The following is a 257,319-nucleotide window of genomic DNA, read 5'->3' on the forward strand; positions in this document are numbered from 1 at the left end:
GAAGAAAAATTCCAGGAAAGGAAAGAGCATGGCTAAAGATCATGAGGCTTGAGTGGAGAGGATGCATTAATCAGTCACATTTGAGGCTATCACAATAGCATACTGTACTGGCCTTCTCTAAAAATTCTGTATTATTGATGTTTAATAATTTCTATTGGTTATCACTATAGACAAATCAGAGTAATTGAAAGATATGCCATTAATACAAATGTATACAGTCAAGCAGTTTAAAGATGTCAATCTGTTTTATGATACGGTGTTGGAATCACAGACCTCTTGATGAAGCTTTGAGGTAATGCATGCCAAGGCATTTTCCTCATTATACACTGAATAATTGATAGTTGACAATATGTGACATTTATTGAACATCTGCAATTCACTAGCTAGTTTACAGAGCACAGAATCATCAAGGGACCCTGCCCAATCAGCTCACTATCAAAACTCAGTCTGTCACTTGCAAAGTCTTCCATGCTTCACTAAACTAAAAGCAAAGAAAGCATTTCTAGGGACTCACCGCAGAAGTGAGTGGGGCCGTATTTTCTCTACAGGTAGGTCTGTGGGCATTATTATTAGTTCCACAGGGAAGCAGTCTTTTCCCATGGTTCTGGTAATCTCAAAAGATAAATTTGATGACCTAGTATAGATTTGAAGTAGCCTGTTCTATCATGATCATGATGCTTTCATGATGCTTTTTCTGCTATAACCTACAGTTGAGCTCTCAGCAGTGTGACTTTCTCAGGCTCAAAATCTAAGTGCATGTGTTTTAGTCTGGTACATATAAAAACAACATTGGTGTAGCATTAAGAGATTTAAAGTATTGCTCGAAATTCTTGCTTCCTTGGGGAAAAAGGAGGGGACTTAAGATAAAGGAGAGGAATATGGAAAATAAAAATGAAATACCATGGGTATGTAGGGGGACTAGGGAGAGTAAACTGAGAATTTTGTGTTCTGGGTTGGATGGGGCAAGAGAGTCAAAAGAGGCTGGATAAGAATGGCAGAAATGGCATCCCATTGATTGTTTTTGGGTTGCTGTGTTAGTTTGCTAGGGCCGCCGGAGCAAATACCACAGGTTGGGTGGCTTAAACAATAAAAATTTCCCACTGTCCTGGAGACTAGAAATCCAAGATGAGGGTGTTGGCAGTTTTGGTTTCCCGAGGCCTCTCTTTTGGGTTGTTTACTGCTGCCCTTCTGCTGCCTCTTCACAAGGACATCCCTCTGTGCATGCATACATTCCCCATATCTCTGTATGTCCTAATTCCTCTTCTTATAAATACAGTAGTCAGCTCAGATGAGAGCACTAACAGCCACATTTGAACTTAATTATCCCTTCAAAGACCATATCTTCAAATTCAGTCGCATTCTGAAGTATGGGTGTGTGTGTGTGAGGGGGAGGGCTGTTAAAGATTCAACATATGAATTTGGGAGGGACACAATTCAGCCACTAACAAGTAGCAAAGAGAAAAACCCTTCAAATGTGTGTAGTTCTGCTTCTTCTAATCCTTGTTTCTGCTTAAGGAATAGGAGTGTTTGGAAGGGCAGTAGAAGATATCCGAGGGAGGAAAAGAGGCTCCATGAGGATTTATCAGCTGGTGATGTCTTTCCTTGGGGAGACTGCCTTTCTCTCTTGGATGGAGGAAAGTTCTGAGCAAGATAAGGACCGCTCCTCTATATTCCCTCTCTCCATCTCCACTGAGCCAGTTTCCATCCTGGGAAATTCCAATATTGTTAAATGATTTGCATCTCTGGCTCATGTGTTGAGGCCAATGTAAAATGTTAGTTCTCCTTCCTACCGACAGTGACCAACAAATTGATGGATTCATTTTTTTTTTTTTTCCTCATGGAAGGAAGATCTATCAGGGCAGGTATGTATGGGCAAGAGTGACTTGGCAGAAGGGAGCTTGACAGGAGGACTTCTATACTGCAGCAACATTGGTTTCATTTTTAGGAGTCTATTCAGACAGAATTCACAAATTTCTCATGAGCCCCAAAACTAGATTATTTGGTTTATTCCAGGTTACATAGTAGACATTAAATGTATTATTATGGTCTTTTTTTCTTTGTTATCCATTTTCTCAAGGAAACCTGAGACTATTATCCTTTGAAACTAGAAAATCAAGCTTAGTGCATGTTTTCAAGGCTCTTGAAATTCTGATTATCCTCATACAGAGGGTTCTTATGAGGAATAGACATTTAACTTTAAAAGAAAAATTTTTTTAACATTTATTTATTTTTGAGACAGAGAGAGACAGAGCATGAATGGGGGAGGGTCAGAGAGACGGAGACACAGAATCCGAAACAGGTTCCAGGCTCCGAGCTGTCAGCACAGAGCCTGACGCGGGGCTCGAACTCACGGACTGCGAGATCATGACCTGAGCCGGAGTCGGCCGCTCAACCGACTGAGCCACCCAGGCGCCCCTACATTTAACTTTTAATAGAGGTGTAATGGTTCCTGAATCTCAGCCTCTTTTGATGCCCCCGTCCTCTTTATGTTAGAGAAATGCTATATTCTCCACAATCACCATCAGACTTTCTGCTCAGGATGGATACTCTTTGGGTTATTCTAGATGAGCATGCATTTATTTATTTATTTATTTATTTATATTTTTATTTTAATGTTTATTTATTTTTGAGAGAGGGACAGAGTGTAAGTGGGGGAGCGGCAGGACAGAGGAAGACACAGAATCCGAAGCAGGCTCCAGGCTCTGAGCTGTCAGCATAGAGCCCAACGCGGGACTTGAACTCGTGAACTGTGAGATCATGACCTGAGCCGAAGTCAGACACCCAACCAACTGAGCCACCCAGCGCCCCTCTAGATGAGAATTTAATGCTAGAAAGAAGAGAACTTTAGGTGGGGGCAAGAATGGAGGGGTAGTCCTAAAAAAGGAAGATGAGAAAAAGAAGAGACTACAAACCCAGAAACAATAAGCAGCATTAGGATTCAGCCCAAGATAATTAAACAAAGATATTTCATGTTCTGATTGAGATATAGTTACAAAGATGAGACCATGATAGAGATTGGGGGTACGTTTCTGTACCAGGAGAAGGTGAAACACAAAAGAAACAGTAGATATATGACCAACTATATAGTATTCTATCATGCACCCAGTTCTCTTGAAAAATAGTTCTGAACTCCTAAATTGATAAAATAATGGGAAGAAAATTAGTAAATCCAGTCAGGTCTAATGAGCCTGGTTGCCTGAACTCCTTAGCATATGATCACATGCCCCTTTCTAGGGAAAAGTCCTGCTAGTGGGACGTTGATAATAATAATTATGAATATTAGTTATTCATCCCCTCTGGTATTTATGGGGAATTTTATTTAGAAGAGTTAGATACAGGAGGAAAGGAGACATCACTATGGAGTGGTGATATCTACTCTAAATACCACTGTTCAGTGGTGAGAGGCTACGTAGTTATGGGGGTCCCTTAAAAGATGGAGTGATTAGCTTTGTCAGGAAATGATGTTCTGAATAAGGCAACAACCAAATTTACCAATTCAGTGGCTACTGGTCACAGGGTAGAGAGTGCTTCTTCTAGGAATGGAGAGGGACAAGTGGGAGAATGAAGGAGGAAGAGATTGCCCTCAAAAGAAAGACTGAGAGAAATGTGTTACAGAAACTAATACAAAGTCAGGAGGCTACTGTGGAAAAGACTCAGGCTCTAAAGGAACAATTCACCTCCAACCTCCCTGTGCCACACCAAAACTGAATGATTTGGTTGAAAAAGGTATGGAATTTGGAAGCCTGAATGATGTGGATTCTCAATCCCCATATGCACATTTTACATCAAAGCCTGTTGGCATTTTTTGTTGATTAGTTGTTTTCCAACAACATTATACATTATCACTCACCAGACCCAGGAGGATACTCCATCATTTACCACACCACCAGGATAAGGTCTAAGAGCAAGCCGTCTACTCTGGACACTGTTCAGTCCCCATCCAAGGTAGAAACATATGCCTCTGAGCCAGAAGAGCAGGATAGCATCAGTGTTTCAACATGGAACCTTGCAAGTAGTTTCTTCTCCCTTCAGCTCACAGTAATTTTCCACCACACCCTATTATTTCTTCCAGCAGGATTCATGAAATGAAAGTCTTTATGCCTCATTGAAGAAATTTCAGGCTACGAATAAAAAGAAGGTGGAGCGTTGAGCCGATGGTGGAAGATCCCTGACATCACATCACAGGCTCATTTCTTCTACATGTTGGATTTTTTTATTCCTTTATTGTTATATTGCATTTATCGTGCAATGAAGATAATTCACACTCAGCAATAAAATGAAACCAAAAACTATTTTAAAACTGTTGTGTGGCTTTGGTTATAGACAAAACCATGCTTGCTCTAAAAAAATTTTTTTACAAGATTCTTGGAGCTTACCTCAATAATAGACTTGTGGCAATTTGATATAGGAGGGGTATGGTAATAGTAAAAAAAAAAGAATATATATATATATATATATATATATATATATATATATATAGGGAACCTGGGTGGCTCAGTGTGTTGAGTGTCCAACTTTGGCTCAGATCATGATCTCCTGGTTGGTGAGTTTGAGCCTCATATTGGGCTTGCTGATGTCAGCCTGTCAGCGCAGAGCCCTCTTCAAATCCTCTGTTCCCCTCCTTCTGCTCCTCCCCTGCTTGCGTTCTCCATATCTATCTATCTATCTATCTCCCAATATATATACATATATATGTAGTCAGCAAATTTTACATTAGAAACAAAAGTTTATTTGAGTGTCTAAAACATATCAGGCATCCTCTGGATGTTGTTGTGTTATGATATAAGGGAAAGACAATGCAATTATGTGCAAGAAAGATCCCTAGACTGAAAATTGAAAATTGTCGGAGAGTATCTAGGACAATCTGTTCCATTTCAAAGGTCTGCAGTTTGAGTTAGCTAAGTAATTTTAAGAGGTTGTTTTTTTCCCCCAGAGGAGGAAAAATGTGCTTACCTCTTTCTTTGAATTGCCAGTTATTCATTGCACGTCTGTAAGTACTATGAGCAAAGGTCAAGGTACGAGCCTTCCTTACATGTGTGAGGTTTTTTCCACCTTTGAACTTTTAAAAAGGCTTTTATTACGGAGTGCCCCAAAGATCAAAGTGTCTTGTTTCATTACTTTGCATTCTAATAACGTGCTAAACTGGGCTATTTGCAATGGTTTTTAAAGGGGTCTTGTTGAAAGAAAATGGAACCAGCATGAGAGGAATCTGGATGCATTATCTTCCTTTCATTTTCTATGAATGAATCGCAGAAAACACAAATACAGAAAACGCTGTCTGGTCTTCTCAGGTCAAGGCTGGCGTATAATAATTTTCGGCAGCCTATTGAGTGGATATATAGCCTCAAATCAGAAATTAGATATTAGTCTCTAAATGGAATTTTTGTACAGAAAGTTTTCTTTGCAGATTTTTGTTTTCTGGTCAGTCTTGACAATATTAACTTATATCCACAAAATGTACACTTCCCATTACGGTTACCTATGTGTGTATCTTTCTTTCCTGGTTCCTCTAACTGGCTTCTTCTGTTCCCATGGGTTCCTCAGCCTCTGATTTCAGAGGCATGCAATACTCAATAAGTTCACTAATATTTTCCATAACACAAAACTATATTTTATTGGAAAATGACAACCTGTTGGTAGCTAACTCCACTGAAGACAGAAAAACCGTGTGTGTGTGTGTGTGTGTGTGTGTGTGTTTATTTTTTTTAGGGAAACCACATATTTATTTAAAGCATATTAACAGTTCTCTGCTAGGATATGCTAAATCTTTTTATTTTATTTTATTAAAAGTTTTTTTTTAATGTTTATTTATTTTTGAGAGAGAGAGACAGAGAGAGACAGAGAGCAAGCAGGGGAGGGGCAGAGAGAGAGAGAAGGTGAGAGAGGATCCTAAGCAGGTTCTGTGCTGTCAGCCTGATGACCATGAGATCATGACCTGAGCTAAAATCATGAGGTGGAGGCTTAACCCACTGAGCCACTAAGGGCCCCTAATTCTACATCTTAACGTGACAACAATGAACTCACTGTCTTCTGCCTTCCAGACTGGTCATTTTTTGTGACTTGCCCATACTATTAATGGCAATGTCATTTCTCCAGGACTTCAAGCTTAAACACATGGAGCAACTTTTGCTCTCTCTTTCTTTTCTACCTCCCTCAGACCCTTGAAGAACTAAATGAAGCCACCCACACTTGTATTTCCCCCCTGCTTTTACTATTACCTGTTGATTCCATTTAGAAATACCTACTCCCAAGTTTTCCTAATCAAGACTTTTTATGTGCACCTTTCTCTCCATTGGCACCACTCCAGTCCTCATCTCCATTGTCTCCTCTCCACTTTACTGCAAGTCTTCTGAAGATGACCTTTCCTGCCAAATAAGCCAGCAGATCATCCAGTGTATCTCTTTCCCCTTAACAGCAAGACTCCCCTGCTCAAGAATCCATTCCTCACTTTCTATTGCAATGCTATTCCAACTGCACTCCCTGCTTCTGGTCTTGAACCCCCCTAGTCTAGTATTCACATGCATCCAGAGTGATCTTTATGAAGCATGAATTTATTCATGGGATTCCATTTAAGACCTAACCCTGGCTTCCCACTCCTTATGGGATACATTCCAAATTCTTCAGCATAGCATTCAGGGATTTGCCTGCCTAAACTTGCACCCCCACCCCTCTGCCCCACTTTGCTTGCCACACTCTAGACACGATGAGCTACTTACTGAATGTCCACGCAGGTTCAACTCAGCACTCCACCTAGAATGTCAGTCCTGACTCTGTCCACCTGGCAAATGTAGCCTCATCTTTCAAGTGCCATCGCTTCTTTGGGATCTTTCCTAACCCACCTCTCTGGAGCCTGACTTCTCTCAAAGCACTGTAGCACCTTAATGCACTGATTGGTGCTTTAAAGTCCATTAAGGTGGTAGAAACTGTATATTGTCTCTCGTCGTCTCCATGTGCCTTCTCTCCTCACTCTCTAGTTAGAGACGTTGGAAAACTAGACACCACACTGAGACACCTTAGCAGCCCAGGCTCTGGGTATGAAAAACGTTGCTTTCCTTTGCTTTGCTGCTACTGTGCAGGCCATGGGGTGTGAGTGCACAGAGGCGGTGGCCAACTCAGCATTCCTGCACATGGAAGCCGTCCTTGTGGTGATTGGGGGCGGTTGTGGTGGCAGTGCTGTCATCAGACTGATGCCCTCTCCTCCGCAGCTTCAGGGTGGGAGCCGGAATTCAATTGTCGGTGGCAGGCCCCTGATTTTGGCCCTTCTGTCTCTTCCAGAGGTTTTATACCTACTCATTTTCCCATGTTATATTCCTCTGGGTCTGACATACCTGGAATGGTCTCTGTTTCCTGCATTGAAACCTGATACTGTTGGCCTGTATTAAACTGTAACCCCTTGAAGGCAGAATATGCTTACATTCTTGGAACCCACCGCAGAGCTGGCTCTCACCAAACAGATGTCTGATGCACTGGATGAGCTAATAATGTCCTGAAATCATGTGTCACACCAAGCATTTAAACCTCAGCTGACACTCTTCTTTGGTGCTCTCCTTCCTTATCTGGCCAACCTTGTCGCTTCCTGAACTGTAGCCTGATGATTTCAGTTATTATATTCTGTACACCTACGTATGTCTTACCCCTTTCCCGTCTCTGTGTTCTGATGGCTGTGTCTGTCTAGAGTGTCTTCCTTCCTATCAGCTCACGTTTACCATCCCCGGCAGGAAAAGACATATAAATCACAGCGCACAATGAACAATTCTCTGCTGATGCTCAATGATGGAAAGAAAGTATGTTTCTGGGGCTTTCTGGTATTACTTTTTGTCTCTTGGTTAAGAACAGTTTTGGCTACTAAGTAAAAGGAAAACCAATTACAATTACTTAAATTAATAAAGATTAATGTTAAGTTTCGTTTCACCAGGAAGTCTGAAGATGAATGACTGCTGGCTTTGGGACAGCTTTATGTATTCTCTTAACTTTTCCCTCAAGGAAGCAAATGACACCCCACATCCAGGCATTGTGCTTGTATTTAAGACAGAGATGAGGAAGACAGGAAACGGAGCCAGCCCTGCCTCTGCCTTTTATCAGGAGAGCAAAAGCCTTCCTAGAGCCACTAAGCCGACTTCTGCTTCTGTCTCAGTTATGAGGACTTGGTCAAATGGCCACCCCTTGCTACAGAAGAGTCTGGGAAAGCAAGTTTTCAGTTTTAAAAGTGGAAAGAGGTAGGGCGCCTGGGTGGCTCAGTCGGTTAAACATCCGACTTCAGCTCAAGTCACGATCGCATGGGTTGTGAGTTCGAGCTTGGTGTCGGGCTGTGTGCTGACGGCTCAGACCCTGGAGCCTGCTTCGGATTCCATGTCTCCCTTCCTCTGACCCTCCCCCACTCATGCTCTGTGTCTCTCTGTCTCTCAAAGATGAATAAACATTAAAAATAATTTTAGAATAAGGTGGGAAGAGGAAAGTTGGGGAAATGGCTAATGAGTTAGCCAACCCAAGATGACTGCTTTATTTTCTAACTCATATGTAACCATCATTATTTTGGGGGCAAGTTGTTGGTCTCATACCTTCAACAGTTTCCAGAGATGCTTACCACAGTGTCGCGCACATGGAGTATAAAGACTGTCAGTTAGACGGGTAACTGAAAATCAATGTAATGAAAACCCTACCATTGTCTAACATGGAGTTGACTGAGATGAAAATATACCAGCCAGGTTCAGAATTGCACAAAAGCAAGAAAATAAGTAAGTAGGGTGTGAGTTCCTTTCAGAGATATTTCACTATTATCCATAGAGGGTCACTGGCATCTTTCAACATTATTACCTCAATAGTATTTGCCTTCTGTATTTATTATAATATGTCAATGTCACTTCTTAATTATAATTCTCAGGAAATTGCATACCATTGTGCATGGTTGGTAGGTATAAGCATCTTATTTTTATGTTTATAAATTGTCACGTTTGTGAAGAGTAATAAGATGTTGATTCATACAAAGTTATTTAAATGAAAGGGGGAGAGTGTAGTTTGAAAGATTTGAGCTGTTGTTTGTGACTAGCAAATGAATGTTGTAATGCTGAAATGTCTACTTAGGAAGAGCTGAAGAGTCTCTTATCCCAAATTGACTCTTCTTAAATGAATTCTTTTTTAAAGTTTTTTTTTTTTTTTGAGAGGGAGAGAGAGAGAGAGAGAGAGAGCGCGCAAGGGAGAGGCAGAGAGAGGGAGAGAAAATTTCCAGCGGGCTCCACACTGTCAGTGCAGAGCCCGATGTGGGGTTTGAACTCATGAACTCTGAGATTATGACCTGAGCCAAAACCAAGAGTCAGATGCTCAACCAACTGAGCAACCCAGGAGCCCCATTTAAAAAAAAAAAAATTTAATCTTTATTTTTGAGAGAGAGGGAGACAGAGCATGAGCACGGGAGAAACAGAAGGAGACACAGAATCCGAAGCAGGCTCCAGGCTGTGAGCTGTCAGCACAGAGCCCGACGCGGGGCTCCAACCCACAAACTGTGAGATCATGACCTGAGCCGAAGTCGGACGCTTAACCACTGAGCCACCCAGGTGCTCCACCCCATTTTTAAAAAAAATGTGTTTTGACTCTCCTTAAAATCAGGATCAATCATAAGATGAGTAGATGATGTTCTCATTTTTAAATGTCCCCTCCCTATTATTTCTCCAGTGTTTTTGTATCATAAACTACCGTAACGTGAAAATGAATCTTGAGGTAGGGTCCAGGGAGGTGGCTAAGACAAAGAATCCTGAAGGTATACTTTGAAAAGGAACAAGATTTACCTTTCGGACCAGAGCGTGGCTAAGTGGGGTTGACATGGGGAAGGGGAAAGACTTTTGGGGGTTGTGTGCGATGACTCTTGGGCCTCTGTTTTAGCGTAGCTGATGGAGCCTCCTGAGCGCCTGTTATCCAGGCCAACCAGTACCATCTGGTGCTTTGAGGCTGGCCACTTAATGCAGGAGGGCTCCGCTCAGATTATTAGAAGACCTGCTTCTATGATAATCACGCTCTTCCCCCCTGTAGAAATTAGATATTACAGCGTTTACTAATTACAGGCGAGTGGCCCTGGTGCCCCCCCAATGGTAGATTGCTTTGAGATGGCAGCCGGAAATTGAGGTAGTAAAATAAATCCAGAAGAGGCTTGTCAAGCTTTTCTTGCCCATAAAATCAAAATAAATATCATATTTCTGAAGTTCTATGGAAGGAAAAATTGGAAAGATAGCTCAAGTTGCTTAGTAAAGAGAATTTTGCGATCAAAACACCACCACATCAGCCACTGTTAAAACAAAAATGCAATCAGGAAAATTACTTGAAATGTTTATGTTTACTTCCAGTTTTCAAATTAAAGTAGAGCATCATGTTCCTTTGGGTTGTCATTCAACTTCTCTCTTCCTCTCCTGATTCCTATAAATGTAGTAGCGGATAAACTACTTTTTTTTAGAAGTAAAATGACTATCTCAAAACTGACAATTTTTTTTTTCTGAGAGCCTCATTGCTTGCATGATGCCCAGAAATCACAAACACATCTAGTTCAAGTTTTTTATTCAGTAGACACTCATTTTTAATTTAATTTTTTTTTAAGTTTATTTGTTTACTTTGAGAGAGACAGAGACAATGTGAGTTGGGGAGGGGCAGAGAGAGAGAGAGAGAATCCCAAGCTGGCCCCACACTGTCAGTGCAGAGCCTGATGCAGGGCTCTCACTCATGATCTGTGAGATCATGACCTGAGCTGAAACCCAGAGTTGGACACTCAACTGACTGAGCCACCCAAGCACCCCTCATTTTTTATTAAACAATTTTTAATGTTTTTATTTTTATTTTTGAGAGACAGAGCATGAGCAAGAGGGAAGGGGCAGAGAGAGAGGGAGAACACAATCTGAAGCAGCCTCCAGGCTCCAAGCTGTCAGCACAGACCCTGACAAGGGGTTTGAACCCCCGAAACATGAGATGATGACCTGAGCCGAAGTTGGATGTGTAACTGACTGAGCCACCCAGGTGCCCTTTGGTGTCCTCATTTTTTTTTTTTTTAATGCTTATTTATTTTTGAGAGAGAGAGACAGAGCATGAACAGGGGAGGGGCAGAGAGAGAGGGAGACACAGAATACCAAGCAGGCTCCAGGCTCTGAGCTGTCAGCACAGAGCCCAATGTGGGGCTTGAACTCACAAACTGTGAGATCATGACCTGAGCTGAAGTCAGATTCTTAACAGACTGAGCCTGGGTGACCTCATTTCTGATTTTAAAACTATCATGTAAAATCTTTGCTGAGTGTTATTGAACTACCTTAGTCTGTAAGTCCTATAGCCCTAGGTTGAATGAGTTTGAACACTTTTTAGAGGTAACTAGGTCAACTAATTTCTCATCACCACCAGGACCTTTCCATACAGCCTCTTGGACAACTCCTGTTTCACCTTACGTTTTAGTGACTTGGCATTCAGTGCTTTGTGAGCGACAGCAGTTGCAAAGCTGGTGTTCACGGTCCTTCCTTACATTTACCCTCAACCTCCCTTTCCCCTGAACCTGTACCTGCCCAGTTCTGTCTTTTGGAACAGAACAGAATGTGTATTTCTTGAGCTGGGCCAGCACAGCAAATAGTTGACTGATGGCTGGCAGGTGAAAAAGTTTCTCCTGGAACACAAGCCTAACATTACAGTGAAGTCCAAATTCTGTTCTGACTGCCTTTAGTTCCTCCCTCCTTTTTCTTTCTGGCTGATCTCTTTTCTTCTTTCTCCTCTTCAATCGGAGAAAACATTATCAACCCAAGAAACACAGGAAGTCAGTGCTGGGCTTAGAACACAAAATGCCTTCATCTCTGGTGCTGTGTAATAAACTATGCAAGTGAAGGAAAACTACCTACTTTCCTTCCCTGTACTCCCGACCTCCTGACTCAGATTCTTCATGTTCTTTGTGTGTGTGTGTGTGTGCGTGTGTGTGCATGCAATCATTTCTGATCAAATTCTGATCCGAACCTTGGGCTCCATTTACCATATGGGGAATGATAGGAACAACTGTGCAAGAAGGTTAAATAAATCTCAGCGTGGAAAGAGGAGCCTAGCAAAGATGCCTCATGCTTAAAGTGTGGATCCAAGACCAGGAACAAAGACTTTTCTTGCCTGACAGCGCAGGATGAGCTTCGCCCTCCGACCAGCAGGGGGAGCGCGTGCTTGCAGAACTGGTGCTTGTCCGTGGCCTTGAGCGTGGGCGTTGGCGTGGACGAAGGCGTGGAGGAGGGCTTGAGCCAACAGCTGAGGGTCTGGGGTCCCTGTCTCCAAGGGCCGCGCGGGACGCGTTGGAGGACATGGGCGACAAGTATGCCACTCTCCAGCGGGCCCAGCTGCATCTGGATTTCATCCACGCCAACTCGTGAGTGCGCAGTGGAGCCTGAACAAGGGAGGGTCCCCATATAGTGAAGAAGAATTTGGTCCTTGTAGCGAAATACCCAATTTGGAAAAAAAAAAAAAAAATGAACTTGGGTATCTGCTTTATGGAGATATTATTTATTTAAACTTGTTTGCATAAAAAATAAAAAGGTGGTAACGGTACATATTCTGAGCTGGCCTAAAACTTTTTTTAATTTTTTAATTATTTTTTTATTTTGAGAGACAGCGAGTGCGTGCATGCACAGGGGAGGGGCAGAAAGAGAAAGAATACCAAGCAAGCTCCGTGCTGTCAGCACAGAGACCTGAGGCTGTATGTCACCAACTGTGAGATCATGACCTGAGTCGAAATCAGGAGTCCGGGGCTTAACCCACTGAGCCACCCAGGACCCCCTAGATTATAAATCTTTTTGTTGTTCTAAAATAACACCAAGTGGTAAGAAGGCCCAGCATTTAACCAAGTATTTAATTGTGGGTTAGCAGAACCACAGTCCTACCAACCTGGCCTATCTCTTGTGAATTCTCTGCCCAGCACACTGACATTTTAAAGATTAAAGTTGCTCTCCAGAGAGGAATTTGTATTTATTGATTCCAGCCTCTGTGGCCTGAGTCCTTCCAAAAATGTAACCTCTCCCAGGATGGAATCCTCACATTCTAGTTATTGCTTCTCTAGTTACTGCTTCTCTGTCGGGCCCAGATGCCTTTCTGGTACTCATCGGGTGTTATTTCACATACTCAGATTGCAGAGGCAGATGACAGAGGTTTTCTGTTCCATCCATCATTTCTAACCCAGCACAGCGTAGCAGTGACTGCTGTGTGATTCATAGTGGTAGGTCAGTTTTGGGGAATCTTATAGTAATTTTGGATTTACCAAAAGTACCATCTGTTGCAAGTGATGTACCAGGTTTGAAACCACAGAAATGCAAGTGTAAAGAATGCCAGGCAAGGATAGCCTAGCTGCTTGGGACAAACATGTAATTAAAAAAAAAAAAAAAAAAAAAGTAAAACAGGAAAATTTTTGGCAGGTGTTTAGTTTTGTGTGTGTGTGTGTGTGTGTGTGTGTGTGTTCAAATCTCCCTGGAGAAGAATTGCAAGTTGGAAAGGATGGAACACCTAGTTAAAAGTTAACTGAAGCAGAAGACGAATGACAAAATAGCAATTTTTAGTTTAAGAAAAATGCTGGAAGGACTGTGAATTTTATCTTGAGAAATTTCCTCAGCTTTAGTTTTGTGTACTTACCCCAGCTGTTCCCCAGCCCCCTCGTCCCACAGTGGTTTCCCCTGGCCTGTATCCCATTATCAGCTGGTGGTCAGATAACTTAATAACAAAAGTGACAGCAGCAGGAAGCAACAATAACAAAATTAGATACAAACTGGCATCTCCTCAGCTTCTCCAGGTAGATTTTCCTTTGAGAATTCTCTCAGTAAAAACAGGATTGATTTTTAAAAAATTCTCTTTTGCTTCTCTCCCGTGGCCCATTCAACTTGAAGTCCTCTTCTCGCTATCACTAATTATGTCTCAGATTCATTCCTTCCTCTGGACTGCCATTCCTTTAGTTCCAAACAGCCACCATCTCCCCTGTGAGTTACTCCACATAGCCTCTAAATTGGGTTCTCTGCTTCCCATTCTTGCTCCCTGATGGTCCATTTACCTGAGAGCTCCCAGAGTGAGATTTTTTTTTTTAAGTTTATTTATTTATTTTAGAGAGAGAGAATCCCAAGCAGGCTCCATGCTCAATGGGGAACCCAACATGGGGCTCAAACCCATGAACTGTGATATCATGACCTGAGCTGAAACCCAGAGTCAGATGCTTAACCAACTGAGCCACCCAGGCACCCCCACCCCCCAAAAGTGATATTTTTAAAAAGTAAACCAGCTATGTCATGTCACTCTTCTTAAAACATGACAGTGGTTTCCAGTTACATGTAGGCTAAGTACAAGCTCCTGACCATGGAGTAGGTAGCACGGCATGACCCCGCTGTCTTGTATCTCAGCATGGTCTCCCTTTTTTACCATAGCCAGAGCATACTGGCCTTGGCTCCTTTCTGCTTCAGTGTCTTTTTGCAACTGCTCCTCTTGCTGGAGTGTTTCTTTCCACTCTGTGTCTGCAAGGGACTGGGTTCTCCTCATCCTTCAGGGCTCAATTTAAATGTCTTCTACAAAGAGAGGCTCTCCTTGATCACCATGTCCTCTTCCCCATCACCCTTCCTTTATAACATCTAACCAAGATTTGCCATATCATCTTTGTGTGTTTGTTTACTTGTGTATTTTCTATATCCTCCCACTAGTTTGAGCCCCATGAGGGTGAAGACCATGTCTGTCCACATTGGCATATGGCAGGCAGTCTGTAAAAATCTCTTCAGTGAAATAGTCCAGAAACTTCTACGGAATTTCTTTGTCAGAATGACTGCAGTTACTTTCCTTACGTATTATTTATATGTTGCATTTTTGTGTATTGAACCCTGTGTTTTAAATTCACTAGAAAGGTTTGTGGTTCCAAATGCTGCTTTTGGAAAGCATATAACCTATACTTCTCATTTGCTCTGCTTTAGATTTTTATACACTGAATTTCTTTTGAGTGAAGGACATCTTTTTGCAGCAATAGTATTTAGTAGTTTTTTTTTTTAATTATAAACTTGAAAGCTGACTCAAGTCAAGAGACCCCATATCAGCATGTATTTAAAGTTTAAAATTTCCAAAAAAGGGATATGTGCATGTGTGGGTGTGTGTATTTTAAGTTTATTTATTTATTTAAAGAGGGAGAGAGAGAGGGAAGGGCAGCGAGAAGAGAAAGAGAATCCTAAGCAGGCCTCGCACTGTCAGCACAGAGCCTGACTTGGGGCTTGAACTCATGAACCTAAGATCATGACCTGAGCTGAAGTCAAGAGTAGGATGCTTAACTGACTGAGCCACCCAGGCACCCCTATAGATATATTTTAAAATAAATTTTCAGCTAATGTCTTATGGCCTGAGGTATTTGGAATCACTGAGACACTGTAGATGATTTTTCTTCCTGTACAAATGAGCAGATGTGTTTTGATAAATGGGTCTCTCTTGTTTCTGCTACCTGTTTACTAAACATAAAAAGAAAATTGCAGACTGGATCTTCCCTTAATGCTGTGATAAAGTTGCTGATTGAAATATCCACATCAGGAAATGAAAAGCAAGTGTGGGACCCTGAAGGCAGCCTGATTTCACCCACAGATGAACATTCAGCCTTCAAAGCATAAATAGAGACACCTGTCTAATGTGTTTTGTTACCCAGGACTTGGCAGGAGGGGATATAGCAGAGTGACCACAGGTAATTCAGAGGAGAAAAGGGCCTACTGAAAAAATATACATAGATTATATATATCTATCTATTTATGTGTCTATCTATCTATCTATCTATCTATCGACTAATGGGACAAACAGGGGTCCCCTGCCAGTCTCTGTACATGCTGATGGAGTCTTAAGGCCTTTCAGTGTGCCAGGATTTTGATCAGGATTTTTCAGAAATAATTTTATCTTAAATAATACAATTTTAACGACAAGTTCTCAAAAAAACAAACAAACCACACTTGAATATTGTTTATAAGTAATTTTAAAACATGTAAATTTGCCATAAGTACAGAAAGCTGCTTGAAGTCTTTGTTTTATTAGGAACAGATGGGCTACTTTGGCAATTGTGTTCTTAGGCTCAGCTTTGTAATGGACCACATCTACTTCAGAATCTTGACCATGCTAAGAAAGTTGTCTCTGAAATAACTCCTTAATAGATTATCTGTCCTGAACTGGAGGACATTTGTCTGCAAGTACCTCGAAGCTTTTAACACTGATTACAGAGTTGGTTTAACTTTTGGTTTTCCCTCTTTCTTCTTCAGCACCACGCACAGTTTCCTTTTTGGAGCGCTGGCTGAATTGCTGGACAATGCAAGGTAAGGCTCGTCCGTGAACTACCCCTATGTAGTAGGAGGTTATTGGCAAGGAAAAATTGACTTCAGACCCAAGGGAGTGAGAGAAATGTGATCAATAAGGCAATTCTCAGAGCAGCGTCTATAAACTTGCAGCCCTCTTAGCAAGTCTAGCCTGTCTTGTGTTTGTTTGCCTCATAGTGGGAGTTTGCACAGTAGTTCTAAGGAAAATGAGGAAAAGAAGGGATTGTTTGTAAAGTTTAAGAAACAGGAGGTGCCACATAAAAAATATGGATCCCATGCCTACCCACCCCCCCTTTTTTTTAAGTAGCAGCCTCGAGGTTGCTCAGGGGTCTAAGGGGCTTGGCATGTGCTCTCTTGGGACCAGCCTGTGCCTTCATCCTTGCCATTCTCAGTGGTCCCCATGGCCAACCTGAAGTCCTTCTGCAGCAGACACTTGACTTTGCCAGGGCTGCTCAGATGCTAGAAATTAATATCAAATGAAGCTGTTTACTGGACTTAGTCAAGATGTTTAGTTTTCTCATGAAGAGGGTCTTTATAAAGTCCCTGTGTTATTCTAAGAAATTATTCTGTATCATTTAAGAGTTTGGTGGTTTCCTGTGATTGTCAAAATGAAAACTAGAAGATATCAAAACAGTGTTGTGGACAGCAAGAAAAAATGTGAAGAGACGGTTTGGGGCCTCTTCCTTTTTTTTTTTCCCAGCAGTAAAAAATGGATCAAATATGTATTAATGTAGATACACATGTACACGTATGTTGAGACATATGTGTATGCTTTGACATGAATAATTCTTTTTTGTTTGTTTAACTTTTAAATTTTATTGAAATCTAAATTATTGAAATTTAGATACCATTTCTTCCTGATACAACAGCTGATCAGAGAGAAAGTACCTGGGCTAAAGTACAAAGCTTATTATGAAATATCTTAATATGCTGTAGAGGTAAATGATTTTTCTGTGCCTTACCCCATGGCATTTCGCTGTGAAGAAACTGTTTCTTGGGGCGCCTGGGTGGCTCAGTTGGTGAGCATCTGACTCTTGATTTTGGCTCACGTCACAATCCCAGGTTTGTGGGATCCGGCCCCGCATAGGGCAGAGCCCTACTTTCTGCTGTGAGCGTGGAGCCTACTTGAGACCCTCTCTCCCTCTGCCCTTCCTCACCCTTTCAAGTTAAAAAAAAATGAAAAAAAAAAGTGTTTCTTTGAAAACTTCCATTTCAGTGCAGTGGCATTTATGGAGGACCTATTGTGTATATGGTATTTTGTATAATGTACAGTTATGGAATGGAGATAATAATACTTTTGTGTCATGTGGCTGTGGTAAGGATTAGGTGAGAAGGCTTAAAAGTACTCCATTCAGTGCTTATTTGACACACAGAAAATGCTCAAGAAATGGCAGTGATAGTTCCAGAATTTCTATAAAGGAGGAGCTTAAAAGCAGCAGTTGGCTAGAGGAAGGAGCTAAGGGCCCAACTTTGAAGGCTTTGAACAAGTCAGCCTAGCAATTCAGATGTATTTGGCGTAGTTTTGGGTTGGGACTGATGGAAGTGTTGGGAGAGACTCAGATTTTCCGATTAGAATCCCAGTGGCTGTTATTATTCTGAGCTTCCCTTCCCTCAACACATCCACTGCTGCATCAGCTAAGGCCACTTTCCTCATTGTCTTTCTCCTTTCTCTCACACCCCTCACAGTAAAACCAGGATCTTTTGGCTCTTGCTCTTTTTCTTTTACAATTTCCACTTAAAAAATAATTTTAAAAAATACACAAATAATATCTGTGAGTTGTAGAAAACTGGAAGAACAAGAAAAGAAAAAAAGGGAGTCAGTAATCTTGTCACATGGTGGGGCAGGGGGCGTCAGCATCCTTCTTCAGACCATAAATATTTTCCCCTTTGCAGGCCATATGTTCTCTGTTGAAACTACTCAACTCCGCCATTGTGGTGTGAAGGCAGCTATAAGCAATATATAAATGAATGGGCATGATAGTGTTCCAATAAAACTTTATTTATAAAAACAGTTGGTGGGCCACATTTGGCTGTTGGACCATAATTTGCCAACCTCAGATCTAGAGAAAACCACCGTTGATTTTTTCCTTACAAATATGGATGTGTTTATCATATATGTTCTTTAAAAACATGTGATCATCAGCTCAGGTCTCGATCTCTGACTGAGTTCAAACCCCGCATTGGGGTTCATACTGAGCATGAAGCCTACTTAAAAAAACAAAAAACATATGATCATACAGTACATATTACTTAGTATTTTGCTTTTTTCTTTTCATTTTTTGGGCACTAAAATATATCATGAAAATCTTTCTGCAATTTATGGATTATTTTCCAACTAATTTTTTTAAAATAATATCCATTTTTGTTGAGCGTTTTGTGTAGTTACACCACTAAATTCCATCTCTTCTTTTAAAATTTCTGAGTTTCAGGTTTTGTAATATTCTCAAATTATGAGTGATCATAGGTCTTGGTATATAAAGGTAGAGCAAAACATTTTAGTAATTGTTTTGAAGCAATTTAAGTGGATTTCTCTATTGTTTGGTACCTGACAATAGGTTATACCTCACATGAGGTGTAATTTTTTTAAAACATAATTTCATATTGAGGCAATGATATTTTTATATTGTTTCCAGAGATGCAGGGGCTGCAAGACTTGATGTGTTTTCAGGTAAGCATATTTGTTTTCTCCTCTCCCCCTTTTTTAATTCTAATGGAAAAGCCTGTAGTGATTTTGCTTTTATTTCATGAAATCAAAGCACATTTTATAGATTTTTAATGTAACTTAAGTGCTTTCTGAGTGCAGTGACCCTATGGGGAGCCAGGTTGAGAGCAGTATGCTCTGTGAGTAGAACTGTTCACTTGTTAGGGGACCCATTTACAAAATTAGATCTTCTAGGGTTTTGTGAAAGCTTCAGAGTGATTTGGAGCCGTCAGTTTGTCTGCTGCAAGAAAACAGTTTTATTCTAAAAAGCACATTAACTTAATGGCTATTCGTAATTAAGTATACCTCATTCTCGACTTATCACAGTTTTAAAATGTGTAAGTGAATGCGAAGTATGAATGTTTGAGGGCTGTGAAATTCAAACCAGGTGTGTTTTCTTCACTGACTTCATTTTTAGTCACCAAATGTTGATTGTCCTTGCTAGTTCATTTCATTAGAATACGATGCAAATGAGATCCTGTTCTGTATTTGATACTACCTAGATAAATGTCTGTAGTGTTAAAACTGGTCTCCAACCCCGATTCTACCAGCTCTCCTAAAAATGTTGGCTCTTGGTCACAGACGAGAGGATATGATCTGTGATGTCAATCTGTATCCATACTTAAAAAAACAACTCAGGGTGCCTGGGTGGCTCAGTTGTTAAGCATCTGACTTTGGCTCAGGTCATGGTCTCATGGTTCGTGAGTTCAAGCCCCACATTGGGTGAGTATATACAAGCCCCGCTTCGGGTAAAGCCCTGCTTCTGGCGAGTCCCACTTCTCTAACTCTCTCACTGCCCCTGGTGGGATTCTCTCTGTCTCTCTCTGGCCCTTGCTTACTTGTGCCTTCTCTCTGAAACAAACAAAACAAAACAAAACAAACAAAAAACCAACTCAGTTCATTCAGTTTTCTGAGTGTTTAAGATCCTGTGCCTGATGGGTGCTTCTGGTTCATGAAGGAGAGAGACACGGACACCTCGAGAGATCTGAGAAAACAGAATAAATGATTTTCTTCTTCCCTTTTACCCTCTAGGTTCTGAAAAGTTTGAGAAAGAAAACAAGAGAGTCGGTATCTGTTATTGATAAATGCTAGGTTCGCATATGGAGCTTAGTATGAGAAATCCAGCAGATTTGCTGATCAAACCCCAGAATCAGACACTTGACCAACCTGTGGAGTCAGGCTTCCCCTCAAAACTGGTCTGCCTGGGGCAAGCGGGACAGAGCTCATGCACTCTGCCAGCAGCTCACTCACAAGAGGGAACAGGAGAGATCTGAACTGAGCCTCCCTAAGTGATTCTTCCTTAGATTACCAATCAAGAGAGTGAGCTTGCTGCCCCAGGGAAGAAGTGAGTGGAGGGACAAAGAAGAGTCCCTTTACTAATATTAATGGCACTCCGTTCCACATAGAAGGAAACACCACTAGTAGAGAAAAAGTGGTCTTCCCTTTCATATCCAATTATATTGTGTACCATAGAGTAAGTGTTTCTTGCCCAGGAGAGACTCAAAGTAGGGAGGGAATGCAGAGAAAATACCTCATATTTAAGAGCTAGGGCTAAAGTTTGAATGGTTTTTTGTCAAGTAGTATAAAAAGAAAAGAATATTCTTGTCTGAGGAATTACTGTGAGAAAAAGAATGGAGGTGGATCAGTTTAGAAATTCATTCATCTATTCAGCAATAGTTTATTGAGCGTCTGTTATGGATGAATGAAATGAACAGTTATTCCACGTGCTAAGGATAGAGCATTGAGCAAAATGTTTGATTAAATATGTGTTCTAAGGAACATGCCTTCTGATGGGGGAGGGATAGACACGAATGAACAAATAATATACCAGGCAATGAAAAGTGCTAAAAGGGGGGAAAAAAAGTGGGATAAGAGAACAGAGAGTGATAGACAGATTGTACTATTTTTCATGAGGCGAATAGGGATAGTTTCTCTGACCAGGTGCTATACCATCAAAGATCTGAATGAGGTGAGGGGCCAAGCTGTATAGATACTTGGAGGAAAAGCAGTCAGGGAACAACGAGTAGGCTAGGTTGACTGAAGCTAATTGTTAAAACCAAATAGATGAGTACCTTCAATACCATGCTAAGGTTATTTTCTGTAGACAATGACCATTGAAAAATTTTGAACAATAACATTTGGCAGATTAGTCCTGTGCTCTTTTCTCTTCAAAGAAAGCTACTCGAGCCATAGCATACAGGATGGTCTGTAGAAGTGTGAAAGGAGGGATAGCAGGGGTGTGGGGCTACACAAGGACCTACACAAGATTTCATGAGAATTTGAACAAGAGGAGAAGAGGACAAGATTTAAGCTGCATTTCATTCAGAGCACAGATATTACTGATGAAGGGTCAAAGGGTTGAGAAGAATTATCCAGAACCACAAAGTACAACAGATATAATTGGAATTCACATGTTATGTTCTTTTGGGTTTGTGGCAGGACACCAGTGGGGCACGACAGTTCTCATTTCTCCTACTGTCTCCAGCACTTGGCATTCTCTCTCTCTCTGTATCTCCCTCTCTCTCTCTCTCTCTCTCTCTCTCTCTCTCTCACACACACACACACACACACACACACACACACACACACAATCTTTGCCATTTGCATTGAAAATGGCACTTCTTTCTTTAGTTTGTATGTGTTTTGTGAAGAGCTGAACTTAGGATTTTTGGTTTTAAGTTATGTATTCATAAAAAAAGCATCTATTCATGTTTTAAAATTTTTTATTGCAGCAAGTTGCAATATGGTTATCAACTTACCAAACTTTATTTTTCTTACAAAAATAATAAACCAGGGTCAGGGCTTATGTAGCGATAGATAGAATTGATATGGGATAAAGAATTCATCTAAGCATTGGGCTAGGTCTCAGAGTATTTACTGAGGCTCTAAGTTACTTTCCAATCTTAAGTTTTCTTCAGGTAACTTGAGGGAGGGCTATAAAATTCAAACTAACATGTTTAGACATTGATATTTTATCTGTTCATGCGTATTGGTTCTAGTAAACTTGGCTTTGCATTCAATATGTGTGTGTAGGGGCGCCTGGGTGGCGCAGTCGGTTAAGCATCCGACTTCAGCCAGGTCACGATCTCGCGGTCCGTGAGTTCGAGCCCCGCGTCAGGCTCTGGGCTGATGGCTCGGAGCCTGGAGCCTGTTTCCGATTCTGTGTCTCCCTCTCTCTCTGCCCCTCCCCCGTTCATGCTCTGTCTCTCTCTGTCCCAAAAATAAAAATAAACGTTGAAAAAAAAAATATGTGTGTGTATGCATATATATGTATATATACATATATGTATACATATACATATGTGTGTGTGTATGTATATATATATATATATATATATATATATATTTGTATTTGTATTTATATATTTAGTGCTGACCAAGTGTCAGGCACTGGGTTAAGTGCTGAGTATACACAGTGCCTGCTTTTAAGGAACTGGCATCCTAATGTGGGGGTCTGTGGAAAATATGGTGTATATCTTCACTTTTATGGGTGGAGTGCCCTTAACTTTCACCATATCTCTGAGGCAACTGTGTTCCAAAAAAAGCTACTAATCTGAAAGAGAAATAGATACATAAGCAGGTATTTGTCTGTCCTTTGAATGGTAGGAAGCACACATTACAAACTAAATGTTCTTTATGGGCACCTGATGATGTGGGAGAATTAGGAAGGTGTCCTAGAAGGAACCTTATGTGAACGAAAGACCTAAAGGGGAAATAGGCCTTGGCCTGGTGAATCAGAGACTGAAAGGGACAAAGGGGCAGTACGTGCAGGGGCGTGAATATGGAGAGAACATAGAACACTGATGGAGTTGCAAAAATGTTTGAGATGCTCAAGATTAGTTAAAGAGAATATTTGTGTGGAAGTGGAAGGCTGCAGTATGGGTGAGGGGAGGGAGTGACAAGAGATGAACTCGGAGAGTGTATTAGTCAGGGTTCTTCAGAGAAACAGAACCGGTAGGAGATAGCTAAGTAGACAGACACTGTAAAGAGACAGATGGACAGATATGATCTGCCTCCCTTCCCCCCTCTAGATATGTATGTGTATTTATATATAATTTTCTATATATCTGTAATCTACGTCTATACATATAGATAGAGAGTTTGCTGGGGGGGAGGGTGAGAGGGTGGGGTTTTAAGGAATTGGCTCACATGATTGTGGGGGCTAGCACGTCTGAAATCTGTAGGGCAACTGGCAGGTTGGAAAGTCAGGTAGGGCTGATATTGCAGTCTCAAGTTCCAAATCTTCCAGGTAGGCCAGCAGCCTGGAGACTCAAGTGCAATTTCTATGTTGCAGTCTTGACACAGAAAATCGCTTCTTTGGGAAACCTCTGTCTTTGCCTGAAGGCCTTCAGCTGATTGGATTAGGCTCACCCACACTGTGGAAGTTATTTGCTTTACTTGAAGTCAACAGATTGTAAATGTTAAGTCTATCCACAAATGTTTTCATAGCAACATCTAGACTAATGTTTGACCAAACAGCCGGGTACCAGGGCTTAACCAAGTTGACACATAAAATTAATTGTGAAATGCATGCTGGTCCACACTCTGCTTTCAGCGGGAGCAAGGAATTAGGCAGCTGTTGCTGTAATCCAGAAGAGAGATGATGGTTTCCTGAGCTAAGGCAGTGTTGTAGGGATAGAGAAAGTGGTCAAACTTGAGAGCTTGAGAGATGTTGAGAGGAGGTGGAATTGAGAAGACATTTGGAGATCCTGAGGTTTTGACTCGGGCAGCTGAAGCCTAATGCAGAGTGATGCCATTTATTGAACAGAAACATCAGAAGGAGAAGTAAATCTGGCGGAGAACGTGTTGTGGTTTGTTTTGGAGATGCATATTTAACAGATAATAGAAATTAATCTGGAATCCTTAGTTTTAAGGATTGGAAATAAATGAGGCCAAGCTTCAGGGTGGAATGTAGGGGAATATTAAATTTTGAGGCTATGATGGTCTGCAGCATCTCATTGGGGTTTATAGAAAAAGTAAGCACTGCATATGTCTCTTGGGAATTTCAAGTCTTTCCCACCTATTCACCAGAGAATGCCCTTCTTTCTGCAAGCTCCTTACATGAGACCTTTATCCCAAGAGCTGCAAAATCAGTTGTTGCATCTATGCAGAGCCTCTTGAGGCTTGGATCAGGGGGTTCCCAGTGCTGATAAACACTAGAATAATCAGGAGAATTTTTATTCCTGTGCCTCATCCAAGACCAGTTAATCCGGAGTATCTCTACATGATTAAAATGTTCAGCCACGTTGAGAACAACTACATTGTGCAAAGAATTTAACAAGAGTGGGTTTCCCCTTGTTGAATTGTGGAGAATGTCATCCTCAGTCAGGAAGGGTTGAACAGAGCAAATACCTAAAGTGGAGGAGGAATATTCTGATACAGAAGTTGAGGTCAGCACTCCCAATAGACCAGGCTGAGAGAGGAACTGGGAAAATGAGATGGGAGGGAAGATCCAGAGGGTTTATTGGAAGTGAATTAGCAGGATTGGGGGAGAGATTAGAAGTGGGTATGTGAGCCTAAAATTATGAACCTGGAAAGCTTAGGTATGTGTTTTAGATAGTTATTTATAGATTACCTTGAACATTATTTAATTTTTAAAATGTAGATTGAGGGTGACCATTGAACACAAAGTTAACAGATGTGCTAAAACTGAATCATAGGTATAGAGTTAGCAAATCAGTGGGTGCCTGAGGTTGGGGTAGGCGTGATGGGCATGGAAGGGAGCAAGAAGGGAAGGACTACAGAGTGACCTGAGGAAACATTTGAGGTGATAGGTATATTCCCTACCTTGATTGTGATGATGGTTTCATGGGTATGTACATATGCCAAAATACATCAATTTTACACTTTAAACATATGCAGTTTTTTTGTGTGTAAGCTATTTCTCAACAGAGTTATTAGAGAGAGACAGAGAGAGATGTGGTAGAACTTATATATCCAAATGTTGAAATTATTTTCAGAGCCAGATTATAAATTGAGCATTAAAATTAGTCTCATTAGTTTTAGTTACCTTTATATTTCTTAAGGGAGATTATTTTGTTATCTTAATGATATCTCTTAATCATCAAAATTGATTCCAAATAATTTAGCTATTTTCAAAAATCAAATGCATTTTCAAGAGGCAAATATTTGCTGCCACTAAGAAGCACACACAAATGGTTCTTATGGGAATTAACTACTTAGAAGAGAGCCTGAGGAATTTAATAAAAATGGCCTAGATTGACTTTAGAATTAGTGCTTTGGTGGAAGGGCAAAAAGGTTGATCAATTTGATAGAAGGATCCTGGGGTCACATCACCATCTACTTTTATTCCCTCCCGCAGGGAGGAAATGTCTGAAGTTTAAAGGGCCAGATTCCAAAGCAGGGCACGCCATGCTGTATACATAATTTATTAATGTGTAGGTGTTTTATGTTAGTTTAAAGCCTTTTTGTTGCATGATTATTTTCCCCTGCAGTTTCTTGTGAAACTCTAGCCAAGACACCTTTCTGAGTGCCACTATTGTGCCATAACTCTGTCACCCAGTGGCTGCATTTGAGGAGGACAAACAATTATATAAGCAGCATGACTTTCTTATGAACAAATTAAGGCCAATATTTATTAGTAATAACTGCTTTCTCTTACAGTGGATAATGAAAAACTGCAGGGTGGATTCATGTTGTGCTTCCTGGATGATGGATGTGGTATGAGCCCTGGTAAGTTAATTATCTAGATACCTAACTGGCTGTTAGAGGAAACCATCTGAAAGCCCATAAAATAAATAAAAATAAATTGAGCTATCTATGCAAAAACAGGTATGGCGCTATTAGGAAAATAAATCTCAGACTTAACATATTGTTGAACTTTTTATTTCATTTATGTATTTATTTATCTAACAATTTTAATCTTTATTTTTGAGAGAGAGAGAGAGAGAGACAGAACACAAGCAGGGGTGGAACAGAAAGAGAGAGAGATACAGAATCTGAAGCAGGCTCCAGGCTCCGAGCTGTCAGCACAGAGCCCTATGCGGGGCTTGAACCCACGAACTGTGAGATCATGACTGAGCGGAAGTCAGACGCTTAACCGAATGAGCCACCCAGGCGCCCCTATTGTTGAACTTTTTAGATTTAATTATTCCAGCTGACAGAGTAAATTGTAATCAATGTAATCATCTAAACCAAGACAAAAAGTGAATGTGGATAAATATTGCAAGAAAAATAAAAAAGAGAAGATACCGATTACTTAGAAAAAAAAATTCTAGGAACAAATGGAAAAGAAAGGTAACTGGATGGGTTCTGAGATTGCTTTAGCCTGCCTTTCAGGTAGTTCTTGCAAGAGTCCTGAGGCAGTTTCCAATGCCTTTAGGCTGTTTTTAATTTTCTGCTTAACCTTGAGGTGGAGGTTACCTCCCCTTGTTTTTCGTGGTTTATTTTTTGCCTGCAGTTCAAGGATTTAATAGCTTCAGTCTATTCTTATCATAATGAATACATTTATAATTCATTGCATGATTTTTTTCTTTTGTATCTTTGAGGCATTCAAAATGCAACACATAGTAGGTACACAATACCCGTTTGCTGTGGAATTGATACCCTCTGATAAGGGCTTTAAGTCATTTGGGATAGCTTGTCTGGGATTTCTTGTTTAACACTTTTCCATGTCCCATAAGGCAGGGTTTTTGACCACTAGGTTAAAAAAAATAGGGAGTTCAAACACTACGGAACAGTTCTGGTCAGTTCTACACCAGAGAAGAGGATGTGTATCAGTGCTGCTAGTAGGAAACTGAGAATACAAAGTTATTTTCTTGGGGCATCTGGGTGGCTCAGTCGGTTAAGTGTCTGACTTTGGCTCAGGTCACTATCTTGCAGCCCAGGAGTTCGAGCCTCACATTGGGCTCTCAGAGCCTGGAACCTGCTTTGGATTCTGCGTCTCCCTCTCTCTCTGCTCCTTCCCTGCTCCCGCTCCATCTCTCCCTCTCAAACATAAATAAGCATTAAAAAAAAAAAAAAGTTGTTTTCTTGTTAGTCTCTGAAGTTCTCCCTTGGCACGAATAGTCAAAGATTATTAGCAAGTTCAGAAAATGCTCAAATATCTCACTCAGTTCTTGTTCTGACTTTGGATAACTTTGATTTTTCCAGGTGATTTTGATTAAAAGTATTGTTGTTTCCTTAGTGTTTAAATAAGAGAAAGATTTTGTGAGAAAATCATAATGAAAAAACAGTTTTGCTTTTCGCTTCTAGGCTGACTGTTACGTTCATTTACCTGAGTTCTTAAATAACAATATATGATCTAGTCTAAGAGTTACAGGATTTTTTTTTTACCTCAATACCCAGGGTTTGTTGTCTCACTGCTTCAAAGAATGAAAGGTAGATACAAAATGAGCAGGAGGCATAAGATCAGAAAGTAAGAATAGTAGGAAAGCTCTGTTTACAGAGAGGGGACATTTGAAAGTGAATACCCGCGACAATAGGCAACGGTCTTTATTTTATAAGGTTCTAGTCACCTCCCCTCTTCCCTTCCCCCTTGTTCCTTCTCAAGTCCTACCCTATTGGACTGATAACTCTAGGTGCTGGTTGTCCATTACTGATTGGCTCATTTCCATTGTATGAGGGCTGGTCTGTGGCCAAACCGTTCCTTGTGGGTCATAGTTTATGATCTACTTATTTTTAGTCAGATCTTTTGTCAAATTCCTGAGAAAACCAAGGGGGAGTAGGTGGTGTTTATGACATTCTTGAGAGGGACCTTACTCCTGAGAGGGTTTGCTGTGGTCAGACACTCCCAGCATTGTTCCAAAATGTGTGTTTTTCCCCACCCAGGGACCTCAGTCCCTCTTTGTGTATTTTATCCTACTTTCCCTATTATATAAGGCCCTTCATTAAAAAAAAAAGAAGCAGCTCCTTTTATATATGGCTGTGAGCAAAATGATCAAAACACAGGGAAGTGGCAAATACTGATTTTTAGAAGGAACTCAAACTTCAGTTGACGTATGCAGTAGTATTTTTAAAAGCCCACTAGTGTTGAGAGACCAATTCTTTGTTAACATTGATTGGAAATCAAGTAGTAAGTTAGAAGGAAGAATTTATCTGATGACTGAAAATAGACTCTGTGGCCCAAACTGATCTGGATCAACCGTGATCCATGGAAGTAACTGCAGTAGCTTCCACCCCTTCACTTCTGGTCCTGCCCCATTAAGTCCATTCCTCACATAGCAATCCTGAGGGTATTTGTTATCTTTTAATATAAATCACATCATATCATTCCCTTGCTTAAAACCCATAGTGCTTTTTCGTTACTTTGGGGTAAAATTTATACTCCCCAATAATGCTTCTAGTTTCTTGAATTATTTGACCTTTGTCTACCTCTTTGATCAATTCTCACGTCTCTGTCTCACTTGTTTATAGCATTCCAACTACACCTGCTAGCCCTTCACTTGAATCTCATCTCAGATGTCACCTTAGGAAAGAGGCCTTCCCTGATCATTCCTTCTGAGGGCCACATTCCTTTTAATTCTCTATCACATTAACCTGGTTTTATTTTCTTTACCTAATACTCTCATAAATGGTCTTATTTATTTGCTTCTTTTAATCTGTTTCTCCTGCCATGACATAAAGTTATTGTGGACAGGGGTCATGTCACTGTTCTATACCTGTGCCCAGAACTCTGGCCCCACCATACATGGGAGTCTGTGAAGTGTGCTTTGAAAACCACAGAATATGGTCTCTGGTAACTCTGTACTATTACCCTTACAGTAACATTTATCAGCTGTTTAACCTTGAGCAGGTTACATAAACTCCTTGAAGTTCAGAGGATTCTTCTCTAGAATTCCAGAATGCCCTGGAGAGATCTGGAGAATAACTATGAGAGTCTGAAACAAGTAGCCCTTTTTCCTCAGGTAGTATCAGACCAGAAGCCATTCTGCCCTTCTCAGTCTTACCTGGGGCCAGGTAAGAGTCAAATTCGTGGAAAATTAGTAGTGGTACAAATAATTATAACTCTTTTATTAGCACTTAACAGGTAGTGTGCATTGTATTCAGGGTTTCACATGTAGATAATCTCATTTAATATATTTATCTTCATCAACAGCTCTAACATAGGTATTAACAGTTCCCTTTTAGAGACGAGGAAATTAAGACTCAGAGTTTAAGCTCTGTGTGCCCAAAGTCATATGGCTAGGTCTGTCTGACCGTCAACATATTGCACTTGAGATCCTGGGCAGGGATCATGGAGCCTGACAAGGATCCTTGTCTCTGGACTGACCCAAGAGATGTGGATTTGTTCTCATGTCTTGAGATATGTGTGACATCCTGACAACTGGACCTCTGGCCAGTGTCAATGATTCATAATTCCTAACCACTTAAATGTCTTTCTCAATTACAGAGGAGGCTTCAGATATCATTTACTTTGGAACATCTAAGAAACGGTCATCAACCTTGAAGTTTATTGGACAATATGGTAATGGTCTTAAAAGGTGAGAAATTGTTTTCCTTTTTTAAAAAAAAATATTTATTTATTTTTGAGAGAGAGAGAGAGAAACAGCAAGGCAGGGAGGGGTAGAGAGAGGGAGACAGAGGATCCAAAGCAGGCTCTGTGCAGAGATCCCAATGCGGGGCTAGAACTCATGAACCATGAGATCATGACCTGAGCCAAAGTTGGACACTTAACTGACTGAACCACCCAGGTGCCCCAGAAATTGTTTTCCTTTAGGGCATGTATTATTGATATTGGGAACAAGCTTTAAAAAATATATATGTATGTATGTGTGTGTATATATATATATTTATATTTTATATTTATATAAATGTTATATATAAATAAAAATTAAAAAATACATATATAAACTTGAGAATGCTACCTTGTTTTGGGATTTCCATACCTATAACTGACTTGGATCTTTACAAGATTTTTATTTTTATTTTTAAAGTTTATTTATATATTTTGAGAGAAGGGGGTAGCAGAGAGAGGGAGAGACAGAATCTCAGGCAGGCTTCATGCTGTCAGCGCAGAGCCTGATGCAGGGCTCGAACTTACAAACCATGAGATCATGACCTGAACCGAGATCAAGGCTTGGACCCTTAATGACTGAGCCACCCAGGCACCCCTATAACATTTTTAAATTTAATTCTCAGATAGGTGATGAATCGTCTTTTAGGTATTATTGAAGGACCAGCTCTGTACTTCAGAGTTTCACTTAATTTCTGTGTTCTTTTGTTCTCAGAGCATGTGTTAGTGTAGGTGAATATGTGTCCACAGCTTATTTTATTAACCGGTCTCAATGCAAGATGAGGACAAGAGAATATGAGGACAAGAAAATATGCCACCTGTGTGGCACCTGCCAGGGACAGATGAGTCTTCTTTTCTTGAGTCCTGAACAGTATCTTATTTCTAGCAGTCATGTTTCAAGCAAGGGTGTAGGGCTAGATTAGTTCAAATGCATCTGCTCTACTTTGAGAAAAAAGCATTTGTTCCCATTTGGTGATGGGTTAACAAAACAGTGGAGTTACTTCTATGAAAGAACAATTCATTACACTGCATAGTTTCATGCCCACCTATTTCTTCTTTTTCGTATATGAGATGTAAACCAGTATATTCTTGATTTTTTTATATAGTGGATCCATGAGGATTGGAAAAGACTTTATTCTTTTTACAAAGAAGGAAGAAACGATGACCTGTGTGTTTTTTTCTCAGACATTTTGTGAAAGAGAAGGTCTTAGTGAGGTAAGAATTTAGATTTTCTTTTGGTTCCCACGGTAACGGTGTTGTTTTCATTTGCCATCTCAGGAGGTGAAGGCTACAATGGTTCTTTTCTGATTATGATTTAGAAGTTTAGGGACGTATTTGGGAAATGGATAGAGGGTGGCTCAACAATCTGGGGTCATCGGAAACCTGTCCTATGGACTTTTCTTGAGTGGGTTTTTAACTCCTAGGCAGTTTTCAGAACTTAATTTTCATTATCCATGTACCTGAATCTCCCAGAGTAAGAGGCTCCTTTTGGCACAGTGAGATTTTGGGAGCCTGCAAAACATTTCCACCACTTGTGCCATAAATGATCATTTTAAAATGAGTATTGGATTAAAAGACTTGGAATACAAAATCTAAAGAAATTGGGTGAAAAATAGACTTGAAACTGTAACTCTAGTGACTATAATTTCAACTCCATTTGATGACCTAGATATGCCTTATTAATTTGCAATGTCTGGGTTTTACTGTTCAGAATGTCAGTTGTAATTCCATACAGCAAATACAGGTTAAGGAACTGCCTGGCACAGATACCTTCCCTGTGGAAGGTAGGACACCAGCAGAAGATCATCTGATCATCAAAGTGATCACAAAATAAGATAGCCTTGTCACAAAATGTAGGCAGACACATGTGAATTGGATACATGACACAATGAGAATGTTTAAAAAGAAAGCTGGGGGCGCCTGGGTGGCTCAGTCGGTTAGGCGGCCGACTTCAGCTCAGGTCATGATCTCGCGGTCCGTGAGTTCAAGCCCCGCATCAGGCTCTGTGCTGACAGCTCAGAGCCCGGAGCCTGTTTCAGATTCTGTGTCTCCCTCTCTCTGACCCTCCCCCGTTCATGCTCTGTCTCTCTCTGTCTCAAAAATAAAAAAATAAAAAAAAGTTAAAAAAAAAAAAAAGAAAGCTGTTCAGTGAGTATGCATTTCTGCCATTAACAAAATTGTCAGAAACAATGGTATAGATAGAGAGCCTTGATTGGTCAGTGAGGGTTTTGTGGAGAGACTTCCACTTGCAGCTGGAAGGGCTGATCCGTGGAGAGAAATGGGAGCAACTCTCAGACCTGGAGATGAGTACTGGGGTTTTGAAGGGCAGTGTGGAGATATGAGGAGCACGGCATGCCCACTGGCAGTGGTGGAGTGGGGCTGGATAAGGAACAGTCTATAGGCAATAGGGAGTAGTTGAGTGAGAGACTGGTAATGAGGAAAAGCAATGCTTTAAGCATTTATGTTGTACTTGATGTATGTAAAGGCATGGAAAATTGACCAAAGCTGAGGTTACAGCTTTCCTAAGATGGCCCATTTCCTTTTTTTAAAAACTAAAACCAGCAACCCTTTCCCATTTCCAGTACTACAGAGGCTGTCTCTTTCAAGAGTATGAGCAGAGTTTTTCAATATTTTCCTTAATATCTCTATATAAGAGATACTTGTATTACTTGTATTACTCGTATTGTATTTGTATTACTTGTATTACTTGTACTTGTATTACTTGTATTACTACTTGTATTACTTGTATTACTACTTGTATTACTTGTATTACTACTTCTTGGTTTGATGTAGGTATTATCTATTAACTGCTCATTACAAAAGGATTTATATATATTTTTTCCTCTGTTTATATCACACATACATACCATCCCAATTCTCCACCCTCAACGTAGCTCCATTGTAATTTTACTTATGCTAATGTTTGATATTTACGTTTTAAGACCAGAACCACTTTTCACAACTATAACCATGTCATGAACTATTTTTTCCTTTACCTGCATGATTTTTCATTTTTCCTGGAATTAATAATTGTCTGCTTAATGTTCTATGTTGTTAACACTGTCACTGAATATTTTCTTGGTTTTCTGTCTTTATCACTATCTTAACCCCAGTCTCCTGTACTCTTCTTACTCCCACCTACTGAAGACTCTGTTCTGGAGTCTTCTGATGCACTCCCCCTCACTCCTGCTCTCCACAGCTGGTGCTCTGCTCGCTCCCATCATCTGTCCTTGAGACCATATCCTCCATGAGTTTTCTTTTCTTTTTTTTTTCTATTTATTTATTTTTGAGAGAGAGAGAGAGAGAAAGAGAGAGAGCGGGGTAGGGGCAGAGAGAGAGGAAGACACAGGATCTGAAGCAGACTCCAGGCTCTGAGCTGTCAGCACAGAGCCCGACATGGAACTTGAACCCACAAACTGTGAAATCATGACCTGAGCCGAAGTCTGACACTTAACCAACGAGCCACCCAGGTGCCCTCCATGAGTTTTCTTAACAAGGGTACATGAAAGGTCAAGTATTTTGAGACCTTACATGCATGAAAATATTTTTATTCTATCTGAACATTCAGTGGTAATTTGGCTTGGTGTTATTTGTAGGTTGGAGTGAATTTTCCCTCAGGAATTTGAAAGCCTTGCTCCAATATCTTATTTCCAGCGTTATTATTGAGAAGTCCGAAGCCATTTAAATTTCTGAATCTTGTTTCTGACTCTTATCTCCCCTTGTACATTTTGAAGTCAGTAGAATCTTGTTTGTCTCCAATGTTCTGATTTAAGTATTTTGCTCTTTGGGCCAGTCTATTTGCATCCATTGTGCTGGTTGCTTGTTGGGCATTTTCAATCTAGAAACACGTGTTGTTCAATTTGGGGATGTTTTTCTGTAAAGTTAATGATTTTTCTTCCATTCGTATTCCCTTTCCTCTCCTTCTGCAACTTCTGTTGCATCTGAACTGGTTCTTTAATTTTCTTATCTTTTCTCTCCTGTTTTCTGTTGTTTATATTTTTGTTTTGTTTCCTGGGAGATTTCCTAACATTTATCTTCTAACCTTGTCATAGAAATTTTTTTCTGTAATCATATTCTTCATTTCCAACAAGTGTTTTAAATTCTCTTAATATTCCTTTTTAAAGATCTATAGTTTTGCTTCATGGATACAGTATTTTTCCTTTTAGCATTGTGAAGATATTAACAATGATTTATTTATTTTTTCCTCTGAAATGTTCATCTTCCTCATACAGTTTTTGTTTCCATTGAGTTGCTTTATTTGTGCTTATTTGGTCTGTATTTATCATATTGGAGTAGTACTCCATATTGGAGTACTACTTTAAAGAGTAGTCCAATAAAATGTGGATTGAAAGCTCTGTGAGAGTGGTGTTCTAGCTGAGCTGTATGATTGCGAAACCCTCAATGTAATTTTCTAGATGTTTTTCCTTCTGGGCTAGTCCGATTTCTCCAGGAAAACTCCTACAGTCTTCTGCCTGAAGGCCTACCTGACATCTTTGGGGGACCCAAATGAGAGAGGAGGCCTGGGTTCTCAGCACTCAGTATGTGTACTTCGACCCCTCTGATCTCAGTAAGGTCCCCCGATCATTGTGCCTGACATATCCTCTAATCCAGAAATAGCTTGTTCTACTCTTTCTAGAGAATAAGCATCCAGTCTCTGTGGAATTGGGAGAGCTAGTGGCAGATGGGGTTCGGGATGCTACTTCTGGCTCTTCCCTCTGTATCTCACCTCCACAGTTAACTCATGCCATCAGTCTCTGAGCCTTTTACGGTGTTCTGAATTGTAAACAGGCTGTTTTTCTCTTCTGGCATGGGCCTCCGATCGGCTTTCCTGGATATCTGTCATGTACTTTTCAACTTCTGAAGTGTCAGTACCGTTGTTCCCTCTGCCATCCTACCCATATTTCATTAGTGGGCCGAAGCAGACTCCATCTGTCCCCACATTCTACAATGGAGCATTTTAGAACACAACTCTGAGTGTACATAATTGTTATGTGTCTCTTCTTTATAAAACTAGAATACAAGGGGGAAATAAACTTTCAATTTCATGTTTTCCAATTTGGCTAGATGAGGAATGGACTGAATTAGGAACAGACGGAAGGATGATGGTTTGTATTTGTATATTTCATAGTAAACTGATGTGTGTGTGTTTTTTACAGGTTGTGGTTCCAATACCTTCATGGTTAACAAGAACCAGAGAATCTGTTACAGATGATCCTCAAAAATTCTCAACAGAGTTGTCTATAATTTTTAAGTACTCTCCATTTAGAAATGAAGCTGAATTGATGCAGCAGTTTGATATGATCTACGGGAAATGTGGTAAGATCACCAAAATTCTGAAATCTTGATAGAAGTATTTGCTTTTACTGCCTTTGGAAAGATACTTTACATGTACTTTTGTATTTTTTCTATTTATAATATCATGCAGGATCTCTCATGGGCACAGTCATTCATTTTATCCATATGAATTTTGTCTTAAGTGAATCCAGACATGAATAGCTCTAAATGCCTGACGCTGGGAGAAAGATTTGTACTTGCCTGAGCTTGGGGAACTCTGGATGTGAAGAGGATGACATAGTGTGTGACCACAGGGAATACATAGTCCCTGCACCAGATAGCAGAGTTAGGAGATGCTTACCGCAGCGTCTAAGGTTAGAGGAGAGTTTTGTAAGAGAGTTAGCAACTTAGAAACCAATGAGTCTAGGTTTCTGTGGCAGAGAGTTAGTAAAAGCTTCATGTTCCAGATGAACAGAGCTTTCTGTATTTCTGTATTTATGTGTCTACTAACATTTTCCAGTGCCACTCATTCTCCAAACTTCTACCTTTACTATCTAGAAACAAGAAGAATCTACTCTAGAGAAAGCTGTGTGCATTTTCCTTTCTGCAACTCCTTGATTTATGTAATGTATATAGTGAAATTCTGAGAAATTTGTTTCTGAGTTGGCTTGTATTGCCCTCAAAATTTCTTCTCGAATTTGTGGCATTTTGTTTAAAAATGGTATTTTTTGTCACTCTCTCCCTTTTCTCTTAGAGGAAAACTAGTGGCAACTTAATAAAGATTAATGTTATTAATGTATACATGATATACTTTAAGGGGAGCTAATGTGATTTGTTGGTTGACTTTAAAAAAATTATTTCAAGTTCATTAGCATACCTTGTAGTATTAGTTTCAGGAATAGAACCCAGTGTTGGTCGACTTTTAATTGTGAAATACTCATGTAAATACTAATGAAAGGTATACTATTTCTTGAATATTTTTCTAAACACCTTATAAATATTAATGCATTTAATTCTCAAAACAACTCTATGCTTTAGGTGCCTCATGAACTCCATTGTGTAGATTGGGAAAATTAGATTCAAAGAGGTTAGGAAATTTATCTGAGGTCATTGCATTGGTAAATAAATGATTGATCCAGAATTTAGACACAGGCAATTTTCGTCACCGTGCTGTTTGTTCTCTCTTGTGTCTTAGTACTACCAGGAAAAGTGTAATTGGCTGTTTTTTTAATTTCTCTGACAGTCTTGTTTGTCTTTATATCACAATCAAGTTTGTAAAGAATTGGGATTTTTTTTTGTTAACTATGCTTTAGAGCAGGGGTCAGAAAACTGTGGCCTGCAGGTCAAATCCAGCCCCATATGTGTTTTTATAAATAAAGTTTTATTGGAACACAGCTAAATTCATTCATTTATGTATTCTCTATGGCAGTGTTCATGCCGCAGTGGTGGACTTGAATTGTGAGTAGTTGTCACAGAGACCGTACAGCCTGCAGAGCCTGAAATGTTATTTATCTGGCCCTTTGCAGAAAAAGTTTGCCAATGCCTATTATAGGGTCTAAAAGTAATTCTTCATATTTGTACAAATTTTAAAAACTCATCTTTGTTTTTATGTGCATTGGTTTCAGTTCCACCAACAAGAGCTTTACCTACAATACAAATTTAGCTCAGACTCCTCCAACTATTTTCATAATGCAAATTATGAAAAAAGTGCCAAAGTTTAAGAATCCAAGTTGAGAGACTTACAATGAATTAACTAGGAATAAACACTTTCCTGTAGAAACTCAACACTCTGGAAGAAAGTGGAATGTGCTGTAAGACGTACATCTTGGAACTTATCCAAGCATATTATTTACTGAAGTATTGAAGGAAATTTGGTCTAAAGTAGGCTTAATTCCATAGATGAGATAATAGCACTATGACTAATATTTGGTGTTGTTACAATACTGACAAGGCAAACATCCTTTTTTCTACTAGGTACTTTGCTGGTTATTTATAACTTGAAGCTTTTGCTTAGCGGAGAGCCAGAGTTGGATGTTAAGACTGACAAGGAAGATATGCTGATGGCTGGGGCTCTTGAGGAGTGAGTAGTATGTGTGTTTGACAGAATGTCTCTCAATAATGGCAGTATCCTCGTCCTATGTCTGAGGCCACTGGGCCTTAGCACTGAGATAATTCATTTTACCCCAGTTACAGATGAAGAGAGTTAGGCTGGACCATTGATTCCCAAACCTGGCTGACCCTCTGAGTGACCCAGACAGCTTCTTAAGTATAGGATCTTGTCTCATCCCAGACATTGCTGAGTCAGAATCTCCAGATATCAGGCGTAGGAGTCAATATTTTTCACATGTTGCCCAGGTGATTTCGAGGTGGCAGCACATTTTGGAACCACTGGAATAACACCTTTAAGCTTCTCTAATTCTGAAACTCTTATTTTATGAATATTAAAACTGAAGAAAACAGAGTTCATTATTCATTACATATCATTAAAAATGGGCATCAGTATGGTGTGGAGCAAAAAGAAATATGACCAACCGATAATTAAGAATGGCCTTATGAACTTCACGCTTGCAGCTTGTAAGTAAATAAATTGACACATTCATTTTTCTTGGCTATTAGGAATCTATATGAAATAGAATAAGGAAGGATTTGGGAGCATGAATGAAAATTGTGGAGAAATAATGCAACAGTGACCAAACCTAAGTTTCTCCAAAGTAACTTTGTATTTGAAACTTATCAGCTTGAACGTGCAGTTTCTTAGTGTCAGAATGATTCATTTTAAATACTGATGTTTGGTGCAAATATAATGAGAGCAGCAAATATGAAGTATATATGAAATCTTAAATTTTCTAGTAGCCACGTTAGGAAAGGTAAAAAGAAAGAGGTCAAGTTAATTTTAATAATGTTTTATTTAATCTGGTATATGTAAATTATAATTTTAATATGAAAAATATTAATGAGACATTTTATACTTTTTTTCCTGCTAAATCCTTGAAATCTAGTGTGTGTTTTGTACACATAGCATGTATCAATTTGGAGCAGTTTTCTAGCATGGCCAATAGCTACCATATTGGGCAGTGCAATTTTAGACTAAGATATTGAGACCCAAGGAAATACATAAACTTAACAAAGAACCTATTTTTGTTTTGTCTTTGAGGTGAAATTTGAAAACTCCTTTCCCAGTTAGAAAATTCAATGTTTGATAATGCTTTTAGATGATCTTTTCTACTTAAAGTTTTTTTTATAATTTATATTTTTCTTATTTCATTCTAAAATGTGTAATTCTTAATTTACACAGAAATGAAGGGTTTTTGTCTTGGAAAAAAAAATCCAGCCTCTTTATTGTTATACAAATGCTGGGAACCCTTTTGGCAGTATTAATACGCCAAGATCAGAAAGGAGGCCCAGAACTGTTACTGGCACATCCATTACCATCTCCCCCTTTCCTGCTGACCCTACCTTTCTGCTTAACAGTTGGTTCCAGAACCAATATCTCATGCTACTTAAAAGCTTTGGGACTAAATTTTCAAGCAGTTATCTGTCAGAGTGCCTTGGCATTTCAACACTAGCGTCAGGAAACAAATAAAATTATTAGAGGAATAATTTGACAGCTAATTCTTTGGGAAAAAAGTTCTTACTGTTTCCAGATGGTTTAATGAAGTCAGAAGCTTCTTAAGTCATTTAAGCAATTAATCACAAAATGAAAATGCGTCAGACCCAGGGTACGTACAGTTTAATTTAGGAACATTGACCACATTGGATTTGTTTGTTTGGTTGGTTTTTCAACATTTTTTGTAGTTTAATCACAAGAAAAGCTTTTTAAAGATGGGTGGGGGCATTTTGATGAGGCTGGATTGTTGTAAAGAGGAGATGTCATTTCTGTGCCAGGGGCGCTCTCTATTTCATGGTTTCTGATATGAGTTTCATGATAGTGCCAAGGAGGGACAGCAGTATTACCTCCTGGGGGGGGGGGGTAATTATGTATAGGTTTCCCCTCTGAAAAGCCAGTGGGCTCTGACATTAACCATTAACCCAGATCCTCTTTACTAAGGGACTAGGAAAACATGGACTCTTGTGGCTGAAAGAATACTCTGGTCAAAGATGGATCTTTTTCTGACTCTTCTTGCACTTACGACTTCTGTTATTTGAACTTCTAAACAAGTGCAGTTTACATAATCTTGGTTTTCAGAACAGGTGGTTTGTAATATAATAACTCCTTTGCCATTTTTCTTGTGGTTATTGTGTCCCCTTAAACCACTGAGCATGATTCTTCCTCTGTTCAAAACAAGTCTCAAACCCTGGAACTATGCAATTTCCACCTTTGGTCTTAGATGGTATGGTCCTGCTGATTCTGAAAATAATTTAATTTTCTACATAGAAATAGGAAAATTCAAGCTTTCAGCCTTTTTTTTTTTTTTTTTTTGGTCTCGGAGAAGAGGTTTTTCTGATACTTTTTTTTTTTAAATTTTTTTTTTCAACGTTTTTTATTTATTTTTTTGGTACAGAGAGAGACAGAGCATGAACGGGGGAGGGGCAGAGAGAGAGGGAGACACAGAATCGGAAACAGGCTCCAGGCTCTGAGCCATCAGCCCAGAGCCTGACGCGGGGCTCGAACCCACGGACCGCGAGATCGTGACCTGGCTGAAGTCGGACGCTTAACCGACTGCGCCACCCAGGCGCCCCTCTGATACTATTTTTTGTTCCAATTTTATTTATTGTAAAAATATATATAATATATAATATACACACACACATGAGGGAAGGAGGGGCCGATAGAGAGGGAAGACAGAGGATCCAGAGCAGATTGTGTGATGACAGCAGAGAGCCCAGTGTGAAGCTCAAATTCACGAATTGTGAGATTGTGACCTGAGCCAAAGTTGGGGGCTTACCCGACTGAGCTACCCAGGTGCCTTGGGTGTCTGTCCTTCCTTCCTTCCTTCCTTCCTTCCTTCCTTCCTTCCTCCTTCCTTCCTTCCTTCCTTTCTTCTTTCTTTCTTTCTTTCTTTCGTGCGTTCTTCCTTTCTTTCTTTCCTTCTTTTTAATGTTTATTTATTTTTGAGAGAGAGAGACAGAGAATGAGCAGGGGAGACACAGAGAGAGGAGACACAGAATCTATAACAGGCTCTGGGCTCTGAGCTGTCAGCAGAGAGCCCGATGTGAGGCTCGAATTCGTGAATTGTGAGATCGTGAGCTGAGCCAAAGTTGGAGGCTTACCCAACTGAGCCACCCAGGCTGCCCAAAAGTGAAATGATATTTTAAAAAATTGTAAAGAAAATAATTTGTATATCATAATTTTTATTCAATTCTAGTGTTTTTAAGTGTAATTTCTCATTTTTCTTTTTCATTTATGATTTGCTTCTCAACCTACGTTATTATGTAGTCTGGGTAAGTCTCATAATAATTTCTGGATAAGTGGTTTTACGATAGTCCATTAAATTGATTCATCATAATTTACATAACAATTTCTGTATTTTTGGATAGTAACATTGGTCCCAGTGTTTCACATTATTTATGGATAATATTGAGGTAAACATTTTCATGCAGATGGATTTTTTTTTTATTCTTTTGAATTGTTTTTTTAAGACAAACTCCCAGGAATGGAACTACTGAGTCAAAGTGTCTGAACTTTCATATAGTTCTTGTGAGTATTTGATATCAGGGTTTTTTTAAAATTTTTTAATGTTTATTTATTTTTGAGAGACAGAGACAGAGTGCAGTTGGAGGAGGGGCAGAGAGAGAGGAAAACACAGAATCTCAAACAGGCTCCAGGCTCTGAGCTGTCAGCACAGAGTCCGACAGGAGGCTCGAACTCGGGAACGGCAAGATCATGACCTAGGCCGAAATCGGACACTTAATCGACTGAGCCAGCCAGGCGCCCTATTTGATATTCGTCTTAAACTTTGCAATCAGTACCCTTTATTGGCTTTGCACTGAGGCTCTACAGAAGTATATCCGACCTTTAGCAGGGCCCTGTTTTAAGATGACAGTAATCTCATGAAAATTTCATTAGGAGTGATATTCAAGCACATGGGCAGTGGCATGTGCTTTGGCAACATGAGTCTAAAGACAGCCTGTTTTTACTTACATTAAAAGAGAATATGTAGACAGAAAAGTCATCTCAGAATTTCAGAATCAGATGAGGCAGAAGTTTGCATTTAATGTGTGATATATTAAATCGGAATTTGAATCTGTGAATGTGACATGTGGGGAGTGCCAGGGAATCACAGAGTTCCATACATAACGATATACAGAAAGTAGGTTATATCTGCAGGGAAAGAATCTGCCATGTTAAACTTAGGCAAAGTGCCCTAAAAGGGTAGAAGACAACATGAAAAATAGCTTTGTAAGAAATCAAAAGGAAGTTAAGAGTTTGCAACAAAGAGGCAGGGGAAGGGCTGAGAATACTGAATACTAATGAAAAGAGTAGTGAAGTAATAACAGAAAACAAGATGTTTCTTTAGGGCCAGCCTAGACAATGTTTGTTTGTTAATTCATGTTTTATGTTGTAATTTTGGGAACTCTGGACCAAGTCCTGCATCTCAAACTCTTGCAGATTTTTCCCCACTAAGTTTTTTTTTTCTTCCCCCTTTGAGGTAGTCAAGACAAAATCAAGTCAATTTGTTCTCTCCTTCTGACTGGTGGCTGTTAGTAACCTTTAGCCACAATCACACAGATGATTAAAATCAGAGTGATTTCCAGAGGTCCTCTATTAAATGTTTATTTATTTATTAAAAACATTTTTTTTTTTACATTTTTATTTATTTTTGAGAGACAGGGAGAAACAGAGCACAAGTGGGGGAGGGTCAGAGATAGAAGGAGACACAGAATCCGAGGCAGGCTCCAGGCTTCGAGCTGTCAGCATAGAGCCCGATGTGGGGCTTGAATTCACGAACCGTGAGATCATGACCTGAGCCAAAGTCAGATGCCTAAACGACTGAGCCGCCCAGGTGCCCCTATTTATTTTGAGAGAGAGAGAGAGAGAGAGAGAGAGAGAGCGAGCGAGCTTGTGCAAGCAGGGGAGGAGCAGAGAGAGAGAGGGAGAGAGAGAATCCCAAGCAGGCTCCACGCCGTCAGCACAGACCCTAACACAGGGCTTGATCTTACGAACTGTGAGTTCATGACCCGAGCCAAAATCAGGAGTTGAACACTCAACTCACTGAGCCACCCAGGTGCCAGAGAACCTCTATTGACTGAATGCAGTAGGACTGACCAAATGGAAGATGGCAGGTGGTAGATGGCTCTGAGATGTCAGTGCCTGTAATGCCTCACAGGTGGTTACTGTAAACTGGAATGTACAAGATCCATAGGGTTGGGATTCTCCTTCGGCATTCCTTATCCAGAGAGTCTATCTTTGGCAGGTGTGGAATTACTCTCTAATCTAGATGTTTTAAATTTCACTCATAGGACATAGAATTCTTTATGTGGACACCAGTATGGAATTACAGTTTCAGAACTGAGGTTTTGAAATTTCATATAAGACATGCCACCAAAAAATCCTGGATCCAGGTGTTAGTTTTCTTTACTCTCTCCCCTGTCTCATTCTTCCACCTGGTGGTCCAGCACCTGGTCCAGGAACAGTAATCTTTGGGGCAGAGGTTGGGGTGAGCCTCCAGTGGTACATAAATATGAGTTTCTTGAAAACCTCTCAAAAGTGCATAGATACCTAAATCAGTGTAACAGTGCTTTCTCATTCTCTACCCCTGCCCCTCCAGTCTCTCTTCTACTATAGAAATAACTCTGCAACTTGGGCTTATTGAAGTGTGTCGTCTAGACTTTTCAGTACTTGTCAGTTTATATTGAAGTCATACTTTTTTCTTCTTAGCTTTTTCTTTTGAAATAATTTAGACTTTTCAACAGGGTTGCAAAGATATTACAAAGAATTATAGTATACCTTTCCCTCAGACTCCCTAGATGTTGATAATTTACCATACTTTATCATTCATCCTGCCCCTCTTCTTTTTACACGCAGTAGGGACCCATGCATTCCTTTTAAGAGTAATAATCTATCACTATTAGTATTAACGTTGTGGCTAAAGTTGTCCTAGATTTGGCTAGTGGGAGCCTATTCAGGCTGACTCTTATGTTCTTTTGATGTATCACCATCAGTGTTGAATATTTTTGTACTTTTTGGCATCATAAGATATTCTAGGTTCATAATATACTTCTGCTGCTGTAGTAATGCGACAATAAGCCATTTTTCCAAGGAATCCTTTTTTCTTTTATTGGATACTCCTATACCTCACTTTTAAGCAACTTTTAAAAAAGTGACTGTAAAGTAATAAATAACTGTACATTGGTATAAAACAATATTTGCATGATATTATAGATTGGTGTACATCATACTTAGATCGACGTCACTTTTTCACTATTTTAACTAATGCTAATCTTTATACTTCTATTTTTGGGCACTTGCATGAGTATTTCTTTAGTATTGATTCTCAGAGATAACATTGCCAGATTAAGTGGTAGTAATTTTAAATTTAAATAGAGAGGGGCGCCTGGGTGGCGCAGTCGGTTAAGCGTCCGACTTCAGCCAGGTCACGATCTCGCAGTCCGTGAGTTCGAGCCCCGCGTCAGGCTCTGGGCTGATGGCTCAGAGCCTGGAGCCTGTTTCCGATTCTGTGTCTCCCTCTCTCTCTGACCCCCCCCCCCACCCCCCCGTTCATGCTCTGTCTCTGTCTGGCCCAAAAATAAATAAACGTTGAAAAAAAAAAATTTTAAATTTAAATAGAGAGTGGTAAATTGCTGTGCAAAAAGCTTAAACTATCTATTCACCCAGCCAATGATCTGAATTTTGTCAATGGCCCCATTTTCATCAAGATTTGATATAAACTAACTTTAAAAATTTTGCCAGGTAGATTAAATATTTCTCTGAACTTTGTTTTCTCCTGATTATTGACAGTATGGGGTATATTTTAATGTTTTTTGGATGCTTACTTTGCTTCCATGATTTGCTTGTATCTTTTGTTTATATTTGTATATTTCTATTATGTAGTTTTAATGGTTTTTAGGAACTTTTATTTAGTTATTATTACTTTGGATGTTAAATATGAGGAACATTTTTTCTTCAATCTGGCACTTGTCTTTTTTTAAATTAAAATTTGTATTTAGGTAATTGTAGACTCATAAGCAGTTATAAGAAATAATATAGAGAAAGCCTGTGTGCCCTTAACTCAGCTTCCCCTATGCTGGCATTTTGCTAAACTGTAGAACAATATCACAACCAGGATGCTGACACTGATGTAATCCATCTGGTCAAATCTCCAGTGTATCAGTACAAGGTTCCTTCCAATTGCCTTTTATAGCCACACATAACTCCTTCTCTCTCCCCACTTGACTTTTAACATTGTTAGTACTGTCCTTTGTCTTAGAGAAATTTTTGATATTTTGGGGTCAAATCTGTCAGTATTTTTCTTTATGAGTTTCTATCTTTATGAGTTTCTTTATGAGTATCTAACCTCAGATAGGTTTTCCTTAACCAAGTATATCTTCTTATCATTTTAAAAATACTTATGGTTTATTTCTATAGCTTTTGAATCTATCTGGAATTTGTTTTTGCACATGATGTGAAGTGTGTGTGCAGAGGGGAGGATGGATTAATACTTTCTAATGTATGTAGCATTTTTAAAATCATTCAGCCTTTCCTACTTACTTGAAATGCATCATGAATATAAACTAAATTCTCATCATTTGTGGATCTCTTTCTAGATGACCTATTTCTTTTCATATATTTTTTCTCTTCTTGCTTCATTAGAACTTTTTAATTGCTATAGCCTTTATAATGTGTTTTGATATTTGGTAGGGCAAGTAGTCTTTCACTGTCCTTTTTGAAAGTGTTATGATTGTTCTTGCACATGTTCTCCTCCATATGAATTTCAAAGTCAGCTTTTCAAGTTTTATTATAAAAAAATCTCTTGGGACTTTGATTAGTAGTCTATTGAATTTATAGCTTGACGGAGGGAGAACTGACATATTTATGTTTTGGTTCTTATTTCAGTCTTCTTTTATATAGTTGAGTGTAATTTTACATCATCATATATGCCACAGTAGTTAAGAATTTTGGTGGTTAGATTGTATGATTGTAGTTATATTTTTAAGTTTTTGAGGAACCACCATGCTGTTTTCCAGAGTGGCTGCACCAGTTTGCATTCCCACCAGCAGTGGAAAGTGTTCCCCCTTTTCCACATCCTTCCCAATATTTGTTGTTTCCTGAGTCATTCATTTTAGCCATTCTGACAGGTGTGAGGTGGTATCTCATTGTAGGTATGATTTGTATTTCCCTGATGATGCGCGATGTTGAACATCTTTTTGTGTGTCTGTTAGCCATCTGAATTACTTCTTTGGAAAAATGTCTGTTCATGTTTTCTGGCCATTTCTTCACTGGATTATTTGTTTTTTGGGTGTTGAGTTTGATAAATTCCTTATAGTATGATTTTGCTTATTAACCCTTTATCTGATCTGTCATTTTCAAATATCTTCCTCCATTCCGTTGGTCGCCTTTTAGTTTTGTTGATTGTTTCTTTCACTGTGCAGAAGCTTTTTATCTTGATGAGGTCCCAATAGTTCATTTTTTTTTTGTCTTAATGGAATTCTTTTATCTTTGATCATTAAGTGTGATATTTGTTCTAGTTGTTTTTCCTTTTCATCAGTGCCTTTTGTCAAGCTTAGTAAGTCATTTTATTTCTAGTTTATTGAGTGATTTTTATTTATTTTTCACATTAGAAAATTGCTGTTAAGTTTCAGTCAATGGTTTTTTGACATCTGTTGAGATGAGTTAGTTTTGTTTTTCTCTTCTAATCTGTTAAAGTAGTATACTATGAAAGTTTGTGATATTCAACTATCATTCTTCCATTCCTACAATAAACCCAGCTAGTTTATGATGTCTGTGGTCTTATCACTGTGTGTTTTTATTACTACTTTTATTACTTTTGAATTGTGCTATAACTGTTAATCTATTCAGATTTTTAAGTTCTTGGATCAAATTTGTCATTTATAATGTCTTATAAAAACATTCATTTTATTTAGATTTTCAGATTTGTTGATAAGGAATTTTACATAAAATATTCCTATAAAACTTCTGTTTCCCCCAACCTTGTGGTTGTGTCCACTTTAACTACTTTTGTTGCATGGTATGTCATCTCTTTTTCTTGGCCAGAGAGGCTTAGTTGTTTCAACTGTCTTTAAAAATAAAATAATTTCAGATTCTTATTTATTTTGTATTTCTCTATTTTCTCCTACTTTCTGTAACGTTGTTTTATTTTACTTGTCCTGCTTCCTTGAGGTGTATCTTTTATTTGTTTACTTTCAATCTCGTTTTCTAATCTAAACAACTAAGGCTTTTATGCATCCTCCCAGCACCACCCCTGCATCGTGGCTCTATTCTACAGGTTTCAAAAGTAGAACTCTCATTATTGCTTATTTCTAAATAGTTTACAGATTCCATTTTGATTTCCTCTTTAGCTCAGGAATTACTTTCAAAAAGTATTTTAAAAATCTACAAGTACCTAAATTTTGTGTGTGTGTGTGTTGGGGGGGGTGAAATATCCTTTTATTACTGTTGTAATTTTATTATACAGTGATCGGAGAATGTAGTTTGCATCATATCGGCTCTTTGAAATTTGTTGAGATTTCTTGTGGCCTAATAATGTTTTAAACATTGGAAAAATTGTGACTCTCTGAAAAAGATTTTGTAACATCAAGCTTTTAATTAAATTATTTAAATCTTCCATTCTGCCTTGCCCCCTCCCCGCCCCCCAGCTTGATCCCCCAATTTCTGAGAGCAGTATGAATCTTACAGTGCCTATGGTTTTGTCTGTGTTTCTTGTATTTCTTCTAATTTTTGCTATATATGTTTCTGAGTCATTAGATTTATGGCATACACACATTTTGTTTAAGTGAACCTTTATTAATGTAAAATATCCCTCTGTGTTCCGGTGATACTTTCTAATAACTTTGTTTCTGTTTTTGTCTAACATTAACCTATGTTTGCTTTATTTTGGTTAACTTTTCTTACCACATAGTTTTTCACTGCTTTATTCTCAGCAGTGTTATTTAATTTTCAATTTGTCTCTTATAAATGGCATGTAACTAGATTTGTTAGCATTCACTCTGAGTGCTTCTATCTTTTAATAGGAAATTTATCTAGTTTACACTTATTAGGGCATCTGCTAGAGCTGGACTTACTCTGCCTTCTCATTTTATGTTTTATATTTACTTCTTTGGTTGTCATTTGTTTGTGGTAGGTTTGTTTGTTTAATTTGTTGCCATTTGCTTGTGCTTGGGTTTAATTTTGTTCTGCCTTATTTTTTTTTCTCCCCCTTTGTGAGATTGGTTGAGTTGTTATTTTTTTGTCAAGAAGGAAGATTCATGTTTTCCCATTCAGATAGTCTGAAAATTATTTGTTCCATGCTATTCTTTCAGAGTGGACTGCCTTTATATTTTAAATAAATATATCAAACTTCGTTTTCTTATCAAAGTGTAGAGTTAAAAGTGTTATCTATCTTAACTCACAAGTAAGTCAAGGCTTTGGTATGCTTTATTTCTCTTCATTACCAGTTCCACCTTTTTCTGATTATTTTATTTGGATTTATTTATAAAATTTTATAATATTATGTCATACCCTGCATAAGTAATCATTTAGACTAAATTATAGGATTTATTATTTCTCTTTGCTTACCACACCATCTTCCATCCTGAATCTTAATTTACCCATTAGTTCATTTGCTGGATTATTATTGCTCAAGTAATTGCTCAGATAATTATTTCAAAGTCCATTGGATGTAAACTTTTGGAAGCTTTGTATCCTTAAAAGTATCTTTATTTTTCTTTTCTTCCTCAATGTTTGTCTAAATGAATAAAGAAACATTGATTCAAAAGTAGTTTCCCTCAGAAATTATTGCTTATTCGATGTTTTGAATCCATGTTGTTTATGAGAAGCCTAATGCAGATGTGATTACTAAATTTTTATAAATTGCTCATTTTCCCCACCTTGAATAGCTTTTAGGAATTCTTGTAACTTTAAATAAAATTCCACAATGTGTCTAGCTATGGGTTTTGACTTTTTAAAATTCTTCATACTCAGGACTCTTGCACTGAGAATTCTTCGACGACATTTCTAACTTGCTTATTGTTGGTTCTGCCTTCAAGTAGATTCAGACCCAACCATTTATTACCTCCTCTACTGCTGTGATCCTGGTCAAAGCCATCATTGTGTTTCGCCATAGTTATTATGGAGGGTTTCCCACCAAGCCACAGGTCTCTCTTGGTTCAGTAAAAACTGTGCCACCCTCACTGTTCTGTAGCAGCCAGAGCAGTCTTTTAAAAACTCTCTGTGTAAAATTCCCCAATGACTTCCCATTACACTCAGAGGAAAAGCGAAGGTCTTTATAATGTTCTGCAGCATCCTGCATGATAAGTCCTCTGTGACTCTCTAACCTCCTTTCCTCTCCCATCTTCTCTAGGTACACAGGCCTCCTTACTGTTCTTCCTTGGGCTTCCTTAGATTCATTTTACATTCCCTCATTCAGTAGATATTTACTGAGTGTCAGGACCTGTTTTATTTATTTATTTATTTATTTAAATTTTTTTTTCAACGTTTATTTATTTTCTTTGGGACAGAGAGAGACAGAGCATGAACGGGGGAGGGGCAGAGAGAGAGGGAGACACAGAATCGGAAACAGGCTCCAGGCTCCGAGCCATCTGCCCAGAGCCCGACGCGGGGCTCGAACTCACGGACCGCGAGATCGTGACCTGGCTGAAGTCGGACGCTTAACCGACTGCGCCACCCAGGCGCCCCTGGACCTGTTTTAGAAGCTGGGTATATATCAAGGGAAAAAACTACAAATATCTTTGCCCCAAATGGCTTGAATTCTGTTGAGAGAGCTTTCATTCTAGTGATAAGTTATCTATGGTCTCTGAAATTTAGTCTTGTCATGTATAAAATGGTGCTACATGGAACATGATCTGCTTAATATGAATGCTGTAGAAATAGAATAGTCACAGTACCTAGCACACAGAGGTTCTGAGTACATCTTAGTTCCCTCCATTCTGCTTTTCCCTACAATACTTCTTTCTAGCACCTACTATTGTAATGCAGTGGAAACTGACCTAGGGTCTGATAGGTAGCTAGCACTGAATTGAATGCCAGTGTCTAGGTAATTTTCTCAGAATACATAGATACTTTTATTGGAAGGTACCAGCACTCTTCTTAGTGGGTTCCACTGTCCTCCATCCTTGAAGATCGTTGCGGATCTTTATTAGGGAAAGAGGGAGTTTTAGTTTTAGGAAATTTTGTAAAGTGCTTTTGTTGAAATCTCTTTCGGGTTCCAAATGGTGAAGACTTGGTCACTCCTGTAACTCATGTAAGCATTGTACCTGTTCTGTTATGCATGTGATTTCCCTGGGCCATGTTGCTTTTGTGACTTGTCTTCTTAGCATTATAAATATGTTACATATTCAACTTTAAGAGAACTTGCAAGAAAGGACAGATTCTAGTTTAAAAAAAAAAAGCATGTTGTAGAATTGGCTGTCATCATAGTGTCCTGTCATACCCCTGGAATCATGGCTTAGGATCTCAGGCAGTTAGGAGAACCCATATGACAAAACAGCTCTGAGAGTGATGATATAATATGGAATAATGGAGTTGAAATTTTGTGCTAAGTAATATTTTGAAATTAGATGCCACGTTGCCAGTGTCTTCCTAAATTGACAGTCATTGGGCAGCATTTCATAATGTCTATAGTTTATGTCTTAACTGAGCTGGCTGGGAACATATCAAAAGTTACAGCTTCACATTGTAATGTATTGCTTGCCATACTGTGGTTATGACAGAAACATTTTCATTACATTGCATCACTTATAACTTTTATTTTAAATTACCTCTTTCAGTTGACATTTCTCTTAGGTATAATCTACCCTAAGATTAAATTTGGCTAACCCCTTCATAGTTCAGAATTTAAGCTAGTTAAAAATCTTTATGCACTTCTTTGTATTCAAGATAATATAGACCTTGTTAATTTCAACTTTAGGAACTCCTCAGAGATTTTAGCAATAAATTTAGAAAACAGTTTTTGTTATAATATGCGGTATTTTCATGAATAAAAATATGGCACTTCTGAGATATTCCAAAAGGGATCTAATTTAGTCTAGAGTCATTTTTCTCAACTGTGGACCTTACAAGGGCAGTTCAGTGGGAGTCTGTTGGTGCATAGCCAATGTGAATAAATGTAGAGGGTGTCCTGTGAGAGAGTGTTCTGCTCTTCTCTTTCAAGCAACCTTTCCTACATACTACCCTGTCCATTAGGTCTACCATGCAGAGGTTCTCAAAACTTGCAGGGTTAAAGAAATCACCTGGGTGGCTTTAAAAAATTTATATTCTGAGACTCCAGCCACAGAGAATCTGTATTGGTAGATAAGGAGATATGATGCTGACCATGGGACCCCTATTTCTGGCCCTTCTCCTGTCCTTAACAGTTTGGTGACTACACCAATCCACCCATGATATGTCGTGTACAGAACAACACTTAAAGCAGAACAATGTGGGTAGATTGGGAGAAGAAAGAGGCCACACCGAGGCCAGCTGGAGGCTGAATTAGAGACTTTTTAAGAATGCCAAACACTGAGCAGGGGGCAAACACATAGACTACTCCATCTGCTGTTATATTCCACAGACTTTGAAGCCAGTTACTGCCTTAAAACACTGTCTTCTTTCCACATAGCTGTCATGTGGCACTGTGTGTGTGTGTGTGTGTGTGTGTGTGTGTGTGTGTGTGTGTATTGGGGAGCATTCTCTCTTCCTCTCTCTAGTTTATTATAGCCAGTTAAATAGAAATGAGAGAGAAAGAGAGATACAAAGATAGAGATATGGGCACTTCTGCCAGAGTTTCAGATGGAAAAGAAAGACATTTAGGAGTACACAAGAGAAGAGCACTTCTTGGAAAAAATATGTGAAGTAGTTCCTGATGGGGGGAGAATAACACTGTTTTTTTTTTCCTTAGATCTTTTGAAGATAACTTTATTACTTAGTACATTTGGATTTCAGTTTCCCAATGGCCTTATTTATAAAGATTGAGAGCATCGTCATTGAAGATGATCAGTCATTAAAGAGTCTTTCTTTTTTTTAATTTTTTTTTTAACGTTTATTTATTTTTGAGACAGAGAGAGACAGAGCATGAACAGGGGAGGGTCAGAGAGAGGGAGACACAGAATCTGAAACAGGCTCCGGGCTCTGAGCTGTCAGCACAGGGGCCCGATGCGGGGCTCGAACTCACGGACCGCGAGATCGTGACCTGAGCTGAAGTCGGCGCTCAACCGACTGAGCCACCCAGGTGCCCCTAAAGAGTCTTTCTTGTAAAGGGAACCCCGTTGTTCATTCTACATTAAGCCAACAAAGTCCTGAATAATTATTATTTATTCAGCAAATATTAATGGGTGAGGGTGCTGCCTTCATGGGGTTTGTAGCCTGATGGGGATGCAGATAAAGACAGAGACACTTCTAAGTGGGAAGTGCTGTGATGGGGAGGCACAGAAGAAGGAGGGGAGCCCCAGAAGTACATGATTCACCCAATCTTGGGGAGTGAGGGAAAGCTTCAAGAGGCCGTGAGATCTCAAGTTGCATCCTGAAGGGGGAAAAGGAGCTAACCAAAAATTGCCAGGGAATTGAATGTGCTAAGGCATAGGGATAAGAAAGCATGACCCATATCTATAGAACCAAGAGCATTCCTAAATGCCTAGACTAAAGCTGGCAAGAGACGGGGCTGGAGGTCATCAGATCATGAAGGACCTCATACCGCATATAAAGTTCACAAGTTATACTGAGTAGCCCATTTCATATGTAGATTTTATATTTAGCCTTCTTCATCTTCTTTCTATCACAGACATCACAATAGCATAAGAAGTATTGCCATTCTGTTTGTTACAAATAAATAGGAACTTTCCAAAGTGGCATGTGTGTAGAAAAGGGTTAACATGGAAGTCTTTGTCCTTAGAAAGTCTAGCTGTCAAGGTTGGGCCTTGGGAACTTGGCTGGTAAAGTTCTGGGAACTTGGCTGGTAAAGGCCCCTACACTGATAGAAAACTTTTCCTAACAATTAAGGTTGGTTTACTATATCTAGTCTATGCAAATAATATGGTTATGCTGGAATTTTGATACATGCTGGCAGAGGGTGCTTATGTGACCACCCCCCATAAAACCCTTCAGTGCTGTCTCTGATGGCTTCCTTAGGCAGAAACATCACACATGTGTTGCTGCATTTTCATAGGTGGGGGAAGAATGCCCTCTGTTTGACCCTGAGAGGGAGAAAACACAAGAAAGCTGCAGTTGGATTCCTCCAGACCCCACCTATCTTTCCCCATTATGATCCGCTGTATACCCTTACTGCATCGCTGTGATAAAACTTAGCCATAAGTGCAATTCTCTGCTAAGTCCCATGAGCCCTTCTAGTGAATTTCCTAACAGAAAGGAGGTCTTAAGCATCACCAACACACCTGCTATGACTATTTACTTATAGATATTGATTGGATGAGTACAAAAAGTGAGTTATAAAATGCTGGAAGTACTAGTTTCCTTATTTTGTTTTTGTGTGCGTGTGTGTGTGTGCATATATATGTATGTGTGTGTGTGTGTGTGTGTGTGTGTGTGTATTAGACCCATATATACCCATATATATCGTATATCTATATTTTTTAGAAATTCTTTTTTTTTTAACGTTTCTTTATTTTTGAGTGAGACAGAGACAGAGTGTAAGTGGGGGAGGGGCAGAGAGAAAGGGAGACAGAATCCGAAGCAGGCTCCAGGCTCTGAGCAGGCTGTCAGCACAGATCCCGATGCGGGGCTTGAACTCACAAACTGCAAGATCATGACCTGAGCCGAAGTTGGACGCTCAACCAACTGAGCCACCTGGGTACCCCTGTATATATACATATTTTTTTAAACCCAAATTTGTCTAACCCAGTTTGATCTTTCATCATTATTTCTCAAATTATCAAACTTGGCTTTAAATTACTTCTGACTTTTACTTTCAAATGACAGAGATGTGTTAGCTTTTAGGAGAGTCAAAGAAAGCTACTGGCTTTAAGGGCAATATTTATTTTATTTTTTTATTAAAAAATATTTTTTTAATGTTTATTTTTTGAGGGAGAGAGACAGAGCATGAGCAGGGGAGGGGCAGAGACAGAGAGGGAGACGCAGAATCCAAAACAGGCTCCAGGCTCCAGGCTCCGCGCTGTCAGCACAGAGCCCGGTGCGGGGCTTGAACTCAGGAATGGTGAGATCATTATCTGAGCCAAAGTTGGACACTCAACCAACTGAGCCACCCAGGTGCCTCAAGGGCAATTTTTAATCAACAGATCCAGAAAGGATTTGAGTAAATGGCAGAAGTCCTTGGAAGACTTATAGTGTCTCCAGGTGACTTTTTTTTCCTTTTCCTTTTAACAGGTGAGGATTTACTTGATTGTGCAGCATCTGATTATTGTGCTGCACCATAATGCAGACAGCCTCCCTGGTCGTACTAAAGATGCATTAGTATTTATTGAGTAATAGCCATGGACTAGGTACTTTTTATATAATTTATATTGGGAAATCTTACTCAAGTCTTACTTGAAAAGAATTTCCTTTTAAACAAAAGAAATCCTAAAAGAACTTATAACCAACCAGAAAATCCTTGGCTTTCTTTCGGGCTTCATGTTCATTTTGGTAAATTCCTTGGAGCTCTCTCTTTTCTTACTGAATAACTGGCAGTGGTCTGTGACTCTGTTGAGCACTTCCCCTCAGACAGGATTTATGTTTCCTTTCCATCATCTTTGTCTCCCTCTAGGCATGATGGGCATAGGGCTCCCTGCTTTCTACTTGACGTAGTAGCCTTTTCTGGGACCCAGTAGGTAAAGAATGCTGCTTCCTAAGCATAGCTGGGTTTGTTTTTGATCTTTATTTCTTGTCTAATTGGAGAAGATTTACAGTTCGTAAATGGACTTTAATATAGAAGGTCCCTGGAGTTAGGATATAGCAACAGAGTGATTTCCCAGCAACGTGCAGTTTTACAAGGTTAGCTTTCTTCGTAAGCCTGTTTACATTGTGTCTGCTCCCATTTTACTGCCTTTCCGTCCTTTATTTTTCTTTCTCCTCTCTTCCTTACCACATCAGACTTCTCCCCTCAGCTGGCCATAAATACTTAATGCTTACTGCATTTGCAGAATGAAGTTTTATATTTCTTGTTTATAATTTTCAATGCAAATGAAGCATTTTTATTGTTTTTCTCCACTTATATTAACTTCATGGAAATGTTTCGTATTCCTGTGGGCCTAGATTCTTCTTGTTACATTTGAGCAGGGGGATTGTTTTGTTTGTTTGACTTGGTTTTGTCCTTCCGATCCAACAGCTTTAATGGAAAGTGTATTTTCTATTGCTGATGTAAGTCTACTTAGAATCAGTTGCCAACAAAAAACTGGTTCTAATCGAAGGATAGGTTATTTATGTAGCCCTTTATATTTAGAGGCCTGCCTAATGAGGTTATGTGAGTGTTTCAAGATTCGCTGGAGTGTGTTGTCATTAGGTTTAGAGGAAAAGTTCCTGAAGCTGCTGGTGGTAACTTCTTCTGATTTTTTTTCTTCTGAAAGACATGACATTTTTGCATCCTTTATAGTGTGGTCTTTGATATTTTCTATTCTAGTTTTCCAGAGAGATGGTCATTCAGAGCCTACACATCTGTTCTGTATTTTGAACCTTGGATGAGAATATTCATTCAGGCCAAAAGAGTTCAAACAAAACACCTATGTTATTGCCTCTACAGACCCAGGTAACTCACCTTCTTTAAATTATCTTCATAGTTTTTATTTTCTAAAATCAATAGGCTCCTCCCCCAAATTGTTTAAGTGATTTGATAGTAAGAATTTTATAATTTGATAGTAAGATTTTACAATTTGATGGTAAGATTTTTACTGTGGTAAATAAAATTCAGACTGCTTCTGAAAGGTTTACGGAGCAGTAATCACATGTAACAAATATTTGTCCATAATAGCCACAAATTGCAGGGAACCCTCTTAAGTTAGATAACCACTCCAAGTAGGAATTTGTTTTTGACTTATTGAATCTTAGGTGCTTTGATTGTGATTGGTTCCATTATAAAAATCACAGTTCACTTATATTTCTGTTTACACAATTTGAACTACTAAATCATACACATATGTGTATGTATATTTTATGTATGGAATGAACGCATTTATAAACACTGTGTAGTTCAGTTATATTTTAGTTGTTTTTTACATTTTAGCATGAACTTTTTTTATTATACCACAATAAGTCTTGTTAATGTGCATAAGCATACATAGTTATACATTTTTCTTAATGATAAAAACTTTTAAGATCTACTCTCTTAGCGACTTTCAACTATGCATTACAGTATTGTTAACTATGTGGTACATACCACATCACCATGACTTAGTTATTTTGTAACCAGAAGTCTGTACCAGCATAAACTTTTTTGAAGCTGATATTTGCATATTTTAAATTTATCTTACCCAACTGTATATGCAGTCAGAAGAGTGTATGTGTGTGTGTTGTTTCTGGGTGGTCATTCATTTACTCACCAAACATTTATCAGAGTCTCCTGTGAGTCCTGAGATTGTGTTAGGTACAAAATATAGAAAGATAAGATTTGTTCTGATTTTGAGGAGCTTAATATCTACTGGGAGAAACGTTTAATGTTTGAACACTGTCTCTCTCTATATATGCCTTTTTATATGCATTGTTTTTTTTAATTTTCACAGTGACCCTGTGGGTCATGTTTAATTATCACCATTTCAGAGATAAGGAAATGTCACAACTGAACAAGAGCTCAAATATTCTGGCTCCAAAGTCTTTACCAATTCAAATTCTGTGCTTTTTTCCCCTATACTACACTAACTCTTTATAGTAGACCTACATTTGTTATGTTGTCTTATTTTCATGGAAAAGCAGTGGCTGTCCTGGGGCCTTGCAGTCACTCATATCAATATGCCCTAAGTCTAGTTACCATCTGTCACCATACAAACTTATTACAATGACCATATTCCTTGTGGTATACACTACATGTTCATGACTTATTTATTTTATAACTGGAAGTTTGTACCTCTTAATACCCTTCACCTGTTTTGCCTGCCCCAGCCTGTCCCCTCTCTGGTAACCAAGGTTTTGTTTCCTGTATCAGTGAGTCTGTTTCTGTTTTGTTCTGTTTGTTCATTCATGTTTTTAGATTTCACATGTAAGTGAAATTTTATAGCATTTGTCTTTCTTTGTCTGACTTATTTCATAAAAGCATAATACCCTATAGGTCCATCCATGGTTTTACAAATGTCAAGATTTCATTCATTTTTATGACTAATATTCCATTTGTGTGTGTGTGTGTGTGTGTGTGTGTGTGTCCACGCACACATGCGCGTAGGTTGCTTCCATATTGTGGCTATATTGTAGTAAATATTGCTACAATGAACACAGAATTGCATACATCTCTTTGAATTGGTGTTTTTGTTATCTTCGGATAAATACCCAGAAGTGGAATTTCTGGGCTGTATGGTAGTTCTTCTTTTAATTTTTTGAGGAACCCCCATACCATTTTCCACAGTGGCTGTACCAGTTTACATTCCCACCAATAGTGTACAGGGGTTCCTTTTTCTCCACATCTTTGCCAACACTTGTTATTTTTTGTCTTTTTGATGATAGCCAGTCTGACAGGTGTGAGGTGATATCTCATTGTGGGTTTTATTTTTGCATTTCGCTAATGAGTAGTGATATTGAGCATCTTTTCATGTGTTTCTTGGTCATCTGTATGTCTTCTTTGGAAAATTGTCTGTGGAAGTCCTTCACACATTTTTTTTTAAATTAGGTTGTTTGGGTTTTTTTGTCACTAAGTTGTGTAAGTTCTTTGTGTTTTGATATTACCTCCTTATTGATTGTTTGATTTGCAGATAGATTCTCCCATTCAGTAGGTGGCGTTTTCTTTTTTGGTGGTGTCTTTGTCTGTTTTTGGTATCAGAGTAATGCTGGCCTCACAAAACGGGTTTGGAAGCATTCCTTCCTTTCTAATTTTTTGGAATAATTTGAGAAGGATAAGTACTAACTGAATGTTTGTTAGAATTCACCCATGAAACCATCTGGTCTTGGACTTCTGTTTTGTAGAGTTTTGAAATTATTGATTTAATTTCATTACTTGTAATCTCACATTTTCTCTTCTTCATGATTCAGTCTGGAAGGTTGTGGGTTTCTAGGAATTTAATTTTCCCAGGTTTTCCATTTTACTGGCATATAATTATTTGTTGTAGTCTCTTCTATTTCTTATGTATTTCTGTGATGTCAATTATAACTTTACAATTTTCATTTCTGATTTTATATATTTGGGCCCTCTCTCTTTTTTTGATGTCTGGCTAGAGGTTTATTGATTTTGTTTATCTTTTTTTTTTTTTAGTGTTTTAATTTTTTTATTTTTTTTTAATTTTTTTTTTTTTAAATTTTTTTTTTTTCAACGTTTATTTATTTTTGGGACAGAGAGAGAGACAGAGAGAGAGGGAGACACAGAATCGGAAACAGGCTCCAGGCTCCAAGCCATCAGCCCAGAGCCTGACGCGGGGCTCGAACTCACGGACCGCGAGATCGTGACCTGGCTGAAGTCGGACGCTTAACCGACTGCGCCACCCAGGCGCCCCAATTTTTTTTTAATTTTTGAAACAGAGAGAGACAGATCATGAGCAGGGGAGAGGCAGAGAGAAAGGGAGACACAGATGCAGGCTCCAGGCTCTGAGCTGTCAGCACAGAGCCTGACACGGGGCTCAAACTCATGGGCTGTGAGATCATGACCTGAGCCAAAGTCGGATGCTTAACTGACTGAGCCACCCAGGTGCCCCTTGTTTATCTTTTCAAAGAAACTTTCCAGTTTAATCTTTTCTATTTAAAATCTCCATTTCAATCATTTCCTCTCTGATCTTCATTATTTCCTTCCTTCTACTAACTTAGGTTTCATTTGTTCTTCATTTTCTAGTCACTTTAGATATATAGTTGGATTATCTATTTGTGATACTTTTCTTTCTAGAGGTAAGCCTGTATTGCTGTGAAATTCCCTCTTAGATCTGCTTATGCTGCATTCCATAGATTTTGTTAAGTTGTCTTTTCATTTTTATTTGTCCTAAGGTATTTTAAAATTTCATCTTTGAGGGGCACCTGGGTGGCTCAGTTGGTTAAGCATCCAACTTCAGCTCAGGTCATGATCTCATGGTTTGTGGGCTCAAGCCCCTCATTGGGCTCTGTGCAGATAGCTCAGAGCCTGGAGCCTACTTCGGATTCTATGTCTCCCTCTCTCTCTGCCCCTCCCCTGCTCACATTCTGTCTCTCTCTCTCTCTCTCTCTCTCTCTCTCTCTCTAAAAAATAAATAAACCTTAAAAAAGTTGTCTTTGATATTTTTCTTCATTGACCCATGTTGTTTAGTCTCCATTTGTTTGTGTTTTTCTAGTTTTCTTTTTGTAATTAATTTCTGGTTGTATACCCTTGTGATCATAAAAGATGCTTGATATAATTTCAGTCTTCTTGAATTTATTGAGACCTGTTTTGTGGCCTAACATGTGATGGAGAATGTTCTACGTGCAGTTGAAAAGAATGTGTATTCTCCTGTTTGGGGATGAAATGTTATATATACATTAAGTCTATCTGCTCTAATATATCATTTAAGGCCAGTGTTTACTTACTGATTTTCTGTATGAATGATCTATCCATTGATGTAAGTAGGGTATTAAAGTCTTCTACTATTATTGTATTACTGTCTATTTCTCCTTTTATCCATTAATATTTGCTTTTATGTATTTAGGTACAGGTATGTTGGCTGCATAAATATTTATGAATGTTATATCCTCTTGTTGGATTGATCCCTTTATTATAATGTAATGCCTTTTCTTGTCTTGTGTTACAGTCTTTGTTTCAAAATTTAGTTTTCTGACATGAGTACTGCTAGTTCAGCTTTCTTTTTGTTTCCATTTGCATGGTATATCTTTTACCATCCCTTCACTCAGTCTGTTTCTGTCTTTTGGTCTTAAGTGAGCCTTTGTAGGCAGCATTTAGATGGTTTCTTGTTTGTTGTTTTGTTTCTTTTTTTATCTCTTCAGTTACCCTGTGTCTTTTGGTTGGAGCATTTAGTCTATTTGCATTTAAAGTGATTGTTTTTTTTTTTTTCAACGTTTTTTATTTATTTTGGGACAGAGAGAGACAGAGCATAAACGGGGGAGGGGCAGAGAGAGAGGGAGACACAGAATCGGAAACAGGCTCCAGGCTCCGAGCCGTCAGCCCAGAGCCTGACGCGGGGCTCGAACTCACGGACCGCGAGATCGTGACCTGGCTGAAGTCGGACGCTTAACCGACTGCGCCACCCAGGCGCCCCAAAAGTGATTGTTAATAGGCATGTACTTATTGTTATTTTATTGTTTTCTGTTGTTTTTTTCTTTTTTTTTTTAAATTTGAAGTCAAGTTAACATAGAGTATAGTATTGGTTTCAGGAGTACAATTCGCAATTCATCATACGTATTCATACATATAACACCCAGTGCTCATCCCAACGAGTGCCCTCCTTAATGCTCATTCCCTTACCCATCTCCCCTCCAACAGCCCTCAGTTCTCTGTAGTTAAGAGTCTCTTATGGTTTGCCTGCCTCTGTTTTTATCATATTTTTCCCTCCCTTTCCCTCTGTTTATCTGTTTTGTCTCTTAAATTCTACATATGAGTGAAATCACTTGATACTTGTCTTTCTCTGCCTGATTTATTTTGCTTAGCATAAAGCACTCTAGTTTCATCCACATTGTTGCAAATGGCAAGATTTCATTCTATTTGATTGCCAAGTAATATTCCATTGTATGTATATATACCACATCTTCTTTATCTACTCATCAGTTGATGGACATTCGGGCTCTTTCCTTAATGTGGCTATTGTTGATAGTGCTGCTATAAACAGGGGTGCATGTGCCCCTTCAAATCAGCATTTTTGTGTCCTTTGGGTAAGTATCAAGTAGTGCAATTGCTGAGTTGTAGGATAGTTCTATTTTTAATTTTTTGAGGAACCTCCATTCTGTTTTCCAGACTGGCTGCACCAGTTTGCATTCCCACCAGCAGTGGAAAGTGTTCCCCCTTTTCCACATCCTTCCCAATATTTGTTGTTTCCTGAGTTGTTAATTTTAGCCATTCTGACAGGTGTGAGGTGGTATCTCATTGTAGGTATGATTTGTATTTCCCTGATGATGAGTGATATTGAGTATCTTTTCATGTGTCTGTTAGCCTTCTGGATGCCGTCTTTGGAAAAATGTCTGTTCATATCCTCTGCCCATTTCTTCATTGGATTATTTATTTTTTGGATGTTGAGTTTGGTAAGTTCTTTATAAATTTTGGATACTAACCTTTTATCCAGTATGTCATTTGTAAATATCTTCTCCCATTCCGTCAGTTGCCTTTTAGTTTTGTTGATTGTTTCCTTCACTGTGCAGAAGCTTTTTATCTTGATGAAGTCCCAATAGTTCATTTTTGCTTTTGCTTCCTTTGTCTCTGGAGACATCTCTAGTAAGAAGTTGCTGCAGTTCTGGTTGCTTTTGTAATTCTTCTCTGTTTTTTCCTTCTTCTCTCACTCTTTTCCCCTGTGGTTTGATGGTTTAGTGTTACGGTTCTTTTCTCTTTCTTCTCTTTGTATCTATGGTAGGTTTTGTTTTATGGTTACCTTAAGGCTCATATATCTTGGCTTATATATGTAGCAGTCTATTTCAAGCTAATGGTCACTTAAGTTTGGATGTATTCTAAAAGCGCTACATTTCTACACCCCTCCCCTCCATGTTTTGTTTAGTGGTTGATGCACTGCTTTTACTATATATTTGCATTTACCAATGAGATTTTTTTCTTTCTTTCTTTTTTTTCCCCAAAGAGATTTTTTTCTTATTGTATTTTCTTATGTCAAGTTATGGTCTTTACTTTTTTCACTTAACATTTCTTGTAGGCCAGTTTAGTGGTGATGAACTTTTTAAATTTTGCTTGCCTAAGAAACTCTTTATCTCTCCTTCAAGTCAGAATTATAACCTTGCCAGGTATAGTATTCTTGGTTGTAGGTTTTTTCCTTTCAGCACTTTAAATATATCCTGCCATCCCCTTCTGGCCTGCAAAGTTTCTGCTGAAAAATCACCTGATAGCCTTATGGGGTGTCCCTTGTATGTAGATAATTGTTTTTCTCTTGTGGCCTTTAATATTCTTTCTTTATCTTTAAATTTTTCCATTTTAGTTATATGTCTTATTATGACTCTCTTTGGGTTCATCTTGTTTGGGACTCTCTGTAATTTATGGACCCTGGATAAAGGCTTTCTTCCCCAGGTTAGGGATGTTTTCAGCCATTATTTATTCAAATAATATTCTGTCCCTTTCTCTTTTCCTTCTGGGACCCCAGTAATGTCAGTGTTAGTACGCTTGATATTGTCCCAGAGGTTTCTTAAATTGTCATAATTTTTTAAAACTCTTTTATTGTTGTTGTTCTGATTGGGTAATTTCCACTATTTTTTCTCTCAGTTTGTTGATGCATTCTTCTATATCACCTAATCAGCTGTTGACTTCCCTTAAGTATATTTTTTCATTTCAGTTATTATACTTTTCAGCTCTGATTGGTTCTTTGTTATATTTTCTAACTTTCTGTTGAAATTCTCGCTGGGTTCCTCTAGTCTTCGAAGTTCAGTGAGCATCTATCTTTGTGATCATTACTTCGAACTCTTGATCAGGTAAGTTACTTATCTCTGTTTCATTAGAGTTTTTTCCCTGGGGTTTTATCTTGTTCTTTCACTTGGAATTTACTCCTTTGTCTCCTCATTTGTTTGACTTTCCATGCTCATTTCTATGAATTACGTGGAACAGGTCTTGAAGTAGTGACCTTGTGTAGGGGTGTGTCCTTTGAGTAGACTGCATGTGCCTGGTAGCTTTGGAAGGCCAGATGGATGGCATATGGGCTGGGGTGTGCCATACCAGGGCTGCTTTGGCAGTGTGGTTGGATTAAGCACAGGCTGGGAAGGTCCTAGAGCATGCTATGTTGGGGCCACCTTCTGAAGATGGTGTGGGACAGGGACCCAGGACACACTGGTGAGGCTCTAGTAGGCTGGCTAGAGTGCCTGGACCCTGTTCTCATTTGTGCTATCAAGGTGGTGGGGGAAGAATTGTGCTCACTGGTATATTTGACCCTGGAGAGGGTTCTGGCAGTTTCCCACCCATTTAGCAGATTCTCTAGGTTAGTGAATGGATTTCCTTCACTTCAAATCTTGTTGCCCTTTAAACAGTTCTTTTTGCACTCTGCCCCATGGTGGGTGAGTCTGTGAATAGCCCTCCCCCCCACCCCTGCCAGTGATATCCCTCTCTACTGTAGGTTACAGTTACCATTGTTACTGTTTCTCCCTTTCTCCTACCCTTCTCTATTCTATTGTGCAGAAGCTGTTCAGTCAGTGTCAGTTCTTCAGGAGGAATTGCTTTATATGTAGGTATACATTCAGTGCATCATGGGAGAAGATGGTCAGGTTCTTCCTACACTGTCATCTTAGACTGCCTTCCTGCTTTACTTTTGATTTCTGATTCTACTGAAGATCATATTTGAAAAGTGAAATATAACATGCCTGAGACTTTCTTTATAAATCTTCTGTTCATTTCCCAATTTGTATCAAAGTGATGCTTCCTTTTCATCAGTCTCATTCTTCTGGGAAGTACCAAGGGTCTCCTGGATCAATCAATATAGCTGATCTTTTCAAATTAAATTGCTTCCATCTTAGTGAGTTTGGGCAAAAAATGTTTTAAGCCAAAGGAAAATGTGGATTTGTCTCTATTTTCTCAGGGAATTCTAGTAAATGGAATTTCATCTATCTAAATTACTGGTATTAAGTGATGACTGTTTCCCATTCTAGCACGTTTTTATTCACCTTTCAAAGTGATATTCTTAGATATATGTTACCAGGAAGTAGATATAATGTAAATGCTTATTTTGTTCCCTAAAAGGTAGTTAAGGAGGCTTGTACCTTTGCCAAGTTTCATATGAGGTTCTGATAAACTGTCAAATCTGATACTTGGTATTTACGGTATGGACTGATTTAATCCTTCATAGCTTTATCCTTTAGGATTACCCCTCTCTCTGTTTGCCATATTTACTTGCATATGATTTCCCTTAAAGGTTCTCTGGAGGCAAAATTTTTGTGTAAGAAAGTGTACAGTTCCTTCTATGTTATGTCATCCTTAGTGGGTTAGCCCTTTCTTTCTTTCTTTCTTTCTTTCTTTCTTTCTTTCTTTCTTTCTTTCTTTCAAGGCATTATAGCTCTCATGGCTGCATCAGAACAAATTAAACGCTTGGAATGTCCCTATTTGACCAAAGTAGGGGCATGTAACAGGTATTAAACAGTGATTAAATGCTTTGGCCTCTTGGTCACCCAGAGGTGACCTAAACTTCTAGAAATGAACACTGAAGTATTATTTATAAGAATACATGACTGTACTTTGTGGTTAGTCATTTTCTGTATTTTTGTAGCAAACAGAAAAAAGAATACTGTGGGTAAAATTATAGTTGCTTTAGCTAATTTTATCCCAAGGTCTCTAACAGGTTCAGAAGAGGACTAGATAGGAATTTTTGGTGTCATGTCATTGGTTTCCTTCCTTGGTCATATTCTGTTCATTACTTTTTATCAGTAACTTGTATATCAAACAAACATGTTTGAATTCATGTTTGACCCTGAATTAGGAGGAATCTCTCCCAGTAGGCATAACAGAAACAATATATGAAAGAGTTAAAGTCCAAAAGATAAATGTGGTGTAACTAATGTAACTAAACCTGAGTTTAGGTTTTAAAAATCTATCATGTAAGTATAGACTGGAAAGTGATTTACATGAAAAAAAAAAAGCATAGATGTCTTAATTGATCACAAGCTTAGTATAAGCTGAGAGTGTGACAGAGTTGCTAAAATATTTATGGAACTTAACAAGATGGTGATGGTACTGATAAACCATACCCTGCTTACACCGTGTCTGGAGAGTGATGTTTAGATGGGGATGCTTTGGGAGGGACATGGATTTACCAGGTTACAGAAAATGACCTGGTAGGGGGTCATTGATAGAATTGAGCATCATTTTATGTAGGAGAGAAAGGCCTTAATGAAAATGTGATAGCCTTGTCATGTGATAGCTGGGAATTCAGAGAGCAGAACTTGGATGGCTGAATAGAAGTAGAAGACAGAGCTAGCGCAGCATGGGAGTGTTAGGCTGTTTTTGCAAGGAAGAGGCACACAGATTACCTTTTTCCTTTGGTGTTTGGTATAAGGATATTCAGAGAAGTCATGTAATTCACTGCTGACAGCTCAGAGCCTGGAGCCTGTTTCAGATTCTATGCTTCCCTCTCTCTCTGACCCTCCCCCCCATTCATGCTCTGTCTCTCTCTGTCTCAAAAATAAATAAACGTTTAAAAAAAATTTAAAGATCTTCATTCATCATTAAAACTTCTTTGCCATAGACCCCTAACACTGAAAGGAGCCCAAATGGTGTGGAATTGGAGTCAACCTGCTTTCTCATTGGAGCAGCAGGTTCTTTGTAAGTTATTCAGGGACACTAAGTTTATGGTTTGCTATTGAATACTCTGCAATACTCTGCTTGTGGGACAGTCTTTTAATTTTCTAGGAATGCTTTGTACCCTCTCATATCCCACCCACTTAAATAGACTAATAACACTTTAAAAGTATTTCTTTTGTAAACTGTACATCTTATGTGTCCCTTCATGAATTTGTATAATCTGAATTATTTAATCTTTGTTATACACTGGTAGTCGAAAACAAAATTTGGATCAGCCAAACCTGGATCTGAGTTTTGATTTTGTCATTTACTAGCTGTGGACCTTCGGCAGTACCTTAAGCCTGACACTTCACCACTGTGCATTGAGAATTCCTCTGCCATTTAGGATTGTTGTGAGGATTAAAATAAAAATATGTTTTTTAATAGGGTTTTTAACGTTTTTATTTTATTTTTGAGAGAGAAAACAAGCACGGGAGGGGCAGAGAGAGAGGGAGACAGAGGATCTGAAGCAGGCTCTATGCTGACAGCAGAGAGCCCATGGTGGGACTCGAACTCACAAACTGTGAGATCATGACCTGAGCCAAAGGCAGACGATTAATGACTGAGTCACCCAGATGCCCCCATAATATGTTTTGTTTTAAACATGAAAATACTCAGCACACTTCTCGACATATTCGCAAATAAACATTATTTACATTATGTACATGTTACTGTACAACTGGATCATGTCAAGTGGACGGAATGACCACCCTATGCAAGGCAGTCTTGTAGGCATTTGGGATTCAGCGCAGCAACAACAGAAGGGTCCTTCCCTCATAAAGCTTATGTTCTAAGTGGCTTCCTAATAAAAGTAACCATCTGTTATTTCTCAGTTCCTATAGGTCAGAAATTGGAGAGTGGTTCTGTGGGGTGCTTTTATCTTGGGATCCCTCATGAAGTTGCCAAGAGATTTTGCCTGGGGTTGCTAGAGGCTTGGTGGGAGCTGGAGGCTACACTTCCAAGGTGGCTGACTTCACATGGCTGGCAGCTTGGTTCCTCTTTATAGGGACCACTGCACTGGGCATCTTGAGTGCTTTCATGGCACAGGAAATGGCTTCTACCAGAGGGAGCAATTCAGGAAAACAAAGTAGAAACTGCAGTCTTTTAGAACCTGGTCTCAAAAGTCACATGCCGTCATTTCTACCATGCTTTTTTGGTCACACGGGTCAGCCTGGATTCAGTGTGGGAGGGCACTGCACAAAGGCACAGATACCAGGGGGGAGTAACTCTGTCAGAGGACATCTTGGAGGGTGGGCATCACAGTAAGTCATGAAAGAATTTTATGGGAAGACATTTCCAGGAAGAGAGGAGAGTAAGTGTAAAGACAGGCTAAAAGGGCGAGCATGGCTCGAGCACAGTGATTAGGAAGAGGTGAGGTAGATGTGGGCAGATGCTGTAGGGTCTTGAGCAACGTGACAAGAAGTGGCTGTATTGAGAATATAAAGAGTTTTGAGAAAAGAGCATTACTTGATTTATGCTTTTAAAAGATTATTCTGGCTGCTGAGTGGAGAATTGATTTTATATGGGGCAAGAAAAGAGGAAGGGAGATGAGTTAGGATACCATTACTGTATTCCAGGTGAGAAATTACTGTGGCCTGGGCTGGAGTGGTGAGTATCATTCAGTTTATAGATCTAATATAAAGACAGAGCCACCAAGACTTCCTGATGGCTTGGATGTGGAGTGGAGAGGAACTTAGGAGCCATGAATGCCTTCTAAGTCTTTTGCCTGAGCAAAATCTTAAGAATGATAGGGAAGATACAGGGTAGAGGTTAGGAGTGATGGTCAATGGAGCTATTTCTACTCATTCTGGTTGTACTAAGTGTGAGTGGTCTACCTGACATCCAGGTCTAGCTATTGACATTATACTGGCCAGAAAATTTTTGATCATGCCTCATTACATGTTTTGATGAATAATTAAGGACTATAACTATTTTATAGTATGAATAAACCAGGTAAAGTCTCATAATTTAAAAAGAATAATTATGTTTGTGGATACTGCAACATGGTTATAGTTCATAATTGGGGGCTAATTTTATCTGCATAAGTAAGTTTGGAACTGTAGTTTTCTTTACTTGTAGTCTGTTTTTTTTCCAAATTTTAAATTTAAAATACTATATATTAGCCAAAATGTTTTGTACAATTGTACATGTCAGTATTAAATGCCAATGAAAGTTTAAATTTCTGAAGGTGGTTATGATCGAAATAGTCACTCAGAATGCTTTATAGCAATGCTCTATAGTTCTGCAACATAAAACGTTAAAATTTACTCTTTTTTCATATTTTTATTTCTCTTGAGGGTGAGGAGTTCTATTTTGCTCTTAAAAATGTAAAACTAGGGGCGCCTGGGTGGCTCAGTTGGTTAAGCGGCCGACTTCGGCTCAGGTCATGATCTCGCGGTCCATGAGTTTGAGCCCCGCGTCGGGCTCTGTGCTGACAGCTCAGAGCCTGGAGCTTGTTTCAGATTCTGTGTCTCCCTCTCTCTGATCCTCCTCTGTTCATGCTCTGTCTCTCTCTGTCTCAAAAATAAATAAAAACGTTAAAAAAAGTTTAAAAAAAATGTAAAACTAATAAAAATTCAAATAATACAGAGTTAGATATTGGAAAAAATCAAGTAACTAAAACCCCCCTTTACCACATGTCATTCACTGTGTGCTCTAGCAAAACATAATATCCCTAAATAGGAAACTCTGCTAGAAGTTCAATAAATATTCTTCCAGATTGTCTTATGCACAGTGCATTCACATACATACATGTGTGCTCACATACACATTTATACTTTTTTAAAACATAAAATTTAGGGGTGCCTGGGTGGCTCAGTTGGTTACATTTCCAACTCTTGATTTCTGCTCAGGTCATGATCTCACAGTTTGTGAGTTCAAGCCCTGTGTCTGGCTCTGCGTTGACAGCATGGAGCCTGCTTGGGATTCTATCTCTCTCTCTGCCCCTCCCCCACTGGCACTGTCTGTCTCTATCAAAATAAATAAATAAACTTTAAAGAAAAAACATAAAATTTATACACAACTTGCTCTTTTCACTTACAAATTATCTCTTGAAGATCTTTCTCTGTCATCATTAAATATTCTATACAGTACTTCATTTAACTGTTTATTGATATATATTCAAGATTTTTAGAGTTTTTATTGTTACAGTGCTAAAGTTTTATTGTTACAGGACATGTTTGGTCATCATTTGACAGATGTATATTTATGCTAATATGCCATTATTTCTGTAGAACAGACACAGAAGTAAATTTCTGAGTCAGAAGATAGGAACACAACTAATTTTGATGGGCACACCATTAATTTACCCCCCGAGAAGTAGACCCAATTTATTTTCACGCCCTTTTGTCTGGTTCCATATCTACACTTGTTATTAATAGTATTTTCTGTTTTCATTTTTGCCATTCTAAGGAGCAAAACTTTTATACTGTTTTAGTTTTCATTTTCCTCAATAGTTTTCTTTTTTCTTTTAGAAAGCTTTTATTTTTAAGTAATTTCTACACCCAGCATGGGGCTCGAACTTACAACCCCAAGACCAAGAGTTGCATGCTCTACCGACTGAGCCAGCCGGGCACCTCTCAATGCTTTTCATTGACTTTATGTTTTCTCAGCTCCTTTAGAAGAAAATATTCAATAAACTGTTTTATGTAGAAAGTGAACATAAAATATTTGAATGCAGTCATTGGAAAAAACCAGAGAGGTAGAAAGTGAAATGTGTGAGGAAGAGTGAAGGCCTAAAATGTGGCAAAACAAGGTGGTATAGAGAGAAGGCAGAAACAGTGTGGAGGTGAAGGCTGTGGGCTAGGGTTGTGGACAGAAGTGTAAAATAAAAGTAAAGTTTGGGAGATGGGTTTGGAAAAAATTCTAACCACTGTGAAACTGAAGGCCCAGTCCTGGAGGGAACACCATGCCCCTGCCATCAGTTGCAAGGAAGGAGGAGCTGACAGCCAGAGGGGCTCTCTTCCTTATCCTCCGAGGCATACATTACTCTGGGTTTTAAAGGAATTTTTTTTTAAGTTTATTTGTTTATTTTGAGAGAGAGACAGCATGAGTGGGGGAGGGACAGAGAGAGAGAGAGAGAGACAGACAGAGAATCCCAAGCAGGCACCTTGCTGCCAGCACAGAGCCTGACGCAGGGGCTTGAACTCATGAAATCATGAGATCATGACCTTAGCCCAAACCAAGAGTTGGATGCTTGACCAACTGAGCCACCCAGGTGCCCCTTAAAGGCATTTTTATCTGCAAGAGTCTACCAGTAGGAAAAATTAGAAGTGTCTGGCTGAGGTAGACTTCCAGTTAAGGATGAGGATTTGACTGAAAATTGTTTCCTTTATAGGAATGGGCAGATTCATCACACTGAACTTGCACAAGAATATATGTGTCATTGTTAGCTTTTTGTAATTGTTATGTACAATTGTAAAATTTAAATTATGAAAGTATGCAGGTCATCTGAGATGTTTCAGATCATCTGGGACCAGGTTGTCTCAGTGACACAAACTGCAAACAGAGCACATGTTGTTTTGGTCTTTGTTGTTTAAAATTGAGCACTAATGCATAGTTGGCATTCTTTTGTGCCACTTTTACTTTCGAGGGTATAAGCATGAAGCATGGAGTCTGTGAAATGCTATAAAATATGACCTATAAAATAGTTTAATTCATATCATCTTTAAAGGATCACTTCATTGTTCAGCTTCTCCTTAATTTCACTTTAGTTTAAAAAAAGTGACTTCAAATGAATGATTCAAACCAGATTAAGTATGTGATTAATATGTGATTTTTAAAAAACAAATGGCAATTCCAGTATATAGAGACCCAATAATTTTTTTGCTTTAAAACTTAGGTTTTGCTGTTGTCTAAATGTCTTAGAGACCGATTTGAAATACACCTAGGTTATGACTTAATAATGTTCATTGTGAAAGAAAATCAAGGGAAAAAACTGAGAATTACCTTACTTTAGATTTTATGGGTGTTCCTTTCTTGCGACTAACTATAATTTCATTGGAAAATGAACATTAAAGTTAGCAATAAAGAGACAAAGTTATTATAACGAACTATTCGTGAAACCATAGAAGTAGATGAACATAGGATGACATTTATTTTTAAATAATTTTTTAATTATTAAGTTTTAAATAATTTTTAGTTATTTTGAATATTTTAAAAATAATTTTAAATAATTTTAAAGTTTATTTATTTTGAGAGAGAGCACGAGCAGGGAAGGGGCAGAGAGAGAGGGAGAGAGAGAAGAACCCCAAGCAAGCTCCGCACTGTCAGCACAGAGCCCGATGTGGGGCTCCATCTCACAACAGTAAGATCATGACCTGAGCTGAAATCAAGAGTCAGGCACTTAACTAACTAAGCCACCCAGATGGTTATAACAGTAAGTCTTTTCAGGGAAATAACTGGACAAGCTTGTATAAATCCTTCAGAGTCTTAACAAAAAATTATCTAGTTACTTATTTCTTCATTCCCAATGTATTTTCCCTCTAGAGCCTACATTGAGGGAGCAAGCACTTAATATAATATTAATAGATAATATTAGACAATAATAGTGTAGTAAACATTTATCCCAAACTAGCATTGACTAAATTCTTTAGCTCTATCGATACCTTTAGTTCTCATGACAACCGTGTGAGATAGATACCCCTGTTACCATCCCCACTTATAGACAGGAAATAGAATCACAGAAAATGAAATAATGTGCCCAGTGCTACACTACTAAGGGACACAGATAGGACTTTAACTCAGACAGGATGGGATCCGGGTAGTCCAATTCTTTTTTTTTTTTTCTTTTTAATGTTTATTTAGAGAGAGAGAGAGAGATCTAGCAGGGGAGGGCAGAGAGAGAGGGAGACAGAATCCCAAGGAGGCTCAGTGTGGAGCCCGATGTGGGGCTTGAACCCATGAACCATGAGATCATGACCTGAACCGAAATCAAGAGCCGGATGCTTAACTAACTGAGTCACCCAGACGCCCCCAGGTAGTCCAATTCTTAATGCTTAATCATGGTGTTCTGTCTTGAGTGTATTTGTACTGCATTTGTGGAGATAATGGAAGAGAGTCTTAAAATATAAACAGACTTCAGCTAACAGACATTTAAACTATGTGTGACCTGTTTGTATAGTGATGAATTTGCATTACCGTACACATTATTTGAAAGTCAGAAGATATAAATGCAATTCTAGATCAAGTTATCATTCAAAAGCCATTGCTTATTAGCATAGATTCCAGGGATTGGTAAACATTTTCTATAAAGGGCCTGATAGTAAATATGTGATCACATTCCATCTCTTTTGTATATTCTTATTTTTCCTTTAAAAATAGAAAAATCATTCTTAGGTCTCAGGCTGTGCCAAAAGCAAGCTGCTGGCTCACTTTGGCCTATGGGCCATATTTTGCTTATCCCTGGTATCAACTCAGGGGCATATAGGTTTAGACTCTCCCTCTGCTTGAGAAAATGCCTGCCTGAGGATATTTTGGCTTTCAGGGATACCTGTAGTTCTCTACCCACCTCTTGCTGAACATTTGATGCCTTTCTAAACACAGAAGGTATCAGAGAATGGTGACTGCCTGAGTCCACAGGGGTATAAGGCAAAAGTTACAGAATGAGATGTACAGAGCTTTGAGCATTCTGAAATCCAACATTCTGGAATTTTTTCTCAGGATGATGATTTAAGCTACTATGAAAAATCCTGACTTTAAGGAATCCTCTGTAACAGATATACATAGTTTCATCTGCATTCAGTGAACCTCTATTCCAGAGGGCTTTCCTCACCTCTACTTTGCTCTGACTGAGTTTATGGAGATAAATATATATTTATCTATCTATTTATTTGTTTATTCCTTTTCCTTGATTGTTCTAGAGCTCTCACTAAACAACAGGTTTTGAAAACAAGCTTCTTGAGCAATAAAGTGGAAAATATGTTTTGGTAGTTTGAAATGGTAATGTATGTTTCTGAGCATTTTAGTTAGAGATAGTTGTTTTGAGACTAGGAGAACTGGTTTATCCAGTGTCAGTGACCTGAGTAAGAGGGTTATGTATATTAGCTCAAAATTTTGGTCATGGAGCAGTTGCATAGAAATTTTTCTTTTTAAGAAAATGATCCCATTTTATATGTATAAATGAACATTTGTATGGGCAGAAATTTTGTTATCTCTCTCCTGAAGTTCCCTTCCAAAAGCAAAATTGCCAAGTATTGAAAGGCAAGGAATTTCTTCCTAGGTATACAGTTTGCTGATTTACTAGTTGGATGCAACTCACTGTGTGAAGCTTTCTTCATAATTATGTATACCTGGAGTGTATATTCTTTCTAAAGAATATTCTTTAAGTATTATGTACCTTAAAATGATAACCTGACTTGATCAGTTCTTTTTTTCTTTTCAGAAAGTATCTGTATGTCACGTCTTCTTTTAAAGGAGCATTTAAAAATGAAGTTGAAAAGGCAGAAGAAGCAGTAAAGATTGGTATGTAATTATCTATGTCCTACATCTCATTGTTGTTCATTCACTCAGCCAACATTAATTGTACTTTTATTCTGAGATATATACTGTTATAGCATTGTAGGAATGACCACAATTAATCGAACTCCTGCCTCTAAGGAGCTTCATAACACATTTTTCTGTCTCTGGCTTTGTTGAATTATGACATATTAATTAAAGGTATGTTATTATATTTTTACTTATTATTACTTAATTTCTATTAGTCCAAATACACACTTGGAACTAGATTGATATATATTAGAAACTCTGGTTGGCATGATGCCGAGTTAGATCATTTTCAAGACTAGCCTTATACCCACTTTAAGAAGGAATGTTCTACACATTCATTCCGCCCACCCCCCCCCCCAAAGAGGACAAAGCCATATTTTTCCAGCAATCCAAAAGCAAGGAGTAACTTTAATCTATATTTCACAGATTGTAGAGAGTTTTTAGTCAGCCGAACATTCAGTCATAACCCTTTAATTTGTAGGTATATAGTTATGCCCTGTCAATTATAATGTCTAAGAGGAAGCCCATTGTGGCTACCTGCACCTAGAATATGTGAAAGCTGTGGAAAGAACATAGGATTTTCTGAGATGATTATTTGGAAGCCATCCCCACTGGTCCTGGTCATAATGTATATACACACTGCTCACTTAAAATTGATTAAAAGAACTTTCTGATGTTGTAATTATCTTGCTTCTGCTTCCAGCTGAACGTGTATTGAAACAAGCACAAATCACAGTAAACCAGCCTGACAGAACTTCTTTGTCTTCTGCCAAGGTATGACATATAGTCTTCCTAAATGGCCAAGTGTCATTTGCTTTTTCCTGTACACAGTTGTCTCTTATCATTTACTTCCTAAACTGATAAACACAGACAAGCTCCGAAGCTTAAGTTGATTTTAACCCAGGTAAACAGAGCAGAGGCATGCAGAGAAAGGAGAGGGTACTCAGCAGTGAGAGAAGGCTGAGTCTGAGCAAAGATGAGCAACGTGGGGTGAATTTGGAACAGTGGGGAAGAGCACTGCAGCTCATTTCTTTAAAATGAAAAGAAAAGTAATATGAGAAAGAGAGAAAATAATGAAAAACTAGCAGAAAAAAGCAGCCTATCAAGTTTCCTTGAAAATATCTTTTCAAATTATTGCTCCCTATGCACCTGAATAAATGGGAAACGCAAGGAGAAGACTAATAAGCCATCCTTTTTTCTGGTGCTAGGAATTATGTGCTATAATTATGAATATTAATAACTACTTCCAGCTTACAAAGCTTTTTTCTTATGAGTTGCTCCACATAGTTCATAAACATTTTCTATAATCCTTGCAATGCACCCATGAGTAAGATAGGTTATAAAGAACTATTATTATTAATTATAATGCATGGCAACCAAGAAGAAGAATATTGCTTCAGGACATGTAGGTTTGTTTTTACCAAAAATGCGGTGCAAAGCTTTCTACCAGGGTAAATTATGAAGCAGCATTTTATTTACTTGCATATAAAAGGATAAATAGGTATATGGAGAAAAAAAATGCTTTGCTTCACTTTTCCTTCATTCTCTTCTTCAGACTCAGTGTAGGAATCCTTTCCGTGATTCGCCCTTAAACTTTCAAGGACCAGGGCTGAGTTTGATAAAGAGCTCTCTCATATCAACTGATCATGAATAGGGAATGAAATCAAAGAGTAGCACGTGATAATGTCCCAAAGCTACCTATGGCCTTCCCAAAATTCTCTTACTTTTTTCTTTTCACTTATTATTTTAAAGTAAATGTAGACCTATCTTACTGTTATTGATTTTTAAAGAAAGGTTTAAGCTTTTTTTTTATTTTGTCTCAAAGAAATCAATTTCCTTGGCTTTATGTATTTGAGAAACAAGAGAAGCAGATGCCTTTTAATGGGTCAGGACCTTTCTTTCTTCTTGCCTTAGGCTTACCTCTCATTGCCTCTTTGTGCTCTGAGTGCATTGACAGGAGGGGGGGGAGGGGGGTGTCTTTGACCATCTTGCTTTGTTGCTGGGCAAAGAGAGCAAAGCAGAATGACCTTGGCTTTTGACCTCTTAAATTCCTCTAGGCAGTTGAGTGGTTGAATTTGAAGTGAAATACTTACAAATCAGTTACCATTTGCTTTTACTTTAAAGTCAGTGAAAATAATGTTCAGTCAGTGGTATATTCACCAAATGAGATGCCATCTTTTACATCAGGTAGATGGAGCACATTAAAAATCTGTTATTATTTGTGAAATTATAATAATGCATTATTTCTTTTCTGCCTGGTTAGAGTTAGTGTACTAGAGATAGGGCAGTGAATGAGCCAGTATATCAAATTAAGAGAAGACAAGAAAGACAGGTGGGCATTGGTATTCAGGTACTCTGAAAGGGAGAAAGCCTAGGGATGGGATATCCTATAAAGGGAAAAGCTTGGGGAGTATCAAGGGTATCTGGAACTTGATAATAAAGAAGATGTTTTCTTATGGTGACTGACAAAAATTTTTAATAACTTTTTTTTTTCTGAAAGATGCCACAGTACTTGATTTAGCATTTTGTTGTTGTTGTTGTTGTTGTTCTCACAAGCAAAAGTCAGAGTCTAGGTACATGGAATGACTTTTCCAAGCTTTTGTGTAGTTTGTGTGAAAGCCAGTGTGACATTACAGGGAGAAATAGCTCTTTAAAAGACAGAGAACATTGGATTATGTGCAAAAAGGGAACCATGGGCCAGGAGTTGGTGTGTCCCCCTAGCTATTAGAATGGAATCATTTATCAAGTATTTATTGTCTACCATTATACAATTGCATTAGGCAATGTGACCTATCACTGTTACCCTTGTGAAACATTTGGGTAATGGGATAATAAATATCAGCTCAGCTTTCATTAATTTAATAGAATTATGTTCTCTCCTAACCAAATGTACTTCTCCAGGATGTATTACAGAAAGCTTTGGAAGATGTTGAAGCAAAGCATACGATTCTTAAAGTGAAACAGAGGTAAGATGTAAGATTTTCTGTTTGCCAGAATCCTCTGCACTTTGATAAAGCAAATTCTGATTTCTGAGGAGGCAGATTTGGTGGTTAATGTGATAACTTCTCTTTCTCAGCCTATGACATCTTATATTAAGCGTAATATGGTCAAAATCCCCCAACCGCAAAATCAATGAAGGTATTTATAAAATATATATTTGCATGCATACATATGTTTACATAATATTAAAACTTCTGAATACAGGGTGAAAAATTAGCTCAGTGTCCTGTTGAAGAAGTGAACTTTGCCCAGAGGATCAGCTGACAACTTTACTTTTTTTTTGTCCTTTGGCAGACACAGCCCTCTGGAGGGTTGGTTCTGGTTTCTTCTCTCTTCTAGTTCTTGCATAAAATTTAAAATGTTTAGAAAATGTTTCAAATACATGTACCACATATGTAGTTCAGATACAAATAGCAACCCTAAATTACAAAACCATTATTTACATTTGGAAGGTTGACTTGGTCTCCAGCTTGGGTGTTAAACAAGTTAAACTGAGGATAATCAGAGTTGTCTGGGTAAGGTCAGTCTTTGAAAACTGGGATAACTTTGAGAAACCAATTTTTAGGGAAGTATTACTAGTTTCCAGAATTATTGTTTGTGAACTATGAAGTGCTATATAACCATAACTTTCCTCAAACCTAAATTTGAAGTGTTAACTATGCATTTATCAAAATAAGTACTAAATAAATCCATAGAAATCGATATTAAAAAACAAGGTCCTCTGGGGCGCCTGGGTGGCTCAGTCGGTTGAGCGGCCGACTTCAGCTCAGGTCATGATCTCACAGCTGGTGAGTTCGAGCCCCGCATCGGGCTCTGTGTTGACAGCTCAGAGCCTGGAGCCTGCTTTCGATTCTGTGCCTCACTCTCTGTCTCTCTGCTCCTCTCCCACTCATGCTCTCTCTCTCTCTCTCTCTCTCTCTCTCTCTCTCAAAAATAAATAAACATTAAAAAAAAAATTTAAAAAAAACAAGGTCCTCTATTTTTTTTAAGTTTTTATTTAAATTCTAGTTAGTTAACCTACAGTGTAACATGAGTTTCAGGTGTACAATAGAGTGATTCAACAGCTCCATTCAACACCTGGTGCTCATCACAACAGGTGCACTCCTGAATCTATTTTACACATTCCCTCACCCTCTTCACCCCTGGTAACCCTTAATTTGTTCTCTGTAGTTAAGAGTCTGTTTCTTCTTGGATGGTCTCTTTCTTTCTTTTTTTCATTGCTCATTTGTTTTGTTTCTTAAATGCCACATACGAATCAAAGAATATGCTATTTGTCTTTCTCTGAGTGACTTATTTCACTTAACATTATACTCTTGCTTCATCCATGTCATTGTAAATGGCAATATTTCATTATATATATATAAGGAATATATATATATATATATATATATATATATATATATATATATATGGATACTTCTTTCTCCACTCATCAGTCCATTTGACTTAGGCTATTTCTATAGCAGAGCCTTCTTTAAAGTCTTAAGAAAGAAAACTCTGGTTGATGAATTGTTTGTAGTTACATTTGTATGTATGAAAGGTGATCGACCTATATTTTATTAAAAATAATGCCAGCTAGTTGGTATGAACTTTTTTTAGAGCAAAATGCTTTTATTACAAATTTGAAGACAATCAGCATGCCATTTACTGTTGCAGAGTGATGCTGTCATATTCTGCAACATCCTGTTTTGGGGTCCCTTACATAGTCAGTATTCTTTTTTGTTGAAGAGTAAGGATTTAATATTGAGTACACATTTTTGAGAAAAAATGTGATTTGTATGTATGGAACCCAGCAAGTATGTGCTTTTAAAATGTATATGTTAATCCCAGTTGGTAATTCCCTCATAAAGTCTAATGTGCCCTATATTATGTCCATGTAGAAGGGCTAATTAGGACTTTTTCTTTGTCCTTTAATGATAGATGTATTTAGCCCGTCCAGTAAGCATATTATGTCAGTTATAGTGGCACGTAGTTATAATTTGAAAAGAAAAAGCTGTGTTTGTGGAATGAGACCTACAAGATGGGTGGAGGGGAAGAATTATATTTGGTACCATTCTTGGTAGGAAAGGAAAATAACATTGGTGAGGCACCTAATCTGTTCCAGCTTTATTTCTTCTAGTCCTCCTGACATCCCAAATGGCTAGGTAGGTATTCTTCCCATTTTTCAGATGGGACAGGAAGTTGAAGTGACTCATCCATAGTCACACGGCTGTTACAGAGATGAGTTTGTTTTTGAAGCCAAGCCTGTCTTTCCAGTTCTTATATTCAGGTGTTTTTCATAGCTCCAAGCAGCTTCCTGTTACTATGGTTGTTTCTATCATATCCTGCTATGTCTCAATTTCTGCTTTAACACTTTTAATAGAAAAGTCACATAAAACATAATATTGCAAGACAGAGTAAGAAAAACAGGAGCTCATGTCTGTTGCCCTTGTAAACTTGGCTTTATTAACTTTGATTTTGGAGAAAGAGAAAGCTAAAGAGTATTTTTTGGCATAGTCCACTCTATATAGGATATTTAGAGGCTTGAGGACATGTTGAAAGTTAGAAATCACATCCAGGGTAAAACATACTGAAATTTTAAAATAGTCAAATCATCATTTTTTAAAAATGTTGCGTGTTCCTATTAGTCCACTTAACATTTCACAAATCTTTTGTATTTTGTATTTAATCTAGGAATGCTTGTGTTTGACTGGTATGGCCATCATGTTTATGCAAAATACTTGGCTACACAAAGATATTGAGTGTACCCACTAGGTTTTGCAAAATACCTGGGTATTTTACATTTAGTTCCTTTGGTGTTTACCTTCTCAGTTTAATTATTAGCAGTTTGTAAACTATATATTTCTATTTAATAAAAACCTTTTTTTAAACTTTTCTAAATATAATGCTAGAGAATTAAAAAAAGCAAGGACTCTCTGCCTGTTCTTTGGAGTGAACATAGAAAATCGAAGCCAAGCTGGGATGTTCATTTACAGTAATAACCGCCTGATCAAAATGCATGAGAAAGTGGGCCCACAGTTGAAACTGAAGTCCTTGTAAGTATATTTTTGTTTTCAGAGGCATAGGCAGGATGAGGGAGGTTGCGGTAAGATTCTGTCTTTGGAGTTAGAGGAGTGATTAATCATAATGGGAGCAGGTGTCCTGTCCTCCGTTCACCCTTCCCATCAATGTGCAGGCATTAATATGCCTAATTTATAATATTGGCACAACTATATGCCTGCTTGAAGGAAAAGCACACTTGGGAAATTTTTCTAATACATTTCCTGAGAAACTTGATGTTTTACCATTTCTTGAACCATCTCCTCAGGTTAGGATTTTAATATTTTACCGATGTAAAAATAATACAAGCATAATAAGGAAATTTTAGGAAAGAAAAATCCATAGTCTTATAAAGCAACCCTGTTAACATTTTGTGCAACCTTTATGTATATGAGTTCTTGGCAGTTACCTGCTTGAGCGTGTATTACTAACCCTCTCTAACCTGTTTGGATTCCAGAGTAATACATTCTGGTGCTTTCCTGATGGTCCAAAACTCCATGTGCTGCTTTCATGAATTATGTAGACAGTCAGACAGGGTAATTGTGACCAGGAAAATGGATCAGGGGTCAAACAAAATTCTTGTGATTAATAGAATGGCTCAGGGGACCATTTTTCATCTTATTTCTCACTCTCTAGGAATTAGCAGTTCATTCATTTGTTCATTCAACAAACACTTGAACTGCAGTGTCATGTGCCAGGCACTGTACTAAGCTCTGCACACAAGATGGTGAAGACCTGCTACCCTTTGGCAAAGAACTTATAGTCCAGTGAAAGGAACAAGTATATAAATACATATTTTTCATATTATGTGGCAACAGTAAGAATGATCTTTAAAAAAATTAGTTTATTCTCTTGCTTAAAACACCAATGGATATAGAATAGAACTGGTTACTATGGTCTTCCAGTGATCTGGCCTCTGCCTGGCCCTGTGATGGCCCACCTGTACCCACCCTTTCACTGCATTCTCCTCGCACCAGCCAGCTTCCAGTATATCACATATCCTAAGCTCACTCCTGTCTTACAGCCTTGGTTCTTGAACCTTCTGTCCTCAGATCTCCTTACTGCCGGTCTGAGTGTGTTACTTAGGCACTTAACTAAAGTCCCCTCCACAGGAAGGTCTTCCTGCACTGTCTAATAAAGTCAGCCGCTGCCATTGGCCCCTCCCCCTTGTTACTCTGCACAAGTTATAGTACCTGCTTTGTTTTCCTCCTACCACTTATCACCATCTGAAATGATCTGGTCACCCTTACTGCCTGTTACCCCTCAATAGAAGAGAAACTTTATAGACAGGGGCCTTATTTTTCTTATTCAGTACTGTATTCCCAGTTTCTGGAATAGGATGCATCCATCCTGAACCGGGATGGATGGATGGATGGATGGATGGACAGATAGATGGATGAATATGTGCTACAGGCAAGCATGAGGTGCAAAAAGAGCACTTGGGAAGAGTAGTAAACCAAACTGGGGGAAGTTGAGTCAGACTTCCTGGAAGAAATGATGCCCAAATTTAGGCTTAGAGAATGAATAGTTAAGGGAGGGCAGGATGGCAGGGGAAAGTAGTGAAACACATGGTAAGGTAGCAGCACTACATTAGGAAGGCTTGATTTGTGTGCCTTGCTAAGGGCAGTTGGGAGCCTTGGAAGAACTAGACAACTGGATGTTCTTTCCCAAAACAGGGAAACCAAGCAGAATATTCTGTCACTAAGCAGAAATATCCTGGTTATATATATCGTAAGTTGCTAAAAATCTGAAAAACACTGAATTTATTCATCAGACCAACAGGCAGATACCTGTCACTTTCTAGGATAATCTGGCCCTTATGTTCCCTTAGTAGAATTCATTGAACACCCCATGGACCTCTGCAATGACAGGGAAGAACCCAACCTGCCATGAAATGAGGATGGAGAAATTGACTCTGGCCAGATCATGAAGAGGGTTATGTCAGTTTATTTCAGCAAAGCATTGTTAGTGGTGTCTCATGCTAAAACGCCTCCTCTTGTACCTTTAGGTTTGGAAAAAAAAGTCATGTTAATTTAGTAACAGTGCATTAGATTTTTTCTTTACTATGAGACCAAACACACCTATGATTACTACAGATTTATGTAACAAAATACAATTATATCATAAGTTGTTAAACTTTGACATGGTCCAGACCCAGTGAATAAATTTATGTGGAAAAAATTTTGGTTTCAAAAGACCATGGCATATTTGCATTTTCTTTTTCCTTAGCTAAATTTTTCAGAATTTTTTAATGTATTTATTCTTCTAGACTTGGTGCAGGCGTGGTTGGAATTGTTAATATACCCTTGGAGATCATGGAGCCATCCCATAATAAGCAGGAATTTCTCAATGTCCAAGAGTATAATCATCTGCTGAGAGTCATGGGGCAATACTTGGTGCAGTACTGTAAGGACACCGGGATCAGTGAGTATTCAGTAGTCATAATAAGAGATGGTCAGTGGGGAATCAACTTGTGTAATTTCTTTAATTTGGAATGATTGCAGTGACCTAGACAACCAGTAGCCCAAAGCCCTGTAAAAGAGCTCTTTTTATTTATTAAAATAATAATAATAAAATAGGGCTCCTGGGTGGCTCAGTCGGTTAAGCGTCTGACTCATGGTTTTGGCTCATGTCTTGATCTCACTGTTCATGGGTTCAAACCCCTCATCAGGCTCTGAGCTGAGGGCACAGGGCCTACTTGGGTTTGTCTCTCCCTCTCTCTCTGCTCCTCTCCTGCTTGTGTGTGTGCGCACTCCCTCTCTCTCAAAATAAATAAAGAAGCTTTAAAAAATATAATAATAATAATAATATAATAATAAAAAAATATGGGAAATGAGAAGGAAGCTGGTCTCAGAATCTTTCCCAGAATATTATGTGAAAAATAAAGCAGCAGATCAAAAACTTGTAAGAGGAGGGCAATGAGCATTATTAGAGCTGATCGTGGAGGAAGGAAGCAGAAGTTTGCTTTGGGTAGGCCTCAGAGGCCATCCTAAGACTCTACTGTACAGGGGCACATTGTTCCTTACAGACCTGAGTAGCTCCTATAGCGCTGTTATTTCCTGCCATAGCATAATCACTGTTTACCCTGGATAATTGTGCATGTGTGTTAAACCTTGTTTTGTATAGCTAACAAGTCTTGAATATGTGAATTCAAAAAGAGTTCGATTAAACATCATTTAAATAAATACAATTGGATACTTAAGATAAACTTTGGTTGTCTGGGAAATTTGGCTTATTCAGACCACTTCAGTCTCCAGAGATACCTGAAAAATGAGATGGTATGCTGTGCATTAATGAAATAAACTTCCTTTAAGTTATGCAGACATAGGGCTTCGTTTATGGAAAAAAATAGACAGGCTACTGTGTATTTGTTCCATGATTTGCATGAAGTATGTATAATTCATGCATATCACAAATTATGTCTCTACCCTTGAGACAACTTAAAATCTTACTGCTCTCCTTGAGGTTATGATTTTAGAATATTTTCTTTTCTTTTGTACTCACTTCGCTTTGCCCTAAAATTTTCTTACAGCAGTGAAATAGAAAAGACTACAGGAAGTCAGGGGAGAAACATAGGAGTGTGAATAAAGGTGTGGGCACAGATTTCCTGCCAAAGCTGGATTTTCTTGTCATGGTCTAAAACCTTCTCTGAGTGTGCAGCATCAGCGTCATCTGAGAGCTTGTGAGAAATGCAGCATCTCAGACCTACTGGATGAAAATTCATGTGTTAGCAGTCATGGCCATGATTTGTAGGCACGTTAGAGTTGGAGAGGCACTGCTCTGAAGAGTGCAGGAACTACATGTCAGCACAGACGTACGTTGTCCACGTGTCTTTTTTTCTCAGAGCCATGTCTGAAGTTCTATTAAATGTAGGAATGAGTACCTTATTTGGTGGGTTATGTAGAAAACAGAAGGATATTCAGAGTGAGGTATAAATCCAGGATCTACTGTCTGGTCCTCAAATGCTATCTTGGAATAGAAAAAAATGTTAAGCATTTGAAAAGTGTGTAACTTCTCCAATTCTCCTCATATGCTCTCTGTAATCTCCCTTGCTCATCCTTGGACTAAGGAACGAAGCCCTCAGAAAGAGGCATGGAAATTCAAGGTGATAGGCATCATCTCCATCCAGCCCACACTTCCTCAGGACTGTCGTACTGAGTCCTGTTTCGGGGAGGGCTCTCTTGAAGCCCCTTTTCCTGCTGTGGAGGTGTCCTCCTAACAACTGTAATCTCAACTTCTGGGTGTCACTTGCCTGCTTCCCCCACCCCTTGTATAACTCCCTATCTTTATCTCAACCTCATTTTTCAGAAATGTCTCAGTGGATGTACTGAGATTCAAAATAAGTTATGTTTCTATTTTAATTATTATTAGTGAATACCAGGTTGTTTTCCCGATTCCATGGCTGTCTACAAATTGATTTAGGGCTGGGGGCACTTTTACAAAAGACGTTCCTCTAGAAGGAAGTCAGGGAGTAGAGAAAGGATAGTGAGCATGTGTATTTATTCACTTATCTGACAATCTCATCCCCAAATTTCCTTATTGAACTGAACCAAGTAATCAAGGTCAGAATTGGTAGTCTCAGGAACTGTGCTGAGGAGATCGACCTTGTGTATTCATTCCCACAGGAATAACCAAAGTCATCTAATGCTTGACTAATACTCTAAAAGCCAGTATTAGAGGGCACACAAATTTGATGAAAAGTACTTGGGTAGATTTTTGCCCTATAAATAAAAGATACAGTCTTTGTGTTTGCTATAAATCTGGTCTGTTTCTATAGAAAATTGGGGCCTTGTAAAAATCAAATCAGCAGAAAGGGAAATGACTTTGTGTCATTTATCAAATCTGCATTTATGTTTGGCACAGATGGTGCTGAGAACCTCGGAAATATTTTTCTGAGTCTGACCTCACCTCATTGTCTGCTACTGTGTTTTCTGAAGCGTTATGCATCCTTACAGTGAAATGGAAACGTTAACCATCAGCTGTTTGGAGTAGGGAAATAAAAAGAAGGAAAAGTTAGAAACAGCAAATGAAATTTGGGTTTGAACAGAAGCAATTACGTCAAAATTTATTACAAAACTTTGCCAGAATGGATCAGAATAGAGCTGATGTGCTAAGTGAAACCTGTGACATAATAAGCATCACCTTTCCTAGAAGAATTCAGACCATGAGGCCTCAGGTTGGCAAGGAGGCTAAAAATCATATAAGCCAGTCACCTCCCTGATGCTTTAATCCCTTCTACCCCACCCAGCCCTGCCCCAGGCAAGTGGACTGCCATTTTAAGCCTGAGTAGGGGTTTCCTCTGAAAGAAAAATGACTACTTCTTGAAGCAGCCCGTGAATCTCTGCACAGCAGAGCCAAATCTCTTTCTCACGTGTTGTTTCATTCACTCATCTGTGGTAGACATGGAGTGTTCTAGGACTGACAAGCCAGACATGTTCCAGCCTTTCTGGGAATTTGCATTCTAGCAAGGCTACCATGATTTGACACTTAGAAGAAGGATTGGTGCCCAACAGAGAAGAACAGGTGCTGCAGACACCATTGCTCGAGAGCCAGAGAAGGCCTGGAGGAAGTGATATTTCCCCAAGGATGAGAAGGAGTTAGCCAGGCTGACATCATTTTTCCCTCTTGGGGCCATGAAGGATAGGCCTAAAACCTTTCTAAATGACAGCCTTCTGAAGACAAGCTTTCTGTCTCTCTTCAGTCTTGTTTTATCCTAACATTTCCAAGTTCTGTTGCTGTTCTTGACTTGATACGGTGTTAAATATATTTACCATTTTCATGTTATACTCTATAAAGTGTGCTTGCCACCTAGACACAAAAATTTCAGATGAAACCCAGCCTTGAATAAAATGAGATCATCATCCCTTTCTTTTAAGTCATAATTCTGTTGATGAACCTAATATGTTAACTCTCAGTAAGCACATTATTGACCCTCACTGTCTTTATTGCCAATTAGAATTCCCAATAAAATTTTTAATATGTATTCTTATTAAGCCATACATACATCTCTTATATTTTTTCCCCAGTGTTTTTGGACCTCAGAGTAGAATCATACATTTAGTCCTATTACATGCTGTCACCTTATTAAGCCCATCCTTTCAGGTTATCACTACCTTTTTTGGAATCTAATGTTGACTTCTAATTAATATGCTATTTTTCCAGATAAGTTTGGCCAGTATTTTCTCTATGATTTCCTTTAAATCCTGTTGCACAGGAAGGAGAGGAAAATCAAACACTTGGCCTTCTACTGATGACCTCCCCTGAGGTAGAAATGAGATACTGGATAAAGGCAATTAATCAATTAAAATTCTTCCTAATTAGGCTATCACCTAGGTCATATCAATTTCTTGGTTTGTGTATAATTCTGAAAATGAGAGATAATATTTGTTAGGTGAATAGTTTCTTTAGAAAATAATGCTTACACCTTAGTTTGGGTTGCTATAGCAAAAATACTATAAACTGGTGGCTTATGAACAGCATAAATGTATTTCTCACAGTTCAGGAGGCTGGAAATCCCAAGATCAGGGTCCCAGGATGGTTGGATTCTGGCAAGAGTCCTCTTCCAATTTGCAGACTGCTGACTTCCCCTGGTATTCTCACATGGTGGAAAGAGAGTGAGCTAGCTCTCTGGCCTCCCGTAAGGACACTATTCCCATCACGAGGGATCCACTCACATGACCTAATCACCTCCCAAAGACCCCACTGCCAAGTACTATCACACTGGGATTAAATTTCAGCATATGAATTTAGTGGGGATGCAAACATTCAGTCCATAACACTTTAGTAGGTAGATCTAGCTAGCTGCTCACGACAAATATTGTTTCTCTTATGCTGTACTTCAGTCTGTAAGATCTCAGAAAGGCAGTACAAGAAAAATGAAATGCAACATTTCTGCTAGGGATACATGTTGAGTGAGGTCTATAAAAATATTGAAAGGTGAGACTATGAGAGAAGTTTGTTTGGAGATATAGATCCAGAAATAATTCATACCTCTTTTTTTATTCAGTTTTTGAAGTTACAGATTTTATGTATTCTATTTCATTTAAAAATATAATATTCTTAGTATCATATGTTATATTTTTAAATTTCTCATTTTGGTATTACAGACTGAATTGTTTCCTCAGAATTCATATGTTTTAGCCCTAACCCCCAGTATCTCAGAATGTGACTATATTTGGCGACAGAGCCTTTGAAGAGGTGATTAAGTTAAAAAAGAGGCCATTAGAGAGGACCCTAAACCAGTCTGACTGGTGTTCTTATAAGAAGAGGGAATTTGGACAGAGGGACTCTGGGGGTGGGTGTGTGCAGAGAAAAGATGATGTGAGGACACAGCAAGAAGGTGACCGTCTGCAAGCCAAGGAGAGAAGACTCACAAGAAACCAAACTTTCCCACGTCTTGAAGTTGGACTTCTAGCCTTTACAACTATGAGAAAATAAGTTTCCATTGTTTAAGCCACCCAGTATGTTTTTGTTGTTGTTGTTGTTGCTGTGGCAGTCCTAGCAAACTAATACATACGGGAGATTATGAAATTGGACAGAATTAAAGAGAATATTATAATGAAACCCATAAATGCATCATCCACTCTCAACAGTTGTCAATTCCTGGGCAGACAAGTTTCATTTATATTCCCACCTGCTCTCAACGACTAGATTATGAAGAAAATTCCAGACATTACATAATTATATTAAATGGATTTAGCATGTATTTTTGAAAGAACTCTATTTAAAAACATAACAATACAAAAACACTTAAAATTATCAATACTTCCTTAATAGCCTAAAATATCCAGTCTGTTGTCACATTTCTAAGTATCTGCTGTCATAATATAACTCATAGTCCCTCTTAACCATCCTCATATTTCTTTTTCTCTCTTGTTTTTCCTTGAAATTTATTTGTAAGAAAAACTGGGCTGGTTGTTTTGTAGTTTTCACATATAAATTTTGCTCGCTGCATTACTGGGTGTGGTTTAACAGCTTCTTTCATTCTGTGAATTTTTTTGCAAATTGGTAGAATCTAGCAGCTTGGCCAAATTTAGATGTGGTGTTTTTTGGTTTGGTTGGTTTTTGTCAAGATGCTTCATAGGTAGTAGCGTGTTCTACCATCAGGTTGCCCGGGTCTCTCTCTTTTTAAATGACATTAGCAGTTAATAATCAATGCTCAGATCCATTAGGAGTTCCAGAATCTTCTGTTCTATCATATTTTTATCACTTATTAGCTCTCATACTTCTGATACTTCTAAAACTTTTTTCATCTTCCACTTGGTCACCTAAGTTAGTTTGTAATTTTACTATTTGACAGGAACAACAGAAATCCATACTTGATGAGAGATAAAATTAAAACAATAAAAAATGATATAGACATTTGCCTGACTTGTATGGCATGAATATGTACTCTGTTTAAAATCCTTACTTCATGCCAGCTCTCAGCAAATAACAGGATGGTTCAGGAGTTCATTGGATTGATTTCTGTTTAAAAAAAATCACATTCTTAGATTTAATCCATTTACACTGCTTTCACCTGGTAATTGAAATTATCACCATTGACAGTACTTATGCGTCCTTTTCTTTCTGACTGCACTTATATTATTATCATGATAATGACATTTTTTGCATCTACAATGAATTTTCATGCTAAAATATCTCAGAGGATCTCACCTATATTGCAAATAAAATACTAAAAAGTCTAGTATGCTTCTTTTTCTGGAATTAAATACACTCTTATTCTTACAGTCTGATTTCCCCTGCCATACCAGAAGCAAGACCTCAGTCTGCTTATGTGTGCCTAGTAAAGAAGAGTAGGTTGCATCTTAATGACTGAATTTAAAACAATCCAGTAAGAACTAAACATAAGTTGTATTGGGGCGCCTGGGTGGCTCAGTCGGTTGAGCGTCCGACTTCAGCTCAGGTCACGATCTCGCGGTCCGTGAGTTCGAGCCCCGCATCAGGCTCTGGGCTGATGGCTCAGAGCCTGGAGCCTGCTTCCGATTCTGTGTCTCCCTCTCTCTCTGCCCCTCCCCCGTTCATGCTCTGTCTCTCTCTGTCTCAAAATAACTAAATGTTAAAAAAAAAATTAAAAACAAACAAACAAAAAACATAAGTTGTATTAACAAAAAAAAGTAGATTGAATGGCCAGGGTCAGAGTATGTGGAGGGAATCATCGAATTCCTCATGCTGAAGCTAAATGGTCAGACCGTGGAGATTGACCAGGTCCAGCCCGTGGTCCATCCACAGTTTACTCCCTTCTGTACAGAGAGCTCCCAGGGATTATTCGAGCCATAGTGGGTGGTCAGCCCAGCCTGCAACAAGTGCTGGAGAGGGTCGGTGAGTGGATGGAGAAAGAAGGCCTCTTAGATCCAAACATCAAATCAGTTTTGTCACCCGTGGAGGATGGGACTTGAAAGTCACGCTTCTGGGCCGGTGCCAGTACTCGAGCTTGCCAATGGGAGATTACTTCCAGCAGCGGGTTAATCTGAAAAAGGCTTACACCTTCACCATAGGCTGCTGGCCCAACGATGGACTTCTAGACATAAACAGACATAGACATACAGGCAGGGCCCATGGCAGCATTGATGACTGCAAGAACATTGCCAACATCATGGAGACACTTGCATATCAAGGGGTCATTGTCAATAGATATCAAACCCATTCTGTTTGGCTAAGGACAGGATGGGGCAGGACAGGGTAGATGCTTGGCCCAGCCCCCAATCCTTCTTTCCCTCACCAGAGAGGAAAAGGGAGAATGGCGTAGCTCTATGTCCAGAGTGGCCCCAGCCTGCCCTGTGGGCTTGTGCCTTGGGTAAGGGCTTGGTCACTTGGCCCCTCTGGAGCAGACACTTTGTGTCCCCTAACCTTTCCCCTCAACCTCAGTCCAGTATTAGCCCTTCCCATTGTGGGCATGGGCTTGAGGGACCCAGGTACTTACTGCCTCCTCCCTGGTACACAGGCTTCTACTGGGGCCACCAAGGCCCCCCCGCTGTGCCTCCTCCCATCTGTAGTGCATGGTGTGTGGTGCCCCTGGGCTCCAGGACAGATCAGGCCCTACCTTGTGTCTACCCCCATCCCCACTGTGAACGTGCCACTAAATAAAGTTGGGGAAACGAGAAAAAAGAAAAGTAAGTTTGAATCTTTAGATTTTTGAGAACATTAAGTCAGTGGGCTTTGTATATGTCTGACTACAGTGAGTCCTGGTAGAAAGATAAACTTACTAACCCAGATATTGAGGAGAGTGAGCTGTCTGACTGGGCTATATTGCCCATAATGACACATAACTCTAGGAATATACTTTAGGTTAGATTACTATGTCTAATGTTAATTTCCCCATCATAGAGGGGATTAAAAAAGCTGAGTATATCCAAAGAAAATCATTGAAAATAGTTAAATAAAAATATAACTTAAAAAGAGAAAGTAAAAGTTATTTCTTCTTGAGGGAAGAAACAGAAGAAACCTAACTTTTCTGTTTTGTTTTTGAAGGCTTGTTGTCATAAGGCTTCTGATCCTCTTTCTTCTAGTACCCAGTGCACAGAATGGTATGTTTCTAAACTAGGAGCCAGAGAGTCCTAGGGGATTTTAGAGTGTTATTTGGAATGTTTGAATTCCTGTCTACCAATAATTGTCTAAAATGGCATTATACCTCACACATCCATATGCTACAGGTTGGTTTTTTTTTTTATAAATTTTTAAAATATTAATTTATTTTGAGAGAGAGGGAGAGAGCATGAGCAGGGAGGGGCAGAGAGAGGGAGACACAGAATCTGAAGCAGGCTCTAGGCTCTGAGCTGTCAGCACAGAGCATGACGCAGGGCTCGAACCCATGAACCATGAGATCATGATTTGAGCCCAATTTTGGATGCTTAACCAACTGAGCCACACAGGCACCCCTACGGTTTTTCAAACATGTATAGATGAAGTTGTGTGTAGTAAAATACAGAATCACACAGAAGTGTTATTGAATTCAGTTTTCTTTTTCATCGTGTATTTTCTCAGTTTGGGGGGTAGTGTTCTGAAATTATTTTGCAGCTTGAGGAGATCCTCATGGGAAAGCACTGACATGGAACGAGAGGAAATGATGCTGTGTTGCCAGGTGAAGGTAGTGAAGTTGACACTTCCAGGGAGTTGGACCAATTCCTCAGATTCCTGGAGCTTTGCCCTGGAACCTACTGTGCTCACAGTAGAGTGAAGTGGAAACATTCTGGCTGTAGCTGCCACTTACTTCTGCCACTGACTGTCCCTGTGAAGTAAGACTTGCCCAACCCACTTCACACCAGCCAGAAGACCTGAGAGAGAATGGGGCTGTAAGCACCTTCGCCACCACTGAAGACATCTTGCTTTGCTGTCCTTCAATTCAAATAGAGTACTTGGAAAACTGGATACGTAGCAGCTCTCATACGTGCCCCACAGATTCTCTAAGCCGTAATGGCAGTTCTTCCTTCTAAGTGGCCATTGGCTTCATGACCCTTCACAAGAGCGTACAGGTATCACTTCCAGCTGATTGGAGTTGGCCTTTTCGTTGAAACCAGTTTGCCATCCCTGAGAGATTCCATCAAGAATATAAATGATCAGCAGTTACACATGGATCAGCTTACAAAAGGTCTGATATCTAACTTAGCTACGAATGAGGGGTAATGATGAACAGGACAGTTTCAACAGAGCTGGAGGCATGATTTACAATATCCAGAGAATAGATATGTAATTTCTGTCTGAGGAGATCTTTAAAAATAGAATATAATCATCTGTTTAGTTGCAGAACTACCTGAAGTCAGAGACTTGATAAGCACCTTCATCTCATGATTTTCCTGGTGCTTTGATTTCATAACTGTTTTAGCCTTCCTTATTTTGATTGAAACCATCAAAGCTTTGCTTTGGTAGCTTATTACTGAATTTTATTACTTCTCCTCTTGGCTAATTGATTCCCTGGATGTCTTTGTGCATTCTATGAATAGATATGAAACTGACATCTAGGAGGGTGTTACATTTCTTTTTAAGAGGCACAGTCTTTGTGAAACTGCTCTTTTAGTTACTGGTGTTTGGCAGATGTTTAGTAAGTTATTGCGGCAGTTCCCATTATTTTTCCTGAGTTTTAAAAGTCTCCTGAAAAATTAACCAGATTAATTTAAGCATTAGAAATCTTCTGAATAAAGGACCCCATACATAACTAGCAGTAAATTAAATTTTCAGTTTTTCTCAGATACTTGTTCTAGAAATTAGGACTTTAATTCTGTGTGCATTAATTCCTAATTATTTTACCAATTTCATAAGCTTGTTGATTATTCAAACAAAAATCTCAAGATTCGTATTGTTTTATAATTTTGAATATCACCTGTATGCTTGCAGCCATTTCCTGTTTACAAAGTAAACTGAATTTTTTGATCGGAATACCTTGAGGATGTTCAAATGATATAATTTTGGAATTAATAAATTTTTAGTTTTCTTCATAGTACTCTTTATAGGTGGATAGAAATATTTAAGCTACATTTTTAAAAATCAAGTAATTTCCAAATTTTGAAATTCCAGCTCTTTTAATTGACTTCTGGATGAAAGGGCAATTAAATCCTCATTAAGATACATTAACAATAACATCAGTTATTAAAACCACATATGTAACCAAATGCCCATAATTATATATACCATACCACTAGTCAAGACTAACCTGATTTACTGAATTATTATTATTATTAATTTTATTATTTCTTGCCAGACTAGATAGATAAGGATTTTTTTCCAGCTTTATTGGGGTATAATTGACCAAAAAATTGTGGATACTTAAAATGTACCATATGATGATTTGATATACATATACATTATGAAATATTTACCATAATCACGTTAATTAATGCATCATTCACCTCACACAGTTGTCTTTTTTGTATGTGTGGAGTTAGATTGCTTAAGATCTACTCTCCTCACGAATTTCAAGTATACCCTTCAGTACTAACCACAGGCACCATGCCATACCTTGGATCCTCAGAACTTATTGATCTTATTAGTGAAAGCTTGTGCCGTTTGACCAGCATCTCCCTATTTCCCCTACCCTACAGCCACTGACAACTACCATTCTACTTTCTGTTTCTATGAATTCAACTTTCTTTTTTTAGATTTCTATATATGAAAGATACCATATACTGTTTGTTTTTCTCTGGCTTGTTTCACTTAGCATAATGACCTTCATGTTGCAAATGGCAGTATGTCCAACTGTTTATGGCTGGATAATATTCTATCTATCTATATAATCATATTTTCATCTATCAATGGACATACAGGTTTCCATATTTCTTTAAAAAAATTTTTTTTAACGTTTATTTATTTTTGAGACAGAGAGAGACAGAGCATGAACAGGGGAGGAGCAGAGAGAGAGGGAGACACAGAATCTGAAACAGGCTCCAGGCTCTGAGCTGTCAACACAGAGCCTGACGCGGGGCTCGAACTCACAGACCGTGAGATCATGACCTGAGCCGAAGTTGACGCTTAACCGACCAAGCCACCCAGGCGCCCCTAGGTTTCCATATTTCTGTATCTTGGCTATGCTGCAGTGAACGTGATATTGAAGATCTCTTTAAGACACTGATTTCATTTCCTTCAGATATATGTCCAAAAGTGGGATTTCTGGGTTGGATAGTAGTTCTATTTTTAATATTTTGAGAAACCTCCATACTGTTTCCCATAATGGTTGTACCAATTTGCATTCCCACCAGCAGTGCATGAGAGTTCCCTTTTCTCCACCTTCTCATCAACACTTGTATCTCTTCTTTTTTTTTTTTTAAAGTTAAGCTTTCCTTTTTTTAATATGAAATTTACTGTCAGATTGGTTTCCATACAACACCCAGTGCTCATCCCAACAGGTGCCCTCTTCAATTCCTATCACCCACTTTCCCTTCCCTCCCACCCCCCATCAACCTTCAGTTTATTCTCAGTTTTTAAGAGTCTCTTATGGTTGGGCTCCCTCCCTCTCTAACTTTTTGATAATAGCCATCCTACAAGGTATGAGATTATATATTGTGCTTTTGATTTGCATTTCCCTGATGATAAACACCTTTTCAAGTACCTTTGGCCATTTGTATATCTTTGTTGTAAAAGTGTATATTCAGGTCTTTTGCCCATTTTATTATCAGAGTGTGGGTATGTATGTATGTGTTTATTGCTGTTGGATTGTATGAGTTCCTTGCATATTTTAGATATTAACCCTTTATTAGATATATGGTTTGCAAATATTTTCCCCTTTCTGTATGTTGCCTTTCGTTTTGTTGATTGTTTTCTTTGCTGTATAGAAGCTTTTCTGTTTGATGTAGTCCCATTTGTTTTTTGTTTGATTTTTGTTTTCTTGTTATTTGTTTGCTTTTGTTACCTTTGCTTTTGGTGTTGTATCCAAAACAGACTAATCTCAAGAAGCTTTTTCCCTATGTTTTCTTTTAGGATTTTATGGTTTCAGGACTTCAAGTTAAGTCTTTAATCCATTTTGAGTTAATTTTTATATCTAGTGTCAGGCCCAGTTTCGTTTTTTTGCATGTGGATATCTAGTTTTTCCACTGCTTTATATGGAAGAGACTCTCCTTTCCCCATTGTGTGTTCTCAGTGCACTTGTGAAATATTAGTTGATCATATATGGGTGGGATTTATTTCTGGGCTTTCTGTTCTGTTCCATTGGTCTATGTGTCTGCCTCTATGCCATTACCATACTGTTTTAAATACACAGCTTTGTAATATGTTTTGAAATCAGGAAGGCTGAGGCATCCAGCTTTGTTCTTCTTTTTCAAGATAGTCTTGGTTATTTGAGGTCTTCTGGGGTTCCATACAGATTTGGAGATTGTTTCTTGTACTTCTTTTGTATTGATTCTGTAGATTGCTTTCAGTAGTGTGAACATTTAAAAAATATGAATTCATCCAACCCAGCAACATGGGTTATTCTTCCTTTATTTGGTATCTTTTCAATTTCTTTCATCAGTGTCTTACAGTTGTCAGTGTATTGGACATTTACCTCCTTGGTTAAATTTAATCTTAAGTATTATTTTTTTAAAAATATAATTTATTGTCAAGTTGGTTAACATACGGCGTATACAGTGTGCTCTTGGTTTTGGGGTAGATTCCTGTGATTCATCGCTTACCTACAGCACCCAGTGCTCATCCCAACAAGTGCTCTCCTCAATGCCTATCACCTCTCAGATTGTTCTCTGTATTTAAGAGTCTCTTATGGTTTGCTTCCCTCTCTGAAGCTATTTTTTCTCCTTCCTTTCCCCCATGGTCTTCTGTTAAGTTTCTCAAGTTCCACATATGAGTGAAAACATATGATATCTGTCTTTCTCTGACTAACTTATTTCACTTAGCCTAAGTTCCATCCACATTGTTGCAAATGGCAGGATTTCATTCTTTCTCATTGCCAAGTAGTATTCCATTGTGTATATAAACCACATCTTCTTTATCCATTCATCAGTTGATAGACATTTGGGCTCTTTCCATAATTTGGCTATTGTTGAAAGCACTGCTATAAACATTGGGGTACATGTGCCCCTATGAATCAGCATTCCTGTATGCTTTGAATAAATTCCTAGTTGTGCTATTGCTGGGTCATAGTGTGGTTCTAATTTTAATTTTTTGAGGAACCTTCACACTGTTTTCCAGAGCAGCTGCACCAGTTTGCATTCCTACCAACAGTGCAAGAGGGTTCACATTTCTCCACATCCTTGCCAACATCTGTTGTTTCCTGAGCTGTTAATTTTAGACACTCTAACTGGTGTGAGGTGGTATCTCACTGTGGTTTTTATTTGTATTTCCCTGATGATGAGTGACGTTGAGCATCTTTTTATGTGTCTCTTGGCCATCTCGATGTCTTCTTTGGAAAAGTGTCTATTCATGTCTTCTGCCCATTTCATCACTGTGTTATTTGTTTTTTGGGTGTTGAGTTTGGTAAGTTGTTTATAGATTTTGGATACTAACCCTTTATCCAATATGTCATTTGCAAATATCTTTTCCCATTCCATTAGTTGCCTTTTAGTTTTGTTGATTGTTTCCTTTGTAGTGCAGATGCTTTTTATCTTGATGAGGTCCCAATAGTTCATTTTTGCTTTTATTTCCCTTGCCTTCAGAGATGTGTTGAACAAGAAATTGCTGTGGCTGAGGTCAAAGAGGTTGTTGCCTGCTTTCTCCTCTAGGGTTTTTATGATTTTGTGTCTCACATTTAGGTCTTTCATCCACTTTGATTTTATTTTTGTGTATGGTGTAAGAAAGTGGTCCAGTTTCATTCTTCTGCATGTTGCTGTCCAGTTCTCCCAGTACCATTTGCTAAAGAGACTGTCTTTTTTCCATTAGATACTCTTTCCTGCTTTGTCAAAGGTTAGTTTGTCATACGCTTTTGGGTCCAATTCTGGGTCTATGTGTCTGTTTTTTGTGCCAATACCATACTGTCTTGATGATGATAGCTTTGTAGTAGAGGGTAAAGTCCAGGATTGTGATGTCTCCCACTTTGGTTTTCTTTTTCAACATTCCTTTGCAAATGAGAAAGTTTTCTTAATTTCTCTTTCTTACCTCTTTCAGTTCATTGTTAGTGGCAGAAAAGCAACCAATTTTAGTATGTTGGTTTTGTATCCTTTGATTTACTGAATTTTTGTTTTGATGAGTTCTAACACTTTTTTGGGGGGAGTATTTAGATTTTCCATTTATACTATCATGTCATCTGCAAACCAGATTTTTTTTTTTTTTTTTTACTTATTCACTTCTGATTTGAATGCTGTTTATTTTTTTCATATCTAATTGCTCTGGCTAGGACTTCTAGTACAATGTTGATTAGAAGTGGTGAGGGTAATTATCCTTGTCTTTTTCCTGATTGTGAGGAAAAGATTTTAACTTTTTGCTATTGAGTATGATATTATATTAGCTGTTGGCTTGACATAATGGTCTTCGTTGTGTTGAGGTACATTCCTTCTAAACCTAATTTGTTGAGAGTTTTTATCATGAATGGATATTGAATTCTGTCAATGTTCTTTTTTTTTAATTGAAGTGTAGTAGACAACTTAACTTCGATTGCATACAAAAGCTCTACCCTGTTACTCCCTTTCCCCCCAAACATTATTTGCTTTTTATTTCACAGTTCACATGTTTTAAATATTGTGTATCCATTAAGAAATTATAGCTATAGTTATTTTTAATACTTTTGTCTAACTCTTATAATAGAGTTAAATGATTTATACACCACCATCATAGTATTAGAGCATTCTGAATCTATATACATATTTTACCAGTGAGTTTTATATTTTCATGTTTTCAAGTTACTAAAATAGTGTCCTTTCATTTTAGCTTGAAGAATTCCCTGTAGCATTTCTTGTTACAGCAGGTCTACTGGTAATGAAATCCCTCAGCTTGTGTTTCGGAAATTCTAGGCATCTCCTTAATTTCTGAAGGACAGCTTTGCTGGGTAAATTATTCTTGGTTGGTAGGTCGTGGTGTTCTTGTCATTTTTTTCAGCACTTTGATTATATCATCCCACACTCTCTTGGGTTGCAGAGTTTCTCCTGAAAAATTCACTGATAGCCTGGTGGAAGTTCCCTTTTATGGGAGCAATTTTTTTCAGGGATATCTGTATAAATCTCTACAGACTGAATAATACATAAAAGAAAATAGAAACTGACATGATAAGGGGCACCTGGGTGGCTCAGCCAGTTAAGCGTCTGGTTTCGGCTCAGGTCATGATCTTGCTATTCGTGAGTTTGAGCCCACATTGGGCTCCGTGCTGACAGCTCAGAGCCTGGGGCCTGCTTGGGATTCTGTGTCTCCTTCTTTCTCTCTCTCTCTCCTGCTCATGCTCTGTCTCTCTCTTTCTCAAAAAAAAAAAAAAAAAATTAATAAACATTAAAAAAATTAAAAAAAAAAGAAACTGACGTGATAGGTTTCCTCATACTGCCAATCTCTGGCTTACTTAATCCCATTGATGAAGCATCTGCCTAGTCTTCAGTGTCCAGTCCTTGGAAACTGGTTTTAATAACATGTTGGAAGTTGTACATGTTTGAGTAGTTTCTATCTGAAGAAAAGTTGAAGTTCTGTTGAGAGTTAGAAAAAGCCATTTCTGACCCTGAGTGAATAACTCTAGTTGTTTTCTTTGTCCTGATATCTACTCTACTAGTGTGTCTTCTATCAGGCCTGGTCATGATGTTTGGGCTACTGAATGTTCTATGTTTTGCTTCGATCGCCAGTTATTCTTCAGTATTATTTAGTCTTATAAGTAAACATTAAGCTCTGTGTGTCTGCCTTTGAAAACAAGATCCTAACATAGCCACTGTCTTTAAGGATTTCACTCTCTAGAGGGAAAAATAGGCATAGAGTAAACTAAAATGTAATACATAGGTGTTAAAGAGTGGTATGATCACATAAACAAATAAACATCAATTTTTTTTTTTTAAAGGGGCACCTGGACGGCTCAGTCAGTTAAGTGTCCGACTCTTGATTGTGGCTCAGGCTGTGATCTCATGGTTTGTGGGGTCAAGCCCTACATCGAGCTCCATGCTGAAGGTGCAGAACCTGCTTGGGATTTTGTTTCCCTCTCTCTCTGCCCCTCCCCTACTTGCTCGCTCTCTAAAAATAAATACGTAAACATTTTTAAAAATTAAAAAAAAAAAAAGAGTGGTGTATCACAGAGTATCATCCTACCCTTGAGAGGTGTGTGCCGGTGTTTCTAACATCCTAGTAGCTTCACAAACCTTAGAATATTTATGTTGGGGTTTGTGGTTGATACTGGTTATAGAAGTGAGTTGGGCTGTGTTAACTGTGTTCAGTTAATGTTTCAGGGAGAGACATTATTTCACCTTCATTTTAAACCATAACAGGATATCAATAACATATTTTGTCAAGATTAGAAGCAACATTTTTTGAGGGCTTGTTACGTGCAGGATGCTGACCTCTGTGTTGAAGGCATGCAAAGTTATAAAGCACAACTTCTCCTTTCAAAAGGTACAGCCTCCTTGGGGAAGCAATATTTAAAGAGAGGACAAGTATAATGCAGCAGCAGCTTAAACTTCTGCAGAGTGCTGTAGGTTTAAAAAAAATTTTTTTTAATGTTTATTTATTTATTTTTTTTTTGAGAGAGAGACAGAGTGTGAGCAGGGGAGGAGCAGAGAGAGAGGAAGACACAGAATCCGAAGCAAGGTCCAGGCTCTGAGCTGTCAGCACAGAGCCTGACGCGGGGCTTGAACTCACGAATGGTGAGATCATGACCTGAGCCAAAGTCGGACGCTCAACTGACTGAGCCACTCAGGTGCCCAAGAGTGCTGTAGTTTTTAACACACCTTCATGTTTATTCCTTATGATAACCCTGTAAAGCAAGTTATTGTAAACACTCACTTTATGATCAGAAAATTCAGTAGCTTCCCACAATTATACAACTAATGTGTGGCAGAGACAACACTTGAAGCCTCCTGACTTTAATCTAAACAGCAGCTCTTGCCTTGACATAGTAAGAACTGAGTAGTTCATGTGGAAATCAGAGAACAAGGTCTTACAAGCCCTGTGCAGACACCAAAGAACATTTCAGAATCTGGTGTGCAGTGAACAAGTGGAGTCTGGGGGCTGGGGCAAGACTACCTGCTGAACAGTTAGCAGAAAGCCAAGAGTTTGAGTTGAGAAAAGCCTAAGAACCACAGTCCAAAGGAAATTTGACATGAGAGCTGTTAGCGGTTCCATGAAGAGACAAGGGAGGAGACCTGGGAATTTGTGAGGACAGCTTTCAGCCTGGCCCAATTTCGTAGTTCCTTTGGAAGTCTGCATTCTTTCCTTGCTGCTCTTAATGGCACACAGCATTCTGGACCTAAATTTTAAGAGGAACAGTAAGGGGTAAGGATGTTTATTTGTATTCTGCATAGATTATACAGTCCTGTGTTCAGGTTGTTGCATATATTTATTTCCAAGGTATGTATGTTAGACCCTCACTGTTTTGACCTTGTACATTGATGAAATGTTTTATATCTGCCACTTTTCAAGTGTTTAGTAGCCATGTGTGGTTACTGGTTACCATATTGGACAGAATGGTAAGCACAGGTTCTTTTTTTTAAAAAGCATTTTTAAAGTAATATATGCCATGTAAAAATATACAAAGTGTTCAGGGGGCGCCTGGGTGGCTCAGTCCAAATCTCGGTTTCGACTCAGGGCATGATCTCACTGTTTCATGGGTTTGAGCCCGGCATCAGGCTCTGTGCTGGTGGTGTGGAACCTGTCTGGGATTCTCTCTCTCCCTCTCTCTCTCTGCCTCTCCCCACTCACGCTTTCTCCGTCTCTCTCAAAATATAAATAAACTTTTAAAAAATTAAAAAAACAACAAAGCATGCAGAAAGTTAAAAATGGAAAGTGAAAGTGTCTTCCTTGGCCTCAACCTCTCTCCGGTAGCATCTACTATTAAAACTTCCTGTTGTTTTTTTTAGGAATAGAAAGCTATGCCCATCAAAATTATATATGTATAAGCTTTTAATAAATGACAAAAATTGATTATACTAGGTATTCTATTTTATGTCTTTTTTAAAAAAAATATCATTAACGTTTTATCCAAAAGGTCTCGAAACAGCTGTGCATTTAGCTCTAACTACCTGTTTTAAAGGTCGCCTTGTATCCCCTTGTTTGGAAATAGCATTTACCATTTCCTCTTTAGGCTTTTATGTTGTTTCCACTTTTTGTTGTTGTTCTTGCTATTCCAAACAGTGTTGTAATACATATCGTATGTTTATTTATTTTGTGTGTTTGTAGGGAAGAGTCCTACCAGTGCAGTTGCTGGATCAAAAGATAAGAACACAACCTCTTAAGAAGGGCTCCTAATGGTCCTCCTTGACAAGTGTTGTTTCTAAGCAAGGAGGGAGTATAGAATCTGGGCCAAGGCTAGGGCATAAAAGACTGTAAGGAAAAAGAACCAGAGCTAAAATAAAGATGAAGAAACTGTGGCTATGAGGCCAGATGATAAATATCTATACCAATGGTCTTTTTTTTTTTTTTATGTTTATTCAGTTTTGAGAGAGTATAAGCAAAGGAGGGGCAGAGAAAGTGGGGGACAGAAGATCCAAAGCAGGCTCTGTGCTGACAGCCGAGAGGCCAAAACAGGGCTTGAACTCATGAACTATGAGACTGTGACCTGAGCCGAAGTCGGATACTCAACCGACTAAGCCACCCAGGCACCGCACTAAACCAATAGTCTTCAGGGTGGCCTTTAAGTTTAACAAGTACAGTTGCTTCTGGGAGTATTTAAGAAAAGAGTCTTAAATATCAATGTATTTTATTGCAATAGTAGAGGTATGTATATGCTTTTATAACTGCTATTGTTTTTAATTTTGTTATAAAAATATTGTGCCATTATAACAAATATAATAATATGTTGATTGTATTTAGGTTGGGAAATGTGAGAAAGTATAAAGAAGACAAATTTCACTCATACTCAGAGAAAACTAATGTTAATACTTTTATTTCTTATTTCTGTCTATGTACTAGTTTTTACATAGTTGAGATCATACTGTATATACACGTGTTTGTATTCAACTTTGCTTATCAATCCTGATCTTGTTGATTTATTTTCTTTCATTAATTTTTGCCTTTTTTTTTTTAGGTAATAGAAATCTAACACGGTTTTGGAATGAATTTGGATACCAGAATAACAAGGATGTAGAGAAATCTTTAGATTCTATTCAGTATCAAAGAAGACAAGCCATGGCCATACCATTCATCATTCAGTGTGGTGAGTGTTGAATTCCATTCCAATCAGCAAACACTTAGTGAGTCAGTATGCAAGTCATTGTGTTAAAAATGGGGTGTGAGAAAGACAAACGTGGGTAGGATAGGGTTCTTGCTTTCAAAGGGATTAGGGTCTAGGAGAGAGGTTAAGATACACATGAAACGAATTGTAATAAAAATGAAAATTAGGTAAGTGACGTCAAAGAGGCATAAAATTATTTGAGGAGTCCAAAAGGGAGGTGGAGGAAGTTGAGGCCAGGCTTTGTGATAGAGGCAGCTTGTGATATGGTCTTTAAAGTAGAATTTTTTTTACCTTCTTCGATGTGGCCTCCTCTCTCCCTTTGGTTGTGGAGTTTGTTCTGCCAGTCATCAGGTCCGTCAGGTCTATTCCTGGGGCATTCAGGATGATTTGATAGTTACCTGGTTGTGTTCATGGGACAAGGTCAGCCTAGGCTCCTTCCGCTCCCCCACTGTCTTCCTCTACCTCTGTCTAAGGTAGAATTTTGACAGGCAGAGATGTAGTGGGACATGTGTGTTAATATCAAGTGGATACTTCAACTAAAATTTTTGTCATAGAATAATAGATACAGTCGTTCAAAAAATTTCAATACGTAGCACTGTGTTAACTAGTACTTAGAAGTTAGCGACCGAATGAATGATGAATTAATAATAAAAGCTAAGAGTAGGTTGAGTAAACTTTAATTAGAGTGACTTAAAGGCCAGAGTAAGGAGTGTTTACTCTGATAAGTAATGAAGAGTCTTTGGAAGTGTTTCAGTATAAGAACAACAGACATCACTGAAGCATTCAGCACTTAGTGCATGTCTCTGATACATCTTCCATCCACTATACAGAGGGTTAGAGAACTAAAGACACTCTCTTCTATCTGCAAGGAGTCTGCCATCCAGTGGAGAAGGCAGCCAGGCAAACAAAGAAAGTGCACGCCGTGTGCACAATTTCGTAGTTGTTTACACAGTGTCGAGGGAACCCTTCTCCGACCTCATCCCTGGGATGACCCAAAGAGGACCTGACTGTCGTTTGTAACTTGTAGGAAGCTTGCTCTGGCAGCTCAGTGCAGGATGATTTGGAGGAGAGCTAGAGCAAAGGTTGAGGTCAGGTTGTGCCATGGGCATAATCCAGGATCCAGGGGAGAAATTGTACATGTTTGAAGAAGGGCACAGCCGTGGGATTTGAGAGGAACATACGTGGCATGTATTTAGAAGGTATAATTGAGGAAATTGATGACTATATGCAACAGTCTATCGGATGGTATTAATAATAGCTGAAAATTTCTGTGTGTTTTTGATGTTTGCGGGGTACTGTCAGAATCCAGCCTCTAGTACCCAAGAGCTGTATGAAATTGGGCAAATTCCTTACCTTCTTTAAGCCTCAGTGTTTAGACTCTTAAAATGGGGTTAGCATTTGTAGCTAAATCATACAGTTTGATGAAAATAATATGAATTAACACATGCAAAATTTACTAAGTGCTTAAGATGGCATATTAGGGTCCTCCAGAGAACCAGAACCGAAAGGAGAGGTGAATAGATGGATAGATATTAATTATAGGGAATTGGTTCACATGATTAAGGAGACTAAAGAGTCCCGAGACCTGCAGTCAGCAAGCTGGAGACCCAAGAGAGCCATTGATTTAACTCCAGTTTGAGGCTGAAGGCCTGAGGGCCAGGAGACCCAGTAATATGGTTCGAGTCTGAATGTTGACAGCCTTGTTACCCAGGACGAGCCGATGTTTTAGTTTGAGTCGGAAGTCAGGAAAAAATTGATGATGTCTCAGCTCAATGTGAGGACAGTCAAGAAGAAAAAGTTCCTTCTTTCTTAGAAGACAGTAACCCTTTTTGAGTTCTATTCAGGCCTTCAGGCCCACATTAGGAAGGGTAATCTTTTTAACTCAGTCTACCAATGCAAGAGTTGTTCTCATCCCAAACACCCTCACAGACACACTCGGAATAATGTTTGACCAAATATCTGGGTATGCCACGGCCCAGTCAAATTGACACATAAAATTTAGCATCATAAATAGTGCCTCACAATGTTGGCTCTTAAAATTGTTATGTCATTTAATCCTTAACAATTCTTTTAGGTAAGTGCTAATATTAATATCTTGTTACAGACAATGATACTGAAGCACAGAGAAGTAGTTCATCCAGAATCATGGAGGTAGCAAGTGGTAGAACTATTCCAGTTCTCTTTAAAAAAAAGCTTTTTTAATGTTTTTATTTATTTTTGAGAGAGAGACACAGAAACAGAGTGCAAGCTGTGGAGGGGCAGAGAGAGAGGGGCACAGAATCCAAAGCAGGCTCCAGGCTTCGAGTTGTCATCAGAAAGCCCAACACAGACCTCAAACCCACGAACCGTGAGATCGTGACCTGAGCCGAAGTTGGAAGCTTAACCGACTGAGCCAGCCAGGCTCCTGAGCTATTCCAGTTCTTAACCATTGTGACTTGAACACTGTGTGACTTCAACCAGTGTGCAAACTGTTTCCATCATAGGTGAACAGGAACAATGTTTACCTAAGCGCCATTAGCTGTGTGTGTGGATAGAATTCAGGATTAACGTTAATCCTGGAAAGAGTGGAGTCCCTTGGTCCTAAAGGCATGAAGGAGTGAAAGGAAGAAATAGACAAATGAGGTCAGAAACCAAACTGTAGGCTGGAGAGTGGAGTAAGAGCAGGAGACAAACACAGGAAAAGAAACTGTGAACTGTTCAGAGAACTTGATTTTCCTTGTTATGTTAGTCATGTGGTTGGAGATGGAAAGTGGTGTTGGCAGCAGAGAAATACTGAATCAGAGAAAATGGAAGAGTCAAGTCACTAGAAATGTTCCCCTGTTCAAGAAAAGGTGGAGAGGAATCTATTAGTTAAGATTCTTTTGGCTGAAAGTAGCAGAAACCAACTGGAAAGAACTTAAGCAATAACAACAATGACAAAACAATAATAATAACAATAATTTATTGGTGGTGGTGCCCCAGTGTAGCTCATAGAATCCCAGACTAGTTGTGCTATCAAATATAAAAGGTATGTGATGATAGATTAACTTGCTTTGTTTCAAAAGATACCTCATACTTTTGGTATGTGCAATCAGCCATGTAACTGTGCTAGGTTCACTTCTGATTGTGGTCTTTCTTGTGTGTGATTTTGTTTTCATTCTCAGATCTTTGCCTTAAATGGAGAGTCTTGCCTTCTTCTATCAATTATCAGGAAAAAGAATTTTTTGATCTCTGGATTTGTGCAAATAATCCTAACATCTTGGAAAACAGGTAGTTTTTGATAGTTTTCTAAAATTCTTTATCCATTTTTAATTCCTAACATAATTATGTATGAGACTAGGAAATTTCAGCTATAGATGTCTTAGCTTAATATCTATCATCCCTGTGAACTGTTTCTATCTCTTTGCCACCTATGGAGAGACACTTTGTTAATGTACTTTTCCATCAAGATAAGAGCCCTGGATGTAACTATTTGCAAACTTTGGGGACGTGCAGCTGTGTGCAACGTGTGCAGCAGGAGACCATGACCCAGTGTTTGAGTTCTGCCTTCCAGTTCATTTTCACACAATGTATGGCTTTATCATAAAGGAGTCTTATCCAGAGGGTGTCTCCAGGGGCACTAGCCTGTTAGACCATGTGCTTTTTTCTGTTTAAGTCACATATTGATTTCATTGCTTTGTGCTCCTGGAGGAAGAAGTTCAGACTAAAACAGGAAAAAGACTGATTAAGTATTGATGAATGTCACTGTTATTACTGGCCTGTTAGACTTCTGTGACTTTCCTTGGGGAGAAAAGAGTGAGTACCCCCTTTTAATGAAGGCACCCCTAATTCAAACATTGCTTCTCCATAGAGTTTGTCCTAAGTTTTTGGCCTGCATAAGTGGATCAATATTGCAAATATACACATTAGTGTAATAATTCCTGTTTGGTTATTTTTATCTAGCCTTAAAACAAACAAACAAACAAACAAAAAACCAAGAGAGAGAAAATTTAAAAAAAATTGTAGAAACTGCTGCTAAAACCCCTTCCACCTGGAGTCCTCAGGTTAGCCATATTTAGAGACTAAGGAGAATGCTATTTGGATGTAAATTTTAAAAAATAAAAAAATGAAATTGAAGAAAAAAGAGGGAAAAAAAAAGGAAAATGCCAGAAGTGGTAAGGACTCTTAGATGGCCTGGGGGTTTTCAGTCTTATTTCTTGTTTTACAGGAGAACTTGCTTGTTTGTTTGTTTGTTTTCCAAATAACATTTATCTCAGACCCCAAATCTATAAGATAAGTGCAGAACTTTCCTGATTGAAATGGAAGCTGGAAATCTGGGGGCCAAAGACATCCACTTATCATTTCTGTTCTATACTCTCTGTACAAAGCTCTGGGGAGCTTAGAGCTTTGAGCTTTAGAGCTGCAGCGAGCATGATTAGACACTACTGATCTGGTCTCATTCCTTCATTTTACAGAAGTGAAAGCTGAAACCCAGATGGGGGCTGAGAAACATGTTGCTAAAGCTACTGGCCAGGGTCTTCTGACTTGTCACCAGTTTCTAGCCCTAACTTGAAACTTAAATATTTCCCACATAGGAACCATGAGTTGGCTCAATTTCAGTATTTAGAATAGTTAATAGTATTGATCCCTTCCTGTGAGGTAAAAACTTTTCATGCAACATTAGGATAGTGTTTAGAGTTCTGACTCTGAGGCCAGGCTGCCTGGGATTGACGCCTGGCTCCATTAGCTGTGAAACCTTGAACAGGTAACAGAACCTCTCTACCTCTCTTGAAATTGACTTTCTATCATTTAGGATGGGGTGTAACCATAGTACCTTTTGTATCTTCTCTGGGTCCAGCTGAGTCCCTTAGAAAGACAATTTACTAAGTTTCTGGTTACTGGGGGCTTCTTAGTTATAAGAATTGAGGTCCCTCCCCACACGTCTAACATATATCTATGACTTCTTAGCCCAGCCTTGGGCATTCTTGGACTCACAGAACTGGAATCTGTCCTCTACAGCTTTCTTTACCTCCAGCTTACCATTGTCCCTGGATTGGCACACTCTCACCCTCTTCTTGAAATGTGGTGATGCCATCAGAGAACATAGCAAAATTAGTTTCAAAGCTGCATTACAGTGCCCCTTGTGATGACAGGCAAGATAAATTTAGCCACATTGACAGAAAACTGATGGTCTCTCAAAGCCTAAAATGCAGAGAGTCATCTTATATTTATAATTTATGTCCTTGATTCTTGAAATATGCTGACATAATTTTGACCATGTGTATTTCATTTGCACTGAAAAGATTAGGACAAAAAATATGCTTAATGTGCCAGCAAGAGATTTAGGAGATATATAAAGAAAAACTCCTGATTATGAGGGCAATTACTAGAGAGTTGACACTTTATTGAAAGTCATTAATAGTTCCAATTCAATATGGTAGGACGGACCTATGTACTTTGAGAATACACCATGAAATAGCAACACCCTGTGCCATTGGATTTGGATAGAATCACATGAAATTGGTGTATTAAAGTGATGAGAAATGCAGTATAGTTTTTAGACAACATTTGATGAATGGAAGGCCAGAGTAATGGCAAAAAGTGGCATCATCTGTATTTATAGAAAATATAGTGTTATGGTCAGCAGTTAATTGCCAATTGTCAGTAGGGTTAATAGCAATGAACAGCATTTGAATGAACAATCTGTGTAACCAGAATTTAGGCAGGAAATATAATAACAGCTTTTTCTTACAAAGCAATTACATATATTATCTCATTTCCCGTTTACAATAACTGTATGAACTTTCACCATTTCTCAGAGGAGGAAACAGACTAAGAGAGGCCCCGTGACTTGTCCAGGATTCCTCTCCAGAGCTAAAATTTGAAGCTAAAGCTGTAGGTGTCAACTTGTACTCTTTCTGCCTTATCACATCCAGTCTCCAAAGGCATCCTCTTTGTGTGTGTTTCAATTTTTTTTTATTTGAGTAACATTACACACAATGTTACGTTAGTTTCAAAGTGTGCAACACAGTGATTCAACATCTATATACCTTGCTCTATGTTCACCACAGGTGTAGCTACCATCCCTCACCACACAACACTGTTACAGTATCGTTGACTATATTCCCTACGCTGTACCTTTTATGCCTGAGACTTATTCATTCCATCACTGGAAGCCTGTATCTCCCACTGCCCTTCACCCATTTTGTCCATGCCCCACCCGTTTCCCTCTGGCAACCGCCGGTTTGTTCTCTGTATCTATAGGTCTGATTCTGCTTTTTATGTATTCGTTTGTCTTGTTTTTTTAGATTCTGAAGGCATCCTTTTATATTTCAGGAAGCCTAATGCCAGTTATATACTCTATAGTGACAAAACATACCATTTTATAAATGGTAGTATTCAGAGTTGACCCAGCAGGTAAAATGAAACCATTCTTCTTTGGACCACCAGAGCCTGTTTTTCGTTTCCACTTTATTTTTATTTTTATTTTTAATATGAAATTTATTGTCAAATTGGTTTCCATACAACACCCAGTGCTCATCCCAAAAAGTGCCCTCCTCAATACCCATCACCCACCCTCCCCTCCCTCCCACCCCCCATCAACCCTCAGTTTGTTCTCAGTTTTTAAGAGTCTCTTATGCTTTGGCTCTCTCCTTCTCTAACCTCTTTTTTTTTCTCTCTTTTCTTTTTCTTTTCTTCTTCCGAGGGAGGCTAGACATTTTTTATCACAGTAGCTGAGAAATAGGTATCAGTATACTTCCATTCCATTCATGCTCTGTGTTTATCTGCATTTATAAATGGGGATCACCAACAGGGTAAGAATGATGCTTATCATTTGACTGAACCAAAGAAGTCTGCATTGTGAGAACGATATTTAAAAATATTCATGGGTCGTGTTGCAAGTTAAAATTTAATTTGCTTCCCAAAATCTTTAAAGATAATTGACAGGATTGTGTTTTATTAAAATACTTGAGGTTATTCTTTTCTGAATAAAAACTGCATGTTGCCACAGGGTTTTTGCTCAAAATAGAAACCTCTATAGGTACCACCCCACAGATGTCTTCAAATCAGCACTGCAGGTAGCTGTACATATAGTAGATACTTCCTGATTTGTTTAGTTGCCTCCTCTGTTTGAAACTCACAATAACAGCGAATACCATATGTGGGTGGAATTAAGTGCTTTTTCACAGTCCTGCTTGAATTTGACCACAGTTCCTCATTCCCTTCTCCTAAGGGGCAAGAAAAATATACGCTGAAGCCCTGAAAACCACAAATCATGGGTTTGATCTGCTCTGCTTCTCCAGCACTGTTTCAGCTGGGAGAAGGCCCTCCTAATCTTGGCCCCCTCCTCCCTGTCCCAGCTTCACCACAAATTTATTTCATACAAACTTTGTCCCTTCCCCCTTATTTTTGGTTCGTATAAATAAGAGAAAAACCCTTGTGTAAAACAGGCTCTCAGAATTCACCTTGACATTTTGCCCCACTTCTGAACATGCCCAATCATGCCCTGACTAAAAGCCATGCCCGGTGGGAGTTGAACTTCTTATCCTTGACAAGCCTGGCTATCAAGAGAAACAATATCATATATCAGTTTTTTGATAGTTTGGCTAACTCAAGTCTACAGAACATAGCCATGTGACCAAGAGTAGGAAAATCAAAACAAAACAAAACAAAACAAAATGCCCCAAACCTCCCAAGCCATATGTTTCAAAGGTGGTTAGTATTTTATGGAACCATAACGAGGGAGGCTCTTGTCCACAGTCTGCCTACTGTTCATTTACATACAGTTCTACTTGATTATATACTACGTGTGTTAACCAACTAGTGATTGGAAACAGCATAGCAGTAAGACTGGGCAGCACAGAGGCCCCTGCAAGTGTGTTTACCACAACAGCAGGGAGAGAAGGGTGGGAGCTGGGAGCACGCTGCAGCCAGGGTGTGGGGCTGATCGGTGATGAAGGGCTGTGCACGGCTCTGTAAGCCCCCAAGGCTGTGACTGAGTGCCTGTATGGCACCACAGTGGTCACAGTGCTTCACAGCCCTCCTGAGTTCTCGAACAAGGGATCCATGTGTTCCAGAGCAGAATTATTTGGTGTCATTAAGAGAGACATGGAGATTTCTCTCCAAAGTTTCTTGGGGAAAAAATGTTTGGCAATAATGAGATAAGCTTCAATTATCTGAGGACATCTTTGCAAAAGGCCTCATTTCATGATAATGCAGGATAAATGAAGCATTGGTAAAATAATGAAGGTTCTCCCATTCTTGTAAATATACCACCCTTCACATTTTCCCTTAAGCTCTTTTCCATGCAGGCTGGACACGTAATGTCATGTATTACCAAAAGGCATCAATACAGTGGTCTTCCTTTGTAGTCACGTTTTGGATATAAGGTGTAAGGAGTATCTGTTCATAGAAGTAAGTCATCTTTCACAGACAATAAACAGTTTGATATTTCCTCCTGATGTTGTTTCTTGTTGATCGTGAAGTTGTCATCAGGCAGAAAGCCTACCTTCCATCCCCCTGGGCACCATGAGCAGAACGTCACCATCAAAAAATGAGAAAGAGAAACAACTTCGAGAGGCAGTCCAAAGGTACCACAATCGACTGGCAGAACAGCAGCCACAGGTGAGCTGTTGTTAATTCTTTCCAAAATCTACCCAAACTCTTTGAGCTGTTGGTTTTATGTGTGCACATGAACTAAAGTGGTTGTTTCCTTCTTTTTTTGTCACCTGCTTTTCATTTTGGGGCTAAGGACTGTTTGGGAGGGAGCACAGTGCCCCAGGGGCTCAGAAAGGGAGGTGAGTTGTTAAAAAAAATACTACCTGTGACATTTAAGCCCATCTACACAGCAGTGCACGTGAGGAATAGGAAGATTTATTTCCACCTACAAATTCACATAGAGTCTGGTATAGGCGACATGGTCAAGACTGGGGCATAAGTCTGTATGTTTCCCAAGATTGTGCTCTTCCCTGAGAGTCGATTTTTGAGGTGAAGAATTGGTCTTTTAAAAAATATTAGCCTATTAATATAGAAACTCAATGTCACTTAATTGTTAAGAAAATTCAATAAATAAGACATTACTATCAGTAAATGTAAGTAACCATGACAATTTCAAGTGAAAGAAAAAGTGGCATGCAGAAATATTATTTTAATCTCTTAACTAATAAAGGAATTAGATCTCTGTTTACTTTATAGATTTAACACCCAAATTCAGCATTTTTAAATATAGCCTGTCAACTTCCTCAAATAGAACCTGAGGAGGTCAGCAGCATATGTCCAAATGTGTTGACCTCTCTGTAAATGTCAGGAAATAAAATACTTGAATAGCAAATTCTCTTATGGAGCAGGAAGAATGATCCTCAGGCTTATTATTACCTTATTTATAATAATAATAATAATAATAATAATAATAATACCTTATTATTATGGGCTCAGGCTTAATACCTTATTATTATGTGTCTCCCTGTGCTTTTTTTTTTTTTTTTTTTTTTTTTTTTTTATATGAAGTTTATTGACAAATTGGTTTCCATACAACACCCAGTGCTCATCCCAAAAGGTGCCCTCCTCAATACCCATCACCCACCCGCCCCTCCCTCCCACCCCCCATCAACCCTCAGTTTGTTCTCAGTTTTTAACAGTCTCTTATGCTTTGGCTCTCTCCCACTCTAACGTCCTTTTTTTTTTTTTTTTTTTTTTTCCTTCCCCTCCCCCATGGGTTCCTGTTAAGTTTCTCAGGATCCACATAAGAGTGAAACCATATGGTATCTGTCTTTCTCTGTATGGCTTATTTCACTTAGCATCACACTCTCCAGTTCCATCCACGTTGCTACAAAAGGCCATATTTCATTTTTTCTCATTGCCACGTAGTATTCCATTGTGTATATAAACCACAATTTCTTTATCCATTCATCAGTTGATGGACATTTAGGCTCTTTCCATAATTTGGCTATTGTTGAGAGTGCTGCTATGAACATTGGGGTACAAGTGCCCCTATGCATCAGTACTCCTGTATCCCTTGGGTAGATTCCTAGCAGTGCTATTGCTGGGTCATAGGGTAGGTCTATTTTTAATTTTCTGAGGAACCTCCACACTGCTTTCCAGAGCGGCTGCACCAATTTGCATTCCCACCAACAGTGCAAGAGGGTTCCCGTTTCTCCACATCCTCTCCAGCATCTATAGTCTCCTGATTTGTTCATTTGGGCCACTCTGACTGGCGTGAGGTGATACCTGAGTGTGGTTTTGATTTGTATTTCCCTGATAAGGAGCGACGCTGAACATCTTTTCATGTGCCTGTTGGCCATCTGGATGTCTTCTTTAGAGAAGTGTCTATTCATGTTTTCTGCCCATTTCTTCACTGGGTTATTTGTTTTTCGGGTGTGGAGTTTGGTGAGCTCTTTATAGATTTTAGATACTAGCCCTTTGTCCGATATGTCATTTGCAAATATCTTTTCCCATTCCGTTGGTTGCCTTTTAGTTTTGTTGGTTGTTTCCTTTGCTGTGCAGAAGCTTTTTATCTTCATAAGGTCCCAGTAATTCACTTTTGCTTTTAATTCCCTTGCCTTTGGGGATGTGTCGAGTAAGAGATTGCTACGGCTGAGGTCAGAGAGGTCTTTTCCTGCTTTCTCCTCTAAGGTTCTGATGGTTTCCTGTCTCACATTTAGGTCCTTTATCCATTTTGAGTTTATTTTTGTAAATGGTGTGAGAAAGTGGTCTAGTTTCAACCTTCTGCATGTTGCTGTCCAGTTCTCCCAGCACCATTTGTTAAAGAGGCTGTCTTTTTTCCATTGGATGTTCTTTCCTGCTTTGTCAAAGATGAGTTGGCCATATGTTTGTGGGTCTAGTTCTGGGGTTTCTATTCTATTCCATTGGTCTGTGTGTCTGTTTTTGTGCCAATACCATGCTGTCTTGATGATGACAGCTTTGTAGTAGAGGCTAAAGTCTGGGATTGTGATGCCTCCTGCTTTGGTCTTCTTCTTCAAAATTCCTTTGGCTATTCGGGGCCTTTTGTGGTTCCATATGAATTTTAGGATTGCTTGTTCTAATTTCGAGAAGAATGCTGGTGCAATTTTGATTGGGATTGCATTGAATGTGTAGATAGCTTTGGGTAGTATTGACATTTTGACAATATTTATTTTTCCAATCCATGAGCAGGGAATGTCTTTCCATTTCTTTAAATCTTCTTCAATTGCCTTCATAAGCTTTCTATAGTTTTCAGCATACAGATCCTTTACATCTTTGGTTAGATTTATTCCTAGGTATTTTATGCTTCTTGGTGCAATTGTAAATGGGATCAGTTTCTTTATTTGTCTTTCTGTTGCTTCATTGTTAGTGTATAAGAATGCAACTGATTTCTGGACATTGATTTTGTATCCTGCAACTTTGCTGAATTCATGTATCAGTTCTAGCAGACTTTTGGTGGAGTCTATCGGATTTTCCATGTATAATATCATGTCATCTGCAAAAAGCGAAAGCTTGACTTCATCTTTGCCAATTTTGATGCCTTTAATTTCCTTTTGTTGTCTGATTGCTGATGCTAGAACTTCCAGCACTATGTTAAACAACAACGGTGAGAGTGGGCATCCCTGTCGTGTTCCTGATCTCAGGGAAAAAGCTCTCAGTTTTTCCCCGTTGAGGATGATGTTAGCTGTGGGCTTTTCATAAATGGCTTTTATGATCTTTAAGTATGTTCCTTCTATCCCGACTTTCTCAAGGGTTTTTATTAAGAAAGGGTGCTGGATTTTGTCAAAGGCCTTTTCTGCATCGATTGACAGGATCATATGGTTCTTCTCTTTTTTTTTGTTAATGTGATGTATCACGTTGATTGATTTGCGAATGTTGAACCAGCCCTGCATCCCAGGAATGAATCCCACTTGATCATGGTGAATAATTCTTTTTATATGCTGTTGAATTCGATTTGCTAGTATCTTATTGAGAATTTTTGCATCCATATTCATCAGGGATATTGGCCTGTAGTTCTCTTTTTTTACTGGGTCTCTGTCTGGTTTAGGAATCAAAGTAATACTGGCTTCATAGAATGAGTCTGGAAGTTTTCCTTCCCTTTCTATTTCTTGGAATAGCTTGAGAAGGATAGGTATTATCTCTGCTTTAAACGTCTGGTAGAACTCCCCTGGGAAGCCATCTGGTCCTGGACTCTTATTTGTTGGGAGATTTTTGATAACCGATTCAATTTCTTCGCTGGTTATGGGTCTGTTCAAGCTTTCTCTTTCCTCCTGATTGAGTTTTGGAAGAGTGTGGGTGTTTAGGAATTTGTCCATTTCTTCCAGGTTGTCCAATTTGTTGGCATATAATTTTTCATAGTATTCCCTGATAATTGTTTGTATCTCTGAGGGATTGGTTGTAATAATTCCATTTTCATTCATGATTTTATCTATTTGGGTCATCTCCCTTTTCTTTTTGAGAAGCCTGGCTAGAGGTTTGTCAATTTTGTTTATTTTTTCAAAAAACCAACTCTTGGTTTCGTTGATCTGCTCTACAGTTTTTTTAGATTCTATATTGTTTATTTCTGCTCTGATCTTTATTATTTCTCTTCTTCTGCTGGGTTTAGGCTGCCTTTGCTGTTCTGCTTCTATTTCCTTTAGGTGTGCTGTTAGATTTTGTATTTGGGATTTTTCTTGCTTCTTGAGATAGGCCTGGATTGCAATGTATTTTCCTCTCAGGACTGCCTTCGCTGCGTCCCAAAGCGTTTGGATTGTTGTATTTTCATTTTCGTTTGTTTCCATATATTTTTTGATTTCTTCTCTAATTGCCTGGTTGACCCACTCATTCGTTAGTAGGGTGTTCTTTAACCTCCATGCTTTTGGAGGTTTTCCAGACTTTTTCCTGTGGTTGATTTCAAGCTTCATAGCGTTGTGGTCTGAAAGTATGCATGGTATAATTTCAATTCTTGTAAACTTATGGAGGGCTGTTTTGTGACCCAGTATATGATCTATCTTGGAGAATGTTCCATGTGCACTCGAGAAGAAAGTATATTCTGTTGCTTTGGGATGCAGAGTTCTAAATATATCTGTCAAGTCCATCTGATCCAGTGTCTCATTCAGGGCCCTTGTTTCTTTATTGACTGTGTGTCTAGATGATCTATCCATTTCTGTAAGTGGGGTGTTAAAGTCCCCTGCAATTACCACATTCTTATCAATAAGGTTGCTTCTGTTTATGAGTAATTGTTTTATATATTTGGGGGCTCCGGTATTCGGCGCATAGACATTTATAATTGTTAGCTCTTCCTGATGGATAGACCCTGTAACTATTATATAATGTCCTTCTTCATCTCTTGTTACAGCCTTTAATTTAAAGTCTAGTTTGTCTGATATAAGTATGGCTACTCCAGCTTTCTTCTGGCTTCCAGTAGCATGATAAATAGTTCTCCATCCCCTCACTCTGAATCTAAAGGTGTCCTCAGGTCTAAAATGAGTCTCTTGTAGACAGCAAATAGATGGGTCTTGTTTTTGTATCCATTCTGATACCCTATGTCTTTTGGTTGGCGCATTTAATCCGTTTACATTCAGTGTTATTATAGAAAGATACGGGTTTAGAGTCATTGTGATGTCTGTATGTTTTATGCTTGTAGTGATGTCTCTGGTACTTTGTCTCACAGGGTCCCCCTTAGGATCTCTTGTAGGGCTGGTTTAGTGGTGACAAATTCCTTCAGTTTTTGTTTGTTTGGGAAGACCTTTATCTCTCCTTCTATTCTAAATGACAGACTTGCTGGATAAAGGATTCTCGGCTGCATATTTTTGCTATCTAGCACCCTGAAAATCTCGTGCCAATTCTTTCTGGCCTGCCAAGTTTCAAAAGAGAGATCAGTCACGAGTCTTATAGGTCTCCCTTTATATGTGAGGGCACGTTTACCCCTTGCTGCTTTCAGAATTTTCTCTTTATCCTTGTATTTTGCCAGTTTCACTATGATATGTCGTGCAGAAGATCGATTCAAGTTACGTCTGAAGGGAGTTCTCTGTGCCTCTTGGATTTCAATGCCTTTTTCCTTCCCCAGTTCAGGGAAGTTCTCAGCTATTATTTCTTCAAGTACCCCTTCAGCACCTTTCCCTCTCTCTTCCTCCTCTGGGATACCAATTATGCGTATATTATTTCTTTTTAGTGTATCACTTAGTTCTCTAATTTTCCCCTCATACTCCTGGATTTTTTTATCTCTCTTTTTCTCAGCTTCCTCTTTTTCCATAACTTTATCTTCTAGTTCACCTATTCTCTCCTCTGCCTCTTCCATCCGAGCCGTGGTGGTTTGCATTTTGTTTTCCATTTCCTTTAAAGCGTTTTTCAGCTCCTCGTGACTGTTCCTTAGTCCCCTGATGTCTGTAGCAAGAGATTCTCTGCTGTCCTGTATGCTGTTTTCCAGCCCAGCGATTAATTTTATGACTATTATTCTAAATTCACTTTCTGTTATATTATTTAAATCCTTTTTGATCAGCTCATTAGCTGTTGTTATTTCCTGGAGATTCTTCTGAGGGGAATTCTTCCGCTTGGTCATTTTGGATAGTCCCTGGTGTGGTGAGGGCCTGCAGGGCACTTCCCCTGTGCTGTGGTGTATAACTGGAGTTGGTGGGCGGGGCCGCAGTCCGACCTGATGTCTGCCCCCAGCCCACCGCTGGGGCCACAGTCAGACTGGTGTGTGCCTTCTCTTCCCCTCTCCTAGGGGCGGGATTCACTGTGGGGTGGCGTGGCCCGTCTGGGCTACTTGCACACTGCCAGGCTTGTGATGCTGGGGATCTGGCGTATTAGCTGGGGTGGGAAGGCAAGGTGCACGGCGGGAGGGGGGGCAGGCTTAGCTCGCTTCTCCTTAGGTGATCCACTTCAGGAGGGGCCCTGTGGCAGCCGGAGGGAGTCAAATCGCTGCCGGAGGTTTGGCTCCGCAGAAGCACAGAGTTGGGTGTTCGCGCGGAGCGAGCAATTTCCCTGGCCGGAGCCGGTTCCCTTTGGGATTTTGGCTGGGGGATGGGCGGGGGAGATGGCGCTGGCTAGCGCCTTTGTTCCCCGCCAAACTGAGCTCTGTCGTCCGGGGGCTCCGCAGCTCACCCTCCCTTTGTCCTCCAGCCTTCCCGCTTTCCGAGCAGAGCTGTTAACTTATGACCTCCCAGACGCTAAGTCGCGCTTGCTAAGTCGCGCTTGCTGTCTGAACACAGTCCGTCAGGCCCCTCCGCTTTTGCAAGCCGGACTCAGGGGCTCTGCTTGGCCGGCGAGCCGCCCCTCCGCCCCGGCTCCCTCCCGCCAGTCCGTGGAGCGCGCACCGCCTCGCCGCCCTTCCTACCCTCTTCCGTGGGCCTCTCGTCTGCACTTGGGTCCGGTGACTCTGTTCTGCTAATCCTCTGGCGGTTTTCTGGGTTGTTTAGGCAGGTGTAGGTGGAATCTAAGTGATCAGCAGGACGCGCGGTGAGCCCAGCGTCCTCCTACGCCGCCATCTTCCCAGAATCCTCCCTGTGCTTTTTAGAAGATAATCTTTCTTCTCCACCTCATTTCATCTTCTTACCTCTCCCACTTTGCTAGGGATCTGCTGTGCAGATCAGCCCAGCCACCACTTGGGATCACAACCAAAGAAACCTGACCCTTCCTGTTAGTCTGGAGTCTCTGGGTCTCTCAGGAAGACCTGACTGAGAGTCGCTTTGCAAACATATTCTCTTAAGCATTCCCTGTCCCCTGAAACTGGTGAAAATTTCTACAGTTCTTAGAGCCTCTAGTCGTGGGTTTGATAACACAGGTCGGAAGTAAAGGTATCATAGCCTGCAGTTATTTTGATCAACAAGTAGGTACAGTCAGATCTTTCCAATGTGGAATGTCTTCATTTGGTTTTCATTTCTTGTTTACCACTCCTGTAGATTTGTGAAGACAGACAGCATATCCTGAATTGATTCTATCTTTATTGCAGTCTCTGGATCCTTTTTTCTTTCCAGTGGAGGTCAGAGCGGACCCTTGGATAGTAATAGTTGCCAGTTGCAAAGACTTAAATTACCCTTTTGTTTGTTTAGTATTGGCTGTTTTACTCATTACTAAGGTAGAGATTTTGATGGTAGCTGTTGGGGTAACATTTGGGCCATCCGTTCTGCTTATTCTTTCTTTCTTGGTAGTTGAGTTTTTCATAACGAATTTGATCCAGGTTTATAGATTCAGTCTGTTTTAAATTTAAACAAAGAAGTTTAGCAGTACTTGCATAGAGACTTGCTGCCATCAGTTCAAAGGATGTAAGAATCCTCACCCTCCTCGTCCCCTTTTGTGAAAATAATCTTAACATATTCAACTCATTTTCAACACTCAGTGCCCTTAGCTGACCCTGTTTTGGAGCTAATCAAGGAAAGCTTTGTTTAAGGTTCACCAGCCGTAGGCAACCAGTTAATTTTGAGGTGATCATTGAGCACACACTTGCCTTTGGGTCTGTCCCATGCTGGGCATTGTGGGAAATGCAGAGTAACTCTAATACCACAGCGTGAGCTCTGTGAGCTCAGGGATAACCTTGGTTTTGTTTACTGTAAATCTCTTACCAAAAACTGTTCCTGGCAAGTAGTAAGTACTCAATAAATAGTTGTTGAATCAATAATAGAACACACGTTCAGATAATAAACAGTTCTTTTGCAGACCGAGTCTAACAGCTGTTTGAAAATTAGTGACCAGGGGTGCCTGAGTGGCTCAGTTGGTTAAGTATCCAACTCTTAGTTTCAGCTTAGGTCTTGATCTCAAAAGTTCATTAGTTCAAGTCCCACAATGCGCTCTGTGCTGGTAGCACAGAGCCTGCTTGGGGTTCTCTCTCTCTCTCTCTCCCTCTCTCTCTCTCTCTCTCTCTCAAAATAAACAGACTTAAAAAAAAAAAAAGAAAATTAGTAACCATTGTAACATAATACTAGTTCAGTACTTGTCTGATCATAACTGAAACTATGATAGAGGTTTATTACAGGGAGAGAGTGGGGGCAGCTTCAGTCAAAAAAAGGTTCGAAGAAGGAATGGCAGGGACACCTGGGTGGCTCAGTTGGTTGAGCGTCTGACTTTGGCTCAGGCCATGATCTCAAGGTTCGTGAGTTCAAGCCCCGCGTCGGGCTCTGTGCGGGCAGCTTGGAGCCTGGAGCCTGCTTCAGATTCTGTGTCTCCCTCTCTCTCTCTGCCCCTCCCCAGCTTGCACTCTGTCTCTTCCTCTCTCAAAAATAAATAAACATTAAAAAAAAATTAAAAAAAAAAAAGAAAAAAAGAAGGAATGGCAATGAACTTGTGTCTTGAAGTTTATTTAGGGTGAAGAGAGGGAAATGACCGGGCAGGCATTCTAGGTGAGAAAAACATTATAAACGAAGACTTGAAGATTAGCACTGACTTGTTCCTTCATGGTGCCAATCCTCTAAATTACATGCTAAACTTATGTATTTTAAAAAATAGACTCAGCATCTGTGTGACATGTCTCTCTTTTAAAAACTGTGTAACTCATTATAAAATATGGTAATTGCTGAATAGAAGACCTCTGGAAGGTGACCTCAATTCCCCTTTCACAAAAATAACCCATGAAAGTATTCAAAAAACTCTATTTTGGTGATAGCTTCCAGATGCCAGAAACAAGACTCAAAACTGCCCAATAGTCATTGTGAATTACTCTCTTCCTGACCACCTTTCAGATGAAGTTCTGTTAGAATATAACATGGGCAAGGGTGCCCAGAAAAATAGGGCCTTAGTGCCATTCAGGTGAAGTGCAGACATGATTCAGGTGTGGGGTAGATATCACTGGAAAATCAGGAATTGGTTAGTGTATGACTATGATTCACTATGTCTACTGGTGGTGCCCATTCATTCAACATCAGGAAGTAATAAGATACATGCCGTGTAATTATGGTTTGCCCGCCTCTTGTTCTCCCTCCCTACCTCCCATTACTAGTGCCTATTTATGCGCTGACCAGACTGGGAAGCAAATATAAAAATGACCTAAATCTGCACATCCCATTTCGTGTTCTCTTGTATTTCATCTTTCATGGCTGAAGGCATCCTGATCTGGAAAATGAAAAGTTCACTAGGTAAATCAAAGACCTTTCTGGATCTTAGATTCTGTGGTTCTGGGTTTTGTATCACTGACAACCAGAAGTGGTAAAATAATTGTAGGAGAGAGAGTATGATGGTACTGGAGCTACAGGCTCATGTCCACCTCTCACACACCCTACCAGTATGATGAGTGACTAACCTCTAGGAGTACCGCCTACCTGAGCTAGAGGATACTCACAGTGGGTCAGAAAACTGTTCTGGTAAAAGAGGTGTCTCAATGGTTAGATCTTGTCCTCTAGGAGAAAATGAACTAGCTAAGTCCAAAGATATCGTTTCCACAGATGGTATGTTATGTAATCCCTGCAACATAGCAGTCATATCAGTTACAGCAAAAGAGGGAAGTAAAGTTCAAAGACATTCAATAATTTGAATCAATTGCACATTTTTAAGTGATGAAGTTGGAGTTTGTTTCCTTTTTGTCTAATTTCAGCACGGATCTGCTCACACTCTCATAAGGTTGAATACCGACAGAAAGGATATAAGAACATTTACAAAGGCAACAGATCGCTACTTTGCAAAATATCTGTTTAGGAAAATACCTAATGAACTATGTGTACACAGTTCATAAGCTGCGTCAGTACCCCAAAACCCTCTTTATAAATTGTGCTTCTGAAACAGCCCATTCCACTCTTTCTCCTTTCTGAATAGATGAATGAATAATCTGTTCCTAACTCCATGTTTCAACTTCATTCCACATTACCCGCTGTTTCTATACCAAGTGACAAGTGCCACCTGCTGGCCAAATGATAAAGCATTTTCATTTTCATTGTGTCACTTGATGGCTCTGCTACTATGTGGTGTGTCATCTGGATAATTATTATTCTGTTTGTCAGTAAACCTAGACAATAATTGTTAAAGCCGTAGAGTAGAGTTACAAAATCAGTTTCTCTGCATTTGAGAAACTTTCCAGTCCTCAAGTGTGCCCCTTTATGAGCTTTAAGTCACAGGTTAGATTTTCATCTACCTCCCGTTGTATCATAAGGACGATTGCATCATAATCATGCATGTGGAATATAGCTTTCGGTACATCTCGTTCAGGGTTTTTTGGTACCACCTTAAATCCACTTAATGCCTTCAGTTATTAGAACACAGATCATAACTTGATTCCCTGAGTAAAGCCTACTCTACATTTACCCCTTTGTACACAAATAATGTTAATGAGTCTGTATTTATATCATACGTGTTTTTGTGGTGTGTGCTGTATCACTTGTGCATCCTGTCTTTCTGCCTGAGTATTTTCTGACTAATATTAATTTCTTATCCTACACTCTAGGCTCTCTCTAATCTGACTCTCTTTGCCTTCCTGGCAGTACAGTTGACCCTTGAGCAACATGGATTTGAACTGCGCGGGTCCACTTGTGCAGATTTTTTTTTTTTTTTTTGATAAATACAGTAGAGCACAGTAAGTGTATTTTCTCTTCCTTATTTAATTAATAACATTTTCTTTTCTTTAGTATACTTATTGTAAGAGTACAGTATTTAATACATCTAACCTACAAAGCATGTGTTAATTTGACTGTTGTCAGTAAGGCTTCCAGTCAACAATATGCTATTACTGGTTAAGTTTTAGGGGAGTCAGAAGTTAGTTGAAGATTCTCAGCTCTGTAGGGGTTGGCGGCCCAACCCCTGTGTTGTTCAGAGATCATCTGTAGTTTCTTCCCCTCTATGGGAATTGCCCTGAGCTGGCCTTAGTCCTTAGGTGTATTCTCCATTTCCATGCTGCTCTGAGTGCCTATGATCCTTCCATTTGGTCTGGAGTGGCCTTTGTCTCTTTTTTAGCTCTTCAAGATCTAAAAATATCATTCTCTGTATGAAGTCTTTTCTCATTCTCTCCCTATAAAAATGTCTTCTTTCCAGTTCTCTTTGTCCTTAATGGGTCTTTCTTAGAACATGTTTTACTTTCTACTTGGTACAATAGTTATTTGTGTATCTGTTCTGTCTCCTATATTAGACTATAAACTTTTAGAAAGAAGGGACCATTTTTATTCATCCTTGCGTTCCCCAAAATACCTAGGCCTGGACCTTTCACGTAATAAATATTTACCAAACAATGAATGAAAGATTAAAGGAATAATCTGATTTATGCATAACTCTTCACAAATAGGTACAAAAATAATTAGTTTTCATTTGGTTGAGTTGGTCCACTCTACAAAAGTTAGACTTAACACTTTCTGTGTACATTTTGGAGACCAAAATGTTCTTACACTTGGTCAAAATAAGGTGTGGCATTTGGATGGGAATACAGAGACTGTATTTGGATTTAATTTGTCATGTTCATGGTCTTTGCATCAAGTGAAAAGCCTGTGTAAAATGTCATGCCTGTTAAAAAGGAATTCCAGCAACAGCATTCTGTTCTTTTTTAAAAATTTTTTTTTCAACGTTTATTTATTTTTGGGACAGAGAGAGACAGAGCACGAATGGGGGAGGGGCAGAGAGAGAGAGGGAGACACAGAACCGGAAACAGGCTCCAGGCTCTGACCCATCAGCCCAGAGCCCGACGCGGGGCTCGAACTCACGGACCGCGAGATCGTGACCTGGCTGAAGTCGGACGCTTAACCGACTGCGCCACCCAGGCGCCCCAACAGCATTCTGTTCTTTTGTGGTGCTCACGTGGACACAAAAAAATGAAATAGTTTAATCTGACAGTTCCCACATTGGTTGTTTTGGCAGTAAATGTGGAGCAAGAAAGGCTTCCTGAACTTTTAGCTGTGTTTTTCAAATTGAAATGGCATATCTGAACACAACTTTGTAATGAAGAGTATGAATGCATTTTCCCATTTAGAATTTAATCTTTTAAATGTGTCATTATTGTGTAGGATGCTGAGATTTCAAATCTCTATAACCATGGAGACAGATGCCTTAGAAAATACATTTATTCATCAAGAGCACTTTTCAGTCTTCTTACATAAACTGCCATGATCTAAAATTTATGATACCTAAAGACCCTTGTCTAACAAGAAGCTATTATATTCACTGTAGTTGAAATATTTTACTTTATTACTCTTGCTACAAAGATCTCATTTCTCTGTGGTGATGTGTTGTTTTTCCGAAAGGGATAATGCATAATATATTCACACTTGTGGGCCCTGTGTTCACAGCATAGCAAACGAGACGTTAAGTGAATTGTTTATGTTGAACTAGTTTAGAAGTTCCTTGAGGGTAGATATCACATGTTCTTTCTCTTGTATACCTCCCACCACCACACCTGACTCAGTATTGGGTAAAATAGATGTCCAACAGAAGATGTTCACCTTCTTAACTTGAATTGCTTGTCCAAATTATATTTCATTTCATTTCATTTCATTTCATTTCATTTCATTTCATTTCATTTCATTTCATTTCATCTTTATTTTATTATTTTATATTGTATTTTATTTTATTTTATAGAGAAAGAACACAAGCAGAGGAGAGGGGCAGAGGGAGAGAGAGAATCTTAAGCTTCACTGAGCATTGAGCCCGACACGGTGCTCGATCCCATGACCCTGGGATCATGACCTGAGCCGAAATCAAGAGTCTGACACTCAACTGACTGAGCCACCCGGACACCCTGTCCAAATTATTTTCTAACTCGTCTTTTCCTGAGGAGCTGATGTCACACTACATGACAGAACAACACTGTGGTTTACTAAGCAATCTGGTACAGCGCCAGTAGTTAGATGCACATCAGAACAGCCAGAGCAGAACCCCTTCAGGGAGCAGTGTCGTCTGAGGGGCCCAGGACAGTCCCTCTTCCTGACTTCATAAATCACCCTATTATGCCCTGAAGATTGGGACCGAGAAATACCATCTATTGTCTGCTCCTGGGTTTCACAAACATGACCCAGTGAAGCTGCTGAGGACCAATAGGAATGTGAGTCCAAAGGGAACTTCTTGCTCTGAGAAGGACAGAAGTAGCTTTGACTACTGACGAGGGCAGGCAGTCTTGCCACATTACATCCCACACTCTGCATGTCAGTCATTCCTGTTCACATCTGCAGAGATGGAGAGAGTAGACGTTCAGGTGTGTCGTGTGAAATGATTTTCACTGGAGGGAATATTAATTTGGATTTTAGTGCAGGTATACCTATTAGATCTCTGCCCTATAAAAATTTCTCGGGCACCTGAACTGCATGTACAACCAGTTCTCAATTAGTGTGCGTGCTCTTTAGGGATAATCAGAGGCTGCCTGGCACCCTGGAAGCACTGCGGAGGCTGTTTCCTCACTGCTCAGAGTGAGGTACAGATATTTGGCTTCCTTCCAAAGCAGGCTACTCACTGGTCCCTTCTAAAGGAACCCGGTATCTCTAAGTCTGTACCCCTGAGCACCAACACTCCTGAATCCACTCCTGAATCTTTCCCTCTCAGCTTGAATCCCATTTCTCATCTTGTTAGTCCTAATCTCCCCTCTTATTCAGGACCCAGCTTCACATTTTCAGTTCAGTTTAAGGAACTGTATTCCACAATTGTCCTGATTTTGAAGTCTGACCCCACATCTTATGCCCCTTGATTTATCGTTGTTAAGCCTTTTCTACGTGATCGTATTCTTGGTTTGAGTCTGGTTCCTTCCTCCGGCCTAACTCCTGTAGGCTTGAGTGAAGTTCAGATGTAATCTCTATTTTCTACCTTGTCCTTAACCAGCAAGTGCTTTAACCCTGACCTTCTTCAGTCAGTCTTGCTTGCCCAGACCCAGTCTTCTTTTTTCTTTTTTTTTTAACTTTTTTTTAACGTTTATTTATTTTTTGAGACAGAGACAGGGCATGAACGGGGGAGGGTCAGAGAGAGAGAGGGACACAGAATCCGAAACAGGCTCCAGGCTCTGAGCAGTCAGCACAGAGCCTGACGCGGGACTCGAACTCAAGGACCTGCGAGATCATGACCCGAGCCGAAGTCAGACGCTTAACCGACTGAGCCACCCAGGTGCCCCAGACCCAGCCTTCTTACACAGGGTGGTGTCTTGACACACCTGGGGGCTCTAATCCAGATCCAGAGAATTAATTGTTATTTGCTATGACCTTTCCTTTCTGATGGTCTAGAATCATCCTTCCTCTACTCAGAGAATCCTCAAGGAGGTCTTCTAGCCAAGACCATTGGTAATTATTCCTGGCATTTGAAAATAACTATTACTTAAAATGTTTCTGAACACAGGCAGATCTAGTTTTTTTGGACCTTGAGGTTTGTATAGTTTTGTGCCCCCCCCCCAGTCAAATAAATCACAAAATTTATAAATATGAAGTTGGGGGCAGAGCCTTGGAAGGGGTCTGTATTGAAGAGGGGTCCTGAAGCCAAAGCTTCATTTGCTTCATGGTTTATCTGCCACTTGTTTCTGCATATACTGTGCCATTTGATTGCCACAGGGTTTTTGTAGTAAAAGATAATTGCATATTTTTTGGGTTTCCAATTCCCTTCTCCTCTTCAATTTCTTCCCCAAGATTTCTGTAATCATATATATTTTGGTGAATTCTAAAACTACTCTGAATGATTAACTGCGCACGTTAAATAGATGAGGAGTTTAAGGGAGAAGGATGAATGGAAGGATTGAATGACAATAGTGCTTATAATGTGCCACTGTTAGAGGTGCTGTAAGTGTACTGACTCACTTAAACCCTATGACACTCCTATGCTTTTATAATTCCTCATTCATAGAAGAGAAAACTGAGGTGCAGAGAAGGAACTTGCCAAGTGGAGTTAGGAAACCAGAGAATCTGACACAGTCAAGCTCCAGACCCCTTACTGTTAATCAGGCATGTGCCTTTCTTGGCTTAAGTCACATAAACAAGACAGGAATACAGATACACTTAGAATAGGAGATTGATTCTTATTTCAAAGCTGTTTGAACCACTCTGATATCTTGCTTTCAGTTTGGATTGATAGCTCTTCAGCGTGGGAGAAATTGAGAAATTAATAGCTAACAGCAATCATAATTTTTCTTTTTGAGGAACTCTGTCTCTATTAGGCAGATTTGGAGGGCAGTGATCTCTCTGGAAGACGGTATAGAGGGAAGATGTTTAGGGGCTCTTTATTTTATTTTATTTTTAAAATTTTTTTTAATGTTTTATTTATTTTTGAGATAGAGACAGAGCATGAACAGGGGAGGGTCAGAGAGAGAGGGAGACACAGAATCTGAAGCAGGCTCCAGGCTCTGAGCTGTCAGCACAGAGCCTGACGCGGGGCTCAAACTCACAGACTGTGAGATCATGACCTGAGCCGAAGTCAGACGCTTAACCGAGTGAGCCACCCAGGCGCCCCTTTAGGGGCTCTTTAAAGATGGTGGAGGCAGCTGAATGTGATAGGCAGCACTGGCCTGGTGTCAGGATCTTTAACTGCAGGTCCCAGCTTTTTTTTTTTTTTTTTTTTTTTTTTTTTTTTAATTTTTCAACGTTTATTTATTTTTGGGACAGAGAGAGACAGAGCATGAACAGGGGAGGGGCAGAGAGAGAGGGAGACACAGAATCGGAAACAGGCTCCAGGCTCCGAGCCATCAGCCCAGAGCCCGACGCGGGGCTCGAACTCACGGACCGCGAGATCGTGACCTGGCTGAAGTCGGGCGCTTAACCGACTGCGCCACCCAGGCGCCCCCCCAGCTCTTTTTTATAAGCAGCAGACCTCAGGCCTGCCTGAAGTCTCTAGTCCTTGATCTTAGTATCCCCTAGCTCAGTAAAAAGAAGGGGATTAAGCTGCATGTTCACAAAGACCCATCCAATTTTAGAGCGTGTGAATATTGCCATCTTTGTTTGCAAGCTGTTAAGTTTTAAATATCTATATTTATTAATTTTATTCTGAATGCAAACATGAGGTTTCTGGAGCAAAGAAAATTATTATTTAATTATAGCAAATAATTGTGCTGATTCCCATTTGCCCTAATTTGTATCCCTGAGGCAATGGATGAGATGAGTCAGATGACATGTTGTCCTACATATACCAGAATTTGTACTACTGGTAAAGAACTCTGAAAGGGGGTTTGGGGGAGGGGGGAGAATCTGGAAGTTTATATAGGAGAGAAACAGCCATCTGTCTATTCCCCTCCATACGCATGTAACCCTTTGCTCTTTGGGAGGGATCCTGAATTCTTACTCTTCCCTTTGAAATATAAATAAGTCTTTCTAGGGCAAGATAAGACTAGCTTCTCCAGCCTTTACAACCCAGGCAATGTCCACACCGTCTCAAATTCCAGTCCTCCCTCAAAATGTAAACACATACCTCCAAGGAGGTAAATCTCTTTGGAGATGCTCTCTCACTAATAATTAGCATAAATTAATTTCCTAGGTTTGTTCTTCTATCCCAGGTCTCAAGTTTTAGTAAAATTCTATCAGAAAGCCCTGATGGTATGGATACATAAAAGTATTTTCTCTGTAGCATCACAAAGCACAGATACCATTATAAGGGAGATTCCTCAGCCTTCCAGGTCTGTGAGTCTGTGATGACTGGGCCATCTGAATGACAATGTCACATGTTTGAAAAATATGGATTCCCTGGGATCTGCCAGACTGACTGAACAAGATTCTTGGGGACTTAAGCCTTGGAATCTGCATTTCTACTTAGCTCCCCAGATGATTCTTAGATACCACAGACATTCCTGGGTTGAGGATCCCTCAGCTTTTCCGCTTTTCTGACACTTCATCTTATGCAGCTTTTGCTGATTCAGTCTATGATTTTCAGGGCTTTCCAAACATGTAAAGAAATTTAAGAGTCTTTCTGGGAGAGTTTATAAGTGTCATATAAAAATAAATAACTGATATTAGCAAGATTTCTAGGCTGATCATGATTCTTTGAAGTCTGGAGATGATGGTGATGATTTAAAAAAATGCTATTGTTAGTAAACAGCTACTCCTTAAGTAAATGAGACAGAATTTAAAGCACATTACCAGTTATATAGATTTCCGTTCTATGAAATATGCAATTAAAGATGTAAAAATGGGTTTTTAAAATAAAAAAGCATATAAATGATTTTAAAAACTATATTTAAAGAATTATAGGTCAATTCCATAAGTAATCTTCATCCATCTATTAGTAGAAATGCATCTATCAGTAGAAGTACCTGTCGCTAATTAAGGAGGGAAAACTTTTGGAGGAACTAGTAACATTTTTCATTAAGGTCAATTTCATTTAACATACTTAACATGTGCCAATTTATTTTAGTTCGCTAATTATATGTTATCCCTGTCTCCACAGAAGATATTTTGATAGATAAAACTGAAATACCCTACTTTTTGTCTTAATGCTTTAGAAAACTTTTTTCTAATCTTACTTTTTAGTGTTTTGTTTTGGTCTTTTGCCTTTAATTCTGCTGAATTATTAAATTAAGTGTGCAAGTATTATCTCTGTATTTATTATGATCCGGGAACTGCACTAAATCCACATTTTAAAAAATATTTTCTTTGTTTTTCAGTGTAGTTTTAGGTTTACTATAAAGTTGAGAGGGAGATACAGAGATTTCCCATACACCTCATGCCCCCACACGTTATTCATAGCCTTCCCCATTATTCATATCCCCCACCAGAGTGGTACATTTGTTATAATTGGTGAACCTACTTTGACATGTCATAATTACCCAAAGTCCATAGATCCTTAAGGTTCACTATTGGTGTACAATCTATGGGTTTGAACAAATGGATGATGACATATACCTGTCATTATAGTATCATGCAGAATATATTTATTGCCCTAAAAATACTTACTCTGTGCTTTGTTTATCTCTTTCCACTCAACCCCTGGCAACCTGTGATCTCTTTACTGTCTCCATAGTTTTGTGTTTTCCAGGATGTTGTGTAGGAGGAGTCATAAATCGTATGTAGACTTTTTAGATTGGCTTCTTTCACGTCGTAATATGCACTTAAGTTTCCTTATATCTTTTCATGGCTTTATAGCTCATTTCTTCCTATCACTGAATGATATTTCATTGCTGGATACACCAGTTTATCCGTTCACCTACCAAAGTAGATCCTAGTTGCTTCCAAGGTTGGGCAATTTTAAATAAAGCCGCTATAAACATCCATGTGGAAGTTTTGTTTGGATGTAGATTTTCAACTCTTTTGGGCAGACACCAAGAAGCGCTATTGCTGGATCGTCTATTTAGCTTTCTAAGAAACTGCCAAGCTGTCTTCCAGAGTGGCTGTGCCATTTTGCTTTCCTACCAACAGTGAACGATGGCTCCTATTGCTCCACATCTTCACCAGCATTTGGTGTTCAATGTTTTAGATTTTGGCCACTCTAATAGATGCGCAGCGGTGTCGTTTTGATTTACATTTCCCTGATGTCCTGTGATGTGGAGCATATTTTAATATACTTAGTTTCCATCTGTGTGTCTTTGGTGAACTCTCAAGATTTTTGGCTTATGTTTAAATTGGATTGTTTTCTTATTGACTGAATTTTAAGAGATTTGCTTTTTGCATATATTTTGGATAACCATTGTTTATGAGATGTTTCTTGTGTAAATATTTTCTCCAAGTCTGTGGCGTATCTTCTCATTGTCTTGATCCATTGTTTTTATTTAAAGGCCACTGCTCAGATAAATGAGGTAAGTTTCAGAGAGGAAGCCAGGTAGGTTGAGGGGTCAGAAAGGAAAGAAGTGGGAGCCTTGAGTAATAAGCTACTCTTAAAAGAAACTTTGTATTGAAGGGGCAGAGAAAGGGTTGTAGCTAGAGGGTTGGGGGGGGGTAGGGTTGAGGTAAATTTGTAGTTAGGAGAAGTTTGACAATGTTTCTGGACTAAGAAGGGGGCCAGTGAGACTCATAGCACACATGAGGCCTGACTGATACAGAAAGATTTCAGCAAAGACAGGAAGGATTACTTGGACGCAGTTAGAGAGTTTAAGTTAGGGTAAGAGGAGAGACATTTTTTCCCTCTGAGATTGTGAGAGAGAATGTCAGGGGGTTCATACACACCTAATACCTAGTTTTGTTTTTTTCTAAAGAAGAGTCAGGGCCATCTGCTGATGGTGAAAGAGGCAAGCTTTGTGTACAGAACATGATGAAGATTTGAAACAACCTTTGCAAAGGGGCACAGAAGCTAACCAAGGATGAATAAAACAATAAGTCCAGAGAGGATGAGAACCAGGCCTTTTTTTTTATGGTGTGTTTTCAGCAGTAATGCAAACTTTACAGCCTGAAATTGCTGAGCACACGGGGAAAATGATCAATGATCTGATTGATTTAAGGCTGGGGTTTATTGTGTTGGGTGTGGCCAAGCATAGCTGAAGTGATGAACTGTTTTTCTCAGGCAGAATGGGGAATGGAAAGGAAGCCAAGAGGGGGTGTGGCAGATTGAGAGAAAAGAGAAGAACTGAAGGAATAAAAGTTTCAGTAGCTATGAAGAACATTAATAATCCTGAGAGAAATAGGAGAACTGTAAATTATAAGGAAGCAAAAGGATTTCAGAGCTGGATAGCGTGTAAGGGACAGAAAGATCGGTGTAAGTTCACTTAATTTGAGCAGTTCCTGGAATTCCACGGTGAAGTATGTGATGAAATTAAGGAGAAAGATAAAACAGGACTCGTAAGAGAATTGGATCCAATGTATTAAAGATATGGTGTACCTTTACTGTAGATACAGTGAAATGACTCATTGACTGTAGTGAAACTTTCTGGGTATAGAGCCATGCAGGGAAAGGAAGATCTTCAGTGTGGCTGTCTTTGAATGCCTCTTCCCCTAACTACTACTGTGTTCTTCCAATTATGAGTGAATTTTGCCTTCATCTGGAGGCATTACTACTGGCATCTGGAGGTCATTTCAGTGTCTGGTATTGGCTTCTGTATCGCCTTAAAATATTTTATTTGACTAGCATTATTGATGTGTTTCTGTTCAAAGTGTAGTTGAGACATTTTAATTTTTGCTGTGTTTTTCTGTAATGTCTAAAGTTCTGTGGAAACACAACTCTGAAATTAATATAGAAGAGGAAAGTTTATGGAATTTGTAAAAGTTTTTGTTTACTCACAATTTTAGTTTAGTGATGTGATTAGTAGAGGTTGAAAGTCATTACAATAAAATTATATAGCAAAAAGTGATGATCTTTAAGCCAGTACCCAAAATGATACAAACCTAAATAATTGAACTGTATCATATATATAGTGTCACTAGGCTAGGCTCGATCCATTTTGCGGTATCAGGAACAAAACTCATCCTAGGGTGATGCAAGCATTGGAAGAGAGTGTATACGGGCATTTAATGCAAAGCATCTCAAAGAGGCGATAATATCCAACAAGAGTGAGAAGTAGTCGTATTATGCATGTAGAATAAGCTTGTGGCAGTGTTTCAACTGTGTGGAATAGATGAGCTATGGGCTCCGGGGGCATCTCTTTATCTTTTCAATCATCAACATTTTATTGAGTACCTGTAAAGTGCTAAACATTGTTAGGTATTGCACACAAAACATGTGTTTGGAAGTTTCCAATCTATCGAGAGAGACATGCATGTTAGCATACAACTAAGTGTGATCCATACCATGATAAAGGGAGGTAGAAGTGTTATAATCGGAGACTTCTGCTATAAATGTGGCTATACAGACTTAGCATTTTCCGATTCTACTTCTGGAAGCCTTCTAAGAGCAACAAGGAAAACAGAAAACAAAAATGTGAACTCAAATTTCAGTCATACTAGAAGACATATATACTAAAGTATTGCTCGGGGCTGCTCGAAGCTGCCAAGATACTACAGGAAATCCACAGGAGGCAGGGGAAAGAAGTGGAAGAAACAGCCTAGCAGTAGCACATCTAAAGAATTAATACAAATACTCTTAGTGAAAAAGGGTACTTCTGGAGATGGAAAAGCTCTAGCCATCATCTACTTTAGCCAGGAGGCAACAAGAACCCTACTGGACTTACTCTGATTCATAGAAGTAGATGTGAAATGCACATGAAAGTACTCAAAAGCTGTATTTGCAGAAGCGGTGTGTATGTGTATGTGTGGAGATGAGAAGAAAAGAAGTTTGGCTTGGGGTGGAGGGCAAACTTGCCTAGAATCTTGTCCTCCCTTTCTATAGAAAACTCGGGGAAAGACCTAGTCCTGGAAATCCTAACTCTTAAGAAATGAGCTAGTATAGCAGCTAAACAAGATGTCATACAAAAAGAAAAAAAAAAAGATTCCAGTAAAATATGAACAAGACAAAATATAAATATATAACATAAAAATAAGAATCCATAAGAAAAAAAGGAAAACCCAGTAAAATATAAATTATATGACAAAAAAGAAGCAACTACATCCACTTCTGATAAAAACTCACATCAAATCAGGAGCAGAAGAAAACTGTCTCAATGTGATAAAGGGAAATCTACAAAAAAAACCTGACAGGTAGAATTGTGCTTAGTAGTGAAAAACTAAATTGTCTTCTCCTATGATCAGGAATTAAGCAAGGAGGTTTGCTCTCACCACAGTTCAGCATTAGATAGGAAGTTCTAGGCAGTGCAAGAAAGTAAGAAAAAGATGCAACAATGTGGTTGGAACTAGAGTATATTATGCTAAGCGAAATAAGTCAGTCAGAGAAAAACAGATGTCATATAATTTCACTCATGTGTGGAATTTGAGAAACTTAACAGATGAACACAGAGGAAGAGAAGGAAAAATAAGACAGAAACAGAGAGGGAGGCAAACCATAAGAGGCTCCTAAATACAGAGAACAAGCTGAGGGTTGATGGGGGTGGTGGTTGGGAGAGAGGGGTAAATGGTAACAGGTGGGCATCAAGGAGGGCACTTATTGGGATGAACACTGGGTGTCATATGTAAGAGATGAATCACTGGGTTCTACTCCTGAAGGTAAGACTATACTGTATGTTAACTAACTTGAGATAATAATTAAAAAACCTAAGAAAAAAGAAAGTAAGAAAAAGAAACAAAAGGCATTCAGATTGCAGATGAAGAGGCAAACTGTTTTTCTTTTTAGTTGTGACAGTTTATGTACGAAGTCAGATGGTATCTATAAAAAAAGTTACTAAAACTAGTGAAGGGAGCTTTGCAAGGTTGCAGGGCACAAAATTAGTATATAAAAATCAACTATTTCTACATACTAGCAGCAAGAAATTGAAAATTAAAATAAAAAACAATACTATGTACAGTAACATTAAAATATATGAACTACTATAGGAAGGAGAGTCAATAAAAAATTAAAAAAATATGTGAAATACTTAGGGAGAGATTTAACAAAAAAATATGCAAGGCCTGTACACTGGAAACTACAAAACATTGCTGAAAAAATTACATGAGACAAATAAATGGAGAGATAACCTATGTTCATGGGTTTGTAGATCCAATATTGTTAAGATGTCAGTTCTCCCCAACTGGTCTATAGACTTAACCCAACTTCAGTCAAAATTTATGCAAGATTTGTTTTTGGTAGAAATTGCAAATGTTCCCAAATCATGTGGAATGACAACAGTAATCAAAATAGCATTGAAATAGAACAGTTGGTGGACTGACATTACCTAATTTCAAGACTTATAAACCTGCAGTAATCATGACAGTGTGGTATTGATGTGAAAGGAGACAAATAGAGCAGTAGAATGAGAATCCAAAAATAGACTCACACATATATGTTCAGTTGTTTTTCAATAAAGGGACTAATACGTTTCAGTGGGAGAAAGAGCAACCTTTCAACAAATGATACCAAAACACTTGGATAGCCCTATGTCCCCCAAATAATGGACCTTGACTCTTACCTCAGTACTAAAATTATCTTGAAATGGGCCATAAGCTTAAATGTAAAAGCTTACATTTAAAACCACCCAAAAGACAAATTATGGTCTGTCCAATCAGTGGAATACTACTCATCAGTAGAAAGGAATGAACCACTCATCCACACAACAACACATAGTAATTTCAAAATAGTTCTTCCCAGTGAAAGAACCAGAAAAAAATGCATAATTTATGATTCCACTTAATCATTCTAGAAAATGAAGGTAATCTATATTGAGAGAAAGCAGATCAGTGGTTGCCCATGGATTGGATGGGGGTAGGAAGGGGTGTAGAGAGGGCCAAAAGGAGCACAAGGAAACTTTTGGGCATGATAAGTATGTTCATTTTCTTGATGATTATGATGACTTTATACATATGTCAGATCTTATCACATTGTACACTTGAGTTATGTGCAATGAATTATATGTCAAATTATATCTCAATATAGCTGGAAATGTAAAAAAAGTTGACACAGATCAGAAGGAAATTTTACACACACATTTAGAAACAAGTTTTTACTTAGTAAAAAAAATTTTTTTAAAAAGTTATTTTTATGAAGGAAGACCTCAAAGAAGAAATATAAGTATTTAGGAAGAGATGTTGAAATACGAAGAAACAGTACAATTAAAAAATGATTTGGTAGAACTCAAGGAAGAAATAGGAAAAATAAATCATACAATTGGAAAGAATTACAAAGGCAGATTATCACTCTGATAAACACAGTGGGAATATAAAATTTTTAATGTTTATTTTTGAGAGAGAGAGAGAGAGAGAGAGAGAGAGAGTGCACAAGTGGGGGAGGGGCAGAGAGAGAGGGAGACAGAATCCAAATCAGGCTCCGGGCTCTGAGCTGATAGCACAGAGCTTGATGCAGGGCCTGAACCCATGAACCGTGAGATCATGACCTGACCCGAAGTTGGATGCTTAACCGATTGAGCCACCCAGGTGCCCCAACACAGTGGAAATATAGAGTGGGGGTCAGCACACTATTACCCACTAACCAGATCTAGCCCACTACCTATTCATGTATGGCCCTTAGACTGAAAATAATTTTTATGTTATCGGATGATTGAAAAAAGAAGAACATGCAAGAGAGACTGTAGTGGTCTACTAAGTCTAAAATATTTACTATCTAGCCCTTTACAGAAAAAGTTTGCTATCCCCTGGTATAGAGGATAAATGTGAAAAAGCAAATAAAATGAATAGACATTAGGAAGGGCTTACTTATAGTTACAAAGAAAATGATAATAGAAGTAGAAAAAGGAGATTCAGTATTAGCATAATTGGAATACCCAGGGAAAAAGTAAGGGAAGGACACACCTTTAAAGATATAAGTCAGGAAAACTTTTAATTCAAACAAAACCAAAAACCTTGAAACTACATATCTGAAACAGTACACTGCATGGTAGGGTAAACTATCCCAGAATAGTCAACAATAAGACATATCCTAGAAAAGTTACTCAACTGTACAGTAAAAGATAATATGTTTTGATGAATAGGCATAAAGATCAAATCACTTATAGAGACAAAAAAGTTCAGATTGGCTTCAAATTTTCTACAAAAATAAAAACTCAGCTCAAGTGATAGGAAGTAAAAACTGTAAGATTCTCAAGGAAAGGAGGTGTAAACCAAGAATTTTATATTCAGCACACCATTCTTCAAATAAAAAGCCTACAAACAAAAAGTTTTGAAAAAAAGAATCCCTTTTTGAGAAAAACAAGTAAAGATCAAATTTCAACCAGCCAAGAGACATCTGAAAATTCTATACCAAAAAACCTGAATATAATCATTTACTGTATTTAATTATAGGCTATAGGCTATAAATATAGTTAAACTGTAGTCTCAAACATATGTGACATTAGGTATCAAACTGAATGTAAATGCCCTGGCAATGTAGAAATTCAACTAACAAAACAAAAGAAGCCAAGGATGAAAGGTGAATGGTGATTTGTTCACCATAGAAGATTTGTCTGTCATAGAAGACCAAGAAGTATCACTGAAATTTAAGCATACTTTTCCATACTGATGTAAATACTGAGAAAGAGAATGTCAGTAAATATCAGACAGCAGAAGAAAAGAGAGGAGACGAAATAAACAAATTTTATCTTCGTCCAGAGTAGGAAACTTATAGATACTGTCTCAAGATGGAAAGAACTAAGAATAAGAGTTTTATAAAATTATCATTGTTCAGACATCAGACAACACAAAGAAATAAAAGGCATCCAAATCGACCAGGAGGAGGTCAAACTCTCACTCTTCTCAGATGACATGATACTCTATATGGAGAACCCAAAAGATTCCACCAAAAAAACCTGCCAGAACTGATTCATGAATTCGGCAAAGTTGCAGGATATAAAACCAATGCACAGAAATCATTTGCATTCCTATACACCAACAATGAAGCAACAGAGAAATCAAGAAATCGATCCCATTTACAATTGCATAAAAACCCATAAAATACCTAGGAATAAATCTAACCAAAGAGGTGAAAAATGTATACACTGAAAACTTAGAAAGCTTATGAAAGAAATTGAAGAAGACAAAAAAAAAAAAAAAAAAAAAAGGAAAAAAAATTCCATGCTCCTGGATAGGAAAAACAAATATTGTTAAAATGTCTGTACTACCCAAAGCAATCTACATAGTCAATGCAATCCCTATCAAAATAACACCAGCATTCTTCACAGAGCTAGAACAATCCTAAAATTTGTATAGAACCAGAAAAGACCCCAAATAGCCAAAGCAATCTTGAAAAAGAAAACCAAAGCAGGAGGCATCACAATCCCGGACTTCAAGCTGTATTACAAAGTTGTAATCATCAAGATAGTATGGTACTGGCACAAAAACAGACAGATCAATGGAACCGAATAGAGAACCCAGAAATGGACCCACAAATGTATGGCCAACTAATCTTTGACAAAGCAGGAAAGAATATCCAGTGGAATAAAGACAGTCTCTTCAGCAAGTGGTGCTGGGAAAACTGGACAGTGACAAGCAGATAAATGAACCTGGACCATTTTCTTATGCCATACACAAAAATAAACTCAAAATGGATGAAAGACCTAAATGTAAGACAGGAAGCCATCAAAATCCTCAAGGAGAAAGTAGGCAAAAACCTCTTTGATCTTGGCTACAGCAACTTCTTACTCAACACATCTCTGGAGGCAAGGGAAACAAAAGCAAAAATGAACTATTGGGACTTCATCAAAATAAAAAGCTTCTGCACAGTGAAGGAAACAATCAGCAAAACTAAAAGGCAACCAATGGAATGGGAGAAGATATGCAAACGACATAACAGATAAAGGGTTAGTATCCAAAATCTATAAAGAACTTATCAAAGTCAACATCCAAAAAACAAATAATCTATTGAAGGAATGGGCAAAAGACATGAATAGACACTTCTCCAAAGAAGACATCCAGATGGCCAACCAACCCATGAAAAAATGGCCAACATCACTCATCATCAGGGAAATACAAATCAAAGCCACAATGAGATACCACCTCACACCTATCAGAATAACTAACATTAACAACTCAGGCAACAATAGATGTTGGAGAGGCTGAGGAGAAAGAGGATCTCTTTTGCACTGCTGGTGGGAATGCAAACTGGGGGTGCAGCCACTCTGGAAAACAGTATGGAGGTTCCTCAAAAAATTAAAAATAAAACTACCCTACAACCCAGCAATTACACTACCAGGTGTTTATCCAAGGGATACAGGTATGCTGTTTCAAAGGGACACATGCACCCCATGTTTATAGGAGCACTATGTACAGTAGCCAAAGTATGGAAAGAGCCAAAATGTCCATCAATGGATGAATGGATAAGGAAGATGTGGTGTGTGTGTGTGTGTGTGTGTGTGTGTATGTATATGTATACACACATACATATATACACACACACACACACAATGGATATATGTATACACACACACACACACACACACACACACTGGAGTATTACTCAGCAATCAGAAAGAATGAAATCTTGCCATTTGCAACTACGTGGATGGAACTAGAGGGAATTGTACTACCTCTAGTGAAATCAGCCAGAGAAAGACAAATGTCATATGACTTCACTCATATGAGGACTTTAAGAGACAAAACAGATGAACACAAGGGAAGGGAAGCAAAAAGAATAAAAAAACAGGGAGGGAGACAAAACATAAGATACTCTTAAATATGGAGAACAAACAAAGGGTTACTGGAGGGGTTGTGGGAGGGGGAATGGGCTAAATGGGGAAGGGGCATTAAAGAATCTACTCCTGAAATCACTGTTGCACTATATGCTAACTAACTTGGATGTAAATTGAAAAAATAAAATAAAATAAAAATTAAAAAAAATTATCATTGTTGGTAGCCACTAGGCAAAAAACAAAAACAAAAACAAAAACAAACAAACAAAAACCCCACAACCTGCATTATATCAGGTAAAACAAAGAAAATGGACTGTATCATTAAAAACTTAAGACAAATTATAAAAACAAAATAAAATAATATGACGACTAATACCAACCACATATATGGTATCAACAAATATGAATGGCCTAAACCTTATGTTAATAAAGGGCAAGGAACTTTAGGTTACATCACAAAGCAAAGTTCAATCCTGTGCTATACACAAGACATGCATCTAAAATGACAATTCAGAAAAATTGAAAACGTTATTTCAAACAAATGTACAAGTATAGTGGCCCAGCTTAATATCAGTTTGGAAATCAAGGGGAAAAAACATTAAATGTCCAAGGAAGGGCATTTAATTAAACTAAAGTCTTCAATATGCAATAAAGATGTATCAATTACAAATCTCTCACATCAGCTAATGTAGTGTTTAGTTCCATAAAGCAAAAACCTACAAATGGTACATGGAAAAAGAGTCAATCGTGCTAGTAATAGGAAACTTTAATTTTCTCTCAGCCTAGAAATACAAAACAATCCAACATCTATAATAATAAGGTATATATAATTGATATATACTCTGTACTCTCAAAATAGAGACTGTACTTTTTATCAGTGCTCTTGAAATAGTCACAAGGATGACTGTATGCTGAGCCACCAAAAAGCCTTGTGGAGACAATGTAACGGTGTTTATCAAAGTTACAAATGCATGTACCTTTTGATCCAGAAATTGGACTTTTAGAAACTGATTACATATACATACACAAATATGAATTAACTATTTACAAAATTACCTATTTTACACATCATTACAACATACTTTGTAGAGTACAATATTAAGAAGACTTAAATGTTTATTAACAGGTCTGGTTAAATAATTTTTTATATAATTTATTGGGATACAATACATCTGTAATAGGAAATGAAGAAGCTTTTTAAGTACTATTGGAGAAAGATCTCTAGGATGTATCCTTAAGTGAAAAAGCAAGATGCAGACTGTATGTATAATATACTACCATTTTTGCATACCTCAAATCTGTGGGGAAAACTTATGTATGCTTCCGTATGAGGTATAAACAGATGTCTGGAAAGATAAACAGAAAAGTAACAGCAGTGGAATGTGAACTGGACAAATGAAGAATGGAGTAATCAGGAGATTTTTAAAAAATACGTACTTTTAAAAATGTATATTGCTTCATGTGAATATATTTTCTACATAAACATCTAAAAAGAAATAATGCCATGGGGGCATAGAAAATAAAGCAATTAATTCTCCCTTGGTGGATGAGGGGGAAGTGAACTAGAAGCAAGAAAAACAAGATTATAGAAAATTGTTCAATCAAGAGATGATAAAAAGCTTTAAACAATATGGTGACTTGAGGCTAGTGTAAAATTAAAAAAAAAAAAAGATTTAAGGGAAGAAATCCACAAGACTTTATCACTGATTAGGTGGAGAGGGTTGAGGGTGATGATTAACCAAGGATAACCTAGCTTGGGTAACTGGGTGTTTGGTGATGTCACTGGTGAAAAGAGGGAATGTATTAGGAAGTACTGGTTGAAAGTGGGTGCAGGTATAAAAGGAAATAATGAATTCAGCTTTGGAAGAGTTGTCTTGAAGGGTACCAGCAGTTTATAGAATGTTCCAAGAGGCATCCGGATCTCAAGACAGAGGAAAAGGCACCATTTCAAACTCTAAACCACCCACATCAGAAAATTTTTCAGCAGAGAGCAGAGCCAACCCTTAATCATCCAGGACTCCCAATTTCAGGGGAAATTGGAAGAGGAAAGTAAATTTTATGTCCTAGAGAATCTGGCCACTGAGCTGGTTATCACATTGGTGTTTGTGGCTCAGTAAACATTAATGGCTGTACTACACAAAGGAGGTCCAGACAGACCCCCTAACCAGGATCTATTCCGAAGGGGAGTGAACCTGAGCATGGGGTACAGGGCCTGTATTACTCTTTATCTTTTCTCTGTGTATTTAGTCAACATCTCATCCTTTTAACGTGCCCATCATGACATCAAAATACTAGCTTAAAAGGTACTTATTTTTCAGGGAGAGCAGATGCTTCCTCTCTCTCTAGCTGTGCCTATGAGTACAATGCAGCATCCAGTTATTAGGGACACAGTTAAGGCCGGTCTACCCTCAGAAGTCCCTTCAGGCTCAGGCCTCGAGCTCTGAACTAAACAGAGCTATTGCTGAGGGTCAGGATTTAGTCCAGATGCTGGGACCTGCAAACAGGGAATAAAGAGTCTCCAGAGAAAGGGGACAGGGGCTGTGGAGACATGTTTGATACAGTGGTACCCTGAAATTGCTCATGAGACATCTGATCTGTAATGCTTTGACAAGTCATTGCCTTCTCTTATGTTATCCAGTCATCCCTAATCAGAACATTGCTGCAGTAGATCTACTCTGAAAGGGACCCCTTAGTAATTATCAGTGAGGGTATGCAATCTTTTTGTTTTAATTTTTATTTTTTAATGTTTATTTATTTTTGAGAGAGAGAGAGACAGAGCATGAGTGGGAGAGGGGCAGAGAGACAGAGAGACATAGAATCTGAAGCAGGATCCAGGCTCTGAGCTGTCAGCACAGAGCCTGATGCGGGACTCGAACTTACAAACTGTGAGATCATGACCTGAGCCAAAGTCACTTAACCGACTGAGCCACCCAGTCACGCTGAGGGTATACAATCTTGAAATGTCTTTAAGAAATGAAGAATATTTAATTATTATAATATTCATATTGAAAGTTGCTTTTACTTACATTCATCTAATGATTTTTTTCATAAAAGCCTCAGTTTATACCAACAAGAAGAATCATGGAGTTCACTACTACCTGCCGAACTTCAGCATCTAAGGTGAGTAATTAAAGTAGGATTTAGCCATTTGTGTCATGTTTCCCATTTGAAGGGTAAGACTTCATCAAGGGCTAAATGTCATCATGGTTCAGTTAGTGAAGCACTAATACATATTTTTAATTGCCATTTTTTTTCTTATTAGAGTATACACGTTTATTAGGAAGAACTTAGAAGATAAAGTATAAATAAGAAAATTTAAATATCCATTGTCCTACTGTATGGAAATGATGACCATTTTAAATGTTTTAATATATTTCCCATATTTTCTATGGTTTTATATATATATATATGTATATATGTAATCATATACATAGATTGCTTTAATTTATGGCTATATATCAGCCTAAAAATATGTTATTAATTCCTACATTGTTCCTTGTGTTTCCTAAATGTCATATTATATTATATCCTTCAAACGTCTGTTATTATCTAAAATTTAGAGTTTAGAGGGAATATTTTTTAAACTTTAGGGCTTTCCGGTTATACCAATTACACACAAGCACGCACATGCATGCACACATGCAAAACTCTACGCTTTTATTTATTCATTTTTTATTTTTTATTTATTTTTTTTAAGTAGGTTCCATGACCTTGAGATCAAAGAGTCAGATGCTTTATCAACTGAGCCAGCCAGGTGCCCCAGAAGTACATTATTTTAGACCAGGTTTAGGGCTGACATTTTAATTTTAATTTTAATTTTAATTTTATTTTATTTTTTGAATTTTCCAATCTTTTTTTTAATATAATTTATTGTCAAGTTAGCTAACATAGAGCGTATACAGTGTGCTCTTGGCTTTGGGGGTAGATTCCCGTGGTTCATTGCTTATATATAACACCCAGTGCTCATCCCAACAAGTGCCCTCCTCAATGCCCGTCACCCATTTTCCCCTCCTCCCTACCTGCCCCCCTGCCCAATCAACCCTCAGTTCTCTGTGTTTAAGAGTCTCTTATGGCTTGCCTCCCTCTCTGTTTGAAACTATTTTTCCCCCTTCCCTTCCCCATGGTCTTCTGTTAAGTTTCTCAAATTCCACATATGAGTGAAAACATATGATATCTGCCTTTCTCTGACTGACTTATTTCACTTAGCATAATACCCTCCAGTTCCAACCACATTGCTACAAATGGCAGGATTTCATTATTTCTCACTGCCAAGTAGTATTCCATTATATATATAAACCATATCTTCTTTATTCATCAGTTGATAGACATTTGGGCTCTTTCCATAATTTGGCTATTGTTGAAAGCACTGCTTGCTATAAACATTGTGGTACACGTGCCCCTATGTAGTTATCCATATTTCTTAACAGGCAGGTAAGATGAATATAGGATTGATAAACCCCATCCAGCCTTTAAGATAAATAGATTATTGATGTATATGCACCAGGGAACCAAAGGCAAGTAAGTCGCTGTGGGGAGGAAGTCAGGAAGCATACCACATTCTCAGTTTGTACTTTTCTGCCATCTTTAGAATCAAAAGATTTCTGGACTCAGCCCAGCTCTGCTGAATCAAATTCTGAATGAGCTAAAACAGTGCTAAAGTCTGTTTTCTACATTTCTGCTTTTTAAAGTGTTTATTAGTAATAAGTATCACCTCATTTCATAAGGTTTTGAGGGAGATGACAATTAATTATAAATAAGAGGGCTACCAAACAATGAAAACATGTTCTTTGTTATTCAAGGAAAATACAAAAACGGAGAAAGTCAGGCCTTGGGGCCAGGACTTGAAGCAGGAGTCTCTTGCATCCTTTGAGCTTTCTGTCAGCCACAGAGGCCAGAAAAAAAACACAGAAGGGACAGACTCTGAGGTGGAGTACATTGCAGAAGCTAACATTATGAAGAAGTCTATGCAGAAGAAAGCAAAACCTCAACAGCAGAGACATCCAGCAGCCCTGCCAGAAAACGTCAGACTAGCCAAGAGATCCCAGGTGTTTGTTTTTCTTTTCTTAGTCACAAAATGTATAGTAATTCACTTATTCTGGAAATAGCATTGGGTAAAAGTTTTGCTTCATTTTCACATGTTTAAAGCTCTCTAATTATAGCATATACATTGTCATCTGACTTTCCAGGACAGGGTCCCAATTTCTATTTTTTCTTCTCTATTCTCTTTTGGAGGAAAAGTCAGGTGGCAAATATCAGCACATCAGCACAGTGTGTGGAGAGTTCAACCAACTGAAGGACCCCAGAAACTGCCTGGATGGGAAAAGGATTTAAAATCTGTATTTAAGAGAGACTATGCATATAGGATAAGCCTGTAACCTTGAGGATTTTGCATTCAGTGCCTTTATAGCAAAAATGCTTAGCTTTATTTCATAATCGGTAGTTACCCCTCTAGTTGAGATTCTGAAAAATAGGATGTAATGTCAATAATACAATTAAGTGTTGAGACTGATTTTAACAAATGAACCACCACGTAATTCCCAAGTGAGTTTGCTTCTTTTAAAAGACTCACTACACTTTTATTCTTAGAACGTTACTCTAGCTTAATTCCATTTTGAGAACTTGCTCTTAGATTCGGCTTATAATAATAAGAATACCTCCAACTGAGTGGGCATTTACCTGTGCCAGATTCAGTGCTAAGCGGTTACAGGCAATATCTCACTACCGGTTAAAATCTTTTGTTAGCCGAAATTCATTGCCTAGGTTATCTGCCTTCTTCATCAAATTTGATTTCTAATGCCTTTTTAGTCTTCCCTAAAATTAAATTTACCCTTAAAGAGTAGAGATGGGCCACCAGAGAAAATATTCAAATAAGTTGCCATAGACACTGGAAGCAATAAACTGATTTGATCAGCAAATATCCACCGAACTTCACCCTGTGTAAAGATACTGTGTTAAGCACTGTAGGAGACAAGATATTTTCAGCATGGTTCTTCCAAAAGGAATTATTCTGAATAATTGTTGTGCTGCAAAAATATCTCACACATTCTTTTGTAAAATCTTTGGCAAATGGTGTATAGACTCTTAGAAAATCTTTAGTGACAGAAACTTACTACCTCCCAAGGTAGCCTTTCTCATTCCATTTTTGGGTAGCTCATTCTCTTAAAATATTTGAAATCTAGATTAAGAATTGAAGAAGATAGATGAGGAGACTGTGGAATTCTCTATAAACATTTGAAAAATGAATTTAACCGAATTTTAAAGTGCAGTTGAAACAACTTTCAATCAGTTGAGGGTTATTTCCAATAAACTTCTAACATCCTGTCCAGTAAATACACTGAGCATTACCACTACCAGAGGAAGTGCAGGGAGTGTAATTAATTTTAACATTAGCCTAACTAAATGGAATTAGGAAGGCAGATATGCTCCATGTAAATCTTGTAATGTTTCCCAAAAGTTTGATAACAATGGCTCTCGCATTAGCTAATGTTTTAGCTTAAATGTACCACAGTTCAGCTTTATTAACAGAGGTAATTAATTGTTCTTCCTAGAGAATTGTTTTTATCACAGTCTTGTATTTCTCAGAAGTTTCCCCTTCCTTTATGCTAAACAACTTTGTCCCCCATTTCCTGAAAGCAAGGGTCCCAATAAAAATAATACTCTTATTGTTTCCTACATCTGCATCTTTTAATTCCTTTTAATTTTCTCTCAATGTCCTTTGTTAATTCACTGAGCAAACATATACTAAGCATTTATGCTGGGCCAGGTGCTTAGGACTCAGAGACTGACACAGTTCTTGCTCTCGAGAAGCTGAGAGTCTACCTTTAGCCATGCCAATCAAAGGAGACCTTTCCCTGTATCATAAATGTTTCATATCAGCTGTTTTCCCACCTTTTTAAGTATGAGGATATCTTTTCAAGAAATTACCGCAGACATCTCACATAATACTAGACATGCCTAGGATCTGTTGGTTAAGAACTATATAAAGGGGCACCTGGGTGGTTCAGTTGATGGAGTGTGTAACTTTGGCTCAGGTCATGATCTTGTAGTTCGTGAGTCTGAGCCCTGCATAGGGCTTGCTGCTGTCAGTGAGGAGCCTGCTTCACATCCTCTGTCCCCCTTTCTCTATGCTCTTCCCCTGCTCTCTCACTTGCCCTCCCTCTGTCTCTCTCACTCTCAAATAAAATAAAATAAAATAAAATAAAATAAGAACTACATAAGAGAAAGCCATCATAGATATTTTGAAATGAATGATATCTTATGTCCCCCCAGCAACATCTACATAAATTTTAAGAACAATGTGTCTATCCATATGAGACATTATTTATTCAGTGTATGGGCAATAATTCAGGGAGATTGTTCGCAAACTACTACAAGCCCTTTGATTCACTGTTGATCCCCATAGTCCACAGCACTCATTTCATGCTTAATCTGCCTGATGATAGTTTTACTTTATTGTATATTGTCATTTAACTTTTGTAAGTACTTACTTACATCATATACTTCTTGAGGGCAAATATCAGATATTGAATGTCCTATTTATCCTACAGAAGTTTGCTTCTGTGCAGAAGTTAACAGAAGCTGAATAAAGGTGATTTAATGTGTACCAGTGATTGCTGCTAAGTCTCATGTATTTTTTGTTGATATCCTGCCATAGGTCTCTTCTAGGGAGATGAGTAGGAAGCAGAGCGAAAATCTTGTGCCAGAACGTAAGGCTTTGACCGAAGTTGAAACCAGCGACAGCGATCCAGATGTAATCCTGGTGAGATAAATTTTACGGACTAAGTGACACCTTGATATTTATTCCCATTCATGAAGGTTAGAGGAATCCAAGAAGCATGTTATATTAGTACCTCAAAGTAGCTGGAACATTTATTCGAATAACCTAGTTTTTAGGTGAAGAAACAAGACTCAGAAAAGTTAGTTACAAACCCAAGGCTACCTGAACTTGTGAAAATGTAACTGGGATCGTACCTCCAGACCATTAGTCCATGATGATTTTCGTTTTAGTCGTCAAGGTGAAAAAGCTTTAGTAGTGTATAAATTCATATAAATTATATACATAACTTGAAGGTCATCCTGAAACCTGCATGCCCAAATCCAAAGCATATGACCCTTTCTGTAATTCATATTATAGATCCTCGCCAGAAAGTATAATTCTAAACTGACTTACACTAGGCCACTGGGAAAAGCCCTAGAAAAGTCTGTTCAAGAAATGCAGATATATTTCTGTTTATTCCCCTAGATTATGTATCCCTGATTCTAACTTCAGTCATCATTATCAAAGAGCTATGGATCTGACTATACTGTAGATCCCAGCAGAGTTGCTTTGCCTTACTGAGCCAAGAATGAAAGAAAGCCTTTGGTATTTAGGAAGAATTGACCCAAGGACTGGCCTTTTGAGGAATACTTCATCTGTGAAGCTATGTTAAAGACATCCCTTTTGTTACCTAGTGTTCTTTGTACTATAATTTAAAAGTTCATTTAGACATTAGAATTTAACGTCAGGAAGAAATCCATTCAGTGCTTCCTTTTATCAGAATATGAATTTTATTACTCACTATAGTTCTCTTTTTACCTTGATCACCAAGAAGCTTATAGCTAAACTTTAAGAATAACTGTAGTCACCTAGATATTTGCTATTTGTTGACATGATAATATAAGAGAGAGTATTTAGAAAGGGGCCTGGCCTCATCGTATCTGTCTTTAGGTAAGATATCCCAAAATGCTATTTGGAATTGTGGATTAAGTTTTATTTGCCAGTGAGCCAGTAAGGAACATGGGTTTTCGGACTTCAGCCTAATTTCTGTGCCCATCAGCAGAAAATCATTGTCAGAAAGTACATGGTATAACAATAATGGAGGTTTTATTTAAAAAAATTTTCATTACAGAAAATTTCAGACATACTACAGTCAGCTCCTGTGTGCCCATTTCCCAGCTCTGCAGTGACCCACTCATGGCCAGTCTTGTCTCATCCACATCCCTTACCTACCCCCTTACTCTCAGGCATCACATCACTTCATCAATAAACTATCATTGTTTGAAGAAGCCATCTGAAGGATGTGATTTGTGAAAGGGTGCAGGAAAAACCTTTATATCGACAAAAAGGAACAACTAAATCCAGGTTCTGAAGAAAGGGAACACCAAAGTACAGTAGAACCTTGGTTTGTGAACATAATTTGTTCGGGAAACATTCTTGTAATCCAAAACACCTGCATATCAAAACATATTTCCCCATAAGAAATAATGGAAACTCAGTTGATTCATTCCACACTTCAAAAAAACTCATATAAAAATGATTACAATATTGTAATATAATACAAAATAATAAAGAAAATACAAACTATAAAGAAAAGTAAACAAATTAACCTGCACTTACCTTTGAAAATTTTTGTGGCTGGTGTGAGGGAGACGAGAGAGGAGGGTTATTGTGTAGGACAGCTTTCACTATCACTGACGGAATCACTGCTGTCTATTGGCTCAATGGAATCTTTTTCTTTTCCTGCAACTTTAACAAGGAACTTATCCAATGACACTTGCTTTTGCCTCCTTTTGATGATTTTGTGGAAATGTGACATTGCATTGTCATTAAATAGATTCATCACTTGCACTGCTACAGCCTTTTTCAGGCAGTGCTTTTCTATAAAATTTTGCACTGTTTCCCACATTTTACACATTTCCCTAACCTCACTGGAAAAGATGCAGACATAGACTTCTTATAAAATCTTTCAATTTCAGCCACTTGCACCTCATTTGTACTTCTCAGTGATTTCCTTCTTAACTTCCACTGTAATCATCTCCTTCTTACCGCCTTTCTTTTCAACCTATTGATGCATGGGGGGCCATTGTATACCCTTGCACGATGCTGACTACAATACAGTATAATAAACTCGTGTCATATACTGTATTTAATGTAACTGGCAATAAGGCAGCAGAGGAAAGGGTCTATATCTGCAGGCAGCCTGACCTAGATTGAAAGCATTCCTAAGCTTACTCTTGTATGGAAAAGCAAAGGACTGTCCATAGGTGCTTTGAAGTGACAAAAAAAATACATTAGTGCCTGTTGCAGCCACCTTCCAACGTTCTGAAAAATCACTGATTTCTGCCAAACACTGTGGCCTGAGACTGAGATTCTGAGCATGGGAGATGATCACCCATAATCCTACGAGAGAGAGAGAAAGAGAGAGAAAAGAACCATTGGCTCAGTTGTGATCATGTGATGTTCAGTGTCACGTGCTACTCATGTTGCAAGACATTGCTCATTTATCAAGTTAAAATTAATTACAAATGTTTGCTCATCTTGCAGAACCCTTTCAGACCAAGTTACTAGAAATCCAAGGTTTTACTCTGTTTTCAAAAGGAAAAGGGTCAAAATTTAATCAGCAGCCAGAAAGGAAGAGAAAGCTCAACTAGTGTTGTAAATAACACCGCCTCTTTGAAGCAAACCATGATGTAGCTGCACCTGTGAGCAGTACTAGTCAAAGCCTGCTTTCCAGAATCTGGTTGGCATGTTTTCCACATGGCCATTGCTTTGTCACCTCCCTAGGCTTTGCATATAGCTTTTAGCAAGTACTTTTTCATAAATTAGGTCTGACATTTATATTAAAATTGTTGTTGTCTTTTCGTGTAATATTTCTCAAGTTTTGTGTTACTTGTGTGTGTGTGTGTGTGTGTGTGTGTGTGTGTGTGTGTGTTAGGATTTGTTTGTGCCCCATTGATTTTAGCAGGAAGTCTGTTCCCAAACTCAGTGTGTCTAATTAATTTGGATAAATATGCATTATCCACAGATGCACATTAATTTCTCTGTTTGGCTGTAGTTGCAGAAATTTCAGTAGGACATAATTACTTCTGAATATTTGTCTGTCTGTACTTTCTTAAACTCAGAAATTAAAAAAAAATGGTTCTTCTTCACCCCTGGGCTTATACCCAGTTATCTTCTACTTGTAGTGTTATATGTGTATGTGTATATGTGCACGTGCTTTAATTCTGACTCTGTACCTGTCTCATTTAAAGAAGGAAGGCACTGAGGGCTAACAGTGCTGCAAAAGGTTATCACTTAGAGAAGAACAATTCGATACCATACACGATACTTCGCACCCCCTCACAATCAGGTGGTTTTATTATTTTGGTGAAGTTACTGGGGCCCTGGGCCTTATTTTCAAGTGTAATAGGCTCAGAAATATATGCTCTGTACATCAAATAGGGTCCATCTCACAGGGATGATTCTTCATTATCCAAACTCATGAGACTGTTGTATAAGAGCATAATGGCAGTTGGGTCATTTGTAAGATAAACACAGCCTCTGTCCACTTGGAAGGCACATGCTGACTTACACCATGCATTCTCACCCTTTATGCCAATCTGCATGGGCTGGCCAATTACAGGCTGACAGTTACTGGTGAGTTATGTGCCTGAATATTTAAAAGGCTTCCAGCTAAGACAGGCTGCCATATCCACCTCCCTTAAAATGCATGACAGGGCCGATGTTACCAATGTGACTAACGCTAAAAGGGCGCTAGCCCAGCACCCAGGCCCTGTGTCTACCTGTGCTCCTAGGAATGTATCTTCACAATGTATGGAGAACAGGTCCATGCTGATAAGCACATTCTTTCTTTTGTTGTGTCTGTCTGCCTTTTGAATGGATTTTTTTTTCATATTAACGTACTTCCTTTTTCTCTCTTCCAAATTTTGGGCTCACCTCACTCTGGCTGTCCTCCTGACAGTTGTGCAACTTTGAAATGGCGAGAATGTTGATGGCTTTTCAGATCTCTGTCAAATCTGACATTGCTGGTTACTGCAGCCATGGTATCCCTCGTCTTCCCAAGACCTCTCATCTGTGGCACTCAGCCTTGCCACTGTTTCACCCTTTTACCTAACTTCTTCCTCCACTCCCTCTGCCTCATTCTTGATGGAATGCTCCTCATATTCCTTTCTCTTCAAGGCCTATGGTCTATTGAAGCTGTTTTTTAGGAAAACATAGTCTTTTGTTTTCTTTTCTCACTGAGATAATCCTCATTTTCTAGTCATTTTTAATGTTTGTCTCTGTGTTCCACACTGTGTCTCACATTTAACATGCTCCCAAATCATTCGTGTGGCACTTTGGGTTTTGTTTTCCTTATCTCCAGTTACTTTTCTGATCATGTAGTTCATTGGTGTTGCCTCTGTAGCCTTTTTTTTTTCCACGTTGATATTAATTTATACTTGGCCTGTTAGCCAGTGCAGTCCATGCATTTTCAAAGTCCATGCAATGAGAGTGTTCTTGGTAAGACCTTGCACGTCATCTGGCACTGTGGAAGTCTCCAACTGGGATTCAGTTAAAACTCTAGGCATTTTCTAGAGATTAAAAAAGTGTCATGAAAATAACGAGGAGTTTTTTAAGAACATTTCAGACCTCTCCAAAACGCCCTAGGTAGCCTCCCCATTGGACCTTTGGGGATGATATGTGTTGGGCTATCTGTTTGCACCGCAGCAAATTTCTTTTGTTATTTTTCATGAGCTCGTCAGCTCAGCTGCAGTTCCCTCCACCACTTCAGGGTAGCAAATGTGATCCAGATTTATTATCTCTGACCCTGTAAGACTGTATTCTTCTGAAATTATGCTGTGTGTGTGCCTGGATATGTTAGTTTTAGTGGGATTAGCCTTTCCTCTTTCTCTGTGGCCATGATGAAATTGAGGCCCCGTGCTTCACATATATCATCTCATCCAATTCTCTTTTTAACCTGAGGGGTAAGTTCTCTTTTCATCCCCATCTTAGAGGTGGGAAAAATAAACTTGCTCAGAGTTACACTGCTGGGAAGTGATCACCTTGAGCCCCAGCTGTTCAGCTTGAACTCTCAGTTTCTTCACTGCATGTCCTTATGACTTCTCCACTTGTCATCCATATACTGTCCCCCATGTCCGTTCACCCAGCCCATTCCACACAGGTTGGTTGGAGTACACAAATACACTTTACTCAGGGGTGAGGATTTCTAGGTACAAATAAATACTGCATTGATTAATATTCAGTATTTGGGCTTATACAGGTTTCCTAAGTTCCATAGATGGGCCTTCTCCAGCCACAAGTCTTGAATTCATTTCAAAAAATCAATCCATCCTCCTTGCCCACATTAAGCTAACTTCCCTTTAGCACATTTCCCCCCCCTTATATACCCTAAATCTGACCTATCCAGTAAAGATCTTTTCTGCTTAAGACCTGACTCTAATCTTTCCTGTCAACCCGGAGTCACATAGTAATCATCAGGATCATCATCACAGGGATGATTCCTGGAAAGGAGAATCTTCTCCTTGTCCAGGGCTATCACTTGTAGTAATGTGGTTGTGGTCCTAACTTGGCCATCAACCCCTTCCATGAGCTGGCATTGCCTGATCTTTGGCCTCCAGAGAATTCTATTATTTTTCATCTTCCATGCTCAAAATACATCCCTGCCCTCTCTTTTGATGAATACTGGATATTCTGAACTCCTTCTGTCTCAGGCATTTTGAATCCTACGTGTAAAGTTCAAAATACCTCCCAGTTAACCCCAGATGGGAGGAAGAAGAAATTCTTTTAGGTCACCTCTTATAATGCACTAGCCTCTGTCAGGGGAATCAATGTCTGAGTGAAGGTTACCACAGTTTTGCTTTACCAGAACATTGCCCTGCGGTACTATTGTAATTAAAAGTTTGTCTAAGTTCAATTAAAAACTCTGGTGCCTTGCTATGTGATATATTGGCAGTTCAGCTTTACTCCAGGCAAAATTTTGGCATCTGAACTCCATACCATCCCAGTGCCCTTCAAAATGAAGCCATCTGATCAGCTGTCACTACCCTATGCTTAGCAGAAGCAGTAAAAATAAAAGCAAAGCAGTGGGACTAGATTACCAAGCATCCTAGCAAGGAGGTTACCGTCTCAAGTTATCATACCAGATGAGATGTAAGAAGGGACAGTACAGACTAGGTGTCCTATGGTGTCTGTTCTGAAAGGTGACTGGGAAAATTAGGCTGCCAGACTCCAGCAGACTGTCAGGAAAGGAAATGATCAGTTTGAAGAAAGTTTCAAAATTCAGTAACACCAGGGGAATAAAATTACAAATGCCAACAGTAAGTTAGAGAAGTTGAGTGGGAATAATTTTCTGACACTCAAGTCAGAGTGATAAAAGTACCAACTTTTTTTTTTTATTTTATTTTTTTTAACGTTTATTTATTTTTGAGACAGAGAGAGACAGAGCATGAACGGGGGAGGGTCAGAGAGAGAGGAAGACACAGAATCGGAAACAGGCTCCAGGCTCTGAGCAGTCAGCACAGAGCCCGACGCGGGGCTCGAACTCACGGACCGTGAGATCATGACCTGAGCTGAAGTCGGACGCTCAACCGACTGAGCCACCCAGGCGCCCCAAAAGTACCAACTTTTTGTTGCACGTGTCTATGCTTTTATTCATCTTGGTGGGGTATGTGTTCCAAATTGACATTATGCATATTTTCTGACTCTAATATGAAGCAGCATTTACTGCCTTCCTGAATACTGGTATTTGCTGTTTTTCCAAATTTTATAATAATCATTTTTTTGTGTGTCTGCTCTGAATATCAGTAGCAAAGCTAGGTTGCTCAGACAGTGAAAGAACATTTGTTGTGGTTATTTCAGGTTAGGTTAGACCTGCCTATTTTTATTTTATTTTATTTTATTTTATTTTATTTTATTTTATAAGTTTATTTTGAAAGAGGAGAGGGGGTGCCAGCGGGGGAGGAGCAGAGAGAGAGACGGAGAGAGAGAATCCCAAGCAGGCTCCACACTGTCAGCACAGAGCCTGACACGGGGCTCTATCCCATAAAATGTGAGATCATGACCTGAGCTACAATCAAGAGTTCGACACTTAACCAACTGAGCCACGTAGGTGCCCCCTAGACCTGCCTATTTAATAACCAGGAATAATACCACCATTTTGGTCGGACTGACTTGAGTCTTTTTGTCCGCTGTGGCCATTTCAGTCGTTTTTGGCTTGCACCTGTCCTCAAGCACAGATTGGCAGATGGATTCATTTCGTTTTCTGCAGACACTTTAGAAAATTTAGTGGCCAGATCATCGTTGACAGATGTATTTCAAGAGTTTGGCAGTGGAGCCTCTGTATTTGCTATGAAAGAAGTAACCTCTATTGTCTAGCCCAGAATGTGGCACTCTCTGGGGCTAAAGAAAGATATATGAATAAAGGAATGAGTGGGTGGAAGCACCTTTCTGTCTCAGAACTAAGTCCTTTACCAGTTACACCTGTTTAGCATTTGGGGGCATCTTTCAAAAGAGGTTGATTCCAGCCCAGGAAAGTCATCAACCAGGTGTGAATCCCTAGGGCCACTGACAAGGGCTCCGTGGTATTTCACAATATCTGGGGGACACCTGGAATAGCTGATGAGTTTCCCGTGTCTATGTCTATCCTCTGTGGCAGCCAAACAAGACCAAACCACGGCACCCCAAAAATAACAGCTAACAGCACTCTGTTTGGTCAGCAGTGCTATATGACAATGAGGTGAAAAGATGACTCAGCTGCAAAGCAAGTAGAGAAAGAAGAAAAACAACCTGCATAGCCAGTCCCTAAATCAGCTGCATTCACCCTAAATATGTATCATTTTTCCAACTCCTAACAGAAATTGTTTTTTAATGGGAAACTGCTCGGGTATCGCAAAAACATGATTTCAGATGATCGAAGTTGCCTTACCTTCAAAAGCAGGCCATTTCTTAGTTTTCCTGGTTGATGATGTTACCATTGCTTCTATACGAACTTGTAGAATGCTGTGATTGTTGCTAACGGCATCAGAAATTTCACAGGCGGAGCTAGCTCCTTTATGAGATACAAACCAGAGCTGCCCTGAGGGCTTCAGAGGAAAAATGGTCTATGCTCACTCTCCACAGCATAATTCATCAACTCACCAGCAGACTTGCAACAGACACAGAGTCAGTATATGATACAGCCAGCACCGGACCTAAAGGAAAATCTCTTGAGCAACTTATGAATCTGAATATTCAAGTGCCAGTGACTGCCAGCAACCATGTACGTTAAGACAAATGTATTGAACAGTACTATGTTAGAGATTTTGAGAGACACACATGAAAAATATATGATCCTTGCTCTAAAGGAGCAGGAAAATTGGAAGATAATTTTACAAAACCACGTGTTAGCATTATTTTACGGAAAGTTGACAGGCTCTGTGCTCTGACAGACCCAGGTTCAAATTCAAACTTACCTGCCGCTTGTCAGTTGTATCAACTTATGGTCTTCTGTTTTCTTGTCTATAAAATGGGAATAATAATATCTACTTTCAAGGTTTTTATGAGAATTAATGTGATGATTTGTGCACAGAATGAAAATAGTTATTTGTGTTATGAAGAACATTTTTAAAAGCCATTTTATGAAGAGGGCAAATTCAAGCCTTAATTGGTTGGGCCAGGAGATGGGAGTAAAGAATGAAAATTGAGAGAGTGAAATCACTTTGTGGAAGCAAAGGGAGAGCTAGAGGGGGTGCGCGTGAGGGGTTGAGGGAGGGAAGAGGGTAATCCTGAAGCTGAAAACCTGGTGTTGTGGAATTGGAATTGGAGAGGCTGGAGGGGAAAGTGTGGGGAGAGAGGTGAGAAGGCAGGCAACGGTTGAGGCAGTAGATGTAGAGGTGCTTCATGGTGATTTGAAATTGATTTTTGCCGTGTATCACCGTTGCCTCCATTTCTGAACACAGTCTTCAGTAGAGTCTATATGTTTATTAATGTTCGTAGAGATGGGTTTGTTTTTGGGAGATGGACCCAGGTTCTGCTATGATGTATCATGCAAGAATCAAGGCTGCTACGGGATCCCAGTCTTGTATGGGTTACATAGATAAGATGCTTGGCTATTAATAATAATAGAAACTGTAATTATGATTCATAGTGTCTCAGAGAAAGGAAGAAATCAGTATGGGCTGGAGTAAATAAAAAGGAAAGAGAAGGACTTGCATTTGTCTTGAAAGGTGGGAAGCATTTACAAGAGGGAAAGAGGGAAAGGCACACCAGATAGAACTGCATGGGCAAAGGTGGCCAAGGTGTGGAGGCAAAAGTGTATGTGGTGCTTCTAGAAAATTCTGAGGACAGCCGTCTGGTTATAGCAGAGGAAGTTTGTTAAGAAGTACTGACATTATGTTCTGATAACTTAGAATAACATTGAGAAGGGCTTTGAAAGCCAGGTAAAGAGTTTGCACTTGAGGTAGTAACCAGTCAGGATCTGTGGGTACTTTTTGAGAGGGAACATTTAACCATGGAGATTTCACTTAGAAAAATTGATTCGGGGGTGCCCGGCTGGCTGGCTCGGTCGGTGAAGCGTCCAAACTCTTGGTTTCGGCTTGGGTCATGATCTCATGGTTTGTGAGTACGAGCCCCACATCAGGCTCTGTGCTGATAGCATGGAGTCTACCTGGGATTCTCTGTCTCCTTCTCTCTCTGCCCCTCCCATGTATGCTTTCTTTCTCTCTCTCTCTCTCTCAAAAATAAGTAAACTTTTTTTTTTAATTAAAAAAAAATGAACTAGGTTGTGATAAAGCTGCTGTACTCTACTAGGCAAAGGAGAAACTAAAGACCAAAGAATCAAGTCTCATCTGCTGCCTAAAGATTGTAGTATAAGGATGACAAGGAAAATGGAACCATTTGGAAGGAAAATGAGCAGAAATTGGAGAGGAGCATGGGAGATTAAACAGTGACAGAAGTTTTGAGATGGCAGCCTGGAACAACATGTTATTACAAATAGGAAGAGAAGAGCTGACCAGGGGATCTGAGTGGGCAAATGTGGGACTAAAGATTTGAAGTTTCAGCAAAATGTTTAGGTGCAGGCACCCTGAAGTCAGTTGGAAATAATTGGAGCAAAGATGAAAAGTTAGGGTTGATGATGCTGATCAGGCCATTGTTTGCATAAGGGTGAAAGTTTAACCCCCTGAAATTTTAACAGGTTCATTGAAGGATTAAGTGTAGACAGAAAAATTCATATCCTAGGAGATTTGGGACACCGAAGGCTATAGAAATCAAGGGAAGAAGGAATTGCAAGGGACTTCTTATGCTTCCCCATCTTAGTGAATGGCCTCGTCATTCATAGTTACTCAGGCCACAGCCTGGGAGATATCCTGAATTCTCTCCTTCTTTCACACAGGGGTGCTCACCCTCTCAGCCAGTTGTGCCTAATCAGCCTTTGAATGGACCCCCTGTGCTTTCCTCCTCTATAGCCACCACCCTGACTGATTCACCAACATCTCTGTCAGGGCCACAGCAATGGCCCTGTCAATGATTTCACTGCTTCTGTTGGCCTCCACTGTCTAAAAATCCAACTGTTTCATTTAAAAGATAAGTCAGATCACGTCATTCTCCTCCGAACCCTCCAGTGGCTTCCGTTCACACTGAGAACAGAATTCAGTGTTCTTGCTGTGCCCTCCGAGGACCTAGATGACCTAGCCTGACCTCCTTTGCATTCTCATCCTTACCACTTGTCCCTTCATTCATTCCACTGTCGCCACCCTGACCTTCCTTGACCGCCAACACCTTAAGCTCATTTTTGCTTCCCTGACTTTTCCTTGGCTGTTTGCAATGCCTGGACTCCACTTCCCCCAGCAACACGCATGTACTGTCAAGACTTTCTTTGATTCTGTGAGTATACTGAGTGTCAGTTACTCTCCTAGACATTGGGGATACAGCAGGAAGATAATGGGCCATGCTCCCCATCTTCGTGGCGCTTCCATTCTAGTGGGGGCAGTCAGACCACAGACAAGACAAAGAAGTAAACTGTGTGGCAGGGTAGATAATGGTAAGTGCTAAGGAGAACAGTAACACAGAGGAAAGGGTAGGAAGTGTCAGTGTCGGGCGTGGCGAGGGTGAGTACAGTTTTACACAGAGTTGGCATGAAAGGCCCGACTGAAGGAAGTTTGAGGAAAAACTAGAAAAAAGTTGGAGGCACAAGCAAATCAACAGCAAACAAACCGAAGACATTGAGAGAAGAGGGTACCTGGCATGTGTATGGAAAAGTGGTAGAGGGGAGAGGTGGAGGATGCAGGGTGAGAACACCAGGGTCCGGAAAGGCAGCGGGGCTCAGGTGTGGTGTACCTAGGCTCTTGTCTTTCTCTTGCCCGTGTTTCCTTTCTTCACAGAACTTAGCTGTCTTTTTATTTACTTAACATCTCTTTTTTCCCTCACTAGAAAGTAGTCCATAAGGCAGGACTTTGTATTCTTTATCATAACAGTGTTTGACCCATACTGGGAACTCAATTTTATTGAATATATTTATGGATGAAAGAGAGGAACCTAGAACATAATGTTTACTATGCAAGAGTGAAAACAGAAAGGGCCTTTGAATTTATTTTTAGATTTTTTTTAATGTTTATTCTTGAGAGAGACAGAGCATGAGCAGGGGAGGGGCAGTCAGAGGGGGAGACACAGAATCAGAAGCAGGCTCCAGGTTCTGAGCTGTCAGCACAGAGCCCGACGCAGGGCTCGAACCCACGAGCCATGGCCTGAGCTGAAGTTGGATGCTTAACCAACTGAGCTACCCAGGAGCCCAGAAAGGGCCTTTGAGTTTGGCAGGAAGGCGTTATTGGTCTGGTAGCGTTTTTGGGTCCTTGATAATAGTAAATGCTTGTGGTAGACATGGGAGGAGCAAAGAAATAGAAGGAAAGAAAGCAGAAAAAGGGATACCAACCAGTTCTTAAACATCCTTAACAGCTGAATTAGATAAATGTTACACAGCTGGCTGTGGTATGTTTTTTTTCCCCCTCTAACTTATTTATGATTTATTTATCCCCTTAAATAGATACTTCACAAAATTGAGCATGTGGTATTATGCTGATCCCCTGCATCCTTTGGAGAAATGACAAATCCCACTCTGCTCATTGTTAACATAATTTTAATTAAGGGATCTAAAACCCCATGTTAAGACTTGACTATAATCTCATTTACTATGTGGGAGGTGTTATCAGTTTCATGACTGAGGTAAAATCTTAGGAAAGAGATATCCCCAAACTGCAGAGTATGAAACACAGTTAAGCCTAAGAGACTGGAGAACACTTCTTTAATGAAATGATGTATATGAAAGAGCTTTGTAAGTAGTATCAAAATATACAAATAGTGTCATTGAAAAGACAACTGCCTGTCTTATTGTCTCAACTTGAAAAAATTCAGACCTTCAAAGCCACAAGTACATTGTAATAGAAGACAGCATCCTATGAACTCGGATATTTACACAGTGTTATTTGAAAGGAAATACTGTAGGTGTGAATTGTTTATCCAAAATCTTTCAAGCATCTCTATGCCAAAGAATAAAGAAAATATGAGAAAGGAAAAGAAAAGAAGAAAACCTCTCCTGCAGTACAGATGGGAAAGCTTTGTTTGGGTGCCATTTTTGGAAGGAGGGGACATATCTGATGCTCTCACAGAAACAGCCGCTACAAGGCAGGGCTCAAAGCAGGGAACTAAACAATAAAATGCAAAAGCAATTAATTTCATGAGGCTGTGCTGATAACACCACCAACAAAAGTTCCTTACTGGGAGTGCTGTCAGTTTTGTTAATCTTGGTTGCTTCTGTCTTGTCTGATTTTTATCACAAGGAAGAGGTACCAAAGAAAATGAACACATTCCAAGCAGGATTATCATGGATTACAATAAAGTGATTATATAACTGGAGGCATCACATCGTTCCTCTTGTCAGCTTATTTTATGGTTGCTGTTATGCTGCTTATAAACTGGTCAAAAATGTTTAGTTCAAAGTTAGAGGCACTTAAAAAAGCATGTAGATTTCCTGTATATATCAGCACATTAAAAGAAAACCTTAAGTTTTATGATACATCAGAGTAAATAAGATGTACATTTTAAGGTCATTTTGCAAAATCAACTTTAAAAAATACGTGCGCTTTATTTACTTCTGGGGCACAAATTTTTTTACAGTATAAGTACAAAACTATTCTGAAATGGACAAAAGCATCTTAGAATCAGTTTTATTTATTTGCCCTTACCTAACAAGTCTTTTCTTTTGATGGACTTGAGTGAAATAGAAACAGCAATGATGGACAGCCTCAAAGGCCTTCTGTTGCTAGGCTACACGTGTGCCCATTTAACCTGCTTCCTGATGGAGCACAGTTTCCAGAGTGCCGTGTAAAATATATGCCTGTGTTTCCTGGGAGGAGAGAAAAGGTGGGAGATAGCCTCTCCCTCCCACGTCTGTTTGGCAGGGCGGAGGGGGATTGAAAGGCGCAGGACACAGACACGGTGGGCAAGCTCCAGAAAGCCAATAGCTCTGTGCCTTCCACGAGGTCATGGATGTGGGGACACAGTTGTGTCTCAGCACCTGTTCGGTGGTCTTCAGATCAAGGAGCTTTTGCCTTCCCCCTGCCTTCTCCATTTTTCTCTTCTACTGCCTGTTTCCCCACCTTCTCACAGATTTGCAAAATACACAAAGGGAACGTTCTGGGTCCATTTTCCTGAAGGGCATAAACTAACTCTCTCTCTTTCTGATCTAAAGAAGTACATTCCCAAAATGTAAGTTTGTCTTGTGTGAGCCTTGCAAAATGGGTCTTCAGGATTCCCAAAGCAATGGCAGACACGGCTTCTGGATGGCACACTGTTCCCCTCAGCTCTCACAACTCCCACTTCCCCCACAACCCAGACAGCAAACACCCACACCCACCCACACCCCCTCACTCTCAAGTGCCACCCACTCTACTGGCTTTAACACATTAAGGCTCCACAACCCCTTTTAGGCAGATTTCTAGGAATTCGGTCAAATGACCAGGCAACCCTTCTGTCAACACCCAAGTGTAATCCCCATCCCCATCCATGTCTTCTTCCCCATCATACTTTGGGGCCTCAGGTCCCAGGCCGCAACCTCCCCAAGGTTTTCATTTCACTGATTGTACTGATGTACATTTCATTGCGTGACACTGATTGACCTCATGCTCTGTGTCTGCTCCGTACAGACCACAAGTGTGATAAGCCTCCTCAAAACAGCAGAGGCTCCATCATTGCTTCTGGTGAATCAAATACTTGGCTTGTTTGTTGGAGTCATTGTTACATTCACGTAAGATAGGGATTTTTAAAAATATATGTACAGGTATTGATAGAAGTATCAAAACCCCTATATAGAAATGGTAGAATTATGTATGACAGTTTTGATGTAACCATTCTTGAGATGCACACCAATATAATTTTCTACAGCTCACATGACTGTCTCCCTTCACAACATGCACAAGAACTGTACTCCTGGCCTCTCTCTCTGATGTGGGCACTGGTACTCAAGGTCATTTTGCACCCTGTGATATATCCTGTATTTTTGTGCAGCTTTAAGTAAACAGCTTGTTTTTCAGGTTTTAGATAAAAGTGGCACTGATCTTTCATTGAAACAAGAAAAAAAGGAAGTTTCCCTTATGAAAAAAGGTAAAAAAAAAAGAATTCAGTTTACATCTATTACATCTATTAGCTGTCATGTTTGAGTTGTTTTCAATATGACTTATGTGGCATGTCACAAGTTTGGCAACAGTTTGGATTTTAAAAAGTAACAATTGGTTGTTCCAGAAGTGGGAAGAGGGGTGGGAAGAGAGTAAGCTGCCAATCTCATGTGATTTGAAGGGCCAAGGGACACTTTGTTCCTAAGAAGGGGGCTCCCAGCACTGCCACACAGCCTGGCGTCCCTCACAGTAGACTCCTATCACCCTCTGCATTGAATTCTGTCTAGAAATTTGGAAAGAGTTGATATGAGCCCTTTAATTTTCAGACTGTATTTTGAAAATTATAATGACATTCCTCCTCCTTCAGTTATTTAGTCCTTTTCCTGCTTTTCCTGATTCCCTTGAGATCACTAAGACTAGTTCAACACCCACATTCATTGGTTCCTTTACACCCATGGGATGTGCCTTCTCTCAGGTGAGAGGCTTGAAAAAATATGCAACCGAACTGTTTTTAAACTTAGAGTTGCCTTCTTATAATATTCAATCCCAAACAATGTCCCAGGATAGAGAAGCTGGAAGCATCCTGGACTCAAAGTTTTGTTTTCTTAGTGTCTGCGTACTACTATGGCTAACTCTTTTATTATATTGTTGTCATTGCACCATTCTCTGTTTTATATTAATATTATACCATTGGGCCTAAGCAGCAAGTCTGTCATTTTCATTGTCATCTTCTTATTCTGAAATAAGTTTTAAAGCCGTTCTTAGTCTCTCTAGTAAATCTCAGCTCATTTTGGCTATTGTTCCCAGTCCTTGTTGTATCGGGGTCCTTGCCATCATTGTGTGTTCACTTTTGGTGGTAAGCTCTCCCTTCCTTCATACTTTGTTGCTTCGGTAACCTAATCAGTCACTCACTCACGTCTTTATGTTTGAACCCATTAGTGAGATCCCTAAGAAATCACACTTTGTTTTTTCTGTTTCATCTTAATTAGGATAATTTGCAATTCCATAATCAGGATTTCTTTTGTAAGGCTCTCTTGATTTTAAAGCCGGTGTTTCATAGAAATTTCAAACTATTCACATGATTTCAAGTATGTGCCTGTTGAATTTCCAAATAGTAATGGAAAAATTGTTAATACAATTTTGATCCTAAAATTAATATTTAATTTCAAATGCTCGTCCTGGGTTTGGAAAGAACAAGTTGTGAAATATTTTCAAATGACTGTAATTATAGATTAGTTGGCTGTTGGGCTAAAAAAAAAATTCACTTTTTATTATGCAAGCCAGTGAGTGAAATCAATGGTGCCTGCAATGTGCTTAGAAAACCTCTTTTATTTAAAGGAGTCAGGCAGACCCTGAGCCATTCACCTACCATCTAAAACTTTCTTTGTTGCTGTGCTGTTCCACTTGGTGATGGCCCTAAACTTGCTGGCAAGGGTTCACTTGGTGGAACAAGATATTTGGACAGTTATCACAATGAATTCTAGAGACAGGTGGAAGAAGGATACATTGACTTATTGCTTATACTGCCCCCCATCTTAAAACCAATCCAAGGGGTCAAAGCATTGCTGCTCTTCTGTGGACTGTAGATGAATCACTACCCTCCCTGAACCTACAATTCTGAGGTTCTCTCAGTGAGAAGATCCACGAGGTGACTCCTGAGTCTCTTCCTGCTTTAAAGTTTGACTCTATTAGAGACACGTTTCTGGTTAGGATCTGTTAGGATGTTTCTGAACCTGAACCTAAAGTGGAATAGAATGGGATCCTAGGGGGAAGACAGGAGGTGGTCTGGGCAGAGGCTGGTGAGAGAAGGGAATCCTGACGGCCCCCAGCAGTCCACCCTAGGCACACCAATAGCAGATAAGAAGCGTCATGAAAAAGAGCTTGCAAAAAACAAGTTACAGAGGTTCTTGGATTAGTATATACACTATATACACTTTATTAAGAGGTTTTTATAAGTTGCATTAAGAACACACTGTGCAGTTTTACGAGAGGATGCTTGACATACAAAGCCAGATTATCCACAAGTAGTTAATAAACCACCAAGACGTCTTTCAGTTCACTGTATTGTGTCATCATCAAAATGCAATTGTCTTCATTTTGTCTGTCTTTTGAAGAAAAACAGGAGCTGTGTAGTGATACTCCAGAAATGAAGAGAAACTCTTCATTACCTAATCGGGAAAGGTGAGTGTACTGCAATTATACAAATTCCAAGTGAGTGCAATTACACTGTTGCAAAGTAATTATCAATGTTTAAATACAAGAAGAAAGAAAATAATAGCAACAAGCAAAGGCAATTAAGAATGGAACCTCATTTTACAAAGGAGACAAGAAAGAATAGAATACGGCTGGGTTTCTTACCTTTTTCCCAAACCTTTTCATTTTCTTTTGTGAGGATTGGGGATAATGAAATGGAACAGGCTTAACTTCCTACTCACAGCAGGCAGCTAATTCAAATTACTGTAATATAGCCAAAGAACTGAAAGTGTCACATGTGTATAAGGTGTGAACATGAAATCATGAATTTGATTTTTTTTTTGCGTGTGGCTCATTATCTTGTTATATGTATATGTAATTATAATAATCATTGCTTGCTAGAATTTTCTTACGTGAGACTTTTGTCACTTTTAAGATAAAATCAACTGAATATTTTGGATGCCCAATAAAATAAAAAGAATGTTTTCAAGGAAGCAATCTCTTACCCTCACTTAGACAAACTTCTCACAGGTGCTTTCCAGGCATGTAGACCCTGTGTCTTCGAATCCAAATCCTGGGCTCTTTTTGCATAGGAGCACATTGGATTAAGTACCAGAAAAAAGCAGAGAGGAGTTTTATTTTCCACACTTGCTGACAAGAGGCATCCCTCAAATACTCAATTCCCCTCACTTCTCTGCTCTACTCAAAAGCCTGTCACAGCCCCATCACTTGCAGGATAAGTGACAAACTCCTTAGCACGGCACAAGTCCCCTTCAGTCCTGCCCCTCCCTGTAGCCCTTACTTTGCTTCCCAGAGTTTCTGAATTGCTTTTAGTTCAGCTTTATCACACTTCCATCTCCTTGTCCGTATTGCTTCCTTTGCCCACTGCAAGCTGTACACAAGCCTTTAGTCTTTCCTTCAAGTTCTGGTTCAAGTATTCTCTCCTCTGGGGACCCCAACTCTCGCAGGCAAACTCAGGATTTCAGACAGCCACTGTTGCAAGGGTCAGATTGTCATAATCCGTTCCACTTCAGTAATTACCTGTTAAATATCAGCCACATTCTGACACACAACGGTGAGCAACGGCATTGTCAAGACCAGTGGAATTGTCTGTCTGAATGTCTGTCTTCCCATCAGGCCCGGGGCCATATATTTTCTTCTTCTTAACTGCAAGTGTCTGAGTCTCCATCCAAGCATCTCCATGCTCCATCGAAAATAGCTCACCCCACTCCTGACAAGGTGCACTATCAGATCGTAGCATCCTGCTCAGGTGTTTTCAGGGCACTTATTCCTATTGTAAAGTGTCTTATTGAATCATCTATTTATTTTAATATTTTACATTCTATCTTGATGATTTTGTATATTTTTCACTAGGACCTAACTCACTCCATAAGAGCAGGGCTGACTTGCTCACCTCTGTGTCATTGGTGTCCAGAATAGCAACTGACTCAAAAATGATACATTTGTTGATTGAATAAATGGTCCAGCTTTTCCCCCATGATGTTGCTAGGCCACTTTATGGATAGTGGTTTAACCTAGAGTTATTTATTAAAATTTGAATTAAATTTTAAAATCTATCCAAAAAACTAAAGCACATTTTGTGTGTGTGTGTGTGTGTGTGTGTGTGTGTGTGTGATATGTTACTTTTAGCTTTGTATGAGGTTGTGTGTTGTTTTGAATCATCTTGGAATTATATCTATGGCATGAATGTTAGAACTATGGTCTAATTAAGACCATAGACAGTCTTTTCTTTTTAAGTTTATTTGTTTTGAGAGAGACAGAGACAGTGCAAGTGGGGGAGGGGCAGAGAGAGAGAGACAGAGAATCCCAAGCAGGCCCCAGGCTGCCAGTGCAGAGCTCGCTCACAGTGAGATCATTACCTGAGCTGAAACCAAGAGTCAGATGCTTAATCTACTGAACCACCCAGGTGTCCCTAAAACAATCTTAGTGGAAGAATCTTATCAAACTCATTAATAGTGGTCGTGATGATAAGGAAGATCATAACAACAATAATAATTAGGTGCTAAGCACTTTTGACTGAGCACTTACTAAGAGTAGGCATTGGGCTAAATTCTTTTCTTTAAGGTTTTTTAAAGTTTATTTACTTAGAGGAAGTGGGGGAAGGTCAGAGAGGGACAGAGAGAGAATCCCAAGTAGGCTTTGCACCATCCACACGGAGCCCAATGCGGGGCTTGAACTCACAAGCTGTGAGATCATGACCTGAGCTGAAGTTGGACGTTTAACCAACCGGGCCACCCAGGTGCCCCGGCATTGAGCTAACTTCCGGGGTAACCCTCAGCACAGTTCTGTGAAGTAGGCACACAGACTGCTTAGAAGACTACTTTAGGGGTGCCTGGGTGGCTCAGTCAGTTAAGCTTCCAACTTTAGCTCAGGTCATGATCTCTCAGTTCATGAGTTGGAGCCCCATGTCAGTCTCTGTGCTGATAGCTCAGAGCTTGGAGCCTGCTTCAGATTCTGTGTCTCCTCTGTGCCTCCCCTGCTCGTGCTCTGTCTCTCTCTCAAAAACAAATACACATTTAAAAATTTTTTTAAGAAGACTAATAAAATTTCAGCATAAAGGAATCTATAGTCAATGGGCTTCCAATATTGTGCAAGTATTCTTTAATAGACAAGCATTAGCTACAGGGTTCTTAATCTTAAGTGAAATATCAGCTGAAGTTAGTGAATTAATGCCAAAAGTCTGTTGACAGTAGAAACACATTCCATTTGATTAAACTGTTATCCAATTTTTAAATGGCCCATATACAAAACTTTTTAGAGCTGTGGTCTTAACGTTAGCATTGAAAGGATTACAATCTCCTCCTTACTTGACAAGCAGAACCCTCCTCGATTGGACCTCTTCCTGCCTACAGGAAGCTTTGTCTTCCTTTGGAAGCTTTGTCTTCCAAATTGCATGTTTTCCCAGACCTCTTAAACTTTTTTCATTCCCACAATACTGAAAGCTTTGGGTCTCATTAACACAATACACTACACAAGAAACCCTCCAGTGGTAGTGCCCACTTTGCTTAGAATAAACTCCAGTTCCACCCCATGGCCATGAGTGCCAGCCCCCGCCTCTCCCCCTTTCTTCTTCTTCCCCTGCACGCCACCCCTGCAGCCTGGCCCTTAACTCTTCCAGCAGTCCTACCTCATTTCTGCCAGGGATCATTACACATCACCTGGAACACTCTTCTTCTTCCAGATCTTGACTAAGTTATCCTTTCAACGGACTTTGCCCCTTTTTGTTTTATTTCTGTATGTACCTTTCCCCAGGCTAAAACAGAACTTTAGTTTAAGATCCCCTTTCAGCCAATGAGACAAATCGTATGTGACTACTGTTGCTAAGAATACATTACTGTCAATTCTGTTTAATTGTGGCTCCCCAAAAACCTTGGAACAAGATTTGTCAGGAATAAATAGTAATTTTTCTAATTGAGAATTCGTAAATGGTAGTTTTTAGCATATTTATGGCCTTGCTCTCATTTGTGGTGTATTAACATTCCATTTGTCACATATTAATGTTTCTGAATTTATGAGTATCTAATGTGATGCCTACTTTGAAATTATAAGCGTCAGCTTGTTTTTGCGCAGTGCACTGATGGAAGATTTAAGTCCACGTTCTGGAGACAGTGCCAGCTTTTCTGTGTATAGTGGTTGTGGAGTTACTTCTTCACTGACAAAGTCTTCTCAAAGCACATATGTCAAAGAAACAGTAAGAAAACTGACGTCCAATTTAAGGTAAACATATTTGCTAACATATTTCCATATGCTTTGTTGAACTTTCTAAGCAGTGACAACTCCTGATCTTCTTTTTTTCCCTCTACTGAGCCTTAAAGTTGTTAAGATTCAATAGAATGACTTTATGACTTGTTCCCTAACTACACTGATACAGATGCACCATAGGTTAAATTTGTCTTGAAATAGAACTATAGTCACTAACTGCCTGTTGTTACATGGTCTGGCAATATAGTGGATGTTCTGTGCTGGATGTTATGAATTTCTTCCTTCCTCCCTCCCTTCCTTCCTCTTTCTTTTATTTTTTAGTTGTTTGGTTTTTGCCTGACAAAGACCCTCATGACATTTGTATGGCCTTCTACAAATTCTCCTATTGTAGCTTTAGATACTAAACTTACCAAGGGAAATTGAGTTTTACTTTTTGGTTCAGTGTAGAATGTTAACATTTGTGGGCAGGTTAAATGAGGAATTTAGATGTGTGGATCTCAGTTCCCAAAGAATGGAGAAAGAGAGGGGATAAAGTCCAGGATTCGGAATTTTTCCAAATAGGGACCAAGGATAGGAGGGGGCCAAAGAAGTTAGTATACAGAAGAGTGCTCTAAAATAGGTGACATATGGAGAGGGAGGGGCAGGAGCAATAACACCTCTAAATTAATGGAGCCAATTGGTTTGGTTGGGGTTCACAGACTGAGTGGCCTGTATTGTAAAGTGAAAGGCTTTCAGCCCAGGAGAACACACCAGAGGACCTGGCTGGAATAGTATTTTCCATTAAGACAGTTACTTTGACTTCCGGATCAGTGATGACTGCAAAAGCTTCCTGAAGAAGTAGCTGGGGAAGAATGAAATTAGAGAGTTGGCAAAAGAAATGTTGAGGTGGGGCATATACATACGCTTTCTGCTCAGGTCCAGGCTATGGTCTTGTGTGTGAAAATAGACTGCAAACCACTGCAATACTCGAACTCAGTTCTGCAGTTGTTCTGGGCTTTGTGGAAATTTCTATGGCAACATCCAGGGCTGTGGGGGCTCTGCATATGTGAGCATATATGAGCATATATGTTCCCTTGGGAACACATTACTAGTATCCCTCCTGTCCCAGGAGAAGGGAGGAAGCACTCTTGGTTCTATGTAGGTGGATCTGCTTGGACTTTGCATCAGGACACATCTTCACTAATGATACTAGGGATCCAGAGGCAAGTTGTTGACCAAGAAATGAAGCCAGAGTGCTACATTTCTGAACACTTAAGTTTTGACCACTAAATCTGCCGTAGTACCTGAGTTGGCAAGCTCTAGCCTGGGAAAGAGGAGGAAGCAGGCCAGACCTCAGTGTTGTACAGATATCATGAGGTTGAAAAAGGCCATTTGTCAAATGATCTGGATGGATGTCAGTCTCATACTGCCACGGTCTACAGTATAGTCCCTAAAGAATGGGATTCTCCAACCAGTTCTTTTCAGTATTTGTCCAGAAGTAATATGTAAGATCCTCAGTTTCGAAGTTAGGTAGCCATAAATTTGAATCTTGGTTTATTCCTTACTGGTTCCAAGATTCATGCATGTCAGTTGAGCACTACGATGCATCACATGCAATAAATTATATATGTGGGGCGCCTGGGTGGCTCAGTCGGTTAAGGGTCCGACTTCGGCTCAAGTCATGATCTCACACTTTGTGGGTTCGAGCCCTGCGTTGGGCTCTGTGCTGACAGCTCAGAGCCTGGAGCCTGCTTCAGAGTCTGTGTCTCCCTCTCTCTCTGCCTTCTTCCCACTCGTGCTCTATCTCTCTCTCTCTTAAAAATAAATAAACATTAAAAAATATTAAAAAAAATAAAAAAATAAGTTATATATGTGAATGTGCCTGTATATATCAATAAAATGTGTGCATATTACTAAAAATGACCACGTGTCTCATGATTAGGACATTGCTTCGTGTGAACCAGGCCTTCTTGATAATAATAGCTATTGTGTTTGAGCTGTTAGTATATTTTAGGCATTCACTCAAGTGTCTTGTATATGTTAGCTCCTTACTGCCACCACCTTAGGAGGTTGATATTATTTCTAACTTTTTAAAGAATGTATGATGAAACTGAAGCTTGGAGAAACAAACACACTTAAAGTCTCAGTTACACAGCTGCTAGGACAGGGCTGGGTTTCAGCCTAGGTTCCTTGATTTGGAGTCTCATGCTCTTCTTAACCCCCGTATTCACACACATACACACATATATATAACTGTACATATATATGCAGTTACATACATATACATACAGAAACATACACATGTATGTAAGTGTGTGTGTACATACATGTACACACACATTTTGTAACACACACACATCCTTTGCTACTCTTCACACTAAGACCTGGAGAGCTGTCTGGTTGTGTTGCAGTAGAGCTTGGATACTCTGCTATATATCATCATTTTCCTTATTTTTTCCTTGGCTAATTTTTGTTACGCATTTAAGTGTATCATTACTATTAATTTTAATGTTACGTGTGATCTAAGAGGAGATAATGTGATTGAAGGTGCTGAGACTTCAAAGTACATTCACTTCTATAGTTAGGCATCACTGGAAAATAAAAATTTCCTGGAAACCATCTTCCTGATGAACACATAGAATCTTTGGTGCTTGAAATCATCATACTATTACCAACCAAAGACTCTGAAAGCCAAACATAGTAATAAATCAGCTCTTTTCTGTCCCAGCTTGAGTTTTTTTGTGGTGATTGTTTTACAGAAGTATTAAGTGGAAAAAGAATTGTACAGAACACAAAGCTTAACTGGGACAAAATGAGCTCCTCATTGATCAGTCTCCTCTTTTGCCTTTAGCGGTGTGTTTTCTCACATTTCACTGGTGAAAACAGATTTCTTGTCTTCTTTGTTATGTTTTTCCCCCCCTGTGCTGTGCTATCCTGTATTTGGTCCACATGTTATTCCTTGTGTTAACTAGACTCCAAATTTCTCAAGGCGTGAAGATTGTGGCTAGCTGCGTAGAATGTGGAGGGTACCATGTTTCACCGGATTTGCCTTGCTTGTCCCATTATAAGGATAGTCATTAGAATCCTTTCCCTCTACTTGGTTCACTTTGTACATGACTCCCTCCTTATCCCTTTCCACACTGCCAAAGTGGAGTCTGGCCACTTCTGTTTAGTTCATGTTAATGGAATAAAATTAATAAAAATAGTAGTTTTCAGTGTTCATTTTCACTACCTGATAATACTCAGTTTATCGTTTTCCTGTCTTATATTACTTTTTTTTATGTGTATTAGTTTATTTAATCCCCAAATAGAATAACATCTTTGAAAATAGATTGGATTTTCCACATTGTGTCTGACATGTATTAGTAGATGTTCAAAGAATACTTTTAATGAAATTGAAAGGGACTAATGTAAAATGCAGTGAAGAGAATTGTTGGATATTAAAATATTTTCAGATGATGGGGTGTGACTGAGTTGTGTTAAGTCAGAGGTAGATGAGATCCAGACTGTTAAATTGTATCAGTTGGTCCTAAATATTAGAGTACTATCAAATCTCAAGTCACTCTCAATAATAATGATGATATAATAATAATACATATTTATTATGTGCTTCCTGTGTTCTGGGCACTGTCCTATAAGCTTTGCATATGTTAACTCACTTAAACCTTTCAACAGCCCTGTAAACAGAGACTTTCATTATCCCCTTTTTACAGATGAGGAAATTGAGGCTTGTAGAGGTTTACTACTTTGCCCAGCTTTGCGTAATTCTTGGATAGTAGAGCAGGAATTTGAATCCTGGTGGTCTGCTCTCATAGTCCTTGCTTTTAACTGCTAACCTTATAACACCTTGTTTCAGTTTATTGTTGTATATGTAAACTTGACAATCAGGCGGACTTCATTTATTTCAACTCCACAAAAGCCTATGTAAGCTTACATTTTAAAAGTATCAAAAATTAAATTTTAAAAAGGAAGTCATGGGGCGCCTGGGTGGCTCAGTTGGTTAAGTGTCCCACTCTTGATTTCAGCTCAGGTCATGATCTTGCGATTTGTGAGATCTGAGATCAGCGTGGAGCCTGCTTGGGATTCTCTTTCTTCTTCTCTCTGCCCTTCCCCCTGCTGGCAAGCATGCATGCACTTGCTCTCAAAATAAATAAACTTAAAAAAAAATAACGTATGGCACTTGTTACAGGTTGCTCCCAGTTACTGATGCAAAAGAAAGCCCACAAAAGTAAATAACACTATCAATTGGGGTCTGTCAGAAACTGTGATCTAATTCCTGGGTTTAGAAAGTGAAGCTGTGCCGTTTTTATTCATCCTCATCTTTCTCTTTCACTGGGATGGAGAAGAGAGTTTCAAACCACCTCAAGTAAGAGGCTTGCTCTTTTTCTATGAACTAGGTTACTTTTTTAGAAAGAGCATCTGGATGAGCAGGTGCCTCTGTGTTTCCCTGCTCATGTCCAGAGAGAATGGAGCTGTATTAATGCAAGTAAGAGACTTTTCTGAAGAAAAAAAGCTGTTCTGTTGAGAAGGGAATATGACTGTGGAGTGAAAAGGAAATGGCCCTTAGCTGCAGCTTTGCACAGCTTGGCCATCGCAGATGGAAGCGGTGCTGACCCATTGTTGGAGCCCAGCTAGTTGAACTCTTTAAAAACTTCCAATTCAAGCTTGCAGATACGGATATGGATTTGATAGGAATTCAGTGAGATGGGCATCATAGCCAAGGACCTCCTATGGTCCTGGATGCAAGTAACAGTTCTAGAAGATCTTTAGGATATTTGCTTCTTAAATTCTTGAGAAGAGAGACAGAGTTAAACAAAGACATTTTCCTGATTTTATTGTCAAGCCTGGGGGTAGAATTGTGAGTAAATGCTCCAAGGGAAGAAGGGCTGTTTCTGGTGGGACAAGAGTCCTGTTGAAAAGGCAGGACTTGACCCATGAATCTCCCAGAATGCACAGTGTCTACCTGATTAAGTGGATACTAGTGAACAGACACCAATTTATTCCTAGAGTTTTGTGCTGTCATATGTCCTTGAAGGACCTTTCATGGATTAGAGAATCACTATGACCGTCCTAAAGGAAACCTGAAGTTTGTGAGTGGAGAGAGGTTTGATAAGATACAAAAGAAGATATCATCAAGGAAAATCACTGAAGAAAGGGACTCAAGACAATAAATGAAGGAATTTTTTAAGAGTTCGTAACTGCATTCAGACTCCTCTTCTGTGATTTTTAGTATCTTACAGTTTTCTAACAGCATATGACAGTTTTTTTCCAAATTTATCTTTCAGAAAAAGGAAAAGGTCTGTGTGTTTGTGCTTGGAGACTGCAGGACCTGTATACTTTGTCCTCTGTCTCATCAGTTTTGTGGGACAGAATCCCCAAGGGAAAAGCTAATTATCAGCAGCTCTGTGGAGGAGAGAGTAAAAGGCAGAAACCAGAGGTCCTAGAGGGTTAGAGACAAAGGAAAGTGCAGGGGACCTACTAGGGCCTGTGGTGGAGGTGGGTCCGTAATAATCAGGAAACCATAGTGGCTCGAGGTAAGAATAATTCCTCAACCAAAGAGTTTCCATGAAGATTACATGAGGTTATATATACTATAAAACATATAGTAGCACTTAACAGCTTTCTAGCACTTTATAAAGAGTGGTTGAATGTGGCCAGGGGGCTCAATATTGCCAGAAAATACTTGTCCCCAACACGTAGTGCAGTTGGCCTAGAATACTTCCTTCACATTCCGCTGCCCTGCTGCCCCACAGCCAGCTAACTCCTCCTCCTCCTTTAGGGCTCCCCATGATGGTGTGGGCCCCTGTCAGCGCCCATGGTGGTGTATTCGCTTTCACATCCCAGCATTTCTCACTGTCTGTACCACCCACCAGCCTGACTTCCGTGTAATAAGAATGTGTGGGTTCCCAGCATGGGGGCGCAATGCCAGGCTCTGTCAGGTGCTACTGGGAAAAAGCTGTTGTAGCGGGGTTCAGGGACTACCTATGGGGTTAATGACCTTGAGTGTCTTGAGAAAATACGACACAGCAAAAGCTGTAAAACTTTCAAACAAAGTTGTGTTTTATTTTAAAATAATGTCTGTCTATCTTTAGAAATAATAGTATGTATTTGTGAGAAATTATTTAGACTATAGATGTTTGGTGTGAATTCTGATGTAGAAATTCCACAGGTTGAGAATAATTCAGAACTAATCCAGAACTTTTGGTGTCCCCGACCTGCCCCTTCAACGCTCTCTCAGTCCCAACCACATGCCGCCAGCACGTAATATTTGTTTCTCTGGAGGTACCTCCTTAGAAGATTGGCTGATTTGCTCTAAATCTAAACCCAAAAAAATGTATAACCACATGAGAAGGACTGTTGCTCAGGAGAGGCTTGAACCCTGTGTTGGAGGAATGGGAGGCTGGATTTAGGGAGAGAGAGGAGTGGCTTGTATAAAAGACCTCACCCCTTCTGCCCCACCAAACTAGCCATAAAAGTGACCACAAGTCCCCTTTCCTCGGGACTCTAGTTACAGCTTTTCTTTCCATGCCGTCTGATGTCTGCTCCTCTCACATACCTGGAATCATTCTGAGGGGAGTGTGTGTTTGTGTGTTATATTTGATGTTGTGCCATGCTGAGGATTTTTAATGTTTTGGATTGAATCTCTTTAAAACTATAAATGAGTATTAAAACCAATAATAACACTTAAAACACTAGGAATGTTAATTATGTGGGAAACAGCTATTTTACCTTTTGTGTGCCATATTATTTTACAGTTGAAAAGTTTTGTAAATCCCTTGGGTAATTTACCTGAGGTTCTTAGAACCCTTCAACATAAAAACACTCTTATACACCTTTAAGATATAGTAGCTATAAATTTCTAGATTTCATATTCTCCCAGGAATGAAATATGTGTCATCTAGGTGATTAATCCTAAAAAACCTGTCACACTACAGGGGCGGGGCACTACTGCCTCTTGGCAAAATGAAGCACCTGTCAGAACAATGGCCAGTCACTGGAAAGATCAGGGTTCACATAGGATTCCTAAGAGTATCTGCGTATCTGTGGATCCCTGGATAAAAGGAATTACTCTGGAGAGTTAAGTTCTTTGGTTTTCTTAGGGAAAAAAAAGTCACTAGACAATGTCTTTCCTCCAGGTATTTTGCAATGCTGTTTTCTTAGAACTTGAGTTCTCTTGAAAACACTCAATTAGGTGCAGGGCGTTCCTGGGCTGCTTGATTATGGATGGGCATTGTGAGATCATGCTTGTTTTCTGCCTTTCTCTCTCTCTCTCTCTCTCTCTCTCTCTCTCTCTCTCTTCCTCTCTCCCCGTCCCTCCCTCCCCCTCCTTTCCTTCCTTCCTTTCTTCCTTCCTTTCTCTTTCCTTCCTTCTTTTTCTTTCCTTCTACTTTCTCTTTTTCTCTTTCTTACTTTTTCAGTAATTTTTAATTTTTTTTAAAAAAAATGTAAAGGTTTGTTTATTTTTGAGAAAGAGAGAGCAAGAAAGCAGGGGAAGGGCAGGGGGTGGGTCAGAGGATCCAAAGAGGGCTCCATGCTGAGCGGTTCTCAAAGTCAGGAACTGTGAGATCATGACCTGCGCTGAAGTCCTATGCTCAACCGACTGAGCCACCCAGGTGCCCCTCTACCTTTCTTTTTTAAATTAACTTTTAATTTTAAGATAAGTGTAGGTTTATATGCAGTTGTGAGAAATAATACAGAGAGATCTCTTGTGCCCTTTACCTAGTTTCTCTCAGTGGTAACACTATCACAGAATCTTGGCATTGACACAGATACAGAACAGTTCATCACCATGAGGATTCCTCCTGTTGCCCTTTTATAGGCACACCCGCCTCCCTTTCCCCAGTCTGTGCTTTTTGGGGAAGACTTTGATGACAGTGGTAAAACCATTTGATGGGCACGAATGTTTATCTTTGCCGAGATGTTTAACACCCAGGAGATACCCAGTTCTGACAGGTGAGTGCTGCATCACTCTTCCTGGTATATCACCATCTCTGCTGTGCTCCTATTCCTAGGGAGATTCTTCTGTATTTTTTTTCTGAGCATCGGCTACCATCAGAATTTGGCTACACATCTGTGGAGGAACTCATGGCAAGTTTTGAGGTAAACTGGCTTTATTGGAACTTTGAGGGAGTGACAGAATAGCCTAAACTTAATCTTCATTGAAGACACATTGTGTCTTCACCTAGAATGGCTTATGTGAACGAGGATGGGGATCTTTATACCAAATGGATGACTCCGAATGAAAACTGCATTTAAAACCAGGGTGCCGAGGTTCAGATAAACTTTGGGAAGGTCTTATAGACTGAGAACAGAGAAAGTTGCAGAAATGAAAAGAAATGACATGGTTTCTGCCTTCCCTCCATGACACCAAAACTAGTTTCTATCCCTTGGATACCTTTCCTCAGCCACCTTTTATGAGGGGCTGAGTGAGGATTGGGTAGGTCAGTCATGTCAGGTGTCCAGAGCACTAGTCTTATTAGAATCAGTCACACATCAGAAGGAAAGATGAAGAAAATATGTATTTACCAAATCTCCTTTGAGAGACGGTGCCATATTATGATTAGAAGGAAAACTTTGTTCTACTGCCTGAGCTCACAATAGTTTGTCCCCAGGCTGCTAAGTCACTGCAGGCTGTGGTGAAGCTGAGTGAGGTGTGCAGGCCTGAGGCCGCCAGAAGCTGCTCACTGGAGTGGAGAGGGACCTTGAGGTACAGGAGGGTGGGGGACGGCTTCTCCACCTTCATGCTCAGCATTGCTTGTGGAAGGGATGGATGTACATAGAATGGCTATTAGTGAAAAGAACACCAAATGATTAATTTGACAGAGGGGCCACATGCCTTAATCTAATCCTGGGGAAAACCCCTTACTTTTCTAATCTGTAATTATTGTTTCTGCTTCCTCGCCTTCTATCTCCTCACCTCATCCTTGCCCCTACTACTTCACTGGGACTGTCTTGTGAGGCCACCAGTGACCAAATGCAATAGTCACTTCTTATCTGACCTCTTGGAGACCTTCAACCCAGTTGACTACTTTTTCCTTCTTCTTTTTTTTTTTTAAATTTTTTTTAATGTTTATTTTTTTTGAGAGAGACAGAGGGTGAGTGGGGGAGAGGCAGAGAGGGAGACACAGAATCCGAAGCAGCTCTGAGCTGTCAGCACAGAGCCTGACACGGGGCTCGAACTCACGAACCGTGAGATCATGACCTGAGCTGAAGCTGGAAGCTCAATTGACTGAGCCACCCAGGCGCCCCTACTTTTTCCTTCTGGAAGCACTTTCTTTGCGTAACTTCCATGACAACACACTTCTCGTTTTCTTGCTTTTCTCCCTCCCGTCTTTTCTGCTGGCAACTCAACTCCTTCTCTGGTTTCTAAATGTTGGCACATCTGAGGGCCCGTTTCTGGGCCACTATCTTCTGTCTGTGAAGTCCTGTTTCTAGGTGACCTCAACGAGTCTGTGACTTTGAGTATTGCCCCATACACCAGTGACTCCCCAGTCTATTTCTGTGGTATTCCCATTCAAGAAACCCATACTCCAACTGCCTTCTTGACATCCGTCTTGAGTACTTAGTGTTTGTCATTTACTTTTCCTTCACTTTCTTTTTTTTTCTATTGCAATTTTTTAACCATGTTGTTTGTTAATTATGTAAACTGCCTTAATCTTTTTTTGGAATAAGGTGAGGTATACTTTAGTTAATTAATTTAATTAGACCCAGCCTTAAAAGACCCACAGTACCAATGTTGGCCAGTTCTAGGCTTTGATGCTTTTTAATACTAGATACTTGCATGTTATAACTCTGTTGTAGACAGCTCATCCTCCGAAAGTTAATATCCTGTTCTGTTATCATTTACAAAACAGCTGGAGCAGTGCCCAGAGCAGACAAACAAAAAGCTGAGAATGGGCTTCAGCCAGGTAAGCTTTTTTTCAAGGTAGTCATTTATATTCTAAATGATCCCATATTCCAAAGGAGAAATAATATACATTTCCAAATGTTAGATTTGGAAGGAAATCAAATTTGCATTCTCTTATCAAGAATAAGATTAATGTGGAGCATATCAGATGTCACAAAGCAACATCTTTTTGAATTTTAAAATGCAAACGTTTCCACAGCATAAAACTTATGAACTTAGAGTAGGTCTATATTTTAAACAGAAAACATGATGACATCCTGTGTCTTTAAGAAATAGATGAAATCCTCGAGACACTGGACTAAACCAGAAATCATTTGTAGATTAAAGTTTTTAATTATTTTGGACAACTTGCTATCTCTGGGGTTTTTTTGTTTTGTTTTGTTTTTTGGTATCCTATTGACAGTTTTTTAAGTTTATGGTTTTTTCCATTATAAAAGTAGTTATAAAAGCAATTAATCCTAGTACAAGTACTTATGCTTACAGCCGTCTTCTGGAAAACTGTCATAATCGCATGTGAGCCTATAAAGACCAGGAGGTGCACGGCTCCCCCTGGAATTGTACGAAGTGCACAGAAACGGAGGCATCGCCTCACCTCTTTTGTAGGGAATGAAGTAGATTTGGATTTTCTTGTTTTATAAATGAAATCGAATTGTGAAGTAAGTTCCTAAAGACATGTAACCAGACAAACTTGCAATGAAAATTAGAACCTAAGCCAGATTCCTTCTTAGAAAGGCTGTATCACAAAGCATTTGAAGTTAGGATGGGCCTAAATGTAACACTCTTGTGGACATATTTGCCTCTGATGTCTCTGACTGAGTGCCTACTGGACTGTGATTAAACAGCTGGAAATGAAGGTTCCCGTTATTGTTCAACTGAAGAGTGAGGTTATTTTCTGAATAATGTTTGTTTAAAAGGAGTAACTGAATGCTTTCAGCCTCAAGACATACTTGTCAGCATTTCCTAACTAGATTACAAGACAAAGTTTTCACTCAAAATATTTCTGATCCTGTTCGAGCACTAGTATTATTTTCATCAGTGAAGGTAAAAACTTCAGTTGATCAAGAGACAGTAGTAGAGCCAGGCACTGAACTAGTCCTTTAATAGCCATTCCCTCATCTAACTCTCTCAACACTGGGAGGTTGGTGCCACTGTCTTAATGTTAGTAATGAGAAACTAGAGGGTCAGAAAGACAATATTCCAATGTCATGATGCAAATAAGTAGCAGATTCAGGAACCCAGATTCATCCCACCCAAAGCTCACTCTCTGCATCACTTTCCTCCATCTTCTTACCCAGACTTCATCCTGTGACAGGGTTTGCACGTGTTACTTGTAATAGGCGTACCACAGTGTCTCAGCCTTTTGGTATAAAAGAATTATTGTTTACTTACTAGAGAGCTTGACATTGCATGATGAGACATATGGGGGAGCTGCTGACAACGAAAAGGGGAGGGTGTGGTGGGCAGGTTGTTTAGTGTCCCATCAGGAACTGTCCCAACCGTAAACCTGTGGCAGCCAGCTTGAAGAGTTACCAGTAAGGCTCCTGGATCTTCCACAGATCTTAATTTGCTGGTTAGGGAATTCTGATTTAAATACTTCACACCATGAAACTTAGAAATTTGCTAAGAATTAGGGTGTCACACATCTTAATTTATCCAGGCTTATGTAAGTCCTTTACATACATAATGTATGTAATACAAAATGGCATTTTTCCAATGTCTATAGGATCAGTAATAGAGCCAGGTCGTTGTTGGGTTTTGGAGGCCACACTGAATAAGTATTTATACACGGGAACAGTGTTAGCAGAGCTGATGAGTAGAATTCTCTTCGTGTTTAGGGCAAGTGGAATTCAAAGGATCAAAGGAAGCTAAACAGTCAGGACCCCATGACTTCCTGTTGAAACAGAGATGTCGCAAGCAAAATATAGCACAACTGGAATCATGACTTCTCCAATATGAAACTGCTTGGTCATGAGGATTTTATTAATAATTGGTAGTTTTAGGTGGACGGTTATAAAAATTATTAAAATCATGTTTTGAAATCAATGTAGAGGACAGATCTATGCAACTTGGCTTACGCTGCATACTTTTAGTAAAGATAGCTTCAACAAAGCACAGGAGGACCCTTGATAAGTCACAAATGTCTTTGGTCACCATGCCCTGGTTTCCATAACTGCTAATAGTAAGAGATTGTTTATGACCACACAGGTGGTCGTATGTGACCTGACCTGAGCCACCATCTTTTATTCTTTCCTCTCACAAACCATCTGCCCCATACAAAATGGAATTGCTCCATTCCACTAGACTGGCCTGCCTCTTAGCCTTTCCCTGTGCTGTCCCCCCACAACATTCTTGTCTACTCTCCCAGTCCACAGTTGGCCTCTTGAAATCCTGTCCACCCTATGTGGAGTCTGGTCAATGCTACCTTCCACTTCAAGCCTTCCTCACTCTGTCCATGTGACTTTCTGTATTCTGAGAGAAACTTAAAAGCATTTTAGCATTAGTTAAATTTTCTGCCTTGTATTGTAGTTGTTTCTTATATTTTATTTTCTCCTTTAGTAGATTATAGAATCCTTGAAGTTACAATTCTCTCTTATCAAATTCTATATCCTGTTGCATTCACTCAGTACTTTTGAATGCATCTAGACCTTATTACCATTTGTGCACTGAGTCAAAGTTGATTGTTTCCGCTGTAGTGCCTGACCACATAAAGGCTCACATGCATATACTTATATGTAGAGTACAAAATCTGTAGATCTTGTAGGACTGCCTTAACTTCTTAGGATTCTGGGGCTCCAGAGCTGCTAGAACTCGGACTTTTTAAATTCAAGGCAGAAAATTAAACTCTCAGTTGCATATCCTTTCTTTCAAATCCTAATTCTGTTCTGAATTAAAGGAGTTCGAAAAGAATTCCATTTTTGATCCTCCTCAAATACCTCTACGAGAGTAGGTTTAGCCAGCAGAACTAAGCTTCTCATCTTGTTACAATTCTCTACTCATCTTAATTAAAATGTTAATGCAACCAGAAGTCCTTTTACATTGACTTTGAAAGTTCTCAAAATTGCTACCTTTTATAGAAACCTTCTAGAGATGTTAGCCTGAGAAAAGCAGAAGACTAAATCAGAAAACTGGTTGGTAGTGTTTGAAGGAAATATAGTTTGCTTGGTTACAAAATTGTGAACTTTGAGAGACAAAATATGACTTTGAATGTAGTGTGCTATATAAACATTCCTTATGTCATGCTGTATTTAACAGTGTTGTCTGGGGGTGCCTGGGTGGCTCAGTTTGTTAAGCCTCCGACTTCAGCTCAGATCATGATCTCATAGCTCATGAGTTGACAACTTAGAGCCTGGAACCTGCTTTGGATTCTGTGTCTCCCTCTCTCTCTGCCCCTCCCCTGCTCATGCTGTGTCTGTCTCTCTCTCAAAAATAAACATTAAAAAAAACCAAAAGTGTTGTTATGAACTTTTTATTTTTTAAGTAATTATAGATACATAGGAAATTGTAAAATAATAGAGAGATGTCATATACCTTTCAATTTTTTCCTAATGCTTAGGTCTTATGGAATTATATAATTGTGGTAGAATATCAAAACTACAAAATTTACGTTAGTGAAATATGTGTCTCATTTTATCATATGTGTAAGCTTGTGTAACCACCACCAAAATCAGGATCCAGAACTCCCACCACCACACATCTCCGTGTGCCATCCTTTATAGTCACACTGCGCACAGATAAGCACCTCAACTCCAGGCAACCACTAATCTGTTTTCCATCTCTGTAATTTTGTCATTTCAGTAATGCTGTAGAAATGGAATTGTATAGCACGTGTCACTTTCTGATTGGCTTTATTCACTTGGCATAATGCCCTTCACATCGAACGTTATCAATAGTATGTTCCTTTTCATTGCTGATAAGCAATACTGTTGTTTTCAGATTTCTTTTTAATTTTATCCTATTATTATAATTATTATTATTATTACTGCTGTTGCTTTTATTAAAAAGTATTCCCTGGCCATTTTTCAGAATGGCAAATACTGTGAAGTTCTAGAATTTTGAACACTAAGAGCCCTGAGTGACTCGTAACATCTGAACTATCTGTGACCCTGTCCTTCTTATTCTGGCTGATTTGAATTATTTACCCTACTCTACCTTCAGGCCATGGGAGATGTCATTCCCTGGGTTGGACTAAAGCCTCCACAAAAAAGCATCTATGAAGCTTTCTGGAGGAGGTGGTTGTTGCCTTGTAAATCATCAACTTCCTGTAGGTTGAATTGAGGATGTTCAAAAGTAGGTTCCCTTCCAAGATCTCAGAATGTAGCCTGGGTTTCAGGACAGGATTGGTCTGCGTGCTTAAAATTCTCTTGCTGTGAATGTTGTACATCTGCTCTCCTAACTCCCCACTATTTAGTGACGTGTGGCAGGCATGGGAAACACAGAGGTGAATAAAACCAATTTTTTTTTTTACATAGAGGTTACATTCTTGAGTAAAGACAGGTAATGAACAGAGCATAATGTAGCATCACATAATGATAGATACTAAACATGTAAATAAATAAACATGTGATATACCATACAATAATTGTACAGGGCCTGGGGATAGACAGTGACAGTGCATGTTGGGGAAGGGACAGCCTATTTCAGATGCCATGAGCAAGGAATACCTGAGCCAGCGCAGACCTGAAGGGCAAAGAATGAGCGTTGTGTAGGTTAGGGCTGAACAAATGGAAAGAGAAAGCAGGAAAGGCGAAGGGCCTGAGGCAGGAATGAGGTTGGTATATTCCTGGAAGAATGAGGCCTGGAACTCAGTAAGTAAGGTAAGAATAGGTAGAGCCAGATCAAGGATTTCAGCATCTTTTTAATTCTTGGTGCCCTCACTCAAGTGTCCAGGCAGTTTAAGACTCTAAAATGGGTTCCTGTTCCCAAATAGCAAATGCAAAGCATAAATAATTGGAGGGTAAGTTATTGATATTAATCCATGTCAAGCACTTTAAGTCAGGACTTCAGTGATCTTTAATTTAATGGAGAATCTGTACCCTCCTCTCAACTCTAATAATATCTGTGCCTCACTAGCAGCACAGTGCATCTTTTCCCATAAGACACATTTTTTGCACACTTGTGTTATCTCGTTCTATAGACTGGAAGCTTCTTGAAGGCAAAGGCTGGACCTTATATATCTTTATATCACCTATAACAAAATTCCATGCCTTGAATTTAGGAGATGGTTAGTGAATTTTAAGTGGAATTCAAAATATTTAGGGGGGTATGGTTTGTTTGTTTAAAGGATTTTATCGAAAAGGGAGAAATACATGAGGGCAATGAGTGTTTAAAGATGCTGATGTGGACAGTGTCTGGGAAGGGCCTGCAGGTATTAGTGAGTTCGGGGGAGAGGGGAAGGGCAAGGGTAGACCCAGAAGACAAATGAAGCTATCTTACAGTTTTTCTGGTATCCCAGTCATATCTGAACGCAGAACACTCCTTATTACAGAAACACTGAAATGTATATCGAAACAGGATTTGCTCTGTATCTCTTTTCTCAGAATATCCCCTGGCCCTCTCCAAGTGTTGATACAAGCAATTAATGTCATTTTGAAATTGGAGCATTTGGCCTCTCCATTACCTTTTCTACCCCGTGAGTGTCTCAGTCACAGCATGAACCCTTGGAAAGCATCCAAGACTCTCGAATTAGCAAGGGTCATATGCGTAAGTATATGACCATATTCTGCTTCCAGATAAGGGACACGAAGAGAGTGACAGAACAGGTATTCCTCTTACTGTAGCTTCTGTGCTTTTCAGATGTTACAGACTTGAGTTATAAATGACACGACATCATCTGCCAGGAAAGCCCCGAGTAGCCAGCCATTCTGTCATTGCCTGTGAGCTACTGCTGCTGTGGAGAGAGGGTCATAGGCACCACCAACTGCCCCCTTTGTGCCTTGCACAATCTGGTATCACTGGGTCCGCCATTACTGGGTTCTTTTTCCATTCCCAAGCAAGGATCTCCAAGCTCACCTTGGTGTGCTTTTCTCATCCTTATAGTTACTGGAGTATTACACATACTGTCTCTCTTCCTCTTCCGTCGGATTGCAGGTTCCTTAAGGGTATCACCATGTCTTAAATTTCGAGCACCTGTAGTGCACAGGTATAGAGTTGACACTTGGTACGTGTGTGCAGAATTGGAATATGAAATCGCTTGCTGATACGAGGAGGGAAAGTAATACTTTAAAAATATACTAAAACTGTTTTTGAAAACATTCCCAGATCCAGCATGTTTACATGGTCCAATATGAAAGAGAACTAAAGAGGAAAATACAGTCCATTATCTACGAAGCAAATACAAGAGGAGTGGTTAATGAAATATCTCTGGGACAATGTGAAGCAAAAAGAAAAGTTACTGAAGACAAACTGAATAATCTTCGGGTAAAACTGGCAATATTGTTGCAGAAACTTCAGCTGGTAGGTAATGCAATTTTGAGTAGTAGGAATATACCTTGTGGAAAGAGCATTCAGCCAGCTTCCTCCTCTGACATTGTCATCCACTTACTGGCTTTGGACGAGTCATTTAACCCAGCCCTTATTCTCCGTGTAAGGATATTGAAATTGTACATAAATGAATTTTGAAAGTATACATGAGGTCTGCTATTTTTTCTCTTACAAAAATTAGAACCTTTGCTTGTGCTGTTGGTATAGTTGGTCACCCCATGTCCTCAATATATATTTTCATTAGGAATTTTTTTCTCATTTTATTAAACAACAAAATAATTCTCATCCCGGTACATAAATAAAAATAGAGTCTTCTAATCTTTGAGGAGAGGTTAGAGAGTTCAGGGAACACTGTAGGGGTATGCTGTGCATCTTGTTTGGATATATGAACACATAATGAACAGGGCTGCTATGATGGGTTGAGCTAACGAGGAAAAGCCCATCTTATTTCTACAGCATATAGAAATGCTGGATAGAACACATAAAATAAAAAGTATGTAGCCGTGGTTGAAAAGTCTTTCTGCAGCTGCTAGAAATAAATTGAGAAATCAACAGAGAGTCTAAGAAGCATGTGGAATTTTGTATTCAGACACAGGTCCTGAGTCTGGGACAGGAGACAGGGCCCTCCTAGGCCACGTAAGGTGTGAGAGCCAGAGCTGAATGCCCCGAGAGAGCCCTGACTGAGGAGTGGAGGGTTACTTCGTCCAGGAAGGGGGTGGGGGAGAGACCAGGAAACTGACACTCATCAGTATGGTATACGTGATGAGCCTGGGCTTTGAAGCCAGGCTGCCCGGGTTTCAGTCGGCTGTGAACATTTCAAGGTGAATCTGTTCCTCTTTCACAAAATATATGTCCTTTGGGTTATTTGGGATTTCTCTTATATTAAATACAAAATGAAACTCAGAAAATCTTTTTTGCTTAAGTTGAGTATATAGCCAAAAAAGATACCACCCTCCCTCTACCTTGGGTGGTCTAGGCAACAGCTGAAATATTTCCGTGTTAAAATAAAAAAGGACGCTTAATGCTGTTTCCACATATGGTAATTTTATCTGTGCTTCTATCCACGGTACTACCAAAGTCATTATTTGAGTTCATTTATTGCCGGAAGAGTGGGATTCGAGTGCAGCTCCTTTTGGTTCTTTTCGCTGCAAAAGGCGGCAGAAGTTTTTATGTGCGTAACGTCTGGTACGGAGCCCGCCACCATGGGACGGTTTCAGCGATGATTGTTGTTTTACTACAAAACACTAGAGACACCAAAGAAATTCTATATAATAAAAGCGCGATACTACTCCCAAAAAAAGTTCACAAAAATTATTGGTTTTCATAATAGCAGATCTATGTGTAGCTAGGGAAAAAAATGAAAGAATAATGATTAACTCTTCCTTCTATGCCAAACCCCTAGGCTACCGCGCAGCAGCCAGAGTAATTGTATGAATTTAATTGGCTCGATTCACAAAGTTTGGTAAGGAGGGGAAGGGCTTTAGCCTGCAGAGTGAGCATATGACATGCTTCATCTAGTATCATTGGAGAGGTACTCAAAGGGCTCCTGCCCAAATATATTTTACTCTCATCCCTGACTTGAAATTTCTATTTTTATGGCCTCTGAATGCCAGAGCCACCTCACTGGCACAGAGCGAAGACAAGAGAGAAGATAGATGGACATCCATCCAAAGTGGATGGACAGAGCAGGTACTTGAAGAGGCTGGGGACAGAACCAACCTGAAGTCCTAGAAGGAAGTATGCTTTGCCAGGCAGAGAGCAAAGGATTAGATGGACTGAGGGCCGTCAGTGTCAGAAGGGTGACACAGGGCATCCCTCAGGGCCAGTGAATATCTGAAAATCTAGGGGAACATGAATATCATGTATGTTTGTCTGTAGGGACAGGACCCCAGTCACAAAGCTGGGCCTCAGTACTCGTCAGAGGCCTAAGGCAGAGGGAACCATGCAGAAGTAGGTTAATAGAACCAGGTGAGGGATGGAGAAGCTGGGATGGTGGTGCCACACACTCACTGGGAACAGTCATAAAACTGGAAATGTCTCTGAAAGGTCCTTTCTAAGAATTCTCTTATCCAACCAGCTCAGCTGGAGAGCAGGTTGAACCCATGGGTGCTCTTGAGGGAGGGAGATTTAAGTCAGTACAGAGGCAGCATTTGTCGGGCTGTTCATGGATTAAGCAGCCCAGGGAAGGAGAGTGTGAAATTACCCAGACAGAGAAGTGGGGGAAGAACAGAAAGGAGACCCATGAAGGCACAAGCCAGGGGCTGGGGGGAAGGATGGTGGAGGGGAAGAGGAGCGACAGAGAAGTCAGAATTCAACTACTCATCTGTTCAGATTCATGAACTTTTAAAACGGGAGATGAGATCCTATAACAGAGGAAGATAAGGTGGAAGCAGGGTGGCTTTAGGAATATGACAAGTAATTAAATAGAAGGAAAGCCGGTTGAACTTACCTCCACTAAAGAAGAAAAAAATGATTCAAGTTCCTAACCACTTGTGCGCATAAAATGAGATGAAATGCAAAAACATTTTAAGAGATTAAAAGCATTATTCCAGTGTGATGTGGGTTTCTTGCTACATGAATCGCAGGGAAGGCTGCTCAGAGGCCACCCAGATTACAAGCATAATCCCTGTAGCGTCTTCGCCTGCCATGATTGTTGATTCTCTTTTCCAGGGCGGTCCAGCAGGAGACCTGGAGCAGATTGACAGTTATTTAGAAGCTTTGCTTAAAGAAGATAATCCCCTTTTTCAGAACGCTTTGAATAAAGTGACTACAGATACAGGACACAGTCTCCCTTTAGAAAAACACTGAAAGTACTTCTCAAAACTAAATGTGAGAAAAGATATGCCCTTTTAAAAAATGCCAGTAAGAAAAAGGAAGATTCTTTTCAAACAGTATTTCCCTTTGTACTCATTATTGTATGGTTTGCCCTGTTTAACTGTAAGAAAATTGTGTGCTTTAGAAATGGAGACTGATTTACAATTTACGTATTTGCAGCCCTGTTCCCTAACTCTTCCTGTTATTTCAGAAACTATTTCTAGAGTTCTCCCATTCCCATGTGAGCTAGTAAGAAAGATGAAAATGTCAGTTAGGCTAAATTTTGTTTTCACTTAAATGACTTTGTTTTTGTTTTGTTTTAAACATTTTGTTTCACTTAAATGACTACAAAAACTAGAAAACAGTGGTTTTCAAGATCAGTGTACAAAGGACTACAGTTAAACTTAAAACTTGTGTTGAAAAGGAAAGACCACATGCCCTGTCTCCACTACAGCCATTACTCAGTAATGCAGAAAATATAAATCCTCAGAAACTTTAATATATTGTTTATATGATAATTCTATTGTTGAGTTGGAGTAAAAGTGCAAATCTTCTAACTATAATGTGAACATATATTATACATGTGTAAATTGTGTTTTTACATTTTCCTTGATAACTGATTATTTTTTTAAATTTAGATATGTCTACAACTTTGGACAAAAGCAATAAAACATTTAATATTTGTGGAATTGTATAATTTTAATTTTATGTACATACACATAATGCAAAATTCAGACCATGTGAGATGGAATATGGTGGAAGGTCTTCGCTCCATCCTTGTCTTTCTTTTTTTTTTTTTTAAGTTTATTTTTTTGAGAGAGAGAGAGAAGAGGGAGAGAGTGTGAGTGGGGGAGGGGCAGAGAGAGAGAGAGAGGGAGAGAGGGAGAATCCCAAGCAGGTTCCTTGCTGTTCTCCCTGTTTGACATGGGCCTCATACCCGTGAACTGCGAGATCATGACCTGACCCGAAATCAAGAGTCAGACTCTCAACTGACAGAGCCCCCCAGCCCTCTGGTTTTGTAGTCCTATTTAGAGAAGACATTCAAATGCTGAAAGTAGAAAGAAATTTTTCCTTGTTATAGTGGTTTTAGTCATTATATTATTAAATATTTGATTTATCTAGAATTTATTTTGGTGAAAGGAGTAAGTTAAAAATCCAACTGTGTGTGTTTCCAGATAGATACAGTATTGTCCTCAAACTGTTAATTGAAAAATCAGTCTCTTTCCCAATGATCTGCACTGCCACGTTTACTGCATGTCAAATTCCTATTTGTATTTGGGCCGAGTTCTGTAAAAAAATGTCTATTATTTTTCATTGATTGTTCCATCTTTTCTCACATTGGACCCAAGTTGTTTTGGTAGGGATAGTCAATAATTTTATATTTGAGAGTTTTCTTTTGTATCTTTGCATGTTTAATTCTTATCCAGACTTAGGATTAGCTTTTTTAGTCAACATCCACCCCTCCCCTCGAACTTTATTTGCATTTTGTTTGGCGTATGGTGGTATGATAGATTAAGGTAGAATTGCCTTTTTCAAATATCAAGTCTTTCTACCCCAAACCAAAATATGCCTTTTTGTATGTTCAAGTCTTTATTGGTACCCTGTATTAGCATTTAAAATTTTTCTTCAAATATGTCCAGCACATTCTAGTTAAATTTATTGTAATTTAGATATATTCTTTGACCTTTTATAAATGAAGACTTTTCCCCATTATCTTATAACTAGTTAATGTTTTATGTAGCAGGATTCCTGAGTTTGGGATATCAATATTGTATCCAATATAAGAATTCTTATACTATTTGTAATAGTTTTAAACGTTTTTTTCTGTATCAGCAAGTAATCATTATGCAGATTTTTTGAAAAGCATAATTTACATGAAGAAACACAGTTTCCAGATCTCAGGTCCTTGTATTCTTGATTTATCCAAAATTTTCCTTCCACAGGGGATTTTCTTGGCCCCTTGAAAACTTTCATTACCTTCCTCTTGCATCATCGGTAGCCATTCTTTTTTTTTTTTTTTAACTAAAAATTAATAACTGTTAATGGTGATAAGAAGTCAATGCCTCTGAGCATCCTGGCAAACCATTGGAGACTGCACAGGGACTTCCCCAGAGACTGGCTTTGGAAGATTGTAGCAGGACCCTCCTCCTATTTCCTACCAGGACCTAGTCCTATTATCTCATCTTCTTTCTTTTTACTCTGCCTAAGAAATCTCACCTACTCTAATGGTTTCAAGTAATACTTATAAGTGAAGGTGTTCCAAATTTCGATAACCTTACTGAACACATGTTATTCAACTGTAATTATGGGTTCAAATTTTTTTCTACTTAAAGTGTACCTTGGTATGTGTGAAACAAAATTAATCATATATACCCTAGCCACCCCCATTTCCTGTCAAGGCCCCAAAGGCTCCAGTTCTTGGGGAACCTGGGGTTTTGAATAGGTAATAAGTTAGGACTAAGGAATAGTACCTTAAGAGAGAAACCGGACTTAGGAACTGAGTCAATATGAGAATTGGGGGAAAAATGGAGTGAGGTTAGGAGGGGATAACCATGCTTGGGACCAAATGACCCTAGGTGGAAAGAATGTAATTCTGTTACTCCTACGTATGGTTGGCAGCAAGACGGCTTGCTTGCCACATCACACAGGGCACTTCCTTTCCATTACTGGACCATGGATACGGTTCTTATGCTCATTTGCTCAGTTTTCAATTCCTGTGCAACTGGTGCTTGACTCAGACAAGATTAGCTTGGGAACTGGAGTGGGACAAAGTTAGCAGGCAGAGGGATTTGAAAGACAGAAAATACACAAACAGAAAAAAAAAAGAAAAAGATGAGGTGCCTGGGTGGCTCAGTCTGTTGAGCATGTGACTCTTGATTTCGGCTCAGGTCCTGATCTCACGGTCCATGAGATAGAGCCCTGCATGGGACTCTGTGCTGCCAGCGTGGAGCCTACTTGGGATTCTCTCTCTTCCTCTCTCTTTGCCCCTTCCTGGCTGTGTGACCATGCCTGCATACATGCTGTCTCAAAGTAAAAAAGAGAAAAACAATGCCAAGACACAGCTCAACATGTCCCTTTATCTGCAGACTGCCTATCACATCAACATTTTTACTGCTGATAATATGGTTATCTCTACCCATTTCCCTCTTCTCTACAGAGACTTCCTTTAAATTTAGCAATTCTCAATGTATAATTTTTCCACGGTTTTAATAGTTTTTACATCTAAATTTATTTTCACAATATTTAGGTATGAAAAAGCAAATATCCTTGTTACTGTTTTACAGATGGGAACAGTGAGACTGTAGAAACTAAGTAATGTTTCAGTCCCAGGCTTCCTGAATGCAACTCAGAGTTCCTTCCATTAGACCCCCCTCCTCAATGTAGGCATAATTGATGGCTAACAATATGGCAAGGACAATGCCTCTGCCCTTCACAGAAAACTGTATCTCTGGCAGCACAATCCCATCAGTTAGCGATAAATGACCTAGTCTTAAAACTGTACAGATGAGTTAATCTCACTGGCTTTCTATTCTTATTTAGCCTATAGCTGTAAGAGGGTTAGACTAGCTTTCTAAAGGCATATGTTAGCCTCCAGTTCTAGTGAAGAAGTGAGGAACTAAATTGGGAGAGACCATACGTGAAAACAACCTGAGAAAAAGCTGCAGACTGTGAATCACGATGGGAAATAATGAATCCATAGCTGGTGGTCAGAAAGCAGTTCCTGCTAAAGAGACCTATGTGTGGTACAAAAAATTTATGAGGGAATATCCATCCGGCCTGCAAACACTGCATGAATTCAAGACACTCTTGGGTCTGCAAGGTCTGAATCAAAAAGCCAATGAACATGTTGATCAAGTCTATAATACCTTTGACATGAACAAGGTAAGTCCTTTACTTTTTATTTGGCAATGGTTCTGCATTTTCCCCTCTGTAAAAATATGAAATAGCCTGAGGTAAAACGTGTGCATCTCACTGAACAGGGAGGTCTTCAGAGAACCCACAGCTTGTAGGTAAGTGAGTCATTAAACACATTTAGCACTGACGGCATGAAAGTAATTGGGAACTAGCCTCTCCACCCTTGGAAATGTTCTGCATGTAGCGAGTTATTTTAAAACCAAATTAAATCTCGGCGTGGAATTCTAATGCTATCGTTTAAACAAATCTAATAAGTGCAGATTGATTTACAAAGACTGTTTTCAAAGTATTTAATGCGTTGGTGACATTTTATAGAAAAGCAAATTACAGGAATCTGCTTTAAAAAGTGTGATTGCATCTAGATTGGCAGGTAAAATCAATACAAATTTGCCAACATGTTGTTTGTACTCAGAAGTTGGAATGCTGGAATAGTTTTTCATATCTGACCAATTTAGTTGGAGGAAAAACAAAACAATTTACAGTTTTTTTTTTTTTTTTTTTTTTTTTTTTAAATTTTTTTTTTTTCAACGTTTATTTATTTTTGGGACAGAGAGAGACAGAGCATGAACGGGGGAGGGGCAGAGAGAGAGGGAGACACAGAATCGGAAACAGGCTCCAGGCTCTGAGCCGTCAGCCCAGAGCCCGACGCGGGGCTCGAACTCACGGACCGCGAGATCGTGACCTGGCTGAAGTCGGACGCTTAACCGACTGCGCCACCCAGGCGCCCCACAATTTACAGTTTTAAATTCAGATAAATTTTAGTTTCTAAAGATTGTCACTGAACTATTGTCTTGAATTTACTCACTCCTAAGGAGTTGCAGCATATTTAATTTTCAAGTCCTGAAAAAATACAAAGATGAGGAGAAAAAAAATGGGGAACAGAAAAAAATAAGACAAAAAAGTAACAATCTGACCAACCAGGCCAGAATTCTTCCTGCCTACTTTTCCTTGTGCATTTCAGTTGTTTTTTACCTGTATACTTCAAAATGGGCTGATGCCATCTAGAATAAAAGGGAAAGGGGAAATACCACTCACTGAAAAATAGATGACTTTAGAAGGCTGTGTGTGAGAATAGATGAGGCAGAAGTGGTAATTAAAACAATTGACTGTCCTTTGGGATGTATGGAATCTAGAACAGCCCTTTGAGCCCTTTTCCAAATAAAAACAAACAAACCAAAACAATAGATAACTTAAAAGGAGGTACCAGCCAAGAACTAGGGAAAACTGAACGTGTGCAAAATTAACAGCTATTTTAATTCTTGTAATAATGTTGGGAGCAGATTTCTTTCAGGACATTGTCTTTTAGGACATCTTCTTTGTTATCAAGTGTGAGTGAAACACTGCCTGCTTAGTATGACGGTGTTTTCCTCCTCATAAATTTGACTTAGTGTGGATGCAAACAAACTGTTCTGCACCCAAGGAGTTTACAAATCAGTGGGAAAATGAGGCAGATTCTGCTTTTGTTCTTGACGTTGAAACATGTTCTAGATATGCTATAAGCTGAATTTTTGTGCTCCCCCAACCTTAAAACCGCTTATTACTTTAACAGCAAATATGGGATTAATTGGAAATAGAAAATTGCAATTTTGGATAAGCAGGCTATGGCAAAGCCATAGGCAAGTATGCAGAGCAAAGGAGAGGAACGCTCTAGTACAGAGCAAAGGGTGAAATCAGGAAGGCTTTTATAAACAAAAAGTCGGTTGGAGTAAACTGGGAGTTTGAGGTATAGTGGCTTTTTATTGTCTCAGTTGTTTGTGACAATATCTCATTGGCTGGGTTGTTGCCAGGGTCAAGGGGTGGGGCCCTTTTTCCTCCTGCTGGGGTGGTAAAGAAGTAGAATCAGCAAGCAAGCAAGATGCAGTCTCTTCCTGTTGGGTCAGCAATTGACAAGGAGTGGTAGGGTGTGTGAGCTCCCCCTGCTAGCCTCCCGACTCCATTCTAAATGAGGTTTCCTTTTTTATCTGTCACAAACTTAAATTATGGTGAAATCTAAACCACTCCCCACCCACATTATAGTATTTGGAGGTGGGGTCTTTGGGAGGTAATTAGGTCATGAGGGCAGAGCCTTCATGATTGGGATTAGTGGGATTACAAAGAGACAGACCCCAGAGAGTTTCCTCCTTCGTGTGAGGACACAGTGAGAAGGCTGATTGTCCATGAACCAGTAGGTGGGCTCTCACCAGACACAGAATCTGCTTGAGCCTTGATCTTGAATTCCCTCACTTAAAGAACTGTGAGAAATAAATTTCCGAGTGTTTTATGCCAGCCAGTCTATGGTTATTTTTGTTATAAGAGCCTGAAGTGACCAGGACAGGGCACAGTGTGCATGTTGGCATGTTGTCTCTCTGTCTCTGCCTACGTATGAATCTCGCAGCCCTCGCTGCCTTTCTCTCTGCCGTTGTATGTTTCGCTCTTTGTGTGGCTGCTGCTGTCCCACTGTGCCTGCTGCCTGCTGTAAGCAACCCATTTCACAGTGGAAGTCTTTTACTCTAGATTGCAGCTTCTCAGACTCTGACAGAACCCCCGAGAGGTTAGAAGATGAGCTATTAGCAGGGTTTTTTTTTTAGTTATTCTTCAAAGTAACTGGTGACATATCCCATGCCAGAGATTTTGTTGTTAACCCAATGTTTGTGGAAGCACTGCATGTCAGCGGTTCACATGCAAGAACAGGAACATGTGACAAGGAGCGCTGGGCAGAAACCAGAAGTGTTGTCAAAACGAAGCCTGCTGCCGAGGCAGCTGGGGCGGACAGTGTTCAGATAAGCAATCTGGGCGCGTGTGCCATTGGAGTGTCCTCTCGGGGCCAGTCGTGGGACGGCCAAGCCCATCTCAGGAGCTTCATTTAAACGACTTGGAAGGTCCGCTGGTATTCATGATTTATCATCGAGATCTTATGTTTGCTTGGGAAGCAAGCAAATCTAGGCAGTGATGACTAATGCCACACAAGGTGTGGGGATCTTGATATAAAATCAGGTTGTAAAATGAGAAGAGTAAGGATGGTTCTTTATCAAGTGACAGTAAGAAATGATATGCAATTAATGCACAGGAAAACAAGCCATATATTTAATTAGATCAGTAAAACTATCAGCTGCCCAGCACCGTGGAGGATCTGCTCTTTCTTGGAGCTCCGCTGCAGTGTTAGCTATTCTGGATGGAAATCATTCCAAAGTGCATTTCATACTTTCCTGCCTCCTCAAAGTACCGGTAAAACCTTTTTTGATATCAGAGTCATTGTTATGAACATTGGTTGTTACGTTTTTGGAATACCACGAAGCAGCCATGCCTATTGAAGTTCCTGGGGCTAAGTTTCCTGTTGTTACAAATCCTGAAAATAATGTGCTTTTGTCATTTTTGCTTTTTATTGTTTTTCTCTTTCCCTGCTGTCAAACACACCTTTCCCAGCTTTCTGATTGTTCTAATAATAATGAGCTTCCAATCTCTTTTTACTCTGCCATTTCTCACCTGGCTTTGGCTTGTACTTAAGTTCACTAAACATACTGGAATAGTGCTTAAAGTGGAAATAGATCCTAAAGTTTAGACTGTAAAGTTTATAACAATTCCTTTGGCTAATCACACACCTTTGTAAGCATCTCCTTGTCGCTCAGTAACAATAGTGTTTGAGATGTGTCTGACACTGTTTTAGGCACAGTACATAGACTAACGCATTCAACATCACAGAATTAATAGAACCTGCTTTAAGGTAGCGGCCATAAATTTGGCACCTCAGACCTTCCCAGAAGGTAATTGACCAGGGCCCCAGTGCACAGCTTTGAAATCCTTCACCGCAGGCACAGAGTCCGTGCTTGGGTTTAGGTTATCACCAATGTTGGAGTGCAGCAGGAATAATAAAGCCAACCCATTCTAAAGATGCAGGATTCCTTTGTCAGCAGGCTTTGACTAAAGGATTCCCTGGTGGCTTTGTCAAGCTGTAGGTTTCAAGAGTGCCTAGGACACTTCTGTCCAAACTTCTTTTACACCCTTCTTTAGCTGGGTCGATTAGCTCACTCAGCCTTTCCTGACATCGTTCCTGCTTACTTCCACACACCATTTCTCCAAATACAATCTTTATATTGGGATTAATAGGTCTAATACCCAATGAATAAGAGTCACAGAGAAAGAGCTCAGAGAGAATGTAGGGTTATAACAAAACAAACCAGAAAAATTTTCCAGACCTATTAGACACATGTTTCACAAGGGCCCAGTACAATAAATAGAGATTGACTGACAGCATATGCATAGATTTTTTTGTTTTGTTTTTTTTTTTTAAGAGAGAAAATGCATGGGGGAGAGGTGCAAAGCAAGAGAGACAGAATCTCAAGCAGGCTTCACGTGGAGCCTGATGCGGGGCTTGATCCCACAACCTGGGGATCATGACCTAAGCCAAAATCAAGAGGGGTATCTCAACCAACTGAGCCACTCAGGCACCCTGAGAAAAAATATTAAAAAAAAAAAATTTATGTTTAGTACAGACAGACAGAGTGTAAGTGGGGGAGGGGCAGAGAGAAAGGGAGACACAGAATCTGAAGCAGGCTCCAGTCTGCCAGCACAGAGCCCGACAGGGGTCTCAAACTTGTGAACCATGAGATCATGACCTGAGCCAAAGTCGGACACTTAACCAACTGAGCCACCTAGGTGCCCTCTGAGAAAATTTTTAAACAGGGATAAAGAGACGATCCTAAAATCTAAAAAGAAAAGAAAAAAAATGAAAGTCAAAATAACATTGAACTTCCTAACACCTACTCTAGAGACTTAAGAGTAAATGGAGAAACGCCTCCAAAATTCTGAGGGTGAAAAAAATCAAGCCAAATCAAATGTAAGGAGAGAATAAAAACAGGCAGTGACTAAAAAAATTCCTTCACATTTATTTTTTCTAAGGAAGCTACTGGAGCAGGTACTTCAGCAAAAAAGAGGGAGTATATCAACAAAGAGAGAGAGAGGGAATCCAACATAGGAAAACAGATATGGACAGTCTTGGGTCACGGAGATGAAAACTCCAAATCAACAGCTATACAGAAACGTCAGTGTACTGCTAATCCAGATTGTAAAGGGAGAAGGGGGACTCTGGGAGAAAGACCTGAAAAAATGACACTGATAGATTATTGTGCTTGAGGATTTCAAAAACAATATAAATTTACTAATTTATATTTGACCAACTGACGGTCCCTTTAAAAAAATTAACAAGGTGAAATACAAAGAAAATTATTGAAATTTAAATGAAATAAGTTTAATTTTTTTTATTATGAAAACTTCACACATATACAAAAGCAGAGAGAATAATCTAATGATACTCTCATAGACCAATCATCCATCTTCAACAATTATTAAAATTTAGTCACTTTCATCTCATCTGTCCTTCTACATTTTTATTTTTTATTTTTTTAAATTTAGACTTTCTGGAAAAAGTTTTTCATTCCAGTTACCAGTGTTATACTAGTTTCAGGTGTACAATATAGTGATTCAACAGTTTCATACAGCATCCGGTGCTCATCACAACAAGTGCACTCCTTAGTCCCCATCACCTGTTTCATCCATCCCCCTACTCACTCCCCTCTGGTAACTATCAGTTTGTTCTCTATAGTTAAGAGTTTGTCTTTTGGTTTCTCTTTTTTTCCCTTTGTTTGTTTTATTTCTTAAATTCCACATATAAGTGAAATCATATGGTATTTGTCTTTGACTGCCTTATTTCACTTAGCATTGTTCTCTAGCTTCATCCATGTTGTTGCAACTGACAAGATTTCATTTTTTTTATGACTGAATAATGTTCCATTGTGTATGTGAATTTGTATATGTATATATACACACATACCACATCTTTATCCATTCATCAATCAGTGGACACTTGGGCTGCTTCCATATCTTAGCTATTATAAATAATGCTACCATAAACATAGGGGTGCATGTACCCTTTAAGCACACCTTTTTATTGTTTCTTGATTTGAGTTTGGATCCAAACAAGGTCCATACATGGAAATTGGTGGTTATGACTCTTAAATCTGTTTTTTCTGTAATAGATCCCTAGTCACCTCCTTCCTCCCACCCCCCCCTCCCCATTTATGCCATTGATTTGTTGGGGAAGGTGAGTTATTAGTTCTGTAGAATATTCTGCATTCTGGATTTAGTTGATTTGTTGGGGAAGGTGAGTTATTAGTTCTGTAGAATATTCTGCATTCTGGATTTAGTTGATTGCTTTCTTATCTTCAAATTACCAGTAAATCGGTATTTAGCTGTGGAAGCTTAAATAGATTCAGATTGATTTGCTTGGCAAAAATACTTCATAAGCACATAATTATTGGTTGTCTCACTTTTCATGGATTGTCCATTAGGTTCAGGAGGTGTCAGCCTGACAATGATGAGGTAATTATTAACTCCATATAAAATACTGAAGTCAGTAATTTTGGTGCATCAATGGGTTATATGGGGAACAAAATTTACTAGTCATTAAAATTAAACTCTCAACTTTTAGATTAACCCACAGTTGTGAGAGTATGGACGAAGAACTATGGTTGCTCAGAAATGTTTAACGACTAGTTCTTCCATGGGAGAAATGCCCTGGTAACATGTTGATTTCCATGGTGTAAATACTCCCACCATGGTCAATTTCGAGCTACCAACCATTTAATAGTTGGCCTGCAAAATTCCTGAAAATTTGACAATCTGCTCACACCAGCAGATACAGTAGGTTCCAGCACACTACGTGGATATATATGAGGGTCATAGAACTAAACGCCTGTCATTTGCTGTAACGGGAAATAAATAGGTAATGTCTAGAGTTGATAAATCTCAGCATAAGTAGAATAAGCATCATTACACGCATGTAAACAAAGGCTAGGAAAAATAACCAGAAAGCCCAAAGTTTTCAATTATAGTTTAGTTTCATTTTAGTTTAGTTTAATTTTGAGTTTAATGTCAATTATGGATTAGTAATAAAAACCGATTAAAAAGCCTAATGATAAAAAAGCAGATTTATAAAAAGAAAACACAAAAGGTATTAGCACGTCTTTGTAGGTGAGGTGAGTGAAAGTAACTACACTCCTCAAAATTAAGGTCTGTCTCTGCACAAGGGACAACATAGATTCCTTCCTTTCTACGACTATGAATTGTCCATTCCATTATGGAAACCCTATGGACTCCAAAGATGAGGGTCCAGCCTGGCCCAAACATGGTAGTGAGTAACCTTGTCTAAAACAAAGTCTCCATGAAAAAGTACAACACGGTGTAAGCGTGTGGTTCTTGTGGTCTGTGTTAAACCCACACAGGGTGGATGGCGGAACTTGAAGGTAGGTGGGGGCTCCAAGCACTGGCTGTGCTGCCGCCACTTTAATAGTTTCCTAACCATTTGTGCTCTTGATTTGCTGGGGAAAGTGCAACACTGCTGAGGCAGAAGCTGATTGCGAGGCTGGTCATTAGAGCTGGGTCTGGGGCAGACCCATTTTCACAGAACCACAGTGAAGATGATGATGTCACCGGCTACTGGGTCCTAAAAGGCAGTGAATGTGGACAGGGGCCGCACTATTCTCACCTTAGCGTCGTGTCCTTCACCTGGAGATTGATGCAAAATGCCCAGTTCCCTGGAAACAGCTTCCTGTTGGAGGCATGAACCTGCACTCTGGTCTCTATGCACACAGACAAAACCGAACGAGTGCTCAATTCCAGGCAGAGCCTGGCAAGGAAAGAAGCCACCCAGCACTGCTCTTCTGCCTTTGCGCTCCAGCCACACTGCTTTCTTCACACTAGATGTGCAGTTTGCTCTTCCCCTGTCCTTTCTCTTTTTAAGTCCAAGTGCTGCATGAATTCATCTCGTGAAAACACACTGCAGAAACATGAAGAATAAAAACGAGTGAATCATCCCCTTCAAATCCTGCATGCGTCCCCAGACCAGCCACCTACCTTAGTGGCATAAAGCAGATGTTACAAATATTTACTGAGTGATTAAATAAAATAACAGAAGGGACGACTTGAGTATCCTCACTTTTATATATGCCCTTTTTTCCCTTTCCATTCCTCTCTCCTGCCCTCCTTTTCCCCCCATATTTATACCAAGGATGGCCACTGTGTCTTCCACAGTGTAACTTAGTTCCCAGTTAGATTAATTATCTCAAGGGAAATTTTAAATTTATTTTTTATCCGTATAACTGTTAAGAATTTCAGCTCACACACTCAAGCATTCAAGAAATGTAACTTTAGTTTTCCATGATGAAGTTAATTTATATTTTGCATCCCCATTTTACCAAGGAGTATTCTCTCTCTACTTTCCGGGGTTGCATGTAAAGCCCATGGGTGCATCTAAATCTCCAGGTATTAATACAGGGCAGAGGAGCAGCTAAACACACTGGTATTTGCTGAGACCACATCTCTCATCATCTCCTGCCCGCCTCGCGAGGCTGCTGTCTGCATGGCAGGGCCTCCTGGGTCAGGTTCTCTCAGGTTCCTTGTACTCCTAGGCATGGAAGCCTCTTAGACTGTATGAACAGATGCTCCTTGCAACCTTTCCTCCCAAGCCCAGTGAGTGAACCATGGGTGTTTCTGTTCTTATATCTGTCACCCAGACCTGCAGCCATTCTTGGCCCTCATAGAGCCTCTTTAGTTTGGGTAGACTTAGGAGAAACTAGAGAAACTGGCTCTAATTATGTATTCTTCCAAATCTTTTGTTTATGGCATAAATTTTATGCTCTGAATCCTAAACAGCTTAAATTATTGAAACTCAAGAGCAAGAATGAACTCTGGATTTCTGCTTTTATGCTACAGTGACTTATCTCTTAGGCAATGGAAATCTCCCTGAATGTGGGAGGGCTAGACGATAGAAGAGATTAGCAGGAGCAGAGTCACATCCTTAATACGCTATATTATTATCTCACAGCATTTGCAAATATTTACTGAGCACCTGGAGGCATGGTGGAAGGAAGGTAGGCACAAATATGAATAGGGATTGGTCCTGTCCTCAGAGGAGTCTATAATCTACTGGGATGGCAAATGTATCCTCAAATAATAAAAGGTAGTAAATAAACAAAGACTGAGAGGCAGGAAAGCATACTATTTAGTTTCAGGGTTATAGATGGTTCTCCAGATTACAAGGCTGCTTCTAAACCCTGCCCAGTGATTTGCGGATGGTCCAGCGTCTTTCTAGATGGGCAGGCTGGATGGAAGTTCTGGGGAACTCTTCAATGCTATCCCGGCAGGACAGGCAATGGTAGAAAAATCACACTCAAATTTTGGAGAGGTGTGGGGATGGGGGTGAGTAGGTAGGTGGTAGACATGACGTTCTGTGCCCCTAAAGAGCTTACAGTCTAGTTGAGGATAAAAAATTATGACTAAATGCCCAAAGAGTAAAATAGAGCAGTATAACAAACTATAGCAGGGCTGTGCTGTTCAAGGTACATTTACTGGGATCTGAAGATGAAATGAAAACTAAACTACAGAGTTAGGAAAGGCTTTTTGAAGAAGTTGAGGCACTTTGGGACCTCGAAAAAGGTAAAGAACTTGAATTATTACTAATAAATGCTAACACTTAACTGAATATTTCTGTACTAGTCATGGTTAAAGCACTTCATATTTATTAGAATCCTCACAACAATAATATGTAAATATGTACTATTTTTAACAGTCCCAGTTTACTGATGAGGAGACTGAGGCACAGAGAGGTTTAGTAACTTGCCTGAAACTACACAGCAGACTTGGAATGCTGGCAGTCTGATTCCAAGGGCTACACCCTAAATTTCAATGGTATTCCCCCTTTGACAAAGGAATTGAGAATTTCAATAAAAGGAACAGCTCAATTAAAGTATGAGGTAGGAGAGAGAAGGGTATGTGAGGACCTAATTAAGGCAGAGGGCTACTGCTAGAGCATAACCGGGGACCACACAGGTGTCTCACGTGTCTTTGCTGTACACAGCCTGTTGTTGTGACTTTCTGTACTCTTGCATCACAGCTGAGAAATGAGACACTCCGAGCACTGAGATGCCAGGGTTGACTTGCCTGGAGAATCTCCAAGCAGAAAGTCAGCCCTCAGCCCCTCTAGCTCCTATTCCACATTCTTACTCTGTAATAGGTGTGAAGGTAGGGCGCCTGGATGGCTCTGTCCCTTAAGCCTCTGACTTTGGCTCAGCTCATGATCTTGCGGTTCGTGAGTTTGAGCCCTGTGTTGGGCTCTGTGCGGACAGCTCAGAGCCTGGAGTCTGCTTTAGATTTTGTGTCTCCCTCCCTCTCTGCCCCTCCCCTGCTTGTGTGCACTCGCGCACTCTCTCTCACTCTCAAAAGTAAACATTAAAAATAATTTTAAAAAATAGGTGTAAAGGTAGATATAAGCACCCTGGGCCACATCTAGGCATCCGGATGTTATCCAGAGCGCCACTCTTACATCAAAATGCTCTGCCCCTTGTAAGACTCTGAAGTTTGTGAGATAAAATGATTTCTCTGAACTCGTGGGTTTGTAACTCAAACCATAAATGGAGTGATGGTTTAAGCCAGAAAAACTGTTGTCAGCATGAGGACACATTTAATCACTAGGATAAAACAAAATACCAGAATAAGTTTTCAGGTTACTTAAAGTCACGACCTCAGAAAATCCTGGGAATCAAGAGGAAGGGGATGTAAATGATTTCTTAGAAACAGGGTGATTAAACCGTTACAGAAAGAAAAGTGAGGGTAAATAGCAAGCTGTGGGATCTAACAGATGATTATTACAATATATGTGATGGTTTACCTGTAAATATGTTCACAAATCAAATCTTTGCTTCAATGTATTAGAAGTCCTTGCTATAAATGTTTATTAATTTTGAGAGCGCCAGAGTGAGAGTAGGAGGCGGGCAGAAAGAGAAAGAGAGAATCCCAAACAGACTCTGTGCTGTCAGTGCAGAGCCAGACTCAGGGCTCGAACTCATGAACCATGAGATCATGGCCTGGGCTAAAATCAGGAGTCGGACGCTTAACCAACTGAGCCACCCAGCTGCCCGTCCTTGCTAATTTTAATGAGCCTTTCTACAAATTTCTGTAAGACGAGTCACAGGCCACCACAGGCAGTGGAAGCCCTTGCAGGAGAGGTAGGGTTGCGGGACTCCAGTCCCAACTCTGACCCTTACTGTTGTGTGTCATCTTGGACCAAGCTCATAACCTCCCTGTGTCAGGGTCGTCAGTTCTAAAACTCAGACAAGACCTATCCTGCCTACACTCTCACTGAGCTCATGTGAAATAACGTCGGAGAAAACGTTGAAGAAATGAAGACTGTAGCCCACAGAGGAATGGTATGTTTATCTGTTAAATGCAGATATCTCTGATGTCAGCCCCTGCAGGTCTGATAACAGTGAAGAGTAGCTCAACTTTGCATCAAGCTCAAATTTGATTTCCTAATGAAAAGGGGTACCTAAAGGTGCAGAGGTTGCCTGCCCACCATTTCTCTTCTTTAATTGATCCAAGTGCTGTGGACGATCATTTGCGCTGTTTGGGGCCACATTGGCCCCTTCTAATGATTGCCAGTCACAGAATGAAATTAATTAAATGAGAATCACCTTAGGGTTTCAACTGTCTTTTAAATCCAGGACACCTGCATGGGAGCCCTAGCTCTACTGGAAATTCAGAAGTGACCTTTGGTTATTTGGTTCCTTAGTTTCTCTTTGTGTGAGAACCCTTGAAAATTAGAGCAGGCAACCTGGCTTTTAACGCGTGTAATACTTGCTGCTGTTTGTTAACCCCCAGGCTGCCCTGCAGCCTCTAACACTGTATCAGGTTGTCTGACCCGCAGGGGGACCGCTATTACTGACGCTCTTCTTAAGACACATTTACCGGAAACAAATGACCATCTATTATTAGATTGTAAATCATGAGGCTACAATCTCTTAAGGGGAAAGACCAAGGCTACTACTTCAGAACTACCAACATAGACACTCTCAGGAAGCATTTGTTGCTGATAATAAAACACCTCATACTTGTTTAGCACTTTGTAATTTACGAAGTATTTTCATATATAACATCAGTCATCAGCATTTTGGCTGAGCTTCTCACAGAATTTTACCTGTTAAAGACAACCAGCTGTACCTGCTGAGATGCATTTAAACTTAAGCTGTTGTAACTCGTGCATTTGAACAGAATCTGTTGGAATTGTAGTTCTCAAATCTGGCTACATATTAGAAGCACCTGGGGGTATTATTAAAATGACCAGTGGTTGGGGCTCCACCCGAGTCCCACTGAATCAAAACAATGTTGTGTTAGTTTTAAACTGCCAGGTGGTTTGAATGTGCGGCCAGACATGAGCACCACTGTTCTACCAGAAAGACCACCGTCAAAATGTTAGAAAGCTGGGGTCTAAGCCCATTTCTGCTACCAAAGAGCTTTGTAACATGGATACTTATTAAAAAGGGACTCTGGGTCCAAAACTATTGATTCAGAAGCAGTTCCTCTGTTCTTCTAGTTACAACCATAATAGAGAAACACAGCCTTGATGCAAGTAATATAGGTATATATATTCTACCGTCTGTGCTACCACTTTCTATATCCTCTGTTTACCTCTTCTAGTCAGCAAAGAACAAGGATGGAGCGTCTTCCATGAGAAAGGAAACACTCTTAGGACACAAGCTGACTGAATTAGGGTAAGGCTGGATTTATCTGTGGCATTGCACTCGCTTCGGCAGCACATATACTAAAATTGGATTTAGGGTGACAGGTGTCTTTAAGAGGAAAGCCATATTGGCTACCTGAAGAAGTTCCTTGCAAAAGGCTACCATTGCTATAGTCACTGCTGCGTCTTCCGTAGTTAGCTCATTCAGAAGTGATCAAACTCAGACAATTGTCTTGCCTTCCCCCAAGGCACCTGAGACTGGCTTCTAATTCACAGTCATCCAAACATCACTGAGCTGGCTGCATGCTAGGGGCAGATGCTTGGGGCTTCCTGATTGATATCCAGGAAACCTATTAATAATTGTGAGCTTGTTGGGTAAGTATTGTGAGAAGCCCTTTGTCCCAGAACCCTTGAAGTTTGCACAGTCATGGTCAAGGACAACTGCATGTGATGGGCATACAGATCATGTTATAGAACCAGCCTACAAGCCAGCAGTGTATTTCTCATCTTAAAGAGGTGAGTCTCTTTTGAGGACATTCCAGCAATTCCGTAGCTGATAGAGACTATGTTTGCTGTTATGTCAGTGTTTGTAGGTGAAAATGGGCTAGGTCATAAATGCTGAATACAACATTTCTCTTACAGATTTCAAAAATTCATGAAAGTATTTTAAAAGCATTCGTATGTATTTGACATAATAGAGGTGGCCCTTATATTGCCTAGGGCAATATAGGCAGTTCCTAAGATGCAAACTGAATATCAGTGACAATGATTGATCAATCACGGGATGTGCTGATACTAACTCTCTGGGTTTCCTTACTGTGATCATCTGAGTAACCACTTCCATGCAGAAGTTTCAATTCATATGTTGCTGCTGACTTGCCACAGCTGGCAAAATGTCACTGGAAGGTGTCACATGTAAAAGAATGAAAACATCTAAATGCCTTCAGGTTAGGGGCTGTGACAATTCAGGAGTTCTTCACAGATCGTGATTCTGTGAAAAGTAGCAGAATGTTAATGCTGTCAGAGGAAATAGTTTTCATTTGGGACCATGGTTTGAAGGATTTTTGTTTGATTTGGATCATTTGTTTTCCTGAATAAGAGGGTGCACTAGGGTACAAATGGGGTCTGATACCTAGTTGTTGTAATAACAGTTTATATTTCTGCGATCTTGGTGTTACTTGAACCCAGGATGCTGTGCTTATTGGTTAATGCCGTTTGGGACCTTGTTTGGGTTAAGTGAGCTCAGATGTGTGAAGCACAATGCCTGGCCCTGTGTGTCTAGCAAGTATTACATCAACATCAATAGTTGCCATTTTCATTTTGATTATAATTATTATTATTACTAGTTCAGTCCATTTCTTATTTGCAAAATGACTGTTTTTAGAACAGAAATTCTACAATTTGAATCAACGAAATGAAGCCAAGTTCCCCTAAGGACGTTACCCAGTTTATAAATTTGTGGCTCCATCCCTGGGACAAAACTCCAAAGCAGATGTCTCTGAAGTATATTGAGATGACATTTCAATATCTGTTTCTTGGGGTCTCTCAGGCACACAGAGTGATGGCAGGACCACACTGTCCTAGCAGATGATATCTACAGTGATATTTTTACCTGGGTATTTTACAAAGTGGGGAGAATGTAGGGATTGGTCGGGGCTGCAGTGCAGGTGTAAGGCCCCAAAGAGGGGGAAGTGCTGAGCCAAAGCATGGACCAGATGCACAGCAAAGGAATGCTATAGAGTCCTAGTTAAGAGCAGAGGTGAAGACAGAACAAGGTTGGCTAACGCAGGACCAGTATGTAGGCTTTAGATCCTGGAGGCGCAGCTGGGGAAATTTCCTGGGGAAACAGGCAGTGAGAGCCATGGTCTATGGGGTGGTGGAGGTTAAACCCTTGCGTGGGGAGAGGGGCTAAGGATTCCAAAATGGATACAAGAAATGTTCATCAAAAATGTCAAGGAGCAGGAGAGGCAACAGGAGAGTGAACACCTTTTGTCCCTCTGAGCCAGATGGCTATGCAAGTGAGGCGAGGGAAGCCTGGGAGTGGTGGCCCCAGGAGCTCTCTGGGCTCACAGTCTCCCCGAGACTAAGCAGCTCAGACCACACAGGCCAGCTGCTCCTTGGGCAGTGCCACGTATGAAGGGAGCACAGGTGCCAGGGTGCTGCATTTTCAGTCATTCGGGTCACCTTACGTTATACGACCGTGTTACCGAATAGTTCACACCTGTGAATCAGGAACAACACACTGCGCTGAATGTGTACCATCTGTATGGATACCTCTTCCAGAAGGAGAATTCAGTTGTAATGCATTTGAGGGCAATAAATACTGGGTGATACAAAGAACAAAAGCCTTAGAGGAAGGCTGACTGAATTTAAATCCTGGATCTACCTACAACCTAACTTTGTTATTTAAGTAGTTTATTTACCATGTCTGAAAATCCGCTTTCTCCTCTGGAAAGTAGGAATAGTAGGGCTACCTGTCAGGTTTCTATTAGAATTAGAGAGGATGCTTGGAAAGTGACTAGCACAGTGCTTGGAACATTGTATATATATAGTAGATTTTATAGCTTTTATACTTAGTAATAAATAAGAAAATAATTTTTTCATATGCATGTAAGTTTTATAATTTAACTTTCTATCTGCATTTCAAATTGATCATATCCTGAAAGCAACTGTGACTTACGGCATGTTGTGAATATTGCTGGAGACCATGTATTCCACTGGTGGATTTTCTGTTGGACGGAACACTATAGATTTTGTTTTCCTTATTTTTTTTTATTATATTAGACTTCTAGTTTCATCTCTTTGATGGTACAAAGAAAACAAGCCTTATATAATGTTTAAATATTTTTATACTTTATTTATAGATGTAAAAAGTATGCCTTATAGTTTCCTACATTTTTAGAGACTATAAGAAAGCTTGAATTTGAAGTCTCCATATATTGTTTTTCTCTTTCTTGTTTTAACCCACCTCTACAAAATGATTTGTAACCTATCAACGGACCAAACTCCCTTTGGAGACTGAGAAACAGTCATGCTTCCGTATCTTGGCCCCATTTAACTCTTCCGTGTAATCCACTCCATCCTAAGAACATAGTGTATACATCTATAAATGTGTTGGAATTAAAATTATTTTTGTAGACATCCTCCCAAACTCTCCTTTTCTGAGGTTCCTGAAAATGGCTTTGTGTGTGCCCAATTTCTTCCCCACCCTCAACCTTGAAGGAGGATCCAGCCGTCACCAAACTAATGTTTTAGGATTTGGGATACAGAGTTAGGAGACAAGGTGGTGGAGTGAAGGGCTGGTGCGTTCTCATGGTCAGGCTGCTGTGAAGGAGGGGGGCAGTGGGGAATTGCTGAAGGTTGAGCATCAGGGGCTATGTGCAGGGAGCACAAGGGAGAGGAAGAGGGTGTTAGAAGAAATCCATAAATTTCTTGCAACTTGTATTTTTTCCAGAAATCAAAGTAAAGACTTGCTGTTATTTTCAATTAATTTTTGATTGCTGGACTGTATTTGTAGGCCTGTGTCATTATTCTGAGACTGAACCATGTGGGTCATGTTTTTTCTCATTAGTCTTAATAAGGTTACAGAAACTCAAGTGAGAAGAAGTCATAATTAAAACAGCCACTTGGGCAGATACCTAGATGAAAACATTGCCTACGAAGGAAGACATCTATAAGAAAAACAGCTTAGATCCATAGTTCCCAAACCTTAGGATACATGAGACTCACCTGGGGAGCATTTTAAATGTAGACTCTTGGACACCATCCCAAGTAGTTTTGATGCTGTTGTTTGGGGTTGGGTTCTAGGAATCTGCATATTTCATTGTCCTCATGTGATTCTGATGCAGGGAGTTTATGAACCCTACTCAGGCACAAGGTCAATCAGTGTCAAACATTTCCAGACATTTCTGTGTGCCACGAGGGCTCCAGTAGCTCAAATACAGAAATATGAACTTAACAATGTTCCTTTGGATCATGTCAAAGAAAAGTCTTTGGGCATTCTCTTTTGCATTTTTCCTGGTCACATTTACAGGAACATCTCACCTCTGTGGCTCTTATCCCCCTCTCCCGTGTTTAAAATCTATAGGCTAACTGAAGGCAATAATTACTTTATCTACCAATTTACAGAATAAGCATTACCTAAAACCCTCTCCAACACTAACACAAGCCATTAAATCACATTCACCAGAGTTGTCTCACCAATGCGAATTTCTACAAAATCTTACCAGAAAAATAATTGGAAAGAAGAGTTGGCTGTGGTTCGTTAAGAATTTGACTATATGATGGAATGCTGGTTCGGAAAGAGTGATTCGTTAAGAATTTGACTATATAACAGAATCCTGAAGTGAGAACAGAAGATGTATTGCTTGCAGGAGATTTTGGAAAAGGCTGCACTTGTCTAAGTAGAAAGGCTTCCTTACCCATCATCACCTTTGGCAGTCGATTAAGCAGATTGTCCATTTTAAAGCCATACAATGAAAATATTTATGCTCACCTCCTGGTAGAGTTTGTTCAGAGCTTCCAGGACCAGGATTGGAAGGAGTTAGGGTCACCTGCCCACTGTGCCTAATCAGAAAACACCAAATGTTCTAAAGGCAGCATTGCTTAGTCTAATCTGTTGCCATTCATCACGCAAGTGATGCCAAAAACTATGATCCTGAAGCAGGACTCAAAAAGTGAAACAAACCATCATGGAATATAAGGTTTTTATGGAAACACTGAAAGATCAACTTTATATTTATAGCAAGCCAGCTCAGTCTTCTCAGGGATGATGTTTCTGTAACTTTTTGGCAAACACACATAAGAACTACCCAGGGAACAGTTGTATTGATTGGTCAGTCCTAAAGACACAGGAGGAAGACCTGGAAGCCAATGTGCCCCTGGTTGAATACTGACCACCCAACTCATATTCTCCATCCCTGCCAGTCTTGACACTGAAAAATAATGGTCATGTCCTGCCAAATCTGAAGATATCTTGATGTCCTCTTAAATAAATTTCAACTCTATGATAACATAATTCCCTTGTCTCAGCCATGACTATGTTAGGGGTTAATATGGTGAAGCAGTAACAGCAGTAGGAAAGGCAGATAGAGAAAAGGTAAAACCACCTATGTTTTGTATCCTTGAGCACATTTCCTTGAGGAGATCCATTCAACCAGACTCCAGACTGTTAGCAGAAGTCTTGTTGCTTGTAAGAAGTATTAAAGTTATTGATGGGGTGAAGTTACCTAAGTTGTAAAATGTAAAAATCTATTACCCACATGTAGTAAAATTTTTAAATATTTTTATTGTATTTTTCTGACTATATAGGTAAAACATCAACAGGGTAGAAAAAAATTTTTCAATAATACATTTTGAAGACAATGCTATAGTCATTAGCACATTGGCTTTCAGTATTTGAGGTGCTGTAGTAGTCTTTAAAAAACCAAACCAACCAACCAACCAACCAACCAACCAACCAACAAAAAGCCTTTAATCAGGCAAGAAGGCTTTGTTTCAGATCCAGAACTACGGGTGAGTTTTCAATTGCTTTTCTTATAGACTAGATACAAAAGCTTGCTCCTCGAAGCAAACACATACTATTTTATAGGCTGCTAAGTCTCATGCTCTTTCTTCTAAGGGGAAGGAGTACTTTATGTCACATCCTGTTTTGTAAATAGGACTCTACAATCCAAAATTCCAAGGAGAATGCAGCTGAAAGCATGTTTCCTTGGGCTGAATATACTACTTTTGGCATCTGAATTCCCAGGGGAAGATAGCAGAGAGTGGGTCACGCACCTCCCTAGAGCTGGTCACTTTTCTTAAGATAGTTGAGCATTTGGCTGAGCAAGGTTTGAAGGGTATGATTCTTAAGAATGACAAGGACTATTTCTGTATCAATTGAGAGTGTTTTACCAATTTAAAACAGGCTGAAGGGAACTGCCTAAGCTTGAAAACCTTAAACAGTCTTTTCTAAGATCGACTAATATGGCAAAACCTTTACAGAGAAGAGGCTCATAAATTTTGATTCATACTGAAAACGACTTACTTAAAAGCGATCCTGGAATTTAGCATTCCAAAAAAATCAACCGGGCTCTCTAAAAAGGAGTACAGAATTTATCTAGCTGGTTTTCCCCCTTATATTAGAAATTGGTACCTGGTCTTCTCTCTAAGTGGGGGACAAAACCTGAAGATACTCAGGAGAAGACAGCTACTGTAGGATGTCCAGTGGTGAGGACACAGCCTTCCGTCAGGGTCAGGCCAGAATCTTGTTTCTTTTTTGGCATAAGAAGTAGATATTTTCTCTAAAAACACACTTGCCTATATATTTAAACTTGTTTCTATACACATTTCCCATGCTTTTCTTTGTTTATTTGTTTGTTTTGTTAACGAAATGCCAGGGAAAAGTTCTATGGTGAAATCTTCCGGGTTGTATTAATTTGCGCTAACAGTCCTGCTCGTGAACCATGATTTCTCAAATAAAAGACAATTGTTTCTCTTAAATATTTACGTCCCTTTCTGTCCTTGCTTTCTATAGGATGGATTTATCGACTTTTTAGAGTTTATTGCTGCTATAAATCTTGTTGTACGAGGAAAAATGGAGCAGAAATTAAAATGGTATTTTAAGCTGTATGATGCTGATGGAAACGGTTCTATTGACAAAAAGGAACTACTGAATATCTTCATGGTAAGTGAAGTGGTGAAGTAATCTTAGGACATTGTATAGTTAATGTAATTTTCCTTCCTGTGGAGCTGGTGACAACTATCTATGTGGTTGGTGAATTTTGGGATATACATTTGGAACTGCTAGAGCCATGTAAGTTTCACTATGCTATCGATTACTGAGTGTGCACCTGCAAACCAGCATTATCTTGTCGGTGTTCAAATTCACAAATTTTAGCAGAGTATTGAGATGAAAAATGAATAAACGTGATGTTCTAAAACAACTTGTCTTTTTGTCTGCCTCGGTACAGAAAGTTGTGTGAGGAACAGCTGAAATACCGGACGGTTATATAGCAAAAGCCAAGGGCTAAGAACAAAGGTACCTGAGGACTAATCTTTCTGAGGGCTGGACTAAAGTATTTCTAAAAAGTACCTCAAGGATCTCAGGCCCTTTCCAGCTCTAAAGTTCAATGAGTCCCTTTATAAATCTCACCCCCTTCCACCAAGGAAGTGGAAATACTTATCATGGGATGACATGAAATGGATTCTAGAGTATAAGATGATTAAGTGGGACACTGTACCTAAATGAGAATGTGAAGTAAAATACACATTATGAATGCAATATACGGAATTTGTAACACAGAGTCAGAATTGGAATCAGAGGTCTTAGAAATGATCTGGTCCAAATTATTTCATTTATAGATGAAGAAGTTAAGTTACTGTGTTATAATATGTAGTATAAATATTATCAAAAATGCAAAAAAAAAAATAAGTAGGTAGAACTACAATTATAATCAAACACCTCAATAAATGGACAAAGCTGTTAATACTTAAAACTGTTTAGCAAATGTAGAGTCAACGAACATATGGAAAGAATTCAAGAGTATGATAATACTAACATTGCTTTCACTTTAATCTCACAGATAATTCACAAAAAAGTACTAAGATACACTTTGTAACTGAACTTTGTAAGCATTAAAATTCAGAAATTCTGCATATATATTACATGTTACAACACAAAATTAGCAATCTAAAATATTCCCTAGAGAATGCCCAATCCCATGTAAATTTTAAAACGTCCTCTTAAACATACTCAAATTTATTTTAAAAACATTTAAATATATAATATAGCATACAAATGTTGGGGGAATATCCAAACAGTATTCAAAGCAAGGGTTCGTATCCTGGGATCTATGGATCTATGGCCTTCGGAAATCCTTGAAGACTATGACATTAAGGGCAACGTTTTCCTATATGTTATCAACTTTTGAGGGGAGGGAAAGGGTCATTGGATTCTCAAAAGAATTAAGAGGAACAATAGTATATGAATGTTTTTGTCCAAATCTTATGGAAATTTTTGCACAGATTTTTATTAGTTAAAATGTACAACTTATGTTAGTCAGTAAAGAAAAGAGAAATATTAAGCAGTGAACTGAGGTTTTCTTTGAAGTGTTTAGAAAGAGAACAAAAAGAAAAGAAGGAAACATAAAAGCACAGAGCAGAAATTCATTTAATAATTGACACTATTTGTCTCCAATTAAATTAATAAAGATTAACAACAATAAGGTGGAATTCTGGCAAGGGCACTCTAAGAAGAGTGCCCTTACACACTGTGGAGGGGGTATAAATGGAGATAACATTCCTGGAGATTTGGTAATCTGCATCAAGAGGCTAAACGTGTAGCTCCATTTTAGAGCCAACATTTTTGGTCAGGAAAACAATCATTAACATCATCAAAGATAAAGGTTCTATGATTTACATCACAGAGTCACGTAAAATACTAAAAATGAATGACCTAAAAGAGAAAACATTTTAAATAAATTGATGCAATGGAATAGGTACTTATACAAAATGATTGGCCTATATGGTGGCAAGTGAAAACAATCCAGTAAAGAATACATACTGTTTAATGTAAATTCTCTTGACACATGATAACAGGATGTTAAAATAAAATACAGCCCAGCCATCAAAAGATCCAAAGGAAGTACTAGATTATAGGCAAAACTTACAAAGGAAGTAGTTACATCTTAATTTCACTTCAAAGGCATAAAATGGTCAGGAGGATGTTTAAGAAGGGCTATTAGGATTTTCTTGGGTAAAGCCTTCAGGTCAATAGCATGGGGATTTAAGGAAACCACTGACGTTTGGGGAGCACAGTGTTCCAATATTTGAGTCTGAGAAATCTAATGAAGCAGACCATGGCAGCAGAGTAGAGGGGTAAAGTTGAGGAAGAATCTTATGCTCAGAATATGTGGGGACGAAGGTTTTTTCATGGATCAGACATGGGGAAGAAGCTGACAGAGTTGCCTTGGATCTTGTCCAGCTGAGCCACTTGGAGAAGTGAGGGCATCTCAGAAGAGGAGGGAGCTGGAGGTAGAAGCAGAGAGTGAGTCATAACCAGGAACACGTTGCACCCCTCCCACAGGGGACACCTGGCTATGTTTGGAGACATTTTGGTTGTCAGCTGGGGAGTGGAGGAGTGCGTGTGTGGTGCTACTGCTATCTATTGTTTAGTGACCAGGACTGCTGTGAAACATTCTACAATGCACAGCACAATCCTGAACAGGAAAGAATTGTCTACTCTGAAATAGCAGTTGGGCAGACCTAGAACTTGTAGAAGGAGCCTTGAGGGGTCAGCTGGAATCAAAATGCATGATCCATGTCTAGGGATGTGTATGAGAGTGTCAGTAATAAAAGGGAGGCATGGTCTCGAAGAGGGGATTTTAAACATCTGTCATCCAGAGAGCTCTGACACTAAATAACTGGGAGTGAGGGTGCCTGCCAAGTCAGACTGTCCTGTTCCCCCTTCTCTCCTACCTCCTCCCCTCCCACTCAGAGAGTGGTCAGAAATGGGCTGAGCAAAATGGAGGAGAAAGTGCAGATATGCTAAATGAGGGAAGAAAGAAGGAAACAAACCATGCCTCCCTGCCCATCCCCCCCACCATGCTTCTCCTGTACGAAGAAGAGGGAAAACACAGGGCACATTGAGGACTCCCTCCGAAAGTATCCCTCCAGGCCTCATCACCCTTCCAATCAATCCTTCAGTCTCACTTCTATTTCCCAGAGATGGGTCACAGACAAATCCTAGATATTTCATAATCTTTTATTATGACTTCTACATGTGGTCTCGTATCCCTTCTGCTGTGGCTAGACAAACGTTTAGGCTTTTGGGACCTCTGCCAAGACACTGAGAAACCCTAAAAATATTTATCTAATTGGATGCTATATGTATGTAACCATTATTCTAAGCATTACCCTCTATCTAATTGTGAGACCTCGCTAGCTGAGGCCAGGAGTGGTGCTGTACTGCTGTTTGCTGGGACTAATCCCAAATTAAGCATTGATAATGCTTGCAAAGCAGCAGAAGAGATAGTCCTATTTCAGACCAGGCCCTCAATTAAAATATGATGCCAGTGGTTCTTCTAAAGATCCCTTTATGTTCAATCAAGGTAGTTATGTTCAAATTCCCAGATAACTAACTTTTTCTTTCTCTATCTCTCTTCCATTTTATTATGAATTTCCACATCAAATATTGGTCGCTTAATTTAATCAGCTGGCAGTGGGGGAGAGGGAAAGAGTGGTTAAATTTTCCCTCTAGGGAAGCTGGAAATGTCATTTTCCCTGGGTTCCCTGACAGCCTTTATGATGAAAAGGTGCTGGCAGGGTGTGAGAGAAATTCAGTGTCCTTCCAAGGCATACAGATCTGTCTTCCCAGTCAATCATTCTAGAAAAGGGCAAAAAGGACCAGAGGTGCCAGTGTCAGAAGCTGGAGGAGAAGCCTTAGATGCTTACAGAATACCTTTTTATGTTCTTCTATAAGATTAATGATGATTGGTCTGAAGTTGAGAACATTGTTTTCTGCGTCCAGAATTCTTATGACAGTGGCCACTTCAATGTTTTTCCCTATAAGCTTTTTGTATCCTTTGCTACCTAATATGTTGAATAGATCCCTTTGTGCTGTATAATATTAAACTTCAGTTTGTATTCAGTTAATTAAATTTCTAAGCCTCATTACCCAGAACTGACATATAATATTTTTATTTATTTTTACCAACTAGAACAGGTTGGACAACAAATATGACATGAACATATCCCAAAATTGTGTCATATTGGGGTAGAAATGTCACAAAATGTATTTGCTTCCAGCAAAGTTGAGCTCAGTGATTTAATTTCTTTTTGCAGGCTGTGCAAGCCCTCAATGGCCAACAAACTCTGAGTCCTGAAGAATTTACCAACCTGGTGTTTCATAAGATCGATAAAAACAATGATGGTAAGGCAATTTTACTCTCCTCGGGCTCACTTTTTTTTTTTTTTTTACAAAGTAGGAGGTGGTGGGGTGAGTTGGAATGCCATTTAGGCAAAAGCATGAACCTTTCAAGAAAACCCTAGCTGGGCTTCATAATTTGCCCAGTCCAGTGTTCTCCAGTCAGTACAATTCATTGATTAAATGTCTATTGACTACGTATAATCAGTTCATGGTGCTTGACATTTTGGGATATATGAACAAGAGTAAAGGGAGATACAAGGAAAGAAAAGTGGGAGACTATGATATGAAGGACTCTGCTGTTTACTCTGGGATATGTTCTAGTAATTATTCCTTTCTACTGGAGGTGTTTCATCAACTTGCAAACAAACTCAAGTTTCCCATACTACAAAAATCATTTCTTCGATTGTGTGATTTTCTTCTATCAGATTTTTTTCCTTTCCTGTGATGACACATTTCTGGGAAGAGTTGTGTGTACATGCCTTCATTTCTGTTCTTTGTACCTTTTCTACATTTCCACTGTTTCTGCTCATTTCTCCATCTGCTATTGCTACCCTAAAATCTGGGTTCCTCTTCAGCTCCGAGAAGGTGCACTTCTTCTTCAGAGGCTGAGTGAAATGGAAGACACAGGCATTCCAGGAGAAGGGAGAGTGTTTACACCAAATGACATTGATCTCAGTAAACTGGTAGGGGAGCATATTGATTGGAGATTGAGGCAGCATAGCTAAGGATGTTCCTTGAAAACAGAAAGTTTGACACTGTGGAAAATGTGATGTTACTAAGTGATTTAAGGGGGAAAAGGAGGATAGATATGAGGCACTGGGACTCTAGCCATTGTTGTCATCAATCCAAAGTAATTTTTTCCACAGGACCAACATGCCCGCCATGGGTCACTTCCTATAATGGACACTAGAGGGCAGTAGACACCCATGTTGTTTGTGGCAGTTTGCACTGGTCTACTGTGTCTGGCAGGATGCTATGGTGAGTAGGGTGGAAGGGAGTTTAAATGAAATCGCCATTATGAATGAGCCCAACAACTGGACGAGAGTATAATTCTCAGAAAAATACTTTGGAAATGTATCAGTAGCATCAATCTCCCTCATAAGGACCCAGTCCTAGTCTGCCTCACCTCAATTTCAAGTCAGTATGCTCATTTTCTAGTTTACCAAGATCAGAGCCATTTGGTTGTAACTACTCATATTTGGGTCTATATAGATGAAGGATAAAATAAGTCAGTTCATGTGAAAGCTTGTAAAAAACAGATTCAGACTAACCAGAGTTGACAAGGAAACTAAGTGAAGGTAGAAAAGGACCAGAGAAATGGAGAGTGGAAGATCTTAAGAGGCCAGTGAAAACCTTATGTGGAATATGCAACTGAACATCCTGATCACCAAACAGGAAAAATGCTGTAGGTTTGTTCTGTTTTAATTTTTAATCTCAGAGGTGAGGGGGTATAGTAGGGGTTGGCATAGAGATGATAAACCATTTCAGCCTGGGGCCGAAATTGTTGACCGAAGGACGAGGGTCCTGGAAGGAGATAGGACACTGTGAATGTTTAAGACTTAGTTATACAATGAATTTCAAAAGGGCAGGTCATGAATGTTGAAAATATGTCTGAATCCTGCTTATAGTGGTAGAAGCCAGGGAATAGGAAAGGTGACCTCTCCTGGAGAAGTATGAGGGTTGTGGTATCCTTAAGAAGGGTCTTGGTTTCTTATTAGTTTGAAGGAACAAATAACGTGTTCCAGAAAACAAGAAAATGATTCAGGACTCTTTATTTATTACCTAAGCAGTTTCTTAAAAAACAAAGTATAAGTTATCAGTAAAATGGGGGATGTTATGGCAAGAGCCTAGAAAAAGAAAGATGGAGGTGAAGGATGCAAATCTGGAAGAGTAGAGGTGTTTTCTTGGGCAATAACTGAGGTTATCTGCAGTCGGGGAAACGGACTCTTTGACCTAGAAGAATATGTCAAAAGAGAGATAATACATTATGGTTTCTGGAATAGCTTATAGAACTAATCACACAAATCATTTCCTCTGATAACAACTTGTATTTAAGGGGAAAAAAACATATATCGTTGCCTTTTACAATGAAGATATTAAATAAACAGGCTACATTTTGGAAGAACAATGAACCACTGTTTCTTGGCAAATGCATATACAGGACTGAAACTGATAAAATTTTCTTTCATATGCAAATTATTGGAGGTTGTTGCATCATCTCATCAAGAGACAGCTGGGTCATTCCCTATGTCAAGAAAAGGAGGCTAAAATTGTACTGTTGGAGAAAGACAGCCCAGAGCACCAGAAGGCAAGGAAGAGAATGTAATGAAGACATAGAAGGTTGATATTTGCAGAAGCGTAAAAGGATTTTGCCAGTATTTGACAGAGGAAAATAAAGTGTTTTATTCACACATAAAAGGAGAGTAAACACCACAGGGGAGATTATCTATTCTTGTTTGTACAAACCTAAGTATATATACCTCAAATAAGAGTTTTTAAAATTGTTTATTGTCATCGTTATCAAAACATCATTGTTGGTAGAAGTAAAGAGGGTCAATCAAGTATATCAGAATAATGTTGACTATGTGCCGACATATATTTTCTTTAATTTTTCAAAAGGAAAAGCAAGTACGCTATTGTTATCTGATAATCCAGTGAATGTTGAAACTGAAGATCACAACACACCAAGATACAAGCAAAAAAACCTTCAAGAACATGTATGAAAATCCCAGTTTGACTGCAAATTGATTACAAAAGAATAACTGACATCAAAACTATTGGGACAGAAAAACACACAACAGCTATGAAGTATTCTATACATAATTATCATCATGGTAGTTAGCAAATCGGAGGCAGAAGATTAATCAAAATAGAGGCATAGGATAAATACCAAGAAAATAAAAAGATGAGAATCTACAAACTCCATGAGGGCAAGAACTAATTCTGTTTTATGTACTTTGGTAGGTCTTGCATGCTCATACTTCCTGGCACACAGTAGGTGCTCTATGAATAGTTGTGAAATGAATGAATGTCTGGTAAGAAGATGTCATGCAAAAAGCACAGGAAGAAATAAAGAAGAAACAAACACAGCATGCATTGCTATCTTCCTACAGGAAGAGAGTTGTCTAGACTATTTTGGAAATTAACATACATGTGCATATGCGTTGCTACTTCAAAAAATATAAATGCAATTGACTAAGAGAAGTTAATTACCAATGGAAAGTGAAACTGGGGGCCAGAAAGAGGTTACAGGGGATTCTTTCATTTCATTGAACTTTTTGTATTGTTTAAATTTGTATCATGAGCATGTATTATTATAATAATTCAACAAGCTGTTTTTATTTTTATATTACAAATAAAAGCATCAGGAAGGAAAACTTGAAAAGAATCACAAAGACAGAAAATTGAAGCTCAACATTCAATATTATTGAAGAATGAACAGGCAGGACAGCAAGACTAAGTCAGAATAAATGATTAAGCATGGAATTCTGCACCCTTTCCTGCAGGAAGAATGGCAATCCGCATTCTACCATGTGCTGCTTAGTAGTCGTTCTTGACCATGATTTAGGAAGATTTATAGATGCTGTTCACAACATCAAGTGCAGAAAGTGTACCAGGCAAGTTTAACATAGCGCCAAATAGCACAGGGGCAGGGGAGACTTTAAGGCGTTCGTAATAATCAACCATGAAAGTGAAAAGAGACAGAACAAGGCCAAAGAGGAAACGAAAGAGGTGATTATTGGGTTGATACTTGAGGTAACAGAAAACAGGAAGACATCTTATTGAGCAATTAACCAGAAGGACCAATGTTTTCGACTGGCACATTGTGGAAAGCCATGAGAGACACAGCGACTCAAACTGGAAACGGAACTACCGGGAGGTAAGAGGGAATCCGGTTTTCTCATAGAAAAGAAGAAACTGCTGCTCTTAACTCTGCTATAAAATGCTGCTAAATGCCTCTAGTGCCACCTTGCTAATGAATACAAAACTGTGTCGTTTAATGTCTTCACTGGCATCCGCCCTTGAAAATCTGGCTATTCTCATCTCCTGAGACTCCCATTCCCATCTTGGCTAATTTCCCAGCCCCACCACGATTTTTCGTCAAGTTCTAATCTAAAAGAGTTGAAAAAAGAAAAGTCTTTTACATGGGCTGGTTTCTTTCAATATCAGCTGACTTCTTTAGAGCAAAAATGCTAACATGTGCATGCACTGTAAATTTTGGCTTTCTTTGGGGGTGGGGATAGGAGGTCATTTTTTGTTTTGTTATGAAAGATAATATAAGACATTCATGCAAATAAATACAGGACCCAGGAATATCAATAAGATAACCACTCTGCAAAAACAAGACTAAGGAAAATATTCATCATCAATGAAGCTGCTGAAATTGGTAGTGAGTGATGGAAGAGCATTGACCTTCAGGGTCCCCAGGAGGAGAAAATGTGTCCCCCAACTCAACAAACTACTAAATAATGTAATGTAGACATATAAGTATATGTATACTTCAACATGCAAAAATAAAATTGTGTACTTTCTGAATTATGCCCTATAAATATTGAAATGTATTTTTAAATATAAAACAAAATAATAAAAACTCAAAAAATTGTTTTAGATCCTTCTGAGTCCTGTGATCTCCTGCTCAGTCACCTCTTACTGGCTTTGCCTCTTTGCTGGTAGATTTTTTGAGGGGAAGCTTCTGGACCCACATAGGCAATCCTTTCTAGAGAGATTCAGAAACCATCCTTTTATTTTCTTTGGGCATAAATCCTCAGACAAATTAAAGAGGATTGGGAAGCAATGTTTAAGAACATCAGATAAAGAAAAGCAGTTTGTCAGCATGTTTTCTGAGCCCCTCCCACATTCCAGCAGCTCAGTCACCAGCTGACTGTGGTGGAGGAAATGGCAATTGTATCTGGGGCTTAATAAATATCTGATGAAAAATGAATGAATGCTAATTACTGGGGGGAAAGGGTGAGGAAAATTTCAAAGTACTTTAGATAGAAATAGTAAACATAAGTTGCTATAGGTAGAAGTTGGCTTCATTTCCAAAAGAAATTTTTTATGGTAAGTGGTTAGGTAACGTGAGAAAAATGAATATTCAGAGGTCACACATGTTTTGAGAAAAGTAAAAAAAGCATCATGGAAGAGTTCCATCTTCTAAGTTGCTAAGAGAGTAGAACTTAAAAGTTCTCATCACAGGAAAAAAAATATAAAGTGCAACTGTGTGAGGTGATGGATGTTTAAACTTAAGGCGAGGATTTCATAATATTGTATGTATCAAGTCATTATGTTGTATGCTCTAAACTGACCCACAATGTTATATATCAATTATATCTCAATTAAAAGAGTTTTTTAAGAAACTCCATCTTTTATTTCTTTTCCACACCAGTAAGTAATCTGAGTTGCTTTTCACCTGACATGATGTCTATACCCTCCACACCCTCAGACATGGCTCTTTCCATCAGCAGTGGTGACAATGGACAAGTGTTATAACTGAGCGATCAAAACCCACTTCACTTGGGGAACCTGGGTGGCTCAGTGGGTTAAGTGTCTGCCTCTTGATTTTGGTTCAGGTCATGATCTCCTGGTTTCCCTGGGATCAAGTCCTGCTTTGGGCTCTGCATGGAGCTCTGACAGCATGGAGCTTGCTTGGGATTCTGTCTTTCCTCTCTCTCTGCCCCCTCCCCTCCTCTCAAAATAAATGAACATTAAAAAAACAAAAACAAAAACACTTCACTACCCCATCCCCATTCTCACTTCTCTTGCTTCTGCTAAGCCCCTAGAAATTGAAAAAAAAAATTGCACTGGTAATTTAGCAGCTGTGATTTCCCTTTGCCAAAAACGGGGTTGTTTTGTTGTTGTTATTTATGGTTCCCATGACTCACCGCTCTGCACCCATGTGACCCTCCCCAGCCACACACTACGACTCCTTATTTTCAGTTTTCTCTACTTAACTTTGGTTTATTCCATGACTATACTTTACCTGTGAGACATAGATGACTCCCTTCCTACCCTGTGGGTTTTGTAGAAACTTCTTTGGCATAAGGAAAACATAAGGAACAAAGATTCAGTTTCCCTGTAGAAGACGTGTTTTAGAATTTTGCCATTGAGACCAAAAAGTATCTTATGAGAATGTGATAATTCATCCTTATTTATATTTGATTCACTATTGTGGTATTTTGGATATTTGACTTTGTCCACTAAAAAGTACAGGTACAGTGTAACATCTAACTTCAGTTCCCGTTGCCTTTCTGCCTCAGGTACCCATTCTCTATTTACCAAATGTTCTTGATTTGTCTTTGACTGGCCTTCTACCTAGCCACAAACCTGATTTGATACAATATCTTTGAGATCAAGAACTACATCTCTACCCCTCAACTTTATTTTTTATTTATTTTTAAAAAATTTTTTTTAACATTTATTTATTTTTGAGACAGAGAGAGACAGGGCATGAACGGGGGAGGGGCAGAGAGAGAGGGAGACACAGAATCGGAAGCAGGCTCCAGGCTCCGAGCCATCAGCCCAGAGCCCGACGCGGGGCTCGAACTCACGGACCGCGAGATCGTGACCTGAGCTGAAGTCGGACGCTCAACCGACTGTGCCACCCAGGCGCCCCTCTACCCCTCAACTTTAATGCACTCATGTGTAGTCAAATCCCAGCAGACTTGAAGCCTAGGGTGGATGGTGGTCTGCTGAGGCCAAAGGAAAGACCCAAAGACACAATATTATATGTCAATTATATCTCAATTAAAAAAATTTTTTTAAAGAAATTCCATCTTTTCTCTCTTTTCCACACCAGTAACCTATATTGCTTTATTGGGGGAGCTGACATACAGGGAGGCCAGGAGCGGCCAATTGGACAGAGCAGCTGCTGCTGGCATCTTTGTGCAGCAAGTTTTATATCCTAGCAACTCAACCCAGGAACTATCAGAGGCCCTTCTCCTTTCACGGACAGCACTTCCAAGGAAATCAAGGTCTGCCACCCAGACACTCTTTGTTATAAGGGAGACACTCCAGGTTGGCCAGCCTCAGAGACCCTGACCTTGAACACCAAACAACACTTTTCACTGCACGTTCTGCTTGATGGGAATGCAGAGGGAGGACAGGATCTCTATATTTCAAGATAGTGATTAACAGGGGCATGAGGGTTATGCTTGCATAAATTAGCTATCCAGCATGTAACATTAAATTTATAATTATAGTCCAAATGAGTCAACAGAGAACCCCTCCCATCTCCCCCAAAATGTTGAAAAGTTGTCTTGTAGGATGAGGGTAGGGGCAAAACAGGGTGGCCAGGGCACACAGTTCTATGGTGATGGTTTGATAACACTGGACTGAACAGCATGAGACTTTGGCTTATGCCGAAGTGATGAAATTAGGAACCAAAAATCTGAAAAGAAACCTGCTGACCAATAATTGTATGTGGAATGAATAAATGTTTACCCTTCCTCACAGCTGTGGATGGTCCCTGCAATTATTTCCTCAGAGAGAAGAATGTTGAAAACAGCCTTGCACACAGTCATTTCCTCCTGATCTTAGAAATCTGCAGTATCCATACTCCTATCACTTGGTCATATCTTCATGATTAAAGGTCAAATAATCAATACTGTGTAGAGACATACGCATGTATGTGAACATAGGTGCACCGCTGATGATTCTCAACTTAAAAATAGATTGTATTTGTCATCTTGATTTTCAGTGGCAATCCTACCATTGAATGCTTTGCTATATAAGGATATTTGAAGACTTTAGAGTCTGGTCAAGGTGAAAGGATATCAGAAGAATATCAATAAAAATATCAGGGAATGTATTGTATATACCAGTGATTGGTATGGACAAAGCCTCTTGTTAATTGTTCATTTATTATTTTCTAGGAGAACTGACTTTAGAAGAATTTATCAATGGCACGGAAGAAGATCAGGATCTTCTGGAGATTGTTTCCAAGAGCTTTGATTTTTCCAGTGTACTGAAAATAATCTATGATGGGAATCAGCCAGACACAGAAGGGAGGTTTCCTTCAACCCTTGTGACAAGGCTGATCTAGGGAAGGTGGGAATAAAGTGGCTGGGAGAATGCCTTTTCTGACTTTCAGTGGAGGCAAAACTTCCAGTGGAGAAGAAACGAAATTCTCCCATGTACATGCTATTGATTTCATTATATTTGAATATATATTCAATTATATATTATAATTGGTATCAGCCTGTGAATATATCACTTAAGTCCCTTGGAGATGTCCATAAAGATTGTAGACGGAAGAATTGTTGCTTTTCTGTTTATACATTAGTACTCTCTCTGAAGGTTAGAACATGATTAAACTGAAGGATGGTCTCCATATCAGTTCAAAATAGAACTTGTGTACATTTCCTTCCACACCTAAATTAATCCGCCTCTTGAAATAGAACTGGATTATTTGGGCAGTGTCTCCATAGTTTAACATTCTTCTTAAACAGACTTTTGGCAAATGTGTTTGCTGCCTCTTGGCTCCTGTTGGATTTGTGTATTATAAATGACCAAGTTCTGGTCTATGGAGAAACTTTTCTTCTGCCTTTTTTTCTTATTCCTTACCCTGAATCCTATCTTGAATCCGTAATAATGCTCTGTTCCAAAAGAAAAGTCTTAAGCTATGTAGCAAAAGGAGAAAATTTCAGACTGGGCAATGAGAACGTTTCCACTGATTTGCTATAAATCTGGGTCCAGTTGTGCATGAAAATGCAATGCATCATCTGTAATTATTATGCCAGTTGGGGGTTTGATCAGAACAGCAGACAGCCAGGCTATGCAACAACAAGCACTTGACATTTTAAACGGTCCTGACATTATAGCTCTGACATTTCATTTTTTATATCCTTTCCAAAAAATGAAATGATGAATGAGATTTCTTGATGGATTAGAACTTTTTAAGTTTTGGGTTCTATATCACAGGCCCATTGGTACATCTGTCAGTGCAAGACTTTCTCATGGAACCACAGTGGAGGCTGAAGACCAGATGTGAGCGGTCTTTTTTTCAAGACCTTCTTAATGATGCTTTCGTATTCAGATTTGAGTTAAAAACACACATCTAAAACAAGGACAGACTTGGATGTCCCTGTCTCAATGTTGCAGATGTGGATAAAAGGATCAATAGAGGTATAGATGAGACAGTAGAGATGAAAAAGAAATGGAGGTAGAGAAGTTATAGATGAATGTATAGACAAACAGGTAGATGAAGATAATATAGATGGACATAGAAATATTCTGTGGTTTTCAAAAAGATTTTGAAGAGATTCACAAAGAAGTGCACACTATAATATAAAATATGTTGAAATAAAATTATTGTCGATAAAGTAAGAAGAATTAGCCATAATGACACAAAGTTCTACTCATGTGCCAAAAGTGGGGTAGCCGTTGGACTCTGAGCTTCCTGGCAGTAGAAGTGAAAAGGGAAGCATCATTACAGTCTTGCCCCAGCAACAGTCCTACCCTAACAGTGGCAATTGATTGCATTTCCCCTTATCTTCCTTCCCCCTACCTAGTGTCCTTTCCACAGAAAACTGGGCCCCAGCTTTCCCTTCCAACCTTCTATGTTCTAATGACTCCAGCCTCTTCCCTTTATTCTTCCAACCTAGAAGGGTGGCTGCTTCCTGTCATTTCTGTGTTACTACTTCACTTTTTCAGTCCTCCAGTGTCTTTTCCACTAATCCCTTATATTCATGCTGTTAAAATAATCAGTGTGATTTCTGTTTCCCTGACTGGATGGATCTTGCCTGGTTCTGCACCCTGACTGACTGAAGGGTCAGTGTTCATTCAGGTGGACAACCCACCCCCTCCTTTCTTTGCAGGCACTGATACTTGCTCTAGAACTGTGCTGCGTGGGCTTATTTAATCCTAAAAGGCAGCGATTGGGGCTGTTATCCCCACTTCATGTCTGGCAGCTGAGACTCAAAGAAGGGGTTTAGCTTGCCCAGAGTTACTGCCTGGTAGTGTCCCTCTAGCGCCACCAATGGGCTGAACTTAACAGGGAAACGGCCAGCAATGTAGTGAGTAGGACACCAGCCTAGCATACAGAGTGAAATATGGAAGAATGAAGTTGGAGCCAAGCGTGTATAGCTTAATTGTCAGCACATTTGTGATAGGTGGTGTGAGAGCCAAGTAGACACTTTAAGAACTCCTCACCAGCCACAGGTCCCATACTCAGGGCATCCAAGCTCTGCTCCGTCACAGGTCCCACCTTGCACTTTATGCTTTGAACCCTGTGATCCTCATCTGGCTTCCCCAGACTCCAGTCACCCTGTTGCCTCTTACCTGGATCCTCCTCCACCTGTCACCCCCTTTGGAATCATGACTGGTCTGTCTAGTTTACCCAGGTTAGGTCTCAGTGTTTCCCTGGATGCTGCCTCTCAGATTTTGAATCTCTGTTCCATGCACTTTACCCGATGCTCATGCTATGTCCTCCCAAGTGGACCCTAGGGCTTAGGTGGAGAGATGACAGTGGTACCCCCTTCCCTTTCCAAGGCATAGCTTTATCTGTAAGAAGGGCAGGCAGGCCCACATAGCACACCTTTGTCAGCTTCTTAGGAAAAAGGGTTAGTGGGTACAGAGAATGTGAAGATAATAGTTGCTTGTCATACGAAAACAGATGATAAGATAGTATCTACTTTATAGTTTTGCTGAGGGCTGTGCTAAGAAGGGGGAAAGCCTGAAATTCAGGTACAAAGGAATTTAGGTTAATTCAAGGTTAGGTGAGATAGGAAAAAAGAAAAGAGCTCAAAAAAACAGAACCACTTCCTTTCCTTCAAGTCTCCATCTCTCAAGGTCAGTCTCCCCAAAGTCATGTTCCTTCTCCATGCTTTCCTCTGCAGCTTATCGTCATGAGCCTGGTCCAGGAAATAGTCCTAATCTACATACGAAGTCATGTTATTTTAACGAACTGAATATTTGAAGCTAAATTTCTTCTTCCTTCAGATGATAAGCTTTAAGCAGAGCCTACTGCCCCATGATTTTTTTTTTTAATTGTGCAGATACTTTTTTTTTTTTGTATTTAATTAGAATTCCATGTGTTTCTCCCCAGTGATTTTACAGTAAAATTTCAAGTAAGGGATTTTATGACAAGTAGGGCCTAGTGTGTGAAGAACCTCAACAACTTTAGTTAATGTCTGAGACTCTCACTCCCATTTACCAAAGGGCAGTGGTCCAATCAGAATTATAACCATCTACTGCTCCTACAATGCCTTGATGCTTTGAAGGAAAGGTACTATTTTAAAAAGAGACAAAGATGGAAGGTATTAAAATATTTGATAATCTTAACCTTATGAAAAAGATTCCTCCCCCCCCTTAAAAAGAGACTAAAATCATATTACATCTCTCTGTAGATTTGAAGATACATCAGGAAGATGGCCTGCTTCTTTGGTCCAAAATCTTGAGACAAAAAAGGAAGAGAAAGTCGAAAAGAGATGAATGGCAGCTGGTCCAAGATAAGAACAAGCTCTAGTGTGATTTCTCTCCCTTCTCCTCATGTCAGTGGCTGGTGACCAGCTGCTGCTTCAATTAAGCCTTGGCTCTTTCTGGCAGGGACACAGAATATTCCACCTAGAGAAATGTCTGCTGACACAGAACTGCATGTAGATCACAAGGGTAGGTAGTGGGGGCAGGAGAATGGTTTAAGTGGGGCAAATACTTCTTTCATTTTTCTTTCCAAAATGGGTTGGCCCAAAGGTAATGGGGAAATAAATGAGAAAAATGTTTTGTTTAAAATTAAATATATGACTGAGAGGCAAATGAAGCCTAAAGGAAGGGTTCGTGCATTAAAGAAACAACAGGAGTGCTGGAGATAGCCAGCCCGCTCTGCCTACCCCCCACCCCCATTTATATTAGAATAACCTTTAAACATGAAAATGAAATACAGAAGAGTCCTGACATTTAAAACCAAGCTAGGGCCTTATTCTGGCTGAAGAAATGTAAAATCATTAGAACTGTGTGGACAGGGAATAGCTTTTTTAATACTTAGAGTTTGTTTCTGGGGACAGCTGTAGGTAAGCAAAATTGGACATTCAAATTAAACCTGGGAATACCAAGTTTTATCAGCAGGATGACTGACACTGAGAAAAATATTCAGGGAGGCAGAATTGCTTGATGGAGAGACCATGAACTGAGACCACATGTGGATTCCTGGGACCTCCAACAAGCCATGTACCTCTCTAGGTCTTGGCCTCCACAACTCTCCAAGGAGGGGACCAATCTCTGAGGTCCCTTCCACCTCTGTTGTTTTAATGATTCCACAAAACCTTCACAATGTGGGGAATAACACCTCAGTACCTCAAAAAAGATTATTAGCTAGTTAGAAACAAAGGAAAAAATTGTTTGTATTGCTTGTATTTGATACAAATTGAATGAAGCTCAGATTTTTTTTTTCTACTCATGGCCAGTGAGTTTCAGGTTGCTACCTATAGGCTCTATGTTGTCCCCTGTTGTTACTTGTCCCTACCCCTTATTCTGAGTGGTTCTACCTTATTCTAGGTAGGCTAGTGATAGGCTGCCTACCTAGAAGTCACCTGAAAGTCTTTTTCAAAATAAAAAAAAAATGTATATTCCTGATGCCCCTGGTGATTCTAATGCATGACCCAGTATGAAAACCATAGCTGTTGTCATCTCCTCTGTGAGAGACCCCTCTCTATGATCACTCTGAAAGGCCAGTATCCATCTATATCCTTTCTCCTAGCATTGACATTTTGAGTTCCTTACAGTTACACAGTCAGGCATGATTCATTTGTAAGATATAGCAAAAAGATCACAGACTTGCATGCCTGCACACTAATTTAAATCCTGCCTCCAACACTCACTCACGGTGCTACCCTTGATAAGTCATTTACTCAAGTAAGTCTGAGTTTCCACACGACATGACATGAGATAACACACGTGAGCACCCAGCACAGTGCCTGGCATGTTACATACTTAGTACATGTTTGTTCCTCTAACCTTTAAAATTCTTAAAGGTTTAGCTACATGGAGCTAAGGTTACTCCTTAGGGCCTAGTTTCCATTCTGACATAGAGGAAGGCTACATTCTTATCCCAGACACTTCACTCTCTCGGTGCTCAAGTCACGTTTAGTTGGCCCTTCTAATGAGGTCTGAGAAAACAATCATCTAAACTATTATCTCTGGGTGAAATCGTTAAAGTGCCCACAGGGAATGGACTCTCAAACTGTCAGTTATACAGACCTTTAAGATTTTCCCCATGCTCTTAACATGACAATGAGCCCTTATCCATTTTCAGGCAAAAATCCTATAATTAGACTGTACCCTTGGTCTCTGCTCCAGCACATATGTTCATTCTTTCTGCTCAGAATCTTTACATTTCTATAACGTTTACACTTTGAATGAGCATTTTAAGAAATACAATGTAAAAACTATAATATAATATAGATAATATAAGTCATTAATGTAATCTAGAGATTATGATCATCATTTAATATATAGTATTTAGATCAATATATATGAGAATATCAAGTAAAAATATATCCAAGGGCACCTGGGTGGCTCAGTTGGTTGAACACCCAACTTCGGCTCAAGTCATGATTTCCCGGTTCATGGATTTGGGCCCCACATTGGGCTTAGTACTGTCAGCTGGGAGCCGGCTTTGGATTTTCTGTCCCCCCTCTCTCTGCCCTTCCTCTGCTTGTGCATGTGCTTTCTCTCTCAAAAATAAGTAAACCTTAAATTGTGTGTGTATATATATATATATATATATAGTGGATATATATATATATATAGTATATATAGTGTATATATATATAGTATATATATTGTGTATATATATATATATATACACACACACACAATTTAAGGTTTACTTATTTTATAAGTATATAAATATATATATATATATATATATATGTTTTATACACACACACACACATATATCCAGAACTTGACTTCCTTCTCTACCAAATTACCACCCCCACACCACCAGGCTGCTCTAGGTTCCATTGTCTCTCACCTGGATGATTACAACAACCTCCTCACTAGTCTCCCTGCCTCCACACTTGTCCCTCTGCAATCTGTTCTCCGTAGAGCAGCCAGAGGGATCCAACTAACGCATGAGGGCATCATGTCATTCCAAACCCCATGTGGAGTGGTCTTCAGATTCTTACATAATCTGTCCCTCTCCTCTCCCTTTATCTTTCTCACTTCATCTGCTGCCACGTTCTTGCTGTTCTGACTGCCTGGGATCTGTTGCTCAATTGTCATCTTCTCAGTGAGGTCTTCCCCACCACCTATTCAACATTGCAAATGTCCCTTCCCTCCACCCCCACACTCCCTAGGCTCCTTTTCTGCTTAAATTTATCCCATCATGCTATCATCTTCTAACCTGCTATGTTATTGCTTATTTGTGTATGCTTTGCCTCTCTCCATTAGAACACAAATTCCACAGGGCAAAGATTTTTGGCTGCTTGGTTTATTAACATATCTCCAGCACGTAAGACAGAGCTTGGCACACAGCAAGAACTCAACAAATATTTGCTGAATGAACAGAATTACAAAACTTGCCAATGATTATACATCTCAATAGTAATGGAGCCAACAGAGCTCTTCTTACTCTTTTGCAAGTCTTTCTTCCAGCCCATGTATCCCTTCATTATGTCATCAAAGTCATAATGGGAAAATCTTTTTTTTTATTATCCTTCAAATTAGTTTCCACAGGAACTCATATAATCCAACTGATGCTGTCATTTAAAAAATGCTTTTGAAATTGGCTTTTAAGCAGTTTCTTGATCACACGAGAAAATCATAATGTTATCATCATATTATCATCACAGCTGGCTGATGGTTTTGTTTTTTGGTTTGTCCATTTTTTTAACCTAAATGATATTTGTTTATCTATACCGTGGTTACTTGACTTGACTACAAATGGTTTCTGGTTCTTTTCAGAATTCAAAATATATTCTCAAAGAGTAGAATGATATGCCATCACTGAGAGCAAAATGGTTCTCAACATACGAATAAATACTTAAAAATCTAAACAAATAATAAAAACGAACCAACAAAAAAACCCCCTAAACTATTGTATCAAAACTTAAAGGCAAACAATAAGTTGAATTTATTTGTACAAGTGTGCCAAAGGACTAACACTCTAAAATATAAAAGTTCGGATGAATTTACAAGAAAAACACTAAGACTCCAAAGATGGGGAAGTTATCAGGATAGAAAATTTGCAAAGGTTCAAGTACAACTGATTACTGATTAACAAACACCAGAAAGAATTTTCAGTCACAGCTAACAGGAAAAAAAAAAAAGAAAATAAAACCCACAAATTAAAACAAAACCAAGAAACAATTCCATATATCAAATTTAAATTTTCTTTCAAAACTCAGTCATAAGATGGTAATATTAGGGGAAGTGGAATAACAGATACAAGACAATTCTTTTATTTTTGTAACTTTTCTGCACATTTAAAATTAGTTTAAAAGATTAAAAAAAGAATAGATGCTTTGTTGTGTTTAATTGCTCTGTTTGTTTCTGTATGGATTCCATATTCCCATCATTATTACAGCATTACAATAGTCTTGATAATTGGTATCTGCCTTCTTTGCAATTGTCTCAGCTATTCCTGACCCTCGACATTCCCATACAAAATGTAAAAACAGCTTGTTAATTTCTGCAAAATCACTGCTTGGATTTTCCACTAGAATTACAATGAATTTATAGGCCAGTTTGGGGGAGAATTAACCATGAAAAATAGGGTCTGCACCAATAACATATTGTGTATATATCTTCCTCTGTTAATGCTCCCCCAGCAACTCTCCCAGGTCCCGTATATCAGGCAAAGCTGGGCCTGATCAGAGCTTGGATCCCTCCAGATTTACTGTCTTGTCTGATGGGCATGCACACTATTTTCCCACTTGGAGTATTCCCTTCTGATAAAATTTTAATCTGGTGTGGAAAATAAAGCTTATCTTCCTGTCTTCTAAACCAAGTCCCATTTTAGCAGGTGTGTGTATCATGGTTTAGAGTAAATTGATGACTCTGCTTGTACCAGTTTAGGAGTAGAGGATGTGGGTTAATACCAATGTAGTAAATAGCAGAAACTTAGCTCAAAATAGCTTAAGCTGAAAAGGCAATCTACTCTTCACATAAACATGCAGGCAGCTAAATACAGGGCTCAAAGGATGTTATCAGCTCTCTGGATCTCTTATCTCTGCTTGTCTCTGTACATCCCCCATACATTCCCTGAGGCTGGGATAGATGGCCACAAATTAATCTCTGCTAAATTATTCTTCCGATTCTCCATTCCAAAGAAAGAGGGTCTTTCTCTCCCCCCACCCCTTCTCCCCCTAGCACCCATATATCAAATCTAAGGGAAGACTGACTTTCTTCCTTGGGTCATTTCCTGAATCAGTCACTGTGGCCAGGTGGATCGCAGGGCTTGGCTAACCATTTTTCAATTGGTGTATATTAAGGGACAGGCAGTGTGGGGTTGGTTGGGGGACCATCGTCAGTGTCATCTGAGTCTTGAGAATGGGTTCCCTACAGTGTGATTACTGGATCATAGGGTAGTTCTATTTTTAATTTTTTGAGGAACCGCCATATGGTCTTCCACAGTGGCTGCACCAGTTTGCATTCCCACCAATAGTACACAAGTATTCCTTGTTCTCTGCATCCTAGCCAACACGTTGTTTCTTGAGTTTTTGATTTTAGCCATTCTGACAGGTATAAGGTGGTATCTCACTGCGGTTGTGATTTGCGTTTCCCGAATTATGGGTGATGTTGAACATCTTTTCATGTGTCTGTTGGCTGGATATTTACCCAGAGAATATGAAAACACTAATTTGAAGGGATACACTCACCCCTATGTTTATTGCACCGTTGTTTACAATGGTCAAATTATGGAAGCAGCCCAAGTGTCTATCGATAGATGAATGGATAAAGAAGATGTGGAATAGGTGTGTGTGTGCATGCATATATATATACATATATATATATATGCATGCATATATATATGTATATATATATAATTCAGCCATATATGCATGCACATTGCAATATATATATAATTCAGCCATAAGAAAGAATGAAAACTTGCCATTTGTAATAACATGGATGGATCTAGAAAGTATAATGTTAAGCAAAATTATGCCACTTGGAGAAAGACAGTTGCCATGTCATTTAACTCATATGTGGACTTTAAGAAACAAAAGAAATGAACAAAGTAAAAAAAAGAGAGAGAGAGAGACAAACCTAGAAACAGATCCTTCCCTATAGAGAAAAAACAGATGGTTACCAGAGGTGAGGTGGGTGGGGGATGGATGAATAGGTGAAGGGAATTAAGAGTACACCTATTGTGAGCACTGAATAATATATGGAGTTGTTGAATCAGTATATTGTACATCTAAAACTAATATAACACTGTATGTTAACTACACTGAAAAAAAAAAAAAAGAATGGGTTCCATTTAGCAGAGAGGAGTTCTGTTTCCAGAAGGGAAGAAAAGCTGGATAGACAAGAATAACATGTCACTGAAGTTACAAAAGTACTGGACCTTATTTCATCCACCTGTAGCAGTGTCCAACTGTTTGTCCTTTAGACACCTAAGTGACAAAGTAAGATAAAACACCTTTTGGGGCACCGGGGTGGCTCAGTCGGTTAAGCATCTGACTTCGGCTCAGGTCATGAGCTCATGGCTTGTGGGTTCGAGCCCCGCATCAGGCTTTGTGCTGACAGCTGAGTCTGGAGCCTGTTTTGGATTCTGTGTCTCCATCTGTCTCTGCCCCTTCCCTGCTCATGCTCTGTCTCTGTCTCTCTCATAGAAATAAATAAACATTAAAAAATTTTAAAAAAAGATAAAACACCTTTTATTTAGTATTATAGAAACAAAAAATTGCAGGATTTATGCAAACTTTAAGCACTGTCTGAAAAATAAGAAAAGTTTAAATATAGTCTAAAAACACTGTAGAAATTCTTTGCTATTTAGGATTTTAATCTGTAAGTGTTTAGGACCACTTCCAGTGCAGATGTGATCCCCATAAGACTTCAGCACGCACTTTCCCATTGCTGGCTGAAGAATGTACTCCTAGTGGGTTACCAATAACCACTGCTCTAGGCACTGGGCAGACCCTCAATTTCCTTTCATCACTTTGGTAACCACAACCAGGTTGCAAATTAGAATCTCCTGGGAAGCTGTTTAAAATTCCCACGCCCAGGCTCCAACCAAGGCCAGGTGAATTAAAATCTCTGGGACTGGGACACAGGCTTCAGTATTTTTAAAGCTCTCCAGGTGATTCCAATGTGCAGCCAAGGTTAGCTGATTCCGGGGATGGACGGGCTGCATGCTGACTCCTACACAGGCCTTGCTTCACCACTGGGGTCTTGAAACAGAAAGAACTAAGATTTAATCATGACCTTACAGAAAACGGACAAGAAGGTAGCTCTGCCTGTGTTGGTTGTAGGCCATGAATTCCAAAGAAGTTCATGGACTAGATTGAATTATTTATGGTATTCATGGTATATTTTAAAAATAGAAAAAAATTTTAAAAATCTAGGTTTTTATCTTCTGTTGAAAGGTTGGAACATTGGGGAAATATTGGGCAACATTCGGTCAGCTGCTGTTGAATAGCAGCTGCCCCCTCTAGGCAAGAAATGCACTTTTTGGTTTGTCCTGGTTTTCACCACTCGGTTAATACGTCCAGACATTTTCACTAATCGAAACAATCTGCCTAGCCTTTCTGGGCATTTGAGTTTACAGCCACTTCTAGGAGCTAAACATCCCTGCAACCTGGGCAAAAATAAGTCTCTTTCGAATATAGCCTAATTCATTAAATTGGGTCTCCATTGGGATAAAGGCTTTTGCAGTAAAAAAAAAAAAAAAAAAAAAAAGTATTAACAACTCATTAACAAATTGACAAGGTGTTTACTATCCTGACCTTTTCCCCTGCACGGAAATCTTTCAAGTGACTGTCAGAATAGGTCAGAGAAATGCTAGGTTCCATATAGATACAGAGATATGTTGATGCATATATACTTGTAGATGTAGATACAGATACATCGCCCCTTTAAGAAGTCTTCCCATGACTATCAAAGGGCCATAAAAGGGGCACACACAGATTTCAGGGTTTCTCTTCTCCACCAAGGAAAAATTAATACCTTGAAGGCGAATTGATTCAGTTCACTGTAATTCTGCAACAAGTAATGGCACTTGTATAGGACATTCCAATTACAAAAGAACCTCTACACTTATCATCTATTTGATTATCATAGAAGCTATGTGAAGAAGACTTTATTATGACTTGTGATAGAATGACTTATAAAAAATAAATATTTAGCCATTCAGATGACCCAAATATACTTCTCAGATATATTTGGTCTTCATTCACAGTTCCTGAAAATGCTTCAGAGCCACAAAGGTGAAATGGAGGTCTTTCTATTAATAAAGGCAACTTTTAGATCCCACACAAGGGGGTGGGGAGCTCATTGCCAGGGGCATTAACCATATGATTAAACCATATGATTTTAATCCCTCCCCCCACACATATCCGGGAGGGGAGGGGCTGGAGATTGAATCAGCCAATAGCCAGTGACTTAGTCAATCATGACTATTTAAGGAAGCCTCCATAAAAAAAACAAGAAGGCAACGTTTAGGCCCTTTTAAGGAGACCTTCATGCTTGAGGAACCATAATTCTCCCATGTGCCACCAAGCTGGGCCCTAAGTTCCACGAGGACAGAGCTTCCTTTGTTCGAATGCTTACCCTGTGTATCTCTTCATCTGGCAGTTGAAACTGGTAAATGTAAGTTTTTCCCCGAGTTCTGGAGTGATTGTTGAAATCTCCCACCTGTTGTCAGTCAAGTAAAAAGCTGGGGTGGCTTGCAATTGGGATCTAAATGGGGGTGGGGTGGCCTTGTAGGAGGAAACCTGTGGAGTCTGATCCTATCTTTAGCTAGATAGCATCAGAATTGAGTTGAATTTTAAAATGCATCTATATGAAGGAGGAATGCTGAGAAAAGGGAAACTAAGCATAAGAACGATACTTTGGTATAAACTTGGAATAATAGTTATAACACATTTTTTTTTTCAAGTTCCTGCCCTTCTTTGGACACTAATCCCTGTAATTAAAATTGTTCTCTCTGTCCATTTAGTTATTTGTAGGTTTATGGTTCTGCCATCTTCTAAGTTAGTCTTACCGATTGTTCTTGTATTCTCAGTCCATTTGGTGAAAAACTTACTACCAGGTAGAGTGAGGGTTCCATTTTATTTGGCTTCCCCAAATAGCTCCAGCATCCCACATTCCACAACATGATTAAAGGCAATATGGTGTAGTAGAAATTACCTTGATTTGAAGTCAAAAGACTTCAGTTTTATTCCTAGCCCTGCCCCCTACCACGTGGCCTCAAAAGGGCAAAGTAAATAACAAATATGAAATTAGCAAAACCGATGAATGCAACTTTCTGTGGCCCCCTGGACATGCCTGTACTCCCGAAATACCAACCTCACCAAATATCCTCCTATTTTAGCTTTTGCAGCTTATTCCCATACTTCTTTCCCTAGCCCTTAACTGTAAGAGAATAAATATTAAGTACAGTAGAAGTATGCATCAGGGACCAACCAGGTGTGGACAAAGACGTGTGTATACCCGTTTTGGTGATGTGTTTTAGCTGAAACAGCCAGGCTCTGAGGCAGGACACTACTCGCCAATGTGCGGTGACTTCAAGTGACTACAGGTGATTTTTACAAGGAGTGCATTTAGGCTGTTCTGCTCCAGTGAGCAGTTCATCAGACTTGAGCTGCCTGTGAGAATTGGGCTATGACTTGGTGGAAACTTTGTATAAAATCAACAACATCCTTGCTGAATCCTGACACCTAGATGATGTTTACCAGGAGAATTCTTAAGTTGATTGGGCTGTATGTTTTTGTTGTCACTTCTACAGGTTTATATTTTGAATTTCTTTTGCTTCCAGTTAAGTGACTTAAGTAATTTTTCCTCTCCCAAGGGGAAGAGATTTTTTTTAATATTTATTTTTGGGAAAGCACAAGCAGGGGAGGGGCAGAGAGAGGGGGACAGAGGATCTGAAGCAGGCTCCACGCTGACAGCAGTGAGCCCAATGTGGGGCTTGACCTCATGAACCTTGAGATCGTGACCTGAAGCGAAGATGGACACTCAACCGACTGAGCCACCCAGTTGCCCCAAGAGATTCTTGCTTTAGATGTGAAAGTTCTGAGTTAGTACTTCCTGTCTCATATTGACTGGTATCACAAAAAGCGAACCTACATAGAGGGCCACTACTACATGTTGCTGCAAACTCTAGGGAGTGCGTACACGTGTATATAAAATGTGTGTACATATATATGACTCTTGGTCCACACTGTCAGGTGTGTAGGGAGTGTAACATCATTTTTCTGTAACTGAACTTGAATTCCATTTGAGGTTGCCATTCTTCTGGTCATAGAAATGTAATCTCAATGTATGAGCTCTTTTCCATCCTCTTTTTCACCTGTCTAGAAACTTAATGGGTGCCAATGTAGAAGAGGATGGAATCCGGTGTGTATTGTCATATATCAACTTTACTTTTGTAGTGATCAGGGATAATCACCAAAATACATTAAAAATATCTAAAAATCAAAATGGCACAGGCACAAACAATCAAAATGGATGTCTACGGTAATTAGTACAAGTGAACAGTCCATGCTGTTGACCTTGTCCTTCTGGTCTTCAACTGTTGGTTCACTCAAGTCACAGCTGTGTCTTTTTATCCCTATAGAAAGGCATCTTCAAGTTTCTGTGCCACATCCAAGTGCTTCCTAGGAGCATTAAATATGTTATACTATTTTCATCCCACTTTTGCCCACGGAAACTATGTTTTCTCTACTGCTCCTTAGGACATGGGGGAAAGTATGAACTTTGTATCTTCCTGGATTCTACTCCTGAGCTGGATGTGGGGTGGGGATTGATGTCAGAGGGTTGCACTCCTCTTGATTTCCACTTACTATAAAGGTTTAAGTTGTGTTTGGACCAGGTTAGGGTAGGGATCAGGTACCTGAAATGGTCAGAAAAATAGATAATTTTCAGAAATTTTAGCTTTCAGCTTTATTATTTTATATTTAATTAAATTTTCTCCTCACCAAAGATCTAAAGAATATTTAATAGGGGGCACTGTAGCCTGGCTTTTCATATGCATTCCCAAATATTCCCCAAATTTTGTTTAGGACAAAATTTTTATGGTCTGAGTCCTTCAAGCATCTTTGTCTTGGTTTTTGACAATCAGGGGTCACTTTTCTACTACTGTTTTGTCATTTTGTACCCACTGAGACAACACATGTTGCCCATTAAACAGGAGAATGTTCACAGCATAATGAAGAATATCAGGAATAGGTGCCTTGTCTTCTCGCCTCTTTGGTCTCAGCCACAGAAACAAGATGACAAAGGGGACGTCATCATTTGGAAAGTGCCACAGTAAGACACACACAGTGTGCTTCTGCTGTGACTCTAAGGCCCACCACCTTCAGAAGCAGGCCTGTGGAAAATCTGGCTGTCCTATCCAGTGGAAGAGAAAGTGTAACCAGAGCACCAAGGCTGAAAGACGAAATAGCACTGGGACTGGTTGAATGAGGCATCTAAAAGTTGTACACTGCAGATTCAGGCCTGGACTCCATGAAGGAACAACACATCAACCCAAGATGGCAGCAGTTGAGGCATCGAGTTCATCTTAAGGATTTCAACGATTAGTCGCACAATAAATGTTCTGGTTAAGATCGATAGATAGGGGCGCCTGGGTGGCTCAGTCGGTTAAGCGGCCGACTTCGCTCAGGTCATGATCTCACGGTCCGTGAGTTCGAGCCCCGCATCGGGCTCTGTGCTGACAGCTCAGAGCCTGGAGCCTGTTTCAGATTCTGTGTCTCCCTCTCTCTGACCCTCCCCCGTTCATGCTCTGTCTCTCTCTGTCTCAAAAATAAACGTTAAAAAAAATTAAAAAAAAAAAAGATCGATAGATATATCTATCTATATATCAAGAATGGCAAACATACTGGCTACTGTGTATTTAACTACCCACCATATATGCTTCAGACATCTGATCTGTCTGTCAAGTCTATACATGGACATCTCAAGCACAAGAACAGTCTTTCTTCTTGAAAGCCCACCCAGTCTTTGGATCACAGTATTAGGAAATTATTTGTTATAATGGTCTGAAATTTGTCTCTATGTAACTTACCTAAGAATATTAAAGAGAATGGAAAACAACCAGTCACTTCTGTATTGTCACTTCTCTCCAGGCCTTGCTTCAGATATTGTGTTTTGTTCATCATCTTATATCCCAAAGGCAAGAGCACACACCAGTATGTAGAATGGAAAGTTGGTTTTTTGGAAACACAGTGTTTTGTGTAGCTGTTCTGCCATCCAAATTCCTGCTAAAATTCCTGATTAGCAGTCTGGGCAACTAGCTTTTGATCAGTATGCTTTATCTTCCAGGGAAAGGATTTCAAGCCATTTCAAGGCACATGTTGGAGAGAGGTAATACATTGGTCATTGGGATTGGAGACCCTCCCCAGGTCATTAACATAAGGCTCTGTGAGCTGTATGTTGTCCAAGGCTCAAGCCTCTTTCACACTGTACTCCCCCTGTGCTTTCACCATATTGGACACTTTGTCTTTTCAATTTCTCTTCACCCACCATGCTTCCTTGGGACATAGGCCTTTGCTCTGCTGAATGCACTCCTAGAAAAGATTTTTCTTCTCCTATATACCCAGTATTACCCTCCTTCAGATTTTAGCTCAAATGATATGTCCTTATGATATGTCCTTGGAAAACTTCCCCAAGTTCTTTGATGAAATCCTTTGTTTGTTTGTTTGTTTCTTTTTAGAGTCACTGATTTACACTTCTTTGTATGATTATTTACTTCCTTTATTCTCTCCCTATTTTTTTTAAAGTTTATTTATGTATTTTGAGAGTGGGAGAGGGAGGGGCAGAGAGAGAGAGGGAGAGAGAGAGTCCCAAGCAGGCTCTACACTGTCAGCACAGAGCCTGATGCCAGGCTTGAACTCACAAACTGTGAGATCATGACCTGAGCCAAAATCAAGGGTTGGACGCTTAAGCAATTGAGCCACCCAAGCACCCCTACTCTCTCCTTATGGTCTATCATCCAGCTGGAACATGGTAGTCACTGAACAGATAGTTTTTGAATGAATGAATGAATGAATGAATGAATGAAAAGTCCATACCTGTATGTAAAGTTAGACCTGGGCCCATGTACTGGGTATGTCTTTCTCTACTCTCTCCTGCCTGTTTTCATCTCCATGCTTCCTTTTCCTCTTTAATTGCAGTGCCTGCTTCTAGCAAGCACTGGAATCAAATGGTGAAATGTGTGTATTTTTTCCTTAAGGTCAGTTACAGGCTGTGGTGATGATGATTCTATGACATCACCCAGACTTTGTCTGATGAGCAACAGGAATCTATGGAGCAATGCTGTTTCCCAGGGTTTGAATCAATGGTTGGAGCAGAGGCATTACAGAAAAAAAGATGGGGTGGGGTGGAAAAGAAAGAAATCCAGTGACAATTTTTCTCCAAATGTCATTTATATTGCTTTGCAATATTTACAATATATCTTGTCATTAATTCCACCAATTAAGGGAGGAAATGGCAGGATGTTCTCAAAAAGTTTATAATAACAAACTCTGCTCTTGTTCATACTTCAGATTAGATGTCATTCCAAATCCCTTAATTTACAACTTCCCTTCAGATACAGCCCCCTAGATTACATAAAACCTCGCTGAAATACATCTTCGTTTTTCATGGAAATCAGATACGGTAATTTGAACATCGAAGGTAGGCTTAAACCGATTCTTGATTGTATTTTTATAAGTGGTGATATTTTCTCAGTATAATTTTGTTTTCACCACACACTTAGAAACCCTACTAAGAACTAATATCCAGGAAATATTTTTTCTGATCAGTTGCCTCTTTAGAAAGGTATGATTCGATACTCACCTGGCACAATTTTAAATGCTAATCTTGTTATATTGGTCACAAAAATGAAACAAAAGAAAACAAATTTAAGCTTGAAAAATGATGGCAATTTGAATATAAACTGTTTGCTATAATTAAAGGTGATAAAGGTAAGAAGTAAGAAACGTTTACAGGAAGATGACTTTAAGTTTAAAACACAGGTTTATTTAAAAACAAAAATGAGGCAGAGACTTATGATGCAGACAGGTTGTTTATGATAGCCCAATCTGTATTACCAAGAACCCACATACAAGTATGGATATGGAAAACTGTCTGCAAATAATTCAATTACACAAAGCAAATTGAAAAGGCATAAAATCACCATCTGAAGAATTGGGCACTTTAATTTTTTTCTGGTACTGTTTATTTGGAGGAAAGTCTGTTTTCATGGGTTTCTATTTTTGTTAAGCAAAACAAATATGAAACATAAAGAAGCAATGGCATTTTGTTCAGTGATAATTCGAGAAGGACACTGTTGAAAGCAAAACACTTTGACTTTGAAATATTGTTTCCATTATGTGGGTTTTTCCTGAGGTAATCTGTAAAGACAGTTTGTGATCCAATCATGAATTCTAAGGACCTAAATGCACTGTTCCTCTCAAAAAAAAAAAAAAAAAATCTGTCCTCTAGTTCATTATGAGGTGAGTTAGGACAGGTGATCAAGGTTAAGACCAGAAGTAGGAGAGTGGGCTTTTAGAGGCAAGGACAGTGGAAAGATGGGAGGAAACACCGATAATCAAGACAGTTGCATAAGAAATACAATTCCTAGGAGCTCCTGAGTGGCTCAATTGGTTAAGCAGCTGACTTTGGCTCAGGTCATGATCTTGCAGTTCATGGGTTCGAGCCCCGCATTGGGGTCTGTGCTGACGGCTCAGAGCCTGGAGTCTGCTTCAGATTCTGTGTCTCCCTCTGTGTCTCCTGCCACTTCCACACTCCTGCTCTGTTTCTCTCTCTCAAAATTAAAAAAAAAAAACATTAAAAAAGTAATGAAAAAGAAATGCAATTCCTACATTAAAAACTAAATTGCTATTGTTTCTTCCTGTTGTTTGCTCCCACCTTTCCTGTTTTGAAAAAAAAAAAGTGAAGCTTTACATTAGCAGTGAATATCTAACATAATTAACATATCACAGTTCAATGACCTCTCTGTAAAATAATTGGTGTTCACACAAATGAAAATAAGTAACTCTCTGCACTGCCCTCTGTTCTGAATAAAGTTAGGAAATGTATCATTTTTTCTGTATAGGTCAAGACTGCCCATTAAAACACGTACTCTCTGCTTGATTTCTATTTTTGAAAATTATTTAGTATTTTCGACTATATTTTTTAAGGAAGAAACACGTTTCCACAAAGCTGGCCTGGTCACAGCTAGAGTATCTTATATACTGACTGAATGAACAGCAATTTAAAATGCTAAGGTCATATCAAGTGAGAAAAACAGAATGTGTGACTTATTTGGGATCGTGAAACATTAAAATGCAAGTACTATTGTAGAAGATCAATTATTTTCTCTGTGATTGGTTAGGCTGACCTTTTGACTGAAGAAGTCCTAAGGAAAACCAGACTAATGGCCTCGTAGCCTCAAAGAAAAGGAAATCTCTAACCAAATCTAAATTACATGGGCACAAAGTTATTTTGCACGATTGCATTATTTCCAACTGAGTAGATACGACTTTTTTTCCTTTGTTTCATTTTTTTAAAACCAGTTCTAGCAGGAATGGGCATCAGCCATTACCCCAGGGAGAGCTGGATACCCTTTACACTTATGAAATGAAACAAAATGAGAAAGATGAATCCGCCTTTCTCTAACCACAGTCCCCCCTATACCCATTCCCTACTGTCCAGAGAATTCTCTGGACAGAAAGATGAGTCGATGAGGCTCTGTGTCATTGGAAAAGTGGAACTAATAAAGTGGGCAGAGACAGAAAGAGTCACCCATTAATTTGTTTTTTAATTCGTTAAGTATCTATTGTTGACCTATTATCTGTTAGACTCAGAGACATACAGTAAGGTGTCAAAGTTAGTAAGACAGACATGGACCATGCCCTCTTGGGGTTTACAAGCCAGTGGGAGTTATTAAGCAAATAAATTACAAGTATATAACTATAACTCTTAACAAAGAATATGAAAGAGAGGAAGGCCACTTCAGCTCAGGTTTTTATTAACAATGGTAATTTAGTTACTTGTTTGGTGGACATGAAGAATATTGGCCATTTTCAGAATATATTTTTGAGATCTTGGAAAACGAATATGTCATTGTCTTTCTTGTTTATCTAAAGGCCATGTGGTTGGATTGGTGCAAAAGGAAGTGGAATTCTGTAAGTTTGACACTATCTGGAACAAAATAAAATTTTTTAGAAAGAAAATATTTACATTTTATTTTTACTTGATTACGAGTACTTATGTTGGCCACAGTACAACTTTTCAAACCTTGCAATCAAATTGAATACCACCCACCACCACTTCATTTCTCTTTCAATATTGATATTCACATAGTATTTGCTTTTTTTTATTAATTAAACCATTTTATTTTAAGATCATGATAGATTCACATGCAACTGTACGAAAAATAGAGGTCTTGGGTACCCTTTAGCCAGTTTCCCTAATGGTAACATCTTACAAACCTATAATACAATGTTACAGCCAGGACACTGACATTGATACAGTTATGCTACAGCATATTTATGCCACCATAGGCTCTCTCATTCTGCGCATTTAAGCCCCACCCACTTTTCACCTGCTTCCACCTATTCCTTAACCCTTGGCAACCACTAACCTGTTTTTCATTCCTATAATTTTGCCATTGCAAGAATGTTATGTAAAGGGAATCATTCAATATGTAACCTTTGGGAACTGGCTTTTTAAACTCAGCAGAATTCTCTGGAGATTCATTTAGGTTGCTGTGTGTATCAGTCGTCGGTTCCTTTTAAAATTTTTTTTTTTAACGTTTATTTATTTTTGAGACAGAGAGAGACAGAGTGTGAACAGGGGAGGGGCAGAGAGAGAGGGAGACACAGAATCCGAAAGGGAGACACAGACTCAGGCTCCAGGCTCTGAGCTGTCAGCACAGAGCCCGACGTGGGGCTCGAACCCACAGACCGTGAGATCATGACCTGAGCCGAAGTCGGACGCTTAACGACTGAGCCACCCAGGCGCCCCAGTTGGTTCCTTTTTATTGCAGAGTAGTATTCCATAGTAGTATGGATACACCCCGGTTTGTTTGCCTATTCACTCATTGAAGGGGATCTGGGTTATTCCCAGTCTGGGGTGTTTATTAATAAAGATGCTAGCTATAAACATTCCTGTATAAGTCTGGGATAAATGCCCAGGAGCGATTGATGGGTTATATGATAACTACACGTTTAGTTTTTAAAGAACTTAAAAAACTATTTTCCAGAGTAGCTGTACCAGTTTACATTGCCAACAGCCATGTGTAAGCAATCCAGTTTTTCCACATCCTCATCAGCATTTGGTGTTGACGCTATTTTTTTTTTATTTTAGCCATTCTGATAGGTATGTAGCGATATCTCATTATGGTTTTAATTTGTACTTCCCTAATGACTAATGATTGGATATCTTTTCATGTGCTTACTTGCTAGTTGTAGATCTTGTTTGTGAAATGTCTTTAGTCCATTTTCCAACTGAATTTTAACAGTTGACTTCTGAGAATTCTTTTTTTTTTTTGTCAGGTATGTGTTTTGTAAATGTTTTCTCCCTGTCTGTAGTTTATTTTTCCCCATCTTATCAGGAGCTTTCAAAAACCTACATTTTTAATTTGCTGAAATATAAGTTATCAATTTTTCCTTTATTAATGGTGCTTTTGGTGTCATCTAAGAACTCTTTGACTAACCTTAGATCCCAAAGATTTTCTGCTTTTTTCCTAAATGTTTTATAATTTTCTATGTTACATTTAAGTCTGTGATCTATTTGGAGTTAATTTTTTATAGTGGCTATAAGACTTAGGTCAAGGTTTGTTTGTTTATTTGCCTCTGGATGTTTATTTGCTCCAGCACCCGTTAGTTGAAAAGACTAACTTTCCTTTTAGTTGCTTTTGCAACTTTGTCAAAAATCAGCCAGGCATATTTACATGAATCTATTTCCGGGCTCCCCATTCTGCTCCACTGCTATGTGCCCATCACACAACAATAACCACACAACTTTCGTTACTTTAGCTATGTAAATTACAAAGTTGGCAGCCTGATTACATTTTATTCATCTCTTCTCAAAATTATTTTAGTTATGTGTTTCCACATAAATTTTAGAATAATTGTGTTTATATCTAAAAAAGATGTTTTAGGGATCTGGATTCCCCTCATGACTATGCATGCAAAACCTCAGTAAAAAATTAGCCAATAGAATTCAGCAATATATTAAAGGAATTAGAAGTCATGACCAAGTGTGGTTTATTCCAAGCATATACAAAGCTAGTCCAATATTAAAAAAAATTAATGTCCAATGTAATCCACCATATTAACAGACAAAAGAAAAGTCATATGATCTTATCAATCAGTTCAGAGAAGGCATTTGACAAAATTCAGTATACATTCATGGTACGTATGTCTTTGGGTTTATCCTGTTTGGAGTTCAACCAGCTTCTTAAATGTGTAGGTTTCTGTCTTTTACCAAATTTGGGAAGTTTCTGGGCATTATTTTTTCCAAGTATTTTTTCAGCCCCAGCCTTTTCCTCCTCTCCTTTGGAGACGCCAATGACATTAATGTTGCATCTTCTGTTATGATACCATAGATCTCTGAGGATCTGTTCAGTATTTTTTTTTCAGTCTATTCTTCTCTCTCATTTTCAGTCTGGGTAATTTCTATTGTTCAGCCTTCCAATTTGTTGATTATTTTTCCTGTCCTCTCTATTCTGCTGTTGAGCCCATCCACTGGGATTTCATTTTGAGGTTTGTATTTTTTCAGTCATAAAATTTCCCTTTGATTCTTCGTATCTTTTATTTCTTTGCTGAGGCTTTCTGTTTTTTCATTTGCCTTAAGCATGTTCATAATTGCTCACTGAAGCTTTTTTTAATCATGATTGCTTTAAAATCTTTTTCAGATCATTGTAACATCTCTGTCATCTCAGTGTTGGCATCTATTGTTTGTCTTACTTCATTCAGTTGAAATCATCCTGGCTCTGGTGTGATGGTGATTTTTTAATGAAACCTGGATATTTTTGTATTATGTTGTGAGACTCTGGATCTCATTTCAACCTTCTGAAGATTAGCTGTTTTTCTCTCTCCATGCTCTGGCGGATTGGGGACATTGTCTGGTTACCACTAGCTGGAGGTAGAAGTCTAGGTTCTAACTTGGCCTTCGTTAACACCTGAGAGTGGGTGGAGAGCCCTTGTCGCTGCTGGGTTAGGTGACAGTTTGGGTCCCCTTGGGGTCGCCACTGAAAGTAGGGTGAGCTTAGTCTCATTATTGCAGGGTGATATTGAATGTCTTGAGTCTCTGACAGGCTTCTTCAGAAACCCAGCCACCTCCAGGTGGTGAGGGGAAGGAATGCCCCATGATGGCTGGGTGAGAAATGGAAGTCCAGGTTCCCCATGTAATCTTCACTGACACAATGGGTTGGGGGGTGTACATCATTATCATCTGGGATGGTAGGGAAACAAAAGCACCCTACTTGGCTTTTTTTTGATACCACTTTGATGGGGATTTGAGGATATCTCTTATAGCCTCATGAGTATACAAGTATAGACCTCTCACTCAGCATTTGATTGCATGAGTGGAGATGGGCCACAGTTTTCTCTATGGTTACACTGGAGTTGAGCAGTTACTGTCTAAAAATTTTCTCTGCCCCAAGGGTGCCCCTTTCCTGCTCTTTTGGCTAAAGAAAGCAGATGTGTGTGTGTGTGTGTGTGTGTGTGTGTGTGTGTGTGTGTGTGTGTATGTGTGTGTGTGTGTGTGTGTTTGCTGATATTTACAGGTTGCTGGCTTCTTCAGTTCTCAGTATGGGATATATGAGGTAAAAAGAAAACCCAGAAGACTCACTATTTGGTTGTTTCTTGGGACTCTCAGTCCCTAGCAGGCCTGCTTCTTCTCTTCACCTTTCAAAGATTCGTATGTTTGTTTTATGTATAAGGCCCAGAGGTTAACTGTACTTAGTGGAGGAATAAGGAAAAGTATGTCTATTCCATCTTCCTGGAAGCATAAGTCAATAAATTGTTTTGATTAGTACATTTTTATTTAACAAATTCTCTCTTATTGATTTCCATAAATAAGAGACTAAATAACTCAGAAAGGAACATGGGCACACTCAAAATATATATCCAGAACCCAAACACTTCTCATCTTCATCACTGCTACCATTATGGCTCAAACTATCACCATCTCCCATATGAATTATTGAAATAATATTATAATTGCTTCTCCCCTTGGTCCCCCACGATTTATATTAATTACAGTATCCAGAGAAGCTCTATTAAAACTATAGGTTAATTACTGTGCTCAAAATCTTTCAAGGGCTCTGTATCACTAGAACCAAAATCCATACAGTGGCCTACGAAACCTTATACATTCTACATCCCCTTTACCTCTTTGACTCATTTTCTCCTATTCTCCCCTCACTCACTCTGGTGGAGCCATGGTGGCCTCTGTGCTGTTCTCACCTAGTCTCATCTAGGCATATTCTCATCTCAGGACTATTCCCATCTTGGGACTATTGCAGTTGCTGTTTCTTTCATCTGGAACATTTTTGCCCAAGATAACCTCATGGATAGCTTTTACACCTCCTGTGAATCTTTTCTCAAATGTTACTTCCTCAGGTCTTCCCTTATTACCATATTTAAAACTGCAACTGTGGGGAAAAGACAGTTTCTTCGATAAATGGTGCTGGAAAAACTGGACAGCTACATGTCAGAGAATGAAATTGGACCACTTTGTAACATCATATGCAAAGATAAACTGAAAATGGATTAAAGACCTAAATGTGAGACTGAAACCATAAAAACCCTTGAGGAGAGCAGAGGCAGTAATTTCTTGGACATCAGCCATAGCAACACTTTTTTTTTTTTTTAGATGTGTCTCCTGAGGCCAAGGAAACAAAAGCATAAGTAAACTGTTGGGACTACATCAAGATAAAAAGCTTTGCACAGCAAAGGAAACCACCAACAGAACAAAAAGCCTACTGAATGGGAGAAGATATTTGAAAATGACATATCCAATGAATAGCTAATATCCAAAATATATAAATAACCTACACAACTCAATACCAAAAACCAATCCAATTAAAAAATGGTCAGAGGACGCGAATAGACATTTTTCCAATGAAGGCATACAGGTGGTCAACGGACACATGGCAAGATTCTTAACATCACTAATCAACAGAGAAATGCAAATAAAAACCACAATGAGGTATCACCTTATACAAGTTAGAGTAGCTAAAGTCAAAATTACAAGAAATAACATGTTGGTGAGGATATGGAGAAGAGGAATCCTCATGCACTGCTGGTGGGAATATAAATTGGTACAGCTACTGTGGAAAACAGTATGGAGGTTCCTCAAAAAATTAAAAATAGAAATGCCACATGATCCAATAATTCCACTACTGGGTCTTTACCCAAAGAGAATGAAAACATTAATTCTGATAGATATAGAACCTCTATATATATTGCAGCATTATTTATAATGGTCAAGTTATGGAAGCAACCTAAGTGTTCATCAGTAGATGAACGGATAAGGAAATGTGGCATATAAATGACGGAATATAATATAGCCATAAAAGGGGTGAGATCATTCCAACATGGATGGAACTAGAGGGTATTATGCTATGTGAAATAAGTAAGGCTGAGAAAGGCAAATATCATACGATTTCATTCATAAATGGAATCTTAATAACAACAACAACACACCAAATGAAGAAACAAACAAAAAGCAGAATCAGACCTATAAATACAGAGAACAAACTGATGGTTGCCAGAGGGGAGGAGGGGTTGGGCAAAATAGGTGAAGGGGAGTGGGGGATACAGGCTTTCAATTATGAGATGAATAAGTCACGGGAATTAAGAGCACAGCATAAGGAATACAGTCAATGACATTATAATAGTGATATAATGGGATAGGTAGTAGCTATACTTGTGAACATGGCATAATGTTTAAATTTGTTGAATCACTTAGTTTTACACCTGAAATTAATGTAACATTGCATGTCAACTATACTCAAAAAAAGATAATAAAAGTGCAACTATCCGTCACTTCCTTAACCCCACATACCATCGTCTCCTGCTTTATTTTCTCTATAGCGATTTTCTTTCTGTTATACCATTACAATTTACTCATTTATTTTGTTTATTTTTTGCCTGTCTTTATTAAAATATAAGCCCCATGTGGGACATGGCGTCTTGTTTGCTATTTCTTTTCTATATCATGAACAGTGCCTGGCATATACGAAGTACTCAATAAATATTTGTTGAATGAATAACTGACATATATCTGGACTTTATTGAGACAGAAACAGCTTCATGACACAGCAATAGCTTGGATGGTCTGACTGTCAGCAGCTCTGGTGATACAAGATAAATTCTAGCCCATGTTCCTTCAGGTGCATTTATACACCCATCTCTGTTCTGTTGTGTCACTGTATTTCTTTAATATTCTTTGCCCTTCTGCTTCTTTCTGCCTTTCTCATTCTAGACTCACTACCAATTACATGGTTTTCTCAACATTTCTTTAAAAATAACAAGATCGAATCTGATTGCTCCATTGAATTGTTATCCTGTCTTGGCAAAATCACATTATAATGGATCACATTATAGGCCAACAGTTGTGGAGTACCTTTAGGTCAGCCATGGGTCACAGGGAACAGTGTATGATTACCTCTGCTGGATAAATCGCCCAGGGCAGCTTTCTCAAAAGCAACAAGTGGAGATGAGATACCACCTCACACCTGTCAGAGTGGCTAAAATTAACAACTCAGGAAACAACAGATGTTGGTGAGGATGCAGAGAAAGGGGAACCGTCTTACACTGTTGGTGGGACTGCAAACTGGTGCAGCCACTCTGGAAAACAGTATGGAGTTTCCTCAAAAGGTTAAAAACAGAACTACCCTACAACCCAGCAATTGCACTTTAGGTATTTATCCAAAGGATACAGGAGTGCTGATTCAAAGGAGCACATGCATCTTAATGTTTATAGTGGCACTATAAACAATAATCAAATTATGGAAAGAGCCCAACTGTCCAGAGACTGATGAATGAATGAAGAAGAAGTATATACACACACACACAATGGAATATTACCCAGACATTAAGAATGAAATCTTGCCATTTGCAGCAACATGGATGGAATTAGAGTGTATTATGCTAAGTGAAATAAGTCAGTTCAAGAAAGACAAATACCATATGATTTCACTCATATGTGGAATTTAAGAAACAAAACAGGTGAACATAGGGGAAGGGAAGGAAAAATAAAATAAGATAAAAACAGAGAAGGAGGCTAACCATAAGAGACTCTTAACTATGGAGAACAATCTGAGGGTTGCTGGAGGGGAGGTGGGCCGGGGGATGGGCTAAATGGGTGATGGGAATTAAAGGAGGGCACTTGTGATCAGCACTGGGTGTTACATGTAAGTGATGAATCACTAAGTTCTACTCTTCAAACCAATAAAAATAAATAAAAACAACAAACACAAACAAGCAAAAAAGCAGCAAATGGATCAGGTAGAGGCCCAGAGAGTAGATTCTTCTCTAATATGCTAGGCAACTCTGTAGATTTGCAAAATTTTTATAGATTTAAAAATAAAATCCTCCCATTGTTTTTTTGACTGTTATATCCGTATACGAGCTACTCAGCCTACACCTTAGAAAAATGGAAACAAAATCATGACTCACCATTTATCAAAGGTATCCCTGGCCTTTTTGGCTTTCTGTCCAGTAGAGGACTGAGCTCCTTGAAGAACTTAAGAATCTATGCAATAAATATCAAATAGTTTGATTTAAGTCAACTTTTATTTTTGAATTGAAATTGAATTTCAACACAGACTGAGATGCTTTCCTTTTAGGTTTATACATTGTCAGAAAAAAGACAAAAAAAATACACCTTTGCTTTGCAGCATATCCTGGAGAGGACCCACGAAATCCTTGCAAGTTCATGGGTGCTATGGCTCACATATTATGGCCCTTCGAAAAGTACAAAAACAAAGAGAAACATCAGAACCACCTCCTGCCCAGCATGACAGGTAAGGAACGGCAGTTTGGAATCGGTGTGGATTTAGATTTTTTGTGAGAATTCTTTTCTGGCCCTACTCGGGAAAAATCTGTTTCTAACATACAGGGCATAATTAGGCTTACTGTATAATCTCTCACTTTTTATATGACATGATAAATACGTTATAAAGAAACTGTTCCGTGACAAGCAGCTTTCAAAACACAACAACAAAAAGATGAAAAAAATAATATTAAGCAGATTTTCTTCCCTAGAAAATTCCTATCACACCTAACAGCCGTTTGTTATTATGTTGTTTGGTGGGTTTTTCTCCCCCCATATCTAGAGATGAAAGGAAAAAGCTATTATGGATAAACTGTGATACAATTACTAAAACCCAAAGAACCAGTGTAATGCCTTTATATAAGTACATTTACTTTTGGAGAAATGGGACCAATTTCAAATTTCAGCAGAAGCCTTTGTTTTCACTTTTCATCAGAATCTTGTCCTTTTCCTTATTGAACACAAGGTATCGATTATTAAACAAACGTTTATTCACTTTTCACTGAACACCACCAAAAGCAGAGCCGAAGAGTTTGCCTTTTGTTGGTGACACGAAAGCAGGTGCTGTTATGCAAAATGCACATACAGATAGCTCAGCCTTTTCTGCTCTACCTTATGGAACATTCCTTTATAATTGAGTATGCTTTTAATTCCCCTGATTAGAGTGCAACATTACCCAAATTGAAAGGAGGGAGATTAAATAGTAGCATGTCTGAGCTAGATGAATTATCTGCAGATGAGAATAGAATGACAAGTGATTACCATTCTTTTTTTTATCTTTATTTGCCCAATTATCTTTATTTCTTTAATTATCCTGGATAGAAAATGAGGCCAATAAAATTTTCAAGACAGAAATTTGTATCATTTTAGTATAGCTTATACTGATAAACAGCAGCCAAATAAAATAATCAGGCCACAACAATGTCAACACTGAGAAAGTCAGGTTTATTATATTGCTTTGTTACTATTTAGCATGCTGTCAGAGCCATCTGAGGGATGATGAATCTGGGGCAATCGTTAAACAAAAGCCTTGACAGAGTTCGAGCTCCATACTTTTGCCTCTCCTCCTTCCTTCTGGCTCTGATAATACCTCAAGGCTATAAATTCCTGAGAAATGAAACACCAAGTTGCCCAGAAGACAGACAGAAGAATGGAACTCTTCCCACTTCTGCTAATGAAGCATCTGAGGCTTAGAGGTAATTCAGCCATGCCCCATGGACGGTACTGCATTGAACTGGAGTTTCTTGAGGGCAGAGAATGTGAGATTCACTCTTAGTGACCCTAGTGTCTAGAACTGTGCCTGTCACATTGTAGGCAAGTGCTTCAGTTTGGGCTAAAGCAAATACATAGGAACAAATTCTTTCTCATTCCATATTATAATACACAGCCCTCTCTTTTGACAGCTTTCCTCCATCAAGAAAGGCTTACTTAATGTCAACTCTCTAGTATAAAATCGCACTGCTGGAAAATAGGGAACTGCTGGCTAATAGTTGTAAGAAAGTGCATGGTGTGATTTATTTCTACGAGAAGCCCTATTCATTTGGGTTAATATTTCTGCGTAGATCAGATGGTCTTGATATGGGTCTTTGCAGGCAGTGGTAATAACTACATGATCTTGGATAAAATATGAACCTCTTTCACTCTTAAGTTTTTTATTGGCATAGTCCATAGGAGGGCTGGTTTTGAAATAAAATAATGTAAAATCAATCAATTATTGAAGACGTTAATGTGCCGTTGTAGTGCGGAAGGTATGGATGTGTTCTACAACACTCTGGGACAAGAAAAGGTGTATTGCTTTATTCGTGTAAATCAAATTAATCCTGGCTCTATGCCTTTGCTTGTCAAGGCTGTGTGAAATTCAATTCTGACTCTGTTTTTGGAGGATCCTCCGCCTCCCTAGAGGGAGTCTTTCATATTCATATTCCTGCAAATATAAGTGAATGCAAATGTATGTATGTTCGTATTTCTTCGCCCTGACTTTCTTACACAAAAAGGGGTGTACGTTATGCATTCTTACACACAGTGCTTTTTAAAAATTTCTAACATATGTCCTGAGATGTTTCCACGTCAATGTACAGAACATGTCCTTGTGTCTCTCCGGAACCTTCATGGTGTTCCATTTAGTGGTAGTACCTGAGTTCATTTAACAAGATTCCTATTGTTTTCAAACTTTCGCTATTACAAATAATGCTGCAATCAATATATGCTGTGTGGAAATATCATTTTGTATGTACCAACATATCCACAGAATAAACCCTAAAATATCAGAGTACTGTGTCAAAGAGCAAAGGAATTTGTAATTTTTGAAAGCATTGCCAAATTCCCTCCGGTGTGTACCAAATCACACTCTTTAGCAGCAGCGTGGAAGAATGCCTGCTTTCAACAGGAAGATTGTAAACTATTGAGTCAATTTCTTTAACAGTTACATGAAATCTTTTACTTTTCTGTTTTTTCTTTGTTTTTAAATTTTTTTAAATGTTTATTTATTTTTGAGAGAGAGAGACAGAGCACAAGTGGGGGAGGGGCAGGTAAATTGCTGCGGCTAAGAGAGGTTTTTTTCCTGCTTTCTCCTCTAGGGTTTTGATGGTTTCCTGTCTCACATTCAGGTCCTTTATCCATTTTGAGTTTATTTTTGTGAATGGTGTAAGAAAGTGGTCTAGTTTCATTCTTCTGCATGTTGCTGTCTAGTTCTCCCAGCACCATTTGCTAAAGAGACTGTCTTTTTTCCATTGGATGTTCTTTCCTGCTTTGTCAAAGATTAGTTGGCCATACGTTTGTGGGTCTAGTTCTGGGGTTTCTATTCTATTCCATTGGTCTATGTGTCTGTTTTTGTGCCAATACCATGCTGTCTTGGTGATTACATCTTTATAGTAGAGGCTAAAGTCTGGGATTGTGGTGCCTTCCACTTTGGTCTTCTTCTTCAATATTACTTTGGCTATTTGGGGTCTTTTGTGGTTCCATACGAATTTTAGGATTGCTTGTTCTAGCTTCGAGAAGAATACTGGGGCAATTTTGATTGGGATTGCATTGAATGTGTAGATTGCTTTGGGTAGTATTGACATTTTAACAATATTTATTCTTCCAATCCATGAGCACAGAATGTTTTTCCATTTCTTTATATGCTTTTCAATTTCCTTCATAAGCTTTCTATAGTTTTCAGCATACAGATCTTTCACATCTTTGGTTAGGTTTATTCCTAGGTATTTTATGATTCTTGGTGCAATTGTGAATGGGATCAGTTTCTTATTTGTCTTTCTGTTGCTTCATTATTGGAGTATAAGAATGCAACTGATTTCTGTACATTGATTTTGTATCCTGCGACTTTGCTGAATTCATGTATCAGTTCTAGCAGACTTTTGGTGGAGTCTATCGGGTTTTCCACGTGTAATATCATGTCATCTGCAAAAAGTGAAAGCTTGACTTCATCTTCCAGACTCATTCTAGGAAGCCAGCATTACTTTGATTCCCAAACCAGACAGAGACTACAGGCCAATATCCCTGATGAATATGGATGCAAAAATTCTCAAATCGAATTCAACAGCCTATAAAAAGAATTATTCACCACGATCAAGTGGGATTCATTCCTGGGTTGCAGGGCTGGTTCAACATTCGCAAATCAATCAATGTGATACATCACATTAATAAAAGAAAAGATAAGAACTGTATGATCCTGTCAATCGATGCAGAAAAAGCATTTGACAAAATTCAGCAGCCTTTCTTAATAAAAACCCTCGAGAAAGTCGGGATAGAAGGAACATACTTAAACATCATAAAAGCCATTTGTGAAAAGCCCACAGCTAATATCATCCTCAATGGGGAAAAACTGAGAGCTTTCCCCCTGAGATCAGGAGCACGACAGGAATGTCCAGTCTCACCACTGTTGTTTAACGTAGTGTTGGAAGTTCTAGCATCAGCAATCAGACAACAAAAGGAAATCAAAGGCTTCTCTCTATTCTTAATCTATCCAGCTAGACAGGGCTTCTCAACCTTGACATTTTGGGTCAGATGACTCTTTGCTTTGGGGCTTGTCCTGTGCACTGTAGGATGGTTGGTAGCATCTCTGGCCTCCACCCACTATGTGCCAGTGACACTGCCCACCCCAGGTTGTATTTCCAATCGCAGTAAGTCTGCACACTTTGTCAAATGTCCCCTGGGAAAGAAAGATTGGGGAGAGGGGAGCAGAACTCTTAGATGCAAACCACTGATCTAGAAGTTTTGCAGTATTGAGCCTTTTTGAAGAATGAACTTTGGTTTTGTTAATTCTATTTTTCCTTTTGGCTGCTCTACTTACCTTTGTGTGTTTTCATTCTGTTTAGACTTAATTGATGTTTACTTTCCAACCTTTTATGATTAGTATTGAACCCTTTAGTTTTCATCCTATCTTTCCCCTAACATAAGCATTCTAGGCTCTACATTTACCTACAACCCACGAGTAAGCGGAATTATAGTATGGCTTTTAGCTTTCAGTTTTGACTTTAATGATTTCCTCTTGTATCCATGGGTTGTTTAAAAATATGTTTTTATAATTTCCAAATTTATGGATTTTTAAACTTATTTTTTAACAATTAATTTCTAACTCCGTTTAATTCTCAAGGAATATGCCTGTGTAATTCTGATGCTTTGGAGTATATTGAGATTTACTTATGGCTTAGAATGTGGTCAATAATTTCCATAAATGTTCCAAGTGTTGTTGAAAATGACATCCAGTTGCTGAATATAGTCTTCTGTACAAGTCCTTTATCCCCGTTCTTCTCAAACTTTTCTGATCATGTCTTATTGGGGCAAATGAATGAGATTGGTTGAGGACAGATGAGACAGATCTGCGAGGGTGAAGGTCACTGCCAGCTATCCCAAGAACAGAGGCAATTAAGGTCTGGTCTGACTTGTAACCCTTTCACACTATAACAGTTTGCCACAGCACAGCAGCTTATAAGTTTTGCATTAGGTCAATGTCAACTGTGTTTTCCAAATCTTCCAAATCCTTACTGATTCTTTTGTCTATTAATCTATAATTACAGAGAAAGTTTTGTGTAAGTCTATTATTTTTATACTTTCTCCTCGTAGTTCCATAAATTTGTGCTTTATATATGGTATTAGGTACATACAAATCAGAAATCTTACATATTTCTAGTAAATGTCAGCTTCATTAATTACAGTGACCCTTTTAATCTAGTATTGCTTTCTGTTTTCATGTCCATTTGACTAACGTTGATATAACTATGCCAACTTTCTTGTACGTTATTTGCTTATTATATTTTTTCATCTTCTTATTTTCAATTTTTGTATCCTTATGTTTTAGATATATTACTGGTAGGCAGCACGGAGGTGGATTATTCCTCCATTTTCATAATATTTGTGACATGTTGTTCCTGATAAGTTAGTAGACTCGGTATCTTGTTAAAACAAGAAAAAGTGCAGTCATATGCTGTAACTTCTATCATGCCAGTGATTCTTTTCTGATATGACATGATGATCTTCCAAGTATTTACATTGTTTAGAAACACTGAGTTATCAGTTGTAATAATATTACCAGGTCAAGCAAGATAACCAATCAGAATTGCAAGTTTCTTTTGGTATTGTTACGGGGCCTGGCAACAATCTCTAGAGTCTTCAGAGTGTTACAAAACCTTTTCTGATACTTCCAAGGACAAATTTGTATTAATAGAAGAACAGTACAAGTTGGTAACAGTTATGAATATTCACACAAGTCTCCTTATTACAAAGGAAACAAGATTGATATTCTTGTGAATGTTCTCAATTTAATACCTTATCAAATCAGACTATTTGAACATGTTTTATGATGCAGAAAGCTCTTTCTCTCTGTAGCTTCAGGAGAGGGGATATCTCTTTGTCTCTTTTAGACTTTTTTTGTTCATTGTAAAGACTTCTACTCTTTTTAAGGTGAGGCTCTGTTAACTTCATTACTTACTCAGCATAGAAAGAAAAAACCAGGCCCAAGATCTCATTTTTATTTGTAGAAGTGGAATAAAGGATGAATAGGATTTTATTTATTAACAGTGAAAGAAGGTGCATATAGCATTATCCCCCCACATTCTGATTTTGCAAATGAGGAATGTGTTATTCTTCACTGAACGCAGTGAATGCAAGAATGGCAGAATGGACAGACAATGGTATTTTCTTCTTAAGGTAATCAAAGTTTAAAACATAGGGAGCAGTGGGCACTGCAGCACTCTTGGTGAGAAAGGCAAGTTTCATTGCCCACCAAAGTTCCCTACAACAAGAGACTGCAGACCGGTCTCTTGGTTAGGATCTAACTGTCCCACTTCTCCATTCCTTTCCTCCAACCTGTAGCAGAGGTGAACTTGGCAGGCTACTTAATTTATATCTCGGCTGGAACCTTATCTCCCAGGGCCTGCTAGGTTGAATGAATTAGGTCAGACTAAAATCAACTGCCTAATTGAAAATACGGCAAGAGATGTTGTCCTTAACAATTTGATAGTGAGATTTAGAGAGTGAATGAAGTATAAATAACCAAGGGATTCATTGTTAGTTTCTTAAAAATAGGTTTTTTAATATTCACTTAAGATATCTCTAAGTCTTGCTGAATATTTTCTTTTAAGTGATCTCCTAAAGGCACCATTTTATTCTTTTGGTTGTGTTTCCTCTGAATTTGTGAATATAATAATTATAACCATGCAAATTTAGTTTCCAAAGTCATATATAAAGTATTATAAATTTTAATGGAGGGGAATAAGTTTATGCATTCATAAGGAATTTCATTATTCACCTTCCTGAAAACTAGCTTTTACAAAACCTCTAAGAATATTCTGAGTGGTGGGCAGTAGATTTAGTCTGTAAGAAAATACAGTGGATCTCATTCTGCCAACCCCACCTCACCCCAAATGGCACCATCTTAACATTCCTTATTACCCTTTGGAAAAAGGTTAACTAAAAAAATGAAACCAAGGTATTTGTAAGAAAATTAGTTAAATTGGGTCCATGCACAAGCAACAGAAAACACAAATAACAATGGCTTAAATCAAACAGAAACTTCTCTCTCACGTGGTAGAAGCAGGAGATCCTTGGTCCAGGGTTGGAGTGTGTTTCACGTGTGAGGGAGTGAGGTTCTTCTTATCTTGTTTCTCTGCCATCCTTAGCCCACGGCTTCTTTCCTGCGATCTAATATGGCTGCGTAAATTCAGCCTCCATATCTTTCTTCCAGCTAGAGGAAATGAAGGCCAAAGAAGGCCACATGGAGCTACAGGGGGAACATTGTTCCTGCAGCTATATATTCAGTGTCAATTGCATGAGACAAAGTTAAACAGGTAAGGAAGACTTTATTCGAGACTATAAGAGTAGAGAAGGGAAACTGAACTTTACTGAACCAAAAATGTGGAGAGATTTGAAAAGCTGGGTGGAGGTAATCTTAGGCCACTTATGTTTACTAATTGACCTTACCCAGAGGTAAAAGTAGACCTCCTGTCTTTATGACAGGAGGTAGTTTTACAAATTGGAGCAAGGTAACCACTGAAATTAGGCCTCTACTCTCCCATGGATACTGGGAATTCGTGGCCCTATCTTCCTTTAATGTTCACATTGCAAAGAGATGGTTCCCAGGTCCTTGAGAAAGAAAGACATTGGGTCATCAAACGCCCAAGAGGCTTTTAAAGAACTTGCATACATTTCAAAGGAGGCAGAGGAATAATCTGCAATTACAAGTGTTTTAAAGGAAATACTCTAAGAAAAGGGGGTTCAGGGGCCTATAGTGAGGAAGAAATCTGGCTAAAGTTTGTCAAGCCAAGCACATTTAAGATGCCCTGGTGACCCAGTAAACTCAAGATTCTGTACTAAGGATGAATGGGAGAATGGACATTGGAGGACAACTCGCAATCTGCACCAGTTGGCTTAATAATTTTTTCTCTTTCAATTTTTGAAGAAAGACTAAAAAAACACAATCATATTTAATTCAATAATTAATCTTATTTGTGGAATTTCATGTGCTATTATGATTTGTATGGTAAAGATTTTGTGGGTGTGGGAGACCCTTTCAGTGTTCTAAAAATTCTTTCTGTAAAGTTGACTTGGATTTGTAGTAAAACATTTGTTAAGTGACCTCCTCTTACATGAGCCACTCTCTCTTCCTTCTATCGACAGACTGACTTTTGACCACAGCATGAAAAATGCTCAGACCAGTAGATACTCTCTTATAACCTGCTGAATTTCTTCCAGCCTCAGCATGGTATGCTTTCCAGGAGTCAGTGGTGTTCCTCTCTAAAGTTGATTGGCCTAGCTATGCTTGTTATTGTAATTACATGAGATAATTAATTGTTACAAATTCTAATGAAATATGGAGGTGGATAGAGCATTTTCTATGATAATTAAGGTCAGGCTTTGTAAAGAATCAGTAAACATGATGGCTTAAAAATCACAGTCAATTTAGATGGTAGCAATGCTTATAAAAGTCTTGGAAGAAAGACCAAAAATCTGGAGACATTCTGCACCTAGATTTCATCACAAATGTTTTAAAGTTTTATTCTGCTTTAAGGAAACTTAAACTGGGGTGATAGTGTTTAACAGTCAGTGAGATTTATACAAAAAAGATGGCATGAAATTCCCATCACAGACATACTCAAGCAAAAGCTTTGGCCCTATGTCAAAAGGCTAACCAAGAAAAGCTTATTACATTTGAAGTTAAAATGTTTATGGTACATTTTCATTATTCAGTACTTGGATCAATTTTAAAAATTAATCTACTAATTACTGTTTCAATCAATCGGTATGAAAACAGAACGAGATAAAACCCCTAGTAACTGTCATGTTTTATGATGGATACTGACATGTTAAGAGAAGTTGTCCGTTGCGTCAGAGGTGGCCAAGGATATTACTGATTGAAACACTTACTCCCACTGGGTGTTATATGTAAGTAATGAATCACTAAATTTTACTCCTGAATCATTATTATACTATATGTTAACTAACTTGGATTTAAATAAAATTAAAAAAAATAATAGATTAAATAAATAAATTAGAAACACTCCATTTGCTTTTCATTTTGGATTCAACAACAAAGAATTCTCTAATTTTAAATGAGATAACTTTAACCCCCACAGATAAAATTAGACAAAATTGAGCACAAAATTAGGTTTTAGCCTTAACGCTGATTTTTTTTTTAAGTTCTAAGTTTAGTCTTTTATGAGGTATGAGCGTGACCTTTGTATCCAATATCATCGAAGCAATGACTTCTATCTTTTAAGTCATTTAAAAGCAAGTGACATTAATAAAAATACTTTCCTGGAAAAACACTTTAATATGAACATTTTGTGGTAGATGTCTTAGTGTTTATTGAGAGCAACAGACTGTCATTTAAGTTGACTTCTATTTGAATTCATCCTGAACTAGAGAGGCTCATTGTGTGTGAAAGCTACTGTAAATTGTCATTATTTTTCAACATTTTAAAGAAATATTTTTTTTTAATTTGTCTTAGTAATAGTTTTGATTTTAAGTTATAGAAACCCAGTCACGGTCTTTTTATTTTAAATAATGGACACCTAGTCTATTTGAAGTAGAGATTATTATGACCAAATAGGTAGAGCATAAGGCCAACCCCAAAATAGGGCTCAAAATACTTAGAACCAACTGAAGAGAACACTAAGAGATCACTACTCTACAGAGACAGCTTTGGACTTAGACTATCTGTTCAAATCTTGAATCTACAATTTATTTGTGTAGTATTAGTAAGTTAATCTTCATCAATCTCGGTTTTCCCATATGTAGCATTGAGATTTTAATAACATCAATCTTTTAGGGTTGCATGTGATTAAATTAAGTGCACTTATTAGCTCAGTGTATTTCACTTAGCAAATTTTTAATAAATATTAGTTGCTGTTATGAAGGTTATCTGGTTAGTCTGATTAGTTATGAAGTCTTACACTTCACTCTTTAGAAATTATCATCTTGTGCTTACTCTTGGTTTCTGTCCTCTGTAATTATGCCCCATTTCTACCTTATGGCACGCTTATGGCTCTGCCTTCTGTGATCACTGTTCAATCTGTTGCATACTGATTGTTTCAGAAGATGAGTTAGCTGTCTTAATTCAGTTATCTGCCTTTGATCCAGGCAGCCATGATTTCGTAGGTAGTGGAAGGTAGTTTAGGGTGTTTTCCCACAGAACAGGTTAAAGGAACAACAAGCAGCATGAAAAGAGTACCTCTCTTGGCTTTGTATTCTTTCTTGTTCCCTTCTCTAGATTTTGATTTTTCCTGGTTTTAGTGTCTTAATATAAATTGTCTGTTCTGTTAATCAAGTGAAGACAAAACCTCAAAGGAGATTTAGAGCATATTTTAAAACTATTCACCCTACCTTTACTTTGTCAGAAATAAGCCCTTTAATACCAAAGGGAAATGAGTTATTGCTCTTTTTCTTGAGATTCGAATTAAACTTGTTCAAGCTTTAACATTCTCAGTGAAAATCTCAAGAGTTTGGAATTCATCTGTTTTCTAGTAACAAATTTTCTCTTTATTTCCATCTGTACATCTTTTTTTTTTAGTTGAAATGTGAAAGCTTATAATGAGACTCCCCTGGGATATAAGCCCTGAGAACTGCCACAGGTAAAACATACATGTTCCCTTAATAATTGTATAATGATCAGTAATTCATAACTTATTAATTAACATTTAAAAGACTACAGGTTAGGTTATAGAATACACTAAATCCCACTAAAAATATATTGTAGAATTACACTAAAGTGATATGAGGTACTTGGAGTTTTGCTTCTGGTCAAGATGAAATTACATCTTGATATTCCATGTAGATATTCCATGTAGATATTCCATTGATCGCCAGAACTTAGAAGATGAAGCTTCATGTCAAGAGAAGCCAAGAAGTGGCAATACTGGAGGTGAGAGAACTGTACACAGGGTTCTGAAAATATTCAGAGTCCCCTTTGAGTATTCAGCTGAATATGGATTAGTGCATGCATGTAAGGAAGCTACAAAAAGCCTGGGGGAAAGACCCACCTAAAAAAGATTAGAAAAAACAGTGCCCAGGGCTCACAAGAGACTGGGCAGAGTACCTATTTTCAATAGCCAGAGTTGAACACCTCAAAATTCCTGAGGCCCAGAGTAGCTTTTAATCTAAGTTAGAGTTAGTCTACTACTGAGGCAAGACCCTGCTCTGGTCCTATTTAACAAAGTTAGTTTAAAGTTTGTTTATTTATTTTGAGTTAGAGAAAGAAAGCAGGGGAAAGGTAGAGCGAGAAGGAGAGAGAATCTCAAGCATGCTTTCCACTGTCAGCACAGAGCCCAACGTGGAACTCTACCTCACGAGCTGTGAGATCACGACCTTAGCGGAAATCAATAGTCAGATGCTTAACCAACTGAGCCACCCAGATGCCCCCTGTCTAACAAAGTTCAAAAGCAAGACTCTAAAGGATCAGATTGTATCCAAGTAACATGACCACTTTCCAGAACAAAGCTCAAGAGTGTATATGGGATTATAAAATATGAATCTCCAAACAGAATAAAATTCAGAATATCTTCTCCCAGTAAAAAATCACTACGAATTTTTTAAAGTAGGAAAATACAATCCATAATGAGGAAAATCAGTCAGCTGAAACTCAGAATGACAGAGATGATAGAATTAGTAGATAACATTAAAACAGTTGTTATAGCTGCATTCAATACATCCAAGAAGTGAGAAGAAAGGTTAATCATGTTTGATAGAGATGTGAAAAATGAGAAAAAAAAACTCAAACTGAATTTACAGAGATAAAAACTAAATTGTCTGAGATTAAAAAATATCTATCTTAGATTACTGGCAGACAAACATTTTAGAAACAAAGATTAATGACTTTGAAGACATAGCAAAAGAAACTATCCAAAATGAAACTCAGAGAAAAGACTGAAATAAACATATCAGTGAAATGTGGGATAATTTGCAAGTGATTGAAAATGGGTGGGTGAGAGGGCACAGAAACTTGAAAATGGGTGGGTGAGAGGGCACAGAAAAAGTA

The 257,319-nt window shown here is 39.1% G+C and overlaps 3 protein-coding genes and 1 pseudogene across 4 annotated transcripts; all 4 read left to right on the forward strand.

The window, feature by feature from the left end:
* The first annotated feature begins 12,296 nt into the window (after positions 1-12,296).
* Positions 12,297-182,811, forward strand: MORC1 (MORC family CW-type zinc finger 1). The gene is made up of 29 exons (XM_030328461.1): positions 12,297-12,361; positions 16,239-16,292; positions 18,926-18,960; positions 25,618-25,686; positions 29,345-29,435; positions 30,574-30,682; positions 34,624-34,783; positions 36,716-36,821; positions 54,403-54,528; positions 71,717-71,796; positions 72,524-72,594; positions 74,722-74,786; positions 77,712-77,855; positions 80,129-80,283; positions 99,416-99,544; positions 102,706-102,811; positions 108,007-108,145; positions 138,375-138,440; positions 140,120-140,367; positions 140,563-140,616; positions 142,333-142,351; positions 142,975-143,079; positions 157,641-157,710; positions 159,836-159,902; positions 163,491-163,652; positions 171,629-171,716; positions 173,471-173,524; positions 179,782-179,976; positions 182,674-182,811. The coding sequence occupies exons 1-29, from the start codon at positions 12,297-12,299 to the stop codon at positions 182,809-182,811; spliced, it is 2,970 nt and encodes a 989-aa protein (XP_030184321.1).
* Positions 82,946-87,544, forward strand: LOC115523795 (ERI1 exoribonuclease 3-like). The gene is given in 4 exon segments (XM_030330045.1): positions 82,946-83,035; positions 86,980-87,108; positions 87,111-87,225; positions 87,228-87,544. Coding segments are annotated over 4 exon segments (651 nt in total).
* A 3,643-nt stretch (positions 182,812-186,454) lies between the features above and the next one.
* GUCA1C (guanylate cyclase activator 1C) lies at positions 186,455-218,420 on the forward strand. Of its 2 annotated transcripts, XM_032594603.1 has the most exons (5): positions 186,455-186,699; positions 205,797-205,946; positions 210,104-210,196; positions 211,131-211,146; positions 211,867-211,883. In XM_032594603.1, the coding sequence occupies exons 1-5, from the start codon at positions 186,496-186,498 to the stop codon at positions 211,881-211,883; spliced, it is 480 nt and encodes a 159-aa protein (XP_032450494.1). In that variant the 5' UTR covers positions 186,455-186,495. The 2 variants fall into 2 exon arrangements, with proteins under 2 accessions (XP_032450494.1, XP_030186220.1); XM_030330360.1 differs by lacking the exons at positions 211,131-211,146; positions 211,867-211,883 and adding an exon at positions 218,060-218,420 and having other exon boundaries at positions 210,104-210,191.
* A 14,144-nt stretch (positions 218,421-232,564) lies between these two features.
* LOC115524136 lies at positions 232,565-232,896 on the forward strand (annotated as a pseudogene).
* The last annotated feature ends 24,423 nt before the right edge of the window (positions 232,897-257,319 follow it).

The sequence above is a fragment of the Lynx canadensis genome, chromosome C2 (assembly GCF_007474595.2).
Source record: "Lynx canadensis isolate LIC74 chromosome C2, mLynCan4.pri.v2, whole genome shotgun sequence".
NCBI classification, from domain to species: domain Eukaryota; kingdom Metazoa; phylum Chordata; class Mammalia; order Carnivora; family Felidae; genus Lynx; species Lynx canadensis.

Excerpts from the sequence above, each read along its gene's own strand:
- GUCA1C (XM_030330360.1), top strand. The coding sequence starts at position 186,496 with ATGGGAAATAATGAATCCATAGCTGGTGGTCAGAAAGCAGTTCCTGCT. Across the intron at positions 205,947-210,103 it reads AACTACTGAATATCTTCATG|GCTGTGCAAGCCCTCAATGG; the intron begins GTAAGTGAAGTG and ends TTCTTTTTGCAG. Across the intron at positions 210,192-218,059 it reads GATCGATAAAAACAATGATG|GAGAACTGACTTTAGAAGAA; the intron begins GTAAGGCAATTT and ends ATTATTTTCTAG.
- MORC1 (XM_030328461.1), top strand. The coding sequence starts at position 12,297 with ATGGGCGACAAGTATGCCACTCTCCAGCGGGCCCAGCTGCATCTGGAT. Across the intron at positions 36,822-54,402 it reads ATGGCTGGGGCTCTTGAGGA|TTTTCCAGAGAGATGGTCAT; the intron begins GTGAGTAGTATG and ends TTTCTATTCTAG. Across the intron at positions 157,711-159,835 it reads AGTTTCCCTTATGAAAAAAG|AAAAACAGGAGCTGTGTAGT; the intron begins GTAAAAAAAAAA and ends TGTCTTTTGAAG.